Source organism: Asterias amurensis, chromosome 8, assembly GCF_032118995.1.
Source record: "Asterias amurensis chromosome 8, ASM3211899v1".
NCBI lineage: Eukaryota > Metazoa > Echinodermata > Asteroidea > Forcipulatida > Asteriidae > Asterias > Asterias amurensis.
This window is the reverse complement of record NC_092655.1, coordinates 22,895,315-23,133,034: the sequence shown is the minus strand read 5'-3', so window position 1 is coordinate 23,133,034 and position 237,720 is coordinate 22,895,315. Positions and strand designations below refer to the sequence as shown.

The 237,720-nt window shown below is 37.7% G+C and overlaps 8 protein-coding genes and 1 long non-coding RNA gene across 12 annotated transcripts; 3 read left to right on the top strand and 6 right to left on the bottom strand.

The window, feature by feature from the left end:
* The first annotated feature begins 1,144 nt into the window (after positions 1–1,144).
* Positions 1,145–82,374, top strand: LOC139941110 (fibroblast growth factor receptor-like). Of its 4 annotated transcripts, XM_071937542.1 has the most exons (27): positions 1,145–1,393; positions 11,193–11,278; positions 28,316–28,533; positions 31,474–31,700; positions 33,127–33,253; positions 37,152–37,330; positions 37,923–38,048; positions 40,856–40,951; positions 44,766–44,907; positions 50,165–50,343; positions 50,750–50,894; positions 51,576–51,698; positions 52,169–52,321; positions 55,506–55,790; positions 56,692–56,930; positions 58,358–58,484; positions 62,260–62,438; positions 66,031–66,126; positions 69,942–70,083; positions 70,545–70,765; positions 70,973–71,100; positions 72,679–72,794; positions 73,596–73,706; positions 74,204–74,514; positions 75,075–75,283; positions 75,700–75,805; positions 76,192–82,374. In XM_071937542.1, exons 3-27 carry the CDS (start codon positions 28,362–28,364, stop codon positions 76,306–76,308), a joined length of 4,056 nt encoding a protein of 1,351 aa, XP_071793643.1. In that variant the 5' UTR covers positions 1,145–1,393; positions 11,193–11,278; positions 28,316–28,361; the 3' UTR covers positions 76,309–82,374. The 4 variants fall into 4 exon arrangements, with proteins under 4 accessions (XP_071793643.1, XP_071793644.1, XP_071793645.1 ...); XM_071937543.1 differs by lacking the exon at positions 66,031–66,126; XM_071937544.1 differs by lacking the exon at positions 37,923–38,048 and having other exon boundaries at positions 1,146–1,393.
* A 3,616-nt stretch (positions 82,375–85,990) lies between these two features.
* Positions 85,991–134,380, bottom strand: LOC139940736 (fibroblast growth factor receptor-like 1). The gene is made up of 7 exons (XM_071937104.1): positions 133,908–134,380; positions 126,633–126,802; positions 108,020–108,292; positions 94,538–94,612; positions 93,469–93,750; positions 92,352–92,708; positions 85,991–91,557 (listed from the first exon to the last, which is right to left on the bottom strand). The coding sequence occupies exons 2-7, from the start codon at positions 126,709–126,711 to the stop codon at positions 91,040–91,042; spliced, it is 1,584 nt and encodes a 527-aa protein (XP_071793205.1). The 5' UTR covers positions 126,712–126,802; positions 133,908–134,380; the 3' UTR covers positions 85,991–91,039.
* A 2,441-nt stretch (positions 134,381–136,821) lies between these two features.
* LOC139941101 (uncharacterized) lies at positions 136,822–168,617 on the bottom strand. The gene is made up of 4 exons (XR_011786533.1): positions 168,546–168,617; positions 161,139–161,297; positions 149,835–150,072; positions 136,822–140,296 (listed from the first exon to the last, which is right to left on the bottom strand). It is a non-coding gene; the product is annotated as an uncharacterized lncRNA (long non-coding RNA).
* A 2,856-nt stretch (positions 168,618–171,473) lies between these two features.
* Positions 171,474–178,467, bottom strand: LOC139941213 (stAR-related lipid transfer protein 7, mitochondrial-like). Its single transcript, XM_071937673.1, has 6 exons — positions 177,949–178,467; positions 175,233–175,390; positions 174,566–174,726; positions 174,075–174,257; positions 173,509–173,593; positions 171,474–173,031 (listed from the first exon to the last, which is right to left on the bottom strand). Exons 1-6 carry the CDS (start codon positions 178,383–178,385, stop codon positions 172,880–172,882), a joined length of 1,176 nt encoding a protein of 391 aa, XP_071793774.1. The 5' UTR covers positions 178,386–178,467; the 3' UTR covers positions 171,474–172,879.
* A 1,239-nt stretch (positions 178,468–179,706) lies between these two features.
* Positions 179,707–186,762, top strand: LOC139941212 (synaptobrevin homolog YKT6-like). Its single transcript, XM_071937672.1, has 8 exons — positions 179,707–179,888; positions 180,681–180,869; positions 181,312–181,394; positions 181,906–182,006; positions 182,346–182,450; positions 182,956–183,021; positions 183,342–183,443; positions 184,039–186,762. Exons 2-8 carry the CDS (start codon positions 180,766–180,768, stop codon positions 184,072–184,074), a joined length of 597 nt encoding a protein of 198 aa, XP_071793773.1. The 5' UTR covers positions 179,707–179,888; positions 180,681–180,765; the 3' UTR covers positions 184,075–186,762.
* Positions 186,763–186,875: 113 nt separating this feature from the next.
* LOC139941211 (mitotic checkpoint protein BUB3-like) lies at positions 186,876–195,039 on the bottom strand. Its single transcript, XM_071937671.1, has 7 exons — positions 194,967–195,039; positions 193,192–193,402; positions 190,968–191,037; positions 190,250–190,401; positions 189,455–189,718; positions 188,851–189,023; positions 186,876–188,364 (listed from the first exon to the last, which is right to left on the bottom strand). The coding sequence occupies exons 2-7, from the start codon at positions 193,387–193,389 to the stop codon at positions 188,244–188,246; spliced, it is 978 nt and encodes a 325-aa protein (XP_071793772.1). The 5' UTR covers positions 193,390–193,402; positions 194,967–195,039; the 3' UTR covers positions 186,876–188,243.
* A 1,619-nt stretch (positions 195,040–196,658) lies between these two features.
* On the bottom strand, positions 196,659–212,479 carry LOC139941209 (ADP-ribosylation factor-like protein 3). Its single transcript, XM_071937669.1, has 6 exons — positions 212,403–212,479; positions 205,643–205,674; positions 203,292–203,499; positions 202,125–202,231; positions 200,727–200,912; positions 196,659–199,846 (listed from the first exon to the last, which is right to left on the bottom strand). The coding sequence occupies exons 2-6, from the start codon at positions 205,643–205,645 to the stop codon at positions 199,805–199,807; spliced, it is 546 nt and encodes a 181-aa protein (XP_071793770.1). The 5' UTR covers positions 205,646–205,674; positions 212,403–212,479; the 3' UTR covers positions 196,659–199,804.
* Positions 212,480–213,793: 1,314 nt separating this feature from the next.
* Positions 213,794–222,830, top strand: LOC139941206 (metal transporter CNNM2-like). The gene is given in 7 exon segments (XM_071937663.1): positions 213,794–214,535; positions 214,538–214,576; positions 214,579–215,397; positions 215,764–215,907; positions 216,330–216,464; positions 216,805–217,056; positions 217,675–222,830. Coding segments are annotated over 7 exon segments (2,250 nt in total). The 5' UTR covers positions 213,794–214,033; the 3' UTR covers positions 218,034–222,830.
* A 5,668-nt stretch (positions 222,831–228,498) lies between these two features.
* Positions 228,499–235,631, bottom strand: LOC139940980 (DDB1- and CUL4-associated factor 10-like). The gene is made up of 6 exons (XM_071937387.1): positions 235,607–235,631; positions 234,040–234,681; positions 233,102–233,215; positions 232,350–232,547; positions 231,617–232,013; positions 228,499–231,162 (listed from the first exon to the last, which is right to left on the bottom strand). Exons 2-6 carry the CDS (start codon positions 234,339–234,341, stop codon positions 230,776–230,778), a joined length of 1,398 nt encoding a protein of 465 aa, XP_071793488.1. The 5' UTR covers positions 234,342–234,681; positions 235,607–235,631; the 3' UTR covers positions 228,499–230,775.
* Between the last annotated feature and the right edge of the window lie 2,089 nt (positions 235,632–237,720).

Below are 237,720 nucleotides of genomic sequence, written 5' to 3'. Positions count from 1 at the left end.
CATGCAGTCTTTGTTTAATCATGGCTCCAAAATACTGCTGCTCGCATTGTGACACTGTCTAGAAAATCCTGTTCTATCACCCCCATTCTGAAACAACTACACTGGCTCCCTATCTCTCAACGAATCATCTTCAAGCTGATGCTCATTGTCCACAATGGCAAGGCTCCCCACTATATTTCTGAACTGCTTCAAGTTTACACTCCATCAAGGAATCTTCGATCAAGTTCCATGCTTCTCCTCATTGAACCCAAGTCTCGACACTCATGGGGTGACAGGTCTTTTTCTGTAGCCGCGCCACGCATCTGGAACTCTCTACCACTTTATCTTCGATCTTGTCTTTGTACCGCAAAATTCAAGTCTCTTCTGAAAACTTATCTAATGTCACAGGTTTTCAATGACTAATTTTGTTGTGTCTGTTTTTCTTTGTGTTGTGGTTTTTTTTTGTTTTTTTTTTTTTTTTTTTTTTTGGTTTTACTGCGCCTTGAACACCCAGCAGGGTGGATATGTGCGCATTACAAGTCTTATTATTATTATTTATTATTATTCTACCTAGTTTCTACGAACATAATCAATGACCATGGCGGACCGTTATTCCTCCATGGTTAGCCCACTGCGCCATGCATGCCATTTAAATATATAAACTACAGAGAAACTACCCACAGAACAATCTTCGCGCATTGCTTTATTGTTATTACTTGCAAGGTGTTGGAATAGACTTGTCTAGGACAATAAACGTCCATAGCTTCTTGACCAATGTGACGTCATGTTAAAAAAAAGACAGAGTTGAATGACCGACCCCTGAGTTGGTTTATCCCGAGCTCGCCACACAAAGGTAACTAGTGTATATTGTGAGGCTCCATTGATTAGGGGTAAACGGTGATAACCCATGCCCACAGTAGTATATTTGAGCTGAAAAGTGAAATCTCTTTGCTATGATTGTTACAGTTTTCCTACACACGATGCAAAAAGTTTGGTATCTAAAGTCATGCGCTCGAAGTTGAAATATTTCTTTTGCATATCATATTACAGAGCGCTTTATTCCACCTGCGCGTCAATCAATTAGCATGTCCCGTAACTAAATGGTATCGTCCACTTTGGCACCTCCCCATTTCTGTCAACATTTCGAAGAATGTGCACGTACAACGTGTATGGAGATTAGGGGCCAAGCGTAAAAGAGTGGTACGTAAAATACATGTACACGGTGTGTGTGTGTTCAGTCGACCAATGCACCATATGAACTGGAAACTATTGAGATCGCCTAAGCCTAAACCGAAATCATCATGGAAAACCTGTCAAGATTCGTGTTTATCGGGAAGTAAACTCTACAAGAAGGCATCAGTTTGAAGAGGAATATCTATTCTAACGGTGTGTGTACTTTTAATGGCGATTTAGGGTAAGTTTTGTGCGAAGTTGGATGACTTTTTGGGGTTGTGTTCAGTCGGGTTACACGGGTGGGTTAAGATGGGTTCCATTGTTAATGCAATGGTAGCAACCATTTTTTGGTGGTCGGGCCGCGGCCTCGTCGTGTGTGTGATGGGCAACGTGCTCATTCTCTGATCCCAAACCGTTTTGCCAAAACTAAAACCAAAACTGTTTTTTGAAGCAGGTAAAAACTTCTTTGGAGATTGATTTATGGTATAATAAGCTTGTTTTCTTGTTCAGATTCCTTTATAAGTAAATTCGTGATGGTCCTGGTCGAAAATTAAGGAATTACTTGATGTCTTTTGAAACAAAATAATTGTACTTTTTGAAAGTTGAGAAGTTCAGGTCGACCTGAGCAGAGTCGCTGTTCAGCAGTCGCCGCTGGGGAATAAAGGCCCCCTTTATCTACGGCGCACTGGGCCGCCATTGCGGCTCCATGGTTCGGGTCAGAATATGGGCATTGGGTTGGGAGAGAAAGATTGTGGTAAAACACAGCTAGGGTTTTGATCGAACTTTCTCATCTTACAAATTTTACAGAAGCCATTTAATTAAATCTGTGTATAATGAAAGTACAGTCCATTTGGGGCTATGTCAGTTGTTGGTGAATAATAAATAAAAGACATTGCTTTGTAAATCCTTTACACCAATTCATGTTTTTTTTAAGTGAAAATAGTTTGTTGCACTAATCGTAGTACTAGTTTGTTCTTACTTTTTTGTGCAAGTTTCAGGCATGTATATATTACTGTAAATAAGTGAAAATAGGCAGAGAGGATCGAGGTGATCCAGGGAAACATTAAACGGAGACATGAATGTGTTTCAGTTCAGGTATTACCGTATAGACTAGCGGTATTTTGGATGAGAATTCAAGGGAGGGGTTTTCCACAAAGTAAATTGGTATAAATGTAATTTTTGCAAATAAGAAATACAATATGGCTGGCTGTGTGATATAGTACTTGGAAATTGGAATTCAGTGACGTATGAAATAACTGAAAAAGCAAATAACTTGGTTAAATTTTCAATTATATTTAAAACACAAAACCCTTGTGATTGTGAGCTTAACTAATAACATGTGGCCACACTGATGATAGTGCAACTTCTTGGAACGATGGTATTGACTGGTTGACATATGCTGTAATGTATACATGATTAGAAATAGAATTGAAAGTTAAGAACAGATGCGGAATAAATTGCAATACATTATCTCTCACAGTGATACCTTTGGGGGTTTGGGAAAGTATGCTTCTGATTTAATCTGGCGACTGTCTGGTATCTTAATTAGAAATTCTGGCTGTTAGAGATTGTCAATGTTGTTTTGTTTAAGTCCACTCAATTATGGAGTAAGCCGATAATAAATAAAAACTATCAAACAAAAGGAATTTGATTCTTATTTTTGAAGGAAACTCAGATTGTAGCCTTACAACTTATTACAAGAAAAGGATGATTGAAACATTCCTTTTCTCTGACATCACTTGATGTTTTTTATCAACATCAAGTTGATTGGAACTTGATCAATTAATTTCTTTTTCTGAAATGAGTAGCTAGACATTTTTGTAAAAGATCATTTACATTGTATTTAAATGAGTTTTCTTAAATAAGTTTTCTCATCTGTGTTTTATTAAAAGCAAAATAAAACCCTACCAAATGAACTACCAAACACCCCAAGTTGGCTGTAAGTGTAAAGAGGACATAAATTGGCCCTTACTGCCTGACAGTGTTCATGGCATTTACGTGACAGTTTCACCCCACTTAAAAGTCGGGCAGAATACCTCAGAGATCTCCGAACCCGCCAAGAACTGCAGAGTGTCATTTTCAGTTTACCTGACATCGAACCATGTAGAGAATGTAAAGCTGTCACTACCCCACTTGCTCGGTACAAAATATCAAATTTAAATCTCGTATTTGTTTTTGTTTTTTCATGGGTTTGACAGCATTTAGCATCGGATAACGCACGTGCTCCTCTCTTGTATATTTATAGCGACAGTGTTTTCTGATTGCCCGTCTCAAATCTCTTTCGGCATTTTATGCATCTTCGAGAAGGCAAGAGGTTAGAGTGGGTTTCACTAGATTCTTAAGTCCACACAGTCTTGAAAGTCAGAAGAGCTTATCTTGAGAGAGCGTGGTAAATTTTCCATCAGCGCAGCAATCCAAATGGTAGTGTGATTTGATTACTGTAACATGTAAGTAAGGCTGTCATCTGCCTGAAAGATCCGATCTCGCAGCCATGACCCCTTCTCCTTCCATCCATACTGAGAGCACAGCGGCATTCCACAACTCAGTTTGTTTACCTGAGTCAGAGCCTAGTTTGGCCTCGCTTATAAAGTTACTGTTGCAATTTCAACATCACACCCCAAGGTTTCAATGACTTTCCCACCCCCCCCACCCCCCCCCCCCCCCAGAAAATCTCTCGGAGAGAGAAAAGTTACAAAGAAAAGCAAGGTTATGTATGTATTCAGAAATATTAGTTTCTCCAAAAGACGAGCAGAGTATACTGTTCGAAACGTCGAGTCCCAACTGGCTCTTTTCAGAGCCAACACTCACCCTAAGAGATTTACACATGGTTGTACGGCAATTTTTTATATTACTTATTGATAGTTTCTTTTTAGATAATGCCAGTTTAAGGCAAAGTATACCTTTGGTTTTTGAAACGGTTCGACTATAAAGACATTATACTAAGATATTATACTAACTAACCTGTGAAAGTTTCATTCCGAAAGGTGGTGGCGTTTTGAGATTTGGCAAAGATCCAGAGAGAATATGTCCATGCAGGAAGGATTAATTCATGGAATTACATGTAGGCCACGCATGACCTCCATTGCCCCATGTCTTGGCCGTCGTGCCCCTTCAGAAGTTCCCATTGTCTTTATGATTTTCCAATGGAATTGCCCTTTAAAAAATGATCGAAGCCTTGCCCTTCCAAAGATGAAATTCTAGGCCTGAGAATTATTCCTAATAGGAATACACACATTTAAATTTTGGTGTGTAAAAGTGACAGTTTTTATAACCACATTACAGTGTACTTCAAAATGAAATGTTTCTCGAAGTGCTTTATACTATCAAAAGCTGCTAACGGCTCTAAACCAATGGTTTTTAGTGTCAATAATTTAAAGAGTGATAACCAAACGTATAGGCCTACCTTCCCATCAAAGTAGGAGTTCAAGATTCATTAGGTGCAAAATTAGGTATGACTAACTTGTAAAGTGAGAGTTTTAAGGTAGTGTCCGATCTGGTGTTGCTGTTAAAGGCACTGGACACTATTGGTTATTACTCCAAATAATTATTAGCATAAAAACTTCCTTGGTACGAGCAATGGAGAACCGCTGATAGTTTTTAGAAACAGCTCTCTCTGAAGTAACAGTTTTTATGAGAAAGATGTGATTTCTCACTCAAATATTAAAGGGTATTTTTTATGTACTTTTTCCTAACAAAAAACACAATGTCCACAGATTTACCGTAAACTTACACAGTTTGAAAATTATGATAGTAGAAAGCTTCCCTTGAAATTTTACTTACTGAGGTGCTGTAGTTTTTGAGAAATGAGTAAAAGTAGAACTTTTGTCTCAGTTTTAGCATGTAAAAGCGTATTAACCAGTTATGCTATGGTTTTGGTATAATATCATAACTGGTTAAGGGGATTTTAAATGCTAAAATAATTTTGGTCTCATGAGATCAAAAATATTTTGTGACTTGTTTTACTCATTTCTCAAAAACTACACAACCTTAGTTAGTAATATTTGAAAAGAAGCTTTCCAATATCATTATCTTCAAACCCTGTAGGTTTAATGTAAATCTGTGGACATTTTGAAAAAGTACCCGAATCTTTTAAAATACTTCAGGCCTGAAGCTTTTTTAAGCATCTGAAAGCACACAAATTTATGCAACAAGGGTGTTTTTTCAGTCATTATCCTTTTGCATCTTCGATGATCAATGGTGTTCAAATTTTCACAGAGTTGTTATTTTATGAGTTATATTGGGATACACCAAGTGAGAATACAAGTCTTTGACAATTACCAAAGGTGTCCAGTACCTTTAAAGTGTGAGTTTCCTCATGGTTTGCCTACAAGACTCTTACAGAGCTTAGACATTAGGTCACATTCTTTACAAAGAGACATTTAAAATCTGAAGAGCCAACATTGTACATTTAACATTAGGATTGTGTATTATTCAATAGGTGACAAGGCCAGTCAAACAAAACGCTGTTTAATTTGGTTGTTTGTTTGATTTCTTGGCAGATAGGATTATAAAAGCATTTGCATGTCTTCTTAGAATATTCATGAGGGTAGTAGAGGAGACCCAAACAGTGGAGATGGGATTCTTAATAATGCAAGGGGCATTCCCAGTGTTTGAAGGCTGTAGTGTACCTTTTGTATTAGTTTTGTTATGGTAGGCTTATAACTCCATCTGGTTGGGAGTATTTAGGACTCAGGTTCTTTTTACTATTCAGTTCTTATCAATTCTTATTTAGATAAGTGCAGCATGTATGCAAGTTTTCCTCGGATCAGACGAATTCCTTTTTTTGGGGGTTATATTCTCATTTGTGCCATTCGAATTTGAAGAAAGAAAAAAAACCACTGCAAATCATTGGAATTATGTAATTTCCTTTTTTGTGGCGAAGTTACAGTTGCATGCCTGTCTATTGGTTTTTGTTCAGAGTTGTAGTGTGGAATGGACAGATGAGCGCAATGTTTACAATTTTAGATGCATTCGCCACTTGAGTTGGCAGTCATGATATTTACAATACAGACTGGCACAGTGCCATCATGGTACAGAAACATTTGGAGAATTTTTGAATAAGTTATTTGGAGATTTATCTGGCAATAGAATAAGGATCTAGCCAACGCGTTAAACAGAAGATATGAAGAGAGCCGCCTGTACCCCCAATTCCTACCCTCTTCACTGATCCTCTTTTCTTTTGGAACTTGCGACCAGGTAAACCTTTAAGGAAAATCCACAGATTGTCCATGGGTGAAAAGCTTGAAGAAGGATTATTAGATTTTACTCTCACAATGATGAAGTCCTTCTTAAAGTTTTCAAGTCGTGCGCCTCAGGGGTAAGATTCAAAAGAGATCCTAAAACCCACTGTCTACTGTTCTATTTTGGAGGCTAGTGATTTTTTAATGCCAAACAGTCGGTAAGAGCCGTAGAGGGTAGCATAAATTGCAGGAAAAGTAAAACCCCCAATTAAAGCTCTATATATGGGCAAGTCCACTTCCTTTCCAAACTTTTGAAATGGAAACCTAGTGTTTTACTATTTTGCTTGATGATAAGCCTATGGTGATATTTTCAAACAGTTGAAAACTTAAAACAATGAGATCCTGAGAAAGAGTTTTTGACGAGAAAGTGTAGCTGTACAAATGAAAATAAAGTGCCTTTGTTTAGATTTGGTATTCACTGCACCAGAAAAACAAAGTATGTTTGCAACTTGGCAAACCCAAGTCCCATCATGACATATGATACACTACTGCAGAGGGGTTTTATAACAATCCTCTGAAAACAGAAAAACAAGTCTGGTTTCCCAAATGGTGTTTAGTCTTAAAGCCAGCTTGTCACGATGCAATTACAAGACAATTTACACTTGGCCGCCAGAAAGGGAACATTTTGACCTCTGCATCAAGACTTCATTCTGTCCCGCTGTCTAAATAGGCGCTCTGGTCAAAGGTCAAATCTCGGTGGGAAAAAGGCAGAGGGAACTGTGTTTAAGGAGTTGTACATCCCTGTGTTGAACCATGGTATGAACTTTTGAGCCGATCAGATGATTTCCTCTTGTTCTTTTCAAAACAGTGCGATGAAAAACTGAAAAACACTGTACAAAAGTTATGTGGGATCGGTCAGTTTCTCTTGCATATCTGAATATTTTGACAAAATCAGTTAGGAAGGCTGATTCCAATTTTCTGTGCAATAACTTCTGCATTATGAAGCTGCTAAACCAGGGATTTCTCAGTTAAAAGCAATTGCAAACAACAAAAACTGTTCCCATACAAACACATTTCTGTGCATCCTATGTTGTCCCGTCACTGCCGTGTCAATGATCATTACTCTCCTCAAAACACAAACTGGAGTAAACTGTGTCTTTCATCAACTTTCTCAATTGCTGAAAAGCTTGAAGTTTGACTACAATTTCAGACTGGCTTCAATTATTAGAGGGCAATTCAAAAGTTCATGTCAAAGTTTTACTGCAGAGATTTGAAGTGATGCATGGTGTACCCCCTACAAATCAAACTGAGCGGCAAATGTGTACAGTTAAAGAGAAGACCAGAGCTTTGCCTGTAGAAAGTTACCCGAGAAGGCTTTGGGTGACACAAAGGGGTAACTTAACAAATGAATTCAATACCTGCAGATGCAGTTAATCAGGCAGCTACTGGCTAGTCTCCCATTTAAGAGCTGATCATACTTCCAAATGTTATTAGATGGTATCTGTGATTGGACTTACACCCTCCTTCCTTTGTGTTTTGAAACAATCCCGAAGGACCCCAATGCAGGAAGTTGTTATTTGCGCTAAGTAAAGTTACAGGCCATTCTTAATTGATGGCATTTTTCTGCCCTTGTTAGTGTAATTAGTAATGGATGCAGCAGGCCTTGTAGGTTACCACTGATTAACACCAGTCTTTTCTCTGGTAATTAATGGATGTTGTAATTATACACACATATATGAACATTATAATGGTACAACCAGTCACTCATAATGCTGAGTCTTCAACATTCAACTGTTGTGGTTAAGCTGGATCAAGGGTTTATAATGTCCCATTGTTGAAATCCTTTTGAAAAACTCTTTGTGTTTTTGTCTCAAGGCTTTTGAGGTTTTTGTTGACAAGCTAGGCATATGATTTAACTTAGATATATTCTGCTAATGGGTCTGTGCTTGTCAATGGAGATCACTGTATTATCCTTGTTCTATGGTATAATAATGATGCAAGCGATTTGGTGATTGGACTAGGACCTAGCTCTGTGGTTATGATTTAACAAATATGTTTTGATAGAGATTTCACGGAGTTGATAAGGGGGCTCTTGTTTATACGGTGTTGATTATTATGTGGTTTTCCACTGAATGTAGTATCTAATTCCACTGCTATTTGCTCTTTTTTTGTATTTACTGCCAAAGTACCCTGTAATTATTATCTACAAGTTGGTTCGTATAAACCATTGGCCAATTGCAGTAGGACTTCTGTCATACCAAAAATGCTAAGATTTTATTTTAATTCTGATTTTTTCCTGACGCGGAAATATCAAAAAAATTATGATTAAATAGCTAAGTAACACTCAATAAAATATTCTTACTTTTTTCCAAGAACCGATTATGACCTGACTACGGATATCCTCTACGTTTTCCCCTGCTCTCCCAGCTTCCCATGGTATCAAACAAAATGAGAACCATTATGTTTATTCAGTGATAAATGAACAGGAAGTGGGCCAACTCTAAAACTTTTGAATCAAGCGAAATTGACCCCACCATGCTTTCTGTAAGCTTCTTTTATGATGCTTGTTTACATAGATACTGTGAATTAAAGATACAAAGTACAGTATAAGCATTATTATCTTGCAATTACACGCTCTTCTTTCGTTTTCAAATTTGATTTGGTGTCTAATCTCACTTTAAAATGCCAACAATGCTAGCGAGTAATGTACCGATATCTCTCATAAAACGGTATTACATAACAAATGTTCACATTCCAAAGTGAAATAAATTCAAATGTGAAATTCAAATTTTGATGCCAGGATCATGTTTTACTCTTTTCTTTTGTTTCACAAAAATCAACAGCATAGCATGCCAGACGGTGATGTATCAAATTAAGATCTCTCATAAGATTGTTAACACAAAGAATTCCCTCTTCCCAAAGTGAAAATTTCAAACATGAGTTTAAATTTTGATACGCCTGCCCTGATCATCTTTTTCAAGGCAAGGCCAGCTTTGCTGAACCATGAAGCAAGCTCCTAAGCTAAATGATTACCAAATGGTTGGCATGTGTTTAGAAGTCAGAAGTCCGTCAGTCCATGGTCAGTCTGACTCAATGATGAAATTAAAAAAAGTTGTTGAATGACTGAACTGTCCAGCGCTCATTAAATTGTTTGATTGTAGATTCTGTATTTGTTAAGCGCTTTGATCTAGTGTTTTGGACATGTGCACTTTGTGAGCACCCTGTACTATTATTATCTTTTTATGAGCTTTTAAAACAAATGAATTTTATTCTCTTTTGGAACATAAAAATCAAGATTCAAAACTGAAGTTCCTTAGTACTTTCTGTGTTTTTTTGTTGGTCAGACTCCTAGGCTGGAACCTTGTCTATCAAAAGGTGTAGGGCTAAAAAGCTACACAATTCTAGTTCATGCAATTCTAGTTGTCGAACTTGCATAATTTGACTTGTCCTTTTTTGTGACTTTCTCAATTACATTGTGTAAATAATTGTCTAGTTGTGGTGTACTTTTCTGTAGGTTTAAACCAACATTTTGAAACTGATTTTCGCATGATAAATAAATAAGTTGTCTTGAATTGAGGAATTCATTAAAAAGTTTTGGTTTGTGTTATGTGTTAAATTCAACCTTTATACTTCGGCATTGCAAGATTAATGCAACTCATAATAGGCCTGATACTTCACACTCAGACAATGAAGGGGATAGACCCTTCCCATGAAATATGTAAATTGCACATAGTGTGTGCGCACTAACGTTTTGGTTGGCAAAATGAGGGAACATCGCGCCTTTTTGTACACGGCTTATGGATATGGGTGCGTGACGCAGGCTCGATTGCGCGTCTGCTTAGTGCACAACTCTATGGCGTTTGCCAACCAACAGGGTCTGTACGCATGAGTGAATGTGATTAGCATATTTCATGGGAAGGGTCCATTGCCTCCATGCCCCTGTATTGCCTTGGTGCTCTGTAAATGTGCCCGTAGAAATTCACAATTTCCTTTTAGGGCGCCCTTTCCCAAGGAAAAGATGCCTTGGTGCCCTTGCCCGTGCATCGTTGAAGCATACAGGACTCACTGCCATATTTAACTGAAGTTCATCGTTTACAAAACATTTTCTGTTATTACAGAAAATAAGACAAAGTTTTTAACAAAATTGAATTCCGCAGAAGAATTAAATCAATATGATATCAACTGTTTCCAGTTCACCAGTTTCTCCTGGTGGTTTGTATAATAATCTAAGGATCGCGTGCATTTTATGAATATAATTTGGTTAAAGTGTATTGTTATCTTGCCTGACTGCAGAAGCCTTTAACAATTGAAAAAAGGGACACCCGTAAAAATCATTTAGGGTTAAAATTGAACTATATGTTATGGTTCATTACCACGGACTAAAACCACATTTAGATTGTGTTCCTTTTTTTTTTTTTTTTTGAGAAAAAAAATAATGAAACCTTTGTTACAGGGAAAGTGTGTTATTGATTTCTGAGTGACTACTGTACTTTACATAACGGCTTGTTATTGAAAGTAAAAATAGTTATTTTCAAATGCAGCCGTCCTTGCACTTTTGCAGTTTTTGAGATGATGCTGATTTGCATGTTTTTTTTTTTTTTTTAATTCAGCTGTGCTGTTATTGAAAAAACAGTCAATTGAAAAACAGTCCTTCCGTGGCTGGCATTTTCTTCTTTTTTTTTTAAACAAGGTGCCTACTTGAAAAATGGGAGCAGTTTGTGTGAACATTTTGTATATTGTATATAATTTAATAAATTTTCATAAACAAGAGAGGGTGAAGTATTTATCTTATTGAGGTTGTCATAAAAAATAAGCCATCAAATTGACAGTTTTTTTATTTCCATTTGTTCTTCCTTGTAGATGTGTGGGACCTAAAGCCATCTGAGACACAAAAAAATAATCCTACAAACATAAGACGTAGTGAGTGATACCACTCTAGCTAAAAGGTAAGAAAGGAAAGGTACTTGTTAATCCTCTTTGATCCTCCCACGTATGTAATTTCCATTTTTTGGTTTTTTTTTATCAATTTTCAAAGAAAGGATGTAGGCCTACACCTTAAAGCACAGAAAGAAAAATTACCTCAGAGTTTTGTTTTAATGTCTGTGTTCTTTGGTATGAGCTGTATAGGCCCCTAAAATACAGAATGGATGGCCCCAAACTAGCCCGATCAAGGTTCACTTTTAGGATTTCACCCCCAACAAGGTATAAATTATCCCAAGAGGGTATAATGCTACAAAAGAATCCTCAAAAATAAATGTCCCTGTCTGATCGCCAATCTTTTTAAAAATGAACACAAAATATTTCTAGACCCTTTGCTTTATTTATACTTCTTGCAATTCTTTCTCACAACCCCGAAACCCTCTTCAAAAGCATCTAGGCTAAAGATCAAAGATCCACCAAAATACATTCAGCACTCCGATCAGACATAACATAAGAAATGGTAGAGGACGTTGGCCCAAGCAACCTGGGAACTGCTGCCTTTTGTTTATTTGATTAGTGATGGTCCTTGATGCAATGGTTTGAAACATTGGCCAAAATGACAGCTGCCTAAATAAAACCATATCTTCTGCTAACATCAACAATATGTGGGTGGCGTAGAAAAAGGTTGGAAGAATCGTGTCCGGGAGTGAAATAAAAAACAAGCTTTGTCCTGAATTTTGAATCCTGTCGATTGAAGGTTATCGCTGATGGTAAAGGAGAGAAGTAATTAAGAGGGAGGTTACTAGGAAGATAAGGTGCTTTTAATCAGTTTTGTTTGAGTGGGAAATAAAGAATATTGCAATCAAATACATCTATCTTTGGAATTGGATGGTCACCATTTCAATTATTTATCAGTTGGTTTACGTGAAATAATCTAGTACAGCCACGTAACAACTTTGATGAAATAGTTTATCAGTAAAAGGTTAGCAGTTATTAATTATCAACATTTTTACAAGCTTACTAACTGTAAGCTATGCTTTTTTTCTTGGAAAATATGAGCTATGAAACATAACTTTCAGGCCTGTATTGTAATGTTGTATTACGAAGGGTTCAAATAGAGAGTAAAGTGAAAATAATTTTTTTTGTTTATTTACACTTTAACTTAGGGGGCAGAGAGGGGTATTGGAAAAGTGTATGGTTTATACACTTGTGAAATGTTGAAAACTGCAACCACTCCTAACCAGTAACCGTACATTTATTGATAAATACAAACACAGCAGAAACACCTTTCTCTTGTATCTTACAAACTTAATCACTTTCCACGAATTTACAAAGCGTCTCAGTGACCCAATTGTTGGCTCTCAAATTGAAGCATTGACTGTCAACTTTTGAGTCGAACAAGAAAACAATCTGGTTTTCACCATTGCTGAGATTCCCACCCTTTTTTTGTACTATCGGGATGCATGACCTCTAAACCTATTGACAATCCACCATTCCTCTTTTCAAAATGAATTATTGAGTTAAGTATTACTCCCGATGCTGATTCCAAACAAAATGATCAACTGTTGTGAGATTCCCATTCATGAATAGTGCCAAGAAAAGAAAAAAGAGGCCCAAATTTTCTGCCTGATGTACCAAGGAATGGTCACAAACATGTTTGTTTGTCTTCACTGGATCTCCCTCTGTCACAACAGGGTGGGCCTCTCTCTCTTGCACATGACACAAACCCCTATAACTTTGTTATCTCTAGTGGGAACAGCTCAACTAGAGAGGTGTACAGCAGGTGTGGAGGTTCATGTATGTTGTTTGTTGATACAGGGATAGCATGACTCTCTGTGGCTGGCAGAGTCCAATCCAGAGAGGTACAGGTTTTTTCCCCCTTCAGCACCTCTGACCTGCATTGTTGTACTGTCTTTTAGTTTGAGCGATAAAGGCATTTGAACTTTTTGAGTTCAGTAATGATAGGAGAATTTGTTGTTACTGTAACTCATTTTATTTTCAGGTGTGCGTGCACAGATACCTCTTGTTTTTCTTCATCCTGTTGTTTTTTTTGTTTTTTGTTTTTTTTGGGGGGGGGTGGGGGAGTAGGTTTATTGTACAAAGCTGTTTATCAGTTAGGCGATTTAAAAACTTGTAGTTGGTGTAACTGGTTGTTTTTGAAACAAACACTAGGCACGAAAAGGTAGCGAGGTCCTTAGGAACTAGACAATCGGAAACAAACACTAATAGCTCTGTGTTTTAGGCTGTTTTGTTATTTCAGACATGATGCTTCATGGAAGCTTTTGCCTTGATGCCCTTCGCGCTGTTTCTTTTCAGTATAAAAATTTTGGTTCTCCTCCCATGAAGGTTTCATGTACACCTTGCCCAGTACACCAACCAAGAACCAGAACTGAATCGGGTAGCACGTACCTGTCTGAAATAGCCACCCTTCTTGGGTGTTGTTCAGGGTAACCAGGTGTGCTCATTTACTGATCCTGGGATTTGTGGGTACGCAAATCCCCCCAAAAGCCCAGAGTTGGGGGAAGAATGCTGAAACGTATTAGCGTATGTGAATGATTGTACTCTTTCTAATGAGGTATTGATCGGGAGAAAAGTGGTCTTTATTTCTCTTGGAAGGGTAAGACTTCAACCATACAGCCACACAAAAGGGGCGCAGCTTTAATGCCAGCCAGTGGACATTGTAGGAATTCCTTAGCCTTATTATGCAACTAACTGGACCTTTTTTTTTCTTGTGGGAGGGCCGAAGAGATAGTAGAATAGCACTGGAATGAAATGAGGATCCGTAGGGAATTCGTGTGATGGGTTTTTTCTTTTGTGGGTTAGATTAATGAGAAGTTGAAGAAGTCGGAATGCTAGTAAGGTTTCATCATCTATCGTTTTCATCTATGAATAATATGTTTGGTATTTTGTCTGACAAGGGAACAAATAAAAAGATATATTAAAAAAAAAAATATTCTACTTGCTCTGATGAGGAAACCTTTTTATTAAGTTAAGGCCGAGTCACACTGCAGCGATAACAAAAACGACACAATCTCGACGCAAAGAGAACGCATTCTTTTGGTTGACTTGCTCCACGCAGAATACGCACACGCTCATCAACCTATAGAATGCGTTCTCTTTGCGTCATGATCTTTGTTGTTTTTGTTATCGCTGCAGTGTGACTCTGCCTTTACTCCTGGAAACCTCTTTTTGAGAAACACAGAAATATTGTTTAAGTAAATGATTTCAGAGTCAACATGTTGTTTGGTTCAATGGAGTTTGATACATGTAGCTTTCTTGGGTAGTGGTGGCCATTTGTCAAAGACCAGTATCCACACTTTGTTTGAGCATAGAGAAAGGACAGATGGTTTGCTAATATGTAGGGCTTACATAAAATAACAAATCCGTGAAAGATGCAGCTCAATCCAAGCTGAAAATATAACAAAATCCAGCGGACCCTTCACTCAGCGCTGGGATCACTGTTCAGGGAGAATGTTTGAGAAGAAGGTTTTTACTAATAGGAAACATCACTCTGTAAATCCTTCATAATACCCACGTAGACCCTACGTCCCATTGTAGTCAGTGCAATCAAAATCTTGTTTTTCTTTTACACAAAATACCCCCATGAACTAAGTTTCAGTTAGTTTCCACCCAACTGTGTACTTTGTACGACTAAATATATAATAAAAAAAAGTATTTTCATCGGGTACCGAGGGTGGGTAAAGTTTTTATGAAAACTCCACTTCTTTGTGATAGGTTCATGGCCAGTTCAAAGTCGCACAAAGCTATGGTAGTAGGACGCAAACAAAATGCCTATGCTTGGTGCAGTATTCAGTATGCCATGTCAGAGTTGAAACCTTAGTTTGTGCGGTCTCGTAAAGAAGACGGGGGGAAAAAAAACGCTTCAGAAATGTGGAGAATTTCAATTGGGTAACAATGGTTCCAGTTTTATATTGGCTTACACTTGGATCCCTAGAAGTGGTTAAATTTATAGTGTTGGGTCAAACAACATAGCTCCGCCCCCTCCAAAAGAAACATACAAAAAATCTGAGTGTCACAATGAATAACGACCGTGCCTAATATTACAAAGGGTTTATTGTAATGCACATATTATTTATTGAGTTTTAACAACTGTAGATTTTTTTTATTGTCTACAATGTTCCTTTGGGGTTACCAACTTAGTTCCCAAACATAGGGCACTTTGTTTACCCCAAGTTGAAGAATTGCTTGTAAAATGAAATCTAGGATATTCTTTATTTTCCCTCTTTTCTACCACCCTCTACAGACTGTTGTTTGTCTGATATGTTCTACTTTAAGTAGGGTGGGACTGAAATAGTGGATTAAACATCACTGGTTGTCCCTCCCCTTTTGGAGCTTATTTATTTTTTAGATAATGTTCATCTAGAATAGCATAATGGGATTTGTTAGCGCAGGGTTTTAAACAAGACAGCAACATAACACCAAAGCTACCCAAGGACCAAATCGTAATCCTGCTAGTCAACATGGAAGCCTATTTGCATCCAAGGGATGCAGAAAGCATCAGTCAGAATTAGACTCTAGAGTGCGTGACAGGCGTCCACAAAGCCATCTGTGAAATCCTAGAAAAACACAACTGAGATGATTTCTTCCTATGAAGAAGTAACAATACTTCCCCTTGTTTTGTTCCACACACAACGAAATTGAATCGTTTAATTTCTTATACTTTTTAGGAATGTTACTTAGGAGAGGGTTAAGTGGTAAGTGTGCCATCTCGGAACCCTGATAGTGGACTAGAGATTCACCCTTTAAAGTATTTACTGAGGTTGAACTTAGCTAAACTGAGCCCAAGTGAAAATGACCATCATCAAAGTCCAGTGATGTTTTTACCATGCTTTGAGTTTGGGTATACGATAGGGATAAAAAATAGCGAAACATTTACCAATGGGCATGACTAAGATTGGAGTTATTTTGATTAGATGCAGTTTATTTGCAATTGTTACTGAATGTACATGTGTGCAACACATCTTGCTAAAGATGAGGGTATGTAACTATAAGAGTCTTGAGATATATGTATATTAAACTCTTGAAATAAATTTGTTTTCTTCTCTAATTGAAAATTTTGCAGTAAATTTGTTTAACTGGAACTGTGGAGTAGAATTGGAATCTAAGTTCATGAATTGAAACTTAAAATTGGAAAGCACTTTTTTAAAGTGAATTCACAAATCGTTTATTAACTTAAATAAGACTTGAATGGGTAGTTACACTGCAAGCGATTTACACACTCTAAATACACATTGAAGATATAGGACTAGACAGGGTTATGCACTCCCTTATCCTTGATGATAACAATCTAAGGAACTCTCAGCGTGGGGTTCTGTCTTGGAACTAAAAACATGTAGCCAAGATGGCAGGAGTCCAGTGATTGGCAGATAGCCTGGAAACATCTTGTAAGAAATGTCTTGGCAATCACCTGGTGTTGAAGAATGCTCCCATCTGTCTGAAATGTCTGGTTGTGATATCTTAAAGGCACTGTACACCATTGGTAATTACTCAAACATTAATGTGAGAAGATTAGATTTGTTATTTTATGCATATATGTTGGGATACACCAAGTGAGAGTAGTTGTCTTTGACAATTACCAATAGTGTCATGTGCCTTTAATGACACGTCAGTTCATTACCATAATGGCATTGTAACACTTTGAGGTCTCGCTAACCTCATCATGGTTGATGTCTTGACCATGTAAGGCAAAATCAAGTTTGCAGGGACGTGATTTACGACAGTGTTGTTTGTAAAATGCTGGATAACCGATACAGCGCTAGATTTGGGTAATTTTACGCAGTGCACAAACTTCAGTGATTGGAACGACCTCACCCCGAAAAATGATGTTGCAATTAGGCCGTGTCATTACAGTGAAGGACTTCATAGCTGTGGTTCTTATTATGTCCACTGGAGTGGGTAAAGCCAATGCCTTCCAAATGGTCTTCTACCAATAATCAGATGTTCAGTTTATCCAGTGATGAGCTGTCCCCCAGATGAGATGCAACTTTGACATGTGGATTAATAGACTGAAGAAAGGAAACTTAGTAATTAAAAACAGTTGGACTCCTTATCAAAAGCTGTACTCATAAGCTCAGTCAAGACGCTGGTACTTCAAATATAAACATCCTTGGGTATGGTAATACTTTAAATGTACCTTGTTTGAAAAGACAACAAGGGAATACTTACCACCTTGTCAAAAATATAATTATAAAAAATACTTCGCAGGAGGATGTATAGTAAATTATTTCTAAATAGGCATCTTTTCCATTAGGCACTTCATAAAAAAAAACTGGGAAGTTTCGAGCCCATACTTTGATCAAACCATGGAGAAAAAAAATTTTTTGTTTTTAAAGTTACAGCAACGAGAATGTACTATGGTTAACAGTAGGACAAGTTAATGGTATGTTGAGAGAATGTAACCTAACTGAGGAGGTTTATTAGTGGCCAGGTTTACAAACTGATGGTGGATGCCATCTGGGCAATGGCCTAGATGAAGCCACTGTTACACTACAGTGGTAATCACTGTCAATTTGTCATTAGTGGGAACAGGTGTGGCACAGGCTCAGGTCTAGGATACAGCAGATGTAACTGACCTCAGAAATCCCTGGACTGTAGAGGGTTTGTGGGAAATAAATATAAAACGTTCGAGGTAACTACTATGGCCATGTCTGAAACAGCGACTTTGGCTATAGGTACGGTAAGTTTTGCCTATTCTTCAACACTGGCAGACGCGCTGATCTAGCTGTAACTGTAGCTGAAGTAGCCGTTTTGAACATGGCTTCAGTTTCTAAATAACAAACTGAAAGTCTTATTATAATATTATAGAGAATGTGGTCCTTTCTCTATGGAATGACTATGTTGCTGGGATCAAATAAAAAACACTGAGCCAATTCCCAGGGAATGCAACACCAGAAATTTGTACTGATTGCCATCTTATGATCCTCTCAAACCTTCTGCAAACTTCCTGGGGGACTATGAACAGATACATGCTTATTTTGGACGGTATTAATGAAAAGAGCCCATTTGTTTAAGATAACTTAAAAACCTTTTTTGATTGGGGGGGGGGGTTCACAGCTGTCTGATTTTGATGGATTTTGCTTGCGACTGAACAATCTTGACCTTAAGATTGACACAACGCATTGCTTAACTTGCTTTTGCATTGGAAAAATAAAAGTAGGTTTACTTTGGAGTATTGTGTTGGGAAACAAAAATAGATTTACTGAGGAGCAGATGCAGAGAGAGTTTGGTGGGCAATCACAAAATAACTGTTCAACCGTAGAGAAAGAACTCTATAGTTTAACCCATTCATGTAGGGAAAGGACCATGGATGGTTCCTCTATACAGGTAGGTCCCAAAAGATGGGTCCATTGTGTAAATTGTTCTGTGAGGGGCTTTTTGTTTGTGTTTGTGGTTGTACCAGCCATTTTTGGACTACAACACAGTACTGGCTTACAGATTTGAATTACAGTCGGCGCCTGGGTGGTTCTGTGAATGCGCTAGGCTAGACGAGACAGTTGACTGTGAACCTACCGTCCCATAGAGACTTATTAGAAGTATACCCATGTGGTGCTAGGCACAAGGCTGGTATAGAATAACCCAGGCGCCCAAGCATGAGGCTTCATACAGGGTTTCGTTGTGACGTTTGCATCCAATTCAACCTGGCCGTCAGTCATTCCCACGTAGTAACCCATTATGGTTGTGACCCTAGTGGTAGCTGGTCTATAAGGTGCCAGTGGGAGGCCTGTATTGTAAACTACTTCAAGTTCACGGTGGAGCAAGGTTGTGGGATGTTGGCACACTCAACTGAACTGAAAACAAATATCATGTTCGGTTCTGTCGTAGAAAATCAACTTCAGTTGGCCAAACCTATTGTGACTTAAAGAAAAAAGATCATCTCTAAGTGAACATGTACTGTTTATCCTCCAGCAGAGCATTTAAACATTTCTTTTGGGGGGATTAAAAGATTGAAAGGAAAACCCTTTCCTCAAAGGATTTAGCGATTACACCTAAAAGTACAAGTAACACTACATTTTCAAATGACCCTAGTTGAGCAAACCAACAAAAGCGAGACTTGGGATCCAGTGTATCTCAAAACGGTGAATAGTTGTAGATGGAAATTTAAAAGATATGTTTTGTAGATTAGAAGAAATAAATTACCAAATTATAGAAATAGTCTGGTCGGAGTCCCCCAGCCGGAAGTGAGAGAACAAAAACCATGCTATGATCAAACTACCATAGTTGCAACAGGAGGGGGGGGGGGGGTTCTAGTTAGAGGGATTCGGAACCTGCTATGATATAAATCAAGGTCCCTAATAAATAAAATTTCTAAAAACACAGATGAATTTGAGACTCTAGCCAGCCACTAATGGTTAAAACATGGAGTCCAAATAAATCTTACAGATAAGCATCATTCAATAGTTTCTTTTCTCTCGGCAATTGCATATCAAATTTATGTTCTAAGTTAGTATTTCTTGATCCAGAATCATGAGAACCTTTGTTGTCCCTATCAAATCTATCTTTGTCAGGGTGTGTGACCCAAGGGGGAAACTGCCCAGTGAAACAGTTTGGGATAATATTGGCAAAGCAAGAAGGAAAAAAACAGAAAGAGAAGGCCAAAATAGTATTTGTACCCGATATTAGAAGTTGGTACTTGCACGCAGAGAGAACCTTTGGTATCTACATTGTGCTCTTTTGGTAAGCAATTTATTTCTGTGAGTGATAAAGAACTCTGGAGTGGAGAGCTGTTAGTGTTGTAAAACATTGCTTGAAATGACACCCTCTGAAGTATTGTAGTTTTAGAGAAAGAGGTAATTTTACACAAGATTTTTTTAAAATTTTTGGGGCATAAATCCTTTTTCTGAAAGCATACAATTTTATGCAATAAAGGTGGGGGTTTTTCCATGGTTTTCTTGCTACTTTGATTATCAGAGGTTAGTAATTTCATGCACAATGCTGGGATTCACCAAGTTTGAATACTGGTCTTGAAAATTACAAAAAGTATACCCCGCCTTAAGTTTTGAACTGTAAAATTTCAGGCATACCAACCCCTCTGCCCCAAAGGCCTGTTCCTGTTGTAGAACAGCCGATTCATTTTAATTATTTGGAATTGGGGGGGGGGGGGGGCAAAGTTTTGTTTGATGTTAGCTTAAAGTGATTAAATAATTGTTTTGAAAACAATAAGAGTCTACAGGAAATATCATTATAAAGATCTTGCTTGCACTGGGTAAGGTAATAGCGAGAGTGCTACTCCGTGTTTGCATACCTGCAGCATCAAGAGGAGTTTAGTCTTTAATTTAATAACTTACTCTTCCACTTTAATTCTTTAGGGTGCTGCCGACTAACTGCATTAAGAAATAACTGGTAAACTCATCGCAAAACTGTGTATGTAGTCGGTAAGATCAGCCTGTTTGACTTAACACGCTATTGAAATATGTTTCAAAACCTGAATTGGAAAGAGGTATCTTTCGAGGTAAACCCTGTAAGATATTTGTTGTCAACATGATTAGTTCTGCTGGTCCAACTGGATATAAATGATGAAACACTTTGTTTTGATCTTAAATAGTACATTTGAACAGGTGCCAAGTAAAATGTTGTTGTCGTATTAAAAAAAAAAAAAAAAAAAGACTTGAAAGCTTTGCCTTCTCTTTTCATTAACAAAAGAAACATTTTTGAACAGTTGATTCATAGAATCGTGGACCCTCCAGGTTAGTTTGTTTTGCTCGCAGTATCCAAAAAAGTTGCAACTTATTGTGTGCGTTATCATAACAACAAGTACGTCAGCATTCTAGTCTATTTTCAGGTGATGTTATCATTTTTTGTTCTTTTTTCCCCCACCTGTAAAGACCTCTTTGAACACGCCACGTCTATTAACATACAATAGGAATATGAATTCTGTACTTGGATTACCACTGATACATATATCAACAATCTCTGTAACCAACACTTCGGATAATTCAGTTTTTGTAGCCAGCTTTCCCCCGCCTGCAAAAATGGATCTGGCCAAGTCCAAACTTTTTCTTTTGCTGGCAAGCTGCCAGCCGTGTGTGTGATGAGAAATATTGACTTTACTGTGTACATTATTTCCCGCGGTTGCTGCTTCTCCATTGTTACTGCAGCTGATTGTAGTGGACTTTGCCTGGTTTTGTACACATCGAGCGCGTGATGAGAGAAAAGTTAGAAGACAGATAAAATTATTCAAGCATAATGTTTTGTTGTCTCGTTTAGTTTGTTTTATTAGTGCGTGGCTAAAAAACTGGTATCCTAGGTCTGAAACCAGGATTCGATGGCTAAACCTTTGTATTTGATGAAGCAAAATGTGGTCAGGTATCAATCAAAACTGGCAAGGGAGGATTGAAAACTGCGACACAAAATTACAACTTTTGTTGCTGCTTGTTGTTATGAGTGCCCTTAAATTCTTGCGAATTAATTTTTAACCTTTAGGGCTCGAATATTATGCGTACTCTTGGGACGTATTACGCGAATGCATTTCTCGTTCACATACGTACACACAGGGGAATGAAGCGCATGCGATTCGCGTGACACACAATGTTCAAGTCGCATTCCCGTAAGCTTCCAGTTTCATCATTGCGATTAAGTACGTGCAGCAACACTGTAGCGCTGCACAACTTGAAAAATCTTGATCTGTTTTTTTAATTTCATTTTTTCCCCTGCTCACTCCTTCTCGATGCGTAATGTTTATTTCAGCCTAACCCTAACCTAACATCTGCATATGGAAGAGTTAGCATTTTGCAAAATCAATCTCGAAGGCCTTGGCCTGAGAACAAGTGCACCCGCGCTATTTATACGAAAGTTCTTTACCAGAAGATTTCGTACCGATGCCAGTTCATCGCTGACGACTATACCACACCCGGTACCACACGTGCATGGCTGGTGCACACTTATGTGTGGGCATGGTTCTAGTGATAATGAGGAAAAGTGCTGCTGTGTCCAACATCTTGTATAGATCTTGGAAGAGAGTCAGCAAACCACAGCCTTCTTGTCTGTTAACCACAAGACATTCCTAACATCTGAATAAACATTATTAGCGGAGTGACAATGTAATGGATTTTCAACAGTGAAGGACTGTTATTGTAGCGAGATAAGAAATCTCCTTAAGCCAGCTTAAAAAGTTCAAGAGATGATACAAAATTGTGATTTAATGAGTACATTCTTTAAAAACCTGAGTTCTTGTGAGCCCCTAATTGTCACTGATAAGTTTACTCTGCTATTTCTAATAATTTGTATACAACTTTTTGTGTGTGAACATTTCTGGCAAAGATCAGTACGATTGATTCAAACTAAATTTCCTGACGATGGTTAAGTCTCATCTTGAGATTTGGAATGAACCAAAACTTTAAAGTCAAAGTATACTTCGGTTTTTGGAATCGTTCGATTTTTTTAATCCAATATGAATAAAGGACTAGAGTGTATAAACAAATTTAAGTGTGAAAATTTCATTTCAAAATGGTTGGGCTTTTGAGATAACGTGAGTATGTTCATGCAGGAAGTAATCCTTAATAATCCTTGGTAACACTTCTCATATTCAAATTTTGTGGCATAACAAATATTTTACCACATTACTTCAAAGTGAAATGTTTCTCAAAATGCTTAATTGTCATTTATTTTAAGAGTGATTACAAAACATAAACCTTCCCTTTAAACATATCCTCTATTTGAAACAAAGCAACACGCCCAAGAACCCAACTATCCTCGAGAGCCAAACTAAACAAACACTCATGTACCCAAGTACTTATATGGTCAGTGAAGCAACCCCTGGGAATGAGATGACCTAGATGTTTGCTGATGGTGACTTTATAACCTGCCAGAGCGCTGCAGTTTGGTGTTTATGGGAAGCTGTGTGTGTGAGCTGTCTCATGACATCATGGTATCATACAGCTCTGGGTTAACTGGGGGACTCTGATTTGAATGAGGTGAACAAAATACCCAGGGTTGTTAAAGGGAAGACGCAGTATTGAACCCCTTTGAAAAACAAGTGCTGAAAAGATCTACTTCATGTTTGTGTTTGGTTATGTATACATGTCTCTTTTTTCAAAGTGCATTAAGAGACAATTTGAAAACAAGTGACGTAAAAGATGTACGCCGTGTTTGGTTTTTATGTATGCACGTCTCTTTTTTCAAAGTGCATTTAGAGACAATGAATATGAACACAAGTGATGTAGTTTGTAAAAGATATACGTCGTTTTTTTTATCTAAGTATGCACGTCTCTTGTTTGAAAGTGTATTATTTGAAAACAAGTGACTTAAAAGATCATCGTCACGTTTGTGTTTGGTTTCTATGTATACATGTCTCTTTTTTTTCAAAGTGCATTGAGACAATTTACAAGAGGGTTTGTACTTGTTACCACTTATGCTCGGTGGAGTTGGCTTCTGCTGAGCTCAGTAAAGTAAACGCTCGGCAGGATTAGGTAACCCAGCAAACAGGAACGATGTAACCAGTTGGTATATTTAGACTGATTTATTTTGGGGAAAATGAATGCTTATTTTGAACAGTGAACGGTACTGTGTGATGACAACCCATTTGTGTTGTTGTTTGCTGTGCTAATCGCTCACTGAGCCAAAAATACATCATGATAAAAACTGAGGCTGCATGGTTCCCATTGGTGTCTGTCATGCTTTGGTATGCAAAGCTATAAAAAAAGGGGCCAGACTGCATGTCCTCTGTCCTCATAGTCCCATTGAATTGAATAGGTAGCCTAAACACGAGATACCGAGCTACGATAAGGGGCATCACGCTAAATAAACTCATATTGACCCTAGTGTTAAAATATCCCTTATCTTTACAATGATAGAAAACATTTAGGAGTCTCTCAGTTGTTGCTGAAAGACTGAATATTGTAGGTGCTTCAGCCGAAAACGTTGCTTATAACATTTCTGCTTAGCAAAAATTAGGAGGATACCAGTTATATGTCATTAGCAGGATACCAGTCAAAAAGTTAAAGCACAAAACCTGTGGACATGATAATAGATCAATTGTACAACTCCCAACAATTTATTTTTTTTAGAAACAAATATTGTTAGAAACAAATAATGGTTTGCAGTTTATGGTAGGTCGAATCAAGTAGGCTTAATCAGTTTGTAGCATCAGTTCGGACCCCTTAAGCCAGCTAAGGGATAGGCCCCCCTCCCCTATCTAGGGGTTGACAGGAGGCAGGTTGAGACCACAGTGTATTAAATGAGAGAGAAATAAAAGGAAAGAAATCCTAGAGTGGATCGTGGTATTCCAAGGCCTCGATGCATGGATAGATGAATTGTGTTAGGCAGATCTACCCAGACCTACCCTCACAAATCAGCATTGAAATGCTTCATGAGTGACCCTGGTCAATACTAGCCCATATGGGTTTAGACACAGGAACCTGTGGTCGTGCTTAACTGGGGTTTTACAAGGTTGTTCTCAATGCCATTAGATTTCCCATGCTTTATAGAATCTGAACTTTTGAGTAAGAAGATGAACTGAGCTCCTTGTCAAGAGATTTTATCTCCGCTCAAAAACTGCTGAATTTGCAGTAAATACTTTTTTCTCTTCAATGGGAGACTATTGAGACGCTAGTGGCAGCCAACATAAAAGTTTTTTTTTTACTCTGACACTGCGCACACATGCTCAGTATTGTGCGCAAAGGTTTGAGCATGTGCACGACTGGCAAGAACCCTTTTATATACTAATCTGAGTCTGTTTGGGAAATGTCGTCTTAAACTTAAATTCCATGTTTGAAAAAAAATTTTCCAGGTGGTTTGATTTTATATTAACAACTACGTCTGCATGACAGCTGTTGTTTGAAAGATGAAGGTTTACAATGTGCCTTTAAAGCTTTGTTGCACCATGTCCTGTGTCTGTAAAATTGTGATTGTGATGATCTGAATAGAAGGGTGTTTTTCAAAAGACAATTTATTGGTAACTTGTGATTTACACTGCATGGGTTATGGGTCAGAAGGTGGTAACATTGCTTGAACTAGTTCCAGTTCGGTTGTTGATAGATGAAAACATTCAAAGCCAATATAATAACCTAGATAGGCTATTGGGGAAAAAATGTTTCTCAGCTGTATCGCCCCCAAACCATATCCCCCTCCCCTCCCTCTCAAAAAAAAAGTAAACAAAATTCAGTTTTTAAAATAGACACATACGTATTGTTCTATAAGGTGTTAACTTTATTTGTTGGTTATCTGGAGATTTTAAAGTTGTAGAAACACATTTTTTTTGAGCCCCACTAAAAAAACAACTCCAGTTTTTAAAATAGACACAGAAGTATTGTTCTATAAGGTGTTAACTTTATTTGTTGGTTATCTGGAGATTTTAGAAATGTAGAAACGCACATTTATGAGCCCCACTGCACTATTCCAAACCCTAAAGAATTATCATCGTGTCTTAGCCGGTTTGATGGATTGAGTATTGCAAAGTTGGACAAACTAGTTTTCATAGTTCGTATTTATTCATTCAGCTACCCATAAGATGCTGTGGAATAACTAAAGATTCTTGAAGAATTTGACTACCCATAAGATGCTGTGGAATAACTAAGGATTCTTGAAGAATTTGAGTTTCTTTTTTTAAAAAGCCCAACACATGAAGGTGGTGTACATTTCCCATTAGATGCATCTACTCCATCATTTTGTAAACAAGTTACCCTTTGTACATTCTGTATACCACTTGCCCGACATAACCCAGAGCTGATGAAATACACTTGTTAACAATGAACACTGGCTAGTTTTGTTTGCCCTCCCTCATGAACTTTTATTTTTGTTGTTGGTCAGCGGACTGGGAAGAGTGACACCACAATCAATTGCACTCCCCCCACCCCCCCCCCCCCCCCAGCCACACTACCTTAATAAAGAACTGTGCTACACAATTGACCTGAAAAGGGTGTTCCAAGTCACGCCTCACTGGACACATCTTAGATTTGATTCTCCCACAGTGGTCAGAATTTTATATCCTGTGTGAAAAAAAGTGCACCCGGCGGAACCTTTTGTGCCTTGATGGATTAGTTCCGTTCAGATTTTACAGCTATGCACCAGATTTAACAGTAACATCAATCAGTTGATGACGTTGTAACCCTAAGTCGTATTTAAACAAGAATTTAAATTTTATGAGCTTAACGTAAAATACTCGATTCTGGACTACATAATATTAGAGATGTTTTCCCTTAAAACCAACGTGTGGATAACGATTGTATGCACAGTGCTATTCAAACCATGCAGGGGAAAAATCCATAGTTAGCTTAAGCGAGATTCTTACCTATCTTCTAGATCAAAGGTAATGATGCGATTACTTATGTAGAAATTTTTTTACAGTAGAATTTTGAATATTTAAATGGCAAAATTATAAATTAAAGTTTTTGTCTCAGTTTCTAAACAAAGCATTGAATATGTTTTTAAAATGGTAACTTAATAATAATGATCAGATAGATTTGAAACCGAGTTGTAATGTCACCAATTTCTCATTGGTTTAATAATTTGAAAAGAAAAGAAAAATGTATCAGCTAAATGAAAGTTTAGTTCCCATTGATTTGATGGTAATCTTAAAAGAAAAGCAAAGTTTGTCTGTTGTCTAAAATGAAAAAAAATTAAGTTTAATTTTCATTGGTTTGGTGACAGTTTGATAAGAAGATCAACATTTATCAGATTGTCTTAAATGAAAAGTAGCAAACACAGCATTCAAAGTAAATTGTACCCTGGGAAGATGAAAGTAAACTAGCGGGATGTTTCAAATGTTTTTATTCAATTGTATATCTTATTCAAAATAGTTAAGCAGACTATTTTGTTAAATAATTTTGTTAGCCACTCTGGCGAAGGGGGATGACCACGATCCCATTTTTTCTCTTCAGGATTATGAGATTTCCTCAAGGAAAAGAGCACTTTAACGACTAACTAGTAATAAATTAAATTTGTAGAGTTTTTGTAGAAACAACAACTTCTTCATCTTCTACTTTCATCGGGAGTAGAGCATCTTTTTTTCGAGAAGGCAGAATTCAAGGAATCAAAAATTAGAACTGCTGAATTCTCTCAATCCCCTTAAAAAAGAAGTCTCACTTGATACAACACGAAGCTTTTAATTGGCAGTTAATATAATTACCTGAACCTTTTTGTCGGTTGTTACACTCAATTTGTACAATATCCATTATCAGAACTCAGATTACCCGCAATAGTATTCAATTACGGTAATTGACTTGTAACTGAATGCCAGCTTAAATGAGGTGCGTATCAAGGGTTGAGTTTATTTTTCCGGCGGAAAGATTCCTCTCCCTCATCGACAGTGGATAAACCAACCACCCTGGATGTCACATGCATGTAGTGTTAACTGCCTGCAGTCAAATGTTGACAGCGTCCAACATAGTAGAGATGGTTTTAATTGTATCATTTGTCTTAAGAAAAGCCTGAGGCAAGTTGTGATTGAGGATAACGGTCTAGCTTCTAAGAAACGTTTTTACATATTGGTTAAAGATGAGATTTCTGTTGTTCAATTGATGTGTTGAAGTGGATGCTGCCAGGAAGCCTACTTTCATATATAAGAGATGAAAGTGGTATATGTGACTTTATTTAAGTAAGTAAGGATTGCAGCGACACCATGTAAAAATATCTTTTTTGAGTAGTAGTGGCTCTAAGCGTGTTTATACTGCTTGACATTTTGTTCATTGTGTTCTGACCGTCTTCTGAGGAAGAGATAAGTTCAAATAAAGTCTTTGGAGTTGTCTTTGAGCATGATGGATTCCCTTATTTGGCACCACACGCTTCGTTATCAGCACTAAGTGGCAGGTAATTGTCTACCTCTTGCCTGCTTCCTCTCAGGTATGGTATCAGAACCAATTACTTGGTCTTTTGTGAGCTGTCAAACCAGTGAAGAAGTTATCTGGATTGAGCTCATTATGATAGGAAGTGACAGGTTTGATCCACAACTTGATATCGAAAGCCGGTATGGTGACGAAGAGAATGTCTGTTTTATCATTGGAAGCGTTTGTCTGAGTCGCACCATGAGCAGACAGACTAACGACTTCGCATACTTAACTGATGGAGTTAAATACTGACCCGGTATACTTTGCATTTCTTTGTCTTTGCAGGACTGGCGGACAAAGCCGTCATCACATCGTCTGAAAGATTGAGGGCATGAGCCCCTTGCCAGCGACCCCTTGCCGTTGTAACAGGGTTTGCCATGCAGTAAGACTCAACATGACGTTTGGAGAGCTTTGTAGGTTATGGAGGCATGTCTTCCAAGGAGTTCTCATCTTGTGCCTGCTCAGCTACGCAGCAGGGCAACAAGCCACAACACTGATGCCAGGTAAATATTAAGCAGGCAGGGTTAAAAATTTGTGCTGAATTAGCTGAACTCAGACTTTTTATAGTCTGTCTGGTAAACAAAAACAATACTATGTTTTTTTCCATACAAAATAAGAAATGCTCTTTGATACACTTTATTAGCACTGGAGATGCTGTTCCCAAATGTTTCTTAATAGCCTACATGTACATTATAATCTACATAATCTTCAGAAGACACAATGTTTTTAATCTCATGAACAGATATTTAAAGACAGTGGACACTATTGGTAATTGTCAAAGACCAGTCTTCTCACTTGGTGTATCTCAACATGCATAAAATTGAGAAAATTTGAACGCAATCGGTTGTCGAAGTTGAGAGATAATAGTAAAAGAAAACTACCCTTGTCACACGGAGTTAATTGCTTTCAGATGCTTGATTTCGAGATCTCAAATTCTAAGTCTGAGGTCTCAAAATCAAATTCGTGGAAATTTACTTCTTTCTCGAAAACTATGTTACTTCAGAGGGAGCCGTTTCTCACAATGTTTTATACTATCAACAGCTGCCCATTACTCGTTACCAAGTAAGGTTTTATGCTAATAATTATTTTGAGTAATAACCGATAGTGTCCGCTTCCTTTAATAGCCTACTTTAGAATTTGTATGCTCTTCAAAGAGGACACAATTTTTTTAATCATATGAACAGTTTTAAAAACATTTTTCAGCGAACTGGGGCCAATTTCATAGAGCTGCTTCAGCAAAATTTTGCTTAAGCACGAAAATAGCTCGCTTATTTTACACATGTTACTGGCCAAAATTTCATGCCATATACATTGCTTGTGACTAGCATTAAGCTATTGTTTACTTAGAATAGCAATTAAGTGGAGTCTTGGCAGGTAATCTGATTTTACTAAGCAACAAATTTTTTGTTTAAGCAAACTTTTTTGCTTCAGCAGCTCTGTGAAATTGAGCCCTGGTCGGTTACATGTGTGACCATCCAGTTCAGAAACTAAGTTATGAGTTGGGAAAAAAATTGATAACACAACTGCATGTAAACTGGATGCTTAGACAGTGTACTGTGTAACTGTCAGAGGCTGATGTAAATCCTGTGATGTAAAATTGTTTTTCTCTAAATATTTTGCTTCTTCCCTGGAGTGCAGTGTTGCCTCGTGGTATTTACATTATTATTAATTGTCTTGGCATCGGAGTCTCTGTTTTGCAATCTTCAAGTTGAAAGTGATAAAGAGCATTCCTCTTAAGAATTTGAAAGCGTTAATCAGCGAAGTTCTGAAGAAAGTGATTCATCCGGTCAATTGGGAAATCTTTTGGTGAAAGTACGAAGAGTCGCCTCCCAGTTTTTTAATTTTTTCAACCTTCACTTAGAGAGAAAAGTTTAGAAACATGTTTCTTGGAAGCCGATGTTCATGACTTGTGAATTTTAATGCGTTGTGCGATTTACGGCAGATGCTAGAGGTTTTGTAGGATTAGTTTATCAGTGGGCTTGGGGGGGGGGGGGGGGTTTGGTTGTTGATGCACAAGACAGCAGCAGGCAGTCAAGTTTGACAGGGATATACTATTGCATTGGCTGTATTAGCAAAAGATGTTATTAATGGCAAACAATAGTGATTTATGTGTTGTGTGGTGTTGAGTTTTATCGAAGAAAAAACACTTTGGATCAGATATATCAATACCATTCAATTGTGATTATTAAAAAAAATGTGGTGATACTGCTGTCAAAATCATGGTGGTATTGTTGTTGATGGATACATTTAGGGGTCAGGAGGTTTGGGGCGATGGGGCAAAAAGTTACCTTAAGTTATTGCCTTGGTGCCTTTTAAAATGTTCAAAGGGGAATTAATACTTTCTCATCAAGGAACGAAGCGTCCAACCTTCACATATGAGGCCCTTTTGCTTTTAGTGGAGCATGGATGTTGGTTACCTATGTGGGACCGGAGTCTATCCATAATCTAGATGAAAGTGGCTGGTCATTTTTACTCTTCCTGGTCTTTCTCATTTGGTTCAAGTACTGGATAAGTTAACTCCATCTAGTCCTGTAACATATGGAATGTGGGATTGGTTATCATAGTAATAATCAGCCAAGAGGTGCCAGCTGTTGAGGAGTGAGGATGGTGAAGTTGTAGATGGATTGGTTTAATCTTTAAGAGAAGATAACCTTCACCTTGTTCTATGGGTCGGGCCTGTCAGTTATCCCTCCAACCTCGATTCTCAACTCCTGGTAGATGTCATGGGATGATGATTGGTGATGGACAAGATGAGATAAAGATGGTATTTAGATGTGAAAGTTGTTATGGAACACTTAGTAAGACTGCTATGGGGATATTCTATTCAACTTGACAGAAGTTTTGAGGGTTTTCGAGAACTGCTTGTGTTTTTTATGTTGAGCTGAAACTGTCTCAAGTTGATGAACGTGTCGGTGTAATTCCCACTCAAATTTACATTCTGCTTTCATTTTGTGGGTTATTTCACAAAGGGTACTTTTGTGCTTATAAGTCTGATTTTCACTAACCAACAAGATTTATTTTTAATGGTCTGCTTTTTAAAGCTTTCTGTCCAAAACGAAGAAGTGAAAAATAAAAATACAGCTGATGTTCAAGTTGTTGGAATAAAACTTCAGTATTTGTTGTGTGCGAATGGCTACAAATATGCTTCTTAACCAAACATGTTTTTATTATTATTTTTTTTATTATTATTGTTATTATTATATATAAATAGTCTTCCTGGGCATATTTGCTAAGCAAGTTCTTTATACTGTTTTAGTTCTCTGTTAAAAACTCATTTGTTTGAAGCTGCTTATCTATAACCTGCTTACTTGTAGTTGTATCTGTCACTTGTTGTATATTTGACTGTTCTCTTTATGCGCTTACAGGCTCTTTTGCATAAGGCGCTTTACAAATGTCTTCATTATTATTAATTATTGCTTTTTTGTTTGTTATAAAACCTTTAGAATCCTCGAACTTGGAAAGTTCTTTGTTTTCCGAAGTGGATGAGGGAGAACCAGATTACTCTGCACCTCGATTCAAAGAAGACTTTACCATGCAGTACGACCTTCTACGTGTCGCAGGGGAGTCCATCAAATTGAAGTGTCCCTACACAGCCAACCCTCCCGCTAAGGTGGTTTGGCTGAAGGACAATAAGCTCAACTGGGAGACCGATTACCTTGTCGCTACGAGGGTGAGTAGTCAAGTGTAATGGACCGTATTGAATATGACGTCACCATTCACATATCTGCCCTACAACATGGCGTCTGTGAGCGTGGGCGTGTGTGTGTGCGTGCTTGTGCCAGAGAAATCAAAGCGTGAACGCTGCACGTTGCGTGCTTCTTTGATGTACACGGTCTATAAGACGATGTTTGAATTGGCGGTTACGGCTATGGCTAGATCGTGTCATGTGGTGAAGTATAAGACATCCTTAAAGGGTCGGGGTACTTTTTGTAGATCAAAAAACACAATTTCCACAGATTTACATTAAACTCACACAGTTTAAAAATAATGATAGTAGAAAGCTTCCCTGAAAATGTTACTTGCTGAGGTGCTGTAGTTTCTGAGAAATGAGTAAAACAATGTCATAAAAAAAAATTGTCTCAGTGATCATGAGGCGAAAATTTTTTTAGCATGTAAAAATTCTCTGTGTAGAAGGACCGTATAGGGGACGACCAGGTACCATGCGCACATGTATACAGAAATGGCAGTCTCCCGCTTGTTTTGCGTCAAACTTTCTGGTGTTTTTACATACGGAATACTGCAATTTGAAAGGATTTTACAAAAGATTTTAGGTACAGAAGGTATCTGTTGATAATAGAGGCATTCATTTTCATTTCTAAAGGTATGTTGTGATTATTTTCAACCATTTTTCGTAGCTTTGTTCTCCTGTCGGACGACAGTAAATTTGAAAAAACTTGTGTGCACATCTTTCCACGTAAACAAACCTTCACTTGATACGCAAACAATGTTTTCAAATTTTTATTGATCTCTCTTATGTTTCCAACCTGAAAGCTTGAATTTGGTGAGTCGAACAAAGCAACTGTGAAAATCATTTAAAAGATAATTTCATCCTCTACAAAATAAACTCAACTTGTAACACAAGAAAATAATCACACCGACAGTTATCAGACGATTTCTTGATACAGCCGAAAATCGATTGAATTTTCATGGCGCACCGAGGAGTGTGTGATGTTATGTTTAATGTTGCGTGCTTGCTAAAAGGTTAAGGCCACTAAACTGCTAGTCTTCAAAGACACTGGACACCTTCGGTAATTGTCAAAGACCAGTCTTCTCACTTGGTGTATCAAAATAACAAACCTGTCATTTTTGTTTTGCTCAATTGGTCATCGAAGTTGCGAGATAATAATGGAAGAAAAAAACACCTCAAAATCTAATTCTGAGGTCTCCAAATCAAATTCGTGGAAAATTATTTCTTTCTCGAAAACTACGTTGCTTCAGAGGGAGCTGTTCTCACAATGTTTTGTACTATCAGCAGCTCGTTACCAAGTAGGTTTTATGCTAACAATTATTTTTAGTAATTACCAACTGTGTCCACTGCCTTTAAAGGGTTTTAAAGAATTTTTTATTTGAATACATCTTCTGTTTTTTGTCTTTAGATAACCATCAATGGTTTCAAGTTATTGATATCGAGACTAACTCCAGACGTAGATGAAGGGGAATACACATGTGTCATCAGCAATGAGTATGGCAACATCTCGCATACAACCAGAATCGGCATTGAAGGTGAGTAATAATAATAACAATAACAAATAAATCAATCAATCAATCAGGGGGAATTTATATTGCGCCAAAATCAACCAAAGTTGTTCAAAGGCGCTCAAGACAACCGGATGAAATTAGATTTGATACACTTGTTGGAAGAGAAAACATTTGAGGAGTTTCTTGAAAATGTGAATGGTGTTGGCATCCTTGATGTGGTTAAGAAGAGTGTTATATATAACGCTCATAGCCGTCACTCAGTGATGGGTAACGCTCATAGCCGTCACTCGGTGATGGGTAACGCTCATAGCCGTCACTCAGTGATGGGTAACGCTCATAGCCGTCACTCAGTGATACTCAAGGTGCTCCAACATTTAATTGTTTCCATGTAATGGTTTACAAAGTTTGGTGGCGCAATGTGCTGCCAATCAAACCAGGAACACCGGGGGAACCCCTTCTCTTTTCCATAAGTGCACTGGGTTCTTTAACGTACAATACACAAACACATGGGACCAACGGCTTTACATCCCATCCGAAGGACTAAGCATTATGGTTAAGTGTCTTGCTTAAAGCCATTGGACCCTTTCGGTACAGGGAAAAAAAAAAAGTTCACAGATTTACAAATAACTTACAGGGTTTACAGAAGGTAGTGGTGAAATACTTCTCTTGAAATATTATTTCATGAAATGCTTTACTTTTCGAGAAAACAGTAAAACAATATCAATTCTCGTTAACGAGAATTACGGATTTATTTTAAACACATGTCATGACACGGTGAAACGCGCGGATACAAGGGTGGGTTTTCCCGGTATTTTCTCCCGACTCCGATGACCGATTAAGCCCAAATTTTCACAGGTTTGTTATTTGATATAGAAGTTGTGATACACGAAGTGTGGCCCTTGGACAATACTGTTTACCGAAAGGGTCCAATGGCTTTAAGGACATGCGTTATGACTCGTATTTTATTCAGGATGACATGAGAATAGATGATAACAAAGACATTGCTGATACATTTAATGATTACTTTGTTAATATTGGCACCAGGCTTGCTAGTAACCTCCCATTGTGTAATACAGCATTTGAATCCTTTCTGAATGACAGATGTTCACATTCTCTTTTCTTAACGCCTATTACACAAGAGGAAGTAGTGGATATTCTTAACAAAATTCCTCATGGTAAGGCGTCGGGCTGTGACGGTTTAAGTTCTTTTGTTATTAAACAGGCTAGGTATTCATTAGGGAAGCCTTTAGCCGAGCTGTTCAATATGTCTTTTGCGTTAGAAATTTTTTCTGACGGGTTAAAAATAGGCAAAGTTACTCCAATACATAAAAAGGGCAAGAAGCATGATATTGAAAACTATAGACCCATCACAGTAGTATCTATATTCTCAAAAACTTTTGAAAAGTTAATTTATTCTAGATTAAACTCTTTTATAAACAAAAACAATATTTTGTCTGAATCCCAATTTGGATTTAGAGAAAATCGCTCAACTGACCTAGCAATTTCTTATGTAGTTAATAAATTATCACAAGCTATTGATGACAAGAACATCTCTATTGGTATATTTTTGGATTTGTCCAAGGCTTTCGACACAAATAATCATGAAATTTTGTTTCGTAAATTAGAACATTACGGTATCTGTGGAATAGCCTTGGACTTGTTCAAGAGTTACTTATCAAATAGAAAACAATTTGTTTCATATAATGCTGTCAATTCTATTGATCAACCTATTTTTTGTGGTGTTCCACAAGGTTCCAGGTTAGGTCCCTTGCTTTTTATTATTTACATCAATGACATCTGTAACTCATCTGATATTATTTCATTTTGCTTATTTGCAGATGACACAAGTTTATTGTACAGTCATAATAATGTAGATGCCGCAATTCAGAACCTTAACTTGGAACTTTATAAAATAAGTACTTGGCTTTTAGCAAATAAGTTATGTATTAATATACTAAAATCTAACTATGTTATATTTTGTGCAAATCAATATAAATACACTCAATCTATTCCCTTAGTTCTAAATGGTATCAACTTGAATCAACTGAAAGTCACGAAATTCTTAGGTATATATATTGATGAACATTTAACTTGGAAAAATCATATCAAAGATGTATCAATTAAAATATCTAAACATATAGGTATAATGAATCGCTTAAAGTTTTTCCTACCTAGTAATATCTTATTGACCATCTATAATTCTTTTGTTCTGCCGTACTGAAACTATTGCATTCTCATTTGGGGGTGTTCTTCAACTCAGTGTAACAAACTATTTACTTTACAAAAGCGGGCTGTTCGAATCATTTCTAATGCTGGTTATTGTGATCATTCAGCTCCACTTTTTGAACAATTTAAACTTCTAAAATTAAATGATCTTTATCGCCTTAACTTAGGTAAGTTTATGTATAAATACAACCATAATGCATTACCCTCTTGTTTTAACTCTTTCTTTACCTTAACTTCAAATATTCATTCGTATGATACTCAAAGTACTCGTAAGAAAAATCTTTATGTCCATTTCAACAGAACATCTTTATTTAGAAATAGTCTTGTCCAACGTGGTACTACATATTGGAATAGTCCCAGTGATTCACTTAAATCTGCACTTACTTTGTCAAAATTTGCAAAAAAATTAAAAGCAGTCCTTAATTCTTAGTTAAAGTTATGATATATTTTCCGGATGATGTTTGTCTTTGTACCCATACATGTACATGTTTTGTATGTAAGTCAGTGTTGTGGTAGTCTGTTGGTGTATTTGTTTGTTTTGTTCGTTTTTTGTCTGTCCGTAGGTACGGGAACAAAAGCCTTGCTTCACCCTATGCCTAGATGTCGTCCTGTTTGTCATTATCTACTCAACTTCGGTGTAAATTATTATTGTCTTTACTTCATCTGTGGTTTGCCATTATTTATTCATTACCATGTATATTAACTTTAATGATGTACACAAATGTAACTTTATGGCAACATTGAAATAAATGTATTGAAATGACTGGGACTCGAACTGCTGATCAGAAACACCAGAGCTTGAGTCCGGTGCTCTTAACCGCTAGGGCATGACATGCCACAGTAGACTGTGTGACCTGAAGGCGCTTTAGTACAGACTCCAGAAAGAGAAGGGGGTCATTGTATTAGTGGCATGGTTGACTGCACATTGCGCAGCCTCACCTCTATAGACTCTTGCCATGTGTTATACATAAATTTATCTTGTAATACCAACATTTTAGACTTCAGTCAAGGATTAATAAAGCGCGCTACAAGATCAAAACTGTGATATTGAGGAAGTGTATACATTTGCTTTTATCATTAAAGGGTCTATTTAACTTTTGTAGGACAAAAAACACAATGTCCACAGATTTACACTAAACTTACACAGTTTGAAGATAATGATAGTAGAAAGCTTCCCTGAAAATATTACGTGCTGAGGTGCTGTAGTTTTTGGGAAATGAGTAAAACAATGTCATGAAAATAATTTTCGTCTCATGAGACAAAAATTATTTTAATCATTTACAAACGTAAATATTGTTTTACTCATTTCTCAAAAACTACAGCACCTCAGTAAGTAATATTTGAAGGGAAGCTTTCCACTATCATTATCTTCAAACTTCAAACCCTGTAAGTTTAATGTAAATCTATGGAAATTTTTAAAAGGTACCCAAATCCTTTAAATAGGACCTGTTGGAGTATTACCCCTCCCCCCCCCCTTGGATCACCAGTCAGGATGATCCCAATCGTCAGTCTTGATGATCTCAGATCAACGCCTACGATAATCACAAATCAGCATTTAAGATCATCCAAAATCATCGCTTATGATCCCAGTCATCTTTAACGATGATTCCAGTCATCACTTGCGATGATTCAAATCATGAAGATATTATATTTGGTTGTTGCTAATGCAATGTCCTGCTGATCTTTATCTTTATAGAAAGACTGGCCTCTCGTCCAATCATATCAGAGATACCTGATCAGGAGGTCTTGGTGGGATCTAACGCCACGTTTGAGTGCAGGGTGGTGAGCGACTTGACTCCACACGTCATGTGGGTCAAATTAGAAAACAATAATTACACTGATCTTCAAGCCAGTGAGAGACTTCAGATTGTCGCTGTAAGTATTGTGTGCCACCTCGAGAAATCATTGTTCAAGCACTGCTAAAAATGGTATTCTTGAAACAAGAAAAACATCTTATTTTTAGAAAATTATTCTTGTGTCACTCCCTAGAAAATATTTTCTAGGGAGTGACACAAGAAGATTTTCTCAAAATAAGATTTTTTTCTTGTTTCAAGAAAACCATTTTTAGCAGTGAGACTATCGTTGTTCAAAGAACAAATAATCCACTTTGTGTGAAATGAAATCAGTCTATGTTTTATCTGTTCAGGGATTTCACTGCTAACCATTTTCCCTCTTCAGATGATCGCTAGATACAGATGCAATAAGTTTATGAAGGAATTTATTTCTTGTAATCATGCTGTATGGTGCCATTTAGATTAATTGTTTTCCCAACAGGTGTGGGAGACACAATATCAACACTTTTTAACTTTTTAAAAAGTTTACTTGGGGAAAGATGAACTTAACATGAAAAGTTACCTAACTGAAAGTCGGTTGAGAGTTAAACCAGCCCCCTAAGAAAATGGATATTTAAAACAAAATATGTATAAACATGTCCTGTGCCTTTAAACATGTTTTACTTGATTCTTAGGAAGCAGATAGAGAATTGATAACACAGATTTTGTATGTAAGTTGCTCAGAATGCAAATATCTTGAGGATGCTTCAGAGATCTTTGCGCCAGGTGTTTACGACCTATGTGCTAGGATGCTGAAGGAGGTAATTTGGGAAAACATTTTAAAGTTGTAATTATTTCACTGTCGGTGGCATGCTGATAAACTTTACTATGTGGTCAGGGAAAGAGAGTAGTATCAAATTGTGACAGCCTTGTTTACTGCACAATAACATTGGCTTTTTCTAGCATGCTTTCGCTCCTAGCTAGAGAATCAACAAATTCTTCACACAGTGTTCTAAGATTTTTTCTGCATTTGTTTTTCCCCTGAATGTTCTCTTGTTTTATTTATCGTGGCAGATATTAACTTGTTCTTGCTAAAGATACATAATTTAATGAGAGAATTAATATACTCCAATTTGGGTTGCTTTCATCAATTTCAGTTCTCCTTTCAAAACACACATGTCTTACGTTTTCTCTTTTTTAATTTCTCTCTTGGTATTTTCCAGTAAGGGAGGGTATGGTGACTTCATCAACCAAAAAATCACATAGCAGTAAAAATGTCTTCAAACATTTTTTTTGTAATAGCTTGAAAATTAAATCTGGGCAACCTGTCTCAAGTGAGAGAGAGAAATTGTGGTGGATGTAATGGGGTTTGTTTTAATGTGATTTTAGTGCAAACTGTTTTGTATCTCACAAGCACAACTGGACTACGGAAAATTGTATCAGTGAATTAGGATGTGCCATATGTAACAATGTCAACTTAAAACAGACTGGACATTGGTCTTAAAACCGACAAGCAAACTTGCAAGCAAACTTGCAAATCAACGAAATGAAGAGGAACAAAATTTTCTCAAGGTTTCTACAACTCACTCGAGTGTTTTGATTTTATCTAAAGGTTTGACAGGTAGAACATTAATAAAACCTAAGGTCTTGCTTTTCAACCATAAAGTACACTGTTTTTGCGTACATTTTGCAGTCTCCCAATGTAGCAGTATTTCTGAGTGGGATATTGGAATGTGTGTATACCATTTCTCTCCCCCCCCCTTTGCATCAGGACTTGATTTCATCAAGCTGTTAAGCAGAAATACGGGCTTGACTAATTTCTTGGCTAAGCAAACATTTATTAGGGAACCTCCCACAATGATGTTAAATTAATGTAATTTTGGCTGGTCACCTGTTGCTGTTAAGTTGTCGGCACTTAGCAAGTCTTTGTGCTTACAGTCTTTATGAAATTGGACTTAGTTGACTACTCAGAAGTGGGGATTCCGGGGACAACTGTGGCTTAAGAACATAGAGCTATATATATTGACTATAGAGCGCTAGCTAACTTGCTCTGCGTTTTGAAGCCACCCTGGGCGCAGACATGTTTGATGTGTTGCGTGAATTTGGAATTTTAAGAGAACACACATTGCCGCGATTTGTTTTACATTCGGCGTGTGCGCTTACAAACCCGACTGTCCGCTTGCGTACGTCCGCGCTACGAAAACCATATTCGACTTTATTGCCGTATTAAAAAAAGTATACGTGCCTATTAAACATGATGCACATGACGCTCGCAGTTTGTACGCTGATCAGCAGATTGGGCGTTCACATTTGCTGCATTGTTTGCTTCGATGGCACATAAAACAGAACAAACGCACTTTCATGCAAATAGCAGTACAATTGCTGTACAAATTTCAAGCTTTTGTATTGGTTTGTACATAAACATGGATGTGCCCACACAGCTTCAAAATCTTAGTGCGTGTATCACGGGGTGTTAGCGCTTTAGTCAATATATATATAGCTCTATGCTTAAGAATGATTTACATCTTATTTCTATTCTTTGGGTCTTTTTGTTGTAAAGTATTATTTTCCTGTTGTTTCTTGTTATATTGCATGTTAATTGATGTACTTTATGAGATTCCTCGACCAGCCCAAACATTTCATTGAGGACAAAACTTAGTTTGAGTTGAGAGTGGACAATGTTAGTGTACAAAATCTTTAATGAATTATTTGTTACAATTTTGACAACTTTTCCCCTAAAAACAAGTATGCTGCAATGAACTTGCAGTTTCCCAGGGTTGGCTTGTTTTGCATGTTCCTTGATGTTGTCCTTAGAAGATTTCCTAAATCGCTGACTTTTTTTACAAAAGGTGAACACAAATGTAAATTTGAGTGTTAAAGGGTTTGTGTACTTTTTGTATGAAACACAGAACACAAACTTGAAGTTTTACTTGCTGGTGTGCATTGAGAAATGAGTAAAACAATGTCACAACAATTATTTTAGCAAGTACAACAGATTTACTTGACTCTTCTGAAACATTGCCCTGTGATTTTCAACTAATTATCTCAAACACTTGACGACTAATGAGGCTGAAACCTCTATTGTAAATTATGTTACACACATCTTGATTTACAGCAAGAATGGATTCATGTCTTGGCCAAAAACATGATCTACAAAGTGTACCCAAGCTCTTGAAGGGCAAACTGCAATACATTGCTTAAATGATATTTTATCCCCTTTTAATTATTAACCCAACAAACAAGCAGCCTGAATGGAATAAGACGTCGACACAGTGAGCAAATCTCACTAGATCCAACCCTGCATGAGTGTGTATTTTTTGCAAGTATGTTTGTATCAGTGCTCGCAAATAGAGCAAAGAAAACCTTGTGAGTACAGAATAAAGTAAAATTTCTGTACCTAGATACATTTTCTAGTTAGACAACCTACAAACTATCCACTGTTCTTAATATGTACAATTTTGGGAACTACCCCCAATATGAAAAAAGAACTGGTCTGATTTAGAAGACTAATTTTGCAAAGTCTCCTACAAGCTCTTCCTTTGTTCGTTAATCAATTAATATTTATGTGCATGTAAAACTGACTAACCGATTATTGTTGATTTTCATTGCATGCTTGGCATCGCTATAGGATGAATGGTCAAAGGATTTGAGGCATCAATGCAAAGATATTATGAAAAACCATCTCTCCAATTTCACCCTGGAATGGAAGTGTTATTCCAAAGAGGTATTATTATGTCGCCATGACAACCTGAGCCTCGCTGATCCTCAGTCATTAACCTTTGACCTGGACTCACCAGGTCGGACTGTAAGGGGTCAAGCTCTGGTTTGCCGGCAGAGTTATTTTTGATGGTGATGGTGCTGAAATTTGCTGGTGTTGGGGCGTTTGATAGTTGTGTATGCAAATAGCTTTTACCTTCCTTTACAATGTACAAGCTTTTCCAAAACTCCGGAAACTACTGAGAATACAGTGTTAACACGTTTGTGTAAGGTTAAAACCCAAATTAATTTTCTTTATCCCTGACGCAATGCAAATTTGTTGTTTTTTCTATTTTTAGAACAAAGAAAAAAGAAAGAAAGCAGAAAATCGGCTTAAAAAGTCACGCTGACTTGTTATGTTTAATGTCGTTTTTAATCTGGTAGAATACTTAAAACAAAAAGTTATCAAAAGAATCGATAATAATTGTGTTTTATTTTCTTCATAAAATTATGACAAATCCAAAATTTGGCCACAGATGAAGTAACTGGTCAGCACCTTAGTTGCAATAAATTCTTAGAGGAGTGGAGAATATGGTAAAAGTTTGCATACACAACACAAGTTACTTGTAGGCGGACTTTACTACACTAACATCTCCCAACCCCTCATTTTCCTGCATGCATTGTACTAATCATCTCCTGCTAATCCTTATCTATCCCAATCCACTTCCGCTAATCCTTACTCGACTAATCCTGTGCCAACTTATGCTCTGACTGTCTTGAGTTAGCCTTTTTGACTAAAGGTGGTACAAATTTATCTGATAATTGTTCGTGCACAATTATTGGTTGTTAATTTTCACTTTTTTTTTTTTAAAGAAAACCATAACAAAACAGGCGTTAAACCAGTGTAAGAAACCAAGGTTACCAACATACATTAGCCTTAACTGCCCTATTAAGAGTAACAACCCCAACCTAACCACTAACCCCAAAAGTAATTCAAAAATTATTGTAAACCTTTTTAAAGTAACATAACAGATGAAACAAACTCTGTAAAAGTGTTTTTAAACATTTTAACCCTAAACTTAAAAGTTTCAAAACTGTAATGAAACGTTTCCAACCTAACAAGTTTTTTTTAAGTTTTTTTTTTTACCTAACTGCTTTTTATCGGTAAGCTGAATAACTAACCCCATGTAAAAACAAAGTTCCCCTAAATTAATGCAGTGTTATATTTGGTGGTTGGTATAAGCCCAATATCCATGGAATGGTGTTTTTAAAATCAAGATGGTAACTCTAATATGACAGTGCACTATTCTTGTAATTGTTCCCTTTACTCAGCCGTTCTTTTCAGCAGCACTCGGCTTCTCACTGCCACAACACGGGACACACATTTTCAGCAGCATTGTTTTCTCAAACCTGTTCTTTTTATATATTAATCAATTATTTTCACTGGTTTGCATTTCGTTCCTGATTAAAGCACATTTTTTCTTCCTGGGTGAGGTATTGAAACCTCGGTTTCCTTTTCTTCTTGGAAAGTGTCGCTTGAAACTAATTTGTTGAAACTGTCACAAAATGTCAACAAAACACTTAAAAAGGTTTGCTGTCGCTGTGAGCGTCAAAGAGATTGAAGTTCTACATTAATGACAGTAATCATTTTGTGGAAGGTGACACTTTCTCTTCCTTCTATTAAACCTTTTACATGTTGCTGCTGCTACTGCCATTAAATTGCTCGTTGTCGAGTACACTTCAGAGACTCCCTTGCTTGTTAAACCTACACTATCCTGTGGCTAAGGAAGTAAGGAAATGTAGGTTTAACAGATAAGTAGCTTTTTGTGGACTTCCAAATTAACTTGGAGTCAATGGATTTAAAATTACTTTTGACAACAACCAAAATGCGGACTTCATTTCAGGTACCAAATGTACAAAGAGGGCGCTTTATGCTTTTTCAGCAATGCTGATTTGCTATCGGGAACACCATAGAGACAAACTTTGAAGCGAGTCATTTTATTAATTAAGAATGTTCACATTTATGGGCAAAAGCAAAATGGTGCAAGCATGATAAAGGTTTAATTTTTTCAGCCGCGACTCCTTTTTATTTAAGGTTTTTCTTCTCACAATCTTTCTCATTTTCAAATATTTATCCTCAGATATGGTGTTCTTTTTTTAATTGTATCATGTTTCATGTGTTGTGACTTTTCTATCCAATTGGTTTTTTTTTCTGTCAATGTCAGCATTTTGTCTACTCCTTTTTCTCTTGGTTTGTCTTTCAATATTATTGTTTAATGCAAGTTTATATTTTCCACAGCTCATTTTATTTCTTGATGCCATGCCATGGTTCACTTTGCTTATTCACTTTGCTTCCATTTGGTTTCACTTCTAAGATCACATGCATTCAGCGAACTTCTTTTTAATTGTTGTTTCTGGCCTGAGCCACTGCAAATGCAAACGCGGAGCAAATTTTGACGTCACGTGGCTGATATCTCAGCGAATGTTTTGCAGGAGTTGAACACAGCTCAGCTGCTGCAAATTATTCCATGCGAACTTGTGATGTCAAAATTTGTGTTGCATTCGCAGGGAGTATGAACGGGACTTCACCTGCCATCTTGAAGCCCTTTTCTGAACACGTGGTATCAAAATTGTCGACAAGCTGAAAAGGGCTCAAGGCATTTTTTCAACTTGTTTTCCAACTATGTACTTTAAACGTAGTCTTTGTACTGATTTGATAAATATATTCACTATGAAACCAGCTTTTGCTGGTAGCATTGTTTGCGCAAATGAGTGTAGGAGGGACATGAAACACTCACATAAGATTGGAAAAAGCTATGTTTAGTCCTTACAACTCCTCTCTCTAAGCAGTCTGTAATAGTGGATGTATTTGCATCTTTATGGCTCCTGCTTTTTTGAATTTCTATACATGCTTGACTTGTTCTGCCTTTTTCATTTTTTCTGTTCTGCCATTGTTTTTAATCTTTGGTGGTGACTTTTTCCTGTATCTTCTTTTGTGATTGATTTTAAAAAAAACATGGACTCTTCATTGTATTTGGAGTGTTCATTGATAAGCTGAACATCTTCTTGGTACTGATTTTCGTAACATAGGTTGAGGCGTGGGTTAATATATGGGATTTATTTGATGGGTTAAGCCTGCGTCATACTACACGTAAATTGCAAAAACACAAGAGGAATATCTTGTATCACACTTGGAAAGCAGTGCATTTTATTCTTACGTGGAGTATGAACCAAGCTTTACTAAACCCATGGTATAGTTTCTCGAATCTTCCTGTAATAACTTTTGAAATACCAAAAAGCAACACATCGATTTCGAGTGACTGGGTAGAAGTGAATTTCATGGAAAAGAAAGTATCATTCATAAAGCCATTTCTTGGTCATGCACAGCACCTCCACGCATATTGCAATTCTCAATTTTGCTGTCAACTTTTTGAATCAAGAACTCTCGAATTTCATCAAATGATTCTGTGAAATTCACTTTAAATCTCCCATGCAATTTACTCAATATAAAGCACAAGCACAGCTGAATTTTTATGGGTTTAATATCGCTGCCACATTTTTCATGTGAAAGATGGGACTGGGGGATGCTTAGTTGTTATACACACCTCAGCAAAACGTGATGTGTTTCACATTGAGGCTTTCAAAACTTCAAAGTTTGGACCAATCCCTGGTAACCAGAATTAAACCCACTTGGGACAGTGAAAAATCTCATGAACAGTTAAACAGTGACATTAAACCCGCACACAAAATTCACAACATGTTATGTTTTTGAGTTCGCTTGGTCCCCCTTTTTTTATGTGATGGAAGAGTTAATAATGTGATTTGATCTTCGTCCTCTTTAGACCGTGTCTAAGAAGATAAATGTGCAAGAGCGATCGATTGAGTTCTACAATGTCTCCATGGAAGAAGCTGGACTTTACTACTGTCTAGCTGGAAATGGACTTGGGATTAGCGAGGAAATGGCTGTCCTTACCGTTGTGCCAAGTAAGTTTTTGAGGAATAAATTTATATTGAGGGAAGAGGGAGAAGTTAAAAGAAGTTAAAAGCATTTAAAAGAAAGGCAGAAAGTAAATAAAAAAAAATAAAAAAATAATGTCATAAAAAATTTGCCCTCCAACACCTCGCTCATTTAAATATTTAAACTTTGTTACACAGAAATCTAAAATTGTTGATAGAGGAGTTATATAGGAGATTCAAATCGTGCAGGACTTGCGTTCCAACGCTCTATATAGCCCTAGGTTTGCATTTTTTCTATTTTGTCAATGTCTTTGTACGGGGGTGCCAGGGATGGAATGGGATAATAAATGTTGGTGCTCTCCCATCCAGTGACGTTGTGTCTGTTGACTTGTGGTGAATTGAAATATGTATTGTATTAATACGATTTCAATTATTGTAACTGTGCTGTACTATTTCCACCGTTGTTATAATAAACATGGTGTTTATGGGAAATAGTTTAACCAAGAGATGTGACCCTTTAAGACCAATTTGGTCTGTATGTGAACGAAAATGTTTTCGAGATTTAGGATATTTTTGCAGATCCTTGGGTAGCAATAACTAGTTTTCGGAAGTCATGTAAGCTTCCTCGTCAGTTGCATGTAAGTTTGATTCAATGAATCGGGTAATCTCTTGTTTACATCTTGAGAAAGATGTAGGGAGCAACCATTATGGTGGGGTTTATGACATAGCCGTGGGTATTTTTGTATTTTTGAATAGATAACCAAGGCATGTACCGTCTGTTGGATAGTATTCAAAGTAGAGCAATCAAATCCTCAAGTGTTTCGTGTAATTCGGGGGAGGGATCGTCACTGTTGCTTCCAGACTCAGTTGTGTCCGGTGGCAGTTTGGCTCTGATGATCTTTTCCCGTATGTTTTTGTCTTTTTTGAAAGCAATGAAGGGTGTGTTCGGAAAAATTTCCGTGAGTGTTTCATCGCTTTGAATTAGAGGCCAATGTTTAATGATTGCCCGTGATATATCCTTGTGGAAAAATGCCGGGTTGTATGTGGTCGTGAAGACGAGAGGTGATTTATTGTTTTGCTGGTGTACTTCCAGTGGTTTGTGAATCATGTTAGCACGTTCATGATGTGATACTTTTTGTATCTGTGTGTTTATTTCATCATGTGTGTAACCTCTTGCTGTTAGTTTGTTTGTGAAAGTCTTGACTTTCTCTTGAAAATCCTCAATGTTGTTGGTGTTTCTTGCAAAGCGGAGGGTTTCCCCGTATATGAATGCGTTAAAAACATGTGGTGGGTGGGATGAGGATTTATGAAGGTATTGATATGTTTCTGTGGGTTTGGTATAGACCTTGGTGTCTAGTATACCTGTTTCACGGAATCTGTTACCTTTGAATATAGTTAAGTCAAGATAGTTCACTGAACAGTTTGAGGCCTCAAAAGTGAATTTGAGGGTGGGGTGCATTTGATTCATGGTATTTACCAGGTTTTTGAAATCTTCAATGTTACCGCCATAGATTATGAGAATGTCATCTCTATAGCGCCACCAAGTGAGTATATTGTCAGCTTGTTGGAGGATTCGATTTTCGAGATCATGGAGGGTTATGTCACATATTTCGGGGCTGGCTGTAGAACCCATGGCACAACCGACTTTCTGTAGGAAATATTTATTTCCGAATTGGAAACAATTTCTCCCAATGATGAGTTCCAGAAGAGTACGGATGTATGAGGAATGTGGTTTGTTAATGGCATATTGATGGTTTGTTCGTTCGAGCGCACTGCATACACAATTAATTGCCTCTGTTTGGCGGACATTTGTGTACATTGAGACAACATCAATGCTAGTAATGAGTACATCTTGTGGAAATGAGGTTTCTTCAAGTTTACGCAATATGTCTGTTGTGTCACGGACATATGTAGGTTGCAAGGTAACTATCGGAAGGAAAAAATAATCCACGAATTCAGAAATCTTTGCTGTGGGGCTTGTGCATCCGCTGATAATGGGTCTACCAATGAAGTGTTCTCCTGGTGGTGGAGTTTTGTGTATTTTCGGTAGAAAGTACATTGTTGGGCACTCCACTTTCTGTTTGAGGGGGTCGAGGTACTCATATGTTTTGCGGTTGATGATGTTTTGGTTGGCCATTTTCGTAAGGGCATTATGAACTAGTTGACTCGTGTCTTGTGTAATATCTTGTTCTAGCTGTTGATAATGCTGAGAACTAAGATGACGGAAGCCTACGGCTAGATAGTCAGGAGTGTTCATAATGCAAATTCCTCTGCCTTTGTCGTATGGTTTGATCACGATTTGGTTGTTGTGTTTCAACTGTAGGAGAGCTGATTTGTGTTTCTTGGTCATATTGTTTGTTTGTTGTTTCAAACGAATATGAGCAAGTTCGAAATTTGTTGCTTCCAAATAATCTTCAAGTATGATATTGAAGGTTGATTTGGGAGACCAGGTGGATGGTGTTTTGAAGGGTTGTGTTCGGGAAGTCTTATTGTGCATAAGGTATTTTATTCTCATTCTTCGATTGAAAGTGTTTATATCTATCAAAAGAGAACGGCGTGTGGGTTTGGCCGGGGTGGGAACGAAGTTCAAACCTTTACCTAGTGCGATTTTCTGATCTATAGAAAGTTCAACACTGGAAAGGTTCGTTATGAATTGTTCGCGTTGATTAGCCAAATCTGATAACAGATTATGTTGTCTCTGTTGGGACAGGGTTGAGCAGTGGCGAGAAAAGCGATTGGCTTTTCTATGGGTTCGTGCGAGTGACTTTCTTTTATTATGTTTTCGAGTAACCATGTTTATTGTGTATAGGGAATGATATTTATTATTAAATATATCTGCTAAGATGATAGCAAATTATTTTAACAAGGACACAATTGCAACGTGTTTGGAATCTCTTTTTGAAAGATGGGGTGGTCTTGAAAAAGACCGGTTGTTTTTGGTTGAAAGTCAGTGGCTCTCTTCTCGTTTTCTCTTGTTGTTTTTGCCTGGAGCTGGTTTTGGTCTTGAGAAGAATCCAAAGAGCTAAAAGCCGCAATGTACAATTTACAATTTACAGCTTAGAAGGGGGGGGGGGTTCCAAACACAAAATACAATACTTTCACCTTGTATGAAATGTCTTTGAATAGTATTATCATATTTAGTTCAACTAACAAGATATATATAGTTTCTTCCTCTTCGATCAATTAATCAAGATTTTAAATGAAAATCTTGATCAAGAAAAACCCCTAATAATCTTGTCCAAACACAAAGCATAACACTTTCTCTGTTAACTATTTTATGAACTCTCTTTGAATTGTTATTTAATACAACTCTAATAACTGGTACAATAACAAGATTGTTTTTTTTTTCCCGGTTTTGATAAAAATTATGGGAAGAAAAAAATGTAACCAAATTCTGGTCGCATCACAAATGACAGTTTGGTCCAACGAGGACAAACAAGTTTTTATTTTGGCATAAGCTTTCATGCATACAAGTCCTTATATAGAAAGGGAATCCGAGGTGGAGAGAAACTGTGTCCTCTGGAGTCCATTTGGTGAACCCGCTAGGGAGGTCAAGGATTCTGATTGGCTGATTGAAAATGCAGCCATTCAAGGGAGTCCCTGCGCTAGGAGAGAGAGAGAGTAATCAATTTGCCTTTTGTTTCGTCAGTCACTCCAGGGTATATTAAGCTGTGTGAGATATCATTAGCTATCGGGCTTTAGTAGTTCATAGGGCAACAATGAAACAACCTAGGTACCGGCGTTCTCTTACTGGCTGCCCCCATATATCACCCTCCGGGTTTCTACCCAAACTCTGGAACACAATTGTGTGGCCCATTGTTGAAGTTTTTTTTGTCCTGCGCTTACAATTCAGTTGTGGCGAAGAAAGAAAAAAAAAGTATCAATAAAATCTGTTGACGTTTTTTGATGGTGATTTGAATAATGTTTAGCTTTGTAAACGTTGATGTAAAAGCCAATACAGCTGATGCCTGTACTACTAAGTACATTGCACTGTTTGGGGTTAAGTCCATTGTGAGAGAAACTGTAACTTTTTTTGTCTGTGTTATTTTCTTCTTTTTGTGCTCATCAATCGTGATCTTTTGATGATAGTTTTGGGGAATAGGAGTGTTTTGTATTGTATGGAAGCTGTTAGGTAAAAAAAAGAACCTATTTTAGGGTTTGTGTAGTATTGTTATTTGTACAACCATGACGATTTATTAAAGTACAGACAGGAGGTTAGATTGGGAAGTTGCATTGCAGTTCACTTACGGGTTAACTACCAATATTTGTACTTTTCCCGCTTTTCCACCACATTGAATGTTCATCACTGCATGATGAAGATAAAATGTTGAAAGGAATTCAAGATATATATTTTTTTTCATTTTCACTTGTTTTCACTTTGTGGAGACTTAATTAAATATAAGATGTCAATTTCTGTTGAATCTCTTACATGTTGCGAATTTATTTAACAGATGATAACCATTTAGGGTGAAATAGCTTGTGAATCATTGGCGCTCAAGGTGCTTCAACAGTTTTGTGGCGCAATGTGCTGCCAATCAAACCAGGAACATCGGGGCGAACCCCTTCTCTTTTCCTTAAGTGCACTGGGTTCTTTTATGTACAGTACACAACACATGGGACCAACGGCTTTACGTCCCCTCCGAAGGACGAAGCATCATGGAAGTGTCTGGCTTAAGGACATGGGCGTTACGACTGGGACTCGAACTGCTGATCAGAAACACCAGAGCTTGAGTCTTGAATCCGGTGCTCTTATCCTCTATGCCACAACATGCAAAAGTAGACTGTGTGACCTGAAGGCGCTTTAGGACAGACTCCAGAAAGAGAAGGGGGTCATTGTATTAGTGGCATGGTTGACTGCACGTTGCGCAGCCTCACCTCTATAGACTCTTGCCAGGTGTTATACATAAACATTATCTGTTAATTCGAACATTTTAGACTTCAGTCGAGGATTAATAAAGCGCTATCATAGTTTTACTTTACTTGAGATTTCCTCAAGATCAAAACTGTGATATTGAGGCAGTGTATACATTTGCTTTTATCATTAAGTAGAACCTGTTGGAGTATTACCCCCCCCCCTTTGGATCACCAGTCAGGATGATCCCAATCGTCAGTAACAATGATCTCAAATCATCGCTTATGATAATCACAAATCATCACTTAAGATAATCCCAAATCATCGCTTATGATCCCAGTCATCACATGCGATGATTTAAATCATGAAGATATTATATTAGGTTGTTACTAATGCATTAATTGTTACTCCTGCTCATCTTTATCTTTATAGAAAGAGTGGCCTCTCGTCCAATCATATCAGAGATACCTGATCAGGAGGTCTTGGTGGGATCTAACGCCACGTTTGAGTGCAGGGTGGTGAGCGACTTGACTCCACAGGTCATGTGGGTCAAATTAGAAAACAATAATTACACTGATCTTCAAGCCAGTGAGAGACTTCAGGTTGTCGCTGTAAGTATTGTGTGCCACCTCGAGAAACCGTTGTTCAAGACTAACTCATGAATTTCACTTCAAATGATTCTGTGAGAGTCACTTTAAATCTCCCATGCAATTTACTCAATATAAAGCGCAAGCACAGCTGAATTTTTATGGGTTTAATATCGCTGCCAAATTTTTCATGTGAAAGACGGTATTGGGGGATGCATAGTTGTTATACACACCTCAGCAAAACGTGATATCAATCCCTGGTAACCAGAATTAAACCCATTTGTGACAGTGAAAAATCTCATGAACAGTTACACAGTAACATTAAACCCACACACAAAATTCTCAAGATGTAATGTTTTTGAGTTTGCTTGGTCACCTTTTCCTATGTGATGGAAGAGTTAATATGTGATTTGATCTTTGTCTTCTTTAGACTGTGTCTAAGAAGATAAATGTGTACGAGCGATCGATTGAGTTCTACAATGTCTCCATGGAAGAAGCTGGACTTTATACTTGTCTAGCTGGAAACGAAGTTGGGGTTAGTGAGGAAATGGCTGTCCTTACCGTTGTTGTGCCAAGTAAGTTTTTGAGGAATGAAGTTATGTTGAGGGAAGAGGGAGAAGTTATAGTAGTTTTCTTGACATCAAAAGCGTTAAAAAGTAAGGCAGAAGTAAATAAAAAAAATATAAAAAAACTGTCTTATAAAAATGTGCCCTCCAAAACCTCGCTCAGAAGAAGAATAAAATGCCAACAAAATTTGTCTTTCCTATTTCCCTTGAGTTCTTGTTCCACCTGGAATGTCCAACTCAACCATGAATTTGTAATCTTCTGATTTTTCTTCAAAAACTGATCAATTGTTCAGAATTATCTTCAAAAATCTGGTTTAATGTATGATTGAAAGGAGCAAAGTAGTTCCACATCCCCAATTAATCCAAAGAAGAATAAAATGCAAACACAATATGTTTCCTATTTCCCTTGAGTTCTTGTTCCCCCTGGAATACCCTACTCAACCATTAATGTTGTATTCTTAGGTCTATTCTTCAAAAACTGATCAATTGTTCAGAGTTCTCTTCACAAATCTGGTTATAATGTGTGATTCAAAAAGAGAAAACTAATTCCACCCCCATATATCCAAGAAGAATCTAACATGTAAGGAATCCCTCTTTCCCGCTTTGCCTGGAGTTCTTTTTTACCCAACTGATTATTACTATACCCAACTGAATGGTTTTTGTGTTCCTCTGTTTTTTCCCTTCATACAGAAACGAATAGGCCTTGGAACCTCACTATCACACCCATCAGGTCAACAGCCGTGACCTGTAATTGGAATGCTCCACTTCAAGGAGGGGTGTACAACTATGCAATCAAATATTGCAAAGAGAAAGGTAGGAGAAGTGTTGCATTGCGTGTTTCCACCGAAAGATACTAGAAAATAAAGTCAAATGTTTTGTTTGAGTTTCACCACTTCTCAAAAAAGAACTTAAAACCTGTAATAACACTCTGGGAACCATTGGCCAAAGTTGTTATGTTGTGAAAGCTAAGTTAGTTTTAAATTGAAATGTTGTGGGGCCATGTCTGCTGGTAAATTTATAATCACTTTTTCATAAGTGTGAGAACTGTTAGGCCACTTTCTTTTGTATATTCACGCTTTTCACACTTTGGACAAACGAGTCCAAAAGGCTTTCACCAAGTTTGAATTGGCCTGTAATACTATTGGTCTAAACTCATTTAATTTTAAGTTGCTCCGTCTGCAATAGAGTTTTTTTACATCAACATTTTTCATTTAAATATTGAAAACAAAAAAGTTGAAATTTACTTTAAAACCTGTCATTTTCCATTTCTTCCCTTTGTTCAGATGCATCAACATGTTCCACAAAGCACATGTTCAATAAAACATCCTACAATGTGACCAGCTTAGAACCGATGGTCAACTATAGATTTGCTGTCAGTATTGATGACAGGCCGGCTCTTACCTCACAGGAAGTCATTGGGACTGGTTTATCACCGAGTAAGTTCATCTTGCCTGCTGCATCCCTTGGTCCATTCATTGTTATGTTGTTTTTAAAACCAGATTACAATGGATTCAGTTGCTGCTGCAATAGGAGTTGATTTCACAAAGAAAGTCCTATCTTAGGACTAGTCCTAGGACTTAACAAAAACCTAAAGGCTAGTCCTAGACGAGTAATTTATCCGAACTCGTTAGAGACTAGCCTTAACCTTTTGAGAAATCTACCACTGGGCTGCATTTCACCAAGCGTGCAGACGAGTTGTCAGTATTACCATTAAAGGCAGTGGATACTATTGGTTATTACTCAAAATAATTATTAGCATCAAACCTTACATGGTAACAAGTAATGGGGAGAGGTTGGTAGTATAAACCAATGTGAGAAACGCCTCCCTCTAAAGTGACGTAGTTTTTGAGAAAGAAGCAATTTTCCACGAATTTGATTTTGAGACCTCAGGTTTAGAATTTGAGGTCTCGAAATCAAGCTTTTGAAAGCACACAACTTTGAGTTGTTTTTCTTCTGTCATTACTATCTCAAAACTTCGACGACCAATTGAGCCCAAATTTTCACAAGTTTGTTATTTTATGTATATGTTGAGATACACCAAGTGAGAAGACTGGTCTTTGACAATTACCAATAGTGTCCACTGTCTTTAAGCATTCTCCATTTACAGTGGTCTGCCGGCCAGATGACAGTTCATCTGAAAATCTGAAAATCAATCTGGCAGATTTTAGACCCAGAGTACAAAACTGCTCAGCAAACTTCTTGGCTAAGCAAGAAATGAGTGGGGCACCAGTGGCAAAAGTATTAACTGTTAAGAATGTTGGCTGGTAACCTGTTTCTGCTTAGCAGGATTTTTCTGTGCTCAGCAAGGTTTTGTGCTTACAAGCTTCATGACATTAGGTACAGGACAAATGATGAAAGTTTGTGGTGTCGCTATTCTATCAGCTTATCATAGTAGGGATGCTATTCAATGCTAACATAACCAGCTGGACCACTTTGATAGAATTGTGAGTGGTCCTCAAGTGTCGTTAGCGAGCCGTACCACTGGGGAAAACGCTGCCATTTCATTATCCATTGTAGTGATGCAGTATGTAGATACAGGTATGCCAGCCTGCAATTTGGTATTATTTGGCAGAGCTTGAATTCCAATCTAGAAGGGGCACATCAATTTATCCTCTGGTTAGACGCACTTCTTCTATTAGGGAAATTTAAATTTGTATTGGAACTTTGCAAAGGCACCACAACAAAAGCACAAGGCACCACGGCAATTGCTGTGGGTGCCATGTGTTATTTCGAAGCTTGATTTGGTGAATGTTACACTATACACCAGGGCCCAATTTCATAGAGCTGATAAGCACAAAAATTTGCTTAGCACGAAATTTTTTGCCTTCATAAAAACAGGGTTACCAACCAAATTTCCATGTGATTTTCAGGATAAGCAAACCACACCTGAATATCAGTAACAAGCAATATGCATCGCATGGAAATTTGGTTGGTAATCCTGTTTTTATCAAGAAAGAAATTTCATGTTAAGCAAATCTTCGAGCTAAGCAGCTCTATGAAATTGGGCCCTGGTCTTGAATATCATTCTTGAAGGGGTACAGCAGTTTTCCTATGGTAATAGGCACTTCTATATGAGGGAAATGTAAATTTGTATTGGAACTTTGCAAAGGGCACCACAGCAAAAGCCCAGGGCATCACGACAATTTCTGTTGGTGCTGTGGGTTAGGGTCGAGGCCTGGTACAAAACAGGGTCAGTTCTGTTCAAAGTTGTCCCTCCAAACAAAACCCTAGCAGTCAAGTTCTTTAAAAGAGTTTGTAAACTCGCTAGCAAGAACATTACTAAGTGTAGCAGAGTTATTTATCTTTTTGATTTAGTGGTAGTTGGCAGATTGTTGCAATTCACAGACGCTGGTCCCTCTATATATAGCCAGGTGTTGCAATGCTCATGTCACTTGGGCCCTCTGCTGACCTAACCCACATCCATGCACCTGTTTTTAAGAAAGTAAGAGAGAAAAATGCAAGTGATTTAACAGATCTTTCACCCGTGTGGTATCCAGTGTTCCCATTGGGAGGGTAGCTGAGATTAAAGTAGAGCTGAGTAAAATTGCATTTCATTTTGGTTAAACTCTCTCAAGGATTTTGTTGGCTAGGAAACCAATATTTCTGGAAGGTTTAAGTGAAGAGGATTGCCATTTGATATGCCTGTTGTTTATCAAAAGTGGGCAGTGTTTGTGTTTGTTTAGTTGTTTTGTTTACCCAAAAGGGCTGAGTTACCCCACTTTCAATGTCGGCTTTTAAAGGAACATTACAGAATTGGTTTTTGCTCACAAAACAGTTGCTGGCAGTGTAAGCACTTTATGTAATCCACCATATACATAAACTGACAAACCTGTAGAAGTTTGAGATCGACTGGCCATCTGGGTCACGAGAAAATAGTGAAAAACCGATTACAAATTTTGCATTGCATCAATGCCAAAATAAAAATGAATAAAATGCTCACTGAGCGATAAACTCCAAATGCGAAAGTAGATTATTTATTTTTCATCAAATATGACATTTCAGACAGAAATATTTCAAGGGATGTTTAACTATCATCATCATAAGACTGTGTAAGTTTTATGTAAACCTGTGATCTTCACGATTTTTGTTTCTTACCAATTCTGTAACGTTCCTTTAAGTACCCTTTTAGGGAGTGAGACCCATTTCTTTAAACTTGATACATTTCTGAGTGATTTTGTCCTTGTCTGCAATCAGTGAAAACCAGGGTTATTGCTTGAAGGATTAGTGAAAGTTGATTGCCAATTTGGGACTTGAGTTGTCTGGAGGTGATTCCCAGAGGGGGTGAGATCGGTTGATGGAAATGTTGTGAATATGAATCTGGAGTTTGACTTGTTTGACTCATCAACTGGGTCAACCTTAAAGGCAAATAAGCATATTTTTTGTTGTTTACTGATGAATTCAGGCTTTTGGCAAAAAAAAGGGAAATGCAAATACAATCATAAACAAACATGAATTGGAATTGCCTAAAGTTGGTTCAATCACTGTCTAAAAAAGCAATCTCCTTCCAATGCCTAAAGTTGATTCAATCACTGTCTAAAAAAGCAATCTCCTTCCAATAAGATAATAAAAATTATGTCAAAACAATTTCAAGTAACCACTAATTTGTTTTTCCCTCTGAAGGAGCCCCAAGGATTCTAAAGCAGCCAGTAGCCAACATCACCAGGAGAGAGGGGCAGTCAGTCAAATTCAAATGCTCCATCGACAGTGATCCAAGAGCTAACATAACCTGGTGGAAAGAGGGCATGCGGGTTGACGAGTCTGCCGCGGACAAGGAGGTCAAACGAAACTCGATGTCCATAAAAGACTTGGAGGAGGACGATAAAGGGAACTATATGTGCCTTGCTTCCAACAGTTACGGGGAAGTGAAGGTCAACTTTACTCTAAGGGTCATCGTAGATCAGGGTGGTAAGTTGTAAATAATTTCTATCCTGTTTTTAAAGGCACTGGACACTATTTGTAATGAGAGGAGTGTTGACCATTTGTCTGAGGTCTTCAGGAAGTGAATTACAAAGTCTTGGTGCTATTTTGGAAAAGGCCATGTCCCCATAACTGGCCAAGCAAGTTCGAGGACTTTGTTCATCTCTTTAAAGGAACACGTTGCCTTGGATCGGTTGAGTTGGTCTTTGAAAAGTGTTTGTAACCGTTTGTTTTAACATGCATATGGGTAGAAAGATGTTTTTAAAGTAGAATACAATGATCCCTTCAAACATGCCTCGAAATTGCAACGTTTTCTTTTTACTTCGTCGACTAACACGGTCGCCCATTTATGGGAGTCAAATTTTTGTCTCCAATAAATGGCCGACTGTGCTAGTTCGCAAAGTAAAGGAAAACCAAGCAAATTCGAGGCACATTTGCGTGGATCATTGTATTCCACTTTTACAACATCTTTCCAACCATAGGCATTTTATAACAAACTGTCCGATCCAAGGCAACGTGTTCTTTTAAAATTGAAGAACTAAAACAGAATATTTTCATTAATTTAGAGTACATAATCTGAAATCCAAGCTTAACCAAACATGTTTTTTTTTTTTGTTTTTTTTTATTATTATTATTATTATTATTATATATAAATAGTCTTCCTGGGCATATTTGCTAAGCAAGTTCTTTATACTGTTTTAGTTCTCTGTTAAAAACTCATTTGTTTGAAGCTGCTTATCTATAACCTGCTTACTTGTAGTTGTATCTGTCACTTGTTGTATATTTGACTGTTCTCTTTATGCGTTTACAGGCTCTTTTGCATAAGGCGCTTTACAAATGTCTTCATTATTATTAATTATTGTTTTTTTGTTTGTTATAAAACCTTTAGAATCCTCGAACTTGGAAAGTTCTTTGTTTTCCGAAGTGGATGAGGGAGAACCAGATTACTCTGGGCCCATGATGGCACCTCGATTCAAAGAAGGCTTTACCATGCAGTACGACCTTCTACGTGTCGCAGGGGAGTCCATCAAATTGAAGTGTCCCTACACAGCCAACCCTCCCGCTAAGGTGGTTTGGCTGAAGGACAATAAGCTCAACTGGGAGACCGATCACCTTGTCGCTACGAGGGTGAGTAGTCAAGTGTAATAGACCGTATTGAATATGACGTCACCATTCACATATCTGCCCTACAACATGGCGTCTGTGAGCGTGTGCGTGTGTGTGTGCGTGCTTGTGCCAGAGAAATCAAAGCGTGAACGCTGCACGTTGCGTGCTTCTTTGATGTACACGGTCTATAAGACGATGTTTGAATTGGCGGTTACGGCTATGGCTAGATCGTGTCATGTGGTGAAGTATAAGACATCCTTAAAGGGTCGGGGTACTTTTTGTAGACCAAAAAACACAATTTCCACAGATTTACATTAAACTCGCACAGTTTAAAAATAATGATAGTAGAAAGCTTCCCTGAAAATGTTACTTGCTGAGGTGCTGTAGTTTTTGAGAAATGAGTAAAACAATGTCATTAAAAAAAATTGTCTCAGTGATCATGAGGCGAAACATTTTTTAGCATGTAAAAATTCTCTGTGTAGAAGGACCGTATAGGGGACGACCAGGTACCATGCGCACATGTACACAGAAATGGCAGTCTCCCGCTTGTTTTGCGTCAAACTTTCTGGTGTTTTTACATACGGAATACCGCAATTTGAAAGGATTTTACAAAAGATTTTAGGTACAGAAGGTATCTGTTGATAATAGAGGCATTCATTTTCATTTCTAAAGGTATGTTGTGATTATTTTCAACCATTTTTCGTAGCTTTGTTCTCCTGTCGGACGACAGTAAATTTGAAAAAACTTGTGTGCACATCTTTCCACGTAAACAAACCTTCACTTGATACGCAAACAATGTTTTCAAATTTTTGTTGATCTCTCTTATGTTTCCAACCTGAAAGCTTGAATTTGGTGAGTCAAACAAAGCAACTGTGAAAATCATTTAAAAGATAATTTCATCCTCTACAAAATAAACTCAACTTGTAACACAAGAAAATAATCACACCGACAGTTATCAGACGATTTCTTGATACAGCCGAAAATCGATTGAATTTTCATGGCGCACCGAGGAGTGTGTGATGTTATGTTTAATGTTGCGTGCTTGCTAAAAGGTTAAGGCCACTAAACTGCTAGTCTTCAAAGACACTGGACACCTTTGGTAATTGTCAAAGACCAGTCTTCTCACTTGGTGTATCAAAATAACAAACCTGTCATTTTTTTTTTGCTCAATTGGTCATCGAAGTTGCGAGATAATAATGGAAGAAAAAAACACCTCAAAATCTAATTCTGAGGTCTCAAAATCAAATTCGTGGAAAATTATTTCTTTCTCGAAAACTACGTTACTTCAGAGGGAGCTGTTCTCACAATGTTTTGTACTATCAGCAGCTCGTTACCAAGTAGGTTTTTATGCTAACAATTATTTTTAGTAATTACCAACTGTGTCCACTGCCTTTAAAGGGTTTTAAAGAATTTTTTATTCGAATACATCTTCTGTTTTTTGTCTTTAGATAACCATCAATGATTTCAAGTTATTGATATCGAGACTAACTCCAGACGTAGATGAAGGGGAATACACGTGTGTCATCAGCAATGAGTATGGCAACATCTCGCATACAACCAGAATCGGCATTGAAGGTGAGTAATAATAATAACAATAACAAATAAATCAATCAATCAATCAGGGGGAATTTATATTGCGCCAAAATCAACCAAAGTTGTTCAAAGGCGCTCAAGACAACTGGATGAAATTAGATTTGATACACTTGTTGGAAGAGAAAACATTTGAGGAGTTTCTTGAAAATGTGAATGGTGTTGGCATCCTTGATGTGGTTAAGAAGAGTGTTATATATAACGCTCATAGCCGTCACTCAGTGATACTCAAGGTGCTCCAACATTTAATTGTTTCCATGTAATGGTTTACAAAGTTTGGTGGCGCAATGTGCTGCCAATCAAACCAGGAACACCGGGGGAACCCCTTCTCTTTTCCATAAGTGCACTGGGTTCTTTAACGTACAATACACAAACACATGGGACCAACGGCTTTACATCCCATCCGAAGGACTAAGCATTATGGTTAAGTGTCTTGCTTAAAGCCATTGGACCCTTTCGGTACAGGAAAAAAAAAAAGTTCACAGATTTACAAATAACTTACAGGGTTTACAGAAGGTAGTGGTGAAATACTTCTCTTGAAATATTATTCCATGAAATGCTTTACTTTTCGAGAAAACAGTAAAACAATATCAATTCTCGTTAACGAGAATTACAGATTTATTTTAAACACATGTCATGACACGGCGAAACGCGCGGATACAAGGGTGGGTTTTCCCGGTATTTTCTCCCGACTCCGATGACCGATTAAGCCCAAATTTTCACAGGTTTGTTATTTGATATAGAAGTTGTGATACACGAAGTGTGGGCCTTGGACAATACTGTTTACCGAAAGGGTCCAATGGCTTTAAGGACATGCATTATGACTCGTATTTTATTCAGGATGACATGAGAATAGATGATAACAAAGACATTGCTGATACATTTAATGATTACTTTGTTAATATTGGCACCAGGCTTGCTAGTAACCTCCCATTGTGTAATACAGCGTTTGAATCCTTTCTGAATGACAGATGTTCACATTCTCTTTTCTTAACGCCTATTACGCAAGAGGAAGTAGTGGATGGTAAGGCGTCGGGCTGTGACGGTTTAAGTTCTTTTGTTATTAAACAGGCTAGGTATTCATTAGCGAAGCCTTTAGCCGAGCTGTTCAATATGTCTTTTGCGTTAGAAATTTTTTCTGACGGGTTAAAAATAGGCAAAGTTACTCCAATACATAAAAAGGGCAAGAAGCATGATATTGAAAACTATAGACCAATCACAGTAGTATCTATATTCTCAAAAACTTTTGAAAAGTTAATTTATTCTAGATTAAACTCTTTTACAAACAAAAACAATATTTTGTCTGAATCCCAATTTGGATTTAGAGAAAATCGCTCAACTGACCTAGCAATTTCTTATGTAGTTAATAAATTATCACAAGCTATTGATGACAAGAACATCTCTATTGGTATATTTTTGGATTTGTCCAAGGCTTTCGACACAGTTAATCATGAAATTTTGCTTCGTAAATTAGACCATTACGGTATCCGTGGAATAGCCTTGGACTTGTTCAAGAGTTACTTATCAAATAGAAAACAATTTGTTTCATATAATGCCGTCAATTCTATTGATCAACCTATTTTTTGTGGTGTTCCACAAGGTTCCGTGTTAGGTCCCTTGCTTTTTATTATTTACATCAATGACATCTGTAACTCATCTGATATTATTTCATTTTGCTTATTTGCAGATGACACAAGTTTATTGTACAGTCATAATAATGTAGATGCCGCAATTCAGAACCTTAACTTGGAACTTTATAAAATAAGTACTTGGCTTTTAGCAAATAAGTTATGTATTAATATACTAAAATCTAACTATGTTATATTTTGTGCAAATCAATATAAATACACTCAATCTATTCCCTTTGTTCTAAATGGTATCAACTTGAATCAACTGAAAGTCACGAAATTCTTAGGTATATATATATTGATGAACATTTAACTTGGAAAAATCATATCAAAGATGTATCAATTAAAATATCTAAACATATAGGTATAATGAATCGCTTAAAGTTTTTCCTACCTAGTAATATCTTATTGACCATCTATAATTCTTTTGTTCTGCCCTACTTAAACTATTGCATTCTCATTTGGGGTGTTCTTCAACTCAGTGTAACAAACTATTTACTTTACAAAAGCGGGCTGTTCGAATCATTTCTAATGCTGGTTATCGTGATCATTCAGCTCCACTTTTTGAACAATTTAAACTTCTAAAATTAAATGATCTTTATCGCCTTAACTTAGGTAAGTTTATGTATAAATACAACCATAATGCATTACCCTCTTGTTTTAACTCTTTCTTTACCTTAACTTCAAATATTCATTCGTATGATACTCAAAGTACTCGTAAGAAAAATCTTTATGTCCATTTCAACAGAACATCTTTATTTAGAAATAGTCTTGTCCAACGTGGTACTACATATTGGAATAGTCCCAGTGATTCACTTAAATCTGCACTTACTTTGTCAAAATTTGCAAAAAAATCAAAAGCAGTCCTTAATTCTTAGTTAAAGTTATGATATATTTTCTGGATGATGTTTGTCTTTGTACCCATACATGTACATGTTTTGTATGTAAGTCAGTGTTGTGGTAGTCTGTTGGTGTATTTGTTTGTTTTGTTCGTTTGTTCGTACGGGAACAAAAGCCTTGCTTCACCCTATGCCTAGATGTTGTCCTGTTTGTCATTATCTACTCAACCTAGGTGTACATTATTATTGTCTTTACTTCATCTGTGGTTTGCCATTATTTATTCATTAACATGTATATTAACTTTAATGATGTACACAAATGTAACTTTATGGCAACATTGAAATAAATGTATTGAAATGACTGGGACTCGAACTGCTGATCAGAAACACCAGAGCTTGAGTCCGGTGCTCTTAACCGCTAGGGCATGATATGCCACAGTAGACTGTGTGACCTGAAGGCGCTTTAGTACAGACTCCAGAAAGAGAAGGGGGTCATTGTATTAGTGGCATGGTTGACTGCACGTTGCGCAGCCTCACCTCTATAGACTCTTGCCATGTGTTATACATAAATTTATCTTGTAATACCAACATTTTAGACTTCAGTCAAGGATTAATAAAGCGCGCTACAAGATCAAAACTGTGATATTGAGGAAGTGTATACAATTGCTTTTATCATTAAAGGGTCTATTTAACTTTTGTAGGACAAAAAACACAATGTCCACAGATTTACACTAAACTTACACAGTTTGAAGATAATGATAGTAGAAAGCTTCCCTGAAAATATTACGTGCTGAGGTGCTGTAGTTTTTGGGAAATGAGTAAAACAATGTCATGAAAATAGTTTTCGTCTCATGAGACAAAAATTATTTTAATCATTTACAAACGTAAATATTGTTTTACTCATTTCTCAAAAACTACAGCACCTCAGTAAGTAATATTTGAAGGGAAGCTTTCCACTATCATTATCTTCAAACTTCAAACCCTGTAAGTTTAATGTAAATCTATGGAAATTTTGAAAAGGTACCCAAATCCTTTAAATAGGACCTGTTGGAGTATTACCCCCCCCCCCCCCTTGGATCACCAGTCAGGATGATCCCAATCGTCAGTCTTGATGATCTCAGATCAACGCCTACGATAATCACAAATCAGCATTTAAGATCATCCAAAATGATCGCTTATGATCCCAGTCATCTTTAACGATGATTCCAGTCATCACTTGCGATGATTCAAATCATGAAGATATTATATTTGGTTGTTGCTAATGCAATGTCCTGCTGATCTTTATCTTTATAGAAAGAGTGGCCTCTCGTCCAATCATATCAGAGATACCTGATCAGGAGGTCTTGGTGGGATCTAACGCCACGTTTGAGTGCAGGGTGGTGAGCGACTTGACTCCACACGTCATGTGGGTCAAATTAGAAAACAATAATTACACTGATCTTCAAGCCAGTGAGAGACTTCAGATTGTCGCTGTAAGTATTGTGTGCCACCTCGAGAAATCATTGTTCAAGCACTGCTAAAAATGGTATTCTTGAAACAAGAAAAACATCTTATTTTAAGAAAATTATTCTTGTGTCACTCCCTAGAAAATATTTTCTAGGGAGTGACACAAGAAGATTCTCTCAAAATAAGATGTTTTTCTTGTTTCAAGAAAACCATTTTTAGCAGTGAGACTATCGTTGTTCAAAGAACAAATAATCCACTTTGTGTGAAATGAAATCAGTCTATGTTTTATCTGTTTAGGGATTTCACTGCTAACCATTTTCCCTCTTCAGATGATCGCTAGATACAGATGCAATAAGTTGATGAAGGAATTTATTTCTTGTAATCATGCTGTATGGTGCCATTTGGATTAATTGTTTTCCCAACAGGTGTGGGAGACACAATATCAACACTTTTTAACTTTTTAAAAAGTTTACTTGGGGAAAGATGAACTTAACATGAAAAGTTACCTAACTGAAAGTCGGTTGAGAGTTAAACCAGCCCCCTAAGAAAATGGATATTTAAAACAAAATATGTATAAACATGTCCTGTGCCTTTAAACATGTTTTACTTGATTCTTAGGAAGCAGATAGAGGATTGATGACACAGATTTTGTTTGTAAGTTGCTCAGAATGCAAATATGTTGAGGATGTTTCAGAGAAATTTGCGCCAGGTGTTATCGACCTATGTGCTAGGATGCTGAAGGAGGTATTTTGGGAAAACATTTTAAAGTTGTAATTATTTCACTGTCGGTGGCATGCTGATAAACTTTACTATGTGGTCAGGGAAAGAGAGTAGTATCAAATTGTGACAGCCTTGTTTACTGCACAATAACATTGGCTTTTTCTAGCATGCTTTCGCTCCTAGCTTGAGAATCAACAAATTCTTCACACAGTGTTCTAAGATTTTTTCTGCATTTGTTTTTCCCCTGACTGTTCTCTTGTTTTATTTATCGTGGCAGATATTAACTTGTTCTTGCTAATTTAATGAGATAATTAATATACTCCAATTTGGGTTGCTTTCATCAATTTCAGTTCTCCTTTCAAAACAAACATGTCTTACGTTTTCTCTTTTTTAATTTCTCTCTTGGTATTTTCCAGTAAGGGAGGGTATGGTGACTTCATCAACCAAAAAATCACATAGCAGTAAAAATGTCTTCAAACATTTTTTTTGTAATAGCTTGAAAATTAAATCTGGGCAACCTGTCTCAAGTGAGAGAGAGAAATTGTGGTGGATGTAATGGGGTTTGTTTTAATGTGATTTTAGTGCAAACTGTTTTGTATCTCACAAGCACAACTGGACTACGGAAAATTGTATCAGTGAATTAGGATGTGCCATATTGTGTAACAATGTCAACTTAAAACAGACTGGACATTGGTCTTAAAACCGACAAGCAAACTTGCAAGCAAACTTGCAAATCAAAGAAACGAAGAGGAACAAAATTTTCTCAAGGTTTCTACACCTCACTCGGGTGTTTTGATTTTATCTAAAGGTTTGACAGGTAGAACATTTATAAAACCTAAGGTCTTGCTTTTCAACCATAAAGTACACTGTTTTTGCGTACATTTTGCAGTCTCCCAATGTAGCAGTATTTCTGAGTGGGATATTGGAATGTGTGTATACCACTTCTCTCCCCCCCCCCCCCCCCCTTTGCATCAGGACTCGATTTCATCAAGCTGTTAAGCAGAAATACGGGCTTGACTAATTTCTTGGCTAAGCAAACATTTATTAGGGAACCTCCCACAATGATGTTAAATTAGTGTAATTTTGGCTGGTCACCTGTTGCTGTTAAGTTGTCGGCACTTAGCAAGTCTTTGTGCTTACAGTCTTTATGAAATTGGACTTAGTTGACTACTCAGAAGTGGGGATTCCGGGGACAACTGTGGCTTAAGAACATAGAGCTATATATATTGACTATAGAGCGCTAGCTAACTTGCTCTGCGTTTTGAAGCCACCCTGGGCGCAGACATGTTTGATGTGTTGCGTGAATTTGGAATTTTAAGAGAACACACATTGCCGCGATTTGTTTTACATTCGGCGTGTGCGCTTATGTACCCGACTGTCCGCTTGCGTACGTCCGCGCTACGAAAACCGTATTCGACTTTATTGCCGTATTAAAAAAAGTATACGTGCCTATTAAACATGATGCACATGACGCTCGCAGTTTGTACGCTGATCAGCAGATTGGGCGTTCACATTTGCTGCATTGTTTGCTTCGATGGCACATAAAACAGAACAAACGCACTTTCATGCAAATAGCAGTACAATTGCCGTACAAATTTCAAGCTTTTGTATTGGTTTGTACATAAACATGGATGTGCCCACACAGCTTCAAAATCTTAGTGCGTGTATCACGGGGTGTTAGCGCTTTAGTCAATATATATATAGCTCTATGCTTAAGAATGATTTATATCTTATTTCTATTCTTTGGGTCTTTTTGTTGTAAAGTATTATTTTCCTGTTGTTTCTTGTTATATTGCATGTTAATTGATGTACTTTATGAGATTCCTCGACCAGCCCAAACATTTCGTTGAGGACAAAACTTAGTTTGAGTTGAGAGTGGACAATGTTAGTGTACAAAATCTTTTATGAATTATTTGTTACAATTTTGACAACTTTTCCCCTAAAAACAAGTATGCTGCAATGAACTTGCAGTTTCCCAGGGTTGGCTTGTTTTGCATGTTCCTTGATGTTGTCCTTAGAAGATTTCCTAAATCGCTGACTTTTTTTACAAAAGGTGAACACAAATGTAAATTTGAGTGTTAAAGGGTTTGTGTACTTTTTGTATGAAACACAGAACACAAACTTGAAGTTTTACTTGCTGGTGTGCATTGAGAAATGAGTAAAACAATGTCACAACAATTATTTTAGCAAGTACAACAGATTTACTTGACTCTTCTGAAACATTGCCCTGTGATTTTCAACTAATTATCTCAAACACTTGACGACTAATGAGGCTGAAACCTCTATTGTAAATTATGTTACACACATCTTGATTTACAGTAAGAATGGATTCATGTCTTGGCCAAAAACATGATCTACAAAGTGTACCCAAGCTCTTGAAGGGCAAACTGCAATACATTGCTTAAATGATATTTTATCCCCTTTTAATTATTAACCCAACAAACAAGCAGCCTGAATGGAATAAGACGTCGACACAGTGAGCAAATCTCACTAGATCCAACCCTGCATGAGTGTGTATTTTTTGCAAGTATGTTTGTATCAGTGCTCGCAAATTGAGCAAAGAAAACCTTGTGAGTACAGAATAAAGTAAAAGCTTGGAGGAAACAGCAACGGGGTAGTGGAGTAATCAAAGAGGATGAGAGTGGGCAAGAAATATCATTTCTGTACCTAGATACATTTTCTAGTTAGACAACCTACAATCTATCCACTGTTCTTAATATGTACAATTTTGGGAACTACCCCCAATATGAAAAAAGAACTGGTCTGATTTAGAAGACTAATTTTGCAAAGTCTCCTACAAGCTCTTCCTTTGTTCATTAATCAATTAATATTTATGTGCATGTAAAACTGACTAACCGATTATTGTTGATTTTCATTGCATGCTTGGCATCGCTATAGGATGAATGGTCAAAGGATTTGAGGCATCAATGCAAAGATATTATGAAAAACCATCTCTCCAATTACACCCTGGAATGGAGGTGTTATTCCAAAGAGGTATTATTATGTCGCCATGACAACCTGAGCCTCGCTGATCCTCAGTCATTAACCTTTGACCTGGACTCACCAGGTCAGACTGTAAGGGGTCAAGCTCTGGTTTGCCGGCAGAGTTATTTTTGATGGTGATGGTGCTGAAATTTGCTGGTGTTGGGGCGTTTGGTAGTTGTGTATGCAAATAGCTTTTACCTTCCTTTACAATGTACAAGCTTTTCCAAAACTCCGGAAACTACTGAGAATACAGTGTTAACACACGTTTGTGTATGGTTAAAACCCAAATTAATTTTCTTTATCCCTGACGCAATGCAAATTTGTTGTTTTTTCTATTTTTAGAACAAAGAAAAAAGAAAGAAAGAAGAAAATCGGCTTAAAAAGTAACGCTGACTTGTTATGTTTAATGTCGTTTCTAATCTGGTAGAATACTTAAAACAAAAAGTTATCAAAAGAATCGATAATAATTGTGTTTTATTTTCTTCATAAAATTATGACAAATCCAAAATTTGGCCACAGATGAAGTAACTGGTCAGCACCTTAGTTGCAATAAATTCTTAGAGGAGTGGAGAATATGGTAAAAGTTTGCATACACAACACAAGTTACTTGTAGGCGGACTTTACTACACTAACATCTCCCAACCCCTCATTTTCCTGCATGCATTGTACTAATCATCTCCTGCTAATCCTTATCTATCCCAATCCACTTCCGCTAATCCTTACTCGACTAATCCTGTGCCAACTTATGCTCTGACTGTCTTGAGTTAGCCTTTTTGACTAAAGGTGGTACAAATTTATCTGATAATTGTTCGTGCACAATTATTGGTTGTTAATTTTCACTTTTTTTTTTTTTAAAGAAGACCATAACAAAACAGGCGTTAAACCAGTGTAAGAAACCAAGGTTACCAACATACATTAGCCTTAACTGCCCTATTAAGAGTAACAACCCCAACCTAACCACTAACCCCAAAAGTAATTCAAAAATTATTGTAAACCTTTTTAAAGTAACATAACAGATGAAACAAACTCTGTAAAAGTGTTTTTAAACATTTTAACCCTAAACTTAAAAGTTTCAAAACTGTAACGAAACGTTTCCAACCTAACAAGTTTTTTTAAAGTTTTTTTTTTTACCTAACTGCTTTTTATCGGTAAGCTGAATAACTAACCCCATGTAAAAACAAAGTTCCCCTAAATTAATGCAGTGTTATATTTGGTGGTTGGTATAAGCCCAATATCCATGGAATGGTGTTTTTAAAATCAAGATGGTAACTCTAATATGACAGTGCACTATTCTTGTAATTGTTCCCTTTACTCAGCCGTTCTTTTCAGCAGCACTCGGCTTCTCACTGCCACAACACGGGACACACATTTTCAGCAGCATTGTTTTCTCAAACCTGTTCTTTTTATATATTAATCAATTATTTTCACTGGTTTGCATTTCGTTCCTGATTAAAGCACATTCTCTTCTTCCTGGGTGAGGTATTGAAACCTCGGTTTCCTTTTCTTCTTGGAAAGTGTCGCTTGAAACTAATTTGTTGAAACTGTCACAAAATGTCAACAAAACACTTAAAAAGGTTTGCTGTCGCTGTGAGCGTCAAAGAGATTGAAGTTCTACATTAATGACAGTAATCATTTTGTGGAAGGTGACACTTTCTCTTCCTTCTATTAAACCTTTTACATGTTGCTGCTGCTACTGCCATTAAATTGCTCGTTGTCGAGTACACTTCAGAGACTCCCTTGCTTGTTAAACCTACACTATCCTGTCGCTAAGGAAGTAAGGAAATGTAGGTTTAACAGATAAGTAGCTTTTTGTGGACTTCCAAATTAACTTGGAGTCAATGGATTTAAAATTACTTTTGACAACAACCAAAATGCGGACTTCATTTCAGGTACCAAATGTACAAAGAGGGCGCTTTATGCTTTTTCAGCAATGCTGATTTGCTATCGGGAACACCATAGAGACAAACTTTGAAGCGAGTAATTTTATTAATTAAGAATGTTCACATTTATGGGCAAAAGCAAAATGGTGCAAGCATGATAAAGGTTTAATTTTTTCAGCCGCGACTCCTTTTTATTTAAGGTTTTTCTTCTCACAATCTTTCTCATTTTCAAATATTTATCCTCAGATATGGTGTTCTTTTTTTAATTGTATCATGTTTCATGTGTTGTGACTTTTCTATCCAATGTTTTTTTTTCTGTCAATGTCAGCATTTTGTCTACTCCTTTTTCTCTTGGTTTGTCTTTCAATATTATTGTTTAATGCAAGTTTATATTTTCCACAGCTCATTTTATTTCTTGATGCCATGCCATGGTTCACTTTGCTTATTCACTTTGCTTCCATTTGGTTTCACTTCTAAGATCACATGCATTCAGCGAACTTCTTTTTAATTGTTGTTTCTGGCCTGAGCCACTGCAAATGCAAACGCGGAGCAAATTTTGACGTCACGTGGCTGATATCTCAGCGAATGTTTTGCAGGAGTTGAACACAGCTCAACTGCTGCAAATTATTCCATGCGAACTTGTGATGTCAAAATTTGTGTTGCATTCGCAGGGAGTATGAACGGGACTTCACCTGCCATCTTGAAGCCCTTTTCTGAACACGTGGTATCAAAATTGTCGACAAGCTGAAAAGGGCTCAAGGCATTTTTTCAACTTGTTTTCCAACTATGTACTTTAAACGTAGTCTTTGTACTGATTTGATAAATATATTCACTATGAAACCAGCTTTTGCTGGTAGCATTGTTTGCGCAAATGAGTGTAGGAGGGACATGAAACACTCACATAAGATTGGAAAAAGCTATGTTTAGTCCTTACAACTCCTCTCTCTAAGCAGTCTGTAATAGTGGATGTATTTGCATCTTTATGGCTCCTGCTTTTTTGAATTTCTATACATGCTTGACTTGTTCTGCCTTTTTCATTTTTTCTGTTCTGCCATTGTTTTTAATCTTTGGTGGTGACTTTTTCCTGTATCTTCTTTTGTGATTGATTTAAAAAAAAACATGGACCCTTCATTGTATTTGGAGTGTTCATTGATAAGCTAAACATCTTCTTGGTACTGATTTATGTAACATAGGTTGAGGCGTGGGTTAATATATGGGATTTTTGATGGGTTAAGCCTGCGTCATACTACACGTATATTGCAAAAACACAAGAGGAATATCTTGTATCACACTTGGAAAGCAGTGCATTTTATTCTTACGTGGAGTATGAACCAAGCTTTACTAAACCCATGGTATAGTTTCTCGAATCTTCCTGTAATAACTTTTGAAATACCAAAAAGCAACACATCGATTTCGAGTGACTGGGGTAGAAGTGAATTTCATGGAAAAGAAAGTATCATTCATAAAGCCATTTCTTGGTCATGCACAGCACGTCCACGCATATTGCAATTCTCAATTTTGCTGTCAACTTTTTGAATCAAGAACTCTCGAATTTCATCAAATGATTCTGTGAAAGTCACTTTAAATCTCCCATGCAATTTACTCAATATAAAGCACAAGCACAGCTGAATTTTTATGGGTTTAATATCGCTGCCACATTTTTCATGTGAAAGATGGGACTGGGGGATGCTTAGTTGTTATACACACCTCAGCTAAACGTGATGTGTTTCACATTGAGGCTTTCAAAACTTCAAAGTTTGGACCAATCCCTGGTAACCAGAATTAAACCCACTTGGGACAGTGAAAAATCTCATGAACAGTTTAACAGTGACATTAAACCCGCACACAAAATTCACAACATGTTATGTTTTTGAGTTCGCTTGGTCCCCCTTTTTTTATGTGATGGAAGAGTTAATAATGTGATTTGATCTTCGTCCTCTTTAGACCGTGTCTAAGAAGATAAATGTGCAAGAGCGATCGATTGAGTTCTACAATGTCTCCATGGAAGAAGCTGGACTTTACTACTGTCTAGCTGGAAATGGACTTGGGATTAGCGAGGAAATGGCTGTCCTTACCGTTGTGCCAAGTAAGTTTTTGAGGAATAAATTTATATTGAGGGAAGAGGGAGAAGTTAAAAGAAGTTAAAAGCATTTAAAAGAAAGGCAGAAAGTAAATAAAAAAAAATAAAAAAATAATGTCATAAAAAATTTGCCCTCCAACACCTCGCTCATTTAAATATTTAAACTTTGTTACACAGAAATCTAAAATTGTTGATAGAGGAGTTATAAAGGAGATTGAAATCGTGCAGGACTTGCGTTCCAGCGCTCTATATAGCCCTAGGTTTGCATTTTTTCTGTTATGTCAATGTCTTTGTATGAGGGTGCCAGTCGGAAGCTATACAACCTGTAGCTGCCTTGTATCCAGAGATCACACCCAAATTACAAACAACATGGAAAGTGGCAGCCAGTGGATCACCAAAAGGGAGTGGCAACTTTTTGTTTCAAATTAAGTTATTGCTTATGTTTGCATCACTCCTTTTATCTGCAGTTCCCACCCGTGCACCCTCCTCCAAACCCCCCAAGGTGATCCTGAAACCCCCAGATCATTGGAATCAGCAGAAGACGGTAATGATCGTCTCCATCGCTTGTTGCTCCATCATTTTGGTCCTCTTCTTCTTCATCTTTATCATGTGCTACAAGAATAATCAGCGTCACACCAGGAATGTTGGTCTGGATAAGTATCCAATCAAGAGCCAACTCACTAGACAGGTATGCCGGAAACCTTCTTCCAAGATGTCTCGTTTTCAATAAATACCTTTGTATTTTGGAACTGTTTGATTGTTTTAATCCTTATAAATGTAGATGTTCACAAACTATTATCTGAAAATATCATTTCAAAAAGTGGTTGTATTTTTGAGATATTGCCCTCAATTTTTGCAAAGTGCTGATTGTTTTTTCTTTTTCTGATTCTGGTAGCTTTCGTCCGAGTCTAACCATTCCTCGACTCCATTAGTGATTGGCCGAGCTAGGCTATCCTCATCTCTTACTGTGGTGTCAGAGTATGAAGTACCACTGGATCCAGAATGGGAGTTCCCTAGAGATAGGTAAGTCCGTTTTTTTTAAACCTCCACCCTCTAAAAAATAGTACGCAAAAAAAAAATCATTATTTTAAAAGTAAGATCAAATTCATAAAACCATATGAAAACCCCAGATTGCTGAGTATGGTCACTCACAAGCTTGCAAGCTTTGCGCTAGAAAGCTTGCAAGCTTTGCGCTAGAAAGCTTGCAAGCTTTGCGCTAGAAAGCTTGCAAGCTTTGCGCTAGAAAGCTTGCAAGCTTTGCGCTAGAAAGCTTGCAAGCTTTGCGCTAGAAAGCTTGCAAGCTTTGCGCTAGAAAGCCTGCAAGCCTTGCGCTATAAAGCTTGCAAGCTTTGCGCTAGAAAGCCTGCAAGCCTTGCGCTAGAAAGCTTGCAAGCTTTGCGCTAGAAAGCTTGCAAGCTTTGCGCTAGAAAGCTTGCAAGCTTTGCGCTAGAAAGCCTGCAAGCCTTGCGCTATAAAGCTTGCAAGCTTTGCGCTAGAAAGCTTGCAAGCTTTGCGCTAGAAAGCTTGCAAGCTTTGCGCTAGAAAGCTTGCAAGCTTTGCGCTAGAAAGCTTGCAAGCTTTGCGCTAGAAAGCCTGCAAGCCTTGCGCTATAAAGCTTGCAAGCTTTGCGCTAGAAAGCTTGCAAGCCTTGCGCTAAAAAGCCTGCAAGCTTTGCGCTATAAAGCTTGCAAGCTTTGCGCTAGAAAGCCTGCAAGCTTTGCGTTAGAAAGCTTTCACTCTTTGTGCTCAAAAGTTCAGGGTTTTTGTTACAATACCTCTCGCGTCCCTGTCACTTTATACTGGTCTTAGGTATTGGTTTTACAGAACCAGCAATATCATTTGATAACAAGGTAAATATATGGGCTGTTTACTCCCCAGGGAAATGAGATGAATTAAGGAATGAATTAAGGCCCAGTGACCAGGGGTAATGATGTTGGAAGCATTTTGAGGCGCACTTCGGGTGTCAAAAATGCTATATAAAAACCGGCTATTATTAATATTATTATTATATTTTATTACTTTATCCAAATAATGACGTTTTATAATTAAACGTACAATTTGACTGTGAAGTGAATGCGAGATCAATGGTACATCCGTAAACTGTGACCGTCATTGTATTGACAGTGGCTAAGTTTGATACAACCAAACAATTGCAAGTTAAAGGCAGTGGACGCTATTGGTAATTACTCAAAATAATTATCAGCATAAAACCTTACTTGGTAACGAGTAATGGGGAGAGGTTGATATTATAAAACATTGTGAGAAACGGCTCCCTCTGAAGTGACGTAGTTTTCGAGAAAGAAGTGATTTTCCACGAATTTGATTTCGAGACCTCAAAATTAGAATTTGAGATCTCAAAATCAAGCATCTGAAAGCTCACAACTTCGTGTGACAAGGGTGTTTTTTTCTTTCGTTATTATCTTGCAACTTCGACGACCAATTGAGTTCAAATTTTCACAGGTTTGTTATTTCATGCATATGTTGAGATACACCAAGTGAGAAGACTGGTCTTTGACAATTACCAATAGTGTCCAATGTCTTTAAGGAGGGGGTTGACTTAGGGTTGACTTGGTTTAATCAACAACTGTGTTTTGATTTTAGGTTAACCCTGGGCAAGGCGCTCGGTGAGGGAGCATTTGGCAAGGTCGTCTTGGCAGAAGCAGTTGGCATCTCAGCCAAGGAACAGACAACAACAGTGGCTGTCAAGATGTTGAAAGGTAAATGCTGTTTTGTTGTTGAGTATAGACCTATCTTTTGTTTACAAACTTTGACAACTATTTTGTAGGGAAGGCCTTGGCAAGCGAACAATATGTGAACTGGCTTTGCAAACAAAAATTTTTTTTATGTTTTTTTTAATGAAATATAAGTTAACCTCATGTTTTGAATAGTACTTTTTTATTTAGTAATAAATGTGGCGGTTTGTTTTAATGAAGTATATAAGTTAACCTTATGTTTTGGATAGGATTTTTCGCTTAATTAGTAATAAATGTGACAGTTTTGAAGTATAAACTAACCTTATGTTTTGGATAAAAAAAATTGTTTAATTATTAGTAAGATTGGTATTAAAGCCATTGGACCCTTTCGGTACAGAAAAATATATAAAAGTTCACAGATTTACAAATAACTTACAGGGTTTACAGAAGGTAGTGGTGAAAGACTTCTCTTGAAACATTATTCCATGAAATGCTTTACTTTTTGAGAAAACAGTAAAACAATATCAATTCTCGTTACCGAGAATTACGGATTTATTTTAAACACATGTCATGACACGGCGAAACGCGCGGATACAAAGGTGGGTTTTCCCGTTATTTTCTCCCGACTCCGATGACCGATTGAGCCTAAATTTTCACAGGTTTGTTATTTGATATAGAAGTTGTGATACACGAAGTGTGGGCCTTGGACAATACTGTTTACCGAAAGGATCCAATGGCTTTAATTTGATAGAGTTTTGGATCAAATAAGAAACTGTTAGGAGATATCATTACATATTTTCATGGTGTATTTTTGTCTATTCACAGCCAATGCAACGGATCGTGAGCTTTCTGACCTGGTCTCTGAGTTGGAGATGATGAAGATGATTGGAAAACATACTAACATTATCAACCTGCTCGGATGCTGTACTCAAGATGGTCAGTAAATCATGATTATTTGTCTTGTTCCCTGGATTACAATACCAGTCACCCCCCCCCCCCCCCCAAAAAAAAGTAAAGAAACCAGACTTGTTTAATTTGTAGTATTAAGCCTGGTTCATACTTCCTGCGAATGCGAATGTGATACGAAGAGTTGAGCTGTGTTCAACTTCTGCAAAATATTCTCGGATGAAAACAGCCGTGGCGTTCGCAATTCGTGTCGCATTTGCAGGAATTATGAACCGGACTTAAGTATTGGGGGCCCCTCTCCTGCCAAACTGGCTATATTCACAAAGTTCCAAGAGGATAATGTAAAGATTTAAGAAATTCTGGTGTCCACATAATACCAGCTGTACAAGAAACCAATGCACTCAATGCTAGCCTGCTGGGTATTGTACTTTATGGCAGTCTGTGGTTCCAGTGTTATAGGAAGGTTTTAATAGAATTGAATGAATACTAAACAAGTTGTCTGCTTTGTTCATTTCTCCATTCTGCAGGCCCACTGTATGTCGTTGGTGAGTATGCTCGCCACGGTAACCTGCGTGATTTCTTGCGTCTCCGTCGGCCCCCAGATAACGCAGAGATGACCGTCCTACTCCCCGGCCATGAACTCCTGACCAATAAGGACCTCATATCCATGTCGTATCAAGTGGCCCGTGGTATGGAATTCCTTGCCTCCAAGAAGGCAATTCACCGTGACCTGGCTGCCCGCAATGTGTTGGTTACAGACGACTACATCATGAAGATTGCTGATTTTGGACTTGCCCGAGATGTTCACTATATCGATTTCTACAAGAAAACCACTGATGTAAGTCAGAAGAAAACCCTATTAAAACAAAAACCGTTATGTTTAAGGCATTGAACACTTTAGGTAATTACTCAAAAGAATTGTTAGCATGAAAACCTGGCAACGAGCAATAGGAAGCATTGTGAGAGACAGCTCCCTAAAGTTACGTAGTTTTTGAGGAGGTTATTTCTCACTCGAGTATTAAAAGACTTCAGCTGAAGCCTTTTATTAGGCATTTGAAAGCACACAAATTTGTCCAACAAGGGTTTTTGTTTTCTTCATCATTTTCTTGCAACCTAAAGACTAATCAAGCCCAAATATTCAAAGTTTTGAAAGTGAGAAAACCGGCCTTTGACAATTACCAAACATGTCTAGGGGTAGTTTCACAAAGATTTAGGACTAGTCCTAACTTAGAACTAGTCCTAGGAGATATTAAAAATGTATGGCTAGTTCTAAGTAAATCTCGAGATAAGACTAGTCTTAACTGTTTGTGAAATCCACCCCTGTGCCTTTAAGTAATATTTGTTTGCGTAATATTAGAAGATTACCGAGACCTTATTTTCCTCCTTCTATCTCCACAGGGTCGTTTGCCAGTCAAGTGGATGGCTCCAGAGGCGCTGTTTGACCGAGTCTTCACCACTCAGAGCGATGTCTGGTCTTTTGGTATCTTACTATGGGAGATCATTACCCTTGGAGGTACACCATACCCTAGCGTACCTGTAGAGAAGATGTTTGACTACCTGAAACTCGGCAAGCGCCTAGAACAACCCATGAACTGCTCCTTAGAAATGTGAGTCTTTGCCAGAGTTGTTATTTATCTAAAGGGTTTAGGAGGTTTTGAAAAGTTTTTTTGAGTCAGTTACGCCATACATGGATGAAAACTTAAAAGATGACAGTCATCATTTGAGTTAATTTCCCCACAAATTGGCATGCAGTGTTTCTTCACGACAACAAGTAAAACCTTGCAATTTCGAGGCATATTTTTTGTGGATTGTCATGTTCTACTTTCAAAACACCTTTTTAACCATGCATTTGATAACAAATGGTTTCAAATGCTTTTCATAGACCAACTCTCCCGATCCAAGGCATAGTGACCATTTAATCTTCACGAGACTTGTACAGTCTGTTAGAGAGTCGCACGAGTAGAGAGTCGCACGAGTGTTTTATGTATTATTAACTTGTGCTTTATGTGTGATTTTGTTTTAGCTACCACATAATGAGAGAGTGCTGGCACACCTCCCCTGGACAGCGACCAACATTCTTTGATCTCGTCGATGACCTGGCCAGGATTATCTCCCTCTCGTCCAATCAGGTAAGGTTAACCAGGATCCAAGATTTGACCAAATGAGATTGCAAAATGCCTATGGAATGTTCTGACCATTAAACCTAGACCAATCTAAATCCATCATAATAATCAAACAACTTGTGTTTCATTTATATCATCAGACCCAGACTAAGGTTACCATCCAAAATACCGTTTAACATGTACCATCTGTAACTGGTATCCTGCTCCTTTCTGCTTAGCAGACCATAGTCAGTGCTTAAGCAGCTCTATGAAATCGAACGTCCGGCTTGTGAAATACCTAACCTTTTTTACAGCAATGAAAACAAAATTCATCTGTTGGGTGTGTTATAAAATAAGTTAGTATTCCTCGTAATTCTTGACTATTTTATCTTTCTTTGAAATCACTACAATAGGACTACCTTGATCTAGAGGCTCTTGGCGATGCACCAGTCACGACCTTTGTAGAGACAGAGTTTGACTCGGGTAACTCAAGTCAGCATAGCAGACATAGCAGTGAGTCTACCGTTTGAATGAAGACGCCCACCAAGAAAAAGGTCTCCAAAACACGAAGATGAAACCTCTGCCTTCATTGACTCCCAAAGAGCGTTTCAAACAAAAAAAGAGGAGGACTTGTATTCTTTCACAATTTCATTGGATCGCTCAAGCTTCAAGGATTCATCTGAGCTATAAATGTTTGGATCATCGGCTAAGTCCCTCCAGCTATAACTCTTAGAGAGAACAATTGGACTTCGCTTTTTGGAATGCCTGCTCCTTTAAACTGTTGGACACTGTTTGAAAGTGATATTGAAACAGCAGACATCTCTAGATTATCACGCATTGCGTTGAATAAGGATTTTGATCGCAATGACTTATTTATGGGGACTCTGATAAAAAAGAGTGAATGACAAAGCCTGGTCTTTATCTCCAAGAAAGAGGACTTCATGGAGTTGGAGAAACATACCGCCTAGCCCAGGCTATGTTTTATTTTTCTTTCATGCTCTATATGGACTTATTAACAGTAGTTATAGCCTTGCTGATAAAGTGGATCTTGGAAATGCCTAGCTGGGAAAAGGAAACCAAACTTTGACTGGGAGTGCCGGCAATTTCTCAGTTTTGACTGTTTCAATTAACCCAAGTGTTTCGTCAATTTCAAGTTCCTGAAGGGACCACAGACAACGTTGTATTCAGTGAATTGAGATTCACCCATTTCAGTAAAGTTTTCTTATTCTATAATCAACGTGTGTATTTAAAAAAAAAAAAAAAATACAATTTTGTATATATCTTAGTAAACAAATCCGCCCACTTTATCAAGGCAAAAGTGTTACCAAGGAAACTGAAAAAGCTTTGGGAAAACAAGCAGTACTTATAACCATTCAGTACCTACTAATGATCAGTAGAGTGTATCATATACACACAAGGAAATGATTCATTGGTGTTTTAAAAAACATGTAAATTTTAAAGGTTTTTATATGAATGTTGTTTGAGGATGCTGATGATTTTTAATATGGAGCTAATCTGACGATACATTCTGACTTGTTGCAGAAGTTTGGTTTGTCTTTGAAGTTGCTTAATTTGTAAATAGACAAAAGCACAGAGCCTCAAGTCTCAAGATGTCTCAATCACAATAGAACACTTGACAATGGTTCTATGACATTAGAAGTAAATTGTTTTTCATATCAATTTTTCATCACAGTGCCTATTAGGATTTTAGACGGTAGAAGAATACCACAGAAACTATATATATTTTTTTGAGAAGTCTAGTGGTGCAAAAGTGCACATCACTTTAGTTTGTAGGGAGATGTTTATTGGGGGGGGGGGGGCAGAAAGTAAATTATTTCAGTTGATTATTTTTTTAAACAAGATGCCTTGATTATGTGTTGGGATGCCTCATATCAGAATTATATCAATTATGTATTTATAACTTTCAAATTGTCCATAAAAGTATCTTGTTTGAATTCTGTGCCTTTCAGAGTTTGCCAGATATCTGGCAGCGCAGTATTGGATACTTCCAACTTCAAAACCTAACCAGCTTGAAAGTTTGGCTGTCTGATGTCTGGTACAAATAATGGTTGGGGGAATCGAAATAACAAGCAATCGGTTTTTTGTGTTTTTTCACTGGTAACCACATACTATTGTAACAGTGAAACTTTCTTGCAGCATTTGATTTGAACGGAATTGTACCAGTTTTATGGGCCAAGTATCCGTTCATACTAATGTTTCTATTAGTCGCACACCAGAGCCCAACTTTAAGCAGAAAGTACTGCCCAACAATTGCTTGCTAAGCAGAAATGTGCAGGATATCAGTCACAAATTGCACATGTGACATGGTGGTTTGTCTGGTAACATTTTTCTGGTAAGCATAATTTTGTTGTGCTTAGCTACCTTTTGAGATTAAGCAATTCATGAAATTGGGTTCTGATGTTTTTCGGCGGAATTACTTTCACAACGGATGAAGTTACTCTGAAGTTCGTTCATCCAAGCTTTTCATTCATATCATGGGCCATAAGTACTGAGTTATGCTGCACATTTGTAAGTAGGAGTTGTTAAGAAGTGAGTTTTGTATTTGGAAGAGTCGTTTAAAGTTGAAAGACGTTTTGGTGTTTCTGCAGCCTGAGTATTCACTTGTACAAATCAGCTAAGCATATTTGAGACCTTTTTATTTAAAGTCGGCAGTGGTATTGTTTCTTTTTTTATATAACTGACATTTTTAAAGTGTTCTTAAGCCGCTTTCGCATCACTGTACAGTTTTTCATTGTTAGGTGCAACAGAATCGTTATGGCTGACGTAATCTTAAACAGTGAGCAACGTTTTTAATGCATGTGATTAACTTAAAATTCAAAGGTTACTGTGTTTTTAAACAAAATCTATAAATACTTGTGCGCGTAGTGATGCATTAATTAAGCCGACTGATGTACACAATTCAGTTTACTTGAGAAAAAAAATCAGGGCAAATAATCAAGTTCATGATGGACACCTAGCCTTTGTTGTTAAGTTTTTGGAAACCTGATCACCAGGAACAGGCCATTACATGCCGGAACATTTCTAGAGTCTTGGTACCCAAATCTACTATGAAGCATTATGTTACAGACAGTTGAAGTCATTGACTGTATGACTGTGTGACTTTTAAAATTGTCACGAACTGCACAATTCCTAATAAAACATCAAAGAACATCCCCGTACACTTAATTTGTGAAACATTTAGGACCTTCTTGAGAGATGAGACCTTGTGTCGTGACTGGAGTGACTTTATACAAGTTGAATTTAATTCCGTTAATTTAGCTTGAAATCTAGTTTCCACCTGGTATTAAAAAAAGGCATAAATCATGACACAATTTCAAACAGACAATTCAGTCAAACTTTTGCAACACAAGTATTTGATCAACCCGCAAACTGATTATCTGTTATTTATACAAAGCGCTGTGGGTAAAGGGTCTATAAAAGTGCCATCAAGGACACTCGAGATAGTATAGAACATGTAATTGGGTTGTTTGTATTTGATAGTTATTACTAGATGGGGCCTTAATTGTCATCCATTTAAAATTAAAGAAGTAACTAAAAAGAGTCTTGTATATGTAGTTAAGTACAACTCAGCGATATGTATTCAAGGTGTTTACATAAATTGCATTTTATCTATTTGTGTACATAAAATAAATAGGTGGGGAGCCTTTTTACAATATTTTCCATTTTAAAAAGGTGCTTAATATTGCTAGCAAATTATGTGCTTGAATTTTGTTTTCATTGCTGTAAAAAAAAAAAAAAAGGGAGGAATTTCACAAGCCTTGAGCTCGATTTCATAGAGCTGCTTAAGCACTGAATATGGCTTAATTATTTTCTGCTAAGCAGAAAGGAAGATGCCAGTCACAGATGGTACATGTCAAATGGTATTTTGGCTGGTAACCTTTGTCTGGCTCTGGTAAGCATAATTGTTTTATGATTAACTAGTTTTTGTGCTTAAGCAGACTCTATTAAATTTAGCCCTGGTTTGACCGCCTCAGCAGTAGGCCTTCTATACTATTTTTTTCCAAATGATAGTTAAGATGGATTCCCATGACGGGATAGATCTTCATTTTGATAAATAAAAAACAAAGGTGTTTTTTTTTCAAGTAAGAGCTTTCACTAAAAAAATAATGGCAGAAAGGGAAGCTTACATCAAATCAAAAAATAGACAAATAAGGTTTTCTGAGATGTAAGTGGGGCAGTATTTAAATTGGTGACTGGGGTTCATTCGTAAAAAGAACACGATTTGCAGCGAAGGGCGAGTGATTGCATGGTAGGCATCCAATCTAGTAGCGTTTGCGGATACACCATTTTTGTAAAACTCTCTCGCTTTGAGTTACATTGGTTCTGAAAAGAACCAAGAGTTTGTTAATAGGTTCTACTCAGAACCACCAAACTCAGAGAGTTTTAAGTACCGGTGTCTCCACAAACCTTTCTAGAAACCTCAAGATGCTATGAACAACGCAGCCACCAAATTCAGACACAGTCTTAAACACAAGTCATAGCGCTACTCTCATAAATGTATAAGAGTGAAAATTTCACTCTCTTGTCCGAGTGGTGTCAGTTTCACTCTTTTGAGACGGAAAGTCAATCTGTGTCATTCTTTCTGAGTGAAATTATAACGAACTTCACTCTACATTGAGTTGAAAGTACCGGTCTTTCACTAAAAAAAGAGAGTTGTCCGACATATGGCTCTTTGCAAGAGTGGTATGGCAGGCAAAACAAGTGGGTTTTTGTTCACTCTTTTTACATTAAGAGAGTAAGGCAGAGCCTCACCCTAAACATCAAGTTTATTAGATGACCATGAGTAGCACAGCTCCTTCACATGTACATACATATATATATATTAAGATAAAGGTAGAGTGTAGAGAGTGGTAGATTCTAGACTTAAATGTACATGTAGACAGAAACTCTAATTCTCCTTATAATCCTCCGATCAGTGTATAATGTAAAATAAGTGTATTTAATTTAGTGAAAACGTAAGGAGAATTTAAAACCGTTATCAGGTAATGTGAGGTTTTTAGTTGCTTTGTTTAGAGGTCTCTGATTTAAGAATTAAAACTTAATGTTTTCTATGAAAATATCCAAACACCTTGAAGGCAATTAGTAAGATTCTCCCATATTCCAAGAAAGACAAACTACAAGTTGTTTTCATTTGGCTTTATATATTTTTTCTTGCCATACCAAATTTTCTACTTTTTGACCAAATTTGTATCCTAGTCAAAAATATCTTTGATAAAGTAAACGCGGACCACCTTTTGCTAATGTTTATTTTAAATAGTATAAAGGAATTAAGAAACGCAACAAAAGAAAACACTGGTAAGTTCATCAAACTTAACAAAGTTGACCCCCTTCTGTTCAGATCTTGGAAAATAGAAAATAAAGAAAATGCTTCACGCCAAAAACAAGGCTTTTTCTGCCAAAGCTGGGTAAATTGGACTAGAGCAAGGGCTTTCAATTAGAACCTAATTTGGACTGATAATGTAAGTACTACTGAACATATACATGTATCCAAATATTGTTTCTCAACATTGGGCCCTTATGTTCGTGTGGGCGTCCCAATGTTTTACTAAGAGTTAGACCATGCAATAAAAACCAATAGAAAACCCAGACTTATATCAGTTATGTAAATTAGATTTGAAGCATTTAATATCAATGGTGCCTATTAGTAGGTGTAGTATCAGTGTGAATTCAACCCCTACCTTCTCCGACCATAAAATAAAAGTCTTTCATTTGTGGTTGTTTTTTTTTATTCATCACCTGGAAATATCATAATATTCTTTGCAACAATCCCTTTCACTATTTGTGGTAGGTCTACTTAAGCAAATGGATTTTTTACAGATGCCTAATTCAAAAGCTCGATAACAATGTTTTTTAATTTGTTTATTTTAGCTTTGGCAAAAAGTGACATCATTGCTCACTAGGCTGTGTTTTTTCTCGGTGCCTTAAGTTGACAAGAAACTTGTCTTTTGAGTAAGTCATTAAAATATTGTTATTCAACCATTTTGTGTTCTTCACTTTAAGTATCAATTTGTTTGCTCGTTTAAGTTTATAGACATGTTTCTACCCAATGTTTCTACTAAAAAAGATCTGCTTTTTTTAAAAACAAAAATGATCATTGTAATTTTACTTTGAAGAATTTTGTGAAATTGTCAGTAATTGAACGAGTCTCGTACCATTCTCAATGAATCAGGAAAACAGTTTTTTGTTTCTCTTCAACTATCAATTAAGTTAATATGACTTTTCTGTAATGTTTTTGGATGCAAATTTGTATGAAGGTGCTTTACAACTTATCTGTTCGGTATTTGTAAAAGGTGCACCACATTAATTTGTTATTCATGAAACGTTTTACTTAATTCAATAAATATTGTACATGTGATTAAAAAATTTCCCCAAATATCTTTAAATGAATTTAATTTTGGAGGGGCTTAAATACAAATCGTGATCTGAATTTTGGTATCTTTTCCTCAAAAGGTTAAAGTTTGAATGTTGCATATTTTTGCAAATCTTAGCTTTGTTTGTTCTGTGGCATACCTCCTTATGCAATTTTATTTTTCAGTTGTGTATATTAATAAATAAATTCAACCGCTTTTAACCGAGAGTTTTGATACTGATGCAAGTTTTGTTTTGTCTTCTGACACCGTTTCCTTGTTTGTAGTAATAGATGGATTGTACATAACGTCATCAACCGCCCTATTTGATGATAATAATGAGAAAATGCTGGACTTGGCCCTTGTGATTTTTTCCTTAAATTTTACAACAATGCCGACTACCACATTTGATTTTTTTCACTTTTTTGCCTTAATTTGTTTTTTAAAATGCTGGACTTCCTCTCCCTTTTTTTAAATTTCCCTGTTTCTGTTCATACCCACCTGCTACTTATGTTTACATATTTGTCTGCTTGAAGAACATCTGTGGTATTGAGCAACACATGCATGCATTTTTACACAATGTGCATTGTTACAAATGCAACGGTCATTATGTAGTATTTGTTCGTGGGCACAAGGATTCTTGTACTTGCCTACTGCAGTGGGTGATGTTAAAGCCTTTATAAAACAGGGTATGCTTTTGCTGGGTAACATCACTGACTCTGCCTACTTGGGCTCTTCCTAACTTTCCACTGATGGGTGTCACCACTTCAGCCTTAGCCCCACCACTGTCCAGTCAGTTCATTGGTGTATCAGCCTTGCCCACCTTGTTGAGCTGTAATTTGCTCTCTTTTAACATCGGTATCATCATGGCGACTGTGAGAGCCAGTTACAGCCAAGCAGAGACAGTGAGACAACACTGTGCTCTTTCTCCTTCAAGTTGACGGCTTGAACCACCTCGTTTTTACTCTTCCTATGATTGCCTAAAACTTGTGTCCGGTGTTGAGGCTCATCCTAAATGGCCTAAAACCCACGCCAGGTTTTGAGGCTCTCCCAAATCATCAAATTTCCGGTATTTTAGTGTATTCTGTTTAAATTAATTTTATAATAATGTTGAGTTGTTTGAATTATGTTGTTTGCTCGTAAACATTCTGGACTTAGACTACCCCTTGTGATTTTTCACTTGTTGGTCTAAATTTGATAAAAATGCTGGACTTACCCCTTTGTGATTTTTCCACTTTTTGGCCTAAAATTGATAAAAATGTTGGACTTACCCCTTGTGAATTTTTCACCGTTTGGCCTAAATTTGACAAAATTGCTGGTCTTACCTGGTGTGATTTTATTTCTTCTTCGCCTAAATTTGATAATGCTGGACTTATACCCTTGTGAATTTTTCTTCTATTGGCAAAAATTTGAAAAAAATGCTGGACTCACATTTTTCCATTTTTTGGCCTAAATTTTACAAAATTGCTGGACTTTCCTGTGTGATTTTATAACTTTTTGGCCTAAATTTGATAAAAATGCTGGACTTACCCCTTGTAATTTTTCCACTTTTTGGCCTAAATTTGACAAAATTGCTGGACTTACCTCTTGTGAATTTTTCATCTTTTGACCAAAATTTTACAAAATTGCTGGTCTTACCCAGTGTGAATTTCTTACTTTTTGGGTAAAATTTGATAAAACTTCTGGATTTACCCACTGTGATTGTTTCACTTTTTTGGCCTTAATTTGCCCTTTGTGATTTTTGTAAATTTTTTGGCCTAAATTTGATAAAAATGCTGCATTTACCTCTTGTGAGTTTTTGAGTTTTTGGCCTAAATTTGATAAAAATTCTGGACTTACCCCCTTCTGATTGTTTCACTTTTTGGTCTAAATATGAAAAAAATGCTGGACTTACCCCTTGTGATTTTTTTCACTTTTTGCCCTAAATTTTACAAAATGCTGGACTTACCCCTTTTGGGTTTTTTTGCCAAAATTTTACAAAATTTCTGGTCATACCCTGTTTTTATTACTTTTTGGCCTAAAAATAATTTGATAAAAATGCTGGACTTACCCCTTGTGATTTGTTCACTTTTAGACCTAATCTTGATAACTGGACTCCCGTGTGATTTGTTCACTTTTGGCCTAAATTTGACAAAATTGCTGGACTTACCCTGTTTTAATTTTTTCGCTTTTTTGCCTAAATTTGCTAATAATGCTGGACTTATTTACCCCTTGTGATTTTTTCGCTATTATTTGGCTTAAATGTGACAAAATTGCTGGACTTACCCCTTGTGATTTTCCCATTTTTTTTTGCCTAAATTTGATAAAAATGTTGGACTTACCCCTTGTGATTTTTTCACTTTTTGGCCTAAATTTGATAAAAATGCTGGACTCTCCCCTTGTGATTTTTTCATTTTGGGGGGCTAAATTTGATAAAAATGCTGTGATTTTTTACACTTTTTGGCCTAAATTTGATAAAAATGTTGGACTTACCCCTTGTGATTTTTTTTTCATGTTTTTGGCACAAATGTTACAAAATTGTTGCACTTACTACCCCTTGTGATTTTTTACACTTTTTGGCCAAAATGTGATAAAAATGCTGGACTTACTTACCCCTTGTGATTTTTTAACTTTTTGGCCTAAATTTGATAAAAATGTTTGACTTACCCCCTTGTCATTTTTTTCACTTGTTGGCCTCATTTCAATAAAAATGCTGGACTTACGTTGGCCTAAATGTGACAAAATACTAGCCTTGTTATTATTTCGCCATTTGGCCTAAATTTGATAAAAATGCTGGACTTACCCCTTGTGATTTTTTCGCCATTTGGCCTAAATTTGATAAATATGCTGGACTTACCCTGTGTAATTTTTAATTTTTTTTTGCCTAAATTTGATAAAAATTATGGACTTACTTACCCCTTGTGATTTTTCACTTTTTGGCCTAATTTTATAAAAATGATGGACTTGCCCCTTGTTATTATTTCGCGTTTTGGCCCGAATTTGATAAAAATGCTGGACTTACCCCTAGTGATTTTTTTGCTTTTTGGCCTACATTTGATAAAAATGCTGGACTTACCCCTTGTGAGTTTTTTTAATTTCTTGGGCTAAATTTGATAGCAATGCTGGACTTTCCACTTGTGATTTTTCGCTTTTTGGCCCAAGTTTAATAAAAATGCTGGAGTTTACCCCTTGTAATTTTTTTCACTTTTTGGCCTAAATTTGATAACTGGTCTCCCTTGTGATTTTGGCCTAAATTTGATAACTGGTCTCCCTTGTGATTTTGGCCTAAATTTGATAACTGGTCTCCCTTGTGATTTTGGCCTAAATTTGATAACTGGTCTCCCTTGTGATTTTGGCCTAAGTTTGATGGAAATGCTGGACTTACCCCTTCTGATTAATTCCCTTTTTTGCCTAAATTTGATTAAAGGCTTTGCTCGAAAATTGATAAAAATCACAAGGTATTTTTATCAAATTAGGCTTTAAAAAAAAAGAGAATCACAAGAGGGTCCAGCAATTCATAATGATAGTTTTTATTGATTAAAAAGGAACTCAGTAAAGAAACATCTTGAAAGAGTCTTTGACCATACATGGAGTGGCTTTTTAGAATCTTACACTCTGGAGTGCGTTTTGGCGACCCCAACCAAAAACTGTTTCGGTTGTTGGTCGTTGGTTCTGCTGTTCAGACTGAACGATAACCGAGTTGTGAGCTTGTTAACCGTTTTGATTATGACGTCAGAAACAATTATTGGTTACAGCCGCCAAAACGCACCCCTGTCTAAGGTTTATCAAAACAAATACACAGACACACACAGATCTTGACCCCAATGAGGTCAACTGGCCCAATAAATAACAACATCACTCACAGTTTTGAAGTTTGACACATTTCTTTTTTTCTGTATTCACATTTACGGAAAATTCAACAGCTATATACAATAGAAGAATGTACAAAAAATGCCATTATGTGACGTGAAAAAGCAGCTTGTTAAATATAAACTATAAATCCCTGACACATCTCTCTGAATACACGACTGTATTTGCACACTGGCTAACATTAATGCCATTTACGCAAACCCTAAAAGTATTTCAAAATGTTGTCAACTGTTTTTATGGTTTTGTGTTTCTCAGGGGTAGGGAAATGCTGGCCTGGAATTCATATTTAAGAGGGCAAGGCCATTTTCATTTTGTGAAGGGCACTTCCATTGGGAAATCGTAAAGCCAATGTGAAACTTCTGAAGGGGCACCGAGGCCAAGACATGGGGCAACAGAGGTCAAAGCATTGGTGGCCTGTACTGTATGTAATTCCCAGTTTAGAAATGGCACCCCACAAACACTTTATGTTGACTGTTTTACTGATTAGATGCTTTAAATGATAAGAATCTTGTTCACATGATTTTGTACGAATTCAGCTTAAATTTTCACACACATAAATTTCTGAAAATAAATTGTTGTTCACAGTCGGCATGACCAGGGATCAATTTCACAAAGAGTTAGGACTAGTCTTAAGAGATTAAAAACTTAAGGCTTGTCCTTTTAGGATAGGACGAGTCTCATCCTAACTCAAGATAACACTAGTCTTAACTCTTTGTGAAATCAACCCCAGACCAAAAGCTGCAGAAGTGGCAAATTTTCATTCAAATGTGTGGTTAGAGTGCGACTTCTAGGAAAGAATAATTAAATAAGAATAGACATTGTTACCTTGTTAACAAAAAGAGTAGTAACCTGGTACGATCCAGTGCATTTTCAAGTAGGCAAGAAACTACACAGGTTGTATAAGAAATGTTTCGATTTGCATCACTGAATCCTGGTTCATACTTCCTGCGAATTTTGACGTCACATTGCTGTTTTCGCAGCAAAGGTTTGGCAGGAGTTGAACAGAGCTCAACGGTTGCGAATTATCTGTTGCGAATTATCTGTTGCGAATCTGTGACATCATAAGTATGAACTGGGCTTTACATCAGATCAAGAATTGTGATGAATAACAGCTCTGTGGCTTCTTTGTAAACATGTGATGTCTCGGGTCACATGGCCAAAAGTTTTCAATGCAATAAAAGATGACAAATGCCTAGAACAATCGCAGTTATTAAAAATAGACTAGGCCTACTCTTTGGTTTCACATTGCTTAGTTCAAAACAATCTTGGGCTGAACTCCTCGAATAGAGCTGTCATGTTACCAGTCAGTTTCACTCATCTCTCAAGACAGTTAAAGGCACTGGACACCTTTGGTTATTGTCAGAGATCAGGTCTGACTTGGTGTTTTCCAACATAAAATAACAAACCTGTGAAAATTTGAACTCAATTGGTTGTCGAAGTTGCGAGAGAAAAATTAAAAGAAAAACACACTTGTTTATGTTGCACAAATTTGTGTGCTTTCAGATGCATAACAAAAGGCTTCAGGCCTGAAGTCTTTCATTATTTGAGTGAGATACCCCTTTCTCAAAAACTACGTTACTTCAGAGGGAGCCATTTTTCACAATGATTTATACTATCAACAGCTCTCCACCACTCATTACCAAGTAAATGTTTAAGTCTACAATTATTTTGAGCCATTACCAATAGTGCCCAGTGCCTTTAAAGACACTGGACACTATTGGTAATTGTCAAAGACTAGTCTTATTACTTGCTGTATCTCAACATTTGCATAAAATAACAAACCTGTGAAAATTTAAGCTCAGTCGGTCGTTGAAGTTGCGAAATATTAATGAAAAAAAAAAAAACACCCTTGTCGTACCATGTGTGCTTTCAGATGCTTGATTTTGAGACCTCAAATTCTAAATCTGAGGTCTCAAAATCAAATTCGTGGAAAATTACTTCTTTCTTGAAAACTAAGTCACTTCAGAGGGAGCCGTTTCTCACAATGTTTTATACTATCAACTTCTCTCTAGTGCTCACTACCAAGTAAATGTTTAAGCTTACAATTATTTTGAGCCATTATCAATAGTGCCCAGTGCCTTGAAGTAAAACAAATCTGGCAATCAAATATCATCCAGGCAAGTGTAACTGAAAAATCAGTCGGAGAAAAAAACAATTTATATCAAATACCCTCAAGTATAACATTGTTTTGGATCTACTAAGCTCTCCATTACAAATTGGGTACTGCAGGAGCAACTAAAACAAAAACCAACCACAACGCAACTGTTTTAACCAAAAAACTGAACATACCTTAAATATCTAATACTGAAATGTCTATACATAAGAGAAACATGTAAAAAGAGGGTTTACTTAAATATTTCATAGTGGTGACACAATTTACAAAATAATTAAATAACAACTTTTGGCAGTGATTTGTAACTTTGGTTGGAGAAAAACTGTTAAAAAACAACAGGTGAACTTTGAAACAATAAAAATAACAGCATTTTAAAACAACAAAAACAATTTTACAACATGACTTTTTTGTCAGGGTACTGTCTTTAGTTTGAAAGGCACAATATCAACCCAATTACATGGGCCGTATTTTATAGAGCTGCTTAAGCACAAAAAGCAGCTAAGCACAAGAAAATGATGCTTACCAGAACAAGGTTACCAGCCAAACTACCATGTCACATGTACAATATGTGACTGGTATTCTACTCATTTCACCTTAGCAGAATGTGCTAAGCAATCTTTTCTCATTAAGCAGCTCTATGAAATTGGGCCCTTATGTCAATCACCAGCACTAAATCCCTAAACCTCGTTTGTGCCATTTTGTGAATGCAGATTCCCCCATGTTGTCGTGCAGTGTGCATTTTAGCAGGGCGTACTATTATAAGGTATACCACTATGGTCAATTGGTTGGTCATTAATTTACTGTCCCAATGCTTAAATCCAAACTTAAATTGTTGAAAATCCCTCTTGTGAGAAGTGGTGGTTCTTCAAAGAACTAGAATTCAGAAACATTCTTCTTGACGTTGCGAACAGCTCATCTTCAGTAGAATGCAATCGCTAAGATGAGCAAAGTACACAGTTTAAATAATAATAATAATAATATCTCTTGTATAAGTCTTGTATAGTGCACCTATCTACCAATCAAGGTACTCAAGGCACTCAAATGTTGAGACTTTTCTTATTTCTGGTTCTTCTCAGATCCACCATTTCTGAAAAGAGAAGTATCTTAAGATACAGAATGCTTAAGATCTCACACCAAATCATAGGCGTCTGATCGTTTTGTTTTACTATTTCCAAAAGGTGCCTGTAGTTGGCATGCTTCCCATAAAAAAATGGGCGACATAAAGTGGTTTAGGTCTGTGCAGAAAACTGGGGGTCGAGAGAGGGTTTTTGATAATTTATCAATCAATACCAGATAATAATGTAACATTCTTCATCTTTTAACCCACAGAGTCAGGTGCAAAACTATTCAACAGGCAGACTCTAATCTAAGCTTCACCATGGTGCAGCACAGGCTTAAAGGCAGTGGACACCTTTGGTAATTGTCAAAGACCAGTATTCTCACTTGGTGTATCCCATTATATGCATAAAATAACAAACCTGTCAAAATTTTGGTTCAATTGGTCATCGAAGTTGCAAGAGATGAAAGAAAAACAGCCTTGTTGCATTACTTGCTTTGCTTTCAGATGCCCAGCAAAACTTCAGGTCTGATGTCTTTTCAAATTTGAGTGAGAAATGACCCCTTTCTCAAAAGATATGTTACTTCAGAGGGAGCCGTTTCTCACAATGTTTTATACTATCAACAGCTCTCCATTGCTCGTTATCAAGTTAGTAAGTTTTTATTTTAACAATTTTGTTGAGTAATTACCAAAGATGTCCAGTGCCTTAAAACAAGAAATACATACAGTCGGGGTTAGCCTTCTTTAAATAAAAAAAAGTACTGTATAACCTTCAGTGAAGAATAATTCATCATTAACATTTCTTAACGCTCCGATGGTCTTAACCAGCATCTATATAAAATAAGTACTTTATATAATAACAATAGTATCTGCAGCTGTACAAACATGGCTTTAGGTACACTATATACAAATATGGCATTGTGGTTGAGGCACTATATAGGATACCAAGAAGCGATACAGGGGAGGGGAGACCCACTGTCCTATTCAATAGCCAACACCAAAGAGCAAAGTTGCTAAGCATGGACTCAAAGTTGCTAAGCATGAACTGTCCTATTCCATTGTCAACCCATAGAGCAAAGTTGATAAGCATGGACTGTCTTATTCCATAGTCAACTCCTTAGAGCAAAGTTGCTGAGCATGGACTGTCTTATTCCATAGTCAACCCATAGAGCAAAGTTGCTAAGCATGGACTGTCCTATTCCATAGTCAACTCCATAGAGCGAAGTTGCTAAGCATATAGACTGTCTTATAAACCTTTTTGAGATATGGTGGTCAGAATACTGTTACATTGCCCAATGGGAGAGGCCCAAGTGTGTTATTTTGTCCAAAAATAGTTCTGCTTTCCGTTCAGAAAGTTGATATGTCAAATTTCCCCCAGCTTACCGTCTCTGTGAAATGAGGGCTGGTATTTTATATTTCAAAGCGGTTAATGTATGGGCAAATTACAGAGAGTCGGGAAAAAAAGTGACTAAAACGCCACTACTAAAAATCTTCTTTTTCTGACGAAACCCAAAGCCACTGTATGGTTTGATGTTGAAATGACAATGAAACCATTAAGAGCCCAAGAGGAAATCCTGGAATAAACTTTTTCACTAGGAAAGTGATGAGAGTGTATTTTATATTTTGGTAAGAGTCCCTCTTTCTCTAACAGAAACGACTGTAAATCTTGCCGATTCCAGCCATTCTTTTGAGATATGTTCACATAATATTTAACATAAATAGTAGGATAAGCTTTTGGTTCCTCTGTCCAAAAAAACCCCCAAAACAACAACAACCGAGATGCCATTTAGTATATGCTTTAATTTCATTAGTATATACACATTTTTTATATATTTATATATATATAAATCTATACAAGAAGTCCCTTAGAAATGCTAGCAATGATGCACCACATGGTGCTGATGTACATGTTTATGCATGTGTAGTTTACTACTCGACAGGCTACCGCTGCTGTTTAAGGTGTCCGAGTAACTCCCACCACTAATTCCCAAGTCTGGGTATCTGTTAATAGCTGCCTCTCTACTCGGCGGATGGTACGAGAGAACCCCCGCCAGGCTTGGAGGTGGAGACGTCAGAGGTACACTCTGCTCACAGTCTGATTGTGTAGGAAGTGTCGGAGTGTTCCGCTTGTGCTCCCCTTTAGCAGCGAGGTGATTGGAGGGTTGGATGATTGGGGGCGGGCTGGAGTAACCCTGTAAGTTTTTGTTGCGGTGGTAGGTGCAGACCGCTGCCCCAACACAGAAGAGGATTGCACACGCCAGGGGGATGGTGATGAGAAGAGCCTTCTTTGTAGAGTCCAAACCCGCTGAATTCTGAACGGCCACTAAAGTCTGGTCAACATCATTGTTTGTCAGCTCGCTGTCTGGGGTGTTTTTCCTTCGTCCACTTGGATCTGAAGAACAAAATTAGAGTATTTGTTAGTCTAAAACTGTTTATTGCAAATGGGAGCTGGTGTATCGAATAACATTTGCAATTAAGTGTTCATTGATAAGCTCTTTACTGATAACCGTCATTCGATCCATTTGGATTTGGATATATATTCTCATCGCTCTCCAAAGCCAAACGAGAAGAGAGAAGAAAATGAAGAAATTTCGATTTAGAAGTGGGACAAAACCCCAGAGAATCATTCCAGGTAAAACCCATGGAGTCAAGTAGGGACTGAAAACCCTGATTCACACAATAATAATAATTTGGGTGGCTAATCATCCTTACTTGCAGCTAAGAGCTGAATTGCGATGGAACGCGGCTACAACGTGTTCGAGAAGAAGGCATGCAAGTGCGCCTTTGGCTGCCAGCCACATCAACCCATTATGACCACGGAGCACAGCCAAAGATCGAAAGTGTTTGATTTTTCTCGAGGGAGGAAAACAGGATGGTCTGGCAAACCCTCGTGGCACAACAGAGAACCAGCGCACAACTCAACTCACATATGGCCCTGGTCAGGAATCGAACCGGGGTCACCTTGGTGAGAGGCGAGCGCTTATACGCACAAGCCAACCATGCCACATAGTGCCCTAAGTTGGATTTTACTGGGGTTTGAGAGATGGAAGGTGGAACAAGATACCACTACACCAACCAGACCTCCTAGGAGATCATCAACAACCCAAAGAGTTTTTTTTATTTAGAAAACTTTCTTTTCTGATAACACATTTTTTTATCCATTTGGGACGGGTGAACCTAACCTACCTGGTAGAACCTCCAAGAAAGCGCTCTTTACACTATAACCATTAGTGTTAGCTCCAAGGCATATATACATCCCACTATCCCTCTCAGTAGCTTGTGATATCATGAGTTTATTCAAGTACGACCCATCAGGGCGAGACCACACCTCGCCGGCCGGCAACACCACAAACTTCTGTCCGTCCATGTCCAGGGTTGCGTTGATCTGTTGGTTGGTGTTGTGGGGCTCTACCCTCTTTAACCATTGGATGTGTGGGGGCGTGTCGCTGCGGACTCGGCATTGGAAAGATGTGGTACCTCCGTAAGCGACTGTCGTATTGACTGGATGTTCACCTTGTAGCACAGGCTTGTCGTGCACTTGCTCTGTATCAAGAAAAAAACAATTAAAGTAAATAGCTGCACTTTTCATTTAGGCAGTTATTAGAGAAAAACATAACTAGATATGAAAATGTCAGTTTAAAGATATAGTCTTCCAGGGTATGCAAGTTGGTACTGGTCGCAACTAATCACCCTAGCAGGGAACCAGTTGCAAACAATATACATAACACAATATTTTGGCTGGTGACTTGTATCCCACAAGCAAGTTTCATCTGTGCTAAGCAAATTTGTGTGCTGACACTTTATACTGTTGGGATCGGTAATATCAAATTTGACATTGCTCTTGGTGTCATATCAAGGCATCCTGCAAATACCATTTTGTCATTCCAATTATTGATGATATTTCCTGTTTAAATGGCAAAGGTATTGCAAATTTTAGAGGTTGTTTTTTATTTACCCTTTTTTTATTAGACACTTACATTCAACAGAGAGAGTTCTGGACAAAACTGTAAAACAAAAACCATTTTCTTCAGCTACGCCACACATCTGGAACTCTCAATTTAAGATCTTGTCTTTATACCACAAAATTAAAAATCTCTTCTCAAAAAGGACTCATTTGTTTGTGTCTGTTTTCCTTCGTTTGTTTTTTGGTTTTATTGCTCCTTGATCACCCAGCAGGTTGGATATGTGCGCATTACAAGGCGTTATTATTATTATTATTATTATTATTATTATTATTATTATTATTATTATTATTATTATTATTATTATTATTATTATTATTATTATTAACTTCCAAGCTTACCTACAACCTCCACAGTGTACGTTGCATTAATCCGGCCATTGCGATTATGAACGACACATGTATATTCCCCAGTATCCGCCGGTCGTAGGTTGATCAATTTCAGAGTCCAGCCTGCTCCCTCTTCACCTAGCTCAGCATCAGTCAGCATGATGGAGTTCTTCATCCATAGTATCTGAGGTTTGGGGTAGCCCGTAGCAGCACACTTTAGTCTAACGGAGCTATTCAACGGCCGCACAAGGTTCTTCTTGCGCATCTTGGACGGCTGAGAAAATTTGGGTTTTGCTGGTGACGAAAGAAACAGTCGGTTATGGAATAATAAAGGGACCACTTTGCATCCTGTTGTGTTCATAAAAACTGTAATAGCGCCTCTTGCACTGGGGATAGAAAAAGCCATGTTGAACTTGTTGAAAATGGACGGAAAAAGTTATCTGCCTTTTCTGTAAATCTTTTGTCCATTTTTTTTAAATAAATCTTTTTTAAATAAATTTTGAGTGTAACTTAAAAAAATAATTTTCAAGCACCTTAAAGTATTTTCAGTTTAAGCCTGCATGTCAATCCACATGTTGAAATTGTTATGAGAAACTGTAACTCTACATATTGTGTTATATAATTTATAGCAAATATTATTTTCTGCACTGATAATTGTTGCATCAAATCAGTTGCTTCCTGAAATGGCCTTTGGTGCTCTAAATCTTTTATCTCTACTTCAGGGATGTGAAAGGCTGTTGGAAAAAAAACCTGAACTATGAGTGCAAAGCATGAAAGCTTGCGAGTGCAAAGTTTAATAGCTTACGAGCGTGAAAGCTTGTGGGTCTGAAGCCTGCTAAATACATAAATTTATCTTAGGTTTTGAAAGTATTACTCTGCAATCTGGGGTTACTCTCCAATCTAAGGTTTTATCTTCATTTTTTTATGAATTTGATCTAGGATATATAATACAATTAAAAAAATTTTTTTTTTTTAATTGATACTGTATTGATTTTGTTTTAGTGCTGGGGGTTATAAAAAAAAATGGATTTCCAGGTTAAACACGGAGAACCTCTAATTCTACCTCCATGCTGCTACTTACTTCCAGTTGGCTTGCTTCCGGTTGGATCATCAACACCACCAGGCTCCTTCTCTCTCTCAGGCTTTCTAGCGCCCTCTGTAGACAAACAAATAAAAAGAAGAAAAGAATAATTAGCAACTGCAAGCTGAATCTAAACCATGCTCAACCTTAAACAACGGAAAACAGGCACTGACAAATATAGGCAAAAAAACACAACTGAATTTCAGGAGGGTGGGGAAAAATGTCTTCTCACTGTCAGGCTTTCTAGCGCCCTCTATAGACAACAAAATATCAAAAGAAGAGAAGGAATTAGTAATTGCAAGATTAACCTAAACTTTATATTATGCTCAACCTCGTACAAGAGAAAAACAGGCTCAGACAACTATAGACCAAAAAAACACACAAATGATTTTCAAGAAATGGTGGGTGGCAGAATTTCTTTCAAGTTCCCGACAAATTTGTCTGCGCAAATAATCCTTGAATATCCAGCCCCAAAAGGTGCAAAAAGCTCCAAACTGCCCTCAAGGTGTGCATTCCAAAAAATAAAGAAGCTTAAGAGTGAAAAGCACATCTTAAGAAACCCTACGTAAATCCTCTCAAATGGATTAACGAGAAGTAACAATAATTTTGTCTGCTCCAAGCTCCGAGACAAGACACCTTCTTCTGACACCTCCAAACAAAAAGAAAATCCTCATCAAGAATTCATAAGATTAGTTGATGCAGTTTTCTTTCGGCTTGTGCTAAATCCTCCAGAATTTGAACTTGCCTAGTAAAAATCTGCAGGGAAATATACGGATTAGATTTGTACTTATAAGTTTTGATAGTCACAAGTTGAGTGCTTGTTTTTGGCTTCTTCATTATTAGAGGAGGATGACTTAGGTTCCTTTGTATTTATAAATTATTTTTTACGGGAAAGATCTAGATTAAACTGTTTCTGGCTATGCAGAAACAATTGATTCCCAGCTTATTTTCTCCCCACAGTACCCACTGTTATGTCTGACAGCAAGTGTCTAATTATGCAGAATAAACTGATATCAGTCCATGTTACTTCAGCGCTAGGAAATCAATCCTAATTGAATAGTACCAGCCTTAATTGATGAACGAGGCAAAGATTTTTTCAAACAACTGTCATATATCCCCTCAAGAGAACTTTAGGCAGCGCTCACAAATTCGTTGCTGACTCTTAGTTACGGAGGAAATTATCTGGAAAAACAACAAACTGGGGTCATGGCTACTTAGCATCTGTTAATGCTCACGGCTCACCTTAAAGGAAAATAATGTTTTTGTTTTATTTTTAACTTTAAAAGTTTGCTGTTTTAAATCAGGGAGCGACAATGTTGCCTGCACAGCAATTTATCTCATAAAACTTGTTTGCAAATTTCATGACATTTTATGTAACACAATCTGAAGGGCCTATACCCTCACACAGACACATTTTGCACTTCAAACATTAAAATTAACATTTTTCCAAAAGTTAAATATTTCATTAACTTAAGTGATGCGGTTCATCATTTAGTTTGTTTGAAACATCTCAACAAGAAAAAATCTCATTTCAGTGTCCATCTCCCCAGCCGGAAGAGCAAAAGAACAGTGAACCTTTGTCTGGCTCTTGTTTGTTTTCTCATCTAGTCCAAGTCTTACGGCTCACTCCACGGTATTCCTCCCTAGCTGCAGCAATTTGATTACAGGCCTGGGTTAACAGACACAGACAGGAAGATAGAACCATGAGAAGCAAGGGTACTATACCCCAGTCCTAATCAAGTCTTGTATCTCTGGCAATGCAACACTTTTAATACTGGGGGATCCAGCGTACTGTGCATGGATGAAGCGTGGCAATCCAACTGCATGATCGAGTGCTTCTACGGATGATCAATTGTCGTAAGGTGCGATTTTTAGTGCAAGCAACGTCCTAAATACACAGAGTGGTGTGCCGCGACGAAGGAGGATGTTTTTTTCTCGTTTTTTTTTTCTCTTTCTGGACAGACAGCGCAAGTGATTTGCACACATAATACAGGAAGCAAATCAGGAAGATGCTGTCCACAAGGCCAGCTATAATCTCAGCTGAATAAAGGCGGGGATTCTTTGCCCCCTATAGGATTAGGGAGGAGGTTGGTGTGGTCTCTTTAATTGCTTCATTCATGACCTGTTTAGCTCATGTTATTGTTCTCAGTGTGTGTCCTTGGGATCTTGGTGAATTCCTCTAGAGCCGCAAACTGGCCTATAACACCAACTGCCCAACACCCCATTGTTATTTAAATCACTTGTTGTCAGGGCTCCAGTACAGCCATCATAGCCTCAGTAAAGGCCAAATAAAAACAGTTTAGCGTCCTCCCTTTTTATAAAAAAGGGCAGGAGTGCCTTTTTTTCTTCATCTTTTTCAAAATGGCTGTAAGACATATCTTTTAAGACAATCGTCTGGGCTAATTTTGTAAATCTTGTTTTTGTAGCTGAGACTGTTAAAGTATATCCTTTTCATTCCCTGTAAAAAAAAAAGAGAAAACAAAGGGGGGAGGCCTCTAAAAAGGACGCGGGTGGGGGCGCTAAACATGTTTTTTAAATTATTGTTTGGCCTAATGTTGCCCTATGACTTGAATAAACAATGTTTTTACTTTCTCTTGCTCTATGGTTGGACGTGTACATAGCAGGATATTTGCAAGCCTTTAGCTCTCGCTTTGATTTGCTGGGAACATTTTTTCATAATTACAACAAAGTAGTTTACAAACCATGCTGCATATATAATACGAATAGTGGCTTCTTTTTAAACTATGCTGCATACATATTAAAAATTTAAGTGCCCCAGGCAAGTAAGATTCCAAGCAGGCACTCTAATTCACCCCATACAATTACAAAAATCAGTTCCTGCCAACTGCAAATTGGAGCTAAACATTCCTCACTTGAATACAGATCTTCAAAAAAAGCACTTGACGGTCTTCAAGTCAACTTGGAGACAAACTGAAGTAGCTCTCAACAAACAATCATCACACACAACAAAAATCTGTTCTGGAAAAAGTTTCTTTGCCAGACAAAGAGAGACTTTGACAAAGTGGTCTGACTTCAAAAGGGCGGGCCGCTGGTAAAATCACAAGAACTCGAAATGAGACAAGATTGTCTGGTACTGGCTGAGGAGGGTTTTACAAGAACTCTGCATGGACAAGAATGTCTGGTACTAGCTGAGGAGGTTTTTTTTCACTTAGTGAAGTCTCACAAGTGGCTACTTGAGACAAATGACTTGTGATAAGAAACACACTAGTTTACAAGTCTTCATCCCAGACTTCCTGCTTGAGATTAGAAGTACATGAAACACCTGGACCCCATTTCATAGAACTGCTAAAATTAATTTTCGTCTCGGGAGTCAAAAAATTATTTTGGTGACATTGTTTTACTCATTTCTCAAAAACTACAGCACCTCAGCAATATTTTAAAGGAAGCTTTCTACCATCACGTACCAAAACCCTTTAAGCAGACAATAAGTCGTTAGCGATTAACTATTTTTCCTGCAGAGCATAAGTATGCAAGATAGGGCCTACCAGTCACAAATGGCACATGATAGGGTTTTCCCCATGCACAAACAAGCTAGCAGAAATTTTGACCAATACACAACAACAATAATAATATTGCACAAAATAATTTGGGCCAAGAATTTCCCCAGTTTTTAACAAACCTGGGGAGGACCATGCAATTACTATCCTGTGGGTGGCTACCTCTTCCTGTTCAGCAGAATCTTTATGCAAAATTTTTTAAGCGTTTGGGAACACCACAAAAAACCTGTACAACTAATGTTTTTCAAAATAACATCAAATTTGGAGGTCATGTTAACAACGGATTCAAGTTTATTTGCAGGGAATTTTCGAAGCCATTAAATGATATTATTCGTCTTGACTAGACAACTTCTCCAGCGGATCAATCTTAAACTTCAAAATCATAAGCTGTTTGATTGAAACTAATATGTTTTCCCACAGGATTATAAATCCTACGCCATATCTTAAAAAAAAACTGCAGATAAAGAGATTCTTCATATTTTTTTGCAATTCATAATTTTCAATCAACGCTTCATAAATAAAGTACACTGCACCCCTATGAATGACTTATTGAAAAACTCAATGCACTTCGTTTTGTTAGGGTTCAACTGCGCAGTAGTAATACACTTATTGTTGTTAATAATCAAATGAAAATATCGCACGTCCTCCTGAGAGTGAAGCCATGGTTATTATTTCACGACGAACACGTGGTACCACCACCATGGCACGCTTGCGACTTCAAAAGACCACCGAATCCTGTTAGGTTCCATTGCATGCCTATTAAGAAAACCCAAACTTTTGCCTGATTGGAATATAATCCGTGTTTATGCAATTGCTTGATTTTAAAAAAAGATTGGAGGGGAGGGCAGTCATAGATATATACAAGGTAGTAAGGATGACAGATTGGTCTGACTTTAATTGGATTTCCAGCCTAAAATATCATTGTAATGGATATGTCATTATGAGTTATGGACTCCTCCATTGGATGTGGTTGTTCGCTCGGTACGCTGTGCTTTGCAACCACTAGTCCTGGGAAATTCGAAGCTATAGAAGATGGGGGGGGGGGGGGTTAATAATCCTATTTTAGCCGGCAAAACCAATCCATTATGGCACTTAAGCGTTGCCATTTTTTTAATAACGCTCCTGCACTGACCAATTTGTACTAATGGTTTGCATCTAATTCTTCCGGCCTGGCATGCAGTGATTTCTTTACATGGTGGTGAAATTATTTGGTTGTCAGTCGCTGTTGCTGAATTTTTAGCTGAAACACAAGAAAGAAAAACCTGGATTCAGAAGGTACCACTTTTAAAAAGTTGGCTGAAAAAGTTACAATCAGTAGATATTACCCTATGCCTCTTTCAAATGAGAATCCAAGTAAATGTTCTCTAAGCATAACTCAAATTAGTGGGATCAGCTTTTGTTCACTGACTGATAAATGAAGTTATGCTGGAAAATTGAAAACAGAAATGCCTATATATTTGGTTTGTGGTAACACCATTTGTGAAACTACTTGCCAGTTAGATGTTCTTTTGAGAACTTGTCTTGCTTTATATTCTATCGCTGAGTAGATTTCCTGAATTCGGGAGACTTCTCTACTACAGCGGAGTAGATTGCTGGAGACTTCTCAGTTCTAAAAAGAACTGTCCTGCTTTTTAACTGCTACCTGGGTGGAAGGTAGAAATGCTACAGTTTTTGACAAACTAGTAAAACAAAAACAAAAACGTCACAAAAACTTAAAGAAATACTTCATAACTAATTCAGAATTTCCATTTTTTCTGCAAAAACAGGACCAAAAGTCCTTCCAAAGAACATCCCCAAATTGTTTACACAGTCATGTAAAGTAAACAAATGTGTACAGTCCCTTGTAATGTTGATGTGTTCAGCCTAAGGGGATTATGCCAAGAATTTGAAAAACATGTTGATTGGTTCCTTAATATCACTGAATGGCCACTAAAGACCTCCAGACAAACTCTGTAGACACTCCTCTCTAATCTAGGCTCTTCCCTTCCACAGTTCAGCAATGATGTGGTATGTCTGATATATACAGCTTCTCATATTCTGCCATGGAACTGCTTTAAAGGCACTGCAGCCGTTTCACGAAACACCTTGATTAATTCCTTTCTTGAGTTAGGACAAGTACTCGTCCTTACCTACGATGGGTTCAATGCGTCCCGATGTCTATGTATACAGAACTTAACTCGCCCCAAGTCCAAGATTAATCCTAAGTTAGGAAGAGTTTGGTGAAATTGACAGCTGGATGCTATTGGTAATTACTCACCATAATTGTTAGCATAAAAACTTACTTGTAACAAGCAATAGAGAGCTGTTGATAGGTTAAAACATTGCGAGAAACAGCTCCCTCTGAAGTAACATTGTTTTTGAGAAAGGGGTAATTTCTCACTCAAATATTAAAAGACTTCAGGCCTGTTTGACATCTGAAAGCACACAAATATGTACAAGAATGTTTTGTTCTTTCATTATTCTCTTGCACCTTTGGCAACCAATTAAGTCAAAATTTTCACAGATTTGTTGTTTTAAGCAATTGTTGGGAAACACCAAGTGAGAATACTGGTCTTTGACAATTACCAAAAGTGTCCAGTGCCTTTAAATGCTTGGTATGTAGCTAATGACTTCTGGTCAGCCCCCATAGATTATATACTGATTAGGGAGAACATGACTTGAAAGTGTGTGTGTAGGGGGGGCACCATCTTCCCCCTAATGCCATGCTATAATGAAGTCGGTCACAACTTGTACATGGGTCGTGGTATTTTGGCTTATAACCCTGTTCTGGTTCACATCATTTTGTTGTGCTTGGGGGATAGCTACTTTTGTGCTGAAAGCAGATCTATGAAATTGGGCCCTGGTGTTTGATATCCCAAAACAGAATAGATGTCTCATTTTAACTACAAATTGATCAATTCTGAAGGAAACAACCTTTTCAAACCTGGCCTTTGTAACTTTCTGTCCTTTGAAAGGAAAACACTAGAAAGACAATGCTTTTAATCTTTAACACTGCACAATAAATTGTACTTCATTGTCTTCAACATGATCACTTAAAATTTTCTTTGGCGCTGAACTCCTCGGTAATTAAGTCCAAATATATAGTGCTGGTTGGCTTTCAGATAAAACTTGCTTATTTAAATTTGTCTCTTTCAAGCACCCAAACTGTGGAAGAGTAGTGGATGTACAAATTTAGGACATCGTTTATTTTCAGGCACGATTGTAAGAATCGAACCCTGACATTCATAAGTCACAATGAGAACCGACCTTTAATCAAATCTGTGAAGGCCGGAACACAACGAGAATTGCGGAATTGCGTGTATTTGATTGTTCCCAACACACAATATAACAAGCACCATGGCTATTCTTAGAAACTCAGACTATTGCCGAGGTTGGACAGAGATGCAGAGCATACGATGTCCCTCGGTCTATTCTTGGCAATTTTTATGAGGCAGGAAGCAAACAACCTATTCTGAATGGATTTTACAAAATTGTACATCTCTCTGTTATACATAAACAAGGCTTTCAATGTCAGGCATACAATAGTGTATTGATTCTATATAAAACCACCATAAAGCAGACGTGGTAGGGAAACAAAACAAATACTTTCACCAGAAAATTCTTTTGAAAATAAGGAAAAAGTGTGTTTGAAATTTTAAATGAACAATAGTACCTGGTTTTAGTTGCAACCGTTTTTAAAGAAAGAGTTTGAAAATGTAGAGCTGATATTTAAACCGATCGTGCTTGCAACAGTGGCTCAAGGCTTCTGTTGCAATACTATCTTGGATATAAAATTAAGTTGCTGCAATAATTACAAAATGGCCAAACCAAGCAGAGTCTTTCTCAAAGGCTTAATGACAACACAATACACAAATACAAGAAGGTGTAACAAAGGCAGTCAAATGGAAAAGGGGTGGTTTAAACATTTTGTAACTGGTTGAGAAGTAACATGCTCATTGAGTGACATTTGAATTGGTAACCAGTTGCCGCTAAGAAAAACAATGTAAGTAGTTAGCATATTTATATAATTACATAAGAATCCTTAAAGGGTTTGGGTACTTTTTGTTGGACACAAAACACAATGTCCACAAGACTCCACAGTAAATACAAGTACTGGTAAATACGTTTTACATGCTAAAATAATTTTCGTCTCCCCCGAGATGAAAATTATTTTTGTATCATTGTTTAATTCATTTCTCAAAAACTACAGCACCTCAGTAAGTAATATTTTAAGGGAAGCTTTCTACTATCATTATCTTCAAGCTGTGTGAGTTTAATGTAAATCTGGGGACATTGTGTTTTTTTGACAAAAAGTACACAAAACCTTTAACGACTTGGAAACATAAAAGTTTATCTGCGTCGTTGTAAATTCATGACAGTTCACCACCGACTCACATTATTACTATTGATCCGACAATTAGGCTCCATTTCAACTTCAATCCCAAAAGCAAATTGAATCCCGTCCAAATTAAACCGATGACAAAAAACAACAGCCAAAAAAACACTCTGTGGTGAAACAACACCTCTGAGAATTCCTCACAGGGGGAAAGGGATATAAGACGAAGGACAATGGGGAAATCTCATACATCTCACCAGTGTAAATGGAAACCAGTGACTGTTTTGACGAGGCTGATTCGATTGGTATCAAGTAGCCTGAGAAACCCGCACAGTGTGTACACGCATCTGAAGCTCTGCAAAGAGCAAGTTCCTAAACCACTACCAGGAAAAACCACTACCAGGAAACAATTTTTTTTGTCCAGCAATTTGTCACAGCGAAGTATTTCAAGCAAAACAGTGTCTGATCGCCATAAATTGAGTTGAGGGTAGTAACCATGGCCTGGGCCCAATTTCATGGCTCTGCCTTACCATAACCAGAGAATCAACGCTTACAGCAGCAGGGAAATCTGTGCTTACGGCAAGCGTTTTTCACGGGTAAGCGGCGAATTTTGGCTTCTCCGCGTGCGTACTCTGCGTAACTAGGCGCTCTATGCTTACAAGGCTAGCGCAGAAATTCAGCACTTGCATGTAATGCGGAATCGTGATTGTAAGTGCAGAATTCGGCGGCAAGCAGAGCCATGAAATTGGGCCCTGATGTTTCGACCCTGCTAGCAGAACTTTTTGAGGTTTTTTTAGGCTTCAATAAAAAAAAAAACTTTGAGAGAGACTCTGTTTCTTGCATTTATACCTATGGTTGGTAAGCAGTTTGCAAAAGCTAATTCTATTTTCTCATAAATTGAGGGTGTAACAAGTTGCGTCTCTTCCAAACATCTGTCGAATGGCTCCTTTCCTTCACAGAATGTTTCAGGGTCAGGTATCAATGTTTAATCAGGTGACTACTTCGGCTATCAATCGCACAGTTTAGGACATGTAAACTCTCAAGTAGGTTCCATAAGCGATCTTTTGTGGCAGAGCAACACAAAGACACGAGCAAACATCCAGCCGATTGTTTCGTCAAGACAATTTCTTTAGCGGAACAGAAACGGCACTCCCCCATTGCAGGTGCAACTCAGTACAAAACCAAAATACACACTTGAGCTATTTGGTCTCGCACAATCAACTGTTTAAAGCAAATGTATACCTATGCTAAAAAGTGTATTTCTAGCCACTTAAATACTATGGTATATAAAGAGATACAGAGCAGGCCCGATACTTCACAGAGGCAACAAAGATGCTTTCATGCCCCCTGGTCATTGCCTTGGTGCCCTTGAAATGCTCGAGGAGAAATTTACAATTTCCTCATAGGTTGCCTTTACCAAGGAGAAAATGCCTTGGTGTCCTTGCCCTTTCAAATACGAAGCATACAGGCCTAACACGAGGCTTCACAAAAAATCACAGCTTTATTCCATACAAAAATATAAATTTTTGTTTTTGTTTTTTTTAAAGGCAGGCCTTACATTTCCAATTGTAATGTTTTTGTCAGCAATCAATGGCAGCACAAAGCAGCTTCTTCTACTAGTCATTTTGTCGATTGACAATTTTGTAGGGAGGACACATTGTGCTTGGGCAGGTATCTTACTTTATGTTGATTGGAACTGTTTCCATGCAACTGGCTTCAAAGTAATGATTCCCCAAAACAATACCAGATAAAGTTATTATAAAAACCCTCTGAAGTTTGGTCACGAGTAGTGTTTACTCATAATATAGAAATAAGAGGTTGGACATGGAGGGGTGTCAACTGGAGTCAATAGGTGATTGAAGTGTACACCATTGGGGTACAGGGTAGCAAGATAACGACTCACAAAAACAGGTGTCCTGTAGTGTCAATCAATGTCAGTATCAAACATCAAGGGTCAAAATTAAAAGGAAACAGAAAACATTACCCAACAACTTTTTTTGTTAAAGGGAAGGTACACGTTTGGTAATTACTCAAAACAAATATTAATTTAAAAACTGACTTGGGTTACGAGCATTGGACAACTGTTGATAGTATAAAACATTGTGAGAAACGACTCCCTCTGAAATAGCATAGACTTCTAGCCAGAAGTCTTTTATTCCTATCTGAAGCAAACAAATTCGTCCAACAAGGGTGTTTTTTTCTCATCATTTTCCAATTGAGCTCAAATTTTTCCAGGCTTGTTATTTTATCCATATGTTGGAATACACCAAGTGAGAAGACTGGTCTTTGACAATTATCAAAAGTGTACCTTCTATTTAAAGGCACTAGACACTTTTAGTAATTACTCAAAAAAAATGAGCAATGTAGAGCTGTTGGAAGTTTAAAATGATTGTGAGAAACGCTTCCCTCTAAAATGCTCTGAAGTAACATATTTGTTGGGAAAGAAGTAGTTTCTCATTCAAATATTAAAAGCCTTTTATTATGCATCTGAAAGCACACAAATTTGTGCAACAGGGGTGTTTTTTCTTTCATTATTTTCTAGTAATCATAAAAAGCTTACCCAGCTCTATGGAAAATGGTGTTTGAAGCTTTGCATGGTGTGGAGAATAAGAGCAACTATAAATATAAATATTAATAGTAAACTTGCGGGTACAACCATGGGTAAACTCTTTTGAAGGAGTGGTGGCTCTAGTAAACTTGCGGGTACAACCATGGGTAAACTCTTTTGAAGGAGTGGTGGCTCTAGTAAACTTGCGGGTACAACCATGGGTAAACTCTTTTGAAGGAGTGGTGGCTCTGAAAAGAGCCGGTTTGGTCTCGACGGTTCGGTCTCAGCTCTATGAAATTGGGCCCTGTTCATCAAATACTACATTGTCCTACAACCCTCGCTGATGATAATCAGTCATCAAGATCAGTTGTTCCAAGATGTCAATCAAGCAAATGGGGGGAGGGGGTGTCTCTCCTGAAAGAGCTGGATTGATGGCATCTCATTTAATTCATTTTGTCAGTGGTGTTGAAATTGATCTCAATCAATTAAGCTTGGCATCTGCTGTGAGGCCAACACCAGTGCATTACTGTTAGTGTAGTCTTCAGGGTGCAGTATACATTATTTATTATGTGTACCTTGTCTGATTTAGAAGATTAAAAACCTGCTGTCGATAAAATAAAACAAATTTGGCTAATAATGTATGTGTCCATTAATCATAATGAATGGCATCAGTATCAAGTTTATAAAAATAGTTATGACAGGCTCAAGGTTATTTAACAGTCATCCTTTTTTGGAGAGAAATTTAAAAGCAAGGCGTCTGACACCGATGATTGATAGTAATTCTGGTTCGAATCCAAATGTTTGAAACAGTCTTTGAATCAAGAGAGGAAAATCTGAGACGGAAACATGAACATGTGATCATTTGGTTGACTGAAGACAAACCTTATCCAGACATCTGTCATTCGTTTCTCCACAGATTAGTTTGTACTAGCTAGGAAAACCTCATAATTGGCCACGATGGGTAGCGCTGTTCTAGTACATCAGGTTTAATTGAGAAAATGTGGACCTTAATGCTTCCCTATTTATTATTTTAACAGCTCTCTTTCTTACAAGATGGCACAATCAATGATATCCCATTATGGTTTCCCTATAGAGATATATAATATATAAGTTGTCACTCATCGCATCAACGAGGCCAGTCTATAATATCCCCAACAAATTCTCCAATAATGGCTATTTCTGGTGGTGGGGTTTGGTACGAGTTGCGTAGGATCTGTCGAGAGGTTTACACGATGCACCCAAGTGCACTCTGGCTGGCTTTCTAAAGATGGGTTCGTGTAGTCTTGGACTTCCCCCATCTGGAAAAGCTTGGTGGTCCGAAATTACTTCTAAGCATTTTTTTCGGCGAAGATAGAAGATCTATATGCTCAAGAGAAATGTGACAAGCAGACCGTCTCGTCCGTCATGTATTAACCATCTAGCATCAATCGCTATGTATTAGGGGCCTTGTCTCACAGGGACATTTTACTGGCATCTTAGAGACAACCAACCGCACTGCATGCGAAAGAAGCACTTCGGTAGAACTGGAGTTGTTTTCCAACACTATCTTACTTCATCCCTAAGAAGTTTATGTGAAGGAGATGTGTGAAGGTGTTTTTTCTTCAAGATTGCCTGGAAATTTGGGCATATAAATAAGCCATTTGCGAATTAGATTTGAATAATTTCTGGTACAATGACTTGCTTAGTCACAAGTTACCGCTTGAATTTGAACCCCTCAGACCCCATGCAAATGGGTAATTTCTCAATCAAATAAATTACAGGCCTGATGCTTTTTTAGGCATCTGAAAGCACACAAATTTGCGCATAAAGAATTTTTTTATATATTATGCTATTGCAACTTCAATGACAAATTGAGTCAAAATGTTCACAGATTTGTTATTTTGTGCATACGTTGTGACACTCCAAGTAAGCATCCTGGTCTTTGACAATTACCAAAGATGGTTGATGCCTTTATTGCTAATAGAACATTTCACACCATCCAAAGCTGCTCAGTGTGAATCCATGTTACTAATAGCATAATAATGCCTTTCATTGGCTGTAGATTGCCACATATACCACACATAAAACACCCCCATAAGCAGACACTAAGCACCGTGCTATGATGCTAACTACACCTTAATGCTACCATTCTCCACACTTTACATGCACTTTGGAATTATTAATTTGACAGCCATCCTGTAAATTGTCAGTTTGCCTGACATTAATGTTCCCCTAATGTCACAAATCATCTTTTGTCTGAAGCGTTAATGTGCTCATTTCAAAGCACAGGAAAACGTTCCTTTTCACACCAGCTAGACCCCATCACAATCACAGCAGCATGTCACCTCAGCCCTTCAAACACACACACAGACCCATAAATATCTGGTTAATTTATTACCCCGCTCACTACTCCATCAATTCTCCCTCTGCGATGTCCTAACCCCCTTTCTTTATTTTTCCAAGCCCACAAAGACCAATGTTGCCTTTATTACCACTCGACTGGAATAACATTATACACAAGACGCCCAAGCCGATAGCGTGGTTGTCATGGCAACGTGTCATGAATCATGGCACCAGACTAGACTCTTGACAAGGTTTATAAACTATGGCTGCCGATATATTTCACATAAGAAAAAAATGATATGCAAGTGCCCTATATCTGTAATCCAGTGTCATTATTATCAATGTAGAATTATCTTTTTTTCTTAAGGATGTACAAATTGTCAATGTTTTTAAAACCATTGGACACTTTTGGTAATTGTTAGCATAAAAACTGACTTGGTAACGAGCAATGGAGAGCTGTTGATGGTATAAAACATTGTGAGAAACGTCTCCCTCTGAAGTCCTTGCTCTATGCTCTGAAGAGACATAGTTTTTGAGAAAGAGGTCATTTCTCCCTCAAATATCAAAAGATTCAGGCCTAAAGCCTTTTATTAGGCATCTGAACTAGCATCCCAATTTTTGCAACAAGGGAGTGCTTTCTTTCATTATTCTTTAGCAACTTCGATGACCAATTGAGTGAAAATTTAAAGGTAATCAAATTGGATTATTCGTTTCACTTGCTCTCCACAACAAAGATCCGGACACAACCACTGCTGCTAGTAACTAATTATGCAACTTACCCATAACAGTTAGCGTATAGTTAATGCTCACACTACCGAATCCATTGGTAGCTCGGCAAACGTACTGCCCTGCGTCCGCCATCTCAACATTCTTGATCTTCAAACCCGGCGATAACACCTTGAACCTCTCCCACAGTGTATTGATGGATTCTCCGTCTTTCTTCCACATCGTCAGGGGTGGGGGGTTACCGATTACTGGGCAGAGGAGTTTGATGGTTCGTCCGACTCGTGTCTTTTGGAACCCAACAATTGCCTCGGCAAGGCGTGGTGGACCTGAAGTTACAACAAAACAAATTCACACATTAGATCATTAGAAATGAAGTGAGAAAAAGGGGATACTCTCTGTAATTACACAGCCCTAACATCTCTCTGCAAAATGTTTTAAAGGAAGACAAACAGTTGCATTTATTGCAAATCTTCCTGCATTCATTGATTTTCCTAAAGTGTTCTAGGTACAGGAATCAGAGGGTTTCTTCATAAAATCATACCAAAGGATTTTGATGATAACGTAAAAAACATTGACACCTTTCAGGGTATACACAATGTAATTTTTACTCAGTTTTTACTCATAATGGTATTCATTTTTCTACTTGGGTGTATAAGCTGTTACTTTATTAAGCCCTTGCACAAATACTGTTGTATAATGAGGAAAAGCATTTAAACACCCCACAGATTATACTATCTTAATATTGCTGCCATACACAACCACTGATAAACTCCCCTTTAACTGAAAACTCTTCTCGCGAGCACAGCGCCATAAAAAAAAAAATCCCGAGTTCAAGACAAGGGTATTATCTAAGGAGCTAATACTAACGAAATCCCCCGCCCACTCCCATCCTCTTTAAGTAGATGAATAGTCACCCAGTCCTCTATTGATCACACACACTGTGTCCCTGCTGCTTAGACACAAATACATGTACCTCCAGGTCATATCGACAGCTAGGTACAAAATGAATGAAACCAACCAACTTGCTTTGCCACTATGATTTGATAGTTTTGCAGCAAAACCAGGGCAAATTCCCCCCTCTCATTCCCAACACTCCAAACTCGCTATCTCCTATTGATCTCAGAGAAGCAGAGAGGGCCTTAGGGTACCGGTGAGAGAGATGGAGAGCGTGCACAGGGAGATGGAGAGGAGTGGAGGGAACCGGTTAGAGGCGAGAGTCAATAGAGTAATGGTGATAATGGCAAGGAAAGTGGGTTGACTATGGATATGGGGCAGGACTTGTTGAAAATTACACACCCTCACAATGTGCCACGGTGTAATGCAACAAATTACCCTGGCTGTGTTGTGCATGCATAGTAGTACCACAATAGACCGTGTTGAATAACCCCTTTGTTGCTATGAAAGGGGCCATATTGTCAGGCTGGCCCTATGCGCGTCTAAATGCGTACATCAATGAAGCACACAGCACGCAGTGTTCACGGTTTGATTTTTATTGCACACGCTCACAGACACCATGTTGTGGACAGGTATTTAAATGGTAAAGTCTTAATCGATATTGTAAATATACAATCAAAGGATACATCGCGGTCCATAGATAGGTTGCACTTGACGTCATTGACCACTATCTTTGATGAAATGGACACGCGTAAAAGGCTATCATTGGCTGAGAGTTGTGCGCAATGCGTACACGCAGGCACATTTCCATTGTCTGTCATCAAATATGGTGGTTGGCGAACTAACACGGTTTTCTGGAGTCAAACAAATTTGACTCTACAAAAGAGCGCAACGTGTTCGTTCCGACATAAAAGTAAAACTGTACAATTTCGAGGCATATTTGTGTGGATTATTACATTCTACTTTTAAAACATCTTTCTAACCGTATCCATTTCATAACAAACGGTTTAAAACACTTTTAATAGTCCAACTCGCCCGATCCAATGCAACGTGTCACTTTAAACCAAGTAAGTTTTTTTTTTTTTTTTTGGAAATTTTACCAAAAGTATACCCTCCTTTAATAAATTTTTTGCAGCCCATTTTTACATTAAAATGTCTTGAATTGAAAAGTGACAGAAATTTAACAGTGTATCTACATAACCAACACATACCCCTGACTGTAACATTACAATGTGCCTTAATGTTGAAATAAATGTTCATCGCTAAACATATTTGTCTCAATCGAGGTCCTTATAAAAGTGATTGATATCAGTTTTATTAAGAATTTTAATCTCTAGAAGAGGAGGAAACAAAAACAAGTACTTGAGATTCTTATCAGATGCCACAGATTGAACATAATGATGACTTGGCAACATTCATCATTCCTAGCTTGATTGAACGTCAGTGTAAAGGGAGAACGAAGTTATCATCTTGGGGGTATTACAATGAGTCATCACCTATTTATTAGTCAAGTTGTCATGAAGGGAACCCGGGGCGAGATCCACCACCCCCCCCCCCCCTCTCACATCGCCCCCTTCGCCAACGAGGCATGGCACAGATTAATTTTTGATATTACTGAATGACACCTGTAGGCCCTGTGGATTATTGAGGACTCGTACCCCTGGCATCCTCTCTTTTAAGTTATTCCTGTCAAGCTAAAGATAAAGTGGGGTGGTGTGTGGTTTGGCAGGATGAGATGCGATGAAGCGATACTCCAGCACTCGCACCACGGCGAGGCAGACAATTTGCCTCGATTGTGTGAGGCAAAATTTATGCCTTTGAGAATTATTTTTTTGGAGCAGGTATTAAATGTATGTCTAAAAAACTAAATTAAACTTAACATTGGGACATGTAAATTTTCTGTTAAAATTACATTTAAAAATGCTTTTGCTGGCTTCACTCGTTTGAGATGCTTTTACCATCCCCTCAACTAGATTTGAATTTCCTATTAAAGGAACACGTTGCCTTGGATCGGACGAGTTGGTCAAAACAAAAGCGTTTGTAACCGTTTTTTATAAAATGCATATGGTTGGAAAGATGTTTTAAAAGTAGAATACAATGATCTACACAAGCTTGCCTCGAAATTGCGTGGTTTTCCTTCTACTGTGCGAACTGACATGGTCGGCCATTTATGGGGGTCAAAATTTTGACCCCCATAAATGGCCGACGTGTTAGTCGACGAGGTAAAAGGAAAATCATGCAATTTCGAGGCATGTTTGTGTGGATCATTATATTCTACTTTTACAACATCTTTCTACCCATATGCATTTTATAAAAAACGGTTACAAACGCTCTTCAAAGACCAACTCGACCGATCCAAGGCAACGTGTTCCTTTAAAGCACTTCCGCACATTGGTTATCAAGTTTATTTTTAGTTAACTAGTTGACCACTAGTTAACAAACTTTAAACATCACCTGACACTTGATCCCAACTTTAACCTTTCTAATGAGCCACATTTTTCATTCAGTGCTTCAAAAGTTTGTGCATTAGCAGAACTGAGTGTTTGAAGCTCCACAGTCTCAGCTAGAGTAGGCTAGACCCAGGAGCTTATGTGGGATGAGAGTTATTTCCAATTCTCACCATTAATTAATGTGCTTCATGTTGCCCCAGCATGATCACAACTGCAGGTGCAAGAAGGTGTGGCAGTAATTAAAGACAGTGCTCAGGGGGAGGACTCTGGCCTCCTTAGGGTCTTGGAATGCCTAGTTAATCTTAATTATAACCCCCCCCCTCCACAATTGCCACCCTCTCTCCAACACTCAGAGCTAGAATTGGCAAACAAGTCACTCCTGAAACATGTACCTCGTTTGAAGACTTTAACAATTAAAAACTCATTACGAGTCCACTTCAAAGAATGGCGACAGAATCTTCCACCTTGCTGCTTGAACATTGAGAGGGATTCAATTTCCAGGGATTCAGCAGGTAACTTGATTGGAGATTTGAATCGCTCTTGACCGAATGAAAAGCGATTTCAGACCCAATTTGAAAGAGATCTAATTTAAACGTCGGCTTAAGCAACCCAATTAAAACTAAATTTTGTTCTACTTTCGGATTCTGTCCTTGATCTAATTTTGTCTTTACCCTCAGATCTGAAGCAGAGTCCTGAAAGGCAAAATATCCTTTTAGTTTTTTTTAACTTCTCAGTTGTTTTAATGCTATGTAAATGTAGATATAAAATTTACAATAAAACTAAGTAGTTTCAAAAGGTGGTAGTGTTTTTAAGATATCGCCGAAAAACCGGATCAATTATGTCTACACATGAAAAATAATCCATAATTGAAATACACAATCTGAGAAATGTTTATGACTAACGTTTATTGGATTCCAATTGATTTATTAGGATAAAATTCGATGATTTTTCCTTTACCACATTTTTCTGAAGCAAAATGATTCTCAAACTGCTTTATACTATCGTTGTACTTCTTGTATTGCTATTAATTTAAGGAGTACCAAACAATGTATTCTTCCCTTTAAACTTCCGGAACCTTAACTCTACTCATCTCTAAGTTGACAAAGCAGAAAGCTCAGCTGTAATCGATGTTGTGTTTTCAAAGAGTTCAGCTGTAGCTTTAAGAACATGTAGCTCCTACTTATCAAGCTGAGATCACATGCGCCCCCCCCCCCCTTACATCTTGACATATCATTATCATCGCTTTTATTATTGTAAGTTTTGCAAGCTGTGGACAGTATCAGCTGATGTGCTGCAGAGCACGCTACAGTAATCTAGTTGGAACTTGGACTTATCAAGTTATGTCTGTCATGTTCAGTCATGCGGAAGACCTCTTGATTCGGGAACCGGTTATGAAGGGTACCGCTGACGCAAAGTGACAGCGTAACATACAGCTTATTGGAACTAATTAGATGGTCATAGGTAATAACAATATCACTATGGCAACGATGCAACTGATACCGGTTGACTTCCTTAAAGGCACCGGACACTTGGTAATTACTCAAAATAATTGTTAGTATAAAAATTTACTTGGTAATGAGCAACGAAGAGCTGTAGAATAAAACATTGTGAGCAACGGCTCCCTCTGAAGTAATGTAGTTTTTGAGAAAGAGGTAATTTCTCACTCAGATAATAAAAGACTTCAGGCCTAAAGCCTTTTTTCCCTTCATTTATTCTCTTGCAACTTCGATGACCATTTGAATCCAAATTTTCACAGATTTATTATTTTATGCATATATATTTGGATACACCAAGTGAGAATACTGATTTTTGGTAATTAAAAAAACTGCCCAGTGCCTTTAAAAATTTCTATTTTGATGTTTATTTTCTTCTCGGAGGAACTTGATAGAACGATAATTTCGTTAAGAAGTCTCTAAGGAATACAGTCTCTAAGGTATGCAAGCTTCCCACGCTGAAATGATTTATTACCAGCATAACATGTATATTCTGACCTTCTCTCCCTAAAAATAACATCGCTGTTTATATACTTTCTATAATAAATCTATCGCTAGGTAGCGCCATTCTATGATATGTGTGTGGATTCAATGGTACCTTTAAAAAAATAATGATTTGTGAAGTTTTTGTGTTTGTCCTCAACCACCTTTGAAATTGCGGATGACCCGATCTGCACTGATGTCACCCTGGACTATAATGAGGCTGGTCATTTATTAACTTTAGTGGCATACAGGTCTGTAAACGAAGCCACATCTATTGAGTAGCGATTGGGGTCAACAATTTGTGAAAGAATAATATTATCGACGTATCAGTTTACATATACTTAGCATCTTATTATGGTACATTTGTGACCCTTTCCACCATGAAAACAGTTCATATTTACACTTGGACACACAAAATATTGCAAGTATTAATAAGAATAGTATCAACAGAAACCTATATTGTAAAATTTCTTGTTAATTTGAATTTGTTTTTTGTAAACATTTGTTAATAAAATCATCTTGCCATTGGATCTAACCCTGAAAAACTAATTATTTCCAAAAATAAAATTTTGTCCTGTAAAAACTGTTATAATTGGAAATTCACAGGGGGGGATATGAAAAAGGAAATACCTATGTTTGAGTGGGAATATTTGAACAGCGTTTCGATTACAATGCAGCAGCGACTGAAAACATCCCAATAAAAAGCTTCCACTACAAAATGAAATCAGATACTACCAAAGGACAGTATTGCTAAATATGCGTCTGTCCGGCGAAACTCTGGTTGTCAGTTTTGCCTGAAAGCCAAAGGAAGCTTTGTGTCGATACCCAGTCCCTCCGAGCAAAGCACTGACGAAGCAAGGAACCTGTAACACGTTCTAATTGATTCCCTTGTCCCTTCCTGTCTGTTCTATCTGGTTTATCAATTTTAGTCGTCAGCGCGCTCGCTCGCAGAGAGCAAATTCAATATCGCTGTCTTGTATAAGCGTACAGTGCCCCCTAGCTGGTTAAAGGTTAACGTATACAACATTGGGAGACACCTGGTTTGAAAATGACGATCATTCTTCCGATAAATTTCATCTGGTGTTAAGATTAAATAGTGGGGTTTTTTCATTCAATGATTCTTGAAAAGTATGTTATGTTCTGTAGTAACTTTTCCATCTCATTTATTAATAGCAGATAAAATTTTGATCGGTACAAATTATTTTAAGTCCCATGACAATCCAGACATTTAAAGGTTTTATAAAATTTATCAAACTTGATGCCAACATGTAAGGGCAATCATCCCTTAGAATTCTGGCATATCCAAATTTGTTGGCAGATTTAAAAAGAGAATTCTAAAATGTAAATAAACTATTTTTGTAAAGAGTGTCGGCAATTTCTACAAAAAAAACTTATCACAGTCTTCTGTGATGCCAATTTCATTTTGTAATTTTTTTAAAACAATTTTCTCTTTACTCTTACTTTACTCTTATTTACCCAGGAAACCAAGAGTTTTTTCATACAGTGTCTACTACCCCTCGCTTGATAAACTCTTTGATATGTTATTTAGGCTATTTAATATTAATCTTAATGAATTTCCGAGGACAAAACAAAATCAGATAAAAATGAGAAAATGACATGCCTGTTTACATCACTCTGATAAGCCTATCTGTTTTTTAATGAGACTAATACTTGAAGACATTCTGTAATCTATTCAGGAATCAGACGAAGGTCCCTGCAGCTCGAAGAGAGAGAGAGAGAAAACAACACTGAAGCAATCTGTAGCTGTTGCATTAAAACAACATGCTGGACCCCCCCCCCCCCCCCCCAAACGACAATCAAGGTAAAAGGAAAATCTCTGATTGGAGATGCATTGAGGGTTGATGTAAATCTATCTCGACAGCCTGAACTGGTCGACAATCCTTGAAGGAACACCATTAACATGCTAAACAACTCAGATATCACTAATGGAACTGCCAATGTTGTCAGACCAGGCACCCGTCAGATCGTCAGATCATCGGGCAAAGAGGAAAGAAGAAAAAAAAACCAAGAGGATAAAAATGACGATCAAACAGGCAAAATTGATTGTAGTGGTATTACGAAAACCATCCATCAATTTATCTTCTTCTAGCTTCCCGGTTATTCTTCTAATCAAACAGCTTGAACTTTATATGCATCTCCCCTCGGCGTTGCCCAAATTGACCATTTCCTTTCAGTGGAGAGAGGAATTCCTCGTTCTGAGATTAAGTGTGAAATGAACTGATCAATCACCCTTTCAGTTTTTGGTCAGTGGTTCATCCATCAAAGAGAGAGAACTGATGCTTGCTAGATCCCCTAGAACATAGCCCTAGAATAAGAGTAAGGTTTGGAATAGTGTTGTTAGGGCTCTGAGTTCTTAATCATTAAACCCTACAGTCTTGATCTTAACTAAATACCCTCATGTAGTCCATATGCTGCACTAAATCCCAAGAAACTTTAGCTGAAAAATTGTGGGAGAACAAAAACTTTAACTAAATCTAGGTTAAATAAATCCAGCATCATGCAGATATAATGTTATAACTGTCACAGGTTTTTAAAAACTTCTATTGGATGCTACTTATAAAAACTATAGCTACGGAGTCACCAAACCAAACACCATCCAACTGAAACATTTTACCAAGCCAATAACGGCACAAATTGTAATTTTTAAAAGCTATAGCTACTTATACACCAAACCAAACACTTTCCCAGTGAGATATTCTATATAACAAGCCAATAACAGCACAAATTGTACTGTGAGTTGACACATAATCCCTGTCATTCCGACAGGTTTTGTCTCAGATTTGTCCCTGCGGCTAGAAAGGAATGTATTGATTTGTCGATACTCTCACCTCTGGAGTCGAGTAACCCTTAACGGTGACCCTTACTGACCTCTTAATATATAGCTCAAGTGACCTTTGAACTTGTAAACATTGATACCTCTCTCTACCCGAGCTTCTTAAAAAACAAATTGGATATCTACAACAAATAACTCCACTAAATGAAATCCAAACAAAGTTTTTGACTAGCTTCGCTAGTTGTTTATTTTCCACTAGAATTAATTTATTCTCACAAACTTGGATAACCAGCTTATAGACTGTGCAGGTATCACATGTATCAAAAATGCAAAAAGGAAACTCAGAAGGACTCAAGTTTCATATGAAATGATATGTTCTTTTAGAATTTTATTTATACAAAATACTTGAAAATAAAACTACCAATCCAATTTTGATGTTTTTTTTTAATGATTATGAACTACATAAATCAATCAACTGTGATTCATAAACTATGTTGAAATATTTAAGTATTTGAAGAGATGCATAAATTACTTAAAACTCAATGCTTATGGGACCAACTTGGTCCTGTCAGTGTCACAAAAGAATCTGCAAGATGGATCGATGACTGCCACTGAGTGAATCCATCAGACAGGTTAATACCAGATCAATGACTTTGAGTCTAACATACCCTTAAAAATGCATTAGCTGTGCATATCCTTAATGCAAATTCACAAATCCTCCATGCTTTAACCCATTCACATTAATGTCAGTCACCACTGATCAACAGTTATACAAGAATATACTACCAGGTCAATTCAACCATGCCTCTTCTTTTGACAGTTCTAAAAAGCCACATTTCACTGGTCATTACATTGACATTTACAACCACTGAGGGGCATCATAAATCTGAGGATTGCAACAGTCATAAATAACAATAGGCTGCAGTGACATGTCAACTGACATGCTTGGAGAGATTGTCTGATATTCCATTGAGATCAATGAGGAGGAGCATCTTCTGATGACGCTTAGAGGGAGTATTCTAGATAGCGGCTTAGCTTAATTCCCTGCTAAGCAATTTATGATGATAATGCAGTGAACGATTTTCCTTGTATAGCAGAGCAAAATGCTACACAAAATTGCTTCATTGCTACTCAAAAAACAGCAATTGCTACTCGATAATTAGCATTCAGTCTGCACCAAAATAAGTTCAGTCTAAAGTTCTTGCTAAGCTTAAGTGCTGGCCGAAATCATTGCCTGTAACGGGTAAAAACATCAGATGGACATTTTAGCTGGTCAACATTTCTGCTTGAATAAGCTACTTGCTCAGCTACTTAATGCTTACAAACCGATTGTCTTAGATTAACTAACAGCCATAAGGGGACAACAAAACTGCTAAAGGTGTTTTGCGTTAAAAAATTCACAGGCATATTACTCGGGTGGGATTCGAACCCACCTACGACCTGTACTCAAGAACCGAGTATACAGTGCTAACCCATGGGTAAAACGTAAATTAATATTCTTTATCCCCAATGCAAAATTCCTTCTATTAAATAATTTTTGTTTCTAAACAACTTAACACATCATCAACATAACAGCAACAGCTGAGTAACGCATCTAGTCTGGTTTCCATCAATAATTCCCTTCCCTACTTGTCAAGCTGTGACAACACAGACAAGATGACAAGTGATCCGGTTGAAATACATATTTTTTCACAATGCCAAGCACAATTCCATGAGATCGATGCCTAGTTTCAACTACTCCATCTGTCAACACTCCAAGCGATGAACATTCAGTTTTTTCCCCATTCTAATTTGATCAAACCATCCCAAGAAATTCACATCAGTAAAAAAAACACCTACACACATTCACATTTATTGTGCACTTTATTTTTTTTATTTTTTTTTTTAAACTAACCGCTCTCTTCAAGTGTATGTCTAGTTTGCCGGGGTACAACAGCGTTCTATATTTCTACACATGTGAAGTGCACTTTGTATCCGCCTATGGGGCGAATGAGAGAAGAATCCTAAATGCGAACAGTAGGACAAGCACTTTAACCGAAATGTGTCATATGTCACATTTAGAACCACACTTATGTCAGACTCAATCAGAACTTGCATTGTGTCAGAAATGGGCTAAATATGATTTTTCTTTGAGGGACTGGGAGATAAGAAAGGGTGTGGGGGGGGGGGGGTTAATGTCTGATAGACTGCAAGTAACCTAAATCAGACAGAAATGATATCACTGTGGAGTCTTTCAGTAATGTCAACTGTTATCAAGCGTGTAGTGCTTATGGAATTAGAGCACTGAATTGCTTTGAATTCATTCTAAAAGATATAAATTGTGGTAGAGTGCGATCTACTGCATTGGGCTCAAGTTCTTGGCCCAATTTCACAGGGCTGCTTAAGCACAAAAAGTAGCTAAGCACAAATAAGTGTTGCTGACCAGAATAAGGTTACCAGCCCAACTACCAAGTCACATGTACATTTTGTGACTGGTATCCTGCACATTTCTGCTAAGCAGAAATTTGTTAAGCAATATTTTCTGCTTAAGCAGCTCTTTGGAATTGGGTTCGATGGTTGTGGGTTCGATTCCCAGTCATGACACTTGTGTTTTTGAGCAAGGCCAATACCATAGTTGCGTCTGTTAACCCAGGTTGTATAAATGGGGAACCTGAATGGGCTGAGACAGTGTTGGGTTAGATTAACCCTGTTGAGAATCTTACAGGAATGGTCTTAAACAGTGTTGTAGCTTTAGACCAGTTTTAGTGGTGGGCTCTAAACCCAATTTAGTCCACCAAGGGCAAGCGGTTCAACAAGCGGCTCAGAGTGCTGAGTGAAATTTCTTGGTTCTGGGCAAACCCTCCCAGCACTGCGGCTACAACACTGGTCTTAAAGTATCCATGAAATGCTCCAGAAGAAAGCTACAATCTCCTCAATAGGGTGCCCTTTACAAAAGAGAAAAAACTTAGGTGCCCTTGCCCTTTCAAAAACAAAGCATACAGGGCTGGATCACCGGCACATCATTGCCATGGTTTCCATGGTAACCCTTCAATCCTTCCACACTGGTTATTGTCCTTCAATGTCCTCTGAGGTATTACTCAACAGTCACTCCCTACCCTGACCTCAGATCGTTGTTTACATTAGCAACACACATTTGGAATTTTCGCACAACCAGATCCCTGATCGGAATTTGCTGGGTCTAGAATTGGGTTTTGCTAAAAATGCTGACCCACTGTGCACCCTTCTTCTAGAGAAAGTCCTAACCCTAATGACACACCCCTTGGAACAACATGCCTGCAACTGATCCTCTAGGTTCTTACTAGGGGGGTGAGGAAATCAAAACATTCTGGATCCAGACAAGGAAGGAGAGAGGTGAAGTGTGGTTTGAGGTCAGGGCTTAAAGGACTGGTTGTTTACCCATCAGAGACCATTCTATTTTTATTAGGCCACAATGTATAAATTTAAAGACAAAAGTGTACCTTTGGTTTTTAATTTTTAGAACTGTTTGATTGTTTTAATCCTATTGTAAATGAATTCATATACATTAAAACTAACCTGTGCAAAGTTCATTTCAAAAGGTGATAGCGTTTTTTTGAAATAATCGCCAAAAAATCGCAGGGGTTGATTCCACAAAGGAAGAACAAGTCATATATTATTATTACACAATCTGAGAAACGTTCCTGAAAGAAACACTTCTCAGATTCAAATTTCAGGGGATAAAAACTTACATTTTTTCGACATTACTTCGAATTAAGTTTTCTGCTTGTAAATGATAAAAATAGACAATAGCAATAACAAGCTACTTGAATTAGCACTACACAGGGGGTTAAACACTTTTTAGGAATGTTTCTTTTTATCTGAATTTGTTGATTCATTTTCCTTGTTAAATACAATCACCGCCACTTCAGATACGCAATCTTGCCAATTTGCGATCAGGGGGTTATTCTCAAGTTGAGCCAAAAGCCTCATTAAGAGTGATTCGGCAGCGTCGTTATCATGCCAATACTAGTCGTTGTAAATGCTGCGTATTTGCAGACCGCCCGATATGAAGCGATATCTTTGATTACATGTCAATTAAGAAGGTACAAAATCCATACTGCGTAACATCTGCCACCAGAATAAAAAAAAAACACATACATCATGTTAGCCTGACGGGTTGACAATCTGTATTTGGACATGGTATGAGATATGAACTACAGATACCAAATATGCTGGTTATCTTAATAGCGTGATATCAGAAAAGACCAACGTTGTGATTCATATACTGGTTTCCAACAAGTTTCTCATGCAATGAACAATGAAAACCTGCCTGGTGTGGGATTTTGAATTTATGAAACCCATCCCCCCTCCCCCACCCCATGAACTTGTGTATCAATCCAGGTGCTCTACCACAATAAACCACCCAAACCTTCAATACTTGTGACAAGTATTGTCTCCCAATGTTTTTGTCAGTATCTATGTTCTGGGGTGTCAGACAAAAGTTGGTCAACCATGCACAATCCATGAATGACATTACCCCCATTCGAGACAGCAGTGTATAAAACACGCATACAGTACTGTTGAATTCCTGGGTTTTTTTACTTTTACTAACAAAGAGCACCTTGATTTTGCCAGTAACATGGACATGACCTGTTTAGTTAAAGGCACTGGACACTATTGGTAATTACTGAAAATAATTTTTAGCATAAAAACGTACTTGTTAAAGGGTGTATGTACTTTTTGTAGGACCAAAAACACAATGTCCACAGATTTACACTAAATTACACTGTTTGAAGATAATGATAGTAGAAAGCTTCACCGAAAATATTACGTGCTGAGGTGCTGCAGTTTTTGGGAATTGAGTAAAACAATGTCATGAAATAATGTCATAATTTTCGTCTCATGAGACGAAAAATATTCTAAGCATTTACAAACGTATTTTTATGACATTTGTTTTACTAATTTCTCAAAAACTACAGCACCTCAGTAAGTAATATTTGAAGGGAAGCTTTCCACTATTATTATCTTCAAACCCTGTAAGTTTAATGTAAACCTTTGGACATTTTGAAAAAGTACCCAAATCCTTTAACAAGCAATGAGAGCTCTTGAAAGTATAGCAAACGGGTCCCTCTAAAGTAACATTGTTTTCAAGAATTGTTTTCCACTAATTTGATTTCACAACCTCAAAATTAGATATTTAAGGTCCCAAAATCAAGCATCTGAAAGCACACAACTTTTGTGTCACAAGGGTGTTTTTTCTTCCATTATTATCTCGCAACTTCAAAGACCAATTGAGTTCAAATTTTCACAGGTTTGTTATTTTATGCATTATATTTTGAATTCCACCAAGTGAGAAGACTGTTTTTTGACAATTACCAATAGTGTCCAGTCTCTTTAAACACCATTAATGTATGATTGTTGCAAATTGGATGTTGATGTCTTTCACTGAAGCAGAGTGAATAATGACCATCCTGAGGCAAACTCACAATGGTACAGTGTGTTTGAATACCCAAAATGAAGCTGTGATTATCTTGGTGACAAAGTGATCAACTCTTAAGCTTCACTGTCTGCCAGTCTAGATTTATAATCAGGTTCCTACTTAAAGAAAACTTCCGCTTCATCACAGAGCCTTACGGTAGAATTTAATCTCCTTTTATTTCTCTCGGACTTTTTACTTTTGGGCCGGGTACCTAGGATGAATTCCACCTTGTTAGGAGGTTCTTGTGACTACATTCATTTTTCTTACACAACTGGAGCCAAGTCTATCATTAACTTGCATTCCAGGGCCCCAATTGCATCAATCAAAAAGTCGTGGTTAACAAAATAGTGCTAAGCAGAAATTAGCAGGAGACCAGGCACAATTGTACTTTGGCTGGTAACCTACTTCAGCTCAGCAAGATTTTCTGTTGAATCAATCTTTATAAATCATGGACCATTAAACTAGTCGAAGAATACTTTACTCCAAATGCTAAACGCACTTGGTTTTGTTGTCACAGTCAGTCAGATTCTAAAATGTTGATGCTAATATAGAAGTTAGCTCAATTCGGTCAGCATTTCATCGGAACAGAGCAGCACAGAAAAATGGTGAAGTACCCTTATAATGGAAGCCACAACAAAGCTGCACAAAGTCTAGCTGCTCTGTGGTATATGCCTAATATTAAGTTGCCCACTTCAATGGTGTCTACCTGAAAATGCTTTTTTTTTGGGGGGGGGATACCACCACATGTACAACAATAACCAGCCACATATCCCCTTATAATTGATTTTTATGCTGTGATATTTCACCACAATCCGCAGACACCAAAATAATTATTCAACAGAAGGCTCTCCTGCAAACACTACTACTGGCTGCCCCTCTTCTCCCAACAAAATTTTGAATCATTTTTTCAGGGTTGGCGGTCAGATTGTATTTCTTGTGGGTGTTATATTACCAACAGATGGCCCTATAAGCTAGCAGCCAATATAGGTGTAGGTTTTCTCTTGCCTTTGCCCTCCAGGCTAAAAAACCTACATGTTCAGCCAGGGAAAAAAGGCTATTTGGTTTGTCAATTTCATTATAAAAGAAGTGGGGGATGTGAACGACAGAAATGTGGCACTACAAAGTGTCGAACTATTGATGTGATTGACAAGTAGGTCTTTCATAGAAAGAATAACTGTGCCAGCTTATTATAATTGCAGGGAAAAAAGGAAACCACACTGGCAAGATCTGGTGTAGGTCTCCACACAAAAATAAGCTTTAACCAAAATACTGTAAAGGGTGAATGCAATTCTTGCTATCCACCATTTTGTTGCTCAGTATGCTAATTGTGTTATGAAACAGGTGTCAGGTTAGGTTCAATGCCACCAGTGTTGTTGATTATTAACCAGACAGCCAATCACCTGATTACTCTTTGAAAAAGTACAATGATTTCATTAGTCACTCGTACCGTTTCCCTTTCATGAATGTTTCATTCACTATGCTGTATGGAGATTTTAATGAGTCTATTGAATTTATTGAATACATTTTTCTAAATTAAGGTCAATGTTGTTTCTAGGTTAGTTCTTTCTGTGTACACAGGAAACACAAACTCGAATGCACTTCACGACCTTAACCATTGAAGTGTTTTTTCCACAGCACCTATAAAAAAATATAAAAAAATCCAGGAATGCCACAAATCAAATGAAGGGGGGGGAAATATTTTTCTAAAGCTTTCATAATAATTTCTTTGTACTGTTGATGCTGACGCTAGTGTTGATTTATCGCCCAGAGAGAAATGATCAACACAGTGACAATCCCTTTGCCATGACCCTGCTGTATGTTTACTTGTAAACATAACGTGATTCATGTCTAAGCTTCTCATATAAACACCTTTACGGGCCTTGTAAATCAAAGACCCCTTCGACTTGAAACCAAGTGATTTCGGTTGTCTCTATCCTGTTATGAAAATCACTCAAACCATAAAAACATTTCTAGAAGTGAGCTATTCGATAAAAAAAAACAATTCAGCAATATTTTAAGTTTGAATTAAGCTACACGATGCAAAAATTTGATAAATTCTGGTGTGAACTTGACACCAGAATTAACAAATTTGCTGTTATTTAAGTGGTGTTTGAAGCTTTGCATGGTGTGAAGGATAAGAATAAACTATAAATAATAGTTAACTTGTGGGTAAACCATGTAATAATTATCTTTTGAGGGAGTGTTGGCTCTGAGAAGAGCTGATTTAGTCTCAACGTTTTGAACAGTACACTCTGCTCCCTCAAAAGAGAATTATTACATGTTTGTACCTGCAAGTTTACTATAATGTCTTCTTTGCTGTTACTTGTTGAATAGCACACTTCTAACTGATTACACAACTTGACTGATTTTTGTCACAGGATGGAGACAACTGAATCAATGATCTAACAAAACAGGACGAGACAAAAATTGTCAGATACCTGAAGAATTAGCAGCCAGGCTCCAAGGTGGTACACTGTTATTGTTAAGGGAGGACGCTGTTTCGTACCCTTCCCTCAAATTATGACATTCAATTAGCAGGTCCTCGGTGCTGCATTGTAATTCTTGTCTCATATTACCAAAAAAGTCCGATTTTGTATTCTTAACGCAAGGACATAAAACCTCAAGTTCTGATCCATTGATGTAACAGAATCCTACTGTCCAATTAACCCTTGTATGGTTGCTAAGCGTTTTTTTTTTTTAGCCTAATTGAAAATCATCGCGTCAGTGCAATCAAAAGCGCACTCTGTGCAAAAACGTCAGCATATAGCTGGGGCTATTTTCAGCGATATAAGATAATTGTTAAAATGTTAAACTCGTGCCATACATAGGTGTTTATTCTAGATTCTCCACTGACACAACGAAATGGTTCCTTATTTTGTGACACATTTTGTATAAATGCTTTATCCCCTAAGTGTTCCAAAGTTACAGAGCTATGTTGTGGACCAATTTATACAAAGTCTTGTAATGGTGCCGTGGTGTGATCTGCAGCCAACCTATCTTTGGGATAAATGTCCTGGTTTCTTCTAAGGTGCATTTCAAAACCAGCAGCTTTACACTACAGTGTCCCATCCCAAGGATGAAGCAATTATGCTCAAATGTGTTGTTTAAAGGCAAAGTATAAATTTGTTTTTAACCAAATGAACCCACTCTCCAACACAAGAACTTGAGCCAGATGGACTAGGTTAGACAATCTCAATCACAACCTCTCCATCCTCAAACTAAAAAAGAGACTTTTCCTTTTCAGAACGTAATTTAAAGTCAAGGTTCTAAGAATTTCTATAATAATTTCTAGCCCCTAACTTAGTGAAAGGGAAGGGTCAACTACAAAGGGGGCATGTGTTGTAATCAAATAAAATAGAATTCTTTTCCAATAATAGAATAACCTTGACCAAAGTATTCTTCTTTTAAATGGATACAGCATTTTAATCAAGGGAGAAAATAACATGCTTTGTTTGAAGATTTGAAACCATTGTTTAATGATGATTGCTTGCCATATAGAGACTTACATTTATTTTGTTGAATTTTTTTTCTTTCTTTCAGATTTAGAATTTGATGTCTCGAAATCACCATCTAAAAGTACACAATGTCGTTTTTTTTTAATATTTTATATCTCGCAACTTCGACAACCAATATTGAGCTCAATTTTTTTTAACAGGTTTGTTATTTTATGCATATGTTGAGATACACCAAGTGAGAAGACTGGTCTTTGACAATTACCAAAAGTGTCCAGTGTCTTTAAGGGAATCTGCTGTTATTTATGTGGATGACTTTGTGATATTATTTAATATCAGACCTGAAGGTTTTACAAAAAATAATCATACATTTTCAATGATGATTCTTTATCATCTAGTGCACTGCACTTCAGCAGTAATTTTTTTAACTATCTGTGTACATTTCTCTCAAGCACTAGGTTCCCTAACATCCATAATTATTATTATTATAATATCAACTGGTCGGGTCCATGTGTTTGGGTTGAAAACAAAGTCCACCAACATGGGCCTGACTGAGTAAACATCATAAATTAAACACAGCAGAGGCCCTAACGTTGGGCTTTTTTTTTTTGTCAGGGTAGTCATGCCAGCTAAATGGCTAGTCGCCCATGCTGTGTGAGCCATTGCAGGCCATTTTGTACACACAAAAGGACCCTACCACCTCTTTTGTCAAAGGCATTTTTTGTCCTTTTGGGGCTGGCTAATGAGCTCTATTCATGTTATTGTTCACTTGGGGGACCACATTCACTTGCCATATAAACCGGCTGGGGGTACTGAAGGGAGTGTATGGGAGGTCCCATGAGAGACTATTATTACTTGACATTATAATTTTCCTTGGACTGAGTTGATTGAAGTGATTAGTGAAGGTTTTACTCACTGCTTGTTTTGGGTAGAGCTCAATATGATTTGCACTTCTCATTATTCAACGATAAAGGACGATTAGGGAGGGTTGGATTGTCTGATAACATCACCCAATGGGTTTAACATTCTGTTATGGCTGAAGTTCACATGAGTGTATATTTTCGATTTATACAAAATGTATAACAAATCAGTAAAATAACAATTAGTGAAAACAGGTGAAAGAACCCCAATGGAAATAAGTCTAAGTTATTGGCTCGTTTGGGCCATCTTTGGATGTTTTTGCAGTATTTCTATTTTGTGTTCTTTTTTTGTTTATCTTGCTTCATTGTCTTTTTTCCTGTTGTTGTGTATATATGTATTTTTGGCATGTCCTTGCTGTATTTTTATCTGAATAAATTCAATCAATCCTTTTGTAGTTGTTTTGTGTTAACGATCTGCTTATTAAGAGTTCTACAAAGACTAAATCACAAACATATACAAATTATTTCCTACACAAATCATATTTTATTTGGTTTGTGTAAAAAATACACAAAATCAGTAGTATCACAACAGTTAAAACTTCAAAAACTTCCCTTCCAAATCTTAATTCTTCTTTTGGAAACAATAAATCTAATCTTACCATCTTTGAACCACCAATTAAATCATTTACACTTATTCTTTTCCTGTACACCTTGTGTGTAATTTCCAGCTTCAGAGCAATTTTTGGTGGGCAAAAAAAAACATTGACTAAACTTACAAGACAAAGACAAAAAATTCTACATACCTTGTACATCGCCAAGAACGGCTGCAACAACAGCGAGACAAGCCAAGCATCCGAGCACTGTAGTCCATGGCTTCGGCATGGTGACGTTGATGGTGGGTGGCCGTACTGACCACACTGTGACTGTGGAGCTGTACTTCTCTACAACACCACGCTCTAGTCTTCAAGAAGACCTGTCAAACGCGAGAAAGCATGGAGCATCATGTTAATTACTCAAACCGAAAAACAAATCTGGCATTCAAAAAAAAATGTATACATCACGACGAGTAGACGTTGAACATGTGTAGCTTGGTTGTGTACATGCACAACAAACCCCAGTGTAATAATAACGTTGGTTGCCAGTCAGTGAATGGTTGGCAATCGAGATATCATTTTGTAATAGAGTACGTGTGTGTGTGAATGGGGGGCAAAGTCACTCCGCCTGTCGATCTTACTGTCGCCTAGCCGTCCGTATACAAAGACCAGTCAGGTTTGCAGGCTTTCCACACACTGTAAAGCTGATAAAACAACCAGGCCAGTTAATTTTAATGCCAACGATGACTGAACTCTGATCACATTTATCTTGACCCCATTTGACGAGCGTGAGAGCACTTAAAACACCACAGCAGACTGGATACAAATGCGAGAAACACTTGGCATGAAACAACACAGCTATGTGATCTAACGCGTTGTCGAGTCTATTACTAAATGCACCCCGACTATGGTTAGGTGTGTAGGATCCAATGGGAATGATTTATGTACTTGCGTTATACGCGACCGTTAAAGAAACACGTTGGATTTACGGGCCCCACGTGGCCGCAAGTTCTCAACACCAATGAACCAACAATAGCAATGAATTCCGTTCGAATGTCAGTCAAGGCCTCTAGCCGTCACAAATCGTAGATTATAATCGACACATTTGAGGCAGGTTCTTTACCAATATTCCCAGTACAAAATAGTTGTCTAAACGACCTTCGAAAATGGTACCAAGAAATGCATGGAGTTTGAAATCGGATGACCAAGCGGGCTCTGCTATGGCGTTCCTTCTGTACCACCAGACACTGCAATGCCCGAGGGAGAACTTGCTGACTGTATAACAACAGCAATTATGGAGCTCAAAGGAAGGCTGCATAAAATGTGTGTAAAGAATGTTGGCAATCTTGTGCGTCATGTTATTCAAACAGCCCTTTCTCGTGTCATTTTGTACTAGAACGTATGCATAAAGTTTGCTTTAAACTATTGGGAACCAAGCCACAACGTGGTCCTTTCATCAACTCGCTCTGATGTTTGTTAATTAATTTCTCAGCCTGCCTGCGACTTGTTTGCTCTCGAAGTATCCGGTAATTATGGATTTTTTCGAAACTACGTCTATATACTTATTTGAAGCCCCGTTCAGAATATGACATGGTTATAAATAGTGTCGCTACGGTAAAATAAACCGGAGATAAGAAAGTTGAGGTTTCGAAAAGACCCAATAGTTAGACCAATGAGAGCATGATGAGCGGTTGGAAGTTGGAAGAAATGTCAGAAACACACAAATCACAACACAGCTGCAAACATTATTTTCACGAACTTATTGGTCCTGGATAAGTTGGTAATGTTCAATATAAATACAACTGCAACATAAATAAATTTCTGAGGGAAAATGGCGAGGTATGTTTTACTGTCATGATGTTTGTTTGTCAATCTTGTTACCGAACTGCCACTTGTAGGCCTAAACCCACTAGACATAGAATGTGCAACTTCATTGGCGTCTACACTCTTGACTTGAGTGAAACTTTTGGTATGGTAGATGTGTGCATTACACCATCACCCCCCACCCCCCTTTAACTACTGTAGACAACCCCTTGCCAGCCTTACCAGCCAATTCACATGGAAATTAGTCCAGAAAGCAAAGCAACAAACAGGGGGATCTAGAAAACCCTTGCAGCCGATGCTCGGCGACAACGTGATAATGGGCAAATAAAGAGTGAACAATGAACGGGCAACCAGTACTCAATGGTTGCGGTGAGAGACGATTAACGGTACGGTGAATTGATGTTTAAATCCTCCCTCCTCACTGGGTGTTTTCGTGCCTCAAACGACCGGAAACTGATTTACAAAATGGCCCTCAAAACACACCCCTGTGAATCCAACAAGTTCTTTAAAAGAGCAACACAAATAGTCCTGGTAGACTGCAACTTAAATCTTCGGTGTTTCTTCGCGGACTGAAAATTGAACAGGGCTTAATTTTATATAGCCTATGAGAACAAAAACTTGCAAAGCCCAAAAACTTTTATATACAAAAAATACGTTTAAGAACACCGCTCAGCGAAAAAAATAACGGTCGTCCATTTTGTCCAGAAATATGTTACCAGCCAAAAGTTACATCCAGTTTACACTGTTGTGACTGGTGCCCTACTAAATTTGTGCTATAAAACAGAGAATATTGCTGAGCAGTAATTTCTGCTTGACAACTTTTTGAAATTTGCCCCACATTTGCAACTGCACGGCACTTTAATAAACTGTTTTATGGTGTTTCTGAATGTGCTTCCATCAAGCATGCACGACTAATAACGCTGCTATATTATCACGTTACTGACGTGTTTTGGGCGGGAAAGGCAGCACACAAAAACGCCACGTGTCTGTTTAAAGGCACTGTACACCCTTGGTAATTGTCAAAGACCAGTATTCTCACTTGGTGTAACCCAAATATATGCATACAATAACAAACCTGTGAAAATATGGGCTCATATTGGTCATTGAATTTACAAGAGAACATTGAAAGAAGAAACACCCTTGTTGAACAACATGTGTGTGCTATATAGCACGATAAAAGGCTTCAGCTGAAGTCTTTTACATTATTTGAGTGGGATATTGCCTCTTTCTATAAAATAAAATAAAAATTAAAAAACTGTGCCACTTAAGAGGCCGTTTCTCACAATGTTTTATACTGTATCAACAGCTCTCCATTGCTCGTTACCAAGTAAGTCTCTATGCTAACAACTATTTTGAGTGATTACCAATAGTGTCCACTGCCTTTAAACTTCATAAATTAATATCACCGATGACTGACGTGTCGCATTATTACATCGTGTAGATGTTAACTCACCCAGTTTCTGAAATTGAAGATGTAATTTGTGAGCTCATGCGCACTTCTCTGCGACCACCAGCGTGCGCTCACTGAATTGATACGGACTCGAGACTAAAATAACAACAAATCGTATACAAGCCCTACGGTCTTTTAGTGTGTATGTCATTACCCCCATTTTCCAACAGCCACTATTAAATTTTCGCACACAAAACAAGAATGAAGGCTGTGAGCAATAAAAAAGGAAATTTTATAATAAAAAAGGAGGTTTGCATGCCACTATGCAACTAACTATGCAGGTATGTTTTCTTCATTTTTAGACGTTACTATTTTGCGAGTAGAAAATCAAAATGGCGACTGTTGACTTGAATTATCACGGATCGGGATATCACGCCGTAATATATTAATATAAAGGGAACGTAAACATTCGGTTTCTGGAACCGTTTGACTATTTTTAATACTATTATAAAATGTAGATATTAAAAACAACGTTTGGAAATTTCGTTTCGAAAGGAGGATAGCGTTTTTTTATATATCGCCGGAAAACACAGAGCAGAAGGACTTCAGCTGAAGCCTTTTTATATATGCATCTGAAAGCACACAAACCAATGCAACAGGCGTATTTTCACTTCCATTATTGGATTATCAATATTGAACAAAATATTTCACAGGTATGTTATTTTATGCATATGTTGGCATAAGTATTTGACAATAATATTACCAAACGTGTCCAGTGCCTTCAGACTGTGTTTCGAAAACACTGCATGTCCAACGCAAAAACCTTGGTAAACTTTCCATCCTACATCAATTCGTGGATGCACGACTTCAGCATGTATAGATATACCTGTTATTAAAATGTTCTACACAACTATGATATTTGAGAATGTTCTTCGTGTTTTTCTTATTCCCAAAAGGAAGACAGACGTTCAGCCCTGATGAATACCCTGACGGCACTGGGTAATTGTGTTTAATCCCAAAGGGTGACCTTCTCTCTATATGTTGCTGTAGGCCTACTCACATTCCCAAAGATGTACTTGAAGAAGATGGTAAACGGGGAGGGAACATTATATGAACGTAATATTTCAATCAGCGTTTTAGTAATCTTTGTTTTGAAGTTTTCTTTTTGAAGTGAGGTCCACATTTGGATTAAATGCATTTTTGGAAGATGGTAAACGGAGAGAGAACATTGAACGTAATATTTTAATCGGTGTTTGCTTAAAGTTGTACTGAAGCAACATTTTGAAACACTTTTTAAAAGTGTTCTATTTGAAGTGAGGTCCACCTTTTCACTAAAAATGACTTTTGGAAGCTCATATAAAAAAGCTTACGTAGAAACCTCCATTCATGTCATATCAACTAAAAGTTAAATTGCAACCCCTTTCTAGTTGCATTATCGATGATCAGATGTATCCTTGAATGCCTGATCAGACGTAAACGCAGCACGAACCCGAGACTATACAAGAAGGCTTAAAATTCTTGGAAATCTTTGTAACGATAAGGAGTCTCTTATAGCATGGGGGAAGAATAGGCACTGGACACCCTTGGCAATTGTCAAAGACCAGTACGCTCACGTATCACAACATATTATGCAAAAACAATAACCAATCGGTGAAAATTTGAGCTCAATTGGTCATCGAAGTAAAAGAGAGTAACGAAAGAACGATTGAGATATTAAAAAGGATTCAGGAGGCCTGAAGGCTTATGAGTGCAAAATTACCTCTTTCTCAAAAACTATACTTCAGAGGAAGCCGTTTCTCACAATGTTTATAGACAAACAAACAGCTCTCCATTGCTCGTAACATCAAGTAAGTTTTTAAGCTATAAGCTTTGCTTTGAGAAATTATCAAAAGTGTCCAGTGCCTTTAAGATCTCCAAAAGTGTCCAGTGCCTTTAAGATCTCACTACCCGGTGTGTGCAGCTGTACACTACCATGTACCTCCATGGTTTCTTGTAAAACACATGTCGGTATCACGACGAACTGGTGCGCGAAATTGCAATTGGCACCAAGCATGCCATGTGAGAGACGCAGCCATTGCGTTTTTAATTCCGATGGTTTTTCCGCCGCGTTGTCCGGATGTCACAGTTTATAACACTGCCTTGGTGTAAAATAACCAGACGGTAATCGTCTTCCGCTTGCTAATTTGGTTTATTGGCGACGCTACTATTTTTTTGCGCGGGAAAACCTTTGCGGCACTTCCTTTTCGTGGAATCTTCATAAACATTGTTTAAATAAACGAGCACATTTCAATGTGTAGGCCTACATAATAAACTAATTTAACACATGTTATTTGCTTTTTGATTGCCACTTTTAAACATGCAACTTTCTTTTTGCATCAGAGGAACTGCCCGATCACACTTAACTTTTGTAGTGTTTTCTATGGCACTGTTTTGAAAAGCAAAAGAGGAAATCAGCTGATCAAGAAAAATTCATGCCTAAACTTTCCTTTGCCTTTCTTCACTCGGCCCTCAAAAAAAATTGCAAAGTTTGTGCTAATGATATAAACAGTTTATGAGTGGGACCTCTGTTCACACAAAACTTGACAATTAAGTTAATACTTTTAATGTCCAGTCCGAATGCAGCATTAACAGGCATACTACTTGCCATTCAAGAAGACACGATTGTGAAGAAAAAAAACTCGTTAGATCTTTAACAACTTTTGATTGTCGCTGTGACCTCGCCTGCAGCCTCTTCCAGCGCCACATCTTACAAAGAATGTCAATAGAAATCGATGAACGCATTAGTAGAGAAAAGAAAACCCAATCCACCCTCCTTCAGAGGGGCGGGTTTTCACCGGGAGGATTTTTCTTATTTGGTGGCTCTGAATCGAAAGGACTATAGTGCGGAAGCAATGATGGTTACCCATGGTAGATTAGCTAATAATCAATATGATTAGCTGATGAGAGACAAATCTTCCAACGGTTCATCCAACCATTTTGTTTTTTTGATTGGCAGATTCAATTATTGACTACAATAACACTTTTAATAGATCGAATCGTTGAGTATGTTTGGCAGCGATAAGGCATGCGCGATAAATCTATGGGACTCTATAAATACAGACACCAAGCAGTTGTGTTTAGATAAGTACCTTTCTCTATTATTGTGTCATGCGCAATAATTATGTACTGTGAGTTTGATACACATTGAATGTACATGAACAAGGTATGTGTAGGTCCATGTGTATGGACAGCTTGGTTGCAAGTTGTAAAACAGAACACGGCTGAAGGCCGAAAGAAGTTACCAACGTAAATACAAACATGGTTTTGGTGTAATTTTGATTAGGTGGTTTGAAACACACTTTCATTTCAAATAAACACAACTGACTTAATGGTGTTTGTTGACAAAATATCAGATATTTATAATGATATTCTGGGGACTTTTGACAAAAGTTTCAGACTAGTAGAGGGATATTCTCAGAGGTTAGAGGCTCGAAGTATATAAACAACTGAAAAGTCTTTTCGTGTTTTTAGAAAAGAATATTTATTTGAATGAGTGCAATGAAAGTAATATTTATTTATTAAGTAGTTCAATGAAATTCAAAAACAAGGAAACGGCAAAAACAAACAGAATTGTGATAGTGATTTCAAGCAAAAGCAAAGAAACAAACAAACAAACAACCAACAAACAAACAAACAAACAAACAAACAATATACCCAAACAAACAATGAAATCATCACAATTATCATCATCAGCTGAGAAGTTACATGCCCTGTAAATGTTTTCTCTAAATGTTATCTATAAACAAGGGCAGGCAGGCAGGGCAATATTGTGACGAAAAGCATGCCATGGTATCCCTACCACAACTAGTTGCTGTCGATGGCCAAATCTGACCCCAAACCCTCGCTCTTGTTCATTCATGGCTTGGTCCTTTACTTTATGGTCCGACTCGCCACAAGGGCCGGCTATAACCGTCTCTCGGTCGGTCGTGTGCCAGGGCCATAAATCCATCACTCGCATATCCCACTCCGTCAACCAACTTTTATGGGGGCCATCGTAATTTAGTGTTTGTTTTACAATTACTTATACAGCCCATCCAACACTTCATAAAACATCAACCGCTAATAAAAAAACGGATTAAACAAAACCTCACAATCATTTCAGATTCTATAAAACGAATTGCTTTATAAACAGATCGTAAAAGAGAAGGTAATAAGACGAGACAAACACTTGATAGTTTAGTACGTACATGTGATTGTGATATAGTGGGTTGTTAATTACCAAACTATCTTACCGTTATATTTAGTGGTATCTAGTTCTTCAAAGGGTAGTGGTAAAATACGCCAGTGGCTCTCTCTGTAGTAGTAGTCTAGTAGTGTTGGTGGAGATATTCACTCGCCGCAGATTGGTGACAAAGGATGGGTGTAAAGAAACTTAAATTGGCCCTCACCACAAAGTTTGGAGCTCGCTCCGCAGATGTATTTTGTAGTTCCTCCACAAAACGTAATACACCGTCCAGCTAGTGGGTAAGTTTTGTATTACTTCAATACGAAAACAGATCCCTGTTCATCTACAGAGCAGCAGTAACTTTGGAGTTTCCAATCACAATGAGATACGGGTTAAATAACGATTCCAAAATAGTCTCCAACAGTCATTTCAAGGAAATATTCATCAGTATATCATCATCGATGGTTATCCTCTATCGAGATGAGTGTACTGACTAAAAAGCACAAACTGACAGACATGAAGTAGACGTGGTGTTCCCGCTTCGACATGCAACTCGCTAGTGAGCTCCCCATCACCAATGCACATTCAACCCGCGCGCATACAGACTGTGTTTACCTAACTTCTTGGGCCGTGTTGACTCTAGCCCATTCAATTTCCCATCACCGACCGATACAAAAATTTGCATTGCCCCACGCACAGCTAGCTAGGACTGCCTGAAGCTAGCGGGCAGTGTAGACCGGGGACCTTTACACTGCGGTTTGGAGAGGAAAGTTTTTAGGCAAATGAGGATCATCAAGGACACAATACACTAGTAATGTAGCGGTATAGCGTTATCTATTTCGGGCAATTAGTGCGTATTGATCGGCCATTCTTCAAGTACGGGGAGAGTGTATTGCCGGCAAAAGAGGAGCACCTCCCAAGCTGCTGAATTTCACACGTCCACATCCCCATAACCCCTCCCCTAATGGCCCCCTTATAATACCCACATTTGCAAGTCCCTTACACTGGCCCTGATGACAATGTTTACCCTCAGTAATCCAACTATGTGAAAACATCCTTTACTCCATCTCCCCCCCCCCCCTCAATAAAAAAGGGGAAAAAACTGGAACTTGAAAATCCAGCTAGGTTTTTGAACTTTTGAAAGGGTTTAATCCATGTGGTTCAGGGTGCACCATTCGCTTCAAAGCATGCTTGTAAAAACCATGTTGGTTAATCTGAATTGACATGTCTTTAAATCCAGTGTTCAGTTAAATGTTCTGATTCCACATTTTACTTTTGAATAGGGCCTACAGCATAATTTTCAGATTTTGTTTAGGTTGGCCAGCCCTGTAATGTTTCATCTTCTTAAAAGTTTCTCTCTAAATGCAAAAGTGTGAAGGCACTCTTCAAAGAGCCATATGAGTGTCAACTCTTATCGAGTGGTCTTCCACTCTTTCAGATTGAAGTTTGCATCTTTTTGAGTGATTTTTCACTCTGTCCTGGAGTGAAATCCCTCTTAAAGACTGAAATTACCACCACTCTTTTTCAAGAGCCATATGAGGGACAATTCAAAATGTAAAGAGTGGCATTGTCACTCTTTTACATTAAGAGAGTATTTTGAAATGTGTTGATCATCATCAGTATCCGTACCAGCATTTTTCCTTGGCAGTGGTCCGCTAGCATGCCAGTTTAAAAATACGAGGACCATGCCCAGTCAGAAGTCTCTCCAAGTGATTCGGCTGGCTAGTTCAGATTTGAAAAGCATCCCTGTATTAGTTTAAATAATGAACAATGACAAGCTTACTGGTCATGCTGGATGGTCGCTAAAACTGTTAAGGGTAACCCCTGATGTCTATCGACTCTTTCATATACCTCAATGGTTCGTATCTCTATGATTTGATAAAGCCCTCATCATTGTATTTGTCTATTTCTGTTTTTATGTCCTCTTTCAATCTACACTTTCAACTTTTCTTTTATATTACAGAAGAGGAACGACGTTTATTGCACTTTTAACTTCAAATGTTTTTTTTCTAGGCTGCTAGTTGACCACTAGACATGGGTAGACCATGGAGGTAGACGTTCTACCTCCATGGGTAGACCTATAGAGCAAGGACAAGACTAAACAACAGGGAGCAGACTGCTGAGGACTGCACCTTATGATCAAGAGTTGTGGATGAACACTTGTTTTGGTCGCCATCTTATCGCCCTTACAGCCTAACAGATACGGGTTAGAGTGATTGAGAATGTCTTTATGGTACCAGGAGAGAGGAATGATGTTTCATGCCTGTCAATGGAGAGATAATAGGGTAGCCTAATTGGAGAGTAATGACCCAAACTTATGTCCTTGGAGGCACCTTGTAAATAGCCCTGGGCCAAGGTTCATGGTTCTGCTTACTGCAGAATTATGCACTTACTGCTATCTATTTAAAGAATTATGCATTTTGCAGGGCTCCATAAGCACATAATTCTTCAGTAAGCAGAGCCTCAAAATTAGACCCTAATGTGCAGCACTGTGACTCTTCTTGCTTACAATAATATGATGATTTCCTGTATGATGAATAGGGTACTCCACAGGGCTATTTTGATTCAACATCAAAAGTGTACTTGGTGCTTTATAATATTCATTCATAAAGATTAATACCTACAAATTATTAGGGGAATATCACCATTGACCTAGCCCCATCATAAATTTTTTTTGGGGGACATGTCCCGGTGTGTGTCCCCCCCCCCCCCTGATCATCAGACATGTTCAGTCTATGACATCACGCATTCCTTTTCACACTGCCCTCTATTGATGATGTGCACATAATTAGTTAAGGAAAATGAAAATCCTTCAAACTGGCACAAATCCACAAACTGGCACAAATACTTTGATTTTGAGTTGAAGACTAAAAATTAAAATGAGACACTGTTATTTCAATTTGAATCAATTCATATTTGTTGTTACAAATCTTTATTTTACAAAAAATATAAAAACAATGTATTACCATATACTTCTTTATAAAGGGTGCGTTTAGACAACTGTTGAAAAACGGCACTATTCAGGCAGAAGTATTTGTCAAAATTATCAGTCTTGAAATTGTAAAGACATAGTTATTGTACACTTTCATTATGCAAATCATGGAGAAAGTTGCTAAACCCCCATTTCCTGTTTAAAGTCTCTGAAGGCGTTTTTCCCATAGACTCTCTGTTTATTGAACGTGAAGCGTTATAATCCTCTGTGAAAAGAAAAGTACATGCCCAGCCAGACATCCTGGACAAACTCTGATAATTAGTCGATTTACTTCAATTTGGACAACGTTGGTGATTATCAAAGAAAAGTGCCGCAATTTTTACTGTAACATTTAGTTTACAAAAATAGTGCCCTTGTACATTCCAGTGAATTTCCTGGCAGGCAAAGATACTATGCAGGTCAAATTTACATTTTGTATAATAATTTCCACATAAACTCAGGACCACTAATATTCCAGTTAAAAGAAGAAAATCTGGTATTTAGACATAGGTTTAATAACTCAACCATTGTACTATTTCAAATTTTATTAACACCTTTTTAAAATGTTTTAACCAGGGCCATAAAAGGATAGAGCACTTTGAATTGGTCATTTTCAAGTTAGATTGAAATGGTGTCCGGTACAATGTTTTGTTTTGTCACAAGTATGTGCCCCATTTGAATTCCTCAGACCATACAGCAAGGACAGACTAAATCAAATCCTGTTGTGGCATGGTGATTTGGGGCAAGCTTTTGCTTAGTTACATAAGAGATAGCGACAAACACTTTACATTCTCAAAGAAGTAAGTGTAACAAGTATGCCTTTACTGATCTGGAGGTTGCAGTGCAAAAGCTTGCCCCAAAACCATGTGACATCTGTAGAAACATTTACAGGTGATATGGCATCTGACTGGTACCACTGAACAAAGACAAGTAGAGAGATTGCCAACAGCTAGATAGCTCAGTTGGTAATCCGGAGGTTCCAGGTTTAAGTCCTGCTCTATTCAATTTTTCTTTGTTCATCCCAAAATTAACACTTGATTTTTTTTCTTCTGAGGAATTCATATTGACTTGTGATTGAACAAGGCACTGTACAAGATCATGGAGCTATACACCTTTATCACGCTGTCAGCATCTTGATCATGTTGTCTGTTTCCAATAACAGTATATAATGAATGCTAACATTCATTGCTCATGGCACCAGACTATTACTTTGTCCAGCCTCAGTTTGGTTACAATGAGTTGGAATGGAGTCAAATCAAGATGACCACACAGTGATAAAGGTCTATATGACCAGACATACCAGAGCTGCCAACATTTGTATCTTGCAATCAGGGAAATTTTGTGCAACAATCAGGGAGCTACTTATAATTGCATTCAACACTGGGGACAATTTCCAGATTTTCAATTTTGTTCATTAGAACGTGGAAAGATTAGTTTATTTTTAGGGCACTTTCTGCAGAATCAAAGAGTTGCCAGCTCTGCATTATTGGATAAATCGGACAAAGCTTGTGAGTTTACATCAAGACAACAAAAAGAACAAAACAGTTTTTAAACATATTTATTCTAGCAACAACCGACATTGAGAAATTCATACAAGATTATTTGGTCAACTATGACTGCCGAGGTCATTGACTGAACAGTGAAAAGGTTAAACATAAAACGCATTGAGAAGCGACTTCCAAAACAACGGATGAGCTTCAGGGGATGAACAGCTTGCTCCGTTTAGACCAGAATTCATACCTTAAAAAAACACCTCCCCGTATTTCATTTCCAACATGTGGTCACCCTAGTTTATGCTTTTTAGTGGTAAGAAATAAAATGCCTTGTGGACTGGGACAAAATAGGGCCTTAGTGTTTTAAAGGCACTGGACACCTTTGGTAATTATTCCCAAAATATGCATAAACCAAAAAATCTGGAAAAATTTTGACTTAAAAGTTGCAAGAGAATAATAACAGAAAAACACCCTTACTTCACAAAGTTGTGTGCTTTCAGATGCCTAAAAAAGGCTTAGACCTAAAGTCTTTTAACATTTGACTGAGAAATACCTCTTTCTCTGAAAAACTACATTACTTGAGAGGGAGCCGTTTCTCACAATGGTTTATACTATCAACAGCTCTCCATTGTTTGTTTTCAAGTAAGCTCATATGCTAAAACTTATTTTGAGTGATTACTGATAGTATCCAATGCCTTTAAGAGGACACACTACAGAGATTGAAAGGGTGATTTGGGTAATCGGAGATGACAATGGCCCAGTTTTTCCCAATAAATGTTATGTCCCATTAATCTAGTTCCATGTGAAGCCGACTATTACATTTTATGGTGGATAACTATTGTGGTATACCGTAAGCAAAATGCATGATTAAGCATAAGTTACTCCACTTTCCACAAGTGACCAAAAAAGGCCCAAAGATCAAGGGGCAGATTCTGAATAAAGGGGGAACGTTTTGGATCAAAATGATGAATCTATCGGTTGACGGAGCACAATATGTTTTATGGGGGATAACTTTTGTGGTAAGCAGAGTGCGTGATTAAGCATATATTACTCCATTTATGCAAGTGAAAAGATAGGGGCAGATTCTGGATAAAAACAGAGGAACATTTTGGAACACATTACCCGTATTCAAGCTGAAGTATACATTTGTGTACAACATTTCTACTTGAATTGATTTAAAGTTGACACAAAAACTTAAAGACACTGGACACTATTGGTAATTGTCAAGGACCAGTCTTCTCACTTGCTGTATCTCAACATATGCATAAAACAACAAGCCTGTGTAAATTTGAGCTCAATCGGTCATCAAAATTGCGATGAAAGAAAAAACACCCTTTTCCCACGAAGTTGTGTGCTTTCAGATGATTGATTTCGAGACCTCAAATTCTAAATCTGAGGTCTCGAAATCAAATTCGTGGAAAATACTTCTTTCTTGAAAACTACGTTATTTCAGACGGAGCTGTTTCTCACAATGTTTTATACTAACAACAGCTCCCCTGTACTTGTTATCAAGTAAGGTTTTATGCTAACAATAATTTTGAGTAATTACCAATAGTGTCCACTGGCTTTAAACCGGGGCACCCACAAAACTTAATTTTCAATATCCATTTGGCGTTCTCCAGAAGACGGTCAGAGCACACTGACCGAAACATCAAGCAGTTCAATCCAAGCCAGCTCTTCTCAGAGCTACCACTTCTCACAAACAGATTTTACATGGTGTCACCTCAAACCTTTACTCAGTATTTTCCTTTTATGCATAGCCTTAAGTCTGATCTCTTTTTCGTTGTAAGTAATAGATTTCCTTTGTTTGTTTTTGAAAAGTTTGAGAAAATAACTGTACCCCCTCAACCATCTAGACTTTTTTCCGACATCATCCAAACTCTGAGGGGAACAAATATTGGCAAAGTGACCTTACGTGACCTGGCTGTCAGAAGAGGAAGAGTAGAGAGATCACCTTTGAGTTCACCGCATTGAGCCACACACTCCAGGCATCTGTGGAGAAAAGATGATGGATGGGTGACCAGACCTAGAGCTCTGTTTGTTTGGATGTAAGGTGACATGGAGTCACTGGGGCTAAGGGGTCAATGTAAACTTGAGTATAGTACTTCTTCAGCGGGTACTAAAAAGGAGTGGTTGGGACAGCAATTAGCGGGGTCCTTGGCCCATGAGAGAGTTGAAGTACCATAGTTGGGATTTAGGAGAGAGGTGCTCCAGATAAAGCAAATATAAACAGGATTTCACAGATTTCTTCAAGAGATATTTTGTGGTTATTCACCTTTGCCCAATTTCATAGAGCTGCTTAAGCACTAAAAAAAGTAGCCAAACACAACCAAGCTATGCTTACCAGAATAAGGTTACCAGCCAAAATACCATGTCACATGTACAATCTGTGACTGGTATCCTGCATATTTATGCTAAGCATAAAATGTTTAAAGACAGTGGACATAATTGGTAATTGTCAAGGCCAGTCTTCTCACTTGGTGTATCTCAACATGCATAAATAACAAACCTGTGAAAATTTGACCTCAATTGGTCGTCCAAGTTGCAAGATAACTAGGAAAAAAAAAACACCCTTGTTAGACAGTGTTGTGTGCTTGATTTCGAGACCTCAACTTCTAAATCTGAGGTCTCGAAATCAAATTCGTGGAAAATGGCTTCTTTCTCGAAAACTATGTCACTTCAGAGGGAGCCGTTTCTCACAATGTTTTATACTATCAACCTCTCCCCATTACTCGTTACCAAGTAAGGTTTTAAGCTAACAATTATTTTGAGTAATTACCAATAGTGTCCACTGCCTTTAAGCAATATTTTTTTTGCTTAAGCAGATCTGTGAAATTGGGCCCTGAGATGGAACAAATTTTGGTTATAGTGTAAGTATAGACAAGGGCCCAATAACATAGAGCAGAAAATATTGATTAACAATGATTCTGCTTAGTAGAAATGAGCAGGACACCATTCACAAAATGTACATCTTACATGATAGTTTAGCTGGTAAGCTTAATTTGGCAAGCATATTTGTTTTGTTGGTTGTGTTTTTTTAAGCATATAGGGGACCTATCTATTTCGTAGAGCTGTTTGAGAAGAAAACATTGTTAACAATTTCCTGCTTAATGCAAAAATGAGCAGAACACCAGTCATAGACGGTACCTCCATGGTACTAAAGAATGGTATTTCTTCTGGCAAGCATAATTTTAAAAAAAAATTGGATTTTACCCATACACCGATGTGTGCTTAGCACTGGATACTCGGTACTTTCCCGAGTTCTGTGAAAAAATATCACAGGCATATTTACTAGGGTGGGATTCAAACCCACCACCCTTGCAATTCTAGAGCAGTGTCTTACCAACTAGACTACCGAGATTGCCCAGTAGCTAGAGGCAGTTCGAATCCTATGCTTTGGCAGCGGGTACCGCAACAATATAATAGATATTAATTTTTGAAAGCATAATTTTGTTGTGCTTAGCTACTTTTTGTTCTGTGCTTAACCGGCTCTACTAAATTGGGCCCTGGTTTTCTTTTTCTCTAACAAATGTGGGAACATTGCTCCTGGATGCTTTCATCTTCGAGAAATTGTTTTTGAGTTCAATCTGAACTTTGCCTGCATGGCATGGCAGAAGAAAATACAACCAAGAGCACCTATTCACTGCTAAAGGTTAATAAGAAATTGTATAAACCTAATACTTGACAAAAAAATGAACATGCTTTTAAAACCAAATATAAAAAGAAATCTTGCCCAAAGTAGCACAACTTTACCTCTTTAAAACTTTTGAAGAAAAGCTGTTAATGCTTAAACTACACATTAGTAAAACTAGATTTTGTGAAAACAAAAGTCTTCAAATACAGAAATGGTAGGGCATGAACTTGTCCATTAGACGTTGGTGTTGATGATGTCTGAATCTAGAGTATACACCCCCCCCCCCCCCCCCGCCCCCAATTAAAAAACTCCCCCTCTAACCATCAAGGCTAAACAAAATGGTGGAATAAAGTGGTTTGACCTTTCACCTTGCAATGTGAGTTTGAACTTAAAGGACAAGAAACTCTAACTTTATTTGAGCATGGAACAACAGACTTGTTGAAATGTTTGAAAAGTCTTCAGAAAACTTTAACACTTTTATAGATTTGAATCAGGGATAAAGAAGAAAATAAACAAATAAATTATCTATTATTTTTACAATTATTGACATTTACCCTTCACAAATCGTAGCTCAGCAGGTAAACCTACATTTAAAGGCAGTGGACACTATTTATTGGTATTTACTCAAAATAATTATTAGCATAAAACCTTACATGGTAATGAGTAATGGGGAGAAGTTGATAGTACAAAACATTGTGAGAAACGGCTCCCTCTGAAGTGACGTAGTTTTCGAGAAAGAAGTAATTTTCCACAAATTTTATTTCAAGACCTCAGATTTAGGATTGAAGGTCTCGAAATCAAGCATCTAAAACACACAACTTCGTGTGACAAGGGTGTTTTTTCTTTCATTATTATCTCGCAACTTTGACGACAAATTGAGCTCAAATGTTCACCGGTTTGTTATTTTATGCATATGTTAAGACACACCAAGTAAGAGGACTGGTCTTTGACAATATTACCAATAGTGTCCACTGTCTTTAAAACATTGTTATATTCTTCATTGTGGATATTTTGGGCCCAGGGCCAAATTCAAAGAAAGAGCTGCTCAGAAATAAGCACTAAATATTGCTTAACAATTTTCTGCTTAGCAAAACTGATCAAGATACCAGTCACAGTCCAGATGGTACATTTGAAATTGCATGATGGTAACCTTCATCTATCAAGCATAATTTTATTGTCCTAAGCTGTTATTTGCCCAGCTGGTTGTACAAGTTTCAAGATGCACCTTTTCAAAACTCTTTCAAAAACAAACAAACAACTGACTAACCCTCAAACCAAACACTCATTGAAATTCCTTCCTCATAAAAACTGACCTGTTTTCAAAACCACAAAGATAATTGAAATAATTTTCAAAACATAGAGACTACTAGTCTTCCACTAGACATCTAAACATTTCACAAAGTGTACGCCTTTAACAGATAATTTAGGAAAACAATACCAGAATCAAATTCATATGTTGTTGGAATGTCAATTAGTTTTGTAAAAAAGCATATTGTTCATTTCTAAAATGGCTGACAGCTCTCCTGACCAATCACCATTGACCTTTTTGAGTCTCGGAGTTCAGTGACTTGTCTAGGTTTTTAGAAGTTCTGTTTATCAATTATTCATCCCTGTCAAGATATTACTTCTTGGGGGGGGGGGGGCTACCACTAGGCGGCATCTCACCATCACAGAAACCAACAAGACGACATTCAAACACATGAAAGAGCCCTTCACATACCTACGCTAAGGCATGTTGATTATTTACGTATCTAGAAGCAAAGTTAGAAAAACTATTTGCATGGCACCCAACCCCCCATTAATCAGAAGTGCAGTGATGTGTTAATGCAATATGCTGAGAGATGATGAAAAACAACTGGTTCTTTAATGAACTTTCTTCAGCTCTTTTGAAGACTTGTGGACAAGTCGTTACCAACTACAATATTCTTTTTTTAACACAATGTCAGTTTAGGCATCCTCACACTCTGTTAAGATGGAAAGTTTTTATAAGAACCGTCTAATAAGTTAAGTTTTTTTCCAGATAGTTTACTTTTTGTTTTATTAAAAAAAAAATTCCTTAAACCCAATCACTTTCAAGAGTTTGCACGATTTAAAAATAACCCGATCTGGTTTGCCCTCCTTGTTATTAGTGTGTGGAAAGAAATGTTTCTAAATGCTTGCAATCGGACGAGTTGGTCAATAAAAGACAAGTTTGCTTGGCAACATATCAAGCCACAAAGTACGACACATTGCGGCAGAAAATGCCTTTTCATCAAAGCTACCATTAGACGAAACCAAAACCAAACCAGTCTCATGACTCTTTATTTGCTTTGAAAAGGAAACTTCAAATAAAAAAGGTAGCTGCTTAATACCTTAAAAATTATCAAAAGAAAAGATGGACTAACTTAAACAAACATGATGACAACAGCTGTTGCGAAAAAAACTAAAAATAAAAACATTTCCTCAGGACTTTTTTTTTCTTTATGATATCTTAATTTTGTAAAAAGTGAGACGTGCTCCCAGCAGGGTTATAATAGGGGCCTGGCATAGGGTCTTGTATTTTAATATGCCAGTGTGATGCTGATCACTATAGTTCAAGGTAGTGTCTGTCAGACACCTGTCAATATACATGCACCTGTACATGTATGCTTAGCTAAATGTGTCTGCTCCATCAAGGGTAAAACCTGTGTTTAAAGGTACTGGACACTATTGGTAATTACTCACAATAGTTGTAAGACTCCCTAACAAGCAATGGAGAGCTGTTGATAGTATAAACATTGTGAGAAACGGCTTCCTCTAAAGTAACATAGTTTTTGAGAAAGGGGTAATTTCTCACTCAACTCAAATTGAAAAAAAAACATCATCTGAAGCCTTTGATAATGCATCTTAAAGTTGTGCAACATGGGTGTTTTTCTTTCATTGATCTCTTGCAACTACATTGACCACTTGAGTCCAAATTTCCAGAGGTTTGTTATTTTATGCATAGTGTTTGGATACACCAAGTGAGAATATTGGTCTTTTTACAATTACCAAACGTGTCCAGTGTCTTTACCTGGGTTTAAAGTGAACCCTCAAGAAACTCTCAATATCATAAAGCCTGTAAGCACAACAAAAATAAGCTAAGCACAGAAAAACTTTGCTTAGCAGAAACTGACTACCAGCCAAACCTCCATAATGGATGAGTCACCGATTCACTGGTTCTGCAATGGTTTGTAATCCCTTTTGTTTGTAAATGAATCAAATACTGACATCACTGATTTATTTTTGTGATATGATTTTGATTCCTGCAGCCTCCCCAAAGTCTGCCTCTCCTCATGATCCACTAACCAATCCCGAGGTGATAATACGCCAGAATCGTCGCAACGGGTATTCCAATCAAAACCCTATCCCCACCAATCCCCACCAGCGCAAACCTTAAACTTCCCGACACATTACATCACCAGCAGGGGTGTACTGCCAAACCCACTTTTCTAATACAGCTCGCTGTCGCTGCGAGTGGAGAAGCTGAATTTCAGGGTCAAAGGTTAAAGAGGGGTTAATTTGGTCAGCCCTAGGGGAAGGCCAGGCAGTCTAAACACAATCAGGGCCATGCTGAGCAATCACCTCCAATAAGGTCATGCTCTGAGAGCTCATAAAATCTCAGCTGACTGCTGCTTGCCTAAAGTTACATCAGATATTCACTTAGGGGTGGAGGGGGAAACATATCTGCCCTAGGAAACGATTAACGAAAACTGGTTGGCTGTTTGACTTGATTAATAGAAGTTTCAACACTTTCCTTCCTAATAGATTAGCTCTGAAGACACCACTGGTGGTTAGAAAATATCAGTCAATGAAGACATGATTTTGATGAATTGCTTCATCAATTAGTTTAAACCCACCACCTAGGATCTGGCTGCTAACAACAGAAAACCACATGATGGGGCCTGGAATTTCATCTTTGAGAGGGCAAGGCCATTTAAAGGGCACCTCCATTTAAAAATCTTAAAAGTCTCAGGGAAGAGGCGCCAAGACACAGGGCATTAAGGCCAAGAAACACAGGCAATGGGCTCTGTGGCCTCCATGTATGTCCTGGTCTGCCAGATGGTTCGTATTTTATGCGATGACTGATGTCATTCATCATTTGATAACCAAATTTTATTTGGTCCAAAGCATAACTTTAACTCACACCAAAAGAATTAATTTGCAGAACTGGCACACAGGCTAAGTGAAGGACTTGATTGATTGAGGTTTCAACACCTCACCCGACAACATCAAACCGCATGAACACGCAAACAACAAGACAAAACCGTAAATACAGGTTTCTGTCGTCTGAGTCACTTTGTTTCCAAGAATCCAACAAGTCAACATTGATTTGATATTTTTTGTATGAACAACAAAGAAAATAAACCATAATACTGGATCACTAGAAGGCCAAATTTGAAACTTTTCACCACCCAAACAGAAGACAACGTTTTCCCACATACACTCCAACCACCACAGGGGGCAAATTTACCAGGAATAAATGGTGTCGACTGAATAGACAGCCAATGGGAAAAGGCTGCATTGTAAAAAGTCTATTTCATTTGGGGCTCAAAGAATTGCCAAATTGCAACTGTGGGACTCACTTACAGACATATTTCCCAAAAGAGATTTATTCCTCATGGAGCTTGCAATGCTCTGGCCTAAAGCAAGCATGATGCAGTGAACTAGAACTGAGACCAAGCTGCTTTTAAGTAAGCTGACTAGAAAAAGGTTATCAGTGAAATTACCATGTACTATTTGAGACTGGTATCCTGCTGATATTCGCTTAGCACTTAGCAGAAAAGTGATCAGCAATGTTTTTTTAAAGGTTGGGCCCTGGACATTTAGAGAGACATCAGACAGGCATACCTGTCGAGAGTGCGAGAAGGTTGTGCTTAAAGGCTTTATCAAATTGGGCCCATACACATTTTTACAGGGCACCATAAGCGTAGAAATTTTGTGGTAAGCAGCGGCACAAGATTGGGCTCGGACTATTTTCTCAACCACCAGACTCAATATGGATATCATCAATGTAAACAGAGAACAGACAAGATGGCTGCACCAGGCGGGTCTCCACCAAGCTCAAAGCAAGGAGATAAGACCAAAATTTAAAAAAACATTAAAACATCCTGCCTTTTTGAAAAAAGGAAGAAGAGGGGCCTTTTTGTTGAAAATGACCACCGGAGACATTTTTAAAGACTGGGCACTTTTTCAAAATTTATTTTTTTCGTCCGAGATTGTTAAAATGTATCTTTTTTGGGGGGGGGGGGTTAAAAAGGGGGGCGGCATCTAAAAAGGAAGTGGGCGGGGACGCTAAACATGTTTTTATTTTATTTGGTCTAGTCTGCGGTCCTTTCTCTATGCTTATAGTTGTTTAGTCAGTTGTTTATTTACATTTGCTAGGCTGACTGATGTTGGTTGACACAACCATCTTCCAAGGTTGATCTTGACTGAGCATATTTACATTACGTTACGTTTCTTCCATGGTTTGATGAGTCAAATTAGTTTGATGCCTCATTATTCTCCAATTACAAACATTAAAACATGATTAAACCATAACAAGGAATGATTAAGATGTCTGCTACAAAAATAAGTGTAGTGACAAATATAGAGTTTAATATGTTGTAATTACGAGTTGTCATTATGATTAGCCTTGCTCAAGGCAGTCGCATTATTCGCTCCGAAAAGACGCAGCTGTAAACCCACCCGCCGTATACCCTGTGCATGGTGTGTGCGATTACACCGAATGACCAACACGTATACACACTGTCACATCGCACGAATACTGTTCACACAAGTCATCGCACCCGTACACCACTAACCGCATGCGGAGGCCGTCAGGCCGACAGCCTTGTCGGATCTGTATCTTCCCGTTTTAATGTGTTGTATTGAAAAAATTCCAATAGTGGACGAAATTGGGGGGGCTCGAGGATATGCTAGTATGCAGCTCATGAATATGTATATCGTTCGTCAGACCTATCAGACAACACAGGATGCGAGGCAAATGAATTATTCATTTTGACGTCCAATCACGCACTTCCCTTATCACGACCTTTGGACCCTATCAGGCGTCTGTGGTGGTGGTGTGTGAGGTAAACATGTCTCGTCTTTCGCGGGCATTATGGTAATGAGCTGACCGTGGGAACTCTTCGCTTATTATAGTAATGAGGTCAGTGGCTTCAACACAGATCCTACAAGGCTGTCGGCCTGACGGCCTCCGCATGCGGATAGTGTACGGGGGCATCGTGTCGTGCGATGTTGCGCACAGTGAATACGGGTGGGTTTTACGCACAGTGAATACGGGTGGGTTTTTATACAGCGGCGGTCTTTTTTCGGAGTGAATAATTCGACTGCCTTGAGCAAGGCTACATTATGATATGATTTGTTACTCTTTTGTGAAACCACTGTAGGTGTTTGCTTTTATTTTTGTGTGCTGTGACTATTTAAAAACTTTAATGTCAATGTGACTTTCCACCAAGCAACTTTAGTATATAATGTAAAATGATTAGATATGAGGATCAAATGACCAGCATTGGACACTTTCGGCAAAAAAGTATTGTCCAAGGTCCACACTTCTTGTACCACAACTTATATATAAAATAACAAACCTGTGAAAATTTAGGCTCAATCAGTCATCGGATTCGGGAGAAAATAACGGGAAAACCCACCCTTGTTTCCCCACGTTTCGCCGTGTCATGACATGTGTTTAAAATAAATCTGTAATTCTCGCTATCGAGAATTTATATTGTTTTAATGTTTTCTCAAAAAGTAAAGCATTTTATGGAATAATATTTCAAGATAAGTCTTTCACCATTACCTTCTGTAAACACTGTAAATTATTTGTAAATCTGTGAACTTTTTTTTTTTTTTCTGTACCGAAAGTGTATAATGGCTTTAAACACCTGTCTTTATAAATGGCTCAATTGTAGAAATACGATAATCTGTTTTCCAAAAATGCAATAACGTGGTGTGGTATCGTGTAATTAGCATTGGTTAGATCGAAGAAAAGAAATAAATGTTCACAGATTTTACATGGTATAAAGAAGATCATGTGGAAAATTTCCCATTAAATAATTTTGAGAAATGAGTCAAAAGAGTTAGTTTTCATCCCTCATGAGTCCAAAACTCAATGTTTGAAATCAGTGATGGTGGATCGTCTTCCAATGTTTTCTTTTGGGGGGGTGAACAAAGAATTGACTAGAATGGGATTCGAACCAACGACCTCCGCATTAACGTGCCGGTGCTCTACCAACTGAGCTATCTAGCCCTATATTGGCGGTGTCCCTATTTTGTCAATATCTTTGTTCGGGGGTGTCAGTCAGAAGCCATACAACCGTTAACTGCCGTGTAGCCAGGGATCACACCCAATTACGATACAACCTGGGAAGCGGCAGCCAGGAGATCACCTTCAAGGGATGCGACTTTTTTTGTTTAAGATATCAAACCACACGGGAAACTGACAGGGTAAATTTTGAAATGATTTTTGGGGTTGAACAAAAAATTGACTAGAGTGGGATTCGAACCAATGACCTTCGGATGACAGCACATATATGCAGCCCTTATGAATTTTCAACAAATTAACTTCAGTATCTCAGTATAACTTCTTTGGATTTTTTCCTGACAATCATGCAATCTGAATGTAATCTCTAATAAACTTTGTCCCAAATCCCTGACAACCAAACAAAACAATTATAACATCACAATACATAGTTAGCCTAACTTAATAACTCGCCAGACCAGCTTTTAACAACCAAGCTTGCGTAAAAATAACCATTACATAAAATCTAGTCAAAATAGTACCTGAGGTGAGAAAATTTCCCCTTTTAAGTGAGAGAAGCTTTTCATACAGCAATAAAAGACATATCCACCTCCACAAAGAATTACAGGAAATGCGTTATTAAATAAATAAAGGATTACCTTGTAAATTCTAAACTAGGCATTTAAATCACCGCCATCCTTCAACCCATTTTCTGTGACAACCTCTTTCCTATTTCTACTCTCCCCACAGGGGAAGTGTTTTGTTCAGGTAGTTCAGGTATGCGCCGATTTCCTGAAGAGCTCAGAGGAACGTGCAAAAGAAGACATTTTCCTCGCTCAAGCGGTGGTCGATGATAGTCAGTGGTCCAGCCTCAAGTTAAAGGTGTGCCCTGAACACCTGTTGTTAATTCAAACAAAAAATAAAAGGAAACCAAAAACATATTATGTGAACTTGCTGAGAAACAGGAGTGTTAAGGCAATTTGGGTATTTTTGTTTTTTGTTTGACAACTTGGATTTGCCACCAACTTGTTTTTTTTCAGCACCGGGTATGGTAATTGGTGTCTCAGAACAGTAATTGGCTGGTCTCATTCATAATATAACATTTGTATGCGAGCCCCAATCGACCCCCCTTCCACATCAACATACCCCACAAACATTTGTAGGCTATTTGACTTTAGACTGCTTGTGGGAAAAGTTTAATCATACTGTGCTGGCCACAGGTTACTGTAATAATAGTGGGTACAGTTTTAGAATCTGGACCAAATTTTATAAAGCTGTTATTTTAAGCAGAACATACTACTTGACAGATTTCTTTGCTAAACGAAAGTTGAGATGGCACCAGCCACAACAATGCAAACTTATTGTAATTTGGGCTGGTAACCCTTAATATCCCAAATGGGATAGGTGTAGGACTGTTGCAGGTGTAGTCCCATCCAGGTACTGTCAGGGCCCAATTTTATAGAGCCGCTTAACGGTAAGCAACTTTTCGTACTTACTGTAGCAGAAAAATTCGCTTAGGTGTAAACATATTTCACAAGTTAGCAAGAAAATAGGGCGGGCAGTATGCGCATTCACCATGGATTTGTATTATGTCATTCATTTTTGTGCTGTAAAAGCAAAGGAAGGTTAGCAAGCTTTTTGTGTGCTTACGTTTAACAGCGCTATGAAATGGAAATTGACAGTAAGCACAAAATCAGCCTTTAAGCAGCTCCATGAACATGGGCCCAGGTTTCCCAAAAGGATAAACTTACCCTCATTTGGGATAGTTTGGAAAACAATGACCCTACAGGTGTCCTAATCCTCCAAGGGTTTCCTGATACCAACAGAGGGACAATTAACTCCCCATCGGGGATAAGAGAACCATTACTCTACCCAATCGGGGAATAAGGGTTTACTGCGAGGATAAACTAATATCCCAACTGGGATGGTTTCGCTGACACCAACCCTGAAACTCCCACTACGCACCGACCCCCTGAGACACACTTTCACACCCTTATTTGAACAAGCCAAATCCAAGTTGAGGCATTCAGTTAATGTCCATTTAGTCTGGTATGACTCTCTCATCAGGTCTTGCCCCAGTCTCACAAACATGCCATAATGATATAGATCAAAGCACCTGGAGAATGGCTATCCACACCTTGAGGGGAACCCATGGGGGTCAAGCCTGGCTTTGACTTCAGGAAGGTGGTGCATTAAAACATGAGCCTTTTATAGCTCCATGGTTAAAGGGGGTGAAATATTCAACTAGAGCCTTACTCTAGTCTATGGCTATAGCTACAAATATCATGTCTGAACTTTCTCCCAACTTTTAAAAACTAAGTAGTCAGGCCTGGATATTTATATTAAAAAGGGCAAGGCCATTTTCATTTTACGAAGGGCACTTCCACTTCACTGGAAAATCTTTCAGTCAATAGGAAACCTTTGAAGGGCCACCAAGGCCAAGACCTGGGGTCGAGTTCACAAAGAGTTAGGACTAGTTATAACTTAGGATTATACCTTAAAAACGTATGACAAGTCCTAAGTTAGGACGGGTAACTCATCCTAACTAGAGATAAGACTAGTCAACTCTTTGTGAAATTCACCCCAGGGGCAATGAAGGCCATAGCCTCCATGAACTTTGGCCTGAGTGGTCTCCCAAATTACGTACTCTACTTCGCGGAAGTACAATACCGGTTAATAGCAAGACAAGAGTTCTCAAAGAACAAAATCTACAAAGCAATAAAGTGGATATACAAATGGTGTTTCTGCAAACCGAGTACAACCTGACTAATTCTTTAGAATACTTTCAATTTATACTAAAATACATAGAAACTTGAGCTAAGCTGGACCCAATTTAAGAGGATGCTAAGCAGAGAAGGGTGCTTAGAAATTGTTTTCTGCTCAGCATAAATTAGCAGGGAACAACGTAGTTAAGAGTAATAAGACATTGTGCGATTTGGCCCAACATTTTTAAATCTTAAGAGCTTTAATAAAGTTGCTTACAGGTTGATTTCCCATACTACTATAGAAACCTCATTAGTAAACTTTGTGACTTGAATAAACATTTCAAAATTTGCCTGCACGACAAAACTCCTTTAACATTTGTAACATGACCCGAAGGTCAGACAAGTCCAAGAGCATGATGGGAATCTGAATGAGTGGATGATGCCTGGAAGGCATCAACGAGCTTCTCCTACCCAGCCTGGAATTGTAATCACTGACAACAAGAGGATGCGACAACGATGGAATCCAAATTAGTCTTGAACTTTAAGGAAGTCCAAATCAAAGTGTCACATTCCACTCACAATTGGTCGTTATGTTGACTTCTCTGTTAATGCATAGAGCTAGGACCATTAAAGGAACATTACAGAATTGTTTTTTGCTAACAAAACAGTCGCTGGTTGTGTGAGCACTTAATGTAATCCACCATACATACACTGACAAACCTGCAGAAGTTTGAGATCGCTGCAGCCATCTGGGTTAGGAGAAAATAGTGAACAAACAATTGCACATTTTGCATGACTTAAAAAAAATTAAAAAAATGAATACAAAACTCCCTGAGTGATAAACTCCAAATGGGTTTTATTTATTTCTCATCAAATATGACATTTCAGACAGAAATAGTTTAAGGGAATAGGGATGTTTTCTCCTATCGTCATTATTTCACCATGAAAGTTTTATGTAAATCTGTGATCTTACATGAGCTTTTTTGTAATGTTCCTTTAAATGTATATCACATCACCATGGGAATATCAGCATATGAGTCCCTTTCAGCGCTTCAGAGTTTAACAACCTCCAATATATACATTTACAGGGTATTTTTCTTTTGCTTCAGATTGGTCCTTTCTCTCTGTTCAACCAAGGCAAGCCTTTTCTCTCTGCTTTGTTTGAGTCCCCTCAGAAATCCCTCATAAGTTGGAGAAAGATCGTATAATCCTAGCAAGTGTTTAATGTAATGCAGAATACTCCATCGACTGTATGTTTGCCATCAACGCTATCAATTGAAAAGCAATCCCTAACATTTGAACTGAGCATTTCTAAAATTCCTCTTCTTCTTTTGTTTCATCTCTGCACCAAGATGAACCTTGAATATGATAAAATTTGTATTTTAGTTACTTCAAGCCACTTGGTGGTATCCTCTTATAATAAACTCTTTAAAGGAACACGTTGCCTTGGACCGGACGAGTTGGTCTATTAAAAGTGTTTGAAACCGTTTGTTATGAAATGCATATGGTTAGAAAGATGTTTTAAAAGTAGAATATAATGATCCACACAAGTATCACTCGAAACTGCACGGTTTTCCTTTTACGTCGCGAACTATCATGGTCGGCCATTTATGGGAGTCAAAATTTTGACTCCCATAAATGGCCGACCGTGTTAGTCGACAGGGTAAAAAGAAAACCACGCAATTTCGAGGCATATTTGTGTAGATCATTGTATTCTACTTTTACAATATCTTTCTAACAATACACATTTTACAACAAACGGTTACAGAACGATTTTCAAATACCAACTCGACCGAACCAAGGCAACGTGTTCCTTTAAAGCCATTGGACACTTTCGGTAAACAGTATTGTCCAAAGGCCCACACTTCTTGTATCACAACTGATATAAAAAAATAACAAACCTGTGAAAATTTAGGCTCAATCGGTCATCGAAGTCGGGAGAAAATAACGGGGAAAACCCACCCTTGTTTGCGCATGTTTCGCCGTGTCATGACATGTGTTTAAAATAAATCCGTAATTCTCGCTATCGAGAATTGATATTGTTTTAATGTTTTCTCAAAAAGTAAAGCATTTCATGGAATAATATTTCAAGAGAAGTCTTTCACCATCTGTAAACCCTGTAAGTTATTTGTAAATCTGTGAACTTTTTTTCTTTTTTTCTGTGCCGAAAGTGTATAATGGCTTTAAATCAATTGGAGATATTTCCAGGTGTAATGTTTGCTAATAATAATAATAATAATAATAACAGTATTTATAAAGCGCCAAATTGCCAAAGGATACAAGGTGCTGAGAAAGAAAGAAGAGGGAAAAGACAAAACAAAGATAAAGACGACCAGCTAGGAAGAGGCAAAAAGGTGGGTTTTGAGAGCACGTTTGAAGGCTGTGACACTTTTTGAGCTTCTGGTTAGGGTAGGTAAAGAATTCCAGCAATTGCTACAGGAATGTCTGAAAGGATCTCTCTCATGTAGCTTGCAAAGTTTTTATTTCCTGGCTATTCTGATACACACACGGTTCACACACCTCCACCCTTGCCAAGCACATTATTCACCGGCAAAAAATGCAACCCACTTCACAGCCCCAAAATTTAAACCCGCTCTTGTATTTACAGAAGGCCAACACAAACACTCGTAAGAACAGACTGGTGGGCTTTTGAAGGCAGGGCCTGTTGTCCTAAGCATTTCCCGGCAAGTGCATTCCCCCTGCCCTTCACTGCGGTAAAGCCCTAATGTAACCAGCTATTCATCGGTACCCACTCTACCCCTCGCTAGTCTGCGGAAACCCAGTCCAGAGTCAATATTGGCATTACAAATATCCCTGTCCGAGCCTTTCAATCCTGTTGCAGGCCAAATCCTACTCAGTCTTTTTATTATTTATACTAGTCCCTTTCTAAAAGTTTTTTGTGTGTGTGAATACCGTGCTGGAAAACAACATTCCCACTCAAAGTGACGACCAAAGTGACGACACTTTTCTTAATATCAAGGTTCAGTTGTAAATATCAAGGGAAATACGGCTTAGAATCACAGATAATGCGGTAGATTTCAGAGCAAAATCTTGTGGGAATAAGACTTACTCGCAAAATAAATTATTTTGAAAAAGCATCCTTCTCTTTTGTCGCTTGGGTCGGAGAGGACATTGCCCTGGCAGATTGGTGCATTACTCTAATGATGTACAATCAATTATTCACGTTGATGTTGTTTAAAAATCCAACTAATATCTCCTTAGTGTGCATAGTTTATAACAAATTCTTCACAAAAGTGAGCTATTGGATAAATTTATGTGGTTCTTTGCAGTCAAACTTGACACAAAAATCACATCCCCGTAACAAATTAGATTACATCCTGTCCACAAAGAGAACAGGTAATTAAAAAAATAAAACCCTCCGAAAGCCACAGGTTTCCAACTTGAGTGACAGCATCCGAATCGTTTGACTACCTCATAACTTTGTGAACAAACATCTTAACACTGTGATGCCCACTCCACTGGAAAACACTCTCACCGCTTTTTTCTTTTCCACAAACTTGACAAGAAGATCAAAAAAAGAAAACTGGCGAAAAAAGGAGAGAATACTTTATGGGTCAGTTACTTGACAAGTTGTACTTCCAATTCCACTGACAATAAACTGCCTCCGGGGTGGTGCTTAAAGGAAACAGCCTTGTCCGGAACAAAGACGAACAAAGTTTTCATGGTACACTGGAAGGCGACAATAGCTAAACAGTGAAAGAATGCAGGAAGTTTGCAAACATTTTTGCAGAGGTGCCCCGTGTAATTTTCCACCCGAATTCTTCAACTGAAAGGAGATATCTCGAGGCGAGTAAGTAGAGCAACATGCAAGGGTGTAACGAAAGGAAAACATTCTCTTCAACAAAATCGCTGGAAATTGATGACTTAAGCACAAAAAGGGGGAAAAAAAGGATTTTTCCTTCTGCTTCAAATTTGATTTCTGCTACATTTCCAGAGCGCAAATTGGATTAAAGTATTCTTAAGTAACTGCCGACTAAAAAGAAAATACAACCCCCTTGAAACATTCTCCGGGGCATTCCTCACACTTCTCTGCCCGGATACTAAAGTTTGTAAAATGTTGACACAATTAGCCCTGACTGCCGTCTAATTTGTTCTTGAAATTGACATGCCTTTTGCAACCATGTTCAAATCAGAGCCCCTTAATGTTAACCATGGCAACAACTATCACAAGCAATCCACTGTGTTTCATATCAATCATACGGCAACGATGCATGCATTATAGAAGACGTATGTTGTCACTGACAGTGTAAATCTAATAAAAATGTAACCCTTGTTTGTGGTAAATGCACATTGATTTCTAAAATGGCTGCATTTAATGAAAATATATTTGAGATGAGGTAATAGAGAGGAGGTAGTTGTGATCACCCGCAGGCGTTAGGGTTTGAGATGAGTTCAATATGAAATATTGCGTTGAGTATGTAAATCTTATCACAAATCCTTGGTACACACGCTGTATGCAGTGAATACGGTGCATGCTGGTCAGCTAGACACGCGGAAACCAGCCGGTTATAAACAGCTCCAGCTGGTCATTATCAACCGTTTAAACACCCCCACGTGACGCGCTCTCCACCAATAGGAGTAGCGAAACCCTCTAGGGTATTTATGAGTATAATTATGATGAACCTCTAACTTTCAATCAACACAATCCAAACCAACCAAATTTATCAGTTTTCTAAAAATAAAAAAAATAAGATAATAAATTATGTTTCATAAGATGCCTGCTTATAATTCTGATTTTGAAAATAATGTTTGTTTGTTTTTGGGTTTTTTTTTGTTTTTGTTTTATTTTTTTTGGGGGGGGGTTGGGGTGGGGGGGGGGGGGAGAATTGTCTGACAGATGGAAGTAGTAATGATTAAATCACATTCTGGTAAATTGACACTGTGTCATTAAAACACAATGGTCAATATCCCTATCATAATAAATCATGTATCGCAACGATAACCTCCTCTAAGAAAATGTCATTCCATGAAAACCATTTAAGTGAATAACACTATAGATGACACATGAGATTTAGCGTCCACAAAGAAGCAATCAAATCTAATAAGCTGCTACATAAAAAACACTGAGCAATTACATTTGTCCCAAGTTCACATAACATCAATAATTGACAGGGACGATGTACACAACCAAAAACCCGTCAAGTACTATTGATTGCTTTCAATTATTGCCCGTAATCAAATCCAGTCCGGTGTGAAATGAGTGACTCACGTAAGAATCAACTTGTTTGATATGTCATCAGAACAAGAGTGCCTTGACTCTGACAATCATCGCATTAACGTCCAGCAATTCTGCAAATTTCACCCCCAAAAACGGCACCGCCATAAAACCTACCGGGGGACAAATCGGTCCTGACATAAAATCTGCATCCAATTTCAAAAAATGCACCTGTAGTTTGTACTTGTGATTCTGGACTTCCCAATTCAAAACCAAAAACCCCATACCTTGGACCGCCCTCCGAGCTCGGCATTCACGATGCTGATTTAATAAAGAGGTAAGGCAGCCCAACGGTAGGGGACCATGCGATGGATTGCCGCCACGCTATAGTCTTCGATGGGGGAAGGAGGGATCTGCGGGGGAGTGCTGACAAATTATCAAGCCAGCAGTGGAAGTAATAGAGCTCTGTCAACATGCACACTGAGGAGCGATTATAAACCAACAGAACATGCTGGGAAATTATTTAAGGTTTGGCATGAGATCGACATGGAGGAATGGAGACGATTTGGAGACATTCGGTTTTTAAGTTGTCTTCTGTTGTCTACATAGCTTACATTCAATAATGCTTCAGAACTTTTCTCAAATAGATTTGATAAATTGCAGGTGGTTAAGAGACAAGTGTTTACTATTTATGATGCTCCATGCCCAAACCAGGCACTTTCCGCCAAAACTTTGGTATTATATGCTCCTCAAAAGATGAGAATGGTGGTTAAGAGTCAAGTGTTTACTATTTATGATGCGCCATGCCAAAACCAGGCAAAACCAGGAGCTTTTAAAATTAACATATAAAAAATATAGCCCATCTCATAAGTTTTTCTTAATTTATAGAGTAGGTTGTTTAAGGGCCAGGGTTATTTTTTTATTTATAGTATACAGACAAAGGTTTGTTAAAAGCACTTGAGAGGTGTTGATATTATAAAACTTTTGTTAATAGTAAAGACATCCTTTGAAGTAATGTAGTTTAGAGAAAGAGGTAATTTCTTAACACACAACATTTGAATCTGAGAATGAAGCCTTTCTCAGGCATCTGAAAGTACACAATTCTATAAAATAAATAAAAATTTAACTCTTGAAAATTTGAGTTTTTAAACACTGGGAGCCAGAAGAAGACAACATGAGTCATGAGTTTGGGCTTGAAAGTGAAAACCTTAAAGTGAAGTAAAGATGTAACCTGTGAGGATACCAGCTGATACTTTCTTCACCTTGACACTTGTAAAAACCAACAAACTCAATCTCTTAAATCACAGTAAGTAAATCTAATTTACTTAAGAAGCAGCTCTGCATTGGGACTTGAATGTATTTTTAGAGGTTGTTTTGTCGAGCTACAGACGTGCAAGCACAGCCAGCTCTCCTAGACGCTAGCTTCACTTTACATTCCAGCCTTATGTCTCCATTGCGTGTCCCTACCCCCCCCCCCCCAACTACCAATAAAACGCGAGGACGAGATCACACTCACCAGCAGGAAATGAAAAGTGACAAATTGCATATAATGCAATCATAATGCAATCGTAATGCCCGTAGGCCTGTCACTCTGCATGCAGGAACGGTAACGTCACAAGAAAGAAACGGGAGAGAAGAGAGGGAAAATGCTTAAAGGCACTGGACACTATTGGTAATTACTCAAAATAATTGTTAAGTAAGATTTGAAACTTTGCATGGTGGAAATACCATATGGAAAGGTTTGCGGTAACACCATGTTACTGTAATGACTATCTCTAAATGAGTTGGGGTGGTACTAAAAAGAACCGTTGGTTTCAACTCGACGTTTCAATCAGTATGCTCAGATCGCCTTCTTTTCTCCAGATATAATTGTTCCCTGCTTGTTAACAACATGGAGGAAGAAAATACTTCCTCCATGGTAACAAGTAATGGAGAGCTGTTGATAGTATAAACATTTTTGAGAAACAGCTCCCTCTGAAGTAATGTAGTTTTTGAGAAAGAGTAATTTTCCGCGAATTTGAATTCCAGACCTCAGAATAAGATTTTGAGGTCTCGATATCAAGCATCTGAAAGCACACAAGTTCGTATGACAAGGGTATTTTTTCTTTCATTATTATCTCGCAACTTTGATGACCAATTGAGCTCAATTTTTTACAGGTTTGTTATTTTATGCATATGCCAAGTGAGAAGACTGGTCTTCGACAATTACCAAATGTGTCCAGTACCTTTAATGAAAAAGGAAAAGGTTTGCCCAGCGGCCCAAAGGAGAAAATAAATGTCAACAACGGCCCTGGTGCAGTAATGACAGAAATGAAAGAGATTGCTGGGGGTGATAATCACAATGTGTACCCATAGTTATCAGTGATTCGTGTGGTAAGAAAATTCTGATTGTATGAAAATAACTCTGATTGAGTTGACATAGTGGTTGATTAGGACTATGACAAATGTAATTTCACTTTGTAACACTGTAGTCTATAGGCTAATCAAACTCTATTTTTGTTTCCTTTACTTGGAGTAAGCTATCATGGAAAAAGAGATTTGTAGAAGCGTAGTGGGAGACTTTGAGGCACTAGGTTACCAGGTAAATTTCCATTGTTTACGTAGTTCTGAGCATGCGCATATTACCGAGAACAATGGAATTTACATGGTAAGTCTGCTGCCACCAAGCGTCCCAAAAGTCTCCCATTGCATTCACAGGATGTAGTGCAAACTTGTAAACTAATAAAGCTGAAACTTCTACAGGTAAACTACCTACATCTCGTTCACAGTGAGTAGGTAGTTGCCAAAAACAAAAAGTATCAAAACCCTTCAACGACACGATGACGTCATCAGATGACAAACAAACTACCTCTTTTCACACTAGGCGACTAAAACCAAAGCTTTGCCGCTCACATTCAGTACACAACAAAGACATACTGTATCTATAACAGATACTTCATCACAAAAGCACACTGTTTATCTAAAACCTTTTAATTAAATAGAGCCCACAGAACAACAAAGCCTTCTTTACACTAGCAACCCCAACCCCCAAAACTTTCTCTCCGCACAATTACTTCCTTCAAGTGACTGTTTGACTTCTTCGTGATGGTAAATATGCGCAGGCACACACTGGAGTTTATCATTCCATTTTCACGAGGACACGTGAAGGGACTGTCGGGTACAAACACCCTTCCAGAGTAAAATTGGGGGGGGGGGGGGAGGCATTGTTGTACTTTACACAATACCTATTTATTGATCATTCTCAAAGTCTTTGCAAGCATGGATCCACTGCTTCCAACCATGGAGGTAGCTACCTCCATGTTCCAACATCCCCAGCACATTAACCAGTCGTGTCAAGTACCCTCTATTTTAGTAAACAATGTATCATAAATTCACTCTTACATGACCGGAAAACTTGGAAAAGGTCCAAAATGTAAAAAAATATGTATAGCGTTTTATATTTCAAAATTTGAAGGAAAAAAAACATATTACAGTGCTGGCTCCTTTGCCCGAGACGCGGCATCTAAGACCCAAAAGCATCTGGGTCCCTTAAGTGGGCCCCGGACCCCATGGCGTGATCCCCTCCCACTCCGTTCGTGCAAATTTTCTCTGAAAAAAAACAGCACCCCTTGCAAAATATGTTCTTGTTAGTCTGCCTTCTCCACTCAGACAGATACACTGCTGAAACTTAATCCAGCTTAGTACAGTTTTAAAGGTATTAATATTCCCTAAGGCGACCCAAGGAAGAAAAGCATCTAAGATGTTGTTCAGCATCAGGATGATGCGGTAAGAATCAGATGTTCTTTCTCATACATAAAAGGTTGGTTTATTAATATCACATACCTTGCAATTATTCTAAATTGGAATCAAAACAACAAATCTTAATGAATTCATTATCAGTAATTTCCGATAGACTAACATCCCTTGAATTACTTCAATTATGTTTCAAGTGCATTGTGAGGTTGTAATTAATCACTTATGGTGAATGTCTATGACATCTTTTACAACTGTCAGCCGCCACACATGGCATCTGCTGAGATTAAAGACCACCAGAACTGGAACAAATGATTTCACAATGTCAACTAATCACAGTAAATACATACCATCCAAACATATTGATGCTGTTTTTGCCGCAGAGCAAGGTCTTTTGAGTTGACTTATGGTTGGAATGAGAAAGAGCCACTGACCTCATAGAGCTCTCTGGGTTTAGAGGAAGCTAATTGATGACAGTAATGACACTAATCGTGGCACAGCAGATCATTCTGAAAAGACCAAGGAAGAAAATTAACAAACCAAGAGAAACAGATTTGTATTTACCTTCAGAAGCTCAGTCTGGGAAAGATTTCACAAAGATATCCTAATTTAGGACCAGTCCTAGGAGTTATTACAAACTTTAGACTAGTCTGTCCTAAATTAGGACTTGTATATCAACTCATTCTAACTCGGGATAAGACTATAGTCCTAACTCTTTGAATAATCCACCCCTGGTACGTGAAAGGGTAAGGGGCGAGGGCGGGGTTATCTTGTCTCTGAAAGATGGTTGGGGAAACTTCTTATTAACATTTTTAGTGCAACATTTGAGAAAGGGTTTGAGAGAGGAAAGGACCAAAGATCTTAAAATTAACAAACCAAGACCAATAGAATTTTTGTAATTCACATTTACTTAGAAGCACACGCTGGTGAAAAAGTAAAGGCGGGGTGGGGTTATCTTGTCTCTGAAAGATGGTTCTTATTAATATTTTCAGTGGAACATTTGAGAAAGGATCGGAGAAGGAAAGGACCAAGGAACTCAAAATTAATAAAACAAGACCAAGAGAAAGAAATGTTTATTCACATTTAGAAGCTCACTCTTGTGAAAGAGTAAGTGGTGGAGGGGTTATCTTGTCTCTTAAAGGGGGTTGGGGAAACATTCTTATTAACACTTTTAGTAAAACATTTGAGAAAGGGTTGGAGAGAGAAGTACATCAGCAGGAGCGGATCAAGCTGCTGCTTGGCAGTAAACACAAAGCAGCTGTTGGCACAGCCTTCTTGAGAGCTGAGCAAACAGCAAACTACCGGGGCGTTGTAAGAGAGTCAAGATGATGAACCCTCGACTCTCTCTCTGGTTTAGACATTCAACTCCCAGGAAGATTACCCAAACTCCGATCAGCAACTCTGTGAATGACAGATCTCCAATGAACCTTACACTATTCCATGAGTCACAGACACACTATTAAAGGCAGTGGACACTATTGGTAATTGTCAAAGACCAGTATTCTCACTTGGTGTATCCCAACATATGCATAAAAATAACAAACCTGCAAAAATTTGGACTCAATTGGTCATCGAAGATGCAAGAAAATAATGAAAGAAAAAACAACTGTGTTCTACAAATTTGTGTGCTTTCAGATGCATAATAAAAGGCTTCAGCTGAAGTCCTTTAATTACTTGAGTGAGAAATAACCTCTTTCTCAAACACTATGTTACTTAAGAGGGAGCCGTTTATCACAATGTTTTATACTATCAACAGCTCTCCATTGCTTGTTATAGCTCCATGTTGTTACAAAGTAAGTTTCTGGTTTATCAATTAGTTTAGGTTTATAGTGTCTAGTGCCTTTAATACTATTTGTGCCCTTCCCCTATGTCCTCGTCAGCAGGAATCTTGCCAAAGGTCAAAGGTCAAACCGAGATGAACCATGGGATATTTTCACAACTTTTGAGATGCGTGCCAAATCCGTGAGAAGTCAAGATAAACTTGATATGCTGTGTTCTGCCCTGGGGTGACTGGTCCATATATTGTGTTTTTCTTGGAGACAAAGAGCTGTTTTTGTGTTTTTCTCAAGACGAAAGTTTGCCAAATTGCCAAGAGGCGGGGTGAAATGTTAACACGGAAAAGAACCTAGGGAAATTTGCAAAAGTCAGCATGTAGTCAAAGTTATTCCTAAAGTCAAAGAATAATAAAAGAAAAAACATCTTGTTGTTGGGTGCTTTCAGATGCCTAATAAAAGGCTCCAGGCCCAAAGTCTTTTATTATTTGAATGATAAAGTACCTCTCTCTCAAAAACTACGTTACTTCAGGAGGGAGCCATTCCTAACAATATGTTACTGTCCACATCTCTTCATTGCTGGTTACCAAGTAAGTTTTTATACCAACATTTACTATGAGTGCCTTTTAACCTAAACCATCCCCAAACCTTTCAAATTCAATACATGTTTTGTTTGATTCTGTTGGACTGAGAAACTGAGAACTGCACTCAGGAACTGATGGGCTGAGACCACAATTAGAGTCTAAGTTTGGATGATGGTATTGGATTTTGTTTGGAGCATAATTAAAGCCTGCTCAATCTCTCAGGAGGGTAAAGGTGAATAAAAGTACAGTTGGAGGTAACGGAAAATCGTGTAATAGGCCTACCTGCCTTGAAAATAAACATGCCTCGACTGAATCTAACCACGCATGACGAGCATGTTCCTAATTCATTCCCTTCTGGTTCAATTTGTCATCCTTTTTAAAAGCCTAATTTAGAAAGCCTACACTACCATCATGGAGCTACAAAAAGGATAGCTCTTTGCTACCTCAGATGCATTGATAAAGCCAGAACCATGGAGGTAGAATTCTAATTCTACCTCCATATGCTGGAACCAAATCACTCCATTAGTTGTGATAAACCATGGAGGTCTAATTCTACCTCCATAGATGAACCAACAATGTAACACAGCTCCAACCAGCACTCAAGTCAGAATCATTATCCTCTCTTACTTCATTAGGACTATGGTTTAGTCTCCTTTACACTGTGATGAACTGGTATTGTCCAATCATAGTGAAAGGCTCCAATTGAGAACGCCAATTGAGAATTGCATTGTTCTCCACAGAACAGACAGTGAAATTAACAAACAAGAAGGGAGGGGAGGGTGGGATCACCACACACCTCTAATGGAGGGTAATTGTCCGAGATAAAAGGACATATCAAAACAAACTAATGGTGGTCTTTAAGAATGTGAAGATGACTCCAGGGCTAGGCTTGTAGACTCTCAGTCCAAATAAATAAATGAGCTAAAAGGTTAACAATAGAAGAACAACAATCTTGGAAACAAGAGGAAAGTTACTGGAGGCAGAAGAATTGACTGAAATCCTAAGACGGAGAGCCCCAGGCACTTATCTTGTAAGACACTGAGGCCTGTACAACATCACTCAAGAAAATTGGGGTATTTTAACATCAGAGCTTTCAAACTTAGCATCTTCTTCCATCATCTGTTATTTTCTTGGCATCCATATCTTTGCTCTTGAGAAGGTTCCACATTTTCTTGAGATGTCTTTCGTTTACAGTCTCTGACAATGGCAGGTAATTTCAGGTGTGTCATTTAATCTTCAGTTCTTTCATTCAATAGGTCTTGAAATGTTTTCAGCAAGGCAAGCAATATATTTTGAATCTCCTTCACGTGAGCTGTCTGTTGCTCGAGGATATATCCACTTTGCAAAATTAGAAACTCCACGGTACGAGACAAGTTACATGACAGGAAATCTTCCAGAATGAATGTTAACGCCCACAAGGTGATACTGACACATAAGAAATACATTCTGATCCTCTTTTAACAGGAGAACAAAATAACCCAGGAGAAAAATAATAAACAAGGATCAAAATTAACGAAGAGAAATCTCAAAGCATTGTAAGATCCTGAAATGAAAATTACTTATTTACTATAGCTGCAAAATTCTCACAAAACTTTAACCAGGTTTCCCTGTTTTCATTTATTTATAAGATCACCTGATTTCATTAAATTTCCACAGGTTTGTGGTACAGTGTTTATAAGTCCTACAATTAAACAGAGGCCATGGATCCAAAGCCTTGGTGCCCTAGTCTTGGCCTCAGTGCCCCTTCAATCATTATGTAAAGACTTTATGGTGGAAGTGCCCTTTGTAAAATGGAACTTGCCTTGCCCTCTCAAAGATGAAACTCCTGGCTGTTAGGATGGCTAGGATGACAATTGATTTTACTCTTCAAAAACTGAACGATGTAGGCCTACTAAGAAGGCAAATAATATGCTGCTTTAAGGATAGTGAAGAACTTGCCAAAACTCTTCGAAGAGAGCCGTTTGAAGCTACTAAGATCCAATGTCACATAAAGCACAGCTAAGCACAGCAAAATTATGCTTACCCCAGAATATGGTTATCAGCCAAAATACAATATCATAGACCATATTTGACCGGTGTTGTGCTTTTATTGTTGCTTAGCACAAAACTGTTAAGCAATATTTTCTGGGACACAGGGGTCGATTTAACAAAGAGCTTGGCCCCGGCTATAAGACTAGTCCTAACTTAGGACATGTGGCTAGTCCTAAGTTAGGACGAGTAACTTGTCCTATGTAACTCGAGATAAAACTAGTCTTAACTCTTTTTGAAATCCACCCCAGGTGGTACCTAGTCCTCATGTATCTTGAACCCTACCCACTTTATCATCTTCTTCAAAACCGGACTCATCTAAAATGCACCAAACAGTTTCAATCAAGACAGGGTAAAAGTAGATAAATAAATAATAACCACACATTGAAACAATAATTGGTTGTCAGACTGAGCGATGACGCACGACCCCTCTCATAACGAACAAACAAAAAAGCTAAAAACGAGTAACAAAAAAAAAAAAAAACCAACACAGATGCCATTCAAGCCTACAATATAATGTATAAAAATTGTCCCTACTAAAATAACACCTTGTCTCCAAGTCAATCAGTCGCTAATAACACACACTTGACTTTGGTTTACGCTGGATCAGAACACAGCTACAGAATTGACAACATTTATAAACATCTTATCAATTGCAGGGAACTGGTGATTCACCTGAGAGCAGAGTGCATGTCAAGAGCTTGTCGCATGGTGGGCCCAGGCAGCTTGTTGAAGCCTTTAGTGTACTAATGGGGTGGCATTGACCCTTCAAATCCAACTTAAGGGTGCAGAGAAATTTCTGGTATTTGCACAAGGTTTTAGAAGATTTCTGCCAGGGCTTTTTAAAGATTGCTTGGTGCGGGGGATAAATGATGATGATGCACAGTTGAATTGCGGCCTCAGTCTTATCACTTCAACCATGTAATTCATAGAGTGCTCAGACCACCAAAAGTGCAAAGCAGAAAGTCACTATTTTTATGAGTGACAGTTTCTTCAGAATTTGAGAAAAGAAATACAATTTGACTAAACAAAAAAAGTACACAAATAATGCCAATTGCTTTTTATGTTATTATTTGGGATTATCACCTCTCACTTAGTCTTAGTTCTGCTTACTTTTAAGAGCTATTTTATTATTACAAGTGGCGCCAAGAAATTTGGTCAATCCGCCTTGGAAAAGAATTGTACCTTTCCCTTGATGCACAAACACATTAGATTGACATGCATCGGTTAGGCCCCACTCAAATGCAGTGAACATTTTTATTTAGACCCTAGTCAGCCCCGCCCTTACGTAGCACAAAGCCTGAGCACAAAAATTGGTAGTCACAGAAATACATTTCTCAGCAGAAGCTGGTTAAATGTCCTTAAGGTATACACTGTTGTGACTGGTGACCCACACATTTTTCTACTCAGCATAGAAGTCTGCTCAGCAGTATTGTCTGCTTACCAGTTTATGAAATTGAGCCCAGGGCCCAATTCATAGAGCTGCTAAGCACAAAATTTGCTTAGCATGAAATTTCTTCCTTGATAAAAACAGGATTACCAACAAAATTTCCATGTGATAAGCAACAGCTGAATAAAGCAGTATTCAACAAATGGAAATTTGTTTGGTAATCCTGTTTTATCAAGGTATATTTCATGCTAAGCAAATTTTTGTGCTTAGCAGCTCATAAAATTGGGCCGAGATGTGAAGCAATTTCAAGTTGCCCACCAACAGAAAGGTTTTAAGCCGCATGTTAATAAAGATGAAATATAAACACAAAAGGCATCTGCCGTACCTACCATTGCCCAATTGGATTTCCACCCAATTTCACACAAAAAACAAAAGCCGTGTTCTTAAGCAAAAAAGGGCGGGGCACCAGTTACAACAATCTAACTATACGGACTTTTGGCTGGTAACCAGTTTCTGCTAAGCAGTATTTTGTCTGTGCTTAGCAAGTTTTGGGGCTTACTACTGGCTTTATTATGAAATTGGGCCGATACTGCCCCGGAAAATTAACCGTTCCCTGCCCCCACCCAGTACTCTACACAAATTAATAAAGTTAAATAGGAAAATAAAATATAAATAATTTTTAATTATAAAAAAAGAACTTCCCCCTTTCGCATAACTGAAGTAATAATAATATCGTTGGATAACTTTCCGTATGGCGCCACCACTTTTTCACTCATTTTTACAAAAAGGGATATATCAATCAGGTAAATTAGATAATATATCGTAGGAGGTCCTGTTTTCGCGGTGTCCCTATTATCGTTGCAAATCTTTTACCTCTCTGTGCGCGATGTAAACAGTCCCAAGATAAAAATTGTGTGGTTTTATATGCCAAGCAAAGAGTCTCCTCTTCTTTGACAAAAACTTAGAAACATGTAAGGCTCCACTGGTCATTTGCACTTGTAAATGCAAAAAGTTTGGTATTTTAGGCATTTCTACAAGGTACAAAAATATGTCATAATGTTGAGGCCATATAAAAATATTTGCCCACCGAAAAAGTTTCATCAAACGCTATTTCAATTCACAATTCATGATGATCAAAATCATGTGACAGAATGTTTTGCTGAGCATTCTTGAAAAAAAATACCGAGGCTTAAAGAACCCATGTGCCTTATATCATTTTCTAATATTTTTGGAGATTTTTATTTTGTAACCCTCGTATCAATACTATTATTTATATCAAAATTTAAACATCAGCTTGTTGATTCAATTATCACTGTTTATGTATATACTTTATTATAAATATTAAGAAAAAAAATAGAACAAAAATAAATAGAAATCAGGTTTTGAAGCCAGTAATTATTCACACTTTTTATATTTTTTTTATTTTTTTTTTATTTTGTGCAAGTTACCATGGTAATTTTGTAATTTTAAAAATTTAATAAAAAAATATTTTGAATAAAATGAAGGCAACTGCTGGCTATACAGTCATACACAGAGTCTCAAAGAACACTTGTAGTCACTGCAGATGTTTCTTCCATGTATGGCTTCACCGGGAAACCATACTTTCTCGTTTGCCGTGAAAACAGGAAAAACTCAAAACAAATGGGGCCAGTTGAAGTCATCCAAGATCGGTGTGTGATGTGAACATTTCAATGTCCATCAAGTTTTAATACATGTTTGCATACTTCGTATTAACAAATGAAGATAATTAGGGCATCGGTTGATATAAGGCATCATTATTTTTTTCCCAATTCAAAGAAAAAGGCATAATAGCGTGATAACTGGTAAGCAGAGGATATTATTTTATTTCGAAAGAAAAAGTGGTGGCGCCATACGGAAACTTTTCCATATCGTTCGCTGTTTAAGCAAGCGATCAATAATATTCAGATATTCGTGATTTTTTATCTGTTTCATGTGTTTATTTTATAATAAATGTCAACTCACAAGCTACTTTCTTGCAGCAACAGGGCGTCTTTACCAAAAGGACATCATCACAGGACATTCGCTGTGTGCAGGTAAATGGTGGCGCTATTTACTTTTTCTGGAGTTTTGTCTTGCATTATATTATTTGTCGTGCGATACTATAGATGGCGCTGTTTATCCCGTCGCTGTGCGAAAACCGTTCAACTTTGGGATGAAATGAAACAAAAAATGCAGGAACCTCTAGAAGTTTTTGTAACGAGACTGAAAATAGTAGTTTTATTCTCAACCTGTCAAATCCATTCAATTTATGCTAATTAATTTAATAGTAAAAACTTTGCTTTTTCCCAAACCAACTTGCCGGCTTCCATAAACACCTCAAACTTTTGGCCAACTTTTTAAAGGCAAATCAAACATTTCCAATGGTTGAAGCCCAGACCCCCTCCCCGAGGCGGTTATAATTTGACACAATTCTATTAATTTCCGGCGCCCCCCCCCCCAATACATTTTCTGATCACAAACTGTAGCTCTTGAATCATGCTTTTTATAGTTAACTTCACAAGATACAGCACTAACTTGTCCTTGTTGTATCCCCCCATGCTAACACAGTATGCAGGGGTGAGAGTCATTACTAACGGAAAAGTCTCAAACTTGGATACAAATACAAAGGTATGTTGAAATGATGTCATTTCTACCGTTTGGTAACCCCTGTGGTTATAGATTCCAAGGAGCTTTTGGAAACAGTATCCAAAGCACTAGAGAAGTAGACCAATGAGCAGGATTTCTTTATCTGATTTTCTTCACCAGGCCTACATAAAAAGTCTGAATTCAGCCAAAAGTCTGAACACTCTCATCCCTGAGTATGTTTGTGTCTGAGACATGCACACTGTGTTGGAGCGTCAAACTTCTGCATACAAAGAAACAAAGCCAAAAACCCAAATAACATCCTATTTCTCTATGCACATTATCACCAAATTCATCTTTAGAATAAAAACAGTGAAAACAATTGATGTTGATCATTACATTGCATAACATGTTTATTATCACTTTCAACACAGCAATAGCAGATAATTCATTTTATACAAATCTTACAGGTTCTTTAACTTTTCAAGTAAAACCTGCCCACTAAAAACATTTGGTGTCAATCCAAGTTTGACAACATGAAGTATTTGTTATCATAATCATTCAATGTATGAAAACAATTAACAAGAAAAGTAAAACTGACCAAGTTCATCCACGTTTAACATAAGGAATATTTGCAAAAAATAGTTATTATGGCCTGACATTTCGGCCCTAGCAGAGTCTTTCTCGAAGGCTAAAGAAACATTTATTTTAAACAAAACAATAAAAAGGATTTTACCCTCACACTGTCATGTTGAAGCAACCTTTCTACAATTGAGTAAATTCGGATATGCTGCAACATCTTGGCAGTGCTTATTTTTTATTCTCTCATTCCCCTTTTTAAACTAAAATCAATGAAACCAATCAAGGAGAAATAATCTTATAATCTGTTTAAAATAAACTATTTGGAGGTGAAATAATTGAGTATTAATTCCAAGATTGTTGAAACAAGACATTAGGGTGGCTACATCAGAATATATTTAAACTTAATTTAAATCTACATTTTGCTTACAGCAACAACGACACCACAAACACAATAGATTGTTTGTCAAAATAAAATAATAATTAAAATAAGTCAACAATAAAAGTTGGTCATGACAATTGTGTCCTTAAGTAAGATACCTAAACATTATTGCTGCGTCCTTTGGATGGGACGTAAAGCCGCTGGTCTCATGAGTTGTGTAACGCACGTTAAAGAAACGGTACAAACCCAGTGCACTTATCGAATAGAGAAGGAGTTTGCCACAGTGTTCTTGGTTTGACTACCTGCATACTGCACCAAAGCACCTTGTAAACAATTGCATGGTGCTACGACATGTAAGAGAATTGGTATCATACTTCTAAAACGTAGTTCCACACTACCTTACAGAAAAATACTGAATGTTGAAGCACCTTCAGCGGCACTGACTGATGGATTATGAGCATCATATAAAAAGCCACTATTATTATTCAGCCACCGTTGTGTCCACAAATACTACAACTTAGTTTACAATTGTTAAATTTGTTTCTACATTAATGACTGATGGATTCATTAATTCATTACAGTAAAATACAGGAATTTGTCATGGATTTAAAAGAGTAATGTGTTGACTCAATTAATTAATACTTGATGAGAATATTGCAATAACACAACTCGCTCAGCTCAAGGCATCTATGAACATTGTTTTTAAGGCAAAAACAAAAATAATTTGCAGGCTTGGAATTTCATGCATGCCATAGAGTCCAAGGCATCTGTTACCCCTAGTCTTGGCCTTGGTGCCTCTTCAAAAGTTTCCCATTGACTTTAAGGTTTTTCAATGGAAAGTGCCCTTTGCAAAATGAGAACAGCCTTGCCCTTTCAACATGTTCAAAGATGAAATTCCAGGCCTGAATTTGCAGAACTTATTATTATAACTGGTTTATTGTAAAAAACATCTGCTTGTCGCAGTCCAGAGACTGAATTAAAATACAGATTTACATTTTTATATAAAATTTTTAAAAACAGAGGAGAAAATTTATACACAAGAAAAATTTAAAAATTAAGAGCATAGTCAAAAGAGACGTTATGAGAACTAAAATTAGATAAAACAAAAGCAATAAATATTTAACAAGCACACTAAACTAACAACCCAATTGAGACCAACCCCCCCAACAAACAAACAAACAAACAAGCAAGCAAGCAAGCAAGCAAGCAAGCAAGCAAGCAAGCAAGCAAGCAAGCAAACAAACAAACAAAAAAACAAACAAACAAACAAACAAACAAACAAACAAACAAACAAAACAGACAGACAGACAGACAGACAGACAGACAGACAGACAGACAGACAGACAGACAGACAGACTCAGACTTAACTCAGAATTTGAAGTTAGAAGAATGTTATTGCATACCAAAAATAATGCTTGTCATGTTTTAAAGAGAAGCAACATTGTTATGTACAATGTTTCAATATGAAACACATTTAAAATTGATTGAGATGTACAAATGTATTTGTAGCAATTTCTCCAGTGAAATTTACGATACTCTTATCTTAAAACGATTTAATACTGCCTTTAGCAGGCAATCTCGGTGATCTAGTTGGTAAGACACTGCTCTAGAATTGCAAAGGTTGGGGTTTGAATCCCACCCAAGTAATATGCCTGTGATTTTTTTTTCTCGCAGAGCTCAAGAAAGTATTGAGTATACAGTGCTAACCCATATCGGGGTAACAAATATTAAAATTCTTTCAAGAAAAGACTCAACTAACTGAGCATGAGGTCGAAGCACATAGTTATTTTATTGACAATGAAAATGACAATGGTAAAGACAACAGGTCTTGATTTACCTCAGAGAGGGCGCTGTTTGGGTTTTGTGGCGTCACATGCAAGAAGACTATTAAGATGCTGGAGAAGGTAACCACATTTGAACAAGGTAACCTCACTTGGACAAGGTAACCTCACTCAGAGAAGGTAACCTCACTCGAACAAGGTATCCTCACTCAAACAAGGTAATCTCACTCGAACAAGGTAACCTCATTTTCACAATCTAACCTTACTTGGACAAGGCAACCTCATTTGGACAAGGTAACCTCACTCAGACAAGGTAACCTCACTCGGACAAGGTAACCTCACTCAGACAAGGTAACCTCACTCGAACAAGGTAACCTCACTCAAACAAGGTAATCTCACTAGAACAAGGTAACCTCATTTTCACAATGTAACCTTACTTGGACAAGGCAACCTCACTTGGACAAGGTAACCTCACTCGGACAAGGTAAACTCACTCGAACAAGGTAACCTCACTCGGACAAGGTAACCTCACTCGAACAAGGTAACCTCATTTTCACAATGTAACCTTACTTGGGCAAGGCAACCTCACTTGGCCAAGGTAACCTCACTTGGACAAGGTAACCTCACTCAGACAAGGTAACCTCACTTGGACAAGGTAACCTCACTCGGACAAGGTAACCTCACTCAGACAAGGTAACCTCACTCGAACAAGGCAACCTCACTTGGTCAAGGTAACCTTACTTGGACAAGGTAACCTTACTTGGACAAGGTAACCTCACTCGGACAAGGTAACCTCACTTGGACAAGGTAACCTCACTCGGACAAGGTAACCTCACTCGGACAAGGTAACCTCACTCGAACAAGTTAACCTCATTTTTACAATGTAACATTACTTGGACAAGGTAACCTCACTTGGACAAGGTAACCTCACTTGGACAAAGTAACCTCACTTCCAAATGCCTTAGGGAAACATCAACATTAGATGATTGGTCTTATAATGAATACTGGCCCGGTGAGTTTCGACCAAACTCCTGAGAGCTGGATGTGGAGGCAGTCGTAAGATCCCTCACGGATGACATGGTGAAATTGTGGTTGTCGTATTGCATTGCTGCCTGGTGGAGTTTCTCCAAGAACTCAGGACAACCTGAAAGAAAATAGAATTACTCAGTGTTAGAGTCAAATATTAGAACATAGCTAACTTTTTTTCTGTATCAAGACGAAGAAAACTTGTTCCACATATCAAATCCTGCTCAAAGTTTTCTTTGTTCAACCCCTACCACATGTCAAAAATTAGTGCAAAATTTTGTTTTAGACAAAATAAAAGCAAATAACCAGGAAATGAAGTTTTTATGTCAAATTGGAAAAATTATTTCTGAGAGCATATGGTAAATGTGCATGCACCAACATTTTTACCCGGAAATATACAATAGACTCCTTGCATGTGACACCCCATGCTAAAAAAGCACTCTAACTGGGGTCAAAGAGTACCCTCACTGGGGTCAAAGAGCACCTTCACTGGGGTCAAAGAAGACAAATGATCAGATGATCGCTGTTCTTTGTGCTTAAAAGCGCATGAGTTTTGCGTTACTCAAGGGGTCGATATAATGTAAATTGTTCTTACCAGATCTGGCAACCCAGTTGACGCAAGGGCTTGGAAAGGATGTCTTGGGGTCGTCATGGTACGTCAGGATGAAGTCAAAACCATTCTGTTGAATTAACAAATCAGAGAGTTTGTTCATAATTCAATACAAGATTTACCATTGGGCTTGCAGGATACCAACTTGAATGCATGGAAGTCCATCATCTACTCTTCAAATGTTTGGCCAGGATTGGGCGCATATCACAGCCTTCTCGTTTGCTGCCATCAGGTCTTCTAGGCAGCACTGCTCCTCAAGGGCTGGCCATAGTAGAAGGTGTTACCCCAAAATGCAGGCCTGGATTTAAACGCAGGCCACAAAGGTCATGACCTCTGCTCCGTTGGCCCAGGTCTTGTCCTTGGTCCCCTTCAAAGTTTCCCATCTACTTTAAGATTTTTGAATGGAAACGCCCCGACATTTCAGCCCAAGCAGAGTCTTTCTCAAAGACTTCACGACAACCCAACACACACACATTAACTGGTATAATGGTGAAACAGAAATTACATTACATAAGGAAACAAAAACAAGACAACTATCATCCAAAACTTACCTCATCAAAGCTTTTGTGTGGCCTGATGACCATCTGTGAGAAGTAGGAGTCAATTCTGACATGACTCCTGCTCTTTGGTCGACATGGATGCTGGACTGCTTTTGATACAAGGGTCATGACCTTATTGGTGTGATCAATCTTAGTACGACGAGTGAAGACGTAGTCTCGACTGTACATCGGGAACTGTGAAGATGAAGGTTTCATCGTTTGTAAAATAAAACAAAATAACTGAAGATAAGCTTGGTCCTCAGCCTCATTCGATATGGGACGCAGAAGCGCTATATTTCTTTGTGTTCAATTTGACAATTATTATACCACAAAATTTCTATCTGAAATAAAATGTTTCTCTTACCTTCAGATAAGACTTAAGAGAATTAACATGTATGAAACATGACTATAAAATAAACAAAAGTTTGAAGAAAAAAGTAAATTTTTTGCCTTGTTGTTTACAATTATTTTAGAGGCAATGCTTAAATAAGAGATAGACTTACAGGGTAGTGTGTGACCCAGTGGATGACCTCTGACCCCGTCTCCTCATCCTTGTCAATCACATCCAGATTGATGACATAATTATCCCATACTTTACGATACTCCAGATCCATCTGGACTTGGAAGAAAGCTTTGGCCGAAATGTCCATGAAACGTCCGTAAGCTAAGAAGGAAGAAATTATTGTAGATTGTACAAAGAGTAAAGTCAAATATGAACAGCAATTTATACAAATTTTTTAGAAAAGGCATTTCAAAATGTTCATAATAATTTTGTGAGCGGTACGATGTTGCCTGCAGTGTATCCTGCCTATCTACTTCTTTTATCTAAGCATAGTGCGGACAATGCATTTCTATGGACACGTCATGCTTCGCAGAGGTTTTGACAAAGAAATAATACAGTGGTCAGTAGAGGGAAAGAGAAGGAGAGGTCGTCCAGCCACATCATGGATGACTGACATAAAGAAGTGGACTGGACAGTGAACGGCAGCTGCAGCGAGATCAGCAGTAGATCAAGATCTTTGGCATGAACTTGTGATGATCACCGCAGGACAATTGCGCCACCTTGCGCCACCAGACTGAAGACAGAGAGAAGCGCAAGTGTAGACTTGACAAATATTGAAAGAAAAAGAAAAACCTCTGCGACATGAACGACAAAATATTCTTACAAACCTTTGTACTCGTAGAGATAAGTATCATCTAACGGTCTTCTCCACACCTTCAGATGATCATTGTTGAAGATGGTGTCCCAAGATGCTTTAGTGAGGCTCAGCTCACCAGCAGACTCAAGTCTCTCTAACTCAGCTACAACTTCAAAGTCGTCTACGCATCTGAAAAAAGTAGAACAAGTTATTGAAACAACAAGTTTAGAAGTCAGGTTGGTGTAATTTGATGCTAACTGAATTTAAGTGGAATTCGGAGTTGCATATTATTGCTAAGTAGAAGTTGGAATTGCATATTGATGCTATTGTGAATTTAAGTGGAATTTGGAGTTGCATATTATTGCTTAGTAGAAGTTGGAGTTGCATATTGATGCTAAGTGAATTTAAGTGGAATTGGAGTTGCATATTATTGCTAAGTAGAAGTTGGGATTGCATGTTGATGCTAAGTTAATTTTAAGTGGTATTAGAGTTGCATATTATTGCTAAGTAGAAGTTGGGATTGCATATTGATGCTAAGTGAATGTGGTTAGAATTTGGAGTTGCATATTATTTCTATGTGAAGTTGATGCTTGATTGTAAATATAATGTAAATAATAATAACTAAAGAAGGAGTCGAAAGTGTTTGATTTCGGTGTCGTGATTTTAGGGTTCCTAGGGGAATTCAGCGGGGTGCTGACAGTGTCTTGCCTCACCTTCCACCTCTGGGACCCTAGTTTGAATCCAACCAGAGGGGGCACTATGTGGATTGGGTTTTCAGTCCCTGCTACTTGACTGAGTGGGTTTTCCCTGGAATAAGTCTCTGGGGTTTTCCTCCCACATCTAAAACTTAAATTTCTTCATAATCTTTTCTTCTTGTATGGCAATAATAAGAGCGTTGAAACTAATAAAACATGGAACATGGAACTAATAAGATTGAAGTAAGGTTTTTGAACAATGCATTTTGAAGCTGCTGCAATTTGTTTAGCCTAGTTAAAAATGTACAGTTCTTCACCAACCTTAATAGTAAAAGCTAGTTATAACAAAGCAAAAAGGAATTAAAATATGAAGACACAACTGTGACAATTTTCCAATTCAATTCGAAGAAGTCAGCAGAATAACTGTTTTAAGAATAATTTGACTTGTTAAAGAGAAGCACAAAAGGTGTCAAGCAAACCAGCCTGTACAAAATGACATGCCAGCTTTTCACACTTTCCCAAAGCACAGCATAAATACTGATGATACGACAAAAATGGGACAAGGGATCTTTGCAACAATTCAGAGTATTGTTAGTACAGTATTGTCGGTGAGAGCAGGCTCTAAAAGAAAAGAAAAAAGCAGGCCTTGAATTTCACCTTAGAAAGGGCAAAGCTATTTTCATTTTGCAGAGGGCACTTCCATTGACAACTATTTAGGTCAATGGGAAACTTTTGAAGGGGCACCAAGGCAAAGACATGGGGCAACGAAGGCCATAGCCTGAAAATATGTATCCAAAAATGCTCACAAGCAGTCTCATTCACAAACATTAGGTACACTTCACACCATAGACACTGGACCCTGAAAAGATCTTTTAACATTAAGACACAATGGGCCAGAGTATGTGTAAGATGCCTCTGTCCAAAAATATGTAAACATTTTACAATTCAAAGCTTCTAAACAGGGGATTGACAATAATCTCTACACACATGTACATCATGTACTTAAAACAACCTGGGTTGCTGCTTGTAGTGTGATTACAAATCTAACATGATGTCAAAACGAATAGCATGTGACTTTTTGGACATCGTTTTTTCTTTTCTTTTAAATATGGCATCTGATACAATCGTACTAATTTTGGAACAAGAATTATTTTGATCACTCCCTGTTTTGATTTCTATTTGACTGTTGCATCAATGGTTGCATTCAGTAATCAAATTTGTGGCTCCAAGTCTAATATGTTTTGTCTGCAATATATATGCAGCAATATGACCTGATGAGATATGCGCAAGGATCAAAACCATACAAAGACCCTTCCACACTAGTTGTGCAAACCATACTATGGCCCTGCTAGATCCCCCTTTCTTATCAATATTTTCTGGGTGGTGCAAGGACCAGATCAAGGATAGATTATGATTAATGCAAATACACTTGTATACCACACTGTCAGTCACACGTACAGTTGCAATAATTGCAGCCCTCCATCCTTGAACGTCTGCTACCGTCGCCATGACGATAGAGGGATATGATTATTGGAGTTCATTAGTTGCGATAACGTAACCCTCCTGCCTCCGGCTACGCCGTCGGCAGGAGGGTTACGTTATCGCAACTAGGAGTTCATAGGCTGTGAATTAACCATTTTCACACACTGTGAATTTTTAAGGAGTAATTAGAATTCTTACTCGTTTTTTAGCATGCTTAGGCCTACTAAAAAGTACTAGATACATGTATATAAATTATAATAACAAGACATTTCCTGAAATTTTTTAAACTGACATTTTTATAAACTGAACATCACAACTAGTATTTTATATGGTCGCCTTCGGGAAATGTTCGGTAACCTGCCACTACTTTTTTATATGTTACATCATATTTAAAACATTATACATTAAGAATGCAAATTTAAAAAACACCGCAACATCATAATTTTCAAAACAAAATTGATATTCATCTTGTTTTTTTTCTAAGTAAAAATTCATGAAAAAGTGGTGACAGGATACAGAAATCTTTCTCGTTAATTTCTACACCACGATCTGACTAATCAATTGCCTAACCTATCAATTTCATTGTCGGATATTTTCTCCCTGTCCCACACAAAGCAGGCTCCTCCAAACAGAAAATAAAATGGTCGCTTCCTCCCCCTCAAAAATCTCCTTGAAAAGTTCGCCGTCAATGTCTGAAGCATATTTTCCGCATATATTGAGCCATAAATGCTTAGTACTCCTTCCATACGACGCAATTTCTGTGAAGCATAGACGTGAAGTTGCCGTTTGAGAAGTCTGAATATGGCATCCACGCTCTCGGACAGACTTTGTCCCCGCAATAGTGTCACTTGCACGGCGTGGACCCATCGCCACTTCGGTCGCCCAGCATGTCCGCCGTGCACTCCACAATTCCAGTTAATTTTCCTTGCAAAATCCAACTTGTTTCCTTCAACACGGGGTGTCAGAAGCCTCCTGGCTGCTCCTCGAATTGAATTCTGAAATGCCATGGTTTTAACCCTACAAAACTAGAACCTTGTGTGTGAAATAAGTTACGTAAATTTCGTGCAGAAGCGCACGTCTCCCATTGACGAACTTGTGTAACTAAACCGCATTTACTGACTTCATGAAAGTATCACAGTTGCGTTCATGTAGTTTAGCTAGCTTCAGCTTGGTAAAGATACGGAGCGCCAAAAGGATGAAAATTCTTACAAGTTTTTCGATTAAACGCCTCGTACCCAGGGCGGTGAGCAATCTCGCCGCGCCATTTCTTCCTAGCTTTATTTGCTCGCTCATACCGCCTCGATTCTAGCACATTTTAACTAGGCCTGTGACTGATCCACTATTCCACTCTACATAATATGCACGCTCAAGTGTGGTCATGCGCAAAAGAGGAATCGAGTCGAGTCGATCGAGTAAAGGTTGAGTCATGGTTGACCCCTCTCATTTCTTCTTCGATCTTGTGATGTGTAACTGTATGCAGCTAGTTTCAGGTGGAAAGTTTAATTTGCATATGTGTTTGTTTGTTTGTTTGGATAGCGGGTTTAGAACAACGTTTCTGTGTGGTACGATCTTGCCATGCCGCTGTTTTTTGTCTTCGTTCCCAGATTGCATTGCTCGATCGTATCCCCTTGAGGTGTGACTTGAAAGTATCCAAATATTATGTGATATTTCAATCAGTCTTGGTTAGGGGAATTACTTAGGGTTAGGGTTAGGGTAAGGGTTAGCGCTAGGATTATTATGGTTAGGGTTTAGCATTAAACCGCACTGTGCTGTAAAGAAAACTTTGACCCCCAAGTGAATACACCTTATAAACGCACACGCATTAAAAAAACTCACAGCACTTCAAATTATGTGTTATGGAAACCAAAGACATCCAGGGGTTATAGACGTACGCAAAGCTATCGGGCAATACAGCGCGCTGCCCATGGTAGCGCGGCTAGATTTGTAACATAAAAATTAAAATTTAAAAGGCGCTATTCCATCAAGATCATAGCGCACGAGAAAGAAATTAACATAAAAAGCAGATAGAGTATTAGATTCCCTAATGACAGTAGGGAGATTGTAAGTGCCAAATAATGTTGTTCTTAAAGCACCATGTAATCCAGAAATAGATAACAATAATAAGTATAATTCTTTTCGGGTCAAAGTTCCTCCTTTCTACGGACTGGTCCCAACTAACATTTTTGTTTAGTCGAAAATGAATACGATTTACAACACTTTTCGCCTGCTATAACAGTCCGAAAAACGTCGTGTTCCTAAACCTATTAATGCAACATGCTAACTTAATTGAACGTTGATTGTGGCCCCAGACTAATGTAGGCGGAATGACGTGTTTACTTATTTCGATTATTGCTTGTTTGTAATTTGTGGGGCATTTTAATAACTGAAATAAACACGTTGACGCACCCAGTCTTGTCTTGTGAAACATTTTTCTTGTCAGACATCAATGAAGACATCAATGAATACAGTTTGGGAACGTACTGTTTTCTAGTGGAACAAGACGTTGAAACGTAAGTGATCACTAAATAGAATTTAGACTTTCTCTGTTCCTTGTCTGCTGCCCCGCCGGCCATAGTGTCACTACCAGCCGTGGTGCGACTGCTGAGCTGAGGCTAGTGAGTGAGTCATGACTTGTGATGAGAGCATGACTGAGTGATTATATTGTGATTGATAGCCGGCCGGCAGCCCCATAAATAGGGCCAACATTCTTAGTATCCTTCTTGGAAAGATTTCCCTACCTGCCACCATTTTTGTTTTTACTAAACTAATTAATAGTAAATAGGCCTATTATTATAATATTTATAAATATAAATTAATTAATTAATGTTTCAGACAATCATGACAATGTTTCTTCTTTCATTATCCAAAATAATATCTCATTTTTTTTAGTATTTGAATTTGGCAATGTCAGATCATGGCTCTATAAAACTATATCATGTCTATGGTGAGCCGCGAAGATTTATCGCGAAGAGCAAAATATAAGGAGAGGGCGTTGTTGTGTTGAACCCACACAGAGAATAGGCCATGCGTGCGCACGTCATACATGACAACATACACTGCTGTCGCGAAGGCCCCCTCTGCCTACCCATAAGGCATTGCGGTTTTGAATTCCGAAAAATCTTATTTAGTAACATAAACAAATAAAAAAGTGTGGTGGCAGTGGGGGTTTACGGAAATGTTTCTAGTACACCTATTTATCCGACAGTAACACCTCTATATTTACTTAAATGAGTGAAATGGGCGGATGAATGCTCTTACTTATTGTAAATCTCCATATTTGTAATGTCTTATTTACCTTCCAGGTTGATGAAGTAAACTTAACGATACCAAACATCAACCTACAATAACTTGCATCAAAGAGGACGAGAAGACAAATCAATCAGCAGAATGAAGCTGTTAGCGATTACTGTCCTTTATAAAGGTCATCCCAAAGTCGTCACTCTATCAAGTGCCTATAATTTATCATCATTTGGCTACTTCCAAAAGGGCAGGTAAAGTTCAAATCCAGTTTTCAACGTAACGGATTGTTTGACGAAACATTGGTTTTCCCAAACAGCAAGAAGCAATATACAGTAAATTTCTATTGACAAAAAGGGAAACTGCCAACATAGGGCTAGATAGCTCGGTTCGTAGAGCGCTAGCGTTAATCAGGATGCTGTTAAAATCTCGCTCTAGTAAATTTTTCTTTGTTCCAACCCAAAATCATAATTTTGAAACATTCATTAGTCTGGTCTGGTTGTCAGTGAAACCAAGGAACTCACAACTGTGACCCGTAGGTCTGAAGATACCATGAAGTGAAGATTTAAGATTTGGATGCAAAGGGTTACTTCAATGACTTCAATGTCTTACAGATATATCCAGCTGGGTCTTGAGTGTTGATCTTGATTGTGATTGTGAAAACTAAATTGTTATGTTTATATTTTGTTTTATCAGTGTACAAGAGTATATGAAGTTCACATCACGCATTGTGGTAGAAAGAAGTACGCCTGGCTTGAGAGCAACAGTAAAAGAACAAGGTTTGTCAAAACTTTAAAACCAAGGACAAAAAATAACTACACTGTAACTGGAAACTATAAAAGTAAACATTTGGTTTAGGAAAGATAGCGGGCAGCCTTGCTACCACGGTCAGCGGGCTAACAAAAAGTGACTGCTTTGTATGCACGTTTCTTAAAAACTTGTCAACACTTGTAAAGCTCTTTTGGGGCACTTAAAAATGCTCAGATTTCGATGCAACACATTTCAAATGAGTAATATTTGTATTATGTGGTCACCTAATGAAAAGAGCCTGTTTGTTGTTCTGTGACTTGAAGCGTCTTTTGACAGCACATTCTGCGTAGTCTCTAAACACAGAACGGATCAACCAGCAGACTAATTAAAATATCCAATATATTTTGATATGTTCTAAGTCACACTTCCAGCTGTCGAGATCGAGCCAGCACTCTGATCATACACCACTGGGCACAAGGTTGGATACCGGGTGCTTGTTCTTCTCGATTACTAACTAGTAAAATGTGTGTTCATTTACAGAGTACAGTTGTCACACATACGTTCGAAGCGATTCTTTATCAGGGGTCGTCATAGCAGATCATGAATATCCCTCAAGAGTAGCTTTTACATTATTAAACAAGGTATGTATTTGTCTCATCATTATTTTTTTGTGTGTTCCTTCATAATTAAGTTCCCACAAAATTCTGTAAAAATCTTTGTTCTTCTTTTGTTATCAAGTAATAAACCACAAGGGAAACTCAGGCCTGTATGCTCCGTTTTTTAAAGGGCAAGGGCACCAAGGCATTTTCTCCTTGGTAAAGGGCACCCTTTGGGAAAAATCTAGCAGACAATAATGGAGGCAATCGCCTTCATTGCCTCCGTGAAGTATCAGGTCTGGAAACTGACTGGATAAATTGTTAAATACTTTTGGGTTGAAACATGGAATCATTTTACTATTTTTGTTTAAATAAAATCTGTAGGTTTTAGATGAATTTTCAACGGAAAACTCTGCCAGGTCGTGGCCAACCTTGGCCGAGAATTCTGTGACGTTCAAACAACTTGATGCATACCTCGCAAAGTACCAGGTAAGTGTGGCAAGATTCAGTTAGAAAACGATACTGTGACCTTTCTTAATTTTTGGTTTTTAGAAATGCATGAACATCAAGTTTCATTAAATGATGTGGTTTATAAATTTTGTACTCCACTAATGTGACCCAAGTTGACCTTAGCTAACCTTAGTTGACCTTAAACAAGAAAACCAAGATCCTAACCCTCATTGATCCTCATGACCTCATTTTACTTCATACTGGATTTGACAAATTTCACATTGTGTGACCATCTCGTTTGTCTCTCAATTAGACCTGATTGAACGCCGTCAAATTTTAACTTAAAAAAAAGACTGTATAAATTACGTCCTTAGTTGACCTTAACTGACTCAGTTAGTTTTAAAATGACTCTGTTTTGAATGTCTCTATTTGACAAGCTATGACTCTATTTGACCTGGTATGACTCTATTTGACCCATTATGACTGTATTTGACCTGATATATGACTGTATTTGACCTGATATATGACTCTGTTTGACCTATAGGATCCAGCACAGGCAGACCCTATGATGAGGCTGCAGAGCGATTTAGATGAAACCAAAATTATAATGGTAAGTTTGTTAGTTTTGCATAAGACTCCAACAAAATTTCCTTTCCTTGAGTTAGTGACAAATATCTTTCTTGACATCCATCAAATTTGTTCTAGAGTTGTTTGGATGTAATACTTCATGGCCAATATCAATCATGCTGTTCAAGGTGTTGTACTATATAGTCTCATAACGTCATTCTTAACAAGCTCCACCAATTTGAAATCTTGGTGCCAGGAGTGTCATTTTGTATTGACAGACTAGTCGCATTATAAATGTCCATTATTATGAATGTACACTTATTATTAAAGCTGGCTATATTATGTAATATTCTATCCTCACAGCACAATACAATCGACGCAATGTTACAGCGAGGAGAAAAATTGGACGACCTTGTTGCCAAATCGAACGACCTCAGTTTACAATCAAAGACATTCTACAAAACTGTAAGTAGGCATTTCTATGGTTACACGTATAAACATTTTACGCAATCATCAGTTTAGCCAAATTAGATTTGATTTGAAGTTAATCATTATTTTCTTATGTCTAATGTGGGCTAAGATTTAAAAAATAATTTAAAAAAAGGGCGACATAAAATATAAATCTGTCATTGTAACTTCTTCAAAGACCTTAAAAGCACTGGACACTTTTGGTAATTGTCAAAATCCACTATTTTCAATTGGTGTATCCCAACATATGCATAAAATAACAAGTCTTTGACAATTTGGAAAAACCTTTTTGCACAAATTTGAGTGCTTCAGATGCCTAAAAAGGCGTCAGGCCTGAGGTCTTGTTTTATATTTGAGTGAGAAATTACCTCTTTCTAAAACACTGCTTTATTTCAGAGTGAGCCGTTTCTCACAATGTTTAATACTATCAACAGCTCTCCATTGCTCGTTACCAAAGAAGTTTTTATGCTAACAATTATTTTGAGTAATTACTAAAAGTGTCCAGTGCCTTTATAAGTGCACTTTTAAAGCACATTTCTGTCAGTGGTTTACATCCTAACTGGTTTGTTTCATCTGTTTACTTTTTTCTCAGGCCAAGAAGACGAACTCTTGTTGTGTTATCCAATAGAAGCCGCCCTTCGGTGTCCAATTATCAGCTAAGCAGATTTTTGATGCTAAGCATATTTTGTCATGTTTAGCAAATGATGATAAAGCCAGATGAAATACATTAATGTGCTTGTTTGTTTAACAATACTTACATCACCAAAAGAGATATATTTGATTTCAAAGTGACCAGAGAAAATTTTACAAGCCTAGCCAGCATAATTTGTGATGTAAAGTTGGTATCTAATTGAAACATACATTACAGTTGAAGTCAGTGTTTGATTGTAGGACCCTACATGGATCATTGGCCCTCGTCTGCGAAACATTCACTGCGAAAACAGCCCTGTGACATCATAATTCGCTTCGCATTTGTATGAAGTGGGCTTTATTCAAGTGCTAACACCTGTGTGAGTGAAGCACTCGTGCAGGTAATACAAAATATAATTGCAATATGTATTCTTGTGATTGGCATCTTTGAATGTGCATGCAGTCTGGCAGCAATTTGCACTACACCTGAAGGGCAAAATTTCATAAAGCCTGTAAGCAAATAAAACTTTCTAAGCACAGTAATTTGTGTTGTTGTGGCTGGTGGGTGCGCCCAACTCAGTCGTTGCTTAGCAAAGAAATTTGTCAAGCAGTATTTTCTGCTAAACAGCTTTATGAAATTGGGCCCAGCTATTGGCTCTTTTCTGATGCCCCACTGGTCAACCTTGAAGCCCTGTTGTAATGACTTCATTTTAAGAGTCATTAACAATCCTTGCCCAATAAAACATCACCTCGTTTACTTGGGCAATTTAGCAAAATGTAAATCCAGTTATTTTTATTACCGGTCTATGGAGTCGGCTCCTGTATTTTATCAAATGTATTGATTTATAAAGATGTAATATATTTGACAACACTTTGAATGAACTAACTCATCCAAAAACCAATGATATTCCATGTTACAAGTTCTTTGGCAATATATAACTCTATGCTTTCTGCAAACTGAAAGTTTTCTTTAAAAAAGTGTTAAAATAACTTGAAAGAACTCGAGCCTTGTTCATACTTCCTGTAAGCTTTCTGCAAAGTGAATTTTATGTCAAAGTCAAAGCTTTGTTTTTGCTGCGAGTTTTTCGCAAGAGTTGAGCACAGCCAAACTCATGCGCATTGTTCGTTGCGAATTTGTGCTGTCAAATTCGCTTCGCATTCGCAGTAAGTATGAACCGGGCTTCTTGTAAATATTAAATGTAAGAACTTCTAAGAGAATTGCTTCTCTTGAATTCCATGTGTATTGTATTTCAAATGTATAGCCTATTATCAGTAAACCCATCGCAGTATCTGAATTTGTGGCTACGGCTTAGGCTAGATTGCCATGTCATCATGAATTGATGTATAGTTTTTCCTTATCAACAGTCTTAGCCGCAGCTGCCAATTTCGGATACGGCTTAGGATTATTATCTGGTCCAATGTAAGGCCTGTGTTCAGAGAGCCCAGTTTCTCTACAATACACCTTCCTTTGGTTACAGAAACACATTTGACAATTGTGTGAATACAGCCTTTTTTTTGTTATTTTGATTAAACATGTAATATTTATACTTTAAAGAGGTATGGTGTGAGTGAAGGCAAGGCCATTATAATACAAACTAAAAGAACAACTTATGTTTATGGCGTGTCGTGGCCTAGCGGTTAAGAGCACCGGGTTCAAGCTCTGATTTTTGATCAGCAGAGTGTGGGTTTGAGTCCCGGTCGTGACACTTGTATCCTTAGGCAAGACACTGAACCATAAATGCTTTGTAAAGTTGGGGAGGTAGTGCTTTCTGCTCTACTAGCCAGGCTTCTGATGGATGATACCCAAGCCTACATCCATATGGACTGTAAAGGGGTAACCCCGTTTCAGCCCCAGGAGTAGGTGGCACTGGCCCCATGCAAAAATAAAAAATTGTAGCCCACACCTTGAAGTGGCCTTCAGGCCTTGTGTGTATGGCGACTTGCATAAAAAAAAAAAATGTTGTATCATCTTTTGAGGAAATCACACATCATGATTCACTCAGGTTTCGATTGAAAATCGTTGGAATTTGTATGTACGTGTTAATACTTTATTTAATTTGCATCTGCATCATAACTTTCCTCAGTTTTCCAAATTAAAGTGTGTTTCTGTTGATCAAAAATTCACTGAGTTAATCAAGAATCTTTGTGCTGCGGCCATCTTGTCGATTTCCCTATTTGAATCGATAAGACGAAACCGAAGCTGGATGGTTAGTCTGGTCCCATTTGGTTGAATGACAATCGGTGATTGTTATATATGTTGACTCACACAGGGAGCCTGACATTATGGCAGCCTAACACCTACAGACAGGCGCGGCAGAGGCGCGCCGAGTTAAATAGATTAGGAGCAACTCTTAAGTTGACCCAAATAAGTTTTGGTTGTAGAACATAACATAACATTTGTATTGGCTCGGCTCGTGACGAGATCGATGTCTGAAACCAAAGCCCTTAGTTCACAAGTACATCGATATTTTGACTTCTAGTGCTTCCAGTCGCTCCTTACTGTTTCAGAGGTCGACTGTTTCAGAGGTCGAGTTTTTCATGTACTTATTCAGAGTTTGGTTTGGCACGACTCTGGAGGGCCCGTCTGAAAGTGCCTGTCCGAAACATCTCTTTGCTCTCTATGCTTTCAGTGTATTATGTTGTAAATAAAGTTGACAAATAAATGTGGTTATTGGGAGGAAGGTTTAAGCTAATAAAGACTTCTGTTTCAACGAATGATTGTCCACACTAGCCCACAGTTAAAAGTTCTGTACAAAACTTTATTATCAATTGCTAGTATTATTAATTAGCAGACTTAAAAAACTAATGTAAACCACAAACATTTGGAGGTTTGATTTTATCCCAATACAAAAACCATCTTTGCTTATAAAGAATTGTAAGGAACTTAACTATTTACATAATACAAACCAAGGCCAAAGGTTCAACTGTACAGGATGTAGTAATATCAGAGTTAAAACTAATTCCCCATTGCAACAATTATTCAAGCCAGGATAAATCGCATCATTAGACCTCAGAAAACCCTCAAAAAATTTACAAACTGCCATATTTATTTCATTTTGAGACATTTGATATTATTCACAAAATGACTTTGACTTCAGATAATTAGTTCCGCTGCATGTTTCAAAATGCAAATACTGGTTTCCTTTGGACTGCAAAGCCAACATATGAACTATATAAAAGGCTTTACAAATGTGCAAAACAGCACTGTTAGATCTGAGCCCAATGTCAAGGCTCTGCCAACCGTAAGCAAAGAATCAAAGCTTACAGAAGCAGGGATTTTTGTACTTACATGAAGCGTATTTCACAGGTAAAAAGGGAAGTTTTTTGCTTGTGCACATTCGTACTCCACCTTACTAGGCATTCATAGCTTACACCTAGTGCATAAATTTGGGACGCGGTCCGGGCTTGAATTTAATAATAATAAAAAAATAATATTGAGTTTTTATTCAGCACTTTTTCACTCCCTATGGGTGTCTCAAAGCGCTTCAAGATATTACCCCTGGTCACTGGGCCTTAATTCACTCCTTAAACCATCTCAGCTCCCTGGGGAGTATACAGCCTCGTGCAACAAATGCGCTACTCGGCTAAATCAATCACAAGAACCATCTCTGCCCTCACAGGTACCCATTTACCCCTGGGTGGAGAGAAGCAATAATAGTGAAGTGTCTTGCTCAGGGATACACGTGTCATGACCGGGATTCGAACCCACACTCTGCTGAACAGAACCAGCACTAGAATTTAACACCTCAGGCCCGAGGCCACCAGTGATTTTAGTGTCGGGCTAGACACTCACAACTGGACAAAAAAATAAAAAGATTTTGAGGCTGATGAATATCTTCAGTTATGTAGAGTACCAAAGTCTACTTGAAACCCATCACACGAATGCAATCAATCTATTTTGCTCTTACAAAAACATACAGTTTATGTTGAAACTGTCTTGTCATTTTGAATATGGTCTTGTAAAAGAAATTACAGTCCAGTAAAAATTCTGGGCCAAAAGCTCGGCTGTCTTGTGAATTTTTCCTCCAAATTCAAGCCCTGACGACAAGCAGAGCCATGAAATTTGGCCCTGATGGTAGAGTTACTCTACAATGTAGGAATGTGTCTGAACCTAGGAAATATTAACCCCCTCCCCCCCCCCCCCTACACCCCCTAATGAGATGATGTCTATTTTGGTTTTGTTTCTTGGTCTGTGACTCTTCGGATGTAGATAGCATCTTCAGGATGATCTTGTTCTCCTTCTTCATACATGAAGGATGAGGCAATGGCCAATACGGATCCATCCTTACTGTAAATAGAAATACAAGAACCAAGTTATTTATTTTGGTTTAAAACACAACACATTGTCGGTAATATTACATGGCAATACTAAAATGACATGTTTGCAAAATTAAAAAATTCTACAAAAGACATGCAAAATCTGGACCAGCCAGATGTTATTCAGCTATAACAAGCAAAATAGACTATTTGTTAAGGCATTCAATGTGGTAATACTAATACTGTTACACTTGTAGACTATCCATGCTCCATGGCAAGAGATCATCTGTCACTTTAAACTTCCAACCCCCCCTAAAATATATATTACACCAAAATCACCAACCATCGGCTGTGACTTCTACTTTAGCTTCTAGTGGATCATTTTTAACTTCACTACCACTGAGTGAGTTCTTAATTAGTCTCAACCTTTCGACTAGCTTGTTCTAGTCATCGTCAGGAGACTGAGGAGGGATCCTTCAAGACTCATGGGAGTCTGGATGAAAGACAAAAGACTCACCTGAATGCCAGCGAGGATATACTTGTCGGATAACGGTGAAATTGACACAAACGTTTCTTATTGAATCCATCCCAGATGTTGACGAATCCATCTGATCCTCCAGTAGCGAACGTATTATGACGATTGTGGAACGCTATAGCATTGACAGGGTAGATCTGTTCTACGCCCTCTACCTAAATCAGAAACAAGCGTAGGATTATTAGTAACGGCAAGTTTCAAAAGGAGCTTTCATTTAGTTACATTTAGATACATTTTGCACATAAATTCATCATCAAATAAACAATAAAAACTACTGCACAAAAAATAAATAATATTTTATAACATTAGAAAACCCCTAAAAAGAAGCTCTTCGCTATGCTGCTCGAACACCAATGTCACACGCGCGTTTTGACACACAAAGAACAGCTATTTACTACTGATCTGCCTCCTTTTGCCTCAGTGAGGGCGCTGTTTAAAAATGTGACATCATATGTGAGGAGTGTATTTATTTTTGTTAGATTCATTGATTTGGCAATCAGTTGAATTGCACTGGTACAATACATAACATTTCTTTAAAAGTACCTTAAAGGATAAACACACAATTTGAATCAAGCAAGAGTCTCACCTTAAGGCGGTGACATTTGAAGGCATATTTCTTCTTCTGAATCTCTGGGCTGGGATCAAGGTACTCCACTGCTACTCTCCCCTCGATGCTACTCAGGACATACCCCTGCTTGTTAGGGAATGTACGGATACAACGAGTCTGGTACTTCAGGCTGGAATCTCGACGCTGCTGGACGTACCCCATGTTGCGCAGGTCCCAGACCAAAACTTTGCGTCCTGCTGTGCCAACAATAAGTCTGTCCCCACAAACTGCCATTGTGTAGACCTGCAAGTGAAGGTTTAATTACAACCTTTAATTTTATTACTTAAATTTGTATGCAATTTTTATGCAATTTCATTTTACTTATACATTTTATTTACAATGTGGTTTTCCAAAAAGTATGCTACAAGGTAATTTTAAGAAATACATTGTTTCATTACCTTATTGAGCAATAAGAAACGCTCAAAGGCCCAATTAGTTAAAAGTCTTACACCTGATTCAGACAGGCATGCCAGAGTCACGGCAACCAAATAGATAAGAAGCTACTCTACGTCGACCCAAATCAATTTTGGTTTTAGACATGCAACTTAACATAACATTTACATTGGCTCAACTAATGACAAGATTTACGTCTGAAACCAAGGTGCTCCAGAGTCATTCCAAACGACTGCTAACAATCGATCTTTCGACTTCTAGCGTGTCCAGTCGCTCCTAAATATTTTAGATATCAAACTTTTCATGTACTTAATTCATAATTTGGTTTGGCGTGGCTCTGGAGCGCCTGTTTTAAAGGGATTTTACTGAGTAGATTTGTACCTTATCTGGTTGTGAGAAGGATCCTGCATTACATGGTGTTCTTGGATCCCATAGCTTTACTGTCTGGTCCCAACTACCTGTTACAATAACATTCACCTCAGGGCAGTATTCTACACACTTTACTGGTAACTCATGTGTACCAACTACACTCTCTGTAACAAAAAAAAACAAATACAAAAAATTGTTAATGGCTTGACGTTAAGACCCTAGCAGAGTCTTTCTAGAAGGCTAAAAATAACAAAAAGTTTACAAAGTCAATCAATATATTCTTATACAATTATACAAATGACAAATTACCAACTGTAATTCAACTGTTTCAATCTCAGAATTTTAATTGGTAAATAACAATTAAAAAATTAATATGGTAAACATCAAATTGAACAAAACAATTCCTCCATAACAAATAATTTTAAATGACAAAGTACTTTTTATAAATTACTGACATAAGACAAACATTTTTTGCTTTAGATTTGAGAAGTGTCTGAAAAATAACAAAACTTTTTCTTAAAAAAACATATAATTTTAAAAAAGTGACAAATTATTTTTATATATTACTGCCAAAAGAAAAATATTTTTCTTCTAGGTTTAAGAGAAAAAGCAAAACTTTTCCTCAAAAACAAATAATTTTTTAAAGTGACAAAGTATTTTTATAAATTACAGCAATAAGACAAATATTTGTCTTTTAGGTTTGAAAGGAGATGTATTTGAAAAAGCTTACCAGTACTTGTGTTGATGTCAAATGTTTTTAACGTATGATCCAATCCTGCACTGTAAGTATGGGTTTGATCCTGTGTGGGAAAGAGTAATGTCAACACAGAAATAATAATAATAATATTTAAAATGTATATTGCGCCCCTTACATACAAAATGATCAGATGCGCAGAACACTTGTTAAAAAGCTTGAAGAAAAAGACAAAGAAAAAAGACTGGTCACCAGGCCAGTGCCCAAACAAAAGTATGGGGATACGTCTGTCCCGCCAACAGAGAACTAATTAATTACTTATTACATAGGCCTATCTCTGCTGGCATCGGTAATGTTTTGACCTTTTCAGGAGACAGACGCCTCTAACCCTATCTATGCTAAAATTCTAAACTACATGTAACTGGCAAGGTGACCATAGAAGAAGACACAAAATGCTAAAAAGCGGTATAAAAAAGATAGGTTTTTATATTACATTTTAAAGAGATGAGTTTCTGTTCGCTTTGTATGTGAAGTGGTAGCGCATTCCAAAGCTTAGGGGCTGCCACAGAAAAAGCCCTATCACCAAATGTAGTCAACATTTTACCAGAAGGATATTCCAAGAAAATGAGCTGTATATTCATCAACAAATCAAAGGCAATGTAAATTGGAAATTAAGAAATAAATAGTTGTTTGATAAGATTAAAACTAACTGAATAATAAGCATGGACATTCATGAGGGACCCAAAAATTGTTCCCAGAGCAAGTCCCCGCAGCAAGCACAATTATAATCAATAAAACAAAACATGTCACTGTGTGACCTGCTTGGATCAAATTAAACTTAAAGGGACACGTTGCCTTGCATCGGGCAAGGTGGTCTATGAAAATAGTTGTAAAACACATGGTTAGAAAGATGTTTTAAAAGTAAAATACAACGACCAACACAAGTAAGCCTCAAAATTGATTGGTCCACCATTTAGTGGAGTCAAAAATTTGACTCTACAAAATGGCGTGAGGTGAGTTTAAAATATTAAACATTTTCAGAAAAACCCCAAAAACTTTTGGGTCATTATCAAAGAATGACCCTACCTTTTAGGCATACATATAATAAATAAATCTCATGTAAAATGATGAAATTCATACAATATGATATTATTATGAAACACAGCCAAGAACTTAATTGTACATGATTTACAATCAAAAAAATAAAGAAGTGAATGAAAGTTTACAGCAACGTTAAGTACAAAACAAAAAATTCATTAAAATATTGCACAGAGTAAACAAGTAAAAAAGTAAAAGCAGAAACCAGTTTTTGTCAACCTGCGGGAAATGGTACAAATAATTTGAGGGTTATTCAATGGGAATCTGTAAGGAAAAGAAACAATGATTTTTGGGGTTGAACAAAGAATTGACTCTAGTCAATTCTTTGTTCAACCAACAAAGAATTGACTCTAGTCATTTCATCATTTCAAAATTTACCCAGTCAGTTTCCCTTGTGGTTTATATTGAAAAGAAACAATGAAAAAGTAATTGTCCAAACCACAGCGTGCCTGGAATTTCATCTGCAAGTATATGGGACACTCTTGAAGGGGCACAAAGGCCAAACAAACAGGCAGTAGAGGCAATGGTCTCCATATAATTCCAGGCCTAGCCTGCCAAAGCAATTCTGTTCAGTTGTTGTTGTAGTAAAAAATTGCTTGATTTCACATAAATCACAAAGCATATAAGATTCATCTCAAGATCAGTTTATAACGATTTGGTATTGTGACATCACACCTTGCTTAGCAATTAAAATTGTTTTCGCACTTAAAGGCACTGGACAACTTTGGTAACTGTCAAAGACCAGTATTCTCACTTGGTGTATCCCAACATATGCATTACCAAACCTGTGAGAACTTATATTCAATTGTTCATCGAAGTTGCTAGAAAATAATGAAGAAAAAACACCTTCTAGCACAACTTTGTTTGCTTTCAGATGCATAATAAAGGCTTCAGGCTTGAAGTCGTTTAATATTTAAGTGAGAAATATTACCTTTCTCAAAAACTACGCTACCAGTGGGAGTCGTTTCATACTATCAACAGCTCTCCATTGCTTGTTACCAAGCAAGTTTTTTTTGCTGACAATTATTTTGAGTAATTATCAACAGTGTCCACTGCCTTAAAGATCTACATAAGCTCTTTGTAAAGTTACACAATTTACAAATGATAACTAGAACTTTTAATAAACGTTTTTGGTAAAAATGATCAGAAAACTTTGACCTACATAAAAGCAGCAGTCCAGAACAGCGTGGGTATGATTGTATTTAGTTCTCATCACATTGGCCTCAATGTCGTACAGTCTCACGCTCTCATCCCAGGACGATACCAGAAGAAACTGAGATGTGTTCGGACCAAACTTGACCGATGATATGCCATCATTGGCACATTGGTTCAATTTGAACTCATTCGATACTTCAGGCATATTGGTGGATTATCTAAAGAAAAAAAAACAAAGAAAAAACCCCACCATTAATCGGTAATGAATTGAGATTGCACAGAGAAACAAACTGTTAATGTCAAACTAAGCCTCACTTTCACTTTCACTCTTGAATTGGCTGGACTCGATGAGAGTATGATGCCAGGCTTGTGCTGGGAATGGGATTTTATTATAGCAGTTGCTTGAAATTTTTCAAGCTCGGTGCATTCACTAACGAGTCGTCTGGCTTGTTTTCTCCTCTCCTCAAGTGTGCACCAACCTAACTCTTCCAGGAGGTGCGTAACCGTGCCTTCGGTGCGGATGTAGTTGCCTTTGATGAATCTGGCAGCGCCTCTCTGTATTTTTTCAATGTTTTTAATGTTTCTAATTCCTTTCTTATGCTATGGGGATCCCATGCCACTGAGGCGTATTCAACATGAGGTCGGACAAGGCTGGAGTAGGCAGTCTTCTTCAGCTGTTCTGGGCAAGCATTATTGGTCAAAAGTTTTGATAACGCCGGCTACGCCGTCGGCAGGAGGGTTACGTTATCGCAACTACTGAGCGCCCCAGTTACTGGGTCTATGCAGCTACCTGAAACTTACTCCTAGTCCTAGTCCTAGATAGAACCGTTAGTAGGTTCGTTCCGCTACCGTCTGGAGATGATAGCGGACCTCATAGTTCGCTATCGTCTGGAGACGATAGCGGACCTCATAGTTCACTATCGTCTGGAGACGATAGCGGACCTCATAGTTCGCTATCGTCTCCAGACGATAGCGAACTTCATAGTTCTATCTTATCTAGGAGTTTGACTTTGAAACTAAGGTAATAAACACAATACGTTTTAAATATCAGCTTAATTTGTATTCAATTAAATTTACTGCAAAGTTAAAATTATGAATATGAGGATAAGAAAAAAGCAACAGCTCTACCGTGTGTTTGTCACTGTGATTGTGAAATTTAAAAGCTACCAACCAAACCAGAATGAAAATTTTCATTCCCTAACTAAGACTAAGTAAGACCCTATTTTATTTCTTGGATAACTTTCCATATGGCGCCACCACTTTTTCACTCATTTTTACAAAAAGGGATATCTCATTGAGGTAAATTAGATACTATATTATTTCATTTCGAATGAAAAAGTGGTGGCGCCATACGGAAACTTGTCCTATTTCTTCCTCCCTCCATGACCGAAAGAATAATCTTTGGTTTACCCACATTTATAATATTGTTCCTTCACCTTGCTCTATATGATAAAACACACGGTCATATACACGGTCATATATACCGTATCTAGAAGAACGTAGGGATAATCTTCCGCACGTCGGCGCGGCTTCGACGTAACATAATCGAAAAGAGAAACAAATCTGTCGGAAATAGACGACCACCGCTTGATCATCGCGTTAGCCTCTTTTTCAGTGGTTCATAAATATCGTGTAAACAGCAACACAATCAGTCTTTTCCAACCGTTTTATTGTGAATAACCGACAGATAAAAGTAGTATTTATTTAAAAATCCTATGGTTACATAAATAAAGTGTGTAAATGTTCAATTTATAGTCATAAGAGTAGGAACAATTTAATTACCTGAACCAAAAACGTCAACAGGCCACGAAAAGAACGTGTGATGTGTAGTTTTGAATTTGGATGACAATTTAGGCTGGTCCCACTTCAAAATATTCACATTTCAATATCTACGTTTAGGTTGGGTGCTAGACTCATAGTGTCCAGAATTATTCCGATTTAAAAAAAAAATAAATTGCCCTGTCCCGACTCTTTATAGAATTCATTTAAGTTAATAAATAACCAACCAATAAAACAAATATATTATGGATTTAGTTAATGCAATTAACAACATTGATAACTGTCAAAGACCAGTTTCTGCTTTTAAATTTCTGAAATAGCAAATCTATTACACTTGAAAAAGCGAACCTGTAAAAGTAGGTCTAATCTCTAGAATTTAGACAAAAAAGGAAAAACCTGGTTTTCATGAAAAGGTTTTGATTTCATGAGAACAAAGCGATTTGATTTACCCATTTCTCAAAAACTATGGTATTTCAGGTTACATTTTTCCAGGCAAATTGTCCATCATGACCATCTTTAACCATAAAATATGCATGTATATATCGATAACTATTTTGCACCTAAGACTCAATTTACCTGAAACCCACCCTAAACAAACAACACACTGAAACATGAAGTACAAAATGGACTAGCTTGATCAAACTCTAGGGGAGGAGGAGACCGTACCTAATCCCACTCATTAAAAAGAAATTAAAAAGAGTCAAAAGTAAAACAAAACAAAACAAACTCAATCATACACTTCCTATCTTATTTGTTTATTTGGAATAAAAACACAGACTTTTTGGTTTTTGGTAATAGTTTAACTAACTTTAAATATGACACAATTGTTTAAGAGAAACCACACACACTTACTTTACAGTTTAATTTATAAAAGTTTTATACATAAATAAGTAAAATGACAGGCATAGTACACTTTTCGTTTTTGAAACCTCAAGAAAAATTTTGAGATAAAAAGTTAATTAAAGTCGATTAAAGTTTAGTCAAATTGAACAGTTCTCGGTTAAAATCTACAAAATAAACATCATGCTTTTGTTTTGATTTTGTTCCCCCTCTACATATTTTCAAGAAAATGTATATAATATCTTAGACTAGACTAGACTAGAGTTAAGACTAGTCTTATCGTTTTGGTTATTTTCGGTTATTTTTGAAACTATAAATTGATTCTTTTGCATAAACTCAAAGACATTAAATAGTTTTAATACACAAAAACACATCGTGAATACAGTTAAGACTAATTCATGCAATATAACTCTGTTTAATAGATTAAATATATGTCAACAAAATTTAATATAAATTTAATATCAATCCATTTCCATAAAATCTTTTGAGGTGGTATCAGGCACAATCAGAGAGTGACTCTTTTTTTCCGAGTGAGTAACTTTTCCTCTTCCGATAATGGAAGAATCCTTCTTTCTATCTTTCTCCTGCAAAGAGGCCGACAGCATTCCAACCGCCTCTTGCCGGGTAACGTCAAACAAAAAAATGCTTTAAAAATCCCTGTATAGCAATCATGATCAGAATACTAATCGCAATTTAAACAAGTGACGTGGAATTTTGGCTGGTAACCTTATTCTGGGGTGCGTTCCACTCCTGCAAACGTTGCCAACAGTTGCGCACGTTCGCAAACAATTTCAAGTGGAACGAGTTGTTATAACTGGAAAGAGGACTATTGCCGCAAAAACAAAGTAAAAAAAAACTATGTGTGGTACGCGCCATCTTCATTTTAGGGCGCCGCCATATTGACATCGCGTATAAGCACCAATCGTTCAAAAGATAAAAAACGTTTGCGCGAACAGTTGCGAGTCATTTGCGCGAGTGGAACGCACCCCTGGTATATAGCATATCTTTGTTTTGCTTACATTATTTTTTTGCTCAAGCAGCTCTTAGAAATACGGGCCAGGGCTTAATACTTCGCAAGACAAATTGTCAGCATAGCCATGGTGATTTGTATTGTGACACCCAACTTAACTTGGCAACTATGATTGATTTGCAGTTAAAAACCAATCTTAGCTCTTAGTAAAATTGGCCCCTGATCACCAAAGGCTTGAAACACATTTCATTGGAAATTGTGTTCGACATCCCTTGTGTCCAATAAAACATCCCCATTACCATGTAAAATTGCAAACAGTCTGAGGAGTTTCTGCTGACCATTCATTTAAATGAACACGCTGCCTCGGATCAGACGAGTTGGTCTATAAAAGCGTTTGTAACCGTTTTTTATGAAATGCATATAGTTGGAAAAATGTTTTAAAAGTAGAATACAATGATCCACACAAGTTTGCCTCAAAATTGCGTGGTTTTCCTTTTACTGTGAGAACTATCACGGTTGACCATTTATGGGAGTCAAAAATTTGACTCCTATAAACGGCCGATCGCGTTAGTCGACGAGGTAAAGGAAGACCGTGCAATTTCGAGGCATGTTTGTGTGGATCATTGTATTCTACTTTTACAACATCTTTCTACCCATTGAATTTTATAACAAACGGTTACAATCGCTGTTCAAAGACCAACTCAACCAATCCAAGGCAACGTGTTCCTTTAATTCCAAGGCCGTGTCCAAAACGGCAACTTCAACACTGGCAGATGCGCTGATCTTGCCGTAGATGAAGTTTCTGTTTCGGACACAGCCTTACCTGCAAGTGTGATAACATTTCATTATTCGATGTAAAACATTTCGTTCACATCAATTATATATTTTTTGCATTTACAACCTAAATACTTTTATTACTATTGTTTCTGTAAAATTCACTTTAAATAGTCACTGATGAAAATGGCTTGTCGATTACTTAAATTTGTACCGTATAGTTGATTGAAACTTGTTTTGTTCAACCTTTAATTCCTCCCAACCCAGTTCAGATATTATTTCACATTATTCTGATATTAAACACATAGTGAAGTGTCCATCATATTTTTGTTTCATAATAAAGAAACACTGTACCAAAGTGATCTAACTTACTAAGTAGTAAAAGGCAAAATGTTGAACATAAATTAAACCACAAAATTGAATTTGCCAACTTTCTTTAAAAAAACCCACCTTGGTTAAACATTGAGGTCCCTTAAAAGTATCTTAATTTAACTTTGTCTGAAAGATATTTACCAGTTTTACCCCTCTCAATATTAGCACATTCTTAATAATTAAAGGCAGTGGACACTATTGGTAATTACCCAAAATATTTATTAGCATAAAAACTTTCTTGGTGACGAGTAATGGGGAGAGGTTGATGGTATAAAACATTGTGAGAAACGGCTCCCTCTGAAGTGCCATAGTTTTCGAGAAAGAAGTAATTTTCCACGAATTTGATTTCGAGACCTCAGGTTTAGAACTAGAGGTCTCGAAATCAACCACCTAAACGCACACAACTTCGTGTGACAAGGGTGTATTTTTCTTTTATTATTATCTTGCAAGTTCGATGACCGATTGAGCTCAAATTTTCACAGGTTTGTTATTTTATCCATATGTTGAGATACACCAACTGTGAAGGCTAGTCTTTGACAATTACCAATAGTGTCCACTGCCTTTAAAAGAGAAACACAACAATAAAACTTAGGGGACTTATTTTAATGGAGGTACAAATATCGACTGCTTTGAGCGCTATGGTTTAAGCTACCCCAAGGTGTTCCATTAAGCATTCTATTTATCCGTGTCAATGCCATGTGAAAAAATGCTGCTCCAGATATCACAAGAAAGTTGTAGTTTTAACTATTGCTCAGGAAAATAAGTAAACATTTGTTACAACACCTGGGTATAGTACATTGGTTACTACAGGTATTATATATTGATTGCGTCGTGCTTGCACAGCTTTCTAGTAAAAGTAAGACATGTCAGATGGTGGGCTCTAAATCAATCAAAAGGTAGAATCCAAGTGGTGGGTACTATGAAACAGCTAAAGGGGCACTTTCATTATGATCAAAGGGAGTCTGTAGACAGATATTTACTTCTTTTACTCTCACCCAGTTACAGCACACGCCTGTGCAAAAATAATGAAGGTGCCCTTCAAAGCTATTGTTTGTGCTACGATGGTTATCGAGCATGCATGCGGTAACTGGGTGAGAGTTCATGAGTCCATGTCTTGCCACAAGCAGACTATAATCACGATGAGCGTACCTGTAAGTCGCACAAATTCAAGTTCTTGGGTCTATGATACAGATCCTGCGAGGGCCCAATTTCATGGCTCTGCTTACCGCCATATTCTGTGCTTACGATCACCAGTCTCCGCTTACTGTGCAAGCGCAGACGCTAGCTGTGTATGCGAAGAATGCCTAGTAACAAGAGTACGCACACGCACAAGTAAAAATTCCATGCAAATCTGTGAAATACGCTTGACATTAGCCCAGAATTTCCTGCTTCCATCCGTAAGCGTTGATTCTTTTATTACAGTAAGCAGAGCCATGAAATTGGGCCCAGGGCCCAATTTCATAGAGCTGCTTAAGCAAAAATTTCTGCTTAAGCAAAAAATTCATTGCTTAGTAAAATCAGATTACCGGCCAAGACTCCACTCAATTGTAATGCTAAGTAAACAACAGCTTAATACTAGTCATAAGCAATGTATATGGCAGGAAATTTTGGCCAGTAACATGTGTAATATAAGCGAGCTATTTTCGTGCTTAACCAAATTTTTTGCTTAAGCAGCTCTATGAAATTGGCCCCTGATGGTGGTGAGTTAACCACACAAATCTGATGACAAGGACAAAATTGTTTCCACAACTTCTGGAGGCTAGCCGGTAACTAATAAAAGAAAAAAAATCTACAAATTTGATTTGCAGCTGTTTGGTTTGAACAAATTAAGGCCACTTGAGTTTGACTCTCTTTTGTTTGCAGCATCGGATGATTGGGCAAAATGTTACCTTGCTTTTACGTTCTTCACTATCCACTCCATTCCTTCCTGTGTGATTCAAACAAATTGAGAATTAAGAGAGCTGTCAATATTCTTGAATAATAGAGAAGCATTTTGAAGCTCAGATTTGTTTGTTTGTTTGAATGATTTTCCCAAACAGGGAACTCGGCAAACTGTTTTTCAGAGTAGTGTGGCGGCAAAGGTTTAAGGTATAAAGAGTTGAAAACCAGTTTGAAACAAAGAAAGATTGGAAATTATTCACTTTTCACATGACAGCATTTTAACAATTTTCCCATGCTCAAGTTTGACATTGTAGCTGAATCACTTGCGCAATATTTTAAGTTGTTTAATTTATCTACAAGTTTACTTTTTATTTATTTATTTGTTTCCTTTTATTGTTTATCCTTACCTTATCTGTAATTTCTACTTATTTATTTTAAATTTATTTTGTATTCTTATTATATATTTATTATTAAATTTGCTATTGGTTGTATAATTATCTGGTTTTTTTTTATTGCTTTGTGTACTACATGTATATTATGTTAAATCTATATTAATTTTATTGTGTACCCCAGATGTGGGGCAACAGATCTACGGATCATAGTATGTATTTGCTTTTGTTGTCCCTTGCCCATCTCGGGGTATATTGTCAATGTATTTTGTTTTGTACTGTTATGGCAAATAAAATAATAGTAATAATATAAAAATAAAAAAATGCACCTGGTGTGAATGAACAATAACTTGTGCACTGTTCCAAAATTATGCCAACTTAGAGAAGTTCTTGCAAGGGATTATGGCAGGTCCAAATATTGTCTTTTCACACAAAGTGCAACTTGTAAAATTTCACAACCTTGCTAAAATAAAGCAAGGGACTCCTGCTAAATTGCTGTCGTGTGAAAAGGGTTTGATAAGACAAGGAAGTTCTCACCTCAACTCCTTCCCCTGTGACTGCAGAGCAAGCATTGATCTGCCAAACACGGTTCCTTATGGTGTGAAGATTTAAGCCTTCCGCAATATCTGCTGATGTTGCTGCGCTAATAAGGTCCTGCTTATTTGCAAAGACTAGCAGTGGTACACCGGACAATTTCTCTTCTTCCAATAGCTGGCCAAGCTCCTTAAGAAAAAAAAAGTGTTTTTTAAATTAAATTTATACAATTTTGTCTTGTCTGATTGATACTGCACTAACACCCCTTCTCAGTGATCACACAGACAGGGTTGGTTCTCTTTCTTCTTCTTATCGTGTCCAAACACTAGATATTGTGTTTCAGCCAGAACTGGACACATTTCCTAGCAATATCAATATACTCTGCAAGGTCCTCAGGTTTGCATTCTAGCTCCAGCAGAGGGGGCATCTCAGGAGCTGCTCCATAGTTTGTGGCCCTGTCTCACAAATGCAGGGTTGGTGGTGCATATGGAATTGACAACCATGCCAGAATTACAGGGGCAGCCCCCTTCTCTTAAAAGTGTACTTTTTTTACCAGCATACACAACACACAGGACCGACCGGTCCATCCAATCCAGAACTTAATAACTACTTCCTGGGCTAAATGTAGGACAATCAGCCAGGACAACTACTTTCACTTAGCATGCTTAGTGGAATGAGGAGATTCCCATTATTAACTTCACTGCTAAGGAGTGAGTTTGCATTGATACCAACGCTTCAACTAGCCTGTTCTAGTCATTGTCAGGAGACTGAAGAGTGTTTAAAAGATGCTGGTCTTTTAATAGATGGATTGCACTAAGCGTCATCAACCGCCATATTTGATGATAACCAATGCAAAAGTTCATACGTGTACGCACTGCGCACAGCTCTAAGCCAATGATAGCCCTGCATGCGTGCACATATCATCAAATATAGTATTGATGACGCTTAGTGACATCAATCTATAGGGGTTCAGTCAGCACTGCTCAGGGCCCAACGAATTCGTTGATACATTATACTATTATTATTATTAAAGGCAGTGGACACTATTGGTAATTACCTTACTTGGTAACGATTAATGGGGAGAGGTTGATAGTATAAAACATTGTGAGAAACGGCTCCCTCTGAAGTGGAGTACTTTTCGAGAAAGAAGTAACTTTCCACAAATTTGATTTTGAGACCCCAGATTTAGAATTGAGGTCTCGAAATCAAGCATCTGAAAGCAAACAACTTCGTGCGTCAAGGGTGTTCTTTTCTTTCATTATTATCTCGCAACTTCGATGACCGATTGAGCTCAAATTTTCACAGGTATGTTTTTTATGCATATGTTGAGATACACCAAGTGAGAAGACTGGTATTTGACAATAGTGTCCAGTGTCTATATTAAATCAACAACATTGTTACCTCTCCTGTTTCCTCCAAGCGTGTAGTATCTGCACTGTCTATTACATAAATTAGAACATCAGCTTTCTCATAGTAGTTCCCCCAGTAAGGTCGAATCGTTCTCTGACCTAAGGAATAAAGTTTTTAAGTATTAACTCTTTTGTTTTTAACCTATGAATGCCTATACTTCTTTTTATGTTTTTTTTTTAAATCACTCCAAGTAGTCTAGCTGACCAAGACCCAATTTTATAGAGCTGCTTAGCACAAAAACTTGCTAAGCATGAAATTTCTTCCTTTATAAAAACAGGATTACCAGCCAAATTTCCATTTGTTGCATATTGCTTGGTACTGGTGTTCAGCTGTTGTTTGCTTATCCTGAAAATCACGTGGCAATTTGGTTGCTAATCCTGTGTTTTCCCCAAGGCAAAAATTTAATGCTTTGGAAGCAAATGTTTGTGCTTAGCAGCTATGAAACTGGGCCCTGTTCAGTAATTAAAAGCCTAGCTAGTATAATGACAAGCTAACTGGTTCTTCTGGCCAGTCATTGAAGACAGTACAGGCAAACCCTGGTAGCCCATTACCATCTCCTCCAATTTTTTATTAAAAAAACAAGAGGAAATCAGGCCCAGGTAGGGAGGGGGTAAGGAAGACTGACAACAACCAATAAAATTACAATCAGGGTTTGCCCTGAAATGTTTCAGTGACTGTCTAGCAGGACCAATTAGCTTGGCATTACACCAGTCTGTCAGCCTTTTCAACAGGGGCTTTTAAAACTGTCGAACCACTTGGAGAAATCTTTGACTGGTCTTTGGGTGTTTTAACTGCCATCTGGCCAGCAGACCACTGGATTTGGATACTTTTTGTATTACAAAACACAATATCCACAGATATACATAAACTTACACCTTTTGAAGATAATGATAGTAGAAAGTACCTTAAACCAATTAGTAGCTAAGGTGCTGTAGTAAAACAATATCAAGAAAATACTTTTTACATGCTAAAATTTTGTGACTTGTTTTACTCATTTCTCAAAAACTACAGCAACTCAGCAATTAATATTTTAAGGGAATCTTTCTACCATCATTATTTTTGAACTGTGTGGGTTTAATGTAAATCTGTGAGGACATTGTGTTTTGTGTCTTACAAAAAGTACCCAGACCCTTTAAGGGAGACACTGAGAACACTCACCTCCAACATCCCACACATTCAAGTCCACACCGTGGCATTTGACAGTCTTGATGTTGAATCCAAGCGTTGGTGTCATGTGACTGATATCTTCTTGAGCTAGTCCTCTTATGAGCGTTGTCTTGCCGGCGTTGTCGAGACCAAGGAGGAGGATCTGAAGTTTGCGGTTTGGGTTGCTACCCAATTTGGCCTTCAAAAAGGCCAGTAAGCCCTAAAAGTACAAAAACGAAGAGAAGTTAATAATGATCCACTTAAAGCCAGTGGACACTTTCGGTAAACAGTATAGTCCAAGGCCCACACTTCGTGTATCACAACTTATATGTAAAATAACAAACCTGTGATAATTTAGGCTCAATCGGTCATCGGAGTTGGGAGAAAATAACGGGAAAACCCACTCTTGTTTCCGCACGTTTCGCTGTGTCATGAAAAGTGTTTACTATAAATCCGTAATTCTCGATGTCGAGAATTGATAATTGTTTTAATGTTTTTTCAAAAAGTAAAGCATTTCATGGAATAATATTTCAAGAGAAGTCTTTCACCATTACCTTCTGTAAACCCTGTAAGTTATTTGTAAATCTGTGAACTTTTTTCTTTTTTTTCTGAACCGAAAGTGTACAATGGCTTTAATACGCTAAAGTAGTAGTCTCAGCCCATTTTCTAACTTCCGTCCAGGTAGTACTAGTAGTTAAAAAGCAGGACAGTTCTTTTCAGAACCGAGAAGTCTCCCGAATTCTCATTATTATTACAATAAACAAATAATATATGACAATCAAAGATGCATCAGAAGATGCAAAAAAAGGAATCCCCAAACTCAAGATGTTCAAATGGAAAGTGAAGTCAAAGAGTCAAGTATTTCTGTACAAATGAGTCTAAAGTAGTTTCTTGAATTGTTTATGTGAAGTTACCAAACAAATTTCCATGTGATTTTCAGGATAAGCAAACGACAGCTGAACACCAGTAACAAGCAGTATGCAAAAAAGGAAATTTGGCTGGTAATCCTGTTTTTATCAAGTAATTGTGCTTAGCAGCTCTATGAAAATGGGCCCTGGTCCTTGCTCTGTTTGGTTGAATTTAGAATGTGAGTGAGAGCTGTTGGTTGCTTGAACTTATTAAGTTTAAAAGTTATTATTTGCTATTTTTATACATTTTACATAACTTTCCGTATGGCGCCACCACTTTTTCACTATTTAAAAAAAAAAGGGATATCTCATTCTCATTGAGGTAAATTAGAGGATAACTTTACGTATGGCGCCACCACTTTTTCACTCTTTTTTACAAAAAGGGATATCTTATTGAGGTAAATTAGGTTCTATATTATTTCATAATGAATGAAAAAGTGGTGGCACCAAAGGCATCTGGAAACTTTTCCTAAATTTCTTATGCAAAAAAGAATATGGCAACATTTAAAGTTAGACTTAATGTTGAGAGTTGTCATGAAAATTTTGAGTCAGAAAGTGCAATGCCGCCAGCTGATGCTTGTTGCTGTTATTTAGAAGAGAGGGTTTGTTGACAAAAAAAGGCCATCTTCAAAAATAGTTGCGATAACGTACCTCTGCGTCGTCGGCAGGAGAGTTAGGTTATCGCTACTACTTCAAAGATTGTGCCCCCAAAAATGACTGTTTAGTAGTGTTTGTTCTTGCAATTGAACAAACCGTGGTCAAGTGGTTTGACTGCAGTGCAGGACTTGCACTCATGAGTCACGACAAAAGGTTTCAGGTTCAAATCCCCCAGCTAACTGCTGACTTCACAATAAGGTTTATCGCCAATAGCAAAATATCAAGAGAGGGCGCTGTTGAACCTACACAAAGGTATAGGCGTTGCGTGCGCGAGTCGTAGAAACTGCATAGAAACCGCCCCATATTCCTTCCCACAACGCATTGCGGTTCTGAATCGCGATAAACCTTATGACTGGAATAAATATATTGTCGTAGTTTTTAACTGAATCACAATTTCTTGATATGTGTAATTCATATAGATAGACGTTTGCCGAGTTCTCTTGATGCCGATGGGACGATCATTCAAACAAACAAACAAACAAACAAACAAACAAACAAACAAACAAACAAACAAACAAACAAACAAACAAACAAACAAACAACAAACCACGCATACCATTGCATTGCATGCCACCGCACTCGAACCTCAACACAGACAGAGCATGACAGAGTCACACACTCAGTACTCACATCATCATAAATATTAGATTATTGTTGTTTGTTTATGTTTGTAACCAACCAGACATTTTGGAATTATCACAATAATTAATACTACTGTTAATAGGTGAAAACTGGCCTTTGAATAATTGTCCTTTTCATTATCTACAAAAAAATACCAAGCCATGGTGAAAATCCTACCATTTGGAAGTAGTTTTCGGGTACTTTATACAGGACGTTGGTAAAACGCGGAACGATTGCGGAACGACGGAATGGCGGAACGCTTTTATATACGATGTAACAGATTGTATTGCACGTATGTACATACGTACATACATACGTACGTGTATCCATGAAGCATGGAGGTAGAAATATGGAGGTAGCTAGATTGGACGTTGGTAAAACGCGGAACGATTGCGGAACGACGGAATGGCGGAACGCTTTTATATACGATGTAACAGATTGTATTGCACGTATGTACATACGTACATACATACGTACGTGTATCCATGAAGCATGGAGGTAGAAATATGGAGGTAGCTAGATTGCAAGACGACTGTAGAATTTGCTGCATATATTCCAGTGTATAGAAAGTCTTTGGAATGATACTTTGTACTTACCAGTGCGTTCTTTCATTGGACAACTTGGCATTTCAAGATTATTTTTTAGAAAGGTTCTTCGTGCATGATGACATTATGCATTAACATGGAGCACTGCTGAAGTCCATGGCTGAACTACAACGACTGTACAACTGTGTGTAATTTGTATGCATGACCCACACGCGCATACTGTGTATGTACATAGGCTTCATCCCCCTATTATGGCTGATGATGGTGCATTGCGCGAACGAAATATAAAGGGGGGGGGGGGCATGATTAATGAGCAAAAACACCATCAAGGACGGGGTGCTCCACCAATTGCAATATACCAAAATATTCTTTAAGGACTCCTCTTTCATACTAGCTATCCAAAATAGTGGAGCACCCCGTCAATGAGGTCGAAAAAATTAGTTCTTTTGGCGGAACGTTTTTAAGCCACCATTAACACGTACAGTGCATAGCGCGAACTGAAACAAAATAAGGGGGTACATCGACGGACAAAAACACCATCAAGGACGGGGTGCTCCACCAATTGCAATATACCAAAATATTCTTTAAGGACTCCTCTTTCATACTAGCTATCCAAAATAGTGGAGCACCCCGTCAATGAGGTCGAAAAAATTTGTTCTTTTGGCGGAACGTTTTAATGCCACCATTAACACATACAGTGCATAGCGCGAACTGAAACAAAATAAGGGGGTACACGGATGAGCAAAAACACCATCAAGGACGGGTGCTCCACCAATTCCAATATACCAAAATATTCTTTGAGGACTCCTCTTTCATACTAGCTATCCAAAATAGTGGAGCACCCCGTCAATGAGGTCGAAAAAATGAGTTCTTTTGGCGGAACGTTTTTAAGCCGCCATTAATACATACAGTGCATAGCGCGAACTGAAACAAAATAAGGGGGGTACATCGACGGGCAAAAACACCATCAAGGACGGGGTGCTCCACCAATTCCAATATACCAAAATATTCTTTGAGGACTCCTCTTTCATACTAGCTAACCAAAATAGTGGAGCACCCCGTCAATGAGGTCGAAAAAATGAGTTCTTTTGGCGGAACGTTTTTAAGCCGCCATTAATACATACAGTGCATAGCGCGAACTGAAACAAAATAAGGGGGGGTACATCGACGGGCAAAAACATCATCAAGGACGGGGTGCTCCACCAATTCCAATATACCAAAATATTCTTTGAGGACTCCTCTTTCATACTAGCTAACCAAAATAGTGGAGCACCCCGTCAATGAGGTCGAAAAAATGAGTTCTTTTGGCGGAACGTTTTTAAGCCGCCATTAATACATACAGTGCATAGCGCGAACTGAAACAAAATAAGGGGGGTACATCGACGGGCAAAAACACCATCAAGGACGGGGTGCTCCACCAATTCCAATATACCAAAATATTCTTTAAGGACTCCTCTTTCATACTAGCTATCCAAAATAGTGGAGCACCCCGTCAATGAGGTCGAAAAAATTTGTTCTTTTGGCGGAACGTTTTAATGCCACCATTAACACATACAGTGCATAGCGCGAACTGAAACAAAATAAGGGGGTACACGGATGAGCAAAAACACCATCAAGGACGGGGTGCTCCACCAATTCCAATATACCAAAATATTCTTTGAGGACTCCTCTTTCATACTAGCTATCCAAAATAGTGGAGCACCCCGTCAATGAGGTCGAAAAAATTAGTTCTTTTGGCGGAACGTTTTTAAGCCGCCATTAATACATACAGTGCATAGCGCGAACTGAAACAAAATAAGGGGGGTACATCGACGGGCAAAAACACCATCAAGGACGGGGTGCTCCACCAATTCCAATATACCAAAATATTCTTTGAGGACTCCTCTTTCATACTAGCTAACCAAAATAGTGGAGCACCCCGTCAATGAGGTCGAAAAAATGAGTTCTTTTGGCGGAACGTTTTTAAGCCGCCATTAATACATACAGTGCATAGCGCGAACTGAAACAAAATAAGGGGGGGTACATCGACGGGCAAAAACACCATCAAGGACGGGGTGCTCCACCAATTCCAATATACCAAAATATTCTTTGAGGACGCCTCTTTCATACTAGCTAACCAAAATAGTGGAGCACCCCGTCAATGAGGTCGAAAAAATGAGTTCTTTTGGCGGAACGTTTTTAAGCCGCCATTAATACATACAGTGCATAGCGCGAACTGAAACAAAATAAGGGGGGTACATCGACGGGCAAAAACACCATCAAGGACGGGGTGCTCCACCAATTCCAATACACCAAAATATTCTTTGAGGACTCCTTTCTCATACTAGCTGTCTAAAATAGTGGAGCACCCCGTCAATGAGGTTGAAAAAATAAGTTGTTTTGGTGGAACGTTTTTCAGCCACCATTATTAGCACGGAATGCATTGCGCGAAATTAAACAAAATAAGGGGGTATGGATGAGCAAAAAAAAAACACTTGTAAAAACACTATCGTGGCCGTTGCTCCACTACGAACTTTTTGTTTCAGTGGTTAATTGCCGTTGACCAGGTGTCATTTTGCAGAGTTGTAATTACTGTTGAAGTAGCTAGAACGAATTTTACTATTGCCTTTATTGATTTTGCTAAATTGAATGTACTGTACAACTTCAGTTTATTGAAATTTAAAGGGTGGACACTATTAGTAATTACTCAAAATAATTATCAGCATGAAACCTCACTTGGTAACGAGTAATGGGGAGAGGTTGATAGTTTCAAACATTGGGAGAAACGGCTCCCTCTGAAGTGAAGTAGTTTTCGAGAAAGAAGTAATTTTCCACGAATTTGATTTCGGGACCTCAAGTTTAGAATTTTTAAAATCTCCCGAAATCAAGTTAGCATCTGAAAGGACACAACTTCGTGTGACAAGGGTGTTTTTTCTCTTTCATAGTATCTCGCAATTCCGACGATCAATCGAGCTCAAATTTTCACAGGTTTATTATTTTATGGATATGCTGAGATACACCAAGTGAGAAGACTGGTCTTTGACAATAACCAATAGTGTCCAGTGTCTTTATAAGTGGTTTAAAGTGTACTGTATGATTTTATTCTTTGAAGGAGAAAGTCAGAACAAACCTGATTTGTGACTTTGCTCTTCTTGTGAGTTGTTGCACTTGTTCTTTCACAGTAACCCATTGACGTGTATATTTGATAACCTTGTACCTAAATTCATTCCAACTGTTGTGATATTGAAATATTATAATAATAGTAACCATCACTGAGAGAAGCGTTTCAAAATTAATTGCTGTCCATTGCGTTTTATTTTATAGCAAACTTGTTTACAACAACCTAGGTAAAAACCTGCGACAGACATGTACTCATTTACACAAGTATGTTAATCCTATCTTGAGACACGATTGTTATTGCTGTCATGCTATAGTGGTATACAACAAAAGCCAATGATTATGTCAGTACAAAAACCTTTGGATCTACATAAAGTGTGCCAAACATTGTGTTAACTGCCACCCGGCGTCAGCAATACAGATCCAACTCAACGCAAGAGTGTTGAACGACTAAACACTGCGGTCTCAACGAAAGCTAGCTACACCAATGTTGCTCGCCAATGGTGTATCTTTTAATAATTATAGATTGAAAGGCACGAAAAGAATTATATACAATGTTATACTTTTATTTTAATAGAAAAAACGCCTACTGGATGCGGGAGACGCACATGTTTCTCGCTGGTGTAAGCATTCCTTTGTTGCAACAACGGCTATACTATAGCACTGCGGATAAAGAGTTTGATTTATAGATCGAACTCAGGGAGTGATTTTTACCCAACTAACGGGTTCAGAAAAAACTTCTTTCGACCCCATTGACGGGTTGCTCCACTATTTTGGATAGCTAGTATGAAAGAGGAGTCCTTAAAGAATATTTTGGTATATTGGAATTGGTGGAGCACCCCGTCCTTGATGGTGTTTTTGCCCGTCGATGTACCCCCCCCTTATTTTGTTTCAGTTCGCGCTATGCACTGTATGTATTAATGGCGGCTTAAAAACGTTCCGCCAAAAGAACTCATTTTTTCAACCTCATTGACGGGGTGCTCCACTATTTTGGTTAGCTAGTATGAAAGAGGAGTCCTCAAAGAATATTTTGGTATATTGGAATTGGTGGAGCACCCCGTCCTTGATGGTGTTTTTGCTCATCCGTATACCCCCCTTATTTCGTTCAGTTCGCGCTATGCACTGTACGTGTTAATGGTGTATTAAAAACGTTCCGCCAAAAGAACTCATTTTTTCGACCTCATTGACGGGGTGCTCCACTATTTTGGATAGCTAGTATGAAAGAGGCGTCCTCAAAGAATATTTTGGTATATTGGAATTGGTGGAGCACCCCGTCCTTGATGGTGTTTTTGCTCATCCATGTACCCCCCTTATTTTGTTTCAGTTCGCGCAATGCACTGTACGTGTTAATGGTGTATTAAAAACGTTCCGCCAAAAGAACTAATTTTTTCGACCTCATTGACGGGGTGCTCCACTATTTTGGTTAGCTAGTATGAAAGAGGAGTCCTCAAAGAATATTTTGGTATATTGGAATTGGTGGAGCACCCCGTCCTTGATGGTGTTTTTGCCCGTCGATGTACCCCCCTTATTTTGTTTCAGTTCGCGCTATGCACTGTATGTATTAATGGCGGCTTAAAAACGTTCCGCCAAAAGAACTCATTTTTTCGACCTCATTGACGGGGTGCTCCACTATTTTGGATAGCTAGTATGAAAGAGGAGTCCTCAAAGAATATTTTGGTATATTGGAATTGGTGGAGCACCCCGTCCTTGATGGTGTTTTTGCCCGTCGATGTACCCCCCCTTATTTTGTTTCAGTTCGCGCTATGCACTGTATGTATTAATGGCGGCTTAAAAACGTTCCGCCAAAAGAACTCATTTTTTCGACCTCATTGACGGGGTGCTCCACTATTTTGGATAGCTAGTATGAAAGAGGAGTCCTCAAAGAATATTTTGGTATATTGGAATTGGTGGAGCACCCCGTCCTTGATGGTGTTTTTGCTCATCCATGTACCCCCCTTATTTTGTTTCAGTTCGCGCTATGCACTGTACGTGTTAATGGTGTATTAAAAACGTTCCGCCAAAAGAACTAATTTTTTCGACCTCATTGACGGGGTGCTCCACTATTTTGGTTAGCTAGTATGAAAGAGGAGTCCTCAAAGAATATTTTGGTATATTGGAATTGGTGGAGCACCCCGTCCTTGATGGTGTTTTTGCTCATCCATGTACCCCCCTTATTTTGTTTCAGTTCGCGCTATGCACTGTACGTGTTAATGGTGTATTAAAAACGTTCCGCCAAAAGAACTAATTTTTTCGACCTCATTGACGGGGTGCTCCACTATTTTGGTTAGCTAGTATGAAAGAGGAGTCCTCAAAGAATATTTTGGTATATTGGAATTGGTGGAGCACCCCGTCCTTGATGGTGTTTTTGCTCATCCGTGTACCCCCTTATTTTGTTTCAGTTCGCGCTATGCACTGTATGTGTTAATGGTGGCATTAAAACGTTCCGCCAAAAGAACAAATTTTTTCGACCTCATTGACGGGGTGCTCCACTATTTTGGATAGCTAGTATGAAAGAGGAGTCCTTAAAGAATATTTTGGTATATTGCAATTGGTGGAGCACCCCGTCCTTGATGGTGTTTTTGTCCGTCGATGTACCCCCTTATTTTGTTTCAGTTCGCGCAATGCACTGTACGTGTTAATGGTGGCTTAAAAACGTTCCGCCAAAAGAACTAATTTTTTCGACCTCATTGACGGGGTGCTCCACTATTTTGGATAGCTAGTATGAAAGAGGAGTCCTTAAAGAATATTTTGGTATATTGCAATTGGTGGAGCACCCCGTCCTTGATGGTGTTTTTGCTCATTAATCATGCCCCCCCCCCTTTATATTTCGTTCGCGCAATGCACCATCATCAGCCATAATAGGGGGATGAAGCCTATGTACATACACAGTATGCGCGTGTGGGTCATGCATACAAATTACACACAGTTGTACAGTCGTTGTAGTTCAGCCATGGACTTCAGCAGTGCTCCATGTTAATGCATAATGTCATCATGCACGAAGAACCTTTCTAAAAAATAATCTTGAAATGCCAAGTTGTCCAATGAAAGAACGCACTGGTAAGTACAAAGTATCATTCCAAAGACTTTCTATACACTGGAATATATGCAGCAAATTCTACAGTCGTCTTGCAATCTAGCTACCTCCATATTTCTACCTCCATGCTTCATGGATACACGTACGTATGTATGTACGTATGTACATACGTGCAATACAATCTGTTACATCGTATATAAAAGCGTTCCGCCATTCCGTCGTTCCGCAATCGTTCCGCGTTTTACCAACGTCCCTTTATACACCGCCTTCCCTCTCTGTTGACGTTTTCTCCGTTGCCGATACACGCAATTACACTACGACGGAGGACGTTCGGAATTACATGTACAGTACTGTACATGTTCACATGTACATCGTTATCGTCAGCCAGTTGAAAGATACGAGTGACCCTTGGCCCCTAAATTATAATATTTAGGTCACGCACAACACTTTCCTGACTTCTTATTGGTTATTTCGTAGAGTGGTTATTTCGCACTGTGCCGCATGCCATGCAGTGGGACTGGAAGATGAGGAAGATGTTATGGAATTCGGGCTTTCACCCCCTTTTTGAAATTATTATTGGATGGGGAGGGGGGGGGGGGTCGTTATGATTTATTTCTTAAATTTTCTGCACATCCAACAGCGCAAGCGCCATTGACATGGATAAGAACATTGAATACTATAAAGAATTCGGGCTTTCTTTCTCTTTTTGAAATAATCCTCCGAGATGGATTGTTGTGACACTACTCTCTGCCTATATGAGGCTGTGCATTGAGGATGTACAATTTGTAAAATTGTAGATTGCTCATTGCTCATTAGTTGTTATTTTGTTTGTAAAAAAAAAACACTTTTCCCCAAGGTGTTCCTACATTCCTAACCCTAGGCCCGGCCGGGCCCACAATTTGCAAATGGACAACACCTCCTCCACATCCGTTTGCCAACTGCCGCTCAAACAGAAACTTTCAAAGATTCTCCCCTGCAATTATGTTAAACAACGAAAAATCCCCAAGTGAAATTTATCTTTACATTTATTGACACACTTTATTTAATCTAAACATTTTACACTCCTCTCAAAAACATTCCCCCCAACCCAACCTCACCGCCCCTAACGTGCTAGCCCAATTATTAAAATATAAAAAAAAACAATCATTAGGTAAAAGTCCTTTAAGGATCTTAAATAGATTTTTCGTCACTTCTTTGATTCCTATAATAGGATTCCTATACTATTCTTTGGGGTTTTTGTGAAAAGGGACACCCAAACCATGGAGGAATAGCCCAAACCATCCCAGTCATTGAACATGCCCTCCTCCCAGCCCCTCCTCCCATCTGCAAACCACAGACATTTTGGAGGATTTGTATTTAGAACATTTCAGAGTGAGCTAATAAAACAATGTTTTTTTATGGCATGGGCCTATAAACAAGAAATAAACAAGAAATAAACAAAGGACACACAGCCCACTTTTTTGCAATCTCATTAAGATTACGTCATTTTAATTCAACGAAACCATCGGGCCACGTCCACACACCACACAAAAACCGCAACTCCCATTAATTAAAAAACGCCCACCGATAAACTTAGAGTGCGCCATCATCGGCGTTGTTTCCCCAACAAAATAAACTCAAACCCCCATCATCACACTGCTGTGATTCATCACACTCACACGGCGGATGTCGACGTTAACTGGTTTATCTGCTTCTAAAAGAGTATCAATTGCATACAAGTTGAGGTACAATCATCTGAAATAGCAGTGTACCTGTGAGGAGATGAATCTACCTTTGTTATGACATCGTTTGTAGATTATTAGAGATTTTATTTTGTTGGAGGGGAGGTTACGCGATTACGATTTAGAAGTTTATTAACGATCGCTGTAAATTTCCACTCCCTTTAAATCCAAGATGGCGGCCTCCATGACCCAGTTGGGTGCCCAAGATTTGTTTAGAACTACATGGATAAGTATGAGAACGTTCCTGTCTGTTACTTTTGTGATTTTATCGTTGACTTGTAACCCAGGAGCAAATGCAGAAGATGGTGACACGAAAATTATTGCGTTGATAAATGCTGATGAGGGGACAGAAGTAGGTTCTGCTGGAGCGCTGCTTGTCCCACCGAATAAAGAAGTTACAATAAATGTTCTTGGGGAAAATATTCGAGATGGAATGATTGTTTGGTTCACGACAGAAGAAGCTGAAATGGGAGACTCGTGTGAATATTCGAATCATATTGTTATAGGAACGATTCGATCAGAAAACTCTACCGGGGGAAGATCCGGCTCATTGCAAGAAGTATTTACTGGTTCAACTGCAATCACTCTGTACATGTGCATCAAGGTGAAAAGTAGCGCAATATCAACTCATTTAGGTACGGATTCGTGGTTGCAAGTCCAAATCATACCGCCAATACTCCCCTGTGGATTCAGATCATTTTGATCGTCCTTCTCTTGTTCTCTCCGGATTATTTAGTGGCTTGAATCTTGGCCTCATGGCTCTTGATCCGACCGAATTGAAAATTCTACAGAATTGTGGGAATCGTAACGAGAAAAAGTACGCCAAGAAAATCGCTCCGATACGTCGCGCTGGAAACTACTTGCTGTGTTCGTTACTCCTTGGAAATGTCCTCGTTAACAGCACACTCACAATACTCCTTGGAGATTTATCTTCAGGTTTATTGGCTGTGATTGGCTCAACTGCTGGAATCGTTATCTTCGGAGAAATTGTTCCGCAGTCTATTTGCTCTCGCCATGGGTTAGCTGTCGGCGCCAGAACAGTCTATCTTACGTACTTCTTCATGGTCGCTACCTTCCCCATCGCATTTCCAATCAGTAAGGTACTCGATTGTATACTGGGGAAGGAAATCGGGAACGTCTATGACAGAGAACGCTTATTGGAGTTGATTCGCGTCACCGATGAATACACAGATCTTCAAAAGGAGGAAGTGGACATCATATCAGGAGCCTTAGAACTCAAGAAGACTCCTGTCAAATGCGTCATGACTCCTTTGAGTGATTGTTACATGCTGGACGAGGAAGCAGTTTTAGACTTCAATACCGTCACCGATATCATGAATAGAGGATTCACTCGGATACCAGTGTACTCGGACACGAGGGACAACATCGTCGCTCTGTTGTTTGTGAAGGACTTGGCGTTCGTTGATCCGGATGACTGCACTCCACTCAAAACAGTCATTAAGTTTTACCAGCACCCAATCAACTTTGTGTTTGAAGACACCACTCTAGATGTTATGCTCTCTGAATTTAAGAAAGGTATAATTAGAGATCAAGGAGAGCTCATCGTTTTTTTTACATTTTTAAAGGATTTTTCTTTTCAAAAAATATTTACTGGCCCTAACGTTTCGACCTTAGCAGATAAATTATAAGACAACAACAAATGTGAACAGGTAGACAAGTGTAAATTAGGCAGTGAAGTGGAAATACTCCACTTCCCTGCTTATGTTACACTTAGTTTCCCTGTTCATGTTTGTTGTGTTGTCATTTAGCCTTTGAGAAAGACTTTCCTAGGATCGAAACGTCAGGCCAATAAAATTGTCCTACTTTTTTCCACTGACCTAATATCGTGACTGAAAAGCCAAGCCTATTGACATTATTGGTTTCTTATTTCTCTTTATACAGGCTCATCTCATATGGCAATAGTCAATCGAGTCAATAACGAAGGAGAAGGCGACCCATTCTATGAAGTCATGGGACTCGTCACACTTGAAGATGTCATTGAAGAAATTCTCAAGTCAGAAATTGTGGATGAAACGGACGTCTACAGTGAGTAGCAAAAGCCTCTCGCATTTGCTTATTTCAAAGGATGTGTTTTGTAGGAGAAAATCTTGCTGGAAAAAACACTGTTTAAATAAAAAATTATTACTATTTCTGAAGCAAAATTTGGAGGAAAACTCAAGAAATTTTAAAATTTTCAATGGGAAGTAAAATCCAATCCCCAAATCAAGAAATTAATTGTGACAAAAACTGAAAGTTTTTTCCAAACCATGTTTGCGGGCCAGCATTTAGACCGTGGTCACAGAGGCCTTGGCCACTATTGCTCTGGTCTAGATGTCCTTTCACAAAGGCTATGGAAAGGTCAGTTGCAAACCTGACATAGCCTTCTGGTTGCCCCCCCCCCCCCCAAACAATGAAATACCAAGCCTGTGATAGCTGACTTCTATTTTTTGAAATGTTTTTGTTTGCAGCTGATAATGTGAACAAGAAGAAAATCAGCAACTCCAAGCGACGTGACTACTCAATCTTTGCCCAGCTTGATGAGGTGATTCGACCCAAGATATCGCCCCAGTTAGCTCTGGCCACATTCCAGTTCCTCAACACAGGTTGGTTGAAAACAAAATATTCACTTTTGTCTTGATTAAAATCTTACACCCATTTCAGTACATGACAAGTTTGACATCTGAAACAGTTAGAAGCGACTTGACGCACAAGAGTTTGAAAGATTGACTTTTGCAGTCGTTCAGAATGAATAGAGTCGCTCCGAATCTATTTGGTTCGGTGCAACTCCAGGGCACCGGTCTCAAATAAGTGTCAAACTATTTTGTTATTGCTTTGGATGTTAGACTGCTTTTTGTAACTTGTGTTATTATGTATCTGGACATAATGTCCATAGGTATACATGTGGGTATTATTTCTAAACCTAATGTTCCTAATCTTTTTTAGCTGTGGAGCCGTTCAAGATTGAGATGATCTCGGAGGCTGTCTTGCACCGCCTCTTGGAGCAGGATATCTACTGCAGCGCTAGACAAGAAGACAAGCATCAAGCTGTGTATCTCTACAGCCGCGGCAAACAAGCCGACTATTTCATCATGATTTTACAAGGGCGGGTAGAGGTCACTATTGGGAAAGAAAATCTCATCTTTGAGCAAGGTCCCTTTGCGTTCTTCGGTCAACATTCGCTGATGACTATTGGAGGTACGGATACAGGACACATTTATTTGGTTTTGTTATAAAGCCCTTTATTAAACAAAAAGGCAGTGGACACTATTGGTAGTTACTCCAAAAACAAATTTAGCATTAAAACTTACTTGGTAACGAACAATCGAGAGCTGTTGATGGTATAAAACATTGTGATAAATGACTCCCTCTGAGGAAGCATTGTTGTTTAATGTTAGACTGACGGCTACTGATTATGAAGTTTGTACTGAAAATATTTTTTTGAAATAATTCCTGCTGAAGTTAAGTCGTATTCGAGAAAACTGTATCTGGAAACCGTAAATAAAAACATGTGCTGATTTCGTTTGTTACAACAAAAAATAAGGACAATAAGTTTACAAGCTGAAAATTTTGCATGGTGTATACTATTTTCTTCTGACTCAAACAACGGGTGAGGCCTGCCGACCATCTATCAATGATACCTCTGAAAAAAAAAAAAAATGAGCTATAAAAAACCCCCAGTAAACTTGCGGGTTCAACCGTGTAGTCCTATAATTCTCTTTTGAGGGAGTTTTGGGAAGTGGTATACTCTGCTCGTCTTCTGGAGAAAAGTATCAGTGTCACAAAATATTTCCTTCTTGTTTGTTCTGTTTGCAGTAAACACTATCTCTCGATCAGGAAGCAAAACTAGCGTCGGGAGCAGCATGAGTGCAAACTCCACTACCCACTTGGCTCCGTTCATCCCGGATTTCACCATCAAGATCCTCTCCGATGTCCAGTATCTACGGATCTCCCGGAACCAGTACATCGCAGCTCTCTCTGCCACCAAGATGGAACGTGAAATGAAAACGGAATGTCCGCAAGAGTCTAAGGAGATCTTCAATAAAGAATGGAAGAAAGTGACCAACAAAGAAGCTCTGGAGATCAAGAGTGCTGAAGTCGAAAGCGACGAAGCTGTCAATATCAAACAAACACAAGTCGGAGTGGAAAACAGTAAAAACGAGAGCTCTGTGTAGCCAATCGGTCTAGCTCACGTCCAATACTGGCGGAAACTTTAATCATCAACTTTTTAGCGTCACCACTTTGCACCACCAGTCAAAACAGAATACTTACATCATCGTTTAGGTAAGAAACAAATTTGTTAACTTATCATAACAAAATCTTCACAATTTATACTGCCAGACAAGTTGTTTTCAACACAGAACACAAAACTGTGTGGAAGAAAAGGTATGGGGCCGAGTTTCATACAGCCTGTAAGCACAAAAACTTGCTAAGCACAACAAAACTTTTGCTTATCAGAATTTGGCTACCAGCCAGAATCATACATTTACTATTGCTGTGACTGATAACCCTGATCATTTCTTGCTTAGCCAAGAAATTTGCTAAGTAGAATTTTGTCCAGGTTTGAAACCGTCAAAACGGTGAATCGTGTTATAAAAAATTGACATACATCAAGAAAATACTGAGATATGAAATTTTGACAAGGAACATTTTCATGCAAGATATGACAGTGTTTTTTAAAATCGAGATCCTTTGGCACTGATGCAATACTATTAGAATCCCCCAGAACATCATTTAGATAAAAACGCAATACTTTAAACTTTAATGTTGAAATATTTTGGTATGAGCTGCTTGTGGATACTATGGTCTGAGAGGGATAAACATTAAAAGCCAAAAGGAAATTGAATTTAAACAATTCAAATGCATCTTTCCCTCATTACACTGAATCTGAATATAAACAAAATAACAGTATTATTAGCGAGAGAAAAAGATACTTGTACGCTACCTTATTTTAAAGCAAGTTATTAACAAGTAACCTACTTGTAGATATCGTTAGATTTTTTGTTTATTTATTTCAAGTATTTTACTAAATTTGTACAAAAATTATTGTCTTTTGAATCAAGCGGAACTATATTTCTTTTTCATGGAATCAAAAAATCAGTAGAGTTTTTTAATCGGTCACCAATACTACATGTAAACCAAAATACATACACATAATTTAAATAATTCTAAATGCACTTCTTAAAGGGAGGCTCATACTTTTGTTCTACCCCCCCCCCCCACCACCAATTAAAATAAATAACAATTCTAACCAAAAAGCTTCCTTGTTATAAAAACAGTATGGTACTGTAGTAAGCATCCTGTGAAGTTATATCGTCTGAAATGCCATATTGATTAGAAATCAATCAAAACATTTGAATCCGAGAAAGATTATTGCATGGATTTGACATTCTTGTGAAAAACTGTGACAGTTTTTTTTGCTGCTTTCTCAGCAAGTTGACACTTTAATCAGCTAAAACTTTCACATGAAGTCACTTGAATTGTATGTTTCTTTAAAATATTTGGCAAAAATGGTGACCTTACCATGAAGGCAGTGGACACTATTGGTAATTACTCAAAATAATTATTAGCATAAACCTTACTTGGTAACGATTAATGGGGAGAGGTTGATAGTATAAAACATTGTGAGAAACGGCTCCCTCTGAAGTGACGTACTTTTCAAGAAAGAAGTAACTTTCCACGAATTTGATTTCGAGACCTCAAGTTTAGAATTTGAGGTCTTGAAATCAAGCATCTGAAAGCACACAACTTCGTATGACAAACACAAATATTTAATTTAAATAATTTTCAGAACACTTGATAAAATAAATCTATCAGCAGAATTGTTGTTGTTGCGGTCAAATGGCAGGTATAAACATAATAATCATGAAGTCTAAAGAAAACATTAACCTAGGCCATACTTACTTAGGGCCGTTTTAATTATCAACATTTTCACAAGCTTAAAAACCATACACTTTTTCAATATTCCCTACCTCCCCCAAAATGTGTACAATGAAAAGTGTTGGTTTTATTCACAGTATTCTACGTAGAGATACTTGCATGTGAATTGCATGCAATCCATGTTTGTTATGAGTACAGATTCACTATAAACCACGAGGGAAACTGACTGGGTAAATTTTGAAATGATTTTGGGGTTTGAACAAAGAATTGACTAGAGTGGGATTCGACCTCCGGAGTACAGATTCAGATAAAAGAAACATATAAAGAAGACGAGCAGAGTATACTCTTCGAAATGTTGAGAGACCAGCAGAGTATACTGTTTGAAACGTCGAGACCTAACCGGCTCTTTTCAGAGCCAACACTCGCCCTAAGAGATTTACACATGGTTGTACCCGCCAGTTTACTATTTATGTATAGTTTCATCTTATTTCTCCACACCATGCAAAGCTTCAAACAATACGTACCCATGTTAAATAGGCAATACATGTAATGCCGGAAATCGTAATTTCATGTGTACAAGATGCAGCTTACCTGTAAAACAGCTTCTTATCTACTGTGCAAAAAGGTTTTACAGTTAGAATTTTTTCAGAAAATGAAAGTGGTTGGCAAGCATAAACCCCCTCCCTCCCAGCGTACGGTTTGTACGCTGGTGAAAATGTTGACAATTGTACGACCTCTTACCTAATCATACTGTAACGTTACTCTAGTGAGTCATCATTGGGGACAGGTGTGCACTTTATAATGAAGTGTTCTTTTCATTTTACGATCTCACTAAACTATCTAATTACAAAGGGCTCTTCTGCAAAATGTTTCTGCAGTGATATTTGATGGTGATGAAAAATGGCTTTTTCAAGTGTCAAATATGCGATGTTTTATGCATATAACAAAAAGGAAATGAAATCTTGTTTTGAAATGGGGAAGTATTATAGGATTTTGTTGAAAGCTCTTTGTAATCAAGGATTACATTCTAAAGTATAACAAAATTCCTTGGTTTATTTTGCCGAGTGTATTGCTGTATTTTAGCCCAGTCTCCCACGACCCAATTTCATTGAGCTGTTTTAAATCAGAAAATGGCACTTATTCATTTTGTTTCCGCTAAGCAGAAATAAGCAGGGAACCAGTCACAAACAATGTACACATTAACATGGTACTTTGGTCGGTAACCTGTATCTACTAAGCAAGATTTATGAAGCCCTGTAATCAAGCAGTGATTGGAAACTGGGTCTGCTCATAGACTTCACTTCATGAATAAAACTAATCTAGATTCTACATGTAAAAGCCCTTGGGCTAAGGGATCTGCTTGAAAATTGCTCAGTTTATGTAGATTGAAGTGGATACAGGTTTACTAATCATCGATATAATATAGAATTCATATCAAACCAGCCTGCACATTTGTACTGGGTCTGGAATTACATAGACCATGGTCTTTGTTGCCCCTGGTCTTGGCCTTGGTGTCCCATTATTGATTTCCCCATAGACTTTAAGATATGTCAGATTTGTCAATGTTAAGAAGTGCCCTTTGCAAATTGAAAATGTTAGAATACGCCTGCTATATTGTGATGTTGCAAGCCTTTAAGTTTTAGTTCCCATATAAGTAAATGATAAATGATTTTTTAAGACATACAACGTATAATTTTCTTATCCAATTTATAAGCTGAGTATTTAATGATTATTATTGCCAATCATCTGTCCATATTAAATAATCCAAAAACCATGGCAACGTGCATATCTAAAAGTGCTAATTCGGAGGAACGATGGGGGGGGGGGGGGGTGTCTTTAAGGTACTCCATGCTACCTTAGAAATGTGGAACCTGAGACCTGAAGTTGTAACCTTATTGTATGTATTGCACAAAATGACACCCAGTTATAAACACTTGATTTATTTTGATACAGCATTGTTCAATAATTTATCTCAAACTCATAATGTAGAAAAGATTTTCACTTTTGTCACATTTTTGTAACCTGATACCACAAGAAAAATAATTAATTAAGAAATGTAATCAAGATTTAAGTGTTATTGTAATCTAAACTTTACTGATTGTTAATGTACATCTACCTTAATAAGGTAGGGATATAATTATGTAACTACCCTAATTCAGATAATTTCCAGCCTGAATTGGGATATAAATCCACTCTGATTTGAGATAGGGCAAAAGTTAGTCCCCTATCCGAAAAAACTCCAGGGGCTAATTCCACGACTGTGCTTACTGTAAAATTCTACGCTTACACTATTCCCTGCTTAATACATGGTCACCATTCTAGCATTCTCTGCTAACCGAGTAAGCACCCAATTTCTGTGCTAGCAAAGAGTGCTTCACAACTTGAAGTTCGCACAAGCACAAACTGATTTTAAACTTGTGAAGTACACTAACGTTAAGAGCAGCGTTTTCTGCTGTCAGCAAGCACCATTACAGTAAGCAGAGTTTGTAGGGCCAAGGACGCTTTGAAGCAACGGTAGTTATGCAACTTTAATTAATAATTAAAATGGAATCTATTTACATTGGTGATTTGGGGGGATGTGTGTAAACAATGAATGATTTGCAATTGTAAGTTTTTACTTTTTATTCAAGACATTTTTCTAGTGTGCATTTTTCTGTAGTGTACTGCTCACAAATACAATGTAAACCACTCTGTGTTTTGTAAACCAATTGGGGGTGAATTAAACAGTGATATTTGATTTGTGAACATATAAAAACTAATAATCACAGTTTGAAGTAAGATTGCATGACTTTCTCTTTTGTTTTGCATGCTTAATTTGTTTGTATCACTAGTCAGTGTCTACTTCTGAAGACAAGCAGGGTATAGCACCTCACCGGAGTTAAAATCATCTTACCCAAAATTATTATTGCATGTAAAGAACCTTTATAGAATTAATAAGTAGACTTATTGGAGCTCTTCTTTAGCCATGAAAACAAATCAAAACATTTGTGTTTGAATATTTCATGAGATCATTATTCATCAGCCCTGTGGTTTGATCAGGAATATCTAGCGTTAGAAACAATAAACAAAAACGTTTTGGTTGAATAAATCTGCATCACTGTCTAGTGGTTATCCATTCAAACGTACAATGTGCTGGTAGATTGTTTAAAGCCATTGGACACTTTCGGTAAACAGTATGTCCAAAGGCCCACACTTCGTGTATCACAACTTATATAAAAAATAACAAACCTGTGGAAATTTAGGCTCAATCGGTCATCGGAGTTGGGAGAAAAAAAACGGGAAAACCCACCCTTGTTTTTGCACGTTTCGCTGTGTTTACTATAAATCCGTAATTCTCGATGTCGAGAATTGATAATTGTTTAATGTTTTTTCAAAAAGTAAAGCATTTCATGGAATAATATTTCAAGAGAAGTCTTTTACCATTACCTTCTGTAAACCCTGTAAGTTATTTGTAAATCTGTGAACTGTTTTTTTTCTTTTTTTCTGTTCCGAAAGTGTATAATGGCTTTAAAGGGAAGGTATCCATTGGTAAACACTCAAAAAAAAGAATGGCAACAAACAACCATTTGGTTAGAAGCCTATAGTAGCATTTGATAGCATAAACATTTTGAGAAACATTTCACTTTAAAGTAAGTAATGTGATTATGTAAAACGATAACAGTTTTTATGCCTTGAAATTTGAATCTTCGAAAACATTACCTGCATAACGCTTTTCAGATTGTGTGTTCCTAAGGGATGAATCTTCCAGTAAGGAAAAACTCACTTCCGAGTTTTCTCCAAAACGCGACCACCATAAACTTTCAGTTGTTAGTTTATTAAACAATCAAACAGTTCCAAAATCCAAAGGTATGCTTTGCCTTTAAGCTAGGCCATCTATTTATGCACGTTGCACATCACTTATCAAATCACGCCCTCGCACTGTCAGACGGGATCGTAACCAATGGTCCAGACCTCCCCGCCGATATGATTAATTTATTCCAGATAAATTGATTTCCACTGTCAACCCATGAGCTTGGCATAAGGCATAAGCCGGCGACACTAAAGTAGCAATGCAGCTGGTTTGCCTACCTCCATGGTTTGTCTGAACATATTATTTGGAGGTTAAAGTTCAATCAGAGAATGGAATCCATCCAGTATAGAATCATTTTTTACCCTGGTGAGGGTCTGTAGCCTGTATCGTTCAACTGCCGTTTCATGTTATTACCTACATTGTATCATTTCCAATATGCAGCGCACTTACTTACATGAGAATAAAAATGATCAAAAAGGAATTGAACTCCCAAAATAGTGAAAAATGGTCGAGGCATAAATGTGAAGGTACATTCCATGTTGTGCAAGGGGTCAATATGCAACTATGAAAACGGTTACTCACCTGTGTTCCGACACCCTAGAGTATTTTCCTATTTCTGTTCCTAACCCTAACGCTAGCATTAAAATCAATTGAGGGGTTGATGGAATATATAGGAGGGTCGAAATAAAGAGCAGCACCATCAAAACAGTCTCAAATTATGAAAAAAAGCATAATGTACCATAGCACTGAACGATTTCCATTGTTTATCGGAGCAAATTGTGACGCAAAAAGTATCAGTTGCTACTCAAAAATCACCGTTTGCTATCTCAGTATTTGGCACTAAATGTGTACAAAACAAGTTCACTCCAAAACTTATGCAACAATTGCTGGCTGAAATGGTTCTCTTCATAGCGTTTGACAATCGGCAGCATGAGGCAATTAATTAAACATTGATGTATTTACATGTGCACTCCATGTATTTCCCTCCTGGAAGTGCAGTGTTTTTACAACAGGTTTATGAGGTTTTTACGACTAACCTCAAGTTTAAAGACTGGAGGTAATTCTACCTCCATGTTTGAAGTAAGGCAATATGTTGAGTCATCAGTAACAAACAAACAGCATGAGATGAGAGCCATCATGGAGATAGAACCATCATAGAGTGGTCATGGCCGAGTGATTAAGAGCATCGAATTCAAGTTCTGGTGCTGATTCACTGGAGTGTGGGTTCGATTCCCAGTCGTGACACTTGTGTCCTTGAGCAAGATACTTTACTATAATTGCTTCTCTTTACCAGGGGGCCAAAATGGATACCTGCCAGGGAAGAGGTTGATATTGTGTATGAAGCAACAAGCGCCTTACAGGCAGCTCGGGGCTGTATACTCCCTAGGGAGCTCGGGGCTGTATACTCCCTAGGCAGCTCGGGGCTGTATACTCCCTAGGGAGCTGAGGAGCATGACCAGGGCACTAATGTAAAGCGCATCGATACGGTTATTGTGAAATGCGCTATATAAGAACTTGTTATAAATAAAATAATAGGCCTGGACTGGAGCTGGAGCCACCATTAGGCTAGAGCCATTGCGGGGAAAGAGCTTGTCAAGTGTACAAATTTACTTAGCACAGAAAAAGTTTGCGTGAAGTAAATTTTTTATGAGCTATAACATAATATCTGGCCTGTTTGAATGCTTTGTTTTTGAAAGGGTAAGGGCACCAAGGCATTTTCTCCTTGGAAGGGCACCCAATGAGGTAATTGTAAATTTCTACAGGAGCATTTCAAGGGCACAAAGGCAATGACCAGGGGGCATGGGGGAATCGCCTTCATTCCTCATTGGAGTATCAGGCCTGCCATATACTTGATTAATCTTAGTAACATGGTTCCCCAATACTTATTGCTTAGCAATACAAAAATTCTCCACACCATTGGCAGGTATACAATCAGTGAATTATTCAGTGTCTTGAGTTCAAAAAGGGTAATTCCTAAAAAAAAATTATAATATCAACTAATTTTCAGTGCGAATGGTAATTTACTTGTGGATTAATTACAAAAAGTATGCCTACCCTGCCTTTAACAGGAACTCAAGTTCCCAGTAAAGGACACTAAAATTTCATTATCATTGCTGTTAAAATAGCACAGAGGGTCAAGTGTGCATACCCTACCTGGAAATGATAACAGAATTAATCCATGGATCTAGGGAGATACTACACTCTGAAAGTGGAAGGGATTTAAAATTGAATCCACAGGATTGTAATAAGAGACCAATTCATTTGTATTAAACTTCAATCTTTTAGATTTGAAATTTTAATGCTTAGGACTTATTTTTCAGAAAATAAAATTAGCTGTTGCAAACAAAACACCAACCAAATGGACCGAAGGTGTTTCGTCCCTAATATAATCACAATCCTTTGGAATAACTTTTAAACCCCTCCCAATTAGAGTGTACCATGGTTGAAGAGTACCCACAGTGCTCGCTCTCTGGATTGAACATTTAAAAACTCACCAAAGAAAGGCTATGTGCATCCTCACCGGCAAATAACTTTTTTCGAGGTTTACTTATTGCTGTTTATGCAATGTGGAGAGGCATAAAACTTTGCTGGAAATAACTTTGTTGGTGTAAACAAACAAAACCTAACAAAGGTTCTCTCTATTCATGTAGGCCTATTTCTACTTGACTGCTTGTGTAACACTTTTTACACCTGCTATGTGTTTGCTGAGTTGTCATTTAGCCTTTGAGAAAGATTCTGCTTGCGTCGAAATGTCAGGCAATTTACTATTTTTAGCATTTCTATTGTAGGTACTTTTTTCTCAAAGATAGTTGTTATGCATAAAATGTGCATATAAAACAGAACCATGTAAAAGTTAGGTTTACAGTACCATAAGATGCACTGGATGATTTTGGTAGTTACTCAAAATAATTGTTAGCATACAAACTTCCGAGCATTAGAGAGCTGTTGATTATAAAACATTGTGAGAAATGGCTCCCTCTGAAGTAAAGTTTTTGAGATGAGGTAATTTATCACTTTATAAAAAAAAGTCTTCAGGCCTGAAGCCTTTCATAAGGCATCTGAAAGCACACAAAGTTTGTCCAACAAAGGTGTTTTTGTCTTTCATTATTCGATTGCAACTTCGATGACCAATTGAGTAAAAATTTTCACAGTTTTGTTTAATAATGGGATACAAGTGAGAATACTTGTCTTTGACAATTACCTAAGGTGTCCAATGCCCTTTAAGTACAATAATATGACTTATGCAAAGTGTTAAATTAACAGTGTTTGTTTTACAACCTATGGGATTGGTGAGATTATGTGAGATAAAGTTGCCTGTGATCTATGGAGGTGGCTGACCTTTGCAAAGGTTTAAGAGTCCTTTTTGTTTAATCCTTGGAGATATAGGCCAGTTAAAATTTATGGGTGTTTCTCATCGACTGATCTCTGGATATTGATGAGTAATTTCTTCTTTTTTTCCACTTTTTTTTAAATCCCTATCAAAGAAAATGTGCTTCCATAGAAGAAGAAAAAATGATAAAATAATACATTTCTTGGATGGGCATAAAAAAAGGATACTATATTGACTACATGGAAATATATTAATAAATTAATAATTAATATTTTCCAAGGTGGGGCAAAAAAAATAGCAGGTGTTGAAGAGAAACAAAATTTCAATTTTTATTGGCCTATATGGAATTTATTGTGGATGGATTTCTCACAAGATGACATTGGTCAATGAACCCTCATGGGGCGGCCATCTTGTTTATTTACCATCCAAATCAGTTGAGGATGGAAAGAATCCCTCAATATAACATTATCGTGATTGCACAGAATTATTAAACAAATAAAAATGTAAACAGTTGAGTTATATGTACAAATTGATGATCATTTTAGAAAGATTAATAATTTCACACACAAAAAATAATAAAATAAAAATGTTAAAAGACTGAAAGGAAAAAAACGAGTCAGCATTCATAACAAAATAAAAAGTAACTCTCTTTGATTCTTGTAGACAGGATTGATGGAGCTGCCAAAGTAGTCGCAGGCAGTGTTCATGTTCACCCGTTGTGTGAGAAAGTAATGAAAACATGCACAATTTTTAGCATGTTAACACACTGTCCTTGATTTTTGGGTTGTAACAAATAAAATCAGATGCTGCGTTTTTGGGTGGTTTCCACAGCTAGTCTTCCCAAATATGATCACATTTCAGGGGAAAATATTTCACCGTAAAAATAATGGTTCTAGTATAATCAGTAAGTTTTCAGACAAATCATAAACAATGTTGTTTTGTATGCTTTACCAATGCTCAATACCTTTAACACAAACCATAAAACAATATTTTCACTCTAATATTCATATAGAAGTGTTATTATCATCCGACCAAAAGAAAAAAACACTCATGAGCAGATGTGTCGCCTGAGATCCATACAAACATCAGAGCTACTTCACCCCAGAGCCTAAAACCAATCAATAGTTAATTCCTGAAATGCAGTGACGTACTTCGACTCCCCCCTCTCCAAAGAGAGTCACTAATGACGGAGACTCAGACCATGTTAGAAAAGGGATAATGTATTTATTGTCTCCATGATTTTAGCAATTAAATTATACGACCGCTTGTCGTCAGTCCATGTGCAAAACCAGAGAAAATTATGTACAAAATATTTATAACAGTTTTGTGTCCTTCAATTATTAAGCTTGAATATATAATCATGTAAATATTTGTTATAAATGCAAAGTTATTCTCAATATGCTTTCATTGTGTTATAAGACACGAATAATCATGAATATTTAAACAAGGTAAAACAATTTTCCTTTTATCTATCAAGTCAAAGTTGAATAATTAGTTCCTTGAGAAGTAGGGTATACCTTTGGTTATAACTCCAACATTTATTAAGCATAAAAACTTGCAGCTGTTGATAATGTATAACATTTTGAGAAACAATTCCCTTCTAAAAGACATGATTTTAAAGAAAAGGATTCAACCAAAATTTCATGCAAAAAATATTTCTCTGATAGTGTATTCCAATTAAAGATTATTCTTCCGGCATGGACATAAAACTGCTCCTGATTTACAACTGAAAACGCTATAGCCTTATGAAATGAAAATTTGTACAGGTTAATTGAAGCTGAAAATGAAAGGAGGCACGTGCTCATAAATTAGCATAAATTTGCATATGCAATCATAAACTCAGAGGTCATATATTCTATTCAAGCAAGCTCAGGAGTAGATCAAAGACGCTGTTTTGGAAAATTAGTAAAACAATAGTTGATGATTGCTGGAAAAAAAATTGCAGAAATGATAAGGACAACACCAACATTAATCTGAATGTCTTGAGAAGCATAAACACCTTTCTGTCACAAAATATACAATTTCAGGTTGAACAATAGCCTTGCTCAAGGCAGTCGAATTATTCACTCCGAAAAAAGACCGCCGCTGTATAAAAACCTACCCGTATTCACTGTGCGTAAAACCCACCCGTATTCACTGTGCGTAACATCGCACGACACGATGCCCCCGTACACTATCCGCATGCGGAGGCCGTCGGCCTGACGGCCTCCGCATGCGGTTAGTGGTGTACGAGTGCGATGACTTGTGTGAACACTGAACAGTATTCGTGCGATGTGACAGTGTGTATACGGGTGGGTCATTTGGTGTGATCGCACACACCATGCACAGGGTATACGGCGGGTGGGTTTACAGCTGCGTCTTTTCGGAGCGAATAATGCGACTGCCTTGAGCAAGGCTAGTTGAACAAAGACAAATTTACTTCAGCTAGAGGATTTGAACCTGCGAACTCCAGAATAATGTTCCAGTGCTCTACTAACTGAGCTATCTAGCCCTAACGTTGGTGGTTGTCAAGATCTTTGTTTTTGGGGGAGTTGGATATTATCAATGCTCTTATTAGAGCCAATTGAGAAGAGAGAAGGCAATGATGAAATTCTGGTTTTTGATGTGGGAGGAACACCCAAGAAAATTATTCCAGGGAAAACCCCCACAGTCAAGTAGAAACTGAAAACCCAATCCACATAGTGCCTTGATGGTATTTGAACCAGGGTCCCAGAGGTGGAAGGCTAGGCACGACACCACTACACCAACCTGACTAATAAGAAGCCATTCAACCTGTTAACTGTACCTGCAGTATAGACAGGAATCACACCCAAGTTTAAAAAATATACAAAATACTTTTGTGAAAAACTGTTGGGACCCACATAGACATAATTACACAGACAACACAAAATCTACTTGGTAGTTTTTTTACAATAATAATTAAAGACATAAAGTTGTATATTCTATTAAAACTTACAAGCGGAAACAAATTTCTTTGGATGACAACATTACTTGATTATAACTTGACAATTTAACAATCACATTTCTATACCATCCGCCCTGGTAATAGTTAAAAAGCAGGACAGTTCTTTTCAGAACTGAGAAGTCTCCCGAACCTCCGATTATCTACTCTGCGGCAGTAGAATAAATCAAGACAGTTCTCTAAGAACAACTCTACCTGGCAAGTAGATACACACATGGTGCTACCGCAAACCAAATATACATTGATACCTCACCATGCAATGCCTCAAATCCTATAAACAATCACATTGCTATCCAACACACTACTTTTTGTCCAATGGAATGAACATGTGCTCTCTTCAATCAGTTGATATTGTTGTGAAAGGTATAAATGGGTGACTGAAATGTGGTTTAAGCCTGGGCAACTAGTTTGACTAGTGTCGAAGTCACGACTATTGATTGCTATTTTCGAGTCACGACTACCGTTTTTCAACTACTCGATGATTAATCGTGCTGTCACAACTACCTGTTTGGTGAATACACTGTGTCGCTCACGACTATTCAAAACAACATAATTTACTTACGAAACACAATCAGACATCAGTGACACAAACCTTCAATCCTTTCAGTGTGAATTTTACTATATTGCGTCTGCGGCAAACAATATGCCGCAATGAGGGAATTAAAAATTAATTGCAACTAGAGTCGAAGTCGCGACTATTTGGGGCACCACTAGTCGATTAGTAAATTTCGCTAGTGGCCCAGGCATAGTTATGTATACAGCTCACAAGAAAGGCTCTACATGTAAGGCAACCAGGCTGATTCAAGATGCCTTCATTGAAAAATCAGGAGCCTGATTTAAGAACTGGATAAAATATAAATAGGGTAAAACGTTGATAAAAAACATTCAATAAATAATGTTTTATAAAACATACCCCATCAACAAAGTAGGGAAAATAAGCGGTATTGTGTTTATTCATAATTTTGGTTGGTAAAACGCAACTCTTCCGCACATACTGCCAGAGGCGAGGAGGCAATGCGTCGGCGAAAACCGTGACGTCAAAACAGTACTTTTGTGTTTCACCAAGTATTTTATTTGCTTAAGTTCACAGACACCATGGGGCTGGATGTCGCATAATTCACTGCTTTTTGTGTCGAAGCCGAGTAATCGGACTCCGTATCCGTAGCAGGAGCAGATGAGACGACCGTCGGGGCTGACGCTAAGCTCCTTGATGTACCCTCTTCCATCTGTGGATTCTTTGGTGTAGTACATCAAGCGCTTAAGAGCTTGGGGTTGAGTGGTTGAACGAATGGAAAGACTCTGGTCTGGAAGTGGGTCTTGGAGATCATGTACACATGTCCACTAAAGAAGTAAACACACAAAAAGTATTATTATTATTATTATTATTATTATTATTATTATTATACAGTCTACAGTGCTAACACACATCGGTGCATATGACTAAAATCCCCAAATGAATATTACATGTATTGTTGTTATTATTTATAATATTTTCACAAAGCACAGAATCAATATTTGCAAACAAAAGTTTAGCTACAGGAAGAAACAAAATTAAAAATTAAAAAAACATGTTTTACAGAATTACCTGTAGGCCTACAGGCTAAACGGCAACTAAAGCACTGGTCCTGAATGAAGATTACTGACAGGTTTGGATACAAAAAGGAACAAGTGAAGAATAGATGAGAAATGAGGGTAGATTGGCAGACCGAAAGTGAACAAAGCAAGTTTCCAAATTTCTGCTAGCAAAAAAATTGAAAAAAACGTTCCGACCAACCCAAATTTCTAAATTTCTCACCTCAGCATCATCTTCTCTTGTCGTGTATCTCGATATCATACACCAGCCGTGTGGATGAAGAACCAAAGATGAAATACAAGATGCCTTACTGTCCTCCGGACAATCTAAGACCAACTCTGCACGATTTCTCGTCCTCGTAAATGGCGCTTCTCTACTCCAATGACCTAGCTCTGACCTCACTCCATCTTCCTCTTCCTGCATGGCGATGCGATGGTACTCAACAAAGTCTACATTGGCAAGGTCAGAGTTGAGAGTTGAAAGGTTAAGGTTGTGAATGACAATGTAGAAACCCCTGGCAGTTGACATGACAAGCTTGGTGCAGTCCGGGGTTAGACGTGTCCTCATCAGAGACTCGATATAGAAGATCTTTTCATGTGGTGCTCCGTTTTCCTCATAACTGTCCCAAAAGGAAAAACAAAGTTAATTGCCTGAGGTTTCGACCCTAGCAGAATCTTTCTCGAAGGCTTAATGACAACAAAACAAACATGAACAGGTAACTAAGTGTAAAATGGAAACAAAATGAACAGTGATCATTAAGAATTCTGCATTTCATATTTAAAGGTAAGTTGAACATTTTTGGTGATCATTCTTAAAAATTAATGGCATTAAAAACTATAGGTTAGAAGCCTACAACAGCTTTGAATAATATAAGACATTTTGAAAAACTTGAAAAAGATAAAATTATATCGGTGGTTGTATCCTTAGAAGTGACCAATAGAGAGTCCCTTCTTACCTGTTGATGTCCCAACTAACTACTGCACCGTCAAAAGCCGAGGAAATAAGTCGGCGTGTCCGGTGGCAATATTCAATACTCTTCACCCAGTTTGTGTGTCCCTCCAAACAGCGGACCTTCTGTTTCAAATTACGGATATCCCATAAGGCAATGGTAGAGTCATCTGATCCCGATGCAAAAGTTCTGCTGTCTAAAAATCTAAGAGGTGAAATAAAAATCACAGGAAGTAAATGAAACAGTTCAGAAGTTAAATATAGGGCAATGTAAAGTTAAGGATTACATTTCTTCAAAAAAGAACTCCAGATGATTAAAGTATTAGAAAATAGAATTAGCTGTTGCAAACAACTTACCAACCAAATGGACCGAGAGTATAAATGCAAAAAATAGTTAATGGCCTGACGTTTCGACCCTAGCAGAGTCTTTCTCGAAGGCTAAATGACAACACAACAAACATGAACAGGTAACTAAGTGAAACATAAGCAGTGAAGTGAAAATACATGAATGGGGTTAGAAAGCATACATAAAAAAGCAGGGGGTAAAGTATTAACGACAAAAATATGTATTCAGGCCTGATAGACCACGAAGGCACCCAAAGATATTGACTCCATGCCCCCTGGTCATTGCCTTGGTGCTCTTGAAATGCTCCAGTTGAGATTCACCATTTTCTCATAGGGTGCCCTGTTTATGAGGAGAAAACGCCTCGGTGCCCGTGCCCTTTTAAAAAAACGAAGCATACAGGCCTGTTATCTTACCTAATACAGTTGACACAGTCTCCATGTGCGTTCCGTACAGCTGTTATATTCTTGAATGTGAGTGGATCAAACAGTAACATGCTATTCTCCTCACATGCTGCTACTAGAATATCACTAAATACAGTTGGGAGAATTTAAAAATAAACAAAAGCTGTGAATATCAAACTTCAATTCAATTCAATTCAATTCAATATGACATTATTCCCTACTCTTTTTGGAAAATAGCTTGTGAATATCGATACATAAAAAGGTACTACAATCAAACACGGATAAAGTATACGTAATTAATAATAGTGTTATAGCAAATAATAAATCAATACCTAGACACGAACTATGTACAAGAGAGGAACGAGAGCATGAGGCTGAATAAAGTAAGCCACGACTGGTAAAAAACATTTGCCTTTTTACATACAGACAAAAACAAACACAGCAAATCACGAAACGAGGACAAGACGAACAATGATATTATAAAATGCCAACAACAAAACGCAAAGAATTTTAAAAGGAACTAGGCTAACTGATGTTGACAAAAGTAAGGAGAGAAAAAGCTTGGGATAGTTGTAGGCCTACACTTCATGGGCTAATTAAAGCTTTAACCTGACTTTAAGAAATGTGAAATTCTTTTCAAATGATTAGTTCACATAAAAATACTGAATGTTCAATCCGTTATTCAAAATAGTTCCACTTTTGAATATTTACAATGCACATTACACAAACAAATGAGAGTGTTACATAAAAATTTGCAATAACAATGATACTGATAGAGATACACTGGCCTTGGTGGCAGTATATTTAAAGAATTGTGTCACTACACTTTGGGACTCTTTTGGGGGCAAGGTTAGCTGTTACCCTTGATCCTCCGTCGTCGTGAGGATCGAGGGTTACGATCATTGCAAAACTAGGGCAAGGTTTATTTAGAAGTACAATTTATAACGTACCCGCTGGGTGAAAACTCCAAGTTGAAGATTGCTTCATGTCCTTGCACCTTAGAGAAATCCGAAAAGCCAGATGGTGCGACCCGGCCATACAAACAGCATTGTACCTCGTTAAGTAATCTCTGCTGACACGATCCTTGGTTTGCCTTGTAGTGCACCCCAACGGCAGATCCTGCACATACTGATGAGGGACTAACGACTTGACGATTCCATACCCATCTGGTGATTGATGTGTTCTTGGTGGTATTGCCGTTTGTGTTTGAGTTACTATCGTCATTGCCTTTAGATTTTGTATTCACTGCCATGGCAATCAATGTTTATTTTCCAAAAACCAACTGATAATAAATGTTTCTTGTGTGGTGTTCAAATTCAAAATCCTTTAATTTTGCAGCAATTTGTCTTGAATATGTAAATGAATATTTCGAGTATGCATGCTTGATCTTGATTCACTGCACACAAAACTTCTAAAAACCGTGAAAAAAAAATCGACTGACAAATGTCTGCCACTTGACAATGCCCTGGCAAGTCATTGCTACAAAATGTTTTTAAATTCTCCAAAATAACAATCAAGGCAGGAGAAAGAGTACTAGGCCAGTCTACAAACAGTGTCCGGTGTCCGACGTACTGCACAATGTCGCCTTGAAACTGAGGACAAAAAGCAACAACACAAAAAGTTAAAGCCATTGGACCCTTTCGGCACAGAAAACAAAATAAAAGTTCACAGATTTACAAATAACTTACAGGGTTTACAGAAGGTTGTGGTGAAAGACTTCTCTTGAAATAATAGTCCATGAAATGCTTTACTTTTTGAGAAAACAGTAAAACAATATCAATTCTCGTTAGCGAGAATTACGGATTTATTTTAAACACATGTCATGATGCGGCGAAACGTGCGGGAGGAGGGTTACGTTATCGCAACTAATCCACGGCGCCAATTTGTTCCTTTAACTGCCGTGTACTTGTATTTTGTATACAAGTTGTAGCCAGGCAAGGGGGGATCACAACCTGGGCATGCTGGGATTTGTGGTGGGAAGCGGCAGCCAGGGGATCACCTTTGTGCGACTTTTTGTTTATTAAATTACTCAACCAGCTAAATAATCAACATAAACCACAAATCACAAGGCCGAGAAACTGACTGTGTACATTTTTTAAGTTTAATTATTTTGGGTTTGAATGAAAAAATACAACACAATTAATAAAACTAGGTCATCAGTCACTTATCACACTAATGATTAGGTTGCGATAACGTAACCCTCCTCGCCGTCGGGAGGAGGGTTACGTTATCGCAACTAACTGATGATAAGCCTGAGGTAGGTCTGAGGAGCAGGGAAACGAATTTCAAATTCAAGTTTGTGAAAACAAAAACTAAAATTAAAACTTAAATTAAAAAATATATAAGTCAAAAGTCTGATTCTGAAAAACTCCCGTCCAGTCAGTAGCTTACAAATAAATATGGTCCAAAAACAGAAAGAAAGGGCTTTAAAATATGGAAGAAATTAAGTTGACCCAGAACATGCTTCTCAATCAAGTCAGAATAAGGAAACATAAAGAAATTTATAATAACACCAACCGGACTGTGTTACTTCATGGAGGCGGCCATCTTGAATGTAATTGCTGTGCCAATGATAGAGGGCGCACTCATTGAACACCGTTAATTATTTTAAATGGTCCTTTCTCTACGGTTGTTTTAGATCAAGCGGATTGACATCATCTCTGTATACACTGTCACGATAATAATACCTTATAGTACAATCCAACCTGTAATCAAACCTGCAATCAAACATGTTGATAACTCAGAATAAAGTCAAAAGCAGGAGGGGGGGGGGGGGCAAACCTGTGCTTTGTTAAAATTCCAGTCATAAACAAATCATAAACAGGGTCAGACCATGGAGGAATAAATTAGATTTTATTCCTCCATGGTCAGACATAATCATCATTATCAAAACTAATAAACAGGTGAAACTGAAATTGAGATGATTTAAATTGATACAATCAATCATGGAGCAATAAAATACAAGCATTTATTGATAAGTTAAAATGTGAACGCTCGTATTATCTTTAAGTTCTACAAGTAGGCTGCTAACCATCCGGGAGAATGTGTCTGTGAAACATGGTCAAAGTTGAGGAAATAATATAGGTATTTGAAGCTTATAGAGGCCACTATGATTCCCTTCCATGAACCCACAGAATATTATCATAATAATAAGAATACAATACATTTATAGGTCATTTTTTACTATGCATCACAACACAAAATATAAAACAATGAAATGAAATATAAAGCATCTTGTTAACAAACTCATTAAAAAAACAAAGTGTTTATTTTTTTAAAGTCCCCTGGAAATCTGAAGAGAGTCGGCTTGGAAAACAGGAAGAGGTCAAGTTATTCACAACGTCTCTTGTTAAAAATCTTAGGTCAGGTATCACCCGCAGTCAATATTTGTATAATGTACTAGTCTGAAATGAAATATAAAGCATCTTGTTAAGAAACTCATGTTTATTTTTTTAAAGTCCCCTGGAAATCTGAAGAGAGTTGGCTGGGAACACATGAATGAAGAGGTCAAGTCATTCAAAAACAATTAGGTGCAATGAAGTTAAAGGCTCTTTGACCATATTTTCTGCAACAAATAGTTAGCATCATTGACCAGCTTCTTGACTTTCGTTTGATCTCTTGACCAAAGGTGAACATTGAATGTGATTAATTTGGTAGTTAGTGGCTTCAAGCCACTTGATGGTCCCTGCTCGCCCTTTTGGTGGTCTGAAGCCAGGCAGTGTCATGATTGATATGGCTGATGGTTTGTGGGCTGCCACACTGACACAAATTAGAGCAAATTTGTAGGATTTGAAACTTTGCATGGTGGAGATAAGATATAGAAGAGTTTGCGGTAACACCATGTAATAACAATCTCTAAATGAGTTGGGTGGTTCTGAGAGTTAACCCAACGGTTCTTTTCAGAACCACCCAACTCATTTAGAGATTGTTATTACATGGTGGTACCGCAAACTCTTCTATATATAGAGCAAATTTGGTCAGCAGAACAAGAGGCAAACATGAATCCCTTTAAGCAGAAGATCAGATAGTCTGGAGATACTCCATGAAGAGCTTTGAAAGTGATGAGATTTATTGTTACTTTAGACTGCTAATTTCAACTGCCATTCCCAGAAGTAAACAATTGAAAGAAGCCTTTTTTTTAGCACATTATTATTTCCTTATTAAAACAATAATGATTTTGCCGATTGATGACACTGTACAACTTTTCAACTTTAACAAGAAATCTTCAAAAATATTCTGCTTAACAGCTTGATGAAATTGGGCCCAGGTAAATCTCATAGTGTCCACATTAGAACCATGCAATCACAAGGTTGCAGGTTTAAATCCGGTCAAGCTACCTACCGCTGTTACAATGACTAGATCTGTCTTCTATTTACTGAAAAACTCCCATTGGTCAAATTATGTAACACAACTTTATCAGGTCTCCTTCTTTTCACTACGGTTTCTTTATAGAAGCAACAGATCACCAACTTCTCCCACTGTTTCCTTAATCAACAAAGGCAGCCCAACAAAAGATGTTTTTTTTAAACCTCTGGTTATCGGCAGCTTTGTTGAGAATCATTGATCAATGAAAACAGGAGAGCCTCTTTGAGATCTAATAAAATTGAATAGGTATTGATCCATACTAGGGG

Coding starts and splice junctions, on each gene's coding strand:
- LOC139941110 (XM_071937542.1), top strand. CDS start 28,362: ATGAGCCCCTTGCCAGCGACCCCTTGCCGTTGTAACAGGGTTTGCCAT. Junction 44,908..50,164: donor TGTCCTTACCGTTGTGCCAA/GTAAGTTTTTGA, acceptor TTATCTTTATAG/AAAGAGTGGCCTCTCGTCCA. Junction 50,895..51,575: donor CCTTACCGTTGTTGTGCCAA/GTAAGTTTTTGA, acceptor CCCTTCATACAG/AAACGAATAGGCCTTGGAAC.
- LOC139940736 (XM_071937104.1), bottom strand. CDS start 126,711: ATGCCGAAGCCATGGACTACAGTGCTCGGATGCTTGGCTTGTCTCGCT. Junction 94,613..108,019: donor CTATACGCTAACTGTTATGG/GTAAGTTGCATA, acceptor GTTTGTCTACAG/AGGGCGCTAGAAAGCCTGAG. Junction 93,751..94,537: donor CGGAAGCAAGCCAACTGGAA/GTAAGTAGCAGC, acceptor TTTCGTCACCAG/CAAAACCCAAATTTTCTCAG.
- LOC139941213 (XM_071937673.1), bottom strand. CDS start 178,385: ATGGCATTTCAGAATTCAATTCGAGGAGCAGCCAGGAGGCTTCTGACA. Junction 174,727..175,232: donor TTATCTCTACGAGTACAAAG/GTTTGTAAGAAT, acceptor CTTCCTTCTTAG/CTTACGGACGTTTCATGGAC. Junction 174,258..174,565: donor ACTGGGTCACACACTACCCT/GTAAGTCTATCT, acceptor TCATCTTCACAG/TTCCCGATGTACAGTCGAGA.
- LOC139941212 (XM_071937672.1), top strand. CDS start 180,766: ATGAAGCTGTTAGCGATTACTGTCCTTTATAAAGGTCATCCCAAAGTC. Junction 180,870..181,311: donor GGCTACTTCCAAAAGGGCAG/GTAAAGTTCAAA, acceptor TTGTTTTATCAG/TGTACAAGAGTATATGAAGT. Junction 183,022..183,341: donor ATGAAACCAAAATTATAATG/GTAAGTTTGTTA, acceptor CTATCCTCACAG/CACAATACAATCGACGCAAT.
- LOC139941211 (XM_071937671.1), bottom strand. CDS start 193,389: ATGCCTGAAGTATCGAATGAGTTCAAATTGAACCAATGTGCCAATGAT. Junction 190,402..190,967: donor TGACATCAACACAAGTACTG/GTAAGCTTTTTC, acceptor TTTTTGTTACAG/AGAGTGTAGTTGGTACACAT. Junction 189,719..190,249: donor CCTTCTCACAACCAGATAAG/GTACAAATCTAC, acceptor CTTCACTTGCAG/GTCTACACAATGGCAGTTTG.
- LOC139941209 (XM_071937669.1), bottom strand. Junction 200,913..202,124: donor GCTTGGAGGAAACAGGAGAG/GTAACAATGTTG, acceptor TTTTTTCTTAAG/GAGCTTGGCCAGCTATTGGA. Junction 199,847..200,726: donor TCACAGGGGAAGGAGTTGAG/GTGAGAACTTCC, acceptor TGAATCACACAG/GAAGGAATGGAGTGGATAGT.
- LOC139940980 (XM_071937387.1), bottom strand. CDS start 234,341: ATGGCAGTGAATACAAAATCTAAAGGCAATGACGATAGTAACTCAAAC. Junction 232,014..232,349: donor GTTAGTTGGGACATCAACAG/GTAAGAAGGGAC, acceptor CTTTTGGGACAG/TTATGAGGAAAACGGAGCAC. Junction 231,163..231,616: donor CAAGAGAAGATGATGCTGAG/GTGAGAAATTTA, acceptor TTACTTCTTTAG/TGGACATGTGTACATGATCT.